Source organism: Drosophila mauritiana, chromosome 3L, assembly GCF_004382145.1.
Source record: "Drosophila mauritiana strain mau12 chromosome 3L, ASM438214v1, whole genome shotgun sequence".
In the NCBI taxonomy this organism is placed as follows: Eukaryota; Metazoa; Arthropoda; class Insecta; order Diptera; family Drosophilidae; genus Drosophila; species Drosophila mauritiana.
The window spans coordinates 8,192,855-8,441,640 of record NC_046669.1 but is presented as its reverse complement, the minus strand read 5'-3'; the positions used below and the strand labels follow the sequence as shown (position 1 = coordinate 8,441,640).

The 248,786-nt window shown below is 45.1% G+C and overlaps 30 protein-coding genes across 79 annotated transcripts; 13 read left to right on the top strand and 17 right to left on the bottom strand.

Annotated features, from left to right (window-relative positions):
• Positions 1-29,599: 29,599 nt before the first annotated feature.
• LOC117140621 (protein hairy) lies at positions 29,600-33,030 on the bottom strand. Its single transcript, XM_033303640.1, has 3 exons — positions 32,448-33,030; positions 31,341-31,436; positions 29,600-31,198 (listed from the first exon to the last, which is right to left on the bottom strand). Exons 1-3 carry the CDS (start codon positions 32,544-32,546, stop codon positions 30,380-30,382), a joined length of 1,014 nt encoding a protein of 337 aa, XP_033159531.1. The 5' UTR covers positions 32,547-33,030; the 3' UTR covers positions 29,600-30,379.
• Positions 33,031-57,597: 24,567 nt separating this feature from the next.
• On the bottom strand, positions 57,598-61,387 carry LOC117140946 (peroxisomal targeting signal 2 receptor). 2 transcript variants are annotated; one of them, XM_033304144.1, is made up of 4 exons: positions 61,316-61,387; positions 58,938-59,047; positions 58,119-58,871; positions 57,598-58,054 (listed from the first exon to the last, which is right to left on the bottom strand). In XM_033304144.1, the coding sequence occupies exons 2-4, from the start codon at positions 59,027-59,029 to the stop codon at positions 57,880-57,882; spliced, it is 1,020 nt and encodes a 339-aa protein (XP_033160035.1). In that variant the 5' UTR covers positions 59,030-59,047; positions 61,316-61,387; the 3' UTR covers positions 57,598-57,879. The 2 variants fall into 2 exon arrangements, with proteins under 2 accessions (XP_033160035.1, XP_033160034.1); XM_033304143.1 differs by lacking the exon at positions 61,316-61,387 and adding an exon at positions 59,188-59,245.
• On the top strand, positions 59,640-61,262 carry LOC117140945 (phosrestin-1). The gene is made up of 3 exons (XM_033304142.1): positions 59,640-60,602; positions 60,670-60,864; positions 60,925-61,262. The coding sequence occupies exons 1-3, from the start codon at positions 59,747-59,749 to the stop codon at positions 61,077-61,079; spliced, it is 1,206 nt and encodes a 401-aa protein (XP_033160033.1). The 5' UTR covers positions 59,640-59,746; the 3' UTR covers positions 61,080-61,262.
• A 516-nt stretch (positions 61,388-61,903) lies between the features above and the next one.
• On the top strand, positions 61,904-63,619 carry LOC117140947 (myb-like protein Q). 2 transcript variants are annotated; one of them, XM_033304145.1, is made up of 3 exons: positions 61,904-62,793; positions 63,246-63,366; positions 63,450-63,619. In XM_033304145.1, exons 1-3 carry the CDS (start codon positions 62,036-62,038, stop codon positions 63,516-63,518), a joined length of 948 nt encoding a protein of 315 aa, XP_033160036.1. In that variant the 5' UTR covers positions 61,904-62,035; the 3' UTR covers positions 63,519-63,619. The 2 variants fall into 2 exon arrangements, with proteins under 2 accessions (XP_033160036.1, XP_033160038.1); XM_033304147.1 differs by lacking the exon at positions 63,450-63,619 and having other exon boundaries at positions 61,904-62,460; positions 62,663-62,793; positions 63,246-63,301.
• A 1,315-nt stretch (positions 63,620-64,934) lies between these two features.
• On the bottom strand, positions 64,935-68,116 carry LOC117141380 (alpha-protein kinase 1). Its single transcript, XM_033304790.1, has 3 exons — positions 67,704-68,116; positions 67,467-67,634; positions 64,935-65,483 (listed from the first exon to the last, which is right to left on the bottom strand). Exons 1-3 carry the CDS (start codon positions 67,992-67,994, stop codon positions 65,133-65,135), a joined length of 810 nt encoding a protein of 269 aa, XP_033160681.1. The 5' UTR covers positions 67,995-68,116; the 3' UTR covers positions 64,935-65,132.
• A 1,603-nt stretch (positions 68,117-69,719) lies between these two features.
• LOC117139218 (PDZ and LIM domain protein 4) lies at positions 69,720-83,958 on the bottom strand. 14 transcript variants are annotated; one of them, XM_033301401.1, is made up of 9 exons: positions 83,743-83,958; positions 81,356-81,504; positions 80,738-81,041; positions 73,736-73,936; positions 73,438-73,517; positions 72,769-72,840; positions 70,932-71,091; positions 70,336-70,374; positions 69,720-70,267 (listed from the first exon to the last, which is right to left on the bottom strand). In XM_033301401.1, exons 1-9 carry the CDS (start codon positions 83,941-83,943, stop codon positions 70,181-70,183), a joined length of 1,293 nt encoding a protein of 430 aa, XP_033157292.1. In that variant the 5' UTR covers positions 83,944-83,958; the 3' UTR covers positions 69,720-70,180. The 14 variants fall into 14 exon arrangements, with proteins under 14 accessions (XP_033157292.1, XP_033157294.1, XP_033157293.1 ...); XM_033301403.1 differs by lacking the exon at positions 83,743-83,958 and adding an exon at positions 81,958-82,234; XM_033301402.1 differs by lacking the exon at positions 72,769-72,840.
• LOC117139216 (cell division control protein 6 homolog) lies at positions 74,448-77,015 on the top strand. The gene is made up of 2 exons (XM_033301398.1): positions 74,448-76,130; positions 76,208-77,015. The coding sequence occupies exons 1-2, from the start codon at positions 74,567-74,569 to the stop codon at positions 76,624-76,626; spliced, it is 1,983 nt and encodes a 660-aa protein (XP_033157289.1). The 5' UTR covers positions 74,448-74,566; the 3' UTR covers positions 76,627-77,015.
• Positions 83,959-84,579: 621 nt separating the features above from the next.
• On the top strand, positions 84,580-86,427 carry LOC117139220 (TBC1 domain family member 13). Of its 3 annotated transcripts, none has more exons than XM_033301418.1 (6): positions 84,580-84,727; positions 84,795-84,874; positions 84,933-85,405; positions 85,484-85,486; positions 85,544-86,067; positions 86,120-86,427. In XM_033301418.1, the coding sequence occupies exons 1-6, from the start codon at positions 84,708-84,710 to the stop codon at positions 86,232-86,234; spliced, it is 1,215 nt and encodes a 404-aa protein (XP_033157309.1). In that variant the 5' UTR covers positions 84,580-84,707; the 3' UTR covers positions 86,235-86,427. The 3 variants fall into 3 exon arrangements, with proteins under 3 accessions (XP_033157309.1, XP_033157306.1, XP_033157310.1); XM_033301415.1 differs by having other exon boundaries at positions 85,481-85,486; XM_033301419.1 differs by lacking the exon at positions 85,484-85,486.
• LOC117139217 (cytosol aminopeptidase-like) lies at positions 86,369-88,318 on the bottom strand. Its single transcript, XM_033301399.1, has 3 exons — positions 87,266-88,318; positions 86,748-87,212; positions 86,369-86,691 (listed from the first exon to the last, which is right to left on the bottom strand). Exons 1-3 carry the CDS (start codon positions 88,316-88,318, stop codon positions 86,551-86,553), a joined length of 1,659 nt encoding a protein of 552 aa, XP_033157290.1. The 3' UTR covers positions 86,369-86,550.
• A 596-nt stretch (positions 88,319-88,914) lies between these two features.
• LOC117140638 (cytosol aminopeptidase-like) lies at positions 88,915-91,145 on the bottom strand. The gene is made up of 3 exons (XM_033303677.1): positions 89,872-91,145; positions 89,352-89,816; positions 88,915-89,294 (listed from the first exon to the last, which is right to left on the bottom strand). Exons 1-3 carry the CDS (start codon positions 90,931-90,933, stop codon positions 89,154-89,156), a joined length of 1,668 nt encoding a protein of 555 aa, XP_033159568.1. The 5' UTR covers positions 90,934-91,145; the 3' UTR covers positions 88,915-89,153.
• Positions 91,146-91,305: 160 nt separating this feature from the next.
• LOC117140639 lies at positions 91,306-103,838 on the bottom strand. The gene is given in 6 exon segments (XM_033303678.1): positions 91,306-93,128; positions 93,285-93,480; positions 93,541-93,748; positions 94,516-94,677; positions 97,985-98,614; positions 103,439-103,838. Coding segments are annotated over 5 exon segments (1,440 nt in total). The 5' UTR covers positions 98,177-98,614; positions 103,439-103,838; the 3' UTR covers positions 91,306-92,446.
• Positions 103,839-104,359: 521 nt separating this feature from the next.
• LOC117141915 (LETM1 domain-containing protein 1) lies at positions 104,360-105,945 on the top strand. Of its 2 annotated transcripts, none has more exons than XM_033305643.1 (4): positions 104,360-104,451; positions 104,502-105,092; positions 105,154-105,442; positions 105,502-105,945. In XM_033305643.1, the coding sequence occupies exons 1-4, from the start codon at positions 104,360-104,362 to the stop codon at positions 105,838-105,840; spliced, it is 1,311 nt and encodes a 436-aa protein (XP_033161534.1). In that variant the 3' UTR covers positions 105,841-105,945. The 2 variants fall into 2 exon arrangements, with proteins under 2 accessions (XP_033161534.1, XP_033161535.1); XM_033305644.1 differs by having other exon boundaries at positions 104,508-105,092; positions 105,502-105,840.
• An 18-nt stretch (positions 105,946-105,963) lies between these two features.
• Positions 105,964-107,595, bottom strand: LOC117139235 (60S ribosomal protein L14). Its single transcript, XM_033301441.1, has 5 exons — positions 107,557-107,595; positions 107,318-107,461; positions 106,940-107,041; positions 106,522-106,716; positions 105,964-106,249 (listed from the first exon to the last, which is right to left on the bottom strand). The coding sequence occupies exons 1-5, from the start codon at positions 107,593-107,595 to the stop codon at positions 106,049-106,051; spliced, it is 681 nt and encodes a 226-aa protein (XP_033157332.1). The 3' UTR covers positions 105,964-106,048.
• On the top strand, positions 107,467-108,850 carry LOC117141916 (negative elongation factor E). Its single transcript, XM_033305645.1, has 4 exons — positions 107,467-107,674; positions 107,732-108,249; positions 108,342-108,508; positions 108,573-108,850. The coding sequence occupies exons 1-4, from the start codon at positions 107,594-107,596 to the stop codon at positions 108,647-108,649; spliced, it is 843 nt and encodes a 280-aa protein (XP_033161536.1). The 5' UTR covers positions 107,467-107,593; the 3' UTR covers positions 108,650-108,850.
• Positions 108,851-108,943: 93 nt separating this feature from the next.
• Positions 108,944-129,615, bottom strand: LOC117141912 (trichohyalin). 10 transcript variants are annotated; one of them, XM_033305633.1, is made up of 9 exons: positions 129,089-129,563; positions 128,595-128,745; positions 126,361-126,453; positions 121,405-122,384; positions 119,547-121,021; positions 112,916-114,890; positions 112,563-112,804; positions 112,254-112,496; positions 108,944-111,945 (listed from the first exon to the last, which is right to left on the bottom strand). In XM_033305633.1, exons 2-9 carry the CDS (start codon positions 128,704-128,706, stop codon positions 109,449-109,451), a joined length of 7,617 nt encoding a protein of 2,538 aa, XP_033161524.1. In that variant the 5' UTR covers positions 128,707-128,745; positions 129,089-129,563; the 3' UTR covers positions 108,944-109,448. The 10 variants fall into 10 exon arrangements, with proteins under 10 accessions (XP_033161524.1, XP_033161525.1, XP_033161523.1 ...); XM_033305634.1 differs by having other exon boundaries at positions 129,268-129,563; XM_033305632.1 differs by having other exon boundaries at positions 128,595-129,563.
• Positions 129,616-132,118: 2,503 nt separating this feature from the next.
• On the top strand, positions 132,119-133,762 carry LOC117141424 (isovaleryl-CoA dehydrogenase, mitochondrial). The gene is made up of 3 exons (XM_033304856.1): positions 132,119-132,393; positions 132,450-132,575; positions 132,634-133,762. Exons 1-3 carry the CDS (start codon positions 132,179-132,181, stop codon positions 133,553-133,555), a joined length of 1,263 nt encoding a protein of 420 aa, XP_033160747.1. The 5' UTR covers positions 132,119-132,178; the 3' UTR covers positions 133,556-133,762.
• A 344-nt stretch (positions 133,763-134,106) lies between these two features.
• Positions 134,107-163,264, bottom strand: LOC117141423 (talin-2). Of its 4 annotated transcripts, none has more exons than XM_033304852.1 (17): positions 163,178-163,264; positions 152,374-152,608; positions 146,569-146,827; positions 146,099-146,497; positions 145,848-146,039; positions 145,711-145,789; positions 145,148-145,651; positions 144,996-145,084; positions 144,510-144,598; positions 144,048-144,164; positions 139,399-143,986; positions 139,147-139,337; positions 137,083-137,199; positions 136,506-137,021; positions 135,490-136,149; positions 134,694-135,268; positions 134,107-134,635 (listed from the first exon to the last, which is right to left on the bottom strand). In XM_033304852.1, exons 3-17 carry the CDS (start codon positions 146,702-146,704, stop codon positions 134,377-134,379), a joined length of 8,511 nt encoding a protein of 2,836 aa, XP_033160743.1. In that variant the 5' UTR covers positions 146,705-146,827; positions 152,374-152,608; positions 163,178-163,264; the 3' UTR covers positions 134,107-134,376. The 4 variants fall into 4 exon arrangements, with proteins under 4 accessions (XP_033160743.1, XP_033160745.1, XP_033160744.1 ...); XM_033304854.1 differs by lacking the exon at positions 144,510-144,598 and adding an exon at positions 144,236-144,261; XM_033304853.1 differs by lacking the exon at positions 163,178-163,264 and adding an exon at positions 161,454-161,604.
• Positions 163,265-170,723: 7,459 nt separating this feature from the next.
• Positions 170,724-173,690, bottom strand: LOC117140633 (protein ERGIC-53). The gene is made up of 5 exons (XM_033303658.1): positions 173,474-173,690; positions 172,568-173,286; positions 172,017-172,492; positions 171,641-171,766; positions 170,724-171,575 (listed from the first exon to the last, which is right to left on the bottom strand). The coding sequence occupies exons 1-5, from the start codon at positions 173,652-173,654 to the stop codon at positions 171,539-171,541; spliced, it is 1,539 nt and encodes a 512-aa protein (XP_033159549.1). The 5' UTR covers positions 173,655-173,690; the 3' UTR covers positions 170,724-171,538.
• Positions 173,691-174,687: 997 nt separating this feature from the next.
• Positions 174,688-183,377, bottom strand: LOC117139777 (zinc transporter foi). 3 transcript variants are annotated; one of them, XM_033302386.1, is made up of 6 exons: positions 182,963-183,377; positions 177,531-178,120; positions 177,116-177,464; positions 176,877-177,046; positions 175,807-176,814; positions 174,688-175,740 (listed from the first exon to the last, which is right to left on the bottom strand). In XM_033302386.1, the coding sequence occupies exons 2-6, from the start codon at positions 177,957-177,959 to the stop codon at positions 175,576-175,578; spliced, it is 2,121 nt and encodes a 706-aa protein (XP_033158277.1). In that variant the 5' UTR covers positions 177,960-178,120; positions 182,963-183,377; the 3' UTR covers positions 174,688-175,575. The 3 variants fall into 3 exon arrangements, with proteins under 3 accessions (XP_033158277.1, XP_033158278.1, XP_033158279.1); XM_033302387.1 differs by having other exon boundaries at positions 183,023-183,377; XM_033302388.1 differs by lacking the exon at positions 182,963-183,377 and adding an exon at positions 179,841-179,864.
• A 474-nt stretch (positions 183,378-183,851) lies between these two features.
• On the top strand, positions 183,852-184,986 carry LOC117141456 (pyrimidodiazepine synthase). Of its 2 annotated transcripts, none has more exons than XM_033304910.1 (4): positions 183,852-183,958; positions 184,016-184,599; positions 184,657-184,778; positions 184,834-184,986. In XM_033304910.1, the coding sequence occupies exons 1-4, from the start codon at positions 183,931-183,933 to the stop codon at positions 184,862-184,864; spliced, it is 765 nt and encodes a 254-aa protein (XP_033160801.1). In that variant the 5' UTR covers positions 183,852-183,930; the 3' UTR covers positions 184,865-184,986. The 2 variants fall into 2 exon arrangements, with proteins under 2 accessions (XP_033160801.1, XP_033160802.1); XM_033304911.1 differs by having other exon boundaries at positions 183,880-183,895.
• Positions 184,987-185,240: 254 nt separating this feature from the next.
• LOC117142087 (pyrimidodiazepine synthase) lies at positions 185,241-187,331 on the top strand. 2 transcript variants are annotated; one of them, XM_033305969.1, is made up of 3 exons: positions 185,241-185,359; positions 186,439-187,025; positions 187,086-187,331. In XM_033305969.1, the coding sequence occupies exons 1-3, from the start codon at positions 185,329-185,331 to the stop codon at positions 187,221-187,223; spliced, it is 756 nt and encodes a 251-aa protein (XP_033161860.1). In that variant the 5' UTR covers positions 185,241-185,328; the 3' UTR covers positions 187,224-187,331. The 2 variants fall into 2 exon arrangements, with proteins under 2 accessions (XP_033161860.1, XP_033161861.1); XM_033305970.1 differs by lacking the exons at positions 186,439-187,025; positions 187,086-187,331 and adding an exon at positions 185,539-186,362 and having other exon boundaries at positions 185,246-185,359.
• On the bottom strand, positions 187,265-188,387 carry LOC117142084 (pyrimidodiazepine synthase). Its single transcript, XM_033305965.1, has 3 exons — positions 188,142-188,387; positions 187,517-188,085; positions 187,265-187,459 (listed from the first exon to the last, which is right to left on the bottom strand). The coding sequence occupies exons 1-3, from the start codon at positions 188,167-188,169 to the stop codon at positions 187,325-187,327; spliced, it is 732 nt and encodes a 243-aa protein (XP_033161856.1). The 5' UTR covers positions 188,170-188,387; the 3' UTR covers positions 187,265-187,324.
• Positions 188,388-188,438: 51 nt separating this feature from the next.
• On the bottom strand, positions 188,439-189,836 carry LOC117142085 (pyrimidodiazepine synthase). The gene is made up of 2 exons (XM_033305966.1): positions 189,732-189,836; positions 188,439-189,221 (listed from the first exon to the last, which is right to left on the bottom strand). Exons 1-2 carry the CDS (start codon positions 189,757-189,759, stop codon positions 188,524-188,526), a joined length of 726 nt encoding a protein of 241 aa, XP_033161857.1. The 5' UTR covers positions 189,760-189,836; the 3' UTR covers positions 188,439-188,523.
• A 20-nt stretch (positions 189,837-189,856) lies between these two features.
• LOC117142082 lies at positions 189,857-195,611 on the bottom strand. Its single transcript, XM_033305964.1, has 7 exons — positions 195,524-195,611; positions 193,424-193,518; positions 192,248-193,311; positions 191,635-192,188; positions 191,462-191,520; positions 191,292-191,393; positions 189,857-191,237 (listed from the first exon to the last, which is right to left on the bottom strand). The coding sequence occupies exons 2-7, from the start codon at positions 193,498-193,500 to the stop codon at positions 191,051-191,053; spliced, it is 2,043 nt and encodes a 680-aa protein (XP_033161855.1). The 5' UTR covers positions 193,501-193,518; positions 195,524-195,611; the 3' UTR covers positions 189,857-191,050.
• Positions 193,669-194,645, top strand: LOC117142086. The gene is made up of 2 exons (XM_033305967.1): positions 193,669-193,893; positions 193,952-194,645. The coding sequence occupies exons 1-2, from the start codon at positions 193,746-193,748 to the stop codon at positions 194,401-194,403; spliced, it is 600 nt and encodes a 199-aa protein (XP_033161858.1). The 5' UTR covers positions 193,669-193,745; the 3' UTR covers positions 194,404-194,645.
• LOC117142081 (pseudouridylate synthase 7 homolog) lies at positions 195,576-198,553 on the bottom strand. Its single transcript, XM_033305963.1, has 5 exons — positions 198,369-198,553; positions 198,121-198,308; positions 197,689-198,060; positions 197,522-197,624; positions 195,576-197,458 (listed from the first exon to the last, which is right to left on the bottom strand). Exons 1-5 carry the CDS (start codon positions 198,485-198,487, stop codon positions 196,039-196,041), a joined length of 2,202 nt encoding a protein of 733 aa, XP_033161854.1. The 5' UTR covers positions 198,488-198,553; the 3' UTR covers positions 195,576-196,038.
• A 257-nt stretch (positions 198,554-198,810) lies between these two features.
• LOC117141045 (zinc finger CCCH domain-containing protein 3) lies at positions 198,811-201,097 on the top strand. Its single transcript, XM_033304327.1, has 4 exons — positions 198,811-199,602; positions 199,696-200,238; positions 200,336-200,531; positions 200,590-201,097. The coding sequence occupies exons 1-4, from the start codon at positions 198,935-198,937 to the stop codon at positions 200,968-200,970; spliced, it is 1,788 nt and encodes a 595-aa protein (XP_033160218.1). The 5' UTR covers positions 198,811-198,934; the 3' UTR covers positions 200,971-201,097.
• A 264-nt stretch (positions 201,098-201,361) lies between these two features.
• On the top strand, positions 201,362-218,806 carry LOC117139736 (tetratricopeptide repeat protein 28). 3 transcript variants are annotated; one of them, XM_033302276.1, is made up of 8 exons: positions 201,362-201,435; positions 202,324-202,414; positions 206,690-206,871; positions 211,043-213,112; positions 213,171-214,338; positions 214,401-216,081; positions 216,142-216,911; positions 216,972-218,806. In XM_033302276.1, exons 3-8 carry the CDS (start codon positions 206,728-206,730, stop codon positions 218,705-218,707), a joined length of 7,569 nt encoding a protein of 2,522 aa, XP_033158167.1. In that variant the 5' UTR covers positions 201,362-201,435; positions 202,324-202,414; positions 206,690-206,727; the 3' UTR covers positions 218,708-218,806. The 3 variants fall into 3 exon arrangements, with proteins under 3 accessions (XP_033158167.1, XP_033158166.1, XP_033158168.1); XM_033302275.1 differs by having other exon boundaries at positions 201,367-201,435; positions 202,217-202,414; XM_033302277.1 differs by lacking the exon at positions 202,324-202,414 and having other exon boundaries at positions 201,367-201,435.
• A 2,061-nt stretch (positions 218,807-220,867) lies between these two features.
• LOC117139737 (arginine-glutamic acid dipeptide repeats protein) lies at positions 220,868-241,587 on the bottom strand. Of its 14 annotated transcripts, none has more exons than XM_033302278.1 (15): positions 241,047-241,587; positions 239,428-239,778; positions 229,600-229,731; positions 228,480-228,713; positions 223,646-228,416; positions 223,462-223,585; positions 223,237-223,381; positions 223,016-223,176; positions 222,797-222,853; positions 222,232-222,315; positions 222,034-222,160; positions 221,535-221,634; positions 221,342-221,436; positions 221,238-221,290; positions 220,868-220,975 (listed from the first exon to the last, which is right to left on the bottom strand). In XM_033302278.1, the coding sequence occupies exons 3-15, from the start codon at positions 229,660-229,662 to the stop codon at positions 220,960-220,962; spliced, it is 6,030 nt and encodes a 2,009-aa protein (XP_033158169.1). In that variant the 5' UTR covers positions 229,663-229,731; positions 239,428-239,778; positions 241,047-241,587; the 3' UTR covers positions 220,868-220,959. The 14 variants fall into 14 exon arrangements, with proteins under 14 accessions (XP_033158169.1, XP_033158173.1, XP_033158177.1 ...); XM_033302282.1 differs by having other exon boundaries at positions 221,238-221,281; XM_033302286.1 differs by having other exon boundaries at positions 221,535-221,568.
• A 542-nt stretch (positions 241,588-242,129) lies between these two features.
• LOC117140841 (UPF0687 protein C20orf27 homolog) lies at positions 242,130-248,470 on the top strand. Its single transcript, XM_033303965.1, has 2 exons — positions 242,130-242,366; positions 246,960-248,470. Exons 1-2 carry the CDS (start codon positions 242,330-242,332, stop codon positions 247,463-247,465), a joined length of 543 nt encoding a protein of 180 aa, XP_033159856.1. The 5' UTR covers positions 242,130-242,329; the 3' UTR covers positions 247,466-248,470.
• The last annotated feature ends 316 nt before the right edge of the window (positions 248,471-248,786 follow it).

Genomic DNA, 248,786 nt, shown 5'->3' with positions numbered 1-248,786 from the left:
ATATCGTTCAATCATCATAAACAAATTATGCTGAAAAAAGAGGGTTGGGCTTCAAATGGACTCTAAAACAATTTCCAAACTCGGTGCACTTAAGTTGTACTTGATTAAGTACATCAAAAAACAAGTTAATGGAAAATTATCATATATAGAGCATAGTAGGGATAATTCAGAACTGGCTTAGTTATTAGTTATAATGCTTTTCCTCCGTAGGGCATTTTGAAAAGCTTTTTCAAAAACGTAAGCCCTTTTTTCCCAAAGATAACTAAATAAGTATGTTTGTTTTTCGGGGCCTGTTTAATTACCCGTCGCAGAGCGTCCAAAATCTCGATCTCGATGGCGAGTGGTGGCACACACATGGTGGTCCTCCATTCAGATACAGATACAGATTCGGATGCGGATGCCGCAGGAACAAACAGTTTATCGCTGGAATAACATAATTTCGCTTTTGCCGACGACGCTGGCGATGAGTCTGCAACTGGAACTGGGCCTCTGCTTTTTTTTTGTTTTTTTTTTAGGTTTCAGGGGGTCTGGATGGTTGGGAGGTCGGATGGCTGGAAGGCTGGAAGGCAGGCCAACCGCAAATCTGCGCCCAAAAATTGAGCAATTTGAAATTCAATCAGTAGCCAGGAGACGTCTACTCTCTACTCTCCACTCGCCGTTGATGCAGGCAAATTATAGTAATTGAGTGAGCGGCACCAGACTGCAACTGCCACGATGCGGCACATGAATGGGTGCAGGAGTGCACTGAAAGAAATCGGGTCACTGGGAAAGTCTAGTCGCGGGGTGGCAGAAGAGTTTGCCATAGAAAGGTTAGATCAAGAACTTTAGATAACTTTATTGATAAATGTAATACTATTTGATATTTGTTACTTACTGTGATTCTTTCATGATTGTTTAAGATTACTTGATAGCTATGCTCCCTTAGTTTTCTTAAGATTTCTCTATAGTTTACCTACTGTTATTGATTTCTCTCTGTGTAGTCCTGGGTCCGCACTTTCTGAGACCCTGTGGGGTCGTGACTGTTGGCGGTCGCCTCACACGAGGTCCAGACTCGGGAGTCCGGGCATTGGAGGCAGGATCCCCATGCAGCTGGTCGAAATATGGAAATGAGCTGCGGCTCACAGCGAAAGCTCACGTAAGTGATGGCCCACCGTGGTGGAGCTATGTACCTCTGGATCGAAATCAGTATCTGTCCCCTTGACTGCACGCGATCTGGGATCTGCACAAGCCACTTGGAGTTTAAAAACCCATCAGGCAGCGTTATTTATGGCCACGAGTGTCTTTGGCTCTTATCGGCGATTGGAACACTTAGAAGTGGGTCAAGTTTATCGGGTGCCAGGTGGAAGGAGCATTTATCTATTTCCAAATAGTGTTAGCTCAATTTTACGGCCGTGTTTATCATCTATCAGCATTTCCCTATGATAATTCCGGCCTTGTGGCTGCGCGTGGCATCGAAGTAATTGCGGAATTTCCCCCGCTTGTAAATTGCTCCATTTGGACGGAGTCGCGCATTCCGTATTCCATTTCGCGTTTTACTCTGGGAAATTTTCGTAATCATTTTTCTCGTTTGTGGCTGGTTTTTATTTGGGTTATTCTGTCGGCTTTACTTTTATGCATATATTTTATTTATGCATGAAATTGTTAGTCTATTGTCGAGTCTTGCCCTTCGTACGCATTTGTGGCGAATTTGTGTTTTTCGTTTTGCTAAAATAGCAAAGTCAATGGGAGAGTTTATTGCCCGAATGGAATTTTTTCGAGCAATGGACAATGGACAATGGGAATAAGGAAAACCAATTAAAATAAAATAAATAAACTTATTTAAATGCGGAACAATATATATACACTTGCACCTAAAAATAAAAATTACGATATATTATAATCACAACATTCTTAGCAGCTCATACTAGTTGAGATCTTAAGGAGAATCAAACTATGGAAATAAGGTATATAAAAGATACAAATAAGTACACAGGAAATTCAACATTACTTATATTTATCAGCTACAACAACCTTGATTTCAAATTTCAATGTCAACAAACAACTATTTTTCTGTTGATAGTAGGTCTGCGAAGTGGAACTTCCTATGGTAGATTCAATCGGTCTTGCAGGTGACATGAGATCACAGTGACATCAATCGGTATCTGGAGCCTTGGACGGAGCATTCCAGAGGCCTTGTATCTGATATGTGGGACCTCTTCCATCTACCGACGTCATAAGCAATAACAATTAAGCAGGCCACTTACTGTTAAGCGAACCTCAGAGTTATCAACACCACCACTTCACACCCAGCAAAATGAAATACCCAGAAAAGTGAAAAACAGAAAAATGGTTAATGGAAACTAAGGGAGCTCGCTGGCTGGTTGGTTGGGGATGTTGTTCAAACTTATATATTTCGGGGCGTTAAAATTGACAACGTAAATTGCGAAAAAAAAAACACAACGCAGAGCGGAAGAGGAGAGATCCCCTTGAAGACCGGCGAACGTGCAGCGACTTCACACTTTCAAAGTAATTTTAACACATTTCAATTAAAAAGAGGGAAGAGGGCCGCGCCGCCGCCTTTTGCGTCCACGGGACTTGTAAAATTTAATTAAAAACCCTTTAAGGATAACCGAACCGGCAGTGAGAGCACGTAACGCCCGGTTATTTGGTGTGGCAGCCTTAATTGAAGGTGCCCCCGATCCGCGATCCCCAATCCCCGATCGCCGTGCTATCCAGCGATTTGGCAGTGGAAACGCTATTAAAGGGGGCTGTCATAACCATCATGAGCAGACTCTTGGAACAGCAGGACAGGAGTGTTATTGTTTTCGATTTACGACAACCATAAATCAATAGCTTAATTGATAACTTGACGCTATTTACGATGACACAAATTAGAATTTGTGCGGACAGTTTATGGCACGAAGTCAGTCAGCAGCCAGCCCGGTTGATTCGTGGATGGCGGGCCGGGAAACTGGGAAACGGGTGTTAATAGAGTCGACTTTTCACAAGTGCCCCCATCGCAGCGGTGTTGTGAGTGTCGAAATTTTTCCACACTCATGGAAGCTTTCCAGGTGCCCCCCATCTTTCCTTCTTTTCATTTGGCGCCAGTCACGTTTTTCGAACAAAAAGCTACGGAAGATTTTCAGCGCACATCTCCCCGAACGTCATCATTATCAGCAGGGCGTTGCTAAGCAATCAACACACTCACACTGCTCCGTTTGGTGCCATAAATTGGCTTTATCAAAGATTCAGCACCCACAACGGGCGACTCTAGCCGCCCTATCCCCCTTCCCAGCCCCACCTTTGTACCCCAGCCCAAGGGGGAAAGTCGGCCGACTTTGGCAGCCATCGCGATCACGACGCGATCGCCTGCAACACGTGATACCGCTGAAGGTCGCGTGACAATAACAAAATAATATAAGTGATTTATGTATGGGTATACGCGAACGTACTCACCATCGGCCAGTCATCGTTTGATAATGATAGTGATAATGACAGACGGACGGACTGGCGATAAGGCCGTCGGGCGAAAACAAACTGGCACAACAGCAGCGAGGCTTTTTATAGGCACCAATCAGCGGCTCCAAGTTGCGAGCGGCGTGCGCGGCGATAAGGCCCACAATTCAGACCCCAAAAAAAGAAGACGGGGGCCCATCGAAAGTGCTGCGAATACTCTGACCTGGAAGGGGTCCTCCACTCTCAGCTGGCCGCCAGATAGAGTCCCAGATGGAAATCGCAGCACTCTGATTTATCGCCTCGAGCACCGAGCACTTTTAACCCATCACGATGTGGACGTAATCTAGGAATTTGATTTCGAAAATCTACAATCTCAGCATGCTAGGATGAAGAATACGTCAATGCAGATAGGATTCTACATATATACAGATATAAATCACGATACACTTGGTTTATTGCAAAGGAGTAATATAATATTTAAGTGCAGTCCATAGTATAGGATAGGAGTAGTACTTTTAATATCTATATTAATATATCTTACAACCCAATTCGAATTTGTTAGATTATTAACAATAAAAGCTTATGCTTTTAATTCCTCTTTATGATTATAGGGCAGATACAGCATTGAGCTATAGAACTCGGAATGGCTTTAGATAATGGTGCTATTGTTTTTGACAAGAGTCTCTTTATAACTAGGAAAGTTTTGCGTTAAGAGTATTTTCGCTTCGTGTTATCAATAGACCAAACGAAATTCAGTTTATTTGTTGTGCGAAACGAACACAGGCAACAAGCGATCCAACGAAACAAACAAACAAATAAAATTTGAAATGCCATGGAAATTTCCTCAAAAGCAAAAGAATTTCGCCCAAGAGATGTTTTCGATGATGATGATGATGATGCCTCAGAAATCAGCTGCCATTTCCATAGATGCGGATGCATAGGTGGGTTTCGTTGCCTTGTCGACTATTCAGATTTTCGATTCTGGAAAGTACGATACACGTATATGTATACATTATCCAGATGGTTACGATGTCACGGCGGCTTTCATGGATCCACCGACAGCTCCGACATTCCTGCAGCTACCGTTGAAAAATCGTGAAGTTCGAACCAGTTTTGGGTCACAGATGTTGTTGCTGCCAGTATTCCGTATTCGGTATCTGTATTTGTTTCTATAATACCATTGACGTCAAACGGCATGGACCATCAACACAATTAATATGGAATTAGAAAAGTCTCGCGCCGTTGTCCCCACATCTGCCACCAAGTCGAGCTTAGGCTGATCTATGCTAATTCCCCGCCCGATCGGCCATACAATATTTATAAGGCGAAGATTCTGAATATGCTTCCTCCCTGAGACTACATAACTTAGCCAGGCTTTATAAATATTCATTACGAGTCAAATACTCGTTGCTGTGGCGCTTCGAAAAATATTTGAAAGCCTTCTTGGAAATATTCCCAGTATTTGCGATGTTGATTCAGACATTGCTGGCCTACATTTTGTGGTTAAGCTTGGCTAAAACTTGGGCGGAAATTGGTTTTCTTTCGGAATAAACATGACTAAAAAAAATACATTGATTACAAGGAGATTTCTACATATCAGCGACATAAAAAGCGCCACAGGAATTTCTTCAAGTCATCGTTACTAAGCCAGAAATCCCAAACCTTTATCGTCTATATTCATTCATTTCAGCTGAATACAAGTTATTTTTATGCGGATAAAAAACCGCAAAATATTTGTTCTCATATATAAGAACTTAATGCCACATATATTCGATAACCTAACAACTTCGTGCAAAACTCATAAATTTAATATATCAACTCCACCCAAAAGCAAGCCAAAAACTCTGCCCCAAAAGTGTTTCTCAAATAAAATCGAGGATATATTGTATGTGCTGATGTCTGGCACATATTAAAATGCGGCAGCGAGAACCAGTTGAAAAATTAGACATGAAAAGGTTCTGGTTTATGGGGAATGTCGTCGCGTGAAAAGAAATACATTTATGCAAAAAAATCTGGGTAAAGAAATATTTGCGAAAATAAAAATCCATTGAGCCCAACAAAAGGGGAGAATTATTTGAAACTCGTTTGGCTGGCGCGGCCTTTTATTAATAATCTTAATGAATGTTAAACACTTTTATCACAGAAAAAAGAAACGGTGAATGGGGCAGGGGGCGTGGCGGCGAGGAAGGGGCGGCGTACAGCACGCGTCATTATCAAATGTCTTGTGATCATTAGCCGGCGCTACAGTTTTGTTCTCTACCCGCCGCATTTACGTCAGCAAATGGGCTGGCTGGTTTAAGGTGGAGTCGTCTACTTTAAATATCTATATATATATATATACTATATAGTGTATATTTACAGTTCTTATATATTTAATTTCCTAGACGTTTTGCTTGCCTTCCATTGAATTTCAGTTTGCACCCTTCATATCGGTCGATCTGTCAATATTTGCAAGTCACTTTCTTGTTTGTTTTGCAAAAAAAAAAAAGAGAGAGGTGCATTAAAACAAATATTTCTGGAGATACAGATACAGATCCACTGGCTTGTTCAAGAGTCGTTGACGCTCGTCGACTCGACTGAACTCGGTGCGAAAAGCAAAACGCTGTCAATATTTGCACTCCGGGCACTGGGTGTGACATTACTCATACGCACCGTTGCCACGGACGGACGCATTAGAACCTGCAACCGGCTAATTAGCTGCCATATCCGACTGCACAAACAGTAGGGCAGGGCAAGCAAATATGGATCCGTATTCGTATTATATCTGTTTGCCCACTGATTGCCGCGATCGGTAGTTTGAAAGTAGTTCGCACCTGCCACATATCCCCGGGCCCCATTGAATTTACATGGAAATCAAGGCTGTACGGATATTTACATAAATTGCCATTGCCCAGAGTCTGGGCAGCGGATGAGTTGGCCTTTTCAAGTCTGGGGATCTCATCTCATCTGGGTGCCGCCCTGCGATCCGTTCCCAACCCAACCGAACCGAACCGATCCTCTGTCCCTGCCTTGTGTATTGAGTTGTTATGGCCAACGCCTTTGTTTGCCCTGCACCATCTTGGCCCTTGTTTTCGTTGTTGTCGACGTCGTGTGCGGCGGCTCCTGTTGTTGTTTTTGGCCAGAAAGAGCCGGTTGGGCCCAAATAAACACCGAGTCCGGCAACTTACTCCACCACTCCAAAGGCGACCCTGGGCTGCATGGTGGTGTTTTGAGTCATAAATTGTTATTACCATTTATCATAGTTGGTATGTTATATTACAATGCTTTCGAATTAATGATAATAATGGGAGTGCATAGTTATTAGATAATCACTAAAAAACTAAACATTTTATTTTTAAAAAATATTACAAAATTTGTGTATCTAAATAATTAATTTTTAGTGAACATTTTCTTCCATTATTAGAAATCTGACAAGACTGATATGGTAGAGCAATAAATATGTTGAGCACAAAAGAAATTTTATAGCAGGAATATTAAAAAAATATAGTTTGAAAAATCTTATAATCTTAGAAGATAAAAAATTTTATTTTAATAAATCATTTAGCTAGCTAGCATTACTTGTTTTGACCACTGTGACATCCACCGCCATTGCTGCCGTCCAGAGGGCCTGGTCCTGGTCCTTTGTGTGGCTCGCAGACCGGTGGAGAAAATTGTTCAATTACACAGAGGCTCGGGATGTCGAGACAAGGGCTACTTGGGTAGTCGCAGCCCAGCAACGACTGCGATTTGCATTTGCAGCGAATCGAAGCACCGGGATGTCGAGATACAAGATGGAATGGGATGGTATGGGATGGGATGCACTGGCGGAGCGAACCCTTTGCATCTCATAATTGCATGCGACTTGATGCACGTTAAGCAAGTTAACACCCAAGTGCAGCAGCTGCCGCAACTTTAATTAGTTTTGCAGCCAGTGAGAGCGAAAGGGATGGCCAGCGAGCGGTATAGAGTCATTTTTGAATAATGGCCGCTGCTGCAATGCATTAAATTGGCCATCGATTACACGGACCCAGCGAAAAACCTGCTGCCAAACGGCATCAAGAAAATGGCCACCAGGCGCGCTCAAATTTTCCACCACTCAAAGATAAGACTTGGCAATACCCCTTGACAAACACTACGAGCAGTAGTAGATAGTAGGCACGCCGCAGTTGGCCATATAGTTTTACCCCATGGTTACTGCGTCAATCAATTAACAGATAGTAAAAGCCATGCCCGTCGGAGGCGATCGTTTAAGTGGCTTAGGTAAGGGTATGGTTTACATGGCAACAGGCGATCGATCGCCAGTTCGATTGGTCTATGTGCACGGGAACAACAATGGGCGACATATGGTATAAGTTTTATTGAAGAATTAAGCCATCTTAACTTAGAATGAAGTACAAATGGATATTTCAGAGAGCTACAATGTGCTAAGTATGTTTTTAAATACAAGATACTTTACTTCACTATCCACACCTTTATTCTACGACAATAAAGCCCTGTTTCCAATAAATTTCTCTTAGCAAATTCTAGTTTTCAATTGATTATGTGTGTGTAGTTAGCAGTACTATTTTCCCCAGTGTAGATACTCCAATCGATCGATCGGCGGAGCGATCGTGCCAGCCTTGCACGGCTAATATTGACTGCGACCGTCTAATTATAGCGCCCAGCCCGGGCTCAGACGACTGTGCCTACGTGATTGTGTGTCTGTGTCACACGACCAGCCCCAGCACTAGCCCCATCCCCCGATCCCCACCTCAGTTACAGCGCTCCACCGAAAGCACCACCCAACTGGCACCCTACGAGCGTCAGGCGGTGATAAGAAAATCCACTTGACACAACTCGCGGCGAGCACAACAAAATAATTATTGATAAAAGCGGCTCTACGACTATGTGAACACACACACGTTCGTACGTATGTATGTACATAGATGTTGCACAGGCAAACAGCACATTTGTACGAGTATGTATGTTTGCCCAGGGCGAAAATAAGAAAATAACAAAAAACTACAACGATTCATGGAAAATTTTTCAACAACTCGCAGTTCATTGCTTCCCCCCAGATGGGCGGTGGGTGGTGGGTGGTGTTGGGTATACGGTATACGGCATACTGTCAGTGTAAAAATAGCATTATTTAGCGGAGAGAGTAGAGTCCGCTACGATGCGAATTCGTCATGGCACACGCAAAAAGTCATGCCCCTGCCAGCTACCTAGATATAATCTATTTACGTGTACGCCACCTATCTCCCCATATACATACATATATATATGTATATATATATGTATTTACCTGATAAGGGCGGCTGACGTCCCCCTACATTTCGAAAAATATGATATATACATGTATGCCATATGTGTACAACCGTGGCGAGCACGGGTTTTGGATCTCATGATAAGACGGCGGCAAGGGGCAAAAACCTGCGGCGGCGGAACAGTCACGCTCCTTGTGATAAGAACTTTGGGGGGGACTTGGTCAATTTCCCAAGTGTTATTGACTCGCTGCCATGGATTGGCCCGGCACTCAAGTAGGCTCGACTGCCAAAGATAAACAGGCGAATCGCGTTGGGCGGCGGTGGAGTGTCAATAGGGGACCAATGGGGTCTGCAGAAGTCATAGACTGGAACGATAAAGAAAGACCGTGATAAGAGCCTTGAAATATCTAGAAACTAAGTATCGTTGTCGTCAGCCTAGAAATAGAGAAATGGGTATTCTTCTTACTATTAAACAAAGCTTCAAAAGAAGAAATCTGCTAAGATTCAAATGTTAGAATCTTGGGACATATGTTAAGGATAAGTATTTATACAAAATATATGATGGATCGATCTATATATAAGCTAAATTAAAATATTAGATTAAAATATATTCAACCTTCATTTGAAATAGCTTTAGGTGCAGTGCAGTTAAGGCATTTCCGCCTTATAAGTCCAAGCTGTTTTACTTTGACCCCCCCTGACTATTATAACTCAATTCTTGTTGTACGATAACAGCTAGAACCCTGAACAAACTGATTAAACCTTCCCCAACGACCTCAATACCACCTTCTGCAATTGATCGCTGCACTGAGCAAAAAACCTTTCTTTGTGTGCCGCTAGTCACGTGGTGGTGAACATGGTTTTCCAGCCAAATACCGCATCAACTTTAGTACGCCGTACGAAATGGATGAATATGTCGGTAAGTATCGCAACCCCCCCATATCGGAAATACTGCGGCAGCCGAGTAGACCCAAAGACCCAGATAGCCAAAGGCCCCCAGAACACAAGTGTGCCAAAGTCCGGCGCAGAAGAGTAGTGTCTGCCATAAATTCGAATGGAACAAACAAAAAGTGCCCACTCTGCGGAAAGCTGATTACACACACGGCACTCGAGGAGTCCAGGAGTCACACTAAATGAATATTAATAATCCGAGAGCTACTAAAAATAAACCATCAATCATGAGGGCATTCGACCAGCGGGCGATTTAATCTAATCGCATCTAATGTGGCGTCTAAGTAAACAACTGAAGTATTCGGACGCTAATTAGGCTGTCGAATGTCATAAAGCCAAGAGGCACCGACTCGAGGGGCTCATGATGTGTCCATTTCTGGGTGGCTCGACCCCAGACCCATACCCATACTCATACCCATTCCAAAAGCCAAAAGCCGAAAGCTATGATTCCAGCTGCAAGAGCTCGACCACTCAACTCGCTTATCAAGACAACTGAGCCAGTTGACCTCGGGTGGTCAATTCCCCCCGGGTGGCGATCGATGATAAGCCGGCCAGCCAAGGCAGTTCCGCCTTCTGTAAGAACCCCTCGAATTGGTGTTGGAACCCTTGGCATCTGGTCTTCAGGAAGTCGTTCGCCAGACGGTGACAAATCTCGAGTAGCGGGTTCCGAGAACTGAAACCCACTGATTAGTCAATTGGCTAGCGAAACGTACCGCCTGGCGGTGAGATCGACTCTCTGAGATCAAGATCCAAAGATCAACGGGCAGCACTTGTGGATTCCAGCGAAATGCTGATTGATTCCTGCTAAACGGAAGTGCTTTACCCCTAGTTTTCGCCCGATTCCCCCCTTCTGGAGCAAGGGGCTTTGAATTTTTGGTTCCCCTAGTCGAGCGCTCGACCTTTGGCTTAAATAAAATAGAGACAAGTCTGGCACGAGTTCGACGATTCGCGCTAATGATGATTACCATAACGAATTCAGAGCTCGACTGATCAAATGACTGAGTGACTAAGTGACTGAATGACTGAATGACCGACTGACTCTGATCGATCGGCGATGTTATATTTCGACGGCACGAGCTGCCAGCACGAGCAGCACGCTCAATTGGGCCTGTGGCTCGTGTTTCTGATTGCCGGCGGACCGATCACCGACCGCTGACCGCCCCTGCGCCACCCCCCCTGGTCCGGCCGCCCCGCCCCCAAAAACAAGGCCCTCTGATAATCATCCCGTGCGTCAGCAAAGCCCGAGCACTTTAGACTTGGAGCCGGTACTGCCAGAGCCCATGAAATGTTTGTGTGATGCCTTGGCTTGGCGTGCTCCCAAGTTGGGGCACAGACCCCCATCCACCGCCATCCTCCACCGATCCGATTCGGTCGGCCTATTGACCATTCACTAAGCCGCAAATTAACACTGGCATTTTTATAGATTTGAACTTTCTAATTACCACAGTACGCGCATTTCCTTGGGTGGGCCGATCGCTTTTTTGTTTCTTGTTTTTGAATAAGCGAACTTCGACCAATTAATTCAGCGGTATTCATCGAGTTTTAATTTATTCAGCGAGGGGCCTAAATTAATTTCGGGAAATACTTAAACACCTCATTAATTGAAAATTCACATTCCGCAACAAATTCACGTTCTCATTCATATTTATGCTCACTTACACTCACATAGATTAACTGGAGCAGAGAGATATTATAACTACGAACAATTAGAGATAGTGTGGTTGGAAGATCGGTTTGAATAATGTTAATGTTGAGAATAATGCAAAAAGTATGTTTTCTTTTTACTCTATTAATTAAGATTATTTTTTTGAACTGCGTCATTTATTCTAATTGAAAGGGAATTTTATTTAATTAATACCATTTACATATCTTAAAAAACAGCTGTAAAAATAATCATGTTTCAACAGAAAATACACAATAATTAATTAATTAATTATAACTGATATAAAATGATAAATAAATACATAACTGAAATTGAATTTATAATTCTGCTTTTGCGCTATATTTAAAACCAGATAGGAGTAACAGATAGTATCTATTGAATTGTACTGAGATACTTTCTTTAGTTACATATAAAAGATTTCGAAGTGCGTTAAATTAGGAAAATGTGTCAAGTACATTTAAGCAGTAATTTTGCTAGCAATAATTCAATAAATCCCTAAGTACACTTGCGAAATGTTCGCTGTTTGCTGAAGCTATCGCCCCCGTTTGCCAGTGGCAACTCGTGATAATTTGTGCACCGCCCGGTGGCTCCGGATTCAAATTGGAAACGCCATCATGCTCCATTAACCCCCAGGTGCCCATCCCCCCAAAAAAAAGAGGGGGAGGGAGGCGATTGATTGATTGTGGCTACTTGAAGGGGGGAGGCGTTGGGCTGTGGGTTGGCGTGCGAAGCGCTTTCGCGATCAATTGCACGTCGCTCGCTTAAAAGCGCTCGGCCCTCTATCGCCGGCTCGCTCGCACTCGATTGGCCCCCATTTACCTTTTGCCGCTGACGCCGGCAGCGGCACGTGCCGCACAATCTTGGCGCTGTTCCATTGCTCCCGCTCGACACTCGGCCGCCCGCTGGCTCATCCCCTTGCCAGCGGAGCGGCCTCCGTTTCCGTTGTCGCGTTGTTTGTTGTTTGCTCATGAGCTTTTGTTATTTTTCCACCGCTGTTGACTCTCGCTTTGTCGCCATGCCAGATCTTCCCGGCCCATATATATATGTATAAAGATATATATATATATTCCCCTGATTCCAGCCACAATCTCTACTTTCGGAGCCGGCACTGACCGCTTTGGATAACTCTCTTTCGAAATTATTAGCGCTGAGAGAGGCACCACTTAATCTTATCTTAAAAAAATGGTTCTGGAAATGCTTAGCATTTAAAAATATTAACTTGCTTTTTATATTTCAAAAATCCACAAATCAGTTTACTAAAAGTTTTTCAAGTAGATAGCATTATGTATGTATTATTAATATGTAAGCTGATTAGAAATTTGTATTATGTACATATGTTAAAAATTCTTTTCTTTTTTAATTTTGGATACAAATTTTAAAATATGTGATCAAACTTAAATAATTATATTATTATAACAATTATTAGTACTATTAGTTAGTATTATTAAAAGCACTAGTACCCACCTATCGCATCACTTGGCATCTCTAATCTGATTCCATGAAGCAGGCGCGTGTCGAGATTAGCGAGATACTCTTTATTTTGGCGCACTTCACTGGGTCACAGTGTTGTGCAATTTTCCCCCAAAAACATTTCCCTTTTCCAGCATAAGTATTTTCTTTTTATTGGCTCCCCTTTCTTTTCGGTTCGCTTGCGTAATTCGCGAGTTAAGTGACCCTATTACGTTATGTAAGCATTGCATTGACTTTGGATCGAAATTCCGACTGAGTTGACATTGTGTATTTTTCGATTTTCTTTCATGCCTTTATTTGTTGTGACTTGAGAACTTATTGATTTTAAATTAAAAAAACAGCTGTCACCCTACGCCGGGCTAAAACGGCACAAAAAACATAAAGAAACTATTACTATGTATCACTATCAATTTGCATTAATATTCCATTACAGAATAACCTGATGTAATAGAAATTAGACTTGTCGTAACACTCATAGTGGTTATTCCGAATTAATTGCTACTATACAATAACTATATTTATAATATAATCCGTGACTTGAACACAGCTAATTACCAAGTAATTAAAACTCGTAATGTTTAAAAAATCTATCTCCAAAACCGCTTCTATTAAATGAAAACCCAAATAAATGAATATTGGGCCAAGAAATAAAATTCGCAGGTAAGTGCTTGGAAATTCGTCATAATTCGGTTATCCCCAACTGAAAACGCCTCTTCAGGTTTCACGAACTTTTAAACGAATTCGGTTCAATAATACCTTTACGTAAAACCATGGTAAAAAAAAAGAAAACATAAGCGTGACGTTTACACGCGCCCATTTCAGCCGAAAAAAATACGGGCCAGAAGGAATTCGACAGTCAAGAAAAATGAGAGGCTTCTTACGCAACATTCTGCACTGACCATTTGACAATAAACAAAAAATACAAACAACAACAAAAAAACTGTTGATACTGAAGATTTGTGGCGACACGCAGATCATACACAGCACGCGTTTGCGAAACTCTGAAAATGGGTAAATAAAGACGCTCGAAGTTGTGGACTTTTGGCAGTGAGCGTAAACTGAGCCATAATTACCAAAACGTGCCACGATTCGCTGCTTACTAACTGATTTCTTCCAAGAATTCGACAGTTTGGAACCCAAGCTCGTTTCGTTCACTGCTAATCGAACTCTAGGTGGCCCAATCCATCACTCTATAAATGCACAGAGCAAAGTATCTCAAGTGATGATGGTCAATTAGGTAAATTCATGATAAATACCAAAAGTGGTTTAAGAGAAGAATACATTAATAAAATTGATATTATTGATATTAATATATTATACATATATTATTATTTTACAATGTGCACAAAAGCAATGCTCATAAGCTTCAATGAGCTAATAAAGTGGAACACACACGCGTTAAACTATTTACATGCTCTTGATTTATGAGGCATGTTATCTGCTCTTTCAGTTAATTCTGTTGGGAAAAACCAGCACGACTCGGCACCAAAGCGAACTGTTGGCCATATCCACTCCCGATCCCATTCCAACCGCCATTCCAATCCCCAATGGCAGTGACACCTGTTGGAGGCTCACCTGCACTATCACATTCGAGTATCGCACGGTGGCGGCATTTCTAACATCAATCAAACGCCCACACACAGGCACTTTGCCATTCCATGCGGCTAATTGACAGAACGTCAGCTGCAAATTAAGTGTCGGAAAATAGCAATTACAGTATATAGTCTTCCTTAAAAAATAGTTATTAATATATACATATTTACTTGCTATACACTGCAGACCATTGAAATATTTCAGGTTTTGCATTGGTCAAAACTTTATACCAGTTATTGTGGAAAAATGATATTCTATGAATAGGCCAAGAGCAAAAAATTCCACTGGAACCTTTCAAAGTCTATGATTTAGAATTAGAAATAAAAGATAAGATCTGATCGAATTGGTTAATTTTCGATGCAAATCTGGCCTAAGAAACTGGGCCCAAATCGAACAATCGTTCTGAATAGAAGCCAGACTGTGGCACATTATCCATATATCTACATGTCAGTAGACTATATATACGGAGTGTGCTGGGAATGTCGCCGCGAATTCCACGAAGTGGAATACAATCAAGTGAATTATAAAATTTATGGAAAAAAATACAATAAACCACAATGAAGCGTGTGAATTCAGCTGCAGTCGCGTGGTCTATGACAGGCTTATGACAAAAGCGCGGCGCGTGTGGCTCAAAGTGGCTCAGAGTTGTTGCTCGGCGGTTCAGTGGCTCAGTGGCTCAGTTGCTCAGTTGCTTAGAGTGGCTTAGAGTGGGGCCCGTCTGAGGCCCCCTAGACCCACTCCCCCCTGTCGAGCGTAGCCACCAAGTTGGCGTCTCCAACGGCATCTCCGACTGGTTTTTGTCTCAGGCGATATTTGCTTTATTTTCCTACCTTTATTTATGATTATTTTTAACTCTTATTGTTGTTGTTGTTTTTGCCTTGGCTTTGGCTTTGGCAAACACACGCTTGTTGGCTAATTTTTCTTGTGGCTTGCTTTCTTTTTTTGCGGCGGGGGAATTCCAGAAACGTTCGCGATGCGATCTGGTCCCCCTTTTTGGCCTCTTGGTGGTTAACATTTTAATGCCAAACAGCCAGACAAGCGACGACGGATGGCACAGACTCGACACGCTGCAAATTCTAATTAATGACAGTTTTAGACATTTTTGAGCTAGACGGCGCCAAAGACAAAGCCAGCAAAAACCGAAAAAAAAAACTAAGCCCGACTCGAAAGAGCAGCATCTAAAAAATATCGATTTTGAATGTATGAGGTGTCTGTGTAGTTTCGAGACCCCAGGGCATGTCTGGCCAAAAAGCTGATGAAAGAGCCAACGGATAGCATCGGATGATCGTGTTATATAAAGAAGGGTTTTTCTAATGGCTAAGAAGAACTAATGATCGATCGGTGGACTATCAGCTTGTGTGTGTGGCTTAGTATCGCAAGTTGAGCGATGTTTTAATTTTGTATCTTTCAAATCCATCAAAAACAAATCATTAAAAGTCGTCGGACTTATAATTATTATAGCAGAGTCTGCATAGTATATAGCATCTTACTAGGGGAAATATTCTATGATTATTTAGTTACATGATTTCATTAATAAACTGGGCCAAAGGCTTTTGGAAAATATCATCATAAAGCCAGCCTAGTTCCGTGTTGTAATCCAATCGTAATCCAAGTCAGTTCCGCAATGCAATCGAAGTCAATATCATAGCATTGCTCAGTGGGATTTCGAGATTCCCAGAAAACCAACTAAGTCGTCCGACATCCTGTAATCTGTGATCCGCATGAGTGCCAGTCATCGAATCGAAATCTAATGGGAGTCACTGGCGACTGGTGGTGACTCACGGCCCGTTGGACTTTAAGGTGGGTGGCCGGTGGGAGCGTCGGGAGGTGGGCCGCTCGACAAGGTCGTTGCGTCAGAGTTCCACGATGACGTCGGTCCTCGCACTTTGCTCTCCCGGGTGATTGCATGTGCCCGCCGGAGACTCGGCCGTTGTCTGTGACAGGTTCCCGATCTGGTTGCCGTTCCAGCGCTTTCGACGGGTAACCACATCGCCCGGCTGATAAGCTGTTTACGACGACCGACGTCTTGGGCCTCGGCAGACAATCAGTCATATATTACTTTATATATTTAAGCGTGTGTGTATGTGTGGCACGGCATGCCGGCGTCTTATCGGAGTGCTCACTGTGCGAGGAGGCTAATGGTGAAATTAACGACGGGGCTCGTGCTTCGCACTGCAGCGCACGTAGACGCCTTCGAACTGTACACTGAAAAAAAAAATGTTATGTTCTTGCTGTAAGATACGAAAATAGATTTTCTCGAATATTATTTTACCATGCATTGAAAATAGGTAAATATCATACAAAGTATGCATTCTAAGTACATGGCATAAACAAGTTTATAATAAATATGTTCTACGTTTTGAATCTACAACAATTATATTGAAAACCTGCTTAAGATTTAAAAAAAAAATGCATTTATCATAAGACTAAACTAAACTAAACAACCAACTCACAAAATAAAAGGGGGAACTCCCTTCTTTACGTTTCTTATAACTCATGGCTGGAAAAACATCATTAGAAGACCTGTCTCAATCATATATCACAATCATAAGTGTAAAGCCCATTCTAAATTTCGTCAGTGTATTTCTTACACCCCGTCAAGGAGTACGTGGTGCGGTGCATGGGATCCGCGCTCGGATGGTCTGGCCTTATCTGGGTGCCCGGGCCGACTTTAGTCAGCAACTAAGGGCTAGGCCAACACTTGTGCTTTCAATGTTTGTATGTGGGTCACAGCGCTTCGACTTTCGATTAAAGACTTTGACGTCAGCAGCTGGCTGCCGGAACTCGAGCTGGAATCAGCCAGCAGAGATCGTACGATGCATGCAATCAGCATGATTCGTCTGGGGAATGGTACACCCACCCATCCGATATCCCTTACAGTCTAACGGTCGCGAATCTAATCGCGTTAAACTATAAAGAATTTCCTCTTTTCGGGGCTCGACTCATTTCCGGATGGTGACACCTTGATATATCGCCATAGCATCATATTCCAGGTGTGTTGAATGTGAGTGCTAAAATTAAAATATTACCACGATACTACCCTATCAATAACTGACCTTATAAGGAGCATTTTTAGTTTTGCGGAAACACTTAATGGGCTTATCAAGGGAAATGTGTAATTGATGGTTTGCTGAGCAATTGTAAAACTAATAAAGGAAATGCCTCAGGGGCAGGTGAGCTTTTTATTCGGACTGATTAGAATGTCATTATGAGACATCAGACTGCACGTGGCCTATCTAAAAATAGGGCAATCCGCAAGACGAAGCGGAACGAACTTCAAAAATACCTCCTGACACTCCAGACAGAGATTTTCACACTGATATGGAAATTTTTGTCATCCGCTAATTGTGACATTTAAATCAAATCTTATCAGGTGTTAAAAGTCGTAAAGCTTGTAAATATATGCTGGAGTGAGTCTATCTAATGATAGCAAATTGGGGTCTGGGTCCAAGAAGCTCCCTGTAGTTTTCCATGACGTAGGAGAGCAACAAATCTTCCGCTCTCGACGATCCAGGGTGTGAATTGTCAACATCGGTGGCCTTTCTCACGATTTTTTTTTATTCTTTAGCATTGCTGTATCTACGGATCGGTCGGATTGACTCCACCGTCATCTGGGTATTGGGTATTGACTGCTGCATACTGGATGTCCAGACGTGATACTTGCGTCATAAGTTCGATATGTCCACGATATCGCCGACTGAGCCCAAGGCGCTAAGTTTGCGGTTAAGCCTCGGTGATCGATTTATTTTTGGCTTTCGCGCCATAGATTGATTGTGCCCACAGGAAAAACAAATGTGACTGCGACTGGTGACTGCTTTATAAATAAATAAACAGTGCCAAAAATATCCCAAAATAACAAAAGAGTTTCAGTCTGAAGATCGATGATGATGGCATTGTTGTTGCTGCTCCGGATGGATCCGACGGATTGATTTTCTAAGGTTTTGTGTTTTTTTTTTTGCAGCTTTGTTTCGTACTTTGTTACTCATTTGTGCCCCGGAGTCGATGAAATAACGCCAAAGCGTGCCTCCAGTCAAGTTATTTTTATTGTTAATTAATACCTTTTATTTTTATGTGCACAGAAAACACTAGAAATCCACATACCCGTCTATAAGCGCAGATATGTGATCATTATGATTGGGGCTTAAATTCCGATGGCGAAGAATTTGCATTTCAAATTCGCACCCAGAAATAAGCAGACGGCGGAAAAAGTCACCTTGCTAGGAATTTTGTCAGAGTAACAAAAAATATTCAAAATTCAAGAAAAAAGTTAGCAACATAAGTCACAAAACAATGAGAAATCTATAAAAAGCTACGTTTTTTGGCTATAACTGTAGAGAGTTTAGGGAAAGAAGAACAATGACATTATTTTTAAACTTTATAGGAAAGGCCAAGTCGAAATCATACTAATCCCCTCTTTGGCAAGATGGTTTTATCATCCGTTGTCTGCCAACTTAGCAGCTATTTATATATTTAATAAAATGGTTTTTTTTTTTGACAGTTTGGACACCCAATTCGGTGTCAGTGGCAAAGTTACGACCCACAGAACCACTCGATCTGACGCACCTGGAATTCCCCATAAATCAGTCGCAAATAACTAGAAGCAGCAGCTTGTTTGTTTGTTTGCTTATTTGTTTGAATATTTTGTTTATTCTCTGTTATTCGTTGTTTTTTTCGCAGTCGGGAATTATACAGTAGCCCTACCGTACAGTAAGGCCGAACCAAATAACAACATTGGGGCAAAAAGCGACAATATCGATGGATAGACAAGGGGAAAGCTAAAGACAGACTGCCGATTTATAATTGGCTGCTGTCGTACACTGGCTTCATACTAATTACTATGATTATGTATGGAAATATCCAAATGGAATCGAGCTTATAATTCGGTAGTCAAATTATGGTGGCGTGATTATTTGATGGTGATTAGATTGAATTTGAATTCAAAAAATTTGGGAGTTATTTTTATATTATTAATTCCAAGAATCGAGCTTCTGGCTAGCATGTTTTTGAAAGAAATCAAACCATTATTCTTGGTACTACAAAATAGAAAGATATATAATTTCTTTACACCAACTGCAAAACCAATCACAGCAACGCAAATAAGTGGTAATAGCTTGCCATTTATGGACGCAATTCTTGCTATTGTTATTGGCAATTGTATAAGCCAACAGTGTTCAAGGTCGGGCAAGGTCGTTATAATCGTGCAAACCCAATATTTTGGCTCGTCCAATGACCCACATGATCGTCGATTGTCGATCGGGTTTTGTGGGGTGTGCGCCAGATCAAAACGAGGGAATAAGCGACGGCGCAACAGTAAATAGCAATACCAATGGCCCACACGGCGTATGCGCAATTAAGTCACTAAATGCGCCCAAAAAGCTAAAAAAAACCAACCCAACCCAGCCCACAAGGCGCGTTCATTGTACACATAAGCGTATGCAGTGAAAACATTACTTGAAGCTACGGCATGTGCGATTCGGATTCGATTCAATGTCTGGCGCTCAGCCGGAACTTTGACTGTAAAAACAAAAATGTGTATATAAATAAAACAAAGTAATGTCAGTTTCAAGCTGCGCTATCTGGGAACGGAACTTAGGCGACTGTGAACGCGACTGGAACCAAAAACTGCGACTGTGACTGGAGTCGTTGCGATCCCGATCCCAATCCCATGCCATCCCATTCCGTCCGATGTGCGGGTGCTGTTTGGTGGGCGGGGGCCAGATTGCAGCTTCAACATTCGAAATTCAAAAGCGAAACAGCTTTGTTTGACTGCCGCTTTAAAATTTGTTTTTTTTTTTTTTTTGCTTTTTTCTCTGTGCGAGTGACGCCGCCGAACTTGAACCGCTCAAGGCCAAATTATGTCGATACACCCAGAAAGCGGAGGGTGCGATTTGTGTTATGAATATGCGTGCTTTCCGATGTTTGTCGAGCGAATCGAAGGCAATGGGGTTGTTTATGAAAAAATTTACTACGGATTTCGCATGATAAGGGGTCTCCCGATCCAGAATTCTAGGGAAATACTTTACGGATTCTACCAATATGTTTCCAATTCAGTAATAACAAGTGTACCATGCTACTCAACTGAAGGTCAACTACAGTGTAAGCCATTATGAATACGAATTATTTTGTTGATATATATATAAATAATAATAATTAAATAATAATAATTATTAAGCCCATTTGATTTTCAAGATGACTAATGCTATTGCATTTGGTTGTTGCAGGATCCTTGGTAATATGCATGGTAACTAAATTTGTAATATTACTAATGGGAAACATTTTACAGTCACTTCTGATAAAAGCAACCTTAATTCCAAGAAATCGCCATCAACTCGTTGCTTTCGCATTCCTGGAAAGTAATCTCCTATTACATTTCCGTTCCGTTACAACGGTGGCCTTCAGAGGAGAACCCCATCTTATCGCGAGCAGAAAGACAATCGCAATTAGCTTTTGTGTGCGGTGCAGCCAGTCACTGGAGTTGGGCTAACTTACGCAACCTACGTCTTGGCCGCAATGCATGAGATGCACAATGCTACCTGCGGCTTACTGGCCACCATTGCCTAATCCTGGCCAAAAAAAAAAGGCGCCCAAAGGCTTAAGACCCAAAGAGGGATTGCAATTATAATCCCGCTCTGTTGCGGCGCACTTAACACCTAGACCAGACTAGACTGGACTGGCTAAAACCGAAGAGCCGGCGAAGGTGATCAACTGATCAAGTGGACAGGGTGATCAGTGGTCAGTGGTCGGTAGTCGGTGATTTGGCGGTGCTAATTACCCCTAAGCCAGCGGCAGACATCATATATCAGACATCGCGGATTGTCGGACTGACGCATCTTGCTGTTGGCATTGCGAAACCTTGCATAATCATCGACAGACACAAAGAGTGTGTCGCGTGATCACCGCTGTTGTCAGGCAGGGACTTAATATCCAAATCCGAATCTGAATCTGGAGCTGTTGGTTCCCGTGAATGGCCTAATCCTTCACGCCGTGTGCGAATCATTAGGAATTCGCTAAACGCATTGTGTTAGCCGGCGACGCGTCGTCGTTTAAATGTGATAATCGACTTGTATTGCATTCATTATCATTGTGTATGTCAATTTTCAGCCCAAATAATCCAGCCAGAAACTTTCCACCCGCCAGCAAAAGCACGGGATCCAGCGTTTCGTCCGGAGATTCACATTCAGATACAGATACTTATCTATTGGCCACACGCTCGGTTCATTCGGCGCGTGCTGCTCTGGTGTATCTGCGCGATTGCATGAGCAACTTACGATTTACCAGATATACCTATATGTATATTCCAAACTCCGGATTTCAGTCACAAGTCGGCGACGTCACAGTCACACGAACACTCAAAACAGTGGGGCATTCGAATTGTATTCACTTTATTTGGCGAGTCGCTAATTTCGAGTGCTAATAAGCATTTAGAGACATCGTTAGTTAGTACGTGGCAGTCGGCGAGTGGGTCATTTCCGGCCAGACATCAATATGTTATTTTGATTGATTACCCCAAAAATTACTGGGCTGGTCAGCGTGGCTCATCGGGTTATTATCTCTGCGATGCGTCACAAGTTATTCGCACATTTGATATGCACCTAAAACTTACTATATATTCCCCAAGGGGCCATCGCAGGTTAATATCGGGTATTTCCCCAATTATTCGACAGTGCCTTCGGTCTTGCCAATTAATCTTTGCTACGAAAAACAGCTCCGGCACTTTGGCAATGTCACCGGGTTCAATATACAAATTGTGCGAGAACTTTCAGCACCCTTAGAAGAATTTCAATGGGGTGCTCTAAGAATTTCAACAATGACAATGTCATATGGCCATATATTGCTATCACTGGAATTTTTTCCCTATCTGCAGACAGTTGAATGGTACGAATTTCATCACATTTTTGGCCAATCCATGAGTCATTTTATGAGAATTTGAGCATTAGTGCGTGGAACATGACTAGATTGATGCTATAATGAAGGGTATCTGGCATGAGATGATTTCATGTTTCTGCAGAGGCTCTTATCTTATCAATGGAAGGGTAATAATGGCAGAGAGATCTTTCTAAAAAAAATATGCGAAAAATATTTGTTCTATTAATTGATCCATAAAGCCAATTTACTCAGCTACCCCTGCTCTTTTATGTAGACCCAATAAAACAAAGCCAGTAGCTCTTGGCCGGACTAATTTATGGTGCTGCCATATTGCCCCATTCGCCAAATAATTTCATTTGTCAAAGTCACCTTATCAAGAGGATCCATCAGGCCCGGACTTTGCATGATGGGAATTCCATTACTCATCCGACAGCGAGTACACATGCACTTGAGTTTGTCGAGCACTTGTGGCGGTGAGCCCCATTTGAACTGTCCATCGTTAACACCTAAATGCCCCAAACAGCCCGCGTGACCTGCTGGTGGATAAGTACATATGAGCTCCCCATAGCCGTTAGTTAAGCCCCATCTTAAGTGCGACTATTTTTGAGGCGGCCCGCTTCAAAGCGGATGTTTCCCACCAAAATAACTGGCGGATTTCCCCGGCCTGGGCTGGCATTTCCCAAAACATATTATTGATTGCTGAAATGTAAGCCACGTGCCCTAGTGTGATATAATTGATGAACTGAAACCATATCACGGCACACGCTTCGGAAAATGAGGAACGGGACCCACTTGAAAGATAATCGGTATTGAATTTATAGCCGAAAAAGAAATATTGAAATATGGAGCATTTGGGAGTATTTATATAGGTCGATTTGGAAATACCCTAAAGGTAATTTAAACTGAATTATGATCGGCTAATTAAATGTTATATATTTTCTATCTTTAGATGTCTAACTTTACTTTCTGACCGCAAATGACTGAATATACGACTCCCGCCAATAGACACCATATGTATTTGAATGCCATCCATTAGATGACTCACCGTTGTAATATCATATATCGACCCAATAAACAACTAATGATAATGTCATTGTCAACTCATTTTCCGAAGTTCAAGTACCCGTCGTTCATGAAAGCGAAACGCTAGGGAAGTCACGTTTGGAGCAACGCGATCATCGTCACATGGGCGTAATGCGCTTAAAGTGGACGAGTAGGAGATGTCCAGGAGGTGTCCAGGGTTCTACGACTGAGTGGTCCAGTAATCCGAGCAAACACTCTCCGCTTTCGCACGCTCCAAATGACTGTGTCAACAAACACGATTCGCGGAAAAACGAATCACACTGCAAATTCGGAGCCGCACACCGACGGGCACGGGACAAAAGCTCACTTAGTTCGGCTGATTAGCGGGGCAATCAATCAGTTTTCATCGAGTGCTTATGTGCCCAACCAAAAGGGGGTGGGGCTGTCGAAAAATAATACGGGAAAAAATATTAGAACCTCCTCCCCAACTTCGCCCCTAAAAAACTAACACAAAACTGTTGATCCATTAACACGTTTTGCGGCAGGAGGCGTGTGCTCTCCGGCGGGCGGCGGAATCGGGTGGCTCAGGGGGGCGGCGGAGCCTGGAGGGATGGAGGGGCAGGTGCCAAGGGTGGCAGCCACAGCAGCCAGTTAAGCAAACACAGCCGCGCACGCTGCAGTGGAATATTCCCACAGTTGCGTCAACGTCAATGCTCCGTTGTTTGGTGATTTCAATCAAAAAACACCGCGCAAATAAATCACAACAAAAATGTGCCAAGTCAACACAACAAAAGCAGATATCAGAATAACAGAAAGCAGAAAACTGGTAACCGCCGCGCCGAATGGCAAATGATTCCCCTCCAGGTACCCAAAACAAAGGCCCACTCTACAAGGAACACGGAAAAAAATATTATCAGGTTTAGTAAGCGCTGGGGAATTCAGAATAATATATAATGTAATTGGATATCAGATAAATCTTGTTTCCTCTTTGATTCTTCCTCATATCAAAACTGGAAATCTACAATTAATAAAACTTAATACAAGCCAATGATCCCACTTACTTTCAAATTTGTTTAAATATATATATATAACACTTCTGGACATTTGTCAGTAGTTAAATTAATACATCATTATAATTAATGTGTATTTAATCCTTAGTCATTAATTTAAAATATATATTAAATAAATTTTAGCTTTGAAATATTTATTGTACAAACTTAAGAGATGTCTTGCTTTGAGATCTATCACCCCTCAGTTATTTTAGATACTTTGGCACTTCAAATACTTAATCTACAGTTTATATAATAAAATATAAGCATTACTTTTTATTGGATCCTAAGTTCGCCCAATTACAGTCGAAATTGTTCTCTGTGGAATCAGCAGACCGGCGGAGATGAGTGCTAATTTCCGGCGGAGCAACGGGTGTCTCGGGAGTGGGTCTGCAACTGGAACTGGGAGTGGGAGTGGGCGTGAATTCCCCGGGGCCGAACCTCCGAGTGGTTCCACAATTCGACGGCGACGGCGACCGCGACTGGCACCTGGTCGACGATTGACGTCCCCAAAACCGCGATGACTTTGGCGGTGCTAATCAGACGAGCACATGTTGACACTTCTCATTGGCGGGTCTCGAATCGTTGATGTAAACCATGAAAATTTTCCACTTGCGGTGCATTGGGTCAGGCCCCAGCCTCCCAGTCAGCCTCAATCCCAAAGCAATGGCATTTTCCTCTGGCACGCGCACCACCACCTTTTTTTTAATTCATCGACTTATGCTTTCAGTTCGCCGACAGTGCGACACCGATAAGAATGACGACACTCCACACCGAAACCCGCGAAGCTTAGACACCTGTTCGAAGTTCCCAGCTGGTAGGTATTGCGATATTTTAAAGTGACACATATCGGAGATTAGACAAGTAATGCAGGAGCCTTAGTAATTTTAGGCAGCTTTAAGATTGAAAAGTGGCGGATGAGTAATGTCTCCTGCAATTTATTTCGTTTTCTTTTGAAACGTAAAATAAATACAATCAGTTTTCCAGGTAATTTATCAATTTTAGACTTGTTGAGAAGGTTTAGTATTAGTATTATACACCTGTAAACGTTCACTTAACATTACAATCCAATTAAGCATTTCACCAAAGATATGGCCAATTACCGATGATAAAGTCTAGACTGAAGACTATATAGACTGCAAACATGGCTAGAGTTGTGGCTAACACTCAATCGCAAATGGCTGAACCTACTTTATCAGATTATGCGACGAATGACCGCAACAAACGCTGACCATTATCAACCAGAAGCTGCCCATTCAATCGCCCATTTTGGACTTAACCCACTCCTGGAGCGAAGCCACCATATCGCTCGCTCTTGCTCCACCACTTTACTTGATAAGTCAATAACCATTTGGGGAGGAAATGGAAGTGGGGGAATTGGGGATGTGGAGCCACGAAGACCATATGCCCACCATACTGCGCCATTTCCAGTTTCAAATCAGTTTCAATGAAAGAACTCAAATTGCGTGACAGAAAACGTGATTCGAGTGGGTTCCGTTGCTGTATTAGCTGCCTTATTTATTTGTATATATTTATTTACTTTTTCGACTTCGCATTGCTTGTTTCAATTTCCCAAAATAAGCGGCTATATTTATTTATGTGAAATATTTTGCGTGGCCTGCAGTTTGCTATGCACGGGGTCTGAAACTTTATGCAATCGAAATGGAAACGAGTGCACTGAGAAAAATTAAAGGTTTTTAAACTGATTTAAACTATTTTCTCATTTTTTCAAATACAGTAAACATCTATCTTGAAAAAATAAAACATTCACTAAAGTGTAACATGGCATAGATGCTAAAATGATATGCTTATATTATTTTTACAAATTTCTCTCTCTGTAAGTCAAATTCTGAAGATACATGCACATATATCGAAGCACCGTTGATATTTACATCAAGTGCCGCGGAGATTCCAGCGAAGCCAGCTCCCCCAACCCCAAGGATCCAATGGCATACGATCAGGTTGCTCGGGGGGAATTGGTTCGCACCACTAGAACCATCGAATCGGGCGATCACGTGCCGCTCAAGGTGATAAGGTAGTTGGTTCCTTTCGGTGGCTCAGCTCAGGTGTTTGTTTGGGTGCCCTATCAGCGATAGAGTGTGTAAACACCCTCACCCGAATTTTAATGGCGCAGTGTAAAGTGTAAAGTAGGTGAACCCCATTTGCTTGGGCTAGTTAGAGAACTGACCTTGCTCAGTGGCTGGGGATGGTGGTGCCACTTGAACCGCCGGACAGCGAGTTGAATGTCAAAGCCACCGAATTCGATTCCGCCGCTTGTCTATGCTGAGCACGTCTGCTAGCCCAGAAGCAATACAACTAAAACAAAAACCAGCCAAAACCAGACGAAACGACCTTGCCGTCTGTGTAACTGTGTTTAGGCCCAGTTAGCAGCTAGAATCTCGTCGCGGCCAATCTCCTTGAACCGCCGCGCACGGTTCAATAGCACCTAACATTTCCGAGATCCCCGTTCGCGGGACTCAGACTCATTTCATATGCGCTGCCTCTAATCAAGACTCGCGGAACGGGTTCAAAAGCCCATGGTAAACAAAGCTTGAAACACCGAAAATACACCAATAATCCAAACAAAGTCAGTGCGGGTGTCAAGAGAAGTCGGCGAGTCATTAAACTTGGCTCGCATTTGACATTGCCAATTGGCAGGTAGTGGAAGTGTATGTGGATTTGGAATCGGAATTGGCATTAGAGTCGCGAAATTCTTGGGTCATTCAACTTGTTTATGCGTACTCCCCGAATTCACCAGCTGCAGCCTCCTATTCGAATGGCGATTCCAACTCCGGATTATCAGGGCGGCAATTCGCCGAAAAATCTGCGACGACGACGACGGCTCGATCTTCAATTACCATGAATGAAGTGGAGTGGAGTGGAGTGGCGTGGCGTGGTGTGGTATGATGCGATGCGAAGTGAGCTGCTCCATGCCGCACACAATTCCACGGAATGCTACACGAGTCGTCGTAAACAAACAGCTTTGTTTTTTCATTCATTTTTGGGGTCATTTGCCAGAGCAAAACGTGACAACTGGCGACTGGCGGCATTCCACGCAGTCGCGAATAGCCTCAAATGTCGCAACAGACCCTGAGTTCCCTGACTGCCCGAGTTCCCTACACCCATATATTGCAACCCAAGTAAAACCCACAAGAACTCAGAACCCAGTACTGAGTGTACCCAGTGCTCTGAAGTTCTTTAATTTCGATTTCATTTGTGCGCAACTGTGGCGAATGCGTTTTGTATTGTGGCTGGTGGTGGTGCCAAGCAGATCAAATTGAAGGACCACCGACTTTCAGGCGGAACCAAAAATCAGACGACATGCTGACTGCCGTCTAAGGAATGCAGCTATGCAAATCGCGATTTGCACAGAGTGCTGATCTGGAAATTAGGTAGCGTACATGAATTATAGCAGCACTTAAGGTTTTTAAAAAACGTTTCTTGAACATTTCTAAAAATATTACTTAAGTGTTTCTTTACTAATTCCAAAAGATCACAAGTTACTTGTGTGTTATCATTATATAAACGGAAACACTATCTACCTACATATTTTCATTCCATTCTGATTCAGGCTCCCTCGATACACATTAGTCATAAAATAAAACAACTACTTTGAAAACCCCAAATGCCAAAGGCAAATGGGACTATTTTCATTAGGGGACGATTAATTTAAAAATTGGTCCTCCAAAGAAACCAGATTTTTGCCAATTAAAGCAAACGATGATGATGACTCAATGGGCGGGTTTTTATACAGTCAACAGGGGATTCGTTGTAAATTAGCAGACATGCTGGCAAAATTTTCGAGGCTATTTCGAGCTAGACGAACCGCGATGAGTAATCCTCATCGATGGGTCGAAAGTCGGTCGTCTCCCACAGTGACTAATCGAGTGCACTTTCGGTTCAGTGGGGCAAAAGCCTGGTCATGCAACCACCCAACCACCAAACCACCCAATCGGACTTTTCTCGAAGCGTGTTTCCAGTGTATTGCTTAGATTCCAGAACATGCGACATCTGAACGGCTGTGTGCAATCTTTACTCAGTTTTTACGAGAATTTTCCCCTGGACTTTGAGGCTGCACGAGGTAGTTTTGTGAATAGTTGGCGGGTGAATACTGATCCAGTCATGCGGCGAATGAGACTAGGCCCAGATACAGACGCACTGCAGCAAGGGAGTGGCAGGCACGCCGTGATGAGCAACTGAATGGTGGCGCTCTGCACTTGATTCACCAGCAAATGGAAAACAATTTTATTCACTTATCCGCTTTATCGCACTCATATTATCAGCATGATGCGGTATTTTTTCCGCAGACTTCGCGGAAACTTTTGTCACGAGCATGACGATTAATGGCCCAGGGATTTGCTTAGATTAGAGTGGGGGCACTATGAGAATTGAAGGGCGTGACTCGGTTGCTACTGGGTAACAGATTTCCCTAATGACTGATAAACTTGCATATATCGTGTACCTTGTAACTCACTGGATTCGAGTGGATAGTTCCAGGGAATTTCCAAGCGCATTTGTCGCTATCGGTCATTCTTGATCCATGGCGATATCCGATTGAGTTCCAACTAACGCGAACCGGATCGACTTTCCTGCGGCTATAGTGGACAACTTCTTGAAATTCCATATCCTCAAGTAATTCGGTATTATGCTGAATCGACAGCTAATGGAATTTTGGATTTATTGCAATCAGAGCTAACCTGCCTTGAATTTCAAAATATACTCTTGTGCGCCTTAACTTTTGCTGATCACTTCGATTGGAATAGCCAATGGTTAAATTGCAAAATATTTTGAAATACTATCGAACAAAGGATTGTTATAAGTATTTTTTTCGTCAGAACTTTTTCAAAATACTAGCTTATCGAACGGATGTGTGAAAATCAAGGCATTCCTTTATATTATTTATGACACACATATATCTATATCCGTTACGGTCTGGCCACAGAGAAACCTTCAACCCGTCGTGCCGATTACATTAGCAGAAACGGCCATAATCGAGCCCCTTAAAACGTAGTTGTATTATCGTCGAAATCCCCGCCGATCCTCTCCAGCGAAATGAATTTCACCATGGGCATTATAATAATTAGCGTCGAAATTTGCTACGATAAGTCGGGGGGCTCGATAAGTTTCCTGTCACTCAGAGCGTTTGACCTCTAAAACAAAAAAAAAAGAACCATAATGTGGGACTTTCACCCGACTGAAAAAACCCAGGAAAAGATACCCCAACCACAATAACAAATCCGTTTTGCGTATTTGATTTTTTAGTAGAATCTTTTAAATTTATTTCTTTTTAGTGTGTTGTTTGTTTGTTTTTTCTTTCTTGTTGATTTTTTTGCTTTTGCTTGCATCAAATTCTTGTTTTGTTTTCTTAGAAGCTCATTATGTTCACTATATCACGTGGCCTTACGAATAGATTTGTGTGTTTTATAAATATAATTATTCTTTGATTAGACTTAAGAGCGAGAGAAACCCTAAGCGGCTTAGCTGGCTATGGTACAAAACCTATACTTAAATGGAGATGTACGACTATGTGTAAGAGTTATGCTTTTGCGTTTATCTTTTTCATAAAAAGTATTTCAGCTTTTCAAGTGCTTTTTTCGCATTTTCATATTCTGTGAGTGTTTGGAAGACTTTCGCTGATTTGCTGTTATTCAAAGAGTAATACATGATACATGAGGCAATTCAACACCAAGTACTTGGACTGAGGTAGTTTGGCGATGTCCTGGTAGAATACCGTTCTCTCAAATCGATTACATAATATAATAATAAATAAATTATAACAACGTTTGTGTGTGTGTGTGTGTGCGTGAGTGTGTGTTTGGGTGCGTCTGATGAAGGTTCTTAGCCTCGCCGGCGGGTTTCCAGGATATAAGCGAGGAAACTAAGCCAACGAAGCCGTGAACCGATTTAGGATTCGCATGTTTGCAACACTTCAAAGCAACATTTGCGCAATCCCGGCGAATGATGTGAAATGTCTACGCGCATGCGCACAACGCCTGCGCATGTGTGTGAGTTGGATGAGTTGTGGGGGGTCAGTCTTAAAAGCGGGAGATTCGATAGGGGGGGCTATGCGATGCTATCTGCGCATATGCATATGCAGACACCCTCTACCAGGGCCGCCAGGGCTGCTCCTCCTCCTTGATCTGCTTCTTGATCACCAGCGACAGGGGCTGCTGCTCCATGGGCACGCGCTGGATGACCGATGGCTTGATGTCCATGGGCTCGTAGCTGGAGTTGGCCGGACTGGGCGGGGCGTAGCTGCAGCTGCTGCTGCTTCCGGGCGCCGACTCGTATCCGGCGGAGGAGTGCGAGCTGGCGGATCCGGTGCTGGCTGTACGCTGGGGCATGCTAACCAACATGGGTTGCTGTTGTGCTGCTGCTGCGGCCGCTGCTGCTGCTGCGGCGGCGAGTTGCTGCTGCTGCTGTTGGTGCTGCAGCAACTGTTGCTGCTGCTGCTGGGGCAGGCTCTGGGGCAACACGAGGGCAATGCTGCCGTTGGGCAGCTTGGTGGGGATCACCTGCATGCCGTTGGGCAGAAAGTAACCGCTGGCCGTCTGCTGGATACCAAAGAGGTAGGGCGCCGCTGCCCCCTGCTGGCTATCCTGCTCCGGGGAACTGGGCGGCGACGGCAGCATCTGGGCGTGGATGGACTGCTGTTGCTGCTGGCGCTGCTGCTGGTGCAGCTCTGTCTTAACGCCATTGATGCAGTTGCTCAGGTGCTGCAGCAGGCGACGACGCTGGGCGGGCTCGATGCCGGGAAAGCGGCTAACCTCGTTCACACAGTCGGCGAATCCGGCCTTGAATTTGTTCACAATCTTGGGATCGGCGGCCTGCTGCATGGCTGCCTGCTGGCGCTGCAGCTCCTGCAGGTGCTTCACTGTCTTCTCGAGAATGTCGGCCTTTTCCAATTTGGAATGGCGAGCCGGCTAAAAGTAGAGAGAAAATAATTTGGAAATTAGTAAAATTTCAAAAAATATATTTTATATTTTTTCAAAAATATTTTTTTCTTTTTTTAAGGAAACATCTATTTGTGCTTGTTGTTTTTATCTATTTTTATCAGATACTTACGTCTTTTTTGGTGGCATCCAGAATCAGAGTCTTGAGTTCATTGAGACAGTTGTTAATACGGGCACGTCGGCGTTTCTCCATGATGGGCTTGTTCGACTGCAAGAGGCAAGAAATGGAAAAAACATCGATTAGTCACGGCTTTTGCACGGCTAATTTGACCTCATGCAGCGACCCAAAAATAGAGGAAGCTGCATGGGTCTTCAATTGGATTGGAGGAGATCAAGGAGGTGGGGGCGGAGGCTGGGGAGCGGATTGACTGGCTGGCGGCCAAATTTAGTCGCACGGCGCGTGCTCTATTTATAGCGCCACTCGGCCGAGGCATTTATTTAAAAATAGTTTGGCGGTTATAAATTACAGCCAGTGGCTATAAATAAACCAGCCAGGTATGAGCAAAAATAATGAGAATGCGACAAGGTCAGAGCGGGAAATTCGAAGATGCCAAAACTAGGTACATTATTATCTAGGGAGCACAAGTTGCCAAATTTGGACTCCCATGAAGTCAGCTTTTTTTCTGGCCAACTCAATGAACCGGTGCCGTTCGAATGGCCAAAAACGGCGGCTGATGACCGACAATTGCAGCCACCACGCGACGCACGCGCCAAGTGGCAGCCAAATCCGAATCCGAATCCGAGTCCGAATCTGGGGAGCTGGTGGGCAGCTACGCCAGCCAATTTTGGGCGGCACTCATGAATGGATGGAGCGTGTGTAGTCGGAGTAGTATGCCATATGCCATATAGTAAATGCCACCAACGCGACGCGAGATAAATTCGCTTTGTGTTGGCGCGCCGACGGCGGTTGCGGCTTTTTTTGGTCTGGCTCAAGTGTTTTTTTTCGTATTTTTATTCCCAGCCAGCCATGTGGGAGATGGCTAAAAAGGAAATGCATTTGGGCAGCGGGATTGATGGGGCCAGTCGCCCACAGTCGCGAATGGAAATCAACTCGAGCTCGAAGTGGGTGGCTCTCAATTAGGGGAATTCTCGGTTTGGTTCGCTTCATTTAATCCACAGATTTCGGGGAACTAGAGGTTCTGATTTAATCCATTGACGGGGTTTTTGGTTTTGGCTTCGGATTTTTTTTCGAGGCATATTTTTCTCGAAAGACACTTACCCGACGGTCACTTTTGAGCGGCGTCTCCTTGAGCTGGGCCGGCACAACGGCTGTGCCCAGAACGTTGGTCATGTTGGCTGCTGTTACGCCGGTAACCATTTCGGTCAGGTATTGTTTGTTGAGTTTGAGGCACAGTTTGGGTTTCACTTGGCAGCAAATCTGAATTTGCTGCTCTTGGCAATATGAGTTCACTGCTGTTTTGCTTTTGTAGATCAACTCAGTTGTCAGTTTTTATATTCAAGTTCACTTGGTTTCACTTTCGCGCAGCGTCGCAGAGAAGCACGTAAAATGGTATTGTGTCTGGGGGTTCTCTAGATTTCGGTTCGGTTTATCAAGGCGGAGCGATAGAACCGCACGCTACGAAATACGGCAGGCGAATGAGCAGCAGGTTCTGGCTGCAGTGCGATTAAAAGACCGAAACGACTCGGCACGAAGCTGAAGATCGATCGTTCGGCTTTCGGATGGTTGCGCTATATATATGTATGTATATATATATAAGTATTTGCTTTACTGCGTCTGGTTGTTGCGGAGCGTAGCGGGACTACCTTATCGCTGAGCTCTCGGCGGACGACTGACGATTGATCGACAGGTTCGTAGGCTAAATCGCCGCTGCGAGACGCGAGCGCGAGCCACACGACCGCACCAATACAGTTGCACTGGCAATGCGGCTACCTAGGGTTATACTTTAGGCGCTACCTGCTCGCTTCAGTGTGTGCGTGTGTGTGTGTGCGCGCTCGCGCTTGTGAGCGGTACCTAAAGTACACACCGCGTTACTCATACGCCCCCGTGGCTCGCGGGAATGGGCATTTCTTCCTTTTTGGAAATCACACTGCGAAACCCCCATTGGTGATCGTCGGTCGGCCGGTTGGTCGCTCGATCAGCGATCGGTTTGGCTTGACTCTGCTGGGCTCTGCTAACTGAGGGATTCACAAGAGGCTGTGTTTCTGGCGGTGGTGTTGGTGCTGGTGCTGCTTCTGCGGTGGTTTCTGGTGGCTCGCCGTTCGTGGTTTGCTGATTCATGCGGCCAACGCGACGACGTCCCATAGAAGGTGAAAATAGCTGGCTATATGACGCCACCCCAGTGCGACAGGTTCGGTTTTTTGTGCTGTGTACTGTGTATCTGCCGCTCGGGGGTCGCTAAACAGTAAACAAGATCACAAGGTTGTGCGCACGCTAGGCGGAAGTGGGTGGTTGGGTGGTGGCTATAGTTATCCCCCTAGCATTTTCCAGACCAGTCTGTACAACCGACTCATTCAGCATGCCGTGCGCCTCAATTAAGTGAAGGTCGCCCTTTTGGCTTTTGATCGATAGCCGCCAACGGGCTAAATGAAATGGAAATCGTTGTGGACAAGGCTGCGTGGATCACACGTGCTCCGCCGGACGCTTAGATTCAGCTTGATGGCTTCTACGTGCAGCGTTGGATTTTCACGTTTTTCATATATTATTTGTTGTTTTGTTTGGAGTAATGATTTATCGAAGGTTGACTATAATTACGCGACACGCGGAATTGTCGGGCATCAGAAAACTAACCATTCATTAGCAGAATGACAAGTGGGGTATTGCTCTGAAAACTCGGTATATTAAGATGAAGATGAAGCTTAAATTATATTGTTTATTTGGTAGTAAAAAGCCAAAGTGCGTCACACACGTTTGGTTACAACCGAAAGTGATATTTTAAATAACTGCTTAAGCCCTCTATTATCTGCAAAATATGGGTTTAGTTCCAAGAACTGGAAATAACCATGTAATTAGTTTAACCACACTGAGATCGGTAAGGGTAGATGACATATATTTGGGTTACACGATATATAAAGGGAAATTACGTTATCGCTGACGTTTGTTCTTGGGAAATATTTGTAAAGCCTGATTAGTGAAGTTATAACAAAACCACGACTCGTCAACAAAGTTACATTGGAATGAGTCAGCCAGGCTTAAAACATTCAAGTTGACTAAAAACGGGTGCTTACAATATTTTTTATAACGAAACCACCTGGCAGTTTTTATACAGAAACTAATAAAGTTGACTCTAATGAAGATGAGTAAAAAAACGTTTAAAAGGTTATGTTTTTACAATACTTCAAGATGGATTTCTGTTAAATAACTAAATTAAATTTAACTTAATCAACAATCACGTCTATCGATTCGTGAAAACACACAACAATTTTGGGGAATTTATGACATTTTTGAGGGTTGTCTAGAGTGTTGTGCGTTTTGTGGTCGCCAGGGAAGGTTGTTATGCCGAGAACACATGCCCCAACAATATGGATATATATATAGGCGGTAGTGGCGGACGTCGACAACACCTTCGCGTTCCAATTACAATTTGGCAGCCGATCAAAAGGCGGCCCGCCCGCGGTCAGCGTCGGCAGAGGCGGTGTCGGCGGCAGAGGCGGCACTTGTGCATGCCAATTTAATTGCAACGAAAAGCAACAAGAAAATAAACAAAATAAAAAAAAAACGAGAGGTCGGAAAACGTTGGCGGCGTTTTACATCATGCTCGCTGGCCAAAAACAGCCAAAGGTGTGGATGTATCTCACGGATACAACGCTAAAGATACAGATACACTCGCAGTTGTTTGTGCGTTGAACGCCCAATTTGACGCCCCATTGTTGTTGTTGCTGGCGGACCCGATCACATGCAGCTTCTAAAATAAACTGTGGCAAAAATTTATAGTCGAAAAGGCGCAAGCACACAAAAATGTGCGCATTGCTAATTGCGTCTAAAATTAGACAGCGCCAGATCCCCCAGATTCCCCAGAAGCCCCGGGAGCCCTGATCACTGAAAGCAAAACAAAAACGTTGGTGGTACGATAAAGAACCCCTCGAAGATATTTCGAATCATTTTGGACCATGTAACTAACTATTTAATAATCGTAACAGCGATGGTAATAACATTATAGCAAATGTTTAATATCATAATTATTATTATTAGGTTATATTTTATAAGATTAATGAATTAAATTTCTGAGCCATTATCATTAAAAATTTTTATTCACTAGACACAAAATACCATATAGCTCTCACTATTAAGTTTAAAATATAAAGAAGATCTTATCTAGTTAGTAACTATCTAGATATTATCTATATATAGTGTCCATTAAACTATTTTGTTATCTGTTGATCGTAGGGCTCTGTTAACAGATACGTCGCGAGTTTAACAGCGACAGAAACGCCCACGCGCCGCTTTTAAGTCGGTAGGTCGGCAACAGCGGCATGTAACTAAAAATAACAGTACTTGGTGGGGTTAGGGGAGCATCTGTTACGCCCGAGAGTGGGGCAAACAGAGAGAGAAAGAGAGAACATGCGGACGCTCCATGGCCGCGGCGAAAATAAATTTCTAGCCGCGCGCGCCACTCTCGCGATTAAAACGCCATAAAAATCGCCAACGCTGTTAAAAACGCGCGCCACATTTGCGCTATCCGCTGTTGCGAATGCACTGGCCGAAAATGTTACATACATCAAATGTTCCTGATGGGATAATATCACAAACATTTTATTTTACAATCTATAGCCGTTTGTTATTATACAATTTCCAAAAGACTAGTTTAAATTTCTTTGATGAATACAAAAACGTGATATGATGAGTACGAGTATATTATCATTCTATATACAAATCTCAGATACTAATGACCTTAAATAAAACATTAAAATTGGGCCTGGGCCTGAAATGATCTTATTTTCTCTGAGTATGATGCTGTTGTTTTCGCAACTAATGGCGCTGTAAATTTTGGCAAACCTGAGTGGGAGGATCAGAGCGAGTGGGAGCGAGACGGCCTGCGTGCGAGCGAGTTAGCAATCGCATTTGTTCCCCACATTGTGCAAAGTATTTTATTACTCATTAAGCGTAACGACGCATTTTGCCCAGAATTTTATTTTCGGCCAGGGAGGGTAATGAGAAAGGGGGTGGCGAGAGGTCGGTCGGCGGTGGGTGGGGTTTATTTGCGGCAGAAGGCTTAATTTTTCGACACAAACGTCAGCAAATACCCGACGACAGACATTCTAAATTTAGCAACAGGTAAAAAAACAATGCAAAAATACATTTTCCCCTTCCTTTCGAGGCTGTTGTCTTCGTTACGTTCTGCGTTTGTTTTTTATGTCGTATTTTTTAGGTTGCTCGGCCGAGCGACTTTATAAGGGCAAAAAAATGGAAGGGATCTGGGGATCGCGTGATGCAGAAAACGGATAACTGAAAAAGGGGGCAGCTCAAAACGGGTTTATTTTTTAGTACGATCTAACAGTATCTTCTGGGGTGCACGATGTTATAATATGATATATTAATATGTTAACTCTGTTTTAAAAGATTCGGAAGCTGTTAAAAGAAAAGATTTGAATAATGCTATACATGATAGCATGATGTCTTGGGTTTCTCAGAATAGTATTGTGAAGATCTGAAAGAATTAAAATCAACATAAAACTCAGTTGTTATCTTTCAAAGTGACCCAAATTTGAGGCTACAAAGGGAGCTACAATGCTTCCTAATCCCTCAGATATGAGTATATCTCAATGCCTTGTGGATCCTCGCTTTGCCGGCTCAGCCGGTTAATTTGCTGTTGAAATCCCAAAACCAGACTTGACTTTTCGACTGCTGGCCAAGTGCACTTGGTGGCCCTTTGGTATTTGGTAAATATTGGAGTTTTTCCGAAAGTTAAGTCCGGCAATCCTTTCGCTGGAAGTCAAATCCCTCCGCCCACCCGCTCCCTGTCTGACTTTTGCGATGACGCCCACGTTGCTACCGCATCCATGCATCCTTAACCCGTCCTCGGAACAGTAGCCGGATGGCTTTTAGCAGGGCCACCTCCTCCCGGCCGAGGAAAGGGTTCCGATTTAAGCCATGTCCTGGTATTCGGTGGCTTAGTTGCGACCGCGTTAATTAAATCGCCTTAGACACGCTCGCCCCCTCCAAACGAGCTGAACCGAAAAGGATTCAGGATCGCCGCGGAAAGGATTAGAGATTGGTTGGGCGTGCAGGTAGGGTTACAAGTTGCAACGGGTTTCCACGCTTTCTATTAACAGGATGATCATGCCCATCAAAGGGCTAAAACCACACACCCATAAAACCGAGTGTGCAACAATGCCACTGCGCGTGTGCAACAACTCTTCCCTATCCTTCCATATCTATAACCATGCCATGCCGTGGCCATACCCTTTGGCCATCTCAACCCGGTTTATTGCACCCTTTTGGCACTTTTTACCTAGCCATGGCAATCCTTCGCGACTGAGTCGCCGTGACGTTGTTTGTTTATTTGCCATAAAAGGATTATGGGCGTGGTGGGTGCAGGTATACCTCTATCCCTGTCTATCTATCTATATCTATATGCATAGGGTTAGACGTAGCTCACACGCCGCTGGACCAAGTTAACCCGTTGAAACTTGAGTTCTGGAGAGGATTTCAGCGAGAGATCGATGCGTGCGGCTCTTTTGGGCAAATACATACGAATACTTCTACTTTTTTTTAGTTTAGGGTTTCCTGGTACTGGCAGTTTTCCCTTTTCCTTGACTCCCTTTTTTAATGCCCGCTCCTCCCTCATAATTTTCTCTAAAAAAGTCAACTCGCCTCCCATAAAGAAAAAACAACAAACCAGCAGACGTTACATGGCATTGCGTAAAAAACGAACGCAGTTCCCTGAATTCTCAAAAGTCGTTGAGAACGAATTGCATAAAAAATGATTTCCTCACATTTACGAGTTCGGCTAAAAAACGCGTCAAAAAAAGTGAAGAAAAAACAAACCTTAGATGGCGGGTGGCTCAAGGTGAGGATCTTTCGATGGATGGGTTCGCAGCATGCAGAAGGATTTTATGGTTTTATTTAGGGTTATTTGACGGTAGAGAGCCTTCAATGTCAAATCAATTGGCGGACAAACGTCAAACTCGCAGGACAGGTAGTGCTCGGCGATCGGGGAATCGGGAAAGAGTGGAAAGAGTTCTACGGCTTTTACCTAGCCAACTGAGTAGTCTCGCGCCGAAAGAGGTTCTCTCTGGGATAGAGTTTAGAGTTTCCACGGATTAGCCCTCTGTGTCCGTTGTTCAGGGGTTTTACGATCCACCAAGCTAATGTCTTTCGTGGCCTTGATGGCTAATACCGCCGATGCGAACCCGCTGCCGCTGCCTGATTCGCAAAGAGTTTTTACGACACGCCATGCCACCATGCCACCACGCCACGCACCCAGGCAACTCATTCCCTCTCCTCTTTCGGCCGATTACGAATCCTTGCCAATTTCCGGGAATATCATTTCGCCAACGCCAGAGGGCGCTCTGCATAAATTTGGCTAATCGCCGCCGAGGAAAAAATAAAAGCGAAGATAGCTTATAAAAGGTAGCTCAAAGCAGCCGCCTAATGCCCAAATAAAATCGTCTGGTCCCAAAAACTTGTTGAGTTAATTATGTGGAGACTAATTTGACTGCCTCTGATTGGGGGCACCGTTAGGAGGCAGCTGCTCCTGCCCATCACTTCGATCCCAGCCGATATCTACATAAATATTTCCCTAATGACAGGATGTGTTTGTGCTAAAATACAAAAAAAAAAAAAACAAAAAAATTGAGTTCCCACCGAGTGGGCGTTCTGCTTGGTAGCTGGAACAGAAACACAAAAATGCAAAAATGCCATTAAAACGGGCTGGGGAACTCAGCGAGAACAAAGGCAATCGAGTGCCGAACTGCAGAAGTGCACGCGGATCGATGTGTATAGATGATCGTCAGTCGTCTTGGTCGTCGTTGAGGTGCTAAAAATGTTTTACGAGTCCCAACAAATCGTGACCAGACCCAGACATGGCCGCATACAACACCATCCGCCCCAGACTCAAGATGCCAGATCCCAGGTTTCCCGAAAAGCTCTCCCACCAGCAGCCCCAGTTAAAGGTGTCGATGCTCTATCAGTGCTGGCCCAAGAAATGACAGATGGACGAACCAAAAATACCCTTGCCTGGGATAGAAAGTATCTTAAAGATCGCATGATTTATCCTTAGTAAGTTTAGATGCTTAATAACCTTGGTATTTAAGCAATCAAAAAGAGAATTAGTTCCCTTTCGTACCATTCAAAACAATTCCTTCTACTGAATGACCCTGCTGATTGAAGGGTACATCCTGCCCCCTACAAGGTAATCGCGTGCAGGAGGAGCAGATACTTGGGGAGCTCAACAGCAGGCGATGATCCAACCAAACCGAACGACGACAATCACAAAAGGCAGCCTCAAAGAAATCGGCTCTGGTATCGATCATAAATGCTCGGGGGTAGTGGAAGGGTCAAGGGGGCTGAGGGAGCTGAGGGATGGAGTTGGGGGAGGGCGGTACCACCAAGTCGTGGCCGGCGTTGCATGCACTATTGAACTTTCTGAATGAAACCGACAGGCTGCGGCAAAATAAGCGGCAGCAGAAGCAGCAAAAGCGGCCGATCCGCAAAAAGTCGGGGCGTTGAGCCAAGAGGCAAGTTGTAATTTACACTCAGCCAGCCGAGCCGCTGGGGTGGTGTTGGGATTCAGGCAAAGGGGATTGAGTGGAGAAACTGCTGCATCCACATCCATATCCAGGTCCACGGTACTCCCCATCCACTCAGCGGGCAGCTTGTCACGGCGGTGGCGTTGGAGGTTCGCCAAGATCATGCCCAGCGATTACCTAAACGCACACACAGACCCAGGGAGCCGGCTTCAAATCCTTGAGCTGCTGCTGCTGCATAAATTATATTGCGGGGGGAGGTGGGGCATCGCGAATGCTGACCAACCGGTCCAAAGGTCCGTCCTTCTGTTCCAACGTCTGCATCTGAATCCGAATCGTCTGGCACACTTATTGCGCAAAATGCGCGCTCCACGAAGCATGGCCAGAGCGCTTGGGGTTCCAAAAATACACTGAGAAAAGTTGAAGTGTGTGCCATGAAATATAAACACTTCAAGAAATAAGATTCCAGATTTTTCTCTTTTTTAAATAACACTAGTATACATTTTTGCTGAAGTTGGATATCTAAATATCAAAGTAAAGCTATAATAATATTTTTGAAATAATATCCTCTTGTAATAATAGTATAATAATAATTTTTCTCAAATAGATACTTGTTTTTTCCCAGTGCCTTTCGGGAGCTGCAGAGCTGAAACATTTGAGGCTGGCGAGCGATCGTCGCGCCGGCGCATTGTTTTCATTTTATGGAGATTAACATTGCTGCGTCTGCCACCCGAATCCCCCACCCCATCCCCTCCGAAGACCCCTCCCAAGCTCCCCTTCTTAGATATCAGCATCTCCGACAAGCATCCGTTGCAATAAACTCTTTTTGTGTTCTGCTCCCCTGCCCGATTTTACTTGTTTTTCATTTCGGCAAGTCACGACCCGCGTAATGAGCTATATGGCGGCGAGTGGCGGAGGTGCAGATCTGGGGGCACCGAATTGAATGGGGGATGGGGGCATCTCTGCCAGGGTCCGATCTTCTCTTTGTCTGGCCCCAAAAGGAAGTCGCACCACCGAGAAAATGTTAATTTTTCTTATTGAGCAATGCGGCGATAATTAACCTCGTTGGTTACATAGATGGAAAATGCCGAAATCAGATTCAATTTGGAAGTACAATCAAAAAACGGCTAAGTCTTTGAAATTTTGTGCTTCAATGAGTTGGTATAATTTTGAGCTAACTGCACTGAATATTAATTTTGAGGGATTAATTATAATTGTCTATCAGGTTCCAGTAATTGTTATTCAAATTCGGGCACGATTTGTATAGCTGAATTAACAAATTTAATAATTGAAATTTACAAAATTATCTTGGTTTTCATTTATTTTAAGTCAGACTTGGTATGCTATTTAGATTTCATTTCCTTTCGTTTAAGCCCGCAGCGTTTTTCTCCGAAAGCAGATTAACTTTGGGTTAAGATCTACTTTACGATCGTCTTTGTAAATTCACAACATGTCTGGAAAAAACTGATACCACGCCACGTGAAATATCCGCAAAACCCTTTTTTGTCTTGTTCCCATAAAAAATCACATTTGACTTTTTGGCTTTTCGACTTAAAAACATAGTTTCCTAAGGACATCTTCTTTATCTATCCATCTCAATTAACACCAAGGTTGCGGGCTGTTTTTTAAGCCTTTTGCCTAATCAAAAAATGTGGAAATTCCGAGAAACCTAATAAATTCCGCTTAAGCCCCTACTATTTGCCAAAATAAAGATTGCACTTCTAAAAAAAAAACGTTTTAAAAAATCGCTACAAACTTCCCGGAATCTGGTAAAAAACTTTATTGTTCCAGCCGGATTTTACAACCCGCGAAGAGGACCCGAAAGAGTTGACACCGAACTGAACTGATCTGAACTGGACGGGTCAGAGGATGGCAGAGCAGAAAGGCTTAAAAAACGGACGGAGGTCGTAAAACCCGTTGAGGATCGTAAAAAACGGCGATCCCGGGTCGAAATTCGCCACAAAGGACGCGACAATCGCCACCACAATGGACCGTAACCCTCTGGCAAAAAAAGGAGTCGAGACAACCGCAACAATGGGCAAATCGGCAAAGGATTGTCCTTCGGCCGGGACGAGTTAAAAAACGAAAGTCAACTCGGAGGGCGAAACAATTGAGGATCGTAGGATCGTGGCAAGGACATGCGCTTGGCATGCGTTTTCGCCAAAGTCGAAATCGAAATCGCATTCGGGTTAGGAGAAAGTCGTAAAATTGCGAGCGTGTGCGCGAACGTGGAAGGGTCCAAGGTTGCGAAAGGATGTGTTCGGCTTAATCCTTGCACATTTTCCCTTTCAGGCGTATTCCCTTCAGCGTGTTTGCCAATATTTTGATTTCGAAACTAAACAAAAACGCCCACCGAACTGAACTGCCGTGAACTGAACCGGGTTCAGGTCGCTGCGAAGGGCTTACGGGAAGGATTAGTCGCGTTTAACCATGACGCGGATTTCGCGGGAACTCAATGGATTCGGCCACTCGGAAGAACTGGAATTCGTGGCGAAACGGGGCGGTCTGTGTTGCTGCGTTTAGCAAAGGATTACGGCCCATTTCAACCATAATTAGAGACAACAAGTTGTAAAGCCATTACCCAGCCTTTCCCGCCACCATTTTAATATTTTTTCCCCTGCTCCGTCGAACTCAGTCAAGATGCCAAATCAAAAGTTAAACGCAGTGTCAACGAAGGTCGCGTTCTATGTAAATTCTAAAGATGTGCACTAATTTTTTGCTACAATTATGGAGAAGTTTCCAAAAAAAAAAGGACACAAAAAGCCGCTCTGTATCGTAAAACCCGAGAAAGGGCTTCGGCCAGGACAATGATGTCCTGCGATGCGCTCTACTTTTTTATTGGCCGGCATTGTGCGTTTTTTGTGCCCGACGATCCAGTGACCTAGTTCGGGTGTTCGTTCCTGATCCTCGCAAACCCCTTTCGGTGACCCTTGAGCGGATAGTTCCGTGGTTCCCGGAAGAACTGACTCAGAGTTTTTGTGTTTTTTCTGCTTTGTTAAAAATTAGTCTTGCTTTGCTTTGAGGCAACTTTTTGGGAATTTGTTCTGAGCAGCGCGTTTTTCGGCTTAAGTAGAGCAATTCCCTTAGCGTCTCCGGGATTTTTATTGCTTTTATGATATTTACTCCAGTTTAACATTTTAATTGTGGCAAAGGGTTTCGCCCTGCTCTCGTCTGAATTTCAGTGATTTTATGGGTTTTTCGAGTATTTATGGTTGGCAGGGAAAGTGTTGACATGATGGTGAGTTTTAGGTTTTTAGGTTTCGGTTTCAAGCTGAGTTGAAAACTCCTCATCTGTCACCAAGCCACGGCGATCTGTCAAGGTTAAAGGTGGACCGATTCTGGCCAGTTGTCATTAGCAAAGGTTAAAGTTGATCATTAGTCGAAAAGGTAAAAGGCAAACTGAGAGCGAGAGTTAAAGTAGAAGGAGTGACACTCTTTCGTAAGAATACTAAAAACAGCTGAAAATCTTTTAAACTTGATGGACTTAAAAAAAGATTTAATAAAAAAGATTTTCGATTTGCGTAGCCCTCATTATCACTTCTAATTTTACCAGCTGCTACCTATACAGATTGGCTTCGGCCCTAAATTCAAAACAGGTCTATGCCAAAAACCACAAAAATTGCAACAATTATTAGCTAAAAATTGGGTCCACTTCTAACCACAAAAAAGAAAACAGGGCCAAAACGAACAGCAGGGCTCGGGGCAAATAAAAAATCATGAATAGAAACAAAAACCCCAAAACAATGCGAAAATCCATAGAAAAACACGCCTGCGGCTGGCCACAAAGAAGTGCGACAATTTTTGCGCGGGTACTGAACTCATAAAAAATAATTAGAACAAAAAATGGGAACATGTCGAGCAGCAGGACGAGTGCGCATATTGCCAAAATATGCAGATTCATAAGTTGTTGGCCAAATTTCGGCGATGACCTGCGGAATTCGCACTAAAAATCTGCGAGCAGGTCGCTCTCTTTTTTTGTTTGTTCATCTTTTTTGTCACGTGCTGGTGGGTGTCCTGGTGTTCGGGGCGAAAGGTCCTTCGAGGATTGTTGCAAATTATGCGAAATTATGTCATGCCGTGAGGCAGTCGAAAAAGGACACCGGACTGGCGGACAGTTCCGCTAAAAATGGAACGAGATCAGAACATTGAGATCAGAGAACGAGAACGCGTTCCCATTCTTAGGGGAAAAAAATTTATGATGCGCTCATAAAAACATATTTCGGTCACTTACGTAAGAAATTCGTCCTTTTTATGTTGTCCCTGTCTGGCCTTGAGAAATTACGCAAAAATCTCGTCGCATATCGGACTTTTTCCCGCCCATCTATGGATCATCCAGGACATGTAACATTTTTTTCATCCTTCGCCACTCATTAGGATTTCAGCAGCAGCATCGGCTCAAGGACAGGCCTTCCCCTTAGTAATTAAAAGTTTTTTATTAATTACACAAGTCCGTCTCATTAATTATCCGCAGATCCGCGTCGCCCATTGCCCATCGCCCGGTCAGCCAAATCGTTTTGCACATAAACAACATTATCAAGAGTCTTGGCAAAATGCGATTAAGTTGGCAACATTAACCGGCGACAGGTAAACGTAAAAAAGGTAAGGTCCGACCAGTTGGCCGGGACATTCGGGTGGCAATTAATCACCTCTCTTGCATCTGGCCGCATCGACGGGAGTCACCAAGATCCAGAGCCTGGAGCAGCTCAAGATGCTGGAGCCAGAGCTGGCCAAGCAGCCGGATCAGGAGCTGCTGATGGAGCCGAGATAGGGCCAAAAGACGATAATGGCCACGATAACTCCGAGCGACTTTGTATCTGCATGATCATTGACAGCAGATGTTTGGGGGAAGGGAAAAGATTGAAATTTTAGCCCAAAATTGGAATTTAAAGGGGATTTCTTAATTAAATTTATATTTAACACAATTTTATAATGTCATAATGAAAGCTAAAGTCGCTTAAAATGTGTATTTTATGGAAGAACCATCATCATAATATTGAGTATAAAGTAATTAAGTTAAGTATATTACATTTAATTTAGCTTATAGAAATTATAGTCAATAAACTATAGTTATCATATCATATCATCTAAAAGCCATCGTTTTAACTTTTCAACATTTCCCTAAAGACTCCAATTAAATGTTTGTCTGGTAATTGTTTACAAACCACCCATAAAAGGAGGATTCATACAGGTGGCCTTGCCCGTGGGGTAAAAAACTAAAGTGTTATCGATATTTCTCAATCATCACTCTATAAATTTGAAATCTTTAAGTATGTGCTTGGTGTCCAAATTGAAACCGAAGTGCGAGATGGGCATGGGCGTCCTTTTCCCTTTTAATGGCACCTGCCTGGAAGCGGAGATTTCGGCTGGCAGACACTTTTACTTTTATATCCTGTTAACAACCCGTAATTTGGCCAATTTAGCACTTGTAAACGCGCTTTCGCCGCTCTAATGAGGTACAAAACGTTTGGCCGGCGAGAAAACAGGAAGATGGTCAAAATAAAAAGTGGAGTTTTGAGCCCGGGCCAAAATTAACATATAAAATAACGATGGAAACAACAGATGAAAAAAGGAGGAGAGACACCTCTCTTGACCCAAATTGCACGTTTTCTACCCGGCAGATTGAGTTTGAGCCCTATAACCACCAAGCATTGGTGATGGACGCACATTAAATCCGACCAGGATGGGCTGTACCCGCTGCAAGTGGAGCGCAATTACACAAATCTGCCGAGGATTCGAAGTCGGATTTCAGAGACTCTCTGCTCGGTGGTGTTAATTTATGCGTTGGCCATAAAAAAATCGCCACCAATTACCTACGAAATGCTTCAATTATGGCCTGCAAACAGCTGCTGCCGCTTTTTCAGCTGGGCTGAAACCCTTTTTAGCACTCGGGATCGGAATCTGGACACTGCCTTTGAACTTCAACGCCGAACTGGAAGCATATCTAATTTGGATGCACCGATTTGCTCAAGGCCACACTGGTCACACAACCCATGTCCGTGTGATTCCAGTTTCCAGATTCCAGATTCCAAGACCATGAAATGCTCTATTTTATGTGAATATTCCGGCATTTGTTTCGTGCCGAAAGCGTAAACAATTTCCCAGAAACCCAAACGACTGCGATAAGCGCAATAAGTGGGGCATAAAGTGCAAGCATTCGTGGGGATTGGAGACTCTGTTCCAGAAGGGGAATCAGCGCTATATCTGGTTACCCATTACCCAGTGTCCATTGCCCATTATCCACCCGACTGACATTGACCAGAAGCGTGTCACAGTCACCGGTGGTCAGCGATGACCAGTCGCCAGAAATCCGTCGACTTGCTGACTTGTCGCCTGTCATTAGCCAGTCGAATGGCGAATGTTTGTGATAAAAAATGATTCGTGATCGTGGCGCGGGCAGCGGGCAGCGGCACTTTCATTGGAAACCTTGAAATCGTATCTGCTGCGGTGGGTTATATCGTATATATGTGTATCGTCATTATTGCTGACTCAATTGATAAAGGAGAAGTGAACCCAGGGCGGAGAGTAAGAGTAATCGGGCATAATTTGCATATGCCCAATGAGCTACTTGTTTCGCGCAACGGCCCTTGATTAATGTGCTCCTTTAACTCGATAAACAGCGACAAAATTGGGGTATCAATCAAGAGTTATGTTTCCATTTGCGCAACATTAAGGTTTATGTTTCATTAAAAACGTATATTTTTCCCTTACCATATAATATAATATATAATAAAATGCAGATGCGATTGTAGGATGTGTTTTTTGAAGGTTTTTGAAATAAGGAAATCAGCCTATATTTTTTCCCAGTGCATAAACCAAAGGGCTCTCTTGGTTCTGCCCATATATCTCCATTTCTGTTGGTTTAATTGGCGACAATTGTCGGGTTGCGACCGAGGAAAGTTCACCTCGAGTGGCAGGTGCTCCGTCCACAGCACTCCTGTCACTCCTGCTCCACTTTTAACCCCTCCGATTGCTCCACTGCTGAAGAGCCGTGATAATTAAGCCAAAGTGAAAAGCAAGCGTACTGCTAATGAAGCTCATTTAACTGAATTGGAGGGGAAGTATTAATATTCTGGAACTGCGGACCGGTCATCAAAAGTGGTTAAATCACATTCCAGGACTTCGGTTGAGCCTGGGAACTGAAAACACACAATTAGTCAATTAATCAATCAGGTTTTACAAGCTTGAGTCAATAAAGAGGGTGACTAGTTGATCGCAATTAGGTCGTGTTTAAAAACGTCGAACCGTGTTATTTTAGCTGATTTCGGAAATGAGTTAATGGGTAATTACATAAGTAAGTGCGGTTTATTATTCACATCTGCTATCTTAAGTTTTTACATTCTAAAATCCATAACCTTAATATTTTAATACTGCCTTAAGTTTGGACGAATGTTTACAGATCTTCTAGAAATATCCCTTTGAATCGTTAGAAAGTACATGAGCAGTCTCTCGTCGGGAAACCACAATCCTTCTCGCATTTCCTCGACTTCTCCCTAAAAACGGGCACCTTCAAAGTCGGGTTACACCCACTCATTTCGTATCCCGGAATCCGTATGCTCACTTCATCGACTCCTGTGTGGCCGCTCGACTGGTAGCTAATGGATCTACACCTCGGGATCGGGCACAGCCTCTCCTGCCCAGGGGCTACTTAGCAAATAGGAAAAGAGCAAGAAGTCTGCTACTTACACGCAGTACAGATCGCTCCCCAGACAATTGCCACATCACGCTTGTTTGCCCTCACATTAACGCCGCCGACGAAGACGACGATGCGGATGATGATTCCGGCGATGCTGGAATGCTGGCATGCCGATGATGACGAGGCGAGACAAATCCTTTCGGGCTGGAAATCGGGCCCGGGGCTTGGGATTGTCTTGGATAAACATTTGCACAAGGCGAGGCATTAGGACAAAGCGGCGGACAACGCGTGATCGTGATCGCACAAACAGAGATCAAGATCCGAGGAAACCCTTGACCATTTGGGTGGGCTAAAACGTGTACGTAGCTATTTTGATAGCCACCGTATTTTGTTCGAAGCATGGTGTTGTCTCTCCCATTTTCTGGTAGCCGACCGCCTGGCGTCAGTCGCGCGCTGTTTGCTTGAGAAGAATTCAAAAACAAGAATGATTAATGCCCGGCGAAGGCAGGGCACTCATAGAATCTTCGTCATCTCGAGCAGCCAGATGAAGGACCAGCCTCGCTGGCAAACAACATAATCAAGCGCACATCCGTTCCACAGCGATCCGCTCGGCTCATCCCCCGCCCCCATTGAAGAACTCCACCGGCTATATGCTAATGGAGCAACCAAGTTCGTCACCAGGCAAACACACAGATTCCTGGAAGTCAGGCAGCAGAAAATGACAACAAAACGACTGGGAATGTGGAGGCACGGAAACCGACCTGCATTCGGCATTAGCTTCGAAAAGCTTCTAGGGGGAGTCATCTCACACTCACTGACCATCCACCAGGAGCGGAGTTACTGAACACCACCTAATTGCTTACTTAAAAATATAAACTATCAAAAATTCGACATTTGTTATATTTTGAAGAGCATGCGAAGAAGATTAAGTATAGAAATCTGGTTAATTTTATGAACAAACTGGATCAATCAAAATGAACTGATTAAGATGTCCACTGAACTACAATATCCAAACAATCAAATATAGTAAACCTTTTAGTAATGCCAAAAAATTTATTCTGCAAGCTTTGATTTTATGTTTGCAATTGTACAGCAAGTAAAATGATATACCACTTACTAAACGCTTTGTTGTTCAATTATTGTTGTACTTTTGTCAACTTTTTCATTGTCATACCACATATGTGAGTATTTTAAACCGAATTGAGACCTGAAACACTTTGCATATTTGCTACTTCAATTTCACTGTTCAACTGCACAAACAGGGGACTCTTATTTCTGGAGTTTATTTTGATTTTTTTTGCTTTGCTGGTGTGCTATCCCATATATTTTGCTGACTTTGCCGATCCATTGGAGGCGACCTCGGTCCGCTCCTGATCTCGTGGATATAGTCACGCATGGAAGCGAACACTTGGCAGCAGCGGAAGTTGAGACCGCGGGCACGCGCTTTTGCTTCTTTTACCTTGGGTTATTGGGGCTTGGGGACTTGGACTACGCTCTTGGAGCTTGGGTCTTGGATCGTGGATCTGGTATCTTGTATCTTGGTTCTTGCGTATGTGTCTGGGTCGCATTCGTATTCCTATTCGCACTCGGAGTCGCTAAGTTGTCGTCGCTTCTAACAGGGCTGTGGAATTATTCAGGCGCAACTTTGTCAACGAGCTGGCATCCCCATAATTTGCAATTCGATGCTCTCTTTGCATTTCTGCGTGTTGGCATTTCATTTGTGGTCACCAGCGTGGACGGATTTGCATATGAATGAGGCACGGAGACAGAGCCATCGGCCATCGGCCATCAACCACCACCAGTTGGGTTAGGCCCTCCTCCGATCCAATCTGAATCTTCTGTGCTGCGCATGCGCGCCTTCGCTTGTCGCCTCGTTGATTTGCAAACGCAATTGTGATGAACTGTCTTCTGTCTCCTCAGGCCCCCGTTCTTCTCGTACTTCGCGATGCCTCCTTGGATGCCGAAGACGAGGAGGAGGACCGAAGTCTGAGGACTGAAGACGAGTCTTTGACCGTCGCCGCAATTAGCATTTGAAGTTGCATTTCCATTAGCATTTCGTGCATAAATCAGCGTCTCAAGTGGCGACCACTTTGGCGTCGTGTTGTTGTGCAAACACTGGGACCTTGGGCTTACTGAATCTGAGGAACCAGAAGAATCGGTGGGTTCGGAAGAGGAGCAGGTCGCAGGAGAGAAAAGGGGCTGTGCTGCGTCATTAGGAATGCCTCGGGCACCTGCTAAACACGCTAACTGCTTTGCATCCTGTTTCGTTCTGGAGTGGAATTTTCTAATTCATTTAAATGCTTCTAATATTTAAGGAATGTTTAAGATATTAATGATACGAAAATCTCAAACATTCCTTATATATTTTCATAAGAAATGATCAACAAACTATGTTATTAGTTTAAGTAGATTATCATATGAAACACGTTTCCTGTTAAAAGTAGAATGATTCTCTGTTGTCTGTTTCGAATTGTCTCGTTTGGAAATCTATTCTGAAAGTGAGATTCTGCAATATGAATAATTCATAGGTGGAAACACTTTGTGCCCACCTGATATTTCACAAAGAAGACTTCCTGTTCAAAGTCAACCTAGATTTCCCCTGCACAATTTGTAAATGGTGAAGCATTAAGTGCTAATTTCCCTGAAATTTCTGCAGAGCGCACAGGTTTCCCATAACCCACTTCTGGTTCCCCATATTTGGTCACGCTTACCTTGCCAAAAAGCCCCCAAATCCCCCACTGCCCCGCCACCCAGAGTCTGTGTGCTCACTGTTCGGATGCTGACGTCAAAGATTTGCGTAGAGAGGCGGTTGCTAATTTGGCTCATTGAGAAGCAGAAAACTGCGTGCGGATGTGTGTTGTTTTTTTTTTTATGGATGGGGGCATTTGCGGGAAAATTCTGCTGAATGAATGTGTACTCAAATGGTGCCGGTTGGAGGTCTAAAGTTGGGGAGCGGACTACGGACCGCGAACTGCAGACGTAAGACCCAACGTATCCACACATTATATCTGCGGTCACATGAGGCCGCGTGCGTCAGTTGCTGCAGACGCGTGGCCCTGTCTCTGTGGAGCCAAAATCCGTAGCTCTCTGCATCATGGATACGAAGCCCACCTGATCCGGTCCCCACAGATCCCCACATGTGCTGCCCCCGCATGGCGCAACACATTAAAATGCTTATGGGCAAATTGCTGGGGCATCGCTCATTATTACATTACACTAATTGCACTTACGCACGAATGGCGTTCAACCTTGGACCAGGATTATATTATCGCTGTCCGGTTTTAAAGCCCAATCCGCCGCAGATTAACAGTAGTTAAGCGATCGTTTAAGCGGCCAGTTAAAGTCTGTCCGTTTCTGTTGCTGTTTTCAGTTGGCCGGTTGTGTTTCTCGCCGCTGTCCCAAAACAATTGCCAATTTTTCAATGCCCAGCGACCGACGACGAGCGCGATAATGTCCGTCGCGATATGGCACTACCTCTGACTACACTGGAAAAAATTACGTAATTTAAATGGTATATGTATTAAAGATGGCTTAAATAATGATGGACTGCATTGATTTGCTTTAAAAGGGGTTTATAACCACCATATATGTCACAGCATAAGAATGTATATAGCTTTTCTCTGATTATGAACTCATATCTGTTCCTCGGATGTTTTCTTGCCGTGCTTATCTGGCAGCAGCACCTGTAATGCCCCCCGAGATGGAGGAGTGCTGGTGGGTGGCGGGATGCGGGATATGGGTGACGGTAGATGGGGATCTGAGCGGATTGCCCGTCAGCCAAGGTTGGTTGCCAAGTCGTTGGCATCCACGGACAACGCAACACGCGACAATGAATTTCGCATATGTCACAAGGCGATCCTCCGACCATGTCCACATCCCCTTTCCCTTGTTAAAACAAAAAAATAAGAAATACAAAAAGCAGCGATGATGCCAACAGCATCCCATGTAAACAGTGGAGCAGTTGCAGCAGCTGAAAGGCAATGCGAATCTTTTAGCCGACTTTGGGTTTTTTGTGCTTTTCTTCCATTTTTTGTTTTGAGACTAAAGGGAACAATCACTTTTATTTGGGGATTGTCACCCTGCACGGGGAATAATGCGTTAATGTAGTTCATGTAACGATATAGATATATATATATAGATATTCCATCTTCAAAATATTGTGTTCAATTCACAATGTACTGATATAAACTAGATTTGTTAGCCTACTCCTATAATCATCTTTCCTATTTTATAGTTTTTTTAAACTGATTGTTAGGAAGTGTTATTTTATGATCGCTTTTCAAAAACAAACTTTCATCAAGTTATGCTCCTTAGTTCTTCTGTAGCTCATTAAGAAGGTTTGTAGTGCCGAACCCTTTGGCAGCTAAATGAAAAACCTTGGCACTCTGGGATATCTCAGTGAAGCGGGCAATAAGCGGCGATCACAATAAATGCCAAGCATCATCGATGGGTTTCTCTCTCGTTTTTTTTTTGCTGCCCAGGCTTTATACATATACATACAGTGGTAGTACATCCTCACTGCCTTACATCGACGACGAATATCGGATAATTTTTGGCATGTCTGTGCAATTACCTTTATGTTTATGCGATTTCGCAAACGGCCCCGTTCGAGCCCATAAAAAAACAGCCGAATAAAATATATAAGTATATATGGATATAGTTATGTGTGTGTGTGCCAGGCGGCTGGCACTTTGGAGGACAATGGGGCAACAGGTGGGCCCAATGCGAAACTGAGTCCGAAATCAACGCTCACTTAGCTGGTGGAAGGAAGGAGCAGGGGCAAATCTTTTTATAACTAAATCCCGGCGGAATATAAAAGGCTTAAGCTGGCGGCATCTTGGCCAAATTGGATGCTGATTGCCAGCGATTTGGATTTGGAGCTGGAGCTGGAGCTGGCCTAATGATTGCTAATTTAATGTCCGCTGTGCCAGCGGAAATGGCACTTAAGTGAGGTGTTTGCCATGCTGGGGATCCCAATGAGCATGTGGCTGGTTAGGGATCCAAATCCTATCATCTTCCATCCGAAGGACACGTGCGGCTACGCATGAGCAGGCCCAAATTGGTAATCACACCTTGTGATCCTCGCCGGAAGTGGGAAAGGCGAGAATGCATAAATCAGGTTTATTTGCCAATCCATCAGATAGCCAGTTTATAAAGATCTCAACCACCCACTGGGGCGCGTGTGCGAGCCGCCTGACCAACAATAACAAAATGCAAATGCCCACCTTGTTATTTTTGGGATGATCGCGATCGGTTGAAGTCGAGAGAAGGAAAAAAAATAACAAATCAAAGGCAAGTTCACGCGTCATCGCCAGGCTGAAAATTCGATTTAGCCGCAAAAACAGCACCTCCTCCGATTTACACGCCCACGTCTGGACTTAACAGACGCAACCGCCCCCTTTTCTCCTCACCCTTTCGAAGATTTTATTTAATTTTCGGAGAAAAGTTTTCCCCGCGTTTGCGATCGCTACATATTTTTGACAGCCTCCGTTCGCATTGACGTCATTGACGTGCTGCAAAGGAATTTGTTTTTCGTGAAAAATATTTTCGCGTTTTGCACTTTTTGCTTGTTTTTGTTAGAAATGTGTTCAGCGTGAGGGTAATGCAAAGATAGGGTATACAAAAGGGTTACTTAGGTCGTGGAACTGGAAAAAATTCAACACGCTCAGAAGCACTTTCTTACTTTAATACGTTATTAATGTAAACGATTTTATGTTATATGTTATGTATTAGAAAGTTAGATTTTATAAAATCAACAGATTATGGACATACTTTCTCTAAGGATCTTAATTTTTATAATTCTCTAGGGTATCTTTAATTCGTGTAATATAAAATTGTGTCTAAATACTAACCGCTGTTATCGTTCAGTGAAATGGATTTTTAGGCCGACTGCTGACGCCTTTGGACCACCATCATCATCATCAAGATCACCAAACACACATAACTCGCCCAGCAATTGCGATCCGCATGCGATCTGGCTTTTGCCAATTTTAGCAATCGCTGCCTAGCTGGTTCCACTGACCAATGGCCGATTGGAGATCGTCATCACCTGGATCTGGAGCCCTCTGTTTAGAATCAGTCCCACGACGCTCGAGAACGCGTCATCGCGGCGCACGTCAGTCGACTACGGCCGGAATATGGAATCAGAAATCCGGGGGATCTGGGTCTGGATCCGTGTGGGAGGCGGCACTATTTTTAGACGGTGAGACGGGCCGCTGAAGTATTTTGGTCATGAGTTTAAAAACAAGCAGCAAGTCGAACAGATCAACCGTGGTCAACGGAGTGTCGGACTGTTTTATCTATCCAACAAATTATTTATACGCAAAATATTTCGCACGGAATGGAAAATCTTATTTATAGCCGACGGCGAGACGACCTTGTTCCCCAAAAACCGTTCGTCTCGCCGATATAATTGTATTTTTTGATCTTTTGGAGCACGCCGTAAAACGTCCTTCACCCTCATCAGTCATTAAATGCCAGCAAGAACAATTTCAATTCCTACGGAATACAATACGAGGGAAATAAATCAATCTCAACAGCGATGGAAACCTAATTTAGACATAAAATTTATAAGCTGAATTACAAAATACTCAAAGTAATGCGAAGGTTACAAAAATCACTCAACACGTCGCAGAAATAAACTAGAACTAATATTTTTAGAAAAAGAATCGCGATTGCTCATCTTGTTTATGAATATAAATTTTAATCGGTCTTTGTAAATAGACTTTGCTGGCGCTACCAGGAATTCAGCGTTATGATTTATGGGTAAATAAAGGAAACTCTCAAGATTAAGTGGCTTCTTCATACAGTAGCTGCTGCTGATGTGACCCATTTTTTATTTATTTGGCCAGCAGTTGCAGCAGTAGGGTCCTTTTTGGCCACGCGTCTGCACAGTCGAACCGCTGCCGACTGAGCCAATTTTTTTGTTTATGTAGGACAACTTTTTGTTTGCCTGGGTCAACCTCAAGTGGCGCACAAAAAAAGAAAATGTAAAAGAAAAACCTGCTGCCACGCGAATGCAAATCTGCGGAGAGTACAATAAACAATTGTAACAAAAAATTAGAGCAGCCGGGCAGAGATGATGTGATCCTGTTTTCCCTGATCCTCTTCGCAGGACGACACAAATTCCGGAAAAAATGCAAAAATACTTCGCGGAATTAACAGCGGGCACCTTGGCCTTGTTTTTTGCTCGGAATTGCGTAAATTGCCATCCCAAAAACCAAGAGACCCAAATTCGGTCCCGCTCTCGATGTCCTGAATTTTTTAACAACATGCCATAAACAAATGTGCGCAGATTTTTTCAGGTCGCACACCAATGGACACGCTGGCCAGGCAGCGAATGTAGTTCAGTGGCCGTTTTTATGGGCCATCTATAGTAGGTCATCTAGGTCTTAGGGTCCTGAGAGCCTTGGTTTTATGGCACCAGCCTCGCTGCTGCTGGTATTGCATAACATTGCGTTCGCCGCTGGCAGGATTTACGCAAGTCCTGGCTGGCTGCTCTCATTATGTCATAAGCGAGCTAGAACAATGGCGTGCCAGGATCAGCGAGGATCGGCGAGAGGATCACGGCGTGCGTAGGTTAGGTAATTTCCAGGCCGAGACTCACGGAAATTGGGCATTCAACACCTCGTCAAGAGTTTCCTGTCGTCGCGCAGCGGAATCTTATGAATAAATGAAGCCTAGTAGTGCCCAGGTGAATAAATTCACACCGAATCTAACGGTAGCCACATCCTGGCTGGCTCTTTGAATTTTTAATTAACCCAACAAGGATGTGTGTGATTCCTGCATCATTAGCCCGGTGAAGACAGGTAGCTGTGCTAGGACAGCAGCCCTAATCACTCCACTGACAATTATTTCCGGCACTCTTTTTTGTCTTTCCTCAAACGAACGATCTCCTTATCAAGATTGCCCTTGTGTTACGCCCACTCCGAAGTGGAACTGCAACGCCAAGAACACGCAGAGAGAAACCATCTAGTTGCGGTATGTTCTGTGATGATGCACCAACTGTGCGCCGAAGGAGGTCTCGATGGCAACTACACGTGTTAGCTGACCAAAGGAACCGAATGAGCCGAAAGAACCAAACGGAACGGTGACGATTAAGGCCCCAGTAACAAAACGCTGAAACAAAATTAATACCAGCGACAGCAGTCGTAAAAAGAAGACGGTATCAGTAGAAGTATGCCAGGGAGCACAGGGAACAAAAACAGAACGGACTCGACATCATCGTCGTCGTCGTCGTCTGCGGATCCTTTATGGCGCAGATTGGGCAGCGAGATTTCAAAGGGGGCGCGTGATCGCCATCAAAATGCTCGTGGAGGCAATTTAAATTGCTGAACTGCAAAGCGAGGCGCGTGGAGTGTGTGTGGAGTTCTGGAGACCCAGGTAGAGACACGATTCAGAACCTGCTGACGATGAGGGGTCCCATCCCCCCATACCTTACCATACAATCCCATACCATACCATATCATCCCGATCTCCAAGGGAGGCACTCGTTTCGTTGGAGCTGCCGAAGCAGAAGCGATCGCCTCCTCGCGTGCTGGGTGTTGAAATACACTTCTGCTCTCCGTTTATTTATAACAAGCTGCAGACCAAGAACAACGCAACCTTGACACTGACGAGATCCGTGGGGCCAGGGCCAACTCAAGGTTATGGGCTACACAACGCGGACTCGGTAAGTGACCAATTTTTTTTTTTTCGCCCCCAGCCGCCTTCGGCTTGCAACTTTGTTTGGCGCTAATTTATAGTTGGCAACGACTGTTTGACTTTTGCGCGAAGTTACTGTCTGTAATTTTAAGGACTTTGGCTTCATTCAAAATTGAGTTTCATTTTAATGACAGCAAAGACTCGAAATGGCGGAGATTATGGCTTAAAATGTAATGTATTGTTTGTTATGAATTTAAACTGAATATAAATTGTTGTTTTTTATATTTAAAATACATAAAATATATGCTATATTACAAAATTTTCTGAATGTGTGTTTCAGTTTGCGTCGAAATATTCAAATTAACGATATAAAGCAGTGCATACCACTATGATTTGAATCGCAAGCAGTGAAGTCATGTAGAGTGGATGTAAAATAGATTGGTACTGTAAACTACCGATAGGCAGCGCCACACATTTATAGCACAAGCCGTTGTAACCATAAATTTAAAATATTTCTAAATTACTAGTATAATATGTTACAATGATATTATATTTAAGGAATATTTACACAACTATCATGTTTTATGCAAAGGCTTTTTTTACCAAAGAAAACTTCAGTTGCACTATTTTCTGGCACCTAACTTAAAACAAATAATACATAATGGCAACACTCCTTCATTAAATAATTATTTAAAATAAAATGAGGTGCCGAATTCCCATCAAGATCTGTCTTCGCCTAAGGATAAATTCAGCACCTCTTAGTTTGGCAGGCTCCAAAAACCGATTTTTATTAACACAAACAAGGCATTAATATCAATTTTGGCATCACTTGACTGGCGAGCAGATAATTGCGGGTCAGCAGCTGCTGTTCCCTAGTGTCGAGAATCCAGAGTAAGGTCCTCCAGATCTGCCCCCAATTGTCAGAAGAAATCAGCGCCAATTGGCTTCAAAGCAAATATTTGCCCCGAGTGGCAGTTAAAGCGCAGTCTGTTGATAATGACGGGATCGGGGTGCCAGGATCAGGGATGTGGGATCTGGGTTCGCAGGGAGCAACTGAGCAACTGCTGCCTTTTCACACCATGTCAGCCGAAAAGGTGCGATGGCTGGCACACCTTTGGGCCATATCCACCTTGTTGGCTGTGTCAATTCCGGGAATGACAGGGATTTCGGCTCCACTCGGGCAATAAAACGTTGCAGCAAATTAGCGCTTTATTGCGTGTTTGTTTGGTCAGAGTTTAGCCAACCGGATAAGGATGCCAAGTCAATCTCCGTCAGCGTCTGCATTGGCTCTTTGCCACCTAACCAATTCGAACTCCAATTCCGAGATCCGTTAAATTCTTGTTAAGACAAGGGCCGCTTGCAAATTATAGCCGAGGGCCAAGAAACAAGTCCATAATAACACACAGAGCAGCGCAGAAAACCCATATAATTCATATAATACTCGTGATATATGTAAGCTTTTATTGACATTTTGAAGCACCTGCTTGAGGTTTTAGCCCGTTCAGCGTTTATCACACAGCTATTTACACGTCATCGTTGCGCCGATGAGTCCTTGTCTTCGGCTCCTTACAGTTCCTTATAGGCATTGCATATAGCTCAGCTATCGTATTAACGGTGCACCGCTTGTAGGCCTGGCTATTTCGACGCCACTAGCGCCTTATCACATGTGTTTTCGGTATTTAGGGAGTACCAGTTCCAGTTTCCAGTTGTGGGCATGCCCTGTACTAACCTAGACGACCAGATCACCGCTCAGACACTGCGGGGTATAAACGTTGGCCAACGAGTCCCAGCCACAGTCGGCCAACTGGTGGGTCCTGTGGGGATTCCAGTCCAATCCGCAGACGAACTCCGTGTGCCGCGCATTGACCTCCTGGGCGGACTCGCCACGCTCCAAATTCCAAATCCTTAAATGTGACAAAAGTGGACAGTTGTTATTAACCATACAAATTTCCTGTTGCTTCCACTTACCTCGTGGTAAAATCATAATTGGCCGATGCCAAGACCGCTGCCGAGTGCGGTGAGCAGGCCAATCGCCGGACAGCGAATTCTCCGGAGTACAGCTCAAAGACGTGCGTCCTCATCTTGCGCAGATCCCAGCCCCGAATCAGGCCATCCGATCCTCCAGTGACCAGGACATTGCGATCGAAGTGCGACCAGTCGCAGCAAAGTGCCTCACTCGCATGTGCCTCGATGCTCATCAGGGGTTTACCTGCAAAGTCAAGAGAATTCCATAAGTTAAGGTGTCCATCGGTACTTACGCTTGCAAACAGATTGGCGATCAGGGGCGAGAACTTGGCCCCGTAGATCAGATCGTTGTGGCCCACAAAGGTGGTGATGGAGTTCTGTCTGTTGCAGTCCCACAATTTCAGAGTACAATCCCAGCTGGCCGAGAGCAGGGTGTGGTAGTTCCACTTCTCGCCCCAGTCCAGGCTGTACACCTCGTTCTTGTGCTCCTGCAGGCAGATCAGCGGCTGTTTCGGCGTCAGCTGGTTGCTCGCCGATTCGCCGTCCAATCCGCACCAGATCTGAAGCGATCCATCTCCGGAGGCAGTGGCGGCGATATCGGCGGCATACGGACACCAGGCGACGTCGAACAATCCATCGGACCACTCTAGGCGGCACAGCTCTCCGAGACTCTGGCCATCTGTGGATGAGGAGTTTGTGTTGGAGTTCTGTTCCAGCAGAAAGAGGGAACCACCTCCAGCAAGACCGTACAGTTGGCTGGGTATCGGAAATTTGGTTTTATATTAGTATATTGTTGGTTCTAGAGCTTAAGATTGATCTCACCTTGTAGCTAGCAGCAAGTAGTTAGCCTCGAAAGGCGAAAAGCGCAGGCTATAGCCGTGTCGGTCTGTGGTGGTGTGTGTCTGTGTTTGCATCTTGGTTCTAGATCTCAACTGCAAGGAAAAAGGAAAGGAAAGATTTAAGATTATTCCAATTTCTCTGGACCTTAAATATTATCTAACATTGACTACAATGAATTGCGACCTTTCGTAAACTAGTTGCAAGAAATGCCAATTTCAATTATACCTCTTACTTTAAAATCAATATATCGACATTTGATCCATAACAAAATTAAAAACATCTAAGGTTTCCCCTTGCTGACCACTGATGTTTGGCTAAGAGAGAACAAGACTGGCCAATTGATAACAACCCGGTAACACCAAATCGGATGCTAATCCAGCTCCAAGCTGCCATGCCCAATTATTCAACAGTTGTCCAGATGACCTCGCACTAGGTCGGAATCGGAAAAAGATACTTGACATTAGCCAATTTGCTCGGGCAAGTGGCAAACTGCGCAGAAAATAGACCAACCCCTGGAAGCAGCTTGTTTGCAGTTTTCCCTTAGTTTCTATGGTTCTATCTTGTTGTCGTGTTGGACAAGCCAACAAACAAGTGCATAACGAGCAAATCCAGTTAGTGCCCAGAATGAAGACCCACGGACAGGGCCAGGGCAAAGGTATATAAGCAGGTTGCACGGCACTTGGGTTTCGCATTTTCCTCCGCGGAACGGAAAACTCTATAACGCGCATCGCACGACTTAGCCTCGAATCCAGTTGCATTTGCCAGGAATCAAAGAAATCCAGTAATCCACAATGGTTGTATCCGTGAAGGTCTTCAAGAAGGCCACGCCCAACGGCAAGGTCACCTTCTATCTGGGTCGCCGCGACTTCATCGACCACATCGACTACTGTGATCCCGTCGATGGAGTAATTGTGGTGGAACCGGACTACCTGAAGAACAGGAAGGTCTTTGGCCAACTGGCCACCACCTATCGCTATGGTCGCGAGGAGGACGAGGTCATGGGAGTAAAGTTCTCCAAGGAGCTTATCCTGTGCCGGGAGCAAATTGTTCCGATGACCAATCCCAACATGGAGATGACACCGATGCAGGAGAAGCTGGTCCGCAAACTGGGCAGCAACGCCCATCCGTTCACCTTCCACTTCCCGCCCAATTCGCCCAGCTCCGTCACTCTGCAGCAGGAGGGCGACGACAATGGCAAGCCCCTGGGCGTGGAGTACACCATCCGGGCATTTGTGGGCGACTCCGAGGACGATCGCCAGCACAAGCGGAGCATGGTCAGTCTGGTGATCAAGAAGCTGCAGTACGCTCCCCTCAATCGTGGCCAGCGTCTGCCTAGCTCGCTGGTCAGCAAGGGATTCACTTTCTCGAACGGCAAGATCAGTCTGGAGGTCACGCTGGACAGGGAGATCTACTATCATGGCGAGAAGACGGCTGCCACCGTCCAGGTGTCGAACAACTCCAAGAAGTCCGTGAAGAGCATCAAGTGCTTCATTGTGCAGCACACCGAAATCACCATGGTGAACGCCCAGTTCAGCAAGCATGTGGCCCAGCTGGAGACCAAGGAGGGCTGCCCCATCACTCCGGGCGCCAATCTCACCAAGACCTTCTACTTGATTCCGCTGGCGGCTAACAACAAGGATCGCCATGGTAGGATTTGGATGTGATAGTTGTGAACCTGCTTAGTTTCTAATGGATTATTTGATTGTGAACTCAGGTATCGCCCTGGATGGTCACTTGAAGGACGAGGATGTCAACCTGGCTTCATCCACCATGGTGCAGGAGGGCAAGTCCACGGGAGATGCCTGTGGTATTGTCATCTCGTACTCGGTGCGCATCAAGCTCAACTGCGGCACTCTGGGAGGCGAAATGCAAACGGATGTGCCCTTCAAGCTGCTCCAACCGGCACCGGGTAAGCTTGCCAAGATTACTTCCTCTACATCAAGTTTATAATCCCTTTGATGTGGTATAGGAACCATTGAGAAGAAGCGCTCGAATGCCATGAAGAAAATGAAGTCCATCGAGCAGCACCGCAATGTGAAGGGCTATTACCAGGACGATGACGATAATATTGTTTTCGAGGACTTCGCCAAGATGCGCATGAACAATGTGAACATGGCGGACTAGGCCACCGATCTTCAATCTCTTCTAGCTCTGTTGTGAACCGAATTGAACTAAATCGAAAGCACTGAAAATTTGTTGCAGCAGTCTCTCGTGGAGGCCACAATCTTTGTATTATAACCGTATCTATAATGTAACTTTGGTGGATCTGGAGTTTGTACCCGTACATATGCATGTTGATGAGTTGAACAGACCTCGTGTCGCTATATTATAAATGTGTTATGGCTATCAAAAGCACTCACCTTTTCTCTTCGCTTGCGATGGAGTATCCAAAAGTGATTCGTTAAGGATTCGGTTTTTGGTAGTGGATTGCTCTTGGCGGTGCTGTGGGTTTCAACTTCAGAAGTCGAATGATCTAAACAACTGCGCAGCTCGACGACGAAGGATCTGCTGGCAGGAATTTAAGGGGTGATTTTTCAACATGATGACAGGGGGTTGAAAAGCCCAATGCTTATAGGTCACATCGTAGGCTTTCAACCCCTTGCAAGAAGCAACAGGCTGTCAGGATACGTGTTCCACCAATCAGGATCAACCAGAACTGGATATGGCCGGCTCTAACGGTCAACGGAAGTTCCAAGTTCCAGATTTTGACAATGAGTTTGCCAAAACACAATTTTTGTATGCTAAATAGCCCAAGCTTTTGACCTTGATGATGGCTAAGGCCGCCAGCTGCCGGCAGTTTGATTCTAGGTCTCATCCCCGCCAGTCTAGCTGAATTTCCTCTTTTTTCTTTTTTCTATTTTACAATTTTCTCGCATTTTATTTGCCATATCTTATATAAGCCCTGCAGCTGACCGTTGGAGCATTGCACAATCCGGGGCAGCAGCATCGATCGATTTCACACACCGCTGACTGCTGGGCAAGTGACTTCCGGCTTTTGGCCAAGCCCAGAAAAGTGGCCAACTATAAATGGCTATGTTGTTGTCAAAATGCTGCCACAAATTTGACGAGAGTGCAACGCGATGGATCTGCCAATTGGGAAGTTAAACGGAGTACTAAAGATGCAAATGTTGCTCCTGCAATTGTTGCTTTTCGTTTCGCCGGCATTGTTGCAGCAGCCACATGTCTTCTACCATCCCAGACAATTGTACTACGATTCACCGCGTCTTCGTCGCTTTGAGTATGCTGCCGCTGCCACGCCCATTGTGGGCGGTTATAGTCCGGCTCCTCCGCCGGCGATTCACTTCCAGCAGCAGACGCCGCACTTTCAGCTGATCAACTATCGGCCCAGTTATCAGCCCTTGGGCTTGGATTACCAGCAGCAGCAGTTGCCCGCTCCTGCCGCGCCCCTTCCGCCCCTGTATCCGCAGCAGAGTGTTCAGTACCAGCAGCGGACCATCGCTCCACATTCCGAGTTGGCCAAATATCGATATGAAGGGAACTATCTGCCGGTGCAGCGGGTTTCGCTGCAGCAACCTCAACGACGCGCCGAAGAGCAACAGCAGTTGCAGCAACAGCACTTGCAGCAGCAGCAGCACTTGCAACAGCAACACTTACAGCAGCAGCCGCAACAACTTTACAATGTGCCACCGGCTCTTTTTACCAGCGATGTGCTGCATGTGATTCCACCTCGCATTGCCAGGTTGCAGGAGCAGCAGCAGCAACCCTCCCAGAATGTCCAGACCGAACGACCCAGGCGGTATGCCAAGGATCTGGACACGGATGTGGCCGAAACCAGAAGTTCAGCTGACCGAAGTGCCAAGGAAACCAAGTACTTTCAGTAAGTTGATTGGGTTGAAAAATAATTAAAAAGTGGTGGTTGCTCATTATTTTGGAATAGCTCTCAACATGCACTTCATGCCTAAAATCAATTATCCACTTATAACACAAATTTATTAACATACATATTCATGCAATTCAGTCAGAAAATTAAGCTTGAATCTGGGTGAAATTATCACGAAATAACGGTGGTGGTTCAGTTATTTATTAAATAACAAGATATTCCTAGTGAAAAATGGTGGTTGTTAACCCTTTTGAACTTAACAAGTAGTGCCAACAGTTTTTTTATAGGAAAATTGTTATAGAAAAAAGGGTGAAAAGTGAGTAATATATTTTGGACAAAATGGTGGCTGTTATTTAGACAATAAAAACTAACAATTGGACAAGCCCAATTACTTCCTGATTCATAAAATTAATTAGTACTATCTTCTTTCTTTTAATATCTATTTTTAGTGACATTTTCATGCGCTTTGATCCTCCCGAATCGCGGAGTCATGGTCACGTCCTGAAGCATCCGAAGGCCCAGGAAAAGCGCTTTGAATCCCAGCGAGGCACGAATCGTTACAAGGGCGAGGTGAGTCGAGCTTAAGAGCCAACTCAATAAATTTCCAGATAATTCGCCAGACTTTCTCCCTCTTAACCACTCGATCGACTTAGGTGATTTGGACAGATCGTCAAGGAGGCCACGGGGAACATCGTTGGGACATGGCGCAGGGAAAACTCTGAGATCAGACCTCGATTTGCATACTCCATACCATTTTTCCCTCCCAACCAAAAACTCTCTGTACATACCCATGCGAACTCGCATAAATCGTGACTTTTCATAATTTTGCCGTATTATTTATTTAAGGGCAATGATTTGGCGTGAAATTGGAATGAGCACTGCAAAAGATTTGCATACGAATGCAGCTTGCTCAGCTTCTTGTCTTAGGTCATCTTTGAGATGTGAGATTTTCTCACGCCGCTCCGGAAAAGTGGACTGTCCAACCGGTTACACAAGTTCAACGGGCACTGGGCCATCCAAAAAGGTCAACTGGCAACTGGGCCATCCTTTAGCCGGAAACTGGTTCCTCGAAGTGACCCGAAGGTCCTGCAGTTACTTCACTTACAGGACAAGACAGTCGGTCGGTCGGTCGGTCCATCATGCGGGTCGCTCGTTAAGGATATGTAAATGCGTCTGCCAAGGAGCAGGACGAAGGGGTTGAAGATGTGTGAGGGTATTATCTTGTAACCTCGGGGGTTGCATTCGGCTCATTTGCATATCCATCCAAAGACGGCCAAGCAAATGACACAAATGCCCGGCGGCCTGGACTAATGTCCAGTTGTTTGTTGGAATATTCACGGCGTGAATGACCACGCACATGTTCGGGATCCTTGCAGATCAATATTAAGTCCCCGAACCTACATATGTAAATGGGTTACAGGCCCTTTGACCCGCTATGCGGGTCATTAGCGAAGCGATCCCGACTGGCTGTCAGTCATCGCACCTCAACTCATCATCTGGAGACTGTCCAGAACCGGTTCGTAATCGCCGGCCGTCTTCTTCTGCTTCTTGGGCGATAAGGTCATCAAAGCCGGGGATATTCGACTGCTCAAAGTTCTCACACGCTCGTCTAATTTATGCAAGGACATTGCAGAAGGACACTGCGATGCGACTGCGATGCGATTGCGATTGCTGTTGCTATTCCTATTGCTTTTGTGGCGTGTTCCCAAAGGACAACCGGTCTGACCGGTCCAGCCGGGTCCGAATCCGTAGCCGTGTCTTCGGTGACCACGATCCACTGTGAGAACTTCCATTAGATGGCCTTTGTCATCGACTGCCCGAACGGGTTGTCTTTAGATCTGCCTTTTGGGTGTTGTCACTGGGTTCTTGGTCCGCGTCCTTTCTGAACTTTGCCAATTGCTCGGGGGTTAGGACATTGATTTATACGAAAATAAAATTTGTTTACCTTCGAGTTGGCAGACATTGGTGTGACCTCAATTTGGGGAGTCTAAGATGGTCTTAGAATATTTAGATTTACAAAAAGTGGGAAGTGGCTATGGAGGAAGTTTGGTGGGCAAGGGGATTTGTATTCATTGGTGGAGTATTTACCAAAAAAGTAACTTAGCAATTAGCCCACAAAAACATTATTCCATGACACATTTAAAGTTTTTTTGAAACTTTTAATTTAATATTCTAAACAAGAAAGTCGAACCTAAATGAATGACATAAAATATAATAATGTTATAATCTCGTGCCAATCGAGTCTCGGCATATTTACAAACTACATGGACTTGCGGAACTTTCAAGAGTGTTTCGACAAGAGTCATCGATCTTGGATGGTCCTCCAATCGAATCCCCTACTGGTACTGGTGGTACTGTGGCTGCTGTTGCTGCTGGTGCTGATACTGCTGCTTGCTGGGCCCGGAGCTGTACTCCTGCTGGGCCTTGTGGCCTCCAGCGCGGAGCAACTGCGTCGGCGGCGGGGGAGTGGGGATCTTCACCACGATGTCGGTGGGCTCGCGGATGACCTCGGCCTTGAATCCCTCCTTGGGATCAGCCGTGTACTTGACGGTGCGGATGAAGCCATCAGAGTCCACCACCGAGTAGCTGCCCTTGATCACCGAACCGTCGCGAATCTCCTTGCGGTTCTGGTAGTTGGTGAACTCGTCGTCCTTCACATCGAAGCCAAACTGATACGAGGAGTTTTGCTAAAAAACATTATTAGTCAGACATTAGTTAGAAAATGAGGCTATTACTAAAGCTATTACTTAATATGATTTATGAGTAATTAGTAAACTAATTGCAAATGCTTTCAGCACATGTATAATATTACTCTCTTATAAGGCACTTACATTTTGTTTTTGATTTATAAATTAAATGTAATAAAAAATTATGATCTCATAAATATTAACTGAAAGATATGGTTGCCAAGTAATTGAACATTGAAAACTGATTAAATTGTGCAATGAAAACCGTATCGATTCCAATTCACTTTCGCAAAGAAATTAAATCAGATTGGGCACTTTGTGGGTGAGGTGGCGTTCGATGGTGACTTCAAATGCGTACTGCAACCTGGTGCTGACCCACTTTTGAGGCTGGCCCAAAAAACGTGTCCAGACGCTGGTGTTGCGTCATCGCCCCAAGGCACATGCGCGTAGGCTGTGCAACTCCAAACTCCCAATCCCAGATCACGCACAAGTGAAAGTAATTTGGAGCCGCCTGCATATTTTAATGGTCCGATCGCACGGAATCAAAGTGCCGGTCCGTTGCAGCGGCTGCGGATCACACGATCGATCCAATGACTGCGGATTATGTTTATGCAACCAGGCTATGGAAGCACCACACATAAAAACCTCGAGGCGTTGGATAATTTATGCACAAGGTTGGTGCGATTTCCCCCTAGTTCTTGTGAGGATCCAATGGCAGCAAGACCTTCGGTTGGCCAAGACAATCGAATCTAAGATTGTTGGCAACTGGGTTAAGGTAACAAGAAGATCGTGGCTCTGGGGCGTGGCCACAAATCGATTCCTCGTTCTTTTATTTTAGGTAGCCTTTAAGGCCTGACGTGGCCCGAAAAACAAAGAGCTTAAATGCCCACAGAACTGCAGGCCAAAAATTGGAAAGGCAAAGCCAGTTTGCAAGCCGGTTCTAATGCGTGCCATGTCCAGTGGAGCTCATTGTTGTGGGAATTGGGCTCGGAGTTGCAGATCTTTTGGCCACGGAGTGGGGATTGGGTAAATGGGTCTCATTTGAAAGAGATTGTCTGGCGGAGACAGTAAACTGTAAATTGCAATCACTTGTAATGATGAATATAACAGCTCTCTTTGTGTTTTAATCAATACATGTGATGATTTCCATTTCCCTAATGTCTACTAATCTCTGTTGCATCTTAGTTTTAGGATGATGAAATACCAAATTAAATAACATGTAACTTTTTACTTGACAAAACCCATCAAATCCTGTTTGGGCCATAAATTTTAAGTGGCTAATAGGATGACACGCCAGCTGAGCACCTTAACCCCATCTCGTTGGCTTGCCGCCGCATTAAGCCTGATGGATTATGGTCACTTTGGTAACGGATATTCGCCAGCTTCCGCATGCAAAGGCCATAAACAATCGCCGGTGGCTAAGTGGCCAAACGGACCGGACCAGGAGCGAACCCGGGCCAATGAACATGCACAATGCGATGCACACACATATGGCCATGGCCAAATCCACATTATTGCCACACTGAGCGTGGTTAATGAACCCCAAGTCACAGTTGCCCTCCCCCGATCCATCCCCCAATGCCATTGCATGCTTCAATTGTAATTATGCTGTTGTTGTTTCTGCAGTTGCTGTTGCAGTTGCTGCTGCTGTTGCTGCTGCTGTTGCTGCTGCTGTTGCTGCAGCAGTGAAGCGAAAAGGAAAGTGCGCGAAAGTCCCACTCGAATGGGAGTTCGAACTCCAGCTGGGTGCACCGCAAAAAGAGGATCGATTTCAATTTGAAATAAAATATCAAAACGGCTGTGTGTTAAATTAATTGAGCTTGTTTCTTTTCGCAAATTGATTTAAACTGCTTACTTTTAGCTGATCACTGGGTTTCATAAATATCTGTTGAACTATTCACATTTCACATATCTTTTTCATATTCGTACCTCATTATTTGTTTGAAAAATAGTCATATTGTTTTACGTGTACTGTTAACTTACGTCATCGTATTCCTCCTCCTCGTTTTGCTGCTGCAGCGACAACTTGTGCTGTCCCTTGCCGAGGATCGAAGTGGAAGGAGCCTGGTAGGAGGACTGCTGAATCCTGCGTGGTGGCTGAGGAGCAGCCTGGGCAGGTGGACGGTAGGCGGCCTGCTGAGGCTGATATTGCTGTGAAGAGGTTGCAGATCCAACAATCTAGACATCTAGATTATATGCATAGTAAGTAAGCAAACCCACCTGATAATCCCTGACCGATGGAGCCACGTATCCCTGCTGCTGCTGTGCCCGGATCTGCTCCGCCACCGTATCCTTGATCCTGATCTGCTGGCCAGAGTTCACGTACTGCTGCGTCTGCTCCGAGTTCTGCTCGAAAATGGGCGTGCCATCGTGGGGCTGAGCCTGCTGCTGCTGCTGCTGGTGCTGCAGCTGCTGGTAGTACTGCCTCAAGTAGGCGGGATCCACGCCCTGTTGTCCACTGACCACCACGCCGCAGATCGCCAAAGTGGCCGTCACCAAAAGGAGTTGCATGTTGCTACGGGGTTACTGGATACTAGATCACACTTGGACGACGGAACGCGGGCACTGGTACTTAAATTCAAATTCAAACTCTAACTGAAACCTCGACGGAGCCACAATTGTATCTGCGCTGGCTGCGAATCCAAATTGCACTTTTATATCGGCAAACGACAAACGACGAGCGGTAAGCCAAACGACGGCTCTCTCACGCTCTTTTTGGCCATAATGCGACTCTCTTGGCTGATTTACAACAGCTGTTTTTTTGGGTGGCCAAAAGCCCCCAGCTCGGTTGTCACTTCCGTTCGAATCACAGTTCCTCTACCCTCGACCTGGGCCATTGTTAAAGGTTTTTTCCTACTTTTTTGTAACCCTACGTGATCTCGGCCAACAGCTGTTAACTTGGCCAAAAAAAGAGGCAGCTGACTAGCATTGGAAAACTTTCCCGAATTTATCATTTGCAACTCCAACTCACACACATTTTGGAAGGCATGCAGTGCCCACGAGCAAATGTAAGTTGCCTTTGCAGTTGACTCCTTCGACATGCAAGTCTATATAATTTATATATATCTATATTCCACGCAATTCTCTTGATGGCTTCCCATTAGATAATCATGCCCAATTAATCGCTTGGCTTTCGGAGAAGAAGAGGTCAATGCGATCGGAGGAGGGCCACACCCGCCGAGTCAAAAATCGAACCCAGCAAGTGCATTGTTGCTGACCCAAATTCGACTAAACGTTTTTCTATGTATCCATCTATCTGTGAATAGCTAGCTATATATGTATCTGCCTATCTGTATCTGAATCAGACGTTGCGTTTGCGTTGCGGTTGAATGGGTTCAAGCGATCTTCGATGTCGCCGATTGCCAAATCTTCTCTTTTTTTTCTGCACTCCCAAGCCCTTTGCATATACGATCTTTGCGATCATGTGATGGTGGCATTAAGCCCCATAAGTCCTCCTACAACATTTGATACGTGATTACAATTGCCACAGAGCACTCTTTGCGTATGCCTCATGAGATACGCCCTGAATTTGCATCGGTTCGCAATCGACAAGGTCGTTTCGGGGGAGTCGAAATCGGGGCGTTAAATGGGGGGCTGACCGTTTAATGGGATCGCGCTGACATTGTAACAGCTTTGAAATAAAGCAAAACAGTACACAATCGAAAGAAAACCCAACCACATTTGTGGCTTACTTAGCCGTGAAGTGAAAGTACATTATGTGTTGCAGACGATTGTTATGCACATTACACACGTACACACACTCGAGTGACTTATTTCCATTCAAATTAAAGTCAAATTTATGGGTACGCTCATTTCTCGGCTCATGTGTGCATATAGTTTCAATATAAATACGTTTAATTGCCGGAATGATTGATGGAATAAGTGCAGATCTGCAGCGTCATGTTATGCAAAGATTTTTGGCTACTTCTTTTTGGCTTCGGTTTGCTATGGGTTCAACTGGGTTTGGCCCTACTTAATGTTTTAAAAGAAGGCAGGCTGACAGACAAAAGAGCTCGTCATATTCAAATTATTGTGATACAATTACGTTGTCGGCATGTTGAAATGTTCGATTCCAAATATATTGCACTTTAAGCGTAAATTTCAGGTGCAGGCATTTGTAAATTACTTAATAGTTCCACATGGTATAATTGCATCACACTTGAATTATAAAAATCGGATTCAAATATACGTAAATTAGCTTGTTTATATTAAAACCACATAGTGCACACACATCTCTTTCATCCAATCAAAGTCACTTTTATTAATTAAAACATTCTTAATACCTATTACATTCCATGACTAGAATCACTCGGTATTAACACGCCTGACGGCTGTTAACTTAGAATCAGCATAACATAAACATAACTATAAATCAAATTTTACTTTCCTTTTTTATTTAATTAATTTATATACGTTTTCTATTGCATATGCAGACAGTAATTAGGTTGAGGCGGCGTTAAGTGGTGTTTATATCGTAAATTTATTTCGATGCCAATTGATTACCAATCCATTATATCATCAAGCTTGTTAGTGGTTCACAATTTCTTGTCGTTCTTCATATAATTTATTGAGTAAGTTAAACAGAATTTCATAAAAATCCGCTAAATATGTTAGGAGATAAAACAACTGCAGCAGATGTTGCCGATGTTGCGTTGATGTTGTTGTTGCTGCTGTCGCTGATGTTGCAGCTGCACTTTCTAGTACTCGGTGGCACCAATCACGCTGTACATGAGACGATTGAAGGAGCCGCTCTGGCGTATGTTCTCATCGTGGGTGTTTACCACCTGTACACCCATAAGACACATAATTAGTATAACATTCAGTTAACAGAGAATTAAGCCGAGCTACTCACATTGTACGGCGGCCGGGATACTGGCGCTGATACTGGTTTCTGTAATAGCATTTGGATGGAGTGAACAGATAAGATATAACTTAATAACTCTGGCTAAGTCCAGCTATTTCGGTTAAAAACTTTTCAAATGCCATAATCAACTGTTATGAGCTTTGGTTAGATGTTATTATATCGTGTTAGAATTCCAAAAAGATGTGTGCTTCTTGTGATTTGGAAAATATACACAAAGATGGAGTTAATGGATGTGTTTAGTGTAGTTCGATGCCAGCAGGTGATCGATCGACCAAAAATCAGGTTAGTAACACTACTTCGGCCCCGTTAGTCGTCGTTACAGCGCGTTTACATGCCGCCAGACAAGGACACACAGACACTGTTGACTAACATTCGGTTGGTTCAACTGTACACGTTACATTGACACGAAAAGAGAGACAGCGAGCGAGATAGGAACAGAGAGAAATAGATAGACTTTGTACAGGATGAGCTTGAGAATCGAGCGATATTGTCGGATGCCTTCACATAAAGTTTTGACTGAGTTCGACTGATTCGAGTTGATTGAGAGATTTGCTTGATTTTCGAACGGTTGCGCACGATCTTACCTTTCCTGGAACCAATCTATTGGGCTGATAGACCTTAGTCTGCACAGGAATGGTCACTTCCTGTGGCGAGGATTGACCATAGTTGCTGTAGCCGCCCTCTTCTTGAATGGCTCTGTAGGTTTCGCTGTTCCTGGGATCGTACTGGACAGTTTTCTTATAGCTGCTCGTTGGCAGTGGTCAGTGATTCGGGTTCCGATTGAGATTAAGTTTCAGTAATTCGGGGGTTTGCATTGAGATCGTTGAAAGCGCCGTTATTTTGGTCAATAATTCGTTGGATTTTTTGTTTGGTGTTACGCAAGTTTTCAAAAGATTTATTTTTTTAATTTGTTTTATTGTTGTTGGTTAATCGAGATTTATAAAAAATATGTTGGTTTTTTTGTTTTTGATTTTTTTTTACATCGGTTGAGTAGCGTGAGACAGAGTAGTGAGAGAATAGAAAGAGAAAACAGGATGTGCACAAAATACGTTAGAATTATTTTGTTTTTGTTGTAGTTGTTGTTGGTTGTTGCTGTTGTTGTTGGGCAATAGGTGTGCTTCGTTGTCTTGGAACTGCACACTCCTCAAACGGATTGCGATTAATAGGAAACTCATAAACAAATTCCTTACGATCTAGTTATTATATTATTATTATTATTAAGAGTAATCGAACAGAACTGCATAACAAGGTGCGAGATTATATTGAGATTATCATGTATCATCGGATGAGTCGAAGCCTTGAGATCGGGCGGGATTAGGGTGGTTAGTTAGTCTCGTTCGGTTAATACTGGGTTGCGATGGCGATGGGGATCAAGAATAGGAACTTTCAGTGCTGTCTTTCAAACAGTTCGTAAATATAATTCAGCAAACGTCTTTTAGTTTCGGATTAGTCTTGTGGGGTGGTGGTGGGTCGAAAAGTAGTGGATCGGGGGACTTTCAGCAGGGGTCTTGGGAAAGGGTATTTGGCTCATAGTCTATTAGAAGTGGGTTCAGTTTTTGGGCTACTATTTGATTGATCATTTGTTTTGTTGATAGAGTATTTGCAGTTGTTGCTGGCGTTGTTGACGTTGTTGCTCTGCCAGTTGGTCTTTTTGCTTTTGTTGCTCCAGAATAACACGTTTTTGTTCCAGGAAAGATAGATCGATGAAAATTCTAACATTAATCGTGCAGCTAAGTTCTAAGCATATCAGAGTCTAAGAGCTAGATTGGTAGATTGGTCTAGGGTTCGTTTATTTGTTGAACTTGGTTAATCTATGGAAACAGCACCTGATCTACCCACTTAAAACCCTTCCCGATGCACCTACGCCACTTTTGCCATACCTTAAACTTACATACATGTGTCCTAAACACCAAAACTGAAAAGCCTCAAGACAAACAACGTTCGCTGGGGGTTTCGATGAAGATAATTTCCAGAAAAACACATATTTACAGAGCATGAATTTCCTAATCGCAGACTCAGATCATTTGAGCTTTTCTTTGCAATAGGAAGTTTTTGGGAAATATAAGGGAAAATACATATTCGTAGACAGCAGAACACATGCATTCGGGTTTTGGACTCGTGTCGTGTTGTTTCTGTTGTTCTGACATAGATATTGTATCTGATTCTTAGAAACCACACATATAGTTCAGTTGTTCAGGTTGCGGGAGACAACAATAATCGAGGGTTAATCTGTACAGACAGGCAGGGAAAAACACGGGGAACTTGGCAAACATTCCTCATATTCAATTTAATTTGTCTCAAGGCAAGTTCAGGTACAATTCCACGTTCTTGCTCATTGTGCTTTCCATATCAAAGTGAAAGTGAAAGGATTCAATCAAAGAACGAAATCAGGCTGTGCTCAAGATATGAATTTACTTTTACCCGTTAAGTTTTGTTGGCAAAGGACGATGCAAAGGACTGTCCTTCAAGCGATTGCTTTCGCTTGTGGCGAAGCTACAACAATATACATAGAATATATATAGGATATATAGAGAGTGGTATATTTATATATGTAAATGTATATAAATGTATGTAAAACAGAGATCCGGCAGTAGGCAGTAGTAAGTAGTACGTACAACATCTATGGACTGGTTTTCGTGTTTAATCGTATGTTCGAATTGTGTGTGTGTTTCTCATTTCGTGTGTGCATCGGTTTAGTAAATTTCGTTTCGACTTTGATTTTGTGGCTTTTGGGTTAGTGGATTATGGCCGCAGCTTAACCAGGAACCAATTTTTCGGGTTATGTGGACCTTAGGCTACTCGTAACCGTGTGTTCGTGACTCGTTTTATTAGTTTCAAGCTACTTGGCGCATTTCGAGTGGCTCTCTCTGTCTCTCTGGCAAAAAGAAAAGCTGCATCAAAAATTTCGAAGAGTTCTACGCAGGTTTATTCGTAAATTGCAAAATCCAAAGAATATGTAGCGTAATTCATAGGCTTATAAGTTCAATTTGACAAGCGAATTCCAAAAGTTCATATATTAGTGTTTTTTTTTCATTGTATCGAGCTAAGCATAGGAGTTTCCAGATGGTACATTTCTGGGTGACAACTTACGGAACTGTGGATCTGATGGTGTCCTCGATGTTGTTGTTGGAGTACAGGCCGATGGGCGAGTTGAATTGCTTGTGGAAGACCTGAAATCGGGGGATATATATAAATATTAGTAAAACCACTTAATCTTAAATTAAATACAATAAATTTCGTGAACGGATTACAACAGAGACTACAGGTCACGAATTCGAAATGTTAACATTGAAAATGTCAATTGTAAATGTAGAAAACCCTAGTTTTTGTAATTTTCCATTATGTAGGTGTGTCTTTAAGTAATTAAGGGGACTTCCCCCGTACTTACGCGGCCAGTGTCGGCTTCCGAACCGACCACCTTGTGCAGCATGGTGTCGGCCACGCGCTGCTTCATGATACTGTCATGGTAGTCGTGTCCTGGGTGGGCGCGCACAGCCGGGTTGGGGTAATGCCTCAAGTAGGACTCTGTCGTGGGCGCATCCTTCTTCACTTTGGCGCCGGGCAGGACCAGCGGAGTTGTACGGTAGGGCTGGAAAGCGGATCGGTGAAGATTAACGACTTTGTTTACGCCGAAATGGGGCACACATTTGGCCGACCAGCCGTTGCGGTAAATTATAATATAAATAAATCAGACAGAGATTAAAAGAGTTTCTAGAAATCACCAGATCTTTGCCCACTGTGCTACGTATTTCTACTTCGAGCGTGTGTGTGCATAATTTTTTCGCTATATCTAAATTCCATTTTATGTGCGCCCGTTTATATACTTTAAAAATATCCCATAGCCAGGGGAAATATTTTTAGGCGCTTACGTAAGCTTGTTCAACGTCCAGCGATTTGTGTTTTCTATCTGCCGCGGACCATTTTATTTTTACCAGGCCGTCCACGCGCGAGTATGTAAGTAATTTAATATAGGCGGACTGCTGTTTGAAATGTTGTAACTAAGCGCGGCTAATCGATTAGCGATCGACGATATGCAGCTCTGGGCCAGAGCTGCCAGATGGTCAGACCAGGCTTGATCAGCTGTTGCTCGTGGCGAATGGCAAACGCAATTTGCGCGCTTTTTTAACTGTGACTGCCAGCTGAAAATTTTAACACGCTGTTGCTCAATTAACTCGTATTTAATAGTAACTAACTGCCGATCAATAAACTAAGCTAAAGAATGGCTGCCGTACGCCGCTCCACACGCCTGAGTAGCATCAGCAAGGCGGCGGCCGCCTCTCCGCTGCCGCCGTCGACGCAGACGCCGCGTCGCTCGGAAGTTTGGAAACGCAGGCAGCCGAAAAAAGTGCTTGCCGATAGCGACGAGGAGGAGGAGGCGGTGACGGCGATCTATGACCTGACCAGCCCCGTTTCAGAGAACAACGAGAACCGCAACGTGCTCAACAAAATGGACAAGATCTCCAGACGCAGGACTTCGCAAGTGCAGGTGGCTCAATCGGAGCTGCCGAAGACGCCACGCAGCACAAAGAAAACAGCCCAATCAGCTGGCAGTTCACGGGCCAAACGTGAGCAGGAAAACCGTGAGGCCACCGCTAGATTCTTGGAGGGCGAACAGGATCCGGAGGTGGACCCGCTTCATGGATCGCCGCCGAAGCAGAGAAAGTTGCAGCCACTGCCACAGCACCTGATCAGTCCTTCGCGGCTGCTGGACAGGCTCAGCATCGACGAGCGCCAGGAGGAAGAGGTGGAGGCGACCACACACAAGACTGACAAGGCTGAGCCGCAACCGAAACTTCAAGCCAAGGATGAGGCAAAGCCACGGCCAAAACAGCAGGAGGATCCATTAGCACAAAAGGAACAGGAGAAACCTCCAACAAAGCAGCCGAATAAAATCCAAACTAAAGAAAAAACCCAAACCAATGAGGAAACCCAACAGAATAACCTGCCCTCTCCCTCACGCAACAAATACCAAAACGCCAGACGAGTGCTCAACAGCGCCGAGACACAAAACTTGCCAGGACGTGAGTCCCAGCTCCAAGAGCTACGTGAATTCTTCAGCAGTCACCTGGAAAGCCAGACTTCCGGCAGCCTCTATGTCTCCGGTCAGCCAGGAACAGGCAAGACCGCCTGCCTATCGCTACTTCTAAGAGATCCCGACTTCTCCAAACGTCTACAACGTGTGTATATTAACTGCACCAGCATAGCAAGTGTAGGAGCAGTTTACAAGAAGCTATGCACCGAACTGCAGCTCAAAGTCAGCGGTCGCACAGAGAGGGATCACTTGGAGGCCATTCAGCGTCACCTAAAGACAGCAAAGCGAATGCTTTTATTGGTTCTAGATGAGATTGATCAGCTCTGCACCAGTAGGCAGGAGGTGTTGTACACGATCTTCGAGTGGCCAGCTCTTCCTGGCTCCAGGATACTACTTGTGGGCATTGCAAATAGTTTGGATCTCACAGATCGTGCGCTGATGCGACTGAATGCAAGGTGCGAGCTGAAGCCCAGACTGATGCACTTCCCGCCCTACTCCAAGCAGCAGATCGTGGAGATATTCAAGTCTCGCCTGGCGGAGGCGGAGGTGCTGGACGTCTTTCCACCCGTGACCCTGCAGCTGCTGGCCGCCAAGGTGAGTGCGATCAGTGGAGATGTGCGAAGGGCGCTGGACATTGGACGACGAGTGGTCGAGATAGCAGAACAGCAGAAGCGCGATGGCGAAAAGGAGTTCAATATGAAGGCCCTGCAACTGGAGGGCAAGGATGCGGGGGAGGCCAAGGAAAAGCAAGGTAAACCTTCGTTTCTTTAGTGTATAAAGATAAATGTAGAGATTGTGTTATAAGAAATTATATCTGGACTATTTTAGACACTCTGAAGCCCGTTCAGGTCACCCAAGTGGCTGCAGTGCTGAACAAGGTCTACGGTGCCTCACAGAATCTGGAGGAGGACATCGAGGGATCCTTTCCGCTGCAGCAGAAGCTGATGCTGTGCACCCTGGTGCTGATGCTGCGCAACGAGCGCAACAAAGACATCAGCATGGGTCGCCTGCACGAGGTCTACAGGAGAGTGTGCGCCAAACGCAACATCCTGGCCCTGGACCAAGCGGAGTTCACTGGGACTGTGGATCTGGTCGAGACCCGAGGCATTCTGCGGATCATGCGCAAGAAGGAGCCGCGCCTGCACAAGGTTCTGCTGCAGTGGGACGAGGAGGAGGTGCATGCGGCGCTGAGCGACAAGCAGCTGATCGCCTCGATCCTCAGCGATACCGCCTGCCTGAGCAAGTGACGATCTGGACGATTACCTCTAGGAAATTAGTGTGCCCGACAAACTGCTGGTTAATTGCGCATTTTTCTCATTTTCATTCACCTTGAGGACGAACGTATATGTATAAGAATACTTTTTGACGCTAATTTTAAAATTCGTGGTTGGCGCAAGCATTGAAATATTTTGAAATATCATTTGACGGTCACTTTCGACATTTTCTGCTATTTTCTGACTATTAATTCAATCGAATCTTCGAGACTTTGTGTGTGTCATAAATTTAAGTAAATGTTGCGCCCATAATCTATTTCTAATCCGATCCGTTGACCAATAAGTTATAGAGAATCCCCTTCCTGTTAACCTTAAGCAAATAAGAATAAACTAAATAGTTCCGCAATACACAAAACGCAAAAGTGAAAACGTTTTCCACTTTCGCTGCGCCACAAGTTTGAATCTTGGGTCGTGCCAAAAGTTGTGAAAATCATAGGGAAAGTCTGCTGCCATTGTTTTCTGAGGCGTTTTCAGAACGTACCAGTCAAATTAACACCAGTGCTTTTGAATTCGTGTGGGCTTGTTGGCCATCTCGACATGAAATTAATTTGTTCTATAATCATTTTGTTTATTTATTTGCTGGCTTATTGTTGTTCTTCCTGCGCTCTCTGCTCTAAAAATATCCCCATTTGAGTGGTATGAATTACATTGAGCACCGACACAACCAGAGCGCAATGAAAAATATGTTTCAAAAACTCTGGTTGCCTTTCGACGCGTATTGACGAAAGGCGAACAAATGTTTGAATAATAAGCTATATGCAGAGAGGCCAGCCAGATATATGCATGGATGTATCTATAGGTGTGGGTATATGGCGTTCTATATTCCTATTCCTCAAATACATATATTTCTGAGGGAGCAGTAAGGCGAAAAGCCTCGAAAAACATACAGGTCTGTTGGCGCTGGCGTTTGCATTTGAACTTGAATTCCAAGATCAAATGGTTGACGGTAAAGGTGAAATGTTTCATCTGGATTGTGGCACGTACTTAGAAATTTGAAATATTTAAAAGTAATTCAAAATTAAATAAATATCAGCATGATTTGCTTTATTTTCTATCTATAATGGGGTTAAACCAGTATCTTTTATAAAACCAATAGTAATGTCTTCATTTGAGACTATATCAAAACACACTTTGGCTTCCTTTTAAATATTTTTCTAAATTTGGTTTAATTCGTGTTAATTGTTCACTGGCTCGCTTACTTGGTATTGAATGCACTCATTGAGGTCTGGCTGCTCCTTGTAGTAGACTGGGGATCCGTTTTTGAACTGAACGTACTCCATTTTTGTAATGTGTGTGTTTTGGGTTTGAATTTAAACTCCTTCAATTCGAACGAAATAGAAACGAAAGATATTATAGCCAGGTGCAATTACGTAATGGAAGATCACGCAGTGTTTTAAATTTTATTTGTAATTTTTTTTTTTTTTTAATTTTGTAATATATTATTGGCAACTTGCTTCTTCGTCACGTTTAAATCAACGCTGCAGCTGGTGAGATCGGAGATCTTTTCACTAGGATTCACTACAAAAAGGATGCTCGAGCTCGAGTCTTATTGTTGTTTATTTTTCAATATTCCGAACGCAACTGATTCGAAAATTTTCAAATGCTGGCGAATTATTGCTATTCCGACTGCGCGGAATTCCAATTTGTCTATATAGCCAACTCGGTATTGGTTGGAGAGTGTCTATCTGCCTGTCTGTCTGTGTGAGCCACCATATAGAAGAACCGAGTGCTGACGGTCAGAGGCCGTTCGACCCACGCACCCATACCAATCCGCTAGAAAATCCTATATATTCGAGAGAGAGCAGATTTTCCTAAATATACAAAATATGTTTTTGTGCAAATAGCCTGTTCACCGAGCGTAAACTCGGGCAACAACAATACCGTCGTCGTATAAACTTGGACTTGGTGTGATCTATATTTTTGTTTTTTTTTCTCGGTTCCCGCCCACGCGCCACCTTAAACACCGCCCCCATTTCCTCCCCCCAACGGATGTTGTTGTTTGTCCTGCCGCCTCAGTCGAGAATTATTCACATTATTCACATATAACATATCTCGCGTATATGTTTTAATTGCTGCTTTTGTGGAACAATTTCACATAGCACTTTTTTCGCATTTCGAAATTAGGCACAAATATTTATCGCACTCGAGGTTATTGTTTCGCCCCACTGCAGCAACATAAATGTGAATATAGAAATATTTCGCAAATCTGCAGCTAAATTATTGATTTGCTCAGTTTGCTTTCGCCAAATTGCACTGGCACTAAGCATTTCCAATTTGCAAACTTGTCAAATAATTCTGACAGTTCCAAAGATACCGATCCCAGGTCGTAAATCTCAAAACCATATTGGCATTGGCATGCTGAGTTTTCTTGGCTGTCATAAGCAATTGGCATTGGAACAGGGCATTGGGCATATCATTTGATGTTGATTTTTACGGGGCGTTTGGAGCCAAAGACACACGAGCAGGTGTAATTGGCCTTGAAAGGCGTTGGAAAAGTTTCAAGTTCGATGGAGGATCCAAGGAACGCATAACTTACACGGAATCATGTGCTACATATGTACATATGTTCCCCACTGCGAAGGCTGCAGTTCGTTTGACTATGTGTGATGCACTTGAAGAAAAATTTTGATTTAGAGAAAGCGTTATTATATATATATATCTTCTAAGCCTGTTTAAGATCTCTACTTATATTCCTCAGTTTTTTAAGTTCTAACCTTGTTGCAATCTTAATAAATACCAAACCATATCACCAATTTTTTTTAGAACACCAATGGAATTTTTCTTGGTGCACCCGCGTTTGTTTAAAACAAAACGATCAATAAACAATCCGACTGATGGTTTTTTGTGCGTTCCGCGCCTCTAACAAAGATAAATTAAGAACACAAATAGAACGCATTCAAGGTACATATTAACCATAAATTAGTTAAGGCAAAGTACAATAACCCCTAGCTGAGAATAGACCAACTCTCATCCGAGGGGAGGTCACCTGTTCTGGAACTTTTCCCCGAGACAATTTTCTCACACCTTCGTATGACAAATCGTCAAACATCAAAATCATGTAGGTAGGCACCTTGATTTTATTTCGGTGCCGCACTGCCAAACATCAAATTGCGACCTTGGCAAGTGTCTTGATTCATTAGCGGCGTCATCCCATCCGAGGGTAATGGGACATATGGAGTGAGGAGGGAGGTGTTCTGAGTGGCCTTGCCACGGGGCATCACAGGTTTTGGACGGACAGTGGATCAAAATCCCCGCCGTGCACCCCACTCACCTGCCACAGAAATAGTTCGGAAAATAGACGCTTGTTTATTTGCGTTTTTGGCTCTTGGCATTTTCCGCCGAGTTTTGGGGGCGGGCTAGTTCTCTGTAAGAGATTCTGACTTGTTTTTCTTTGATTCCCAGCCAATTTCCACCTGCGCACTGCGTCACCGAGCCTTTTCCTGTTTAGCACCCCGCATCCTCGATCCGAAGTCTATATATAGCGGATGTAAGCGATGGAACCTTGACCAACAACATTGTTATGTGCTGATGTCATCGTTTGAGTGTATTCAAATTACAAAAACGAACTGTTTTCTACATTTTCGAAAGCGTTTTACATGAACATCTTCAAAATCTACATACACTGACAATGAAAATGAAAAACATAACACAGTTGGCTTAAACATTTAGCTATTTTCGATTGACATCGCGGAAAATATTTTACCACATTAATTTTACACACATTTTTCAATTTTTTTCCCGAAAAGTATGCAACGGTCAACTGCAGAATTATGTATATGAAAAATATTGGATATTATTGCACCTTGTTGTAATATTTATAGATTCAAACCAACTTACATACAAATAATTGTTTGAGATGCAATCCTAGATTTTGGATTGTAAACTAATGTAAAATGAATCTATTCAATTATTACTTTTAAGTAGCTTCATCCAAAATTTTTAAAAATAGCTAAAGGAATTATCAAAATCTCAGCACTCGCAGCATACCATTCGGGATAAATGTTTTTCAACACACATTGGTTAAAATTAATAAACTGATTTTAAGTACTGTATTCCTTAGAAAACATTTAGATAACTATCTTACCTGATTCACAATGGCGGCCTGCTCCTCATCGACGTCCTGTTGATGGTCCCTGGTCGGCTTGGGCGAGAACACAGTCGATGGCACCTCATAACCACCGGATGAGTTCAGCTGGGGAAACACGGTCTGCGGCAAGGTGTCCACTGGCAACTGCAGAGCCCTCTCAAAGTGGCTGGGTCCGGGCAAAAAAGGCGACGGACCGCGGTGGGGCAACAGATCAGGAGTGACCGGCGGCAAAGTGGAGTTACTCCGCGATCCAGGACCTGCCTCCTGAGTTGCACCCTGCGTGTATGCAATTTTGTTATCCCTGCAATTAAGAATTATTAATATCACACCATACAAAATAAAAGTCAGTTCTTAATGTTTCTTAATGCTAATTGTTCCGAGACGAAGGTTTCTTCTTAGCAATGGAGCATTAGCTGTCACAGCTCAATAAGTTAAGTTTTTTATAACAATATACTATGGCAATAATCCACTAATTTTTTGGATGACAAAAGCCCTGTTTAAATCTTTTAATTTTAAAGCAATTAATAGAAGAAACTGATCTGAAACATACGGAACTGATTGGTATCTTTGGTATCCCCTTCATCTGTATGCAGATGCACGGATTTCCTGGCTCACCTGTGCACCACCAGGCGGATCTCGTTGCCAGCGCCGCGGAACAGCTGCTGTGCATCCGCATGACTCAGGTCGCGTGCGTCGTACTCGCCGATCTTCGAGATGATATCGCCTCTTAGAAGTTCGCCGTGCGCTGGGCTGCCCACTTGCACCTGCAACGGGGGGTTGGAAAAGGGGGTGGGAAGGTCATTATACACACATACACACACAGTATAGGGAGCAACGGGCTGGTTGCAACCTTGACACAGATTTATGGGTGCCTAAATAGATGCAGACAGAATTATGATCGCCAAATTGTGTGTGTTTACATCGTAGTTTAGTTAAAAGGGGGTAGGAAAAGTGGAAATTTTCTTCGACTATTCGGTTGCGCCTCAATTAGTTTTACTGGCGTCGCATTTTGGCAACGCTGCAGCGTTTATTGTTGCTGTGCCCGTTTCGCTATTTTGATTTGTAGTTGTTTATTTGGGCGCTGAGAACAAAGCGGCATGCGGGGCACAAAGGCCAATCGCTTTTCCTCAGCCATTTCTTCTCTGGCTCAATTTTGATGAATGGACCACAAGCGACCACAAGGCGACAGTCTCTCTGGTTATATAACGCCGATTTACCCTGGTGATGATTAGCGGCGTGTCCAGATCGTTGCCGCCCACCAAACGGATGCCCCAGGGCGTGGCCTGACCATCGCGCAGTAGTACCACCGCGAACTCATGCAGCTTGGGGCTCATCCTGATGTTGGAGATAGACTGGAAGATCAGAGGCTCATCCGATCCAGCGATGGTTTATCCCGAAAATATATATTTATTTTTTATTGTTTATATTTTTCTGGCCTGCGAGGCGCAGGCGGCGCGAAATTGCAATCCGTTAAGCGTTTTGTTCGATCGCAAAGCTGCTCAAGTACTAATTTTAAAATACAATTCGTATTCCTTTTTGCAGCAACAGCAGCGGCAGCAGAGTACACTGCGCCACAAATCTGTTTCTTACATACACATACAAGTACATGTACAACTTATATCCGCCGGCAACGGCGACTACATGCTGAGAAACATGAATTCGATTGGCGAATCCTAATCGTTAAATGGGGTTTCCGCTAAGAGCACTCTGAATTTCTCAGAGAGGATGTCGTGGATTTAAAAAGCATCAGGAGCATTTACCTCAGCAAAGCTCATAATTACCAAAAGATAACTAGGCGTATACTTGATAATAGGCTGCATATCAAATTACGCATACGCAGTGTTAATTAGCATGATTGCATATGTTTTTAAAGCTATATTATTTTCATTATTATGTATACCCAAATCCCAAAGAGCATCCACTAGCCACCACAAACAAACCTTTTCGCCCATTGTTCCCATTGTTTAATTCGACGTGTGCCCTGCATTTGTGGCATTCTGCAATTCGTTGACCACATTTTAGGGCAGCACTTGATCCAGTTGCACGCTGACCCTGAAGAGATGAATGCCACATATCATCATCTAGGCGAATGCTTTGATGAGCTAGCTCGCCTGATGCAAAAAAGCATAAAAATCAAGTATCTAGGCATCTGTTTTTCCTCGACAGTTTCGACAATTTTATTAGTGTTTCTTTCCCCCAGACTTTTTTGCCGAACGATGAGGCAACCAAGAGAGAGTGTAATTAGATTTATTTACTGAGGCGGTACTAGCACAACTGCAACAAACAATTCGATTTAAATAAGCAAATCATATTAGATTTTTAATGCATTAGTCAATGGAAAAGTCTACGGCCAACGTGACGTATACGCAATGTGAACGGGTCAACGGTTGAAGGACGTTGCTTTGTATTAAACATTCTGTCTGCCTCTCGATTTTGGCAACAATTTTACTGTTTACAGCGGAAAGATCTTTTCCTGCCTTTCGGCTTTCCGCTGAATATATACACACAATATATGGCTTGCCATTTCATTTTTCATTTTATACATTCTGATTTCGGCACTTTTTGGCTGGCTCTTGAAATGTTTTTACTATTTGCGGCTTGAATTGTTTTCATTTCATTTTCAATTGGAATTCGTGTAATGTTCTTAGGGTGACTTTTGCTGTAGATCAGCCTTGAGCGGATTGTAAATCATACGAAATTCTTCACCCAACGTATTGCGAATGGTATAAAAGTCATGCCAATGGAAATATAGATCCATCCATCTTTTTGGGCCATTTTACTTGACCGAAAAGTGCAGCAGTGGCCAATTAATTAGATTTGGCTTGACAAATTTACGAGCCGCCAGGGGCGAAATGTTATTGAACTGATTTCTGAGTCGGCCTGTTGTGAATTGGGGCCACAAATACATTGGAATACGAATAAGAAAAGAACACACGCGCGATGATTGACAAGCCGGGCGATTTGAAAGGGGGTTTTCACTTTTCTCGGCCACTTGGACTTACCCCCACGTTTTGTTCATCGGCAAAATGGACGCGCTTCTTCAGTCCGCTGCTGCTGCGCCGCCTGCAGGGCGATGGCAGCGGTACGAGCGGCGGTTTTGGGGTCGCCTGCGGGCGGTAGGACGTGGGCAATTCGTAACCGGGCACCTTCCAGAAAGCCGGTCGACTGAATGACGCGGACGCCGATGATCTGCTGGTCGTCATTGCTGGCCAGCGACTAGAGTAAACAAAAGAAATGCTCCGCACATTCAGAAATATGCGCTAAATTCTACGATTCGAACGCGTCTGCTCGGGACTGCGTATGTGTGTGCACTAGTAGGCAATTGAAAAATCAAATAAAAGCGGAGAAAAAATCCGAGAAAATGAACGGAAACACAATATTATTCATTCAAAAAAAAGCTAGTGTGAGCTAGAGTGAGACGCGGAGAATTATTAATGCATTGATTTAAGTTTTAGTCAGTAAATTCTATTGCAAAGAAATAATTAACAAATTACCGTACATACAAACAATATCTAATAATCATGATTTTATCATTTACATTTACAATTCAAAAAATAGCGCCTTCAGCTTTACAAAATCTGGCAACCAGCTTCAAAACAGTTTTTCAATTAATTAATTAAAAAGTACAATTCAATTTATACAGAAGGAAATTATATACGTTCTTAAAAGGAAAGTCAAAATTTAAAATTTCGACTTAGTGTTTTTTATGGGTAAAATGTTTTTTTATTTCCCTAGCCAAAATTCGTTACGATATTAAGAGCTTGAATTTTGCCGCCCAATACACACAAAAATCGATAGTCGCAACAAACCATCGATTAGAGCTCGAACCATCTGGCAACGCCCATCGTTTTGTTGTGTTTTATATCTGCAGGTTTCACCCAGCAAAAAACGGAGATAAAGCTTTAATTAATTACACATAGGGGTACTGCAAGATCCCAGCATATCCCCGCCCACATAGAGCCGCAGCATGTCTATTTTCAAGGCGCGGTATGTTGTCATTATAAGCTAATTTAAACTTCTCCGTAAACAAAGACTTTCTCTAACCAAACTGCAGAGTCAAGGAATTTGAGGATGTTTTGGCGGGGCCACAGGATGCAATTGACCTAAATCAACTCAGGAAACTGGCATTTAATGGTAGAAAGCTATGAGTGCTTTTGAAATGTTCAAAATTTGATGTCTGAACAATCCACAGGTGTGCCCGATGTGCAGAGTTTTCGAGCACTCAGTTGGAAGCTGCTCCTTGGCTATTTGGGGCCCAGACGCAGTAGTTGGACCACGACCTTGGCACAAAAGCGAGCCCTGTACAAACAGTTCATCGAGGAGCTAGTCCTGCCCCCCGGACACTCGAGCAATGGAGCTAGCGTAGACGGAGGAGATGGGGACAAAGTCGATTCGGGGGGCGTTGGCCTGCAAGATCATCCGCTGAGCGAGGGACCCGAAAGCGCGTGGAATACGTTCTTCAATGACAACGAGTTCCTACTGCAAATCGACAAGGATGTACGACGCTTGTGCCCGGACATATCCTTTTTCCAGCAGCCCACCGATTATCCCTGCGAGATTGTGGTCCACAGCAAAGGAGAACATGGACGAAGGCTCCACGAACGGGTGGTTCCCGCCGTTTTAAGTTCGGCGAATGTGGAACGCAAGGGCCTCGGCATGACAAAGGTGAGTTCAAGATCGGAATTGTGCTAGACAATAAGCTCAGAATGTGTTGTTTCATGCATACCGTGTGGATTTTAGCAGCAAGTAAGTAAGCGGACAACGAGCTGCCTCAAACCTAATGAAGATTTGTGCTCCTTATAGATCAATTTGATTACTAAACGCTCGGTTGAGAACTATGCAGCCATGGAGGAGGGCCAAGAGGCTCACTGGGAAGTTGTACAACGCATTTTGTTCATCTATGCCAAACTTAATCCCGGCCAGGGATATGTACAGGGCATGAACGAAATCGTGGGACCCATTTACTATGTTATGGCCTCCGATCCTGACCTCTCATATCGCGCCCACGCTGAGGCTGATTGCTTCTTCTGTTTTACCGCCCTGATGAGCGAGATAAGAGACTTCTTCATTAAAACACTAGACGACGCGGAAGGCGGCATTAAGTTCATGATGGCCAGGCTATCGAATATGCTGAAATCAAAGGACCTAACCATTTACGAGCTACTCAGGAGCCAAGAGCTGCATCCGCAGTACTATAGCTTCAGGTGGCTCACACTGCTCCTCTCGCAGGAGTTTCCACTGCCGGATGTACTCCGCATTTGGGATTCCGTGTTTGCGGACGAACAGCGATTTGATTTTCTGATAAAAATATGCTGTTCAATGATATTGTAAGTAAATTTGGCTTAAGTATAAAGCAAGTACCAATTTAGAATTTTCCAGAATCCAAAGGGAAGCAATTTTGGAAAACGACTTTGCCTCGAATGTGAAACTCTTGCAAAACTATCCGCCAATTGACATTAATGTTGTGATTGCTCATGCCGGATCATTGGCGTAGCATTCCTCCAGGAAAATATCCTTGTGCCGAAGTGCTTGCAAAGCCCCCTAGCTTAACAACTGAAAGAACCAAGCAATCAACTATACTTTAGTTAGCCCCAATCTTGGAAACAGGAAATCCAATAAGTACACGCATTTTCACTTTTTTACATGACTTATAATTTGTATGTCATTAATAAACGAATTAATTTTAACATTTCGTGGTCCCAATTAGATAAACGTCAGAACGTTAAAGAAGTCATAGGTTGGTCAGTCGTTAAAAGAATACCGATGAACGTGTGGCATCGTCTGATAAAACTAAAACACCGTTCGAAGGATCACTTGTTAAGCTTTGGAGCTGTGTCCTTGCATATGGACTGTGCAATAAACTCGATGAGTGTCCTTGTCGGACGTCCGGCCATGCCCTCTCGCAGATACTCGAACTCATCACCACGTGTGATCATCACGTTGGTGGCATCCTGGATTTAATCACAAATCAAATCAAAGTCCTACTATTAATAAGAACAAAACTTACGATATGCATCCATTGGCCACAGGGCACGAATTCACGAAGGAATGCGGCAGCTTTGCAAGGACGACCACCACGACCGATGCCGTAGTTCTGGACATCACTGCGTCCACCGGCACGCACCGCCTTGCTGTAGTAGTTCCACAGGGGGAAGCGCCACACGCGGTCTCCAGTGTGCATGCTGGCGTGCTTGATCTGCTGCCAAAGGATCTCGGAGTTGGTAAATACTCCACAGGCAGCCTCATCCAACGCTTGGCGCATATATCCCGAGCAGGTGCCAATGTCAATGATGCACTTCGGACAGAAGTTCTGCCCGTACAGAAGTGCATCCGCGAGCACTAGAACATCTTCGTGGTCGGTGCACTGCACCTCAATGGTCTTGCCATTCATGGATTTCACCATGTCTCCAGGACGGAAGGAATTGCACCCAATAACGTTCTCGCACAGGGGGATTAGTCCACGGATATTGACCTAAGAGCAATATGGTTATCCAAGGAATAAGATGCAGGAATCCAGTCACTTACCGGTAACCTCAGGCCAGCGACAGCACGACAAGTGGCCACCACTACGGCCGCTCCAGTCATATCTCCGCGCATGTGGAAAAGTTCCTGCTTCTCCTTTAAGCACAAACCACCTGCATCGTAAGTCACACCCTGCCCAACCAGGACGATGGGTCTCTCCTCGGCACAGGTGCCGTAGTAGCTCAGCTCCAAAAAGATTGGTGGTTCGCAAGAGGCCTTTCCCACCGCCAGGAAGGCGTGCATCGACTGGCTCTCAGCCCAACCCTCAACTTTGACCTCTACGTTGACGCCGGACTTACAGAGCACCTCGACGACATTCTGGGCAAAGGCAGTGGGGGTCAAAAGGTTGGAGGGCATTTCCTGCAGCTGGCGGGTCAAGTTCTGTGCGGCAGCCTTTTGCAGGCCGATGCGCCATCCTTCTATGTCACAAATCTCATCCTTAGTGGCATACAGATCGATCGAAGGCACTGAGATCCGCCGCTTGGGATCGCGAAGCTCCTGGTAGATCCAGATCCCGAGAGCTGCTCCCTCCGCGGCAGATTCGGCGTGTCCACAGTTCTCCACCTCGATGCGGTCGGTGTCCAGTTCAGCGAGTATTCGGCAGGCATCCGCTACTGACCGTCGGATGGCCTCCTTCTGCTCGTCGAGCACCTCGTATGGGTTATAGCCCAGGCATTCCTTGCCCAAACCGATAACCGCCACCGCCGAATAGTAGGGCACCCGCTCCGGCTCCACGGCGAACAGGAGGCGGGTCTCTCCCCTTTTGGGCATAGGTCCGGACATTCGCAGCACTTCCAGCAACCGACCGTGCGTCTTCTGCACATTGTACCTCCAGCCGGTTGGCGTCAGGATGCCAGCGTCGTTCTTGTCCTCCTCGTCGGCGTAGACTCCAACGACCAAGCCACGCGACGGAGGATCCGCGCAGATTTCCATCTGCTGCAGCTGCAGCATCTGGTTGATCGCCTGAGAGGCGTACCTACGATGTCGGATCACCTCCGGCCGACGAATGGAGAGATTACACGCCCGGGTTATGGCATTGCGAGAAAACCGAAACATTTTGCTTGAAGTTTAACTTAAAACTTTGAAGAATGCTAAATAATATTACTACTAGTATTGAAAACTTTCTCTTCGATTTTCTGTGCCGCTTCAAAATAATTCATGAAATTTTTTCACCCAGACTAGCTAAAAGTGTGTACGTGTTCAACCTCGAAACGAATAAAAATAAGACTGGGCTAGTCTTGTTTCGGTTCCGACGTAGCACTGACATAAGTCTCGATAAGGTTGCTAGATCATTAGGATTTTAATGTAAAATCTTTGCCTGCTCAGTGCGAGGTTTTTAGAGAACATGTTCTTAAGATAAGATGCTCCAAATGTCAGTTGTGTTGCGATTTGCAACATGCTGTTCCACAAAATAGCAATCATATTCGAAAAATCAAAGGTTAATGTTCTTGCAGCTGTCCAATGCACTCAATAAAAGTCATAAAACCGCATACTGCAGATTTGATTTTTACACAAATTTCCCAAAGACGATATCCGGGAAATATCGAAATATATTGGATAGGCCTACAAGAGCTCTTGTGTCCCAATAAGTACTAATGCCATTTATAATAACCATTATATTTTTCAAAGAACCATTTACAAAAAAACGTAGATTTGAGTGCATCTTAAGTATTTTTTTTTATTAAGTTGCTTAAAACGAACAAACATTTTTTGCCTGGGAACAATGTCGTTTGAAATTTTTAAGGGACGCTGACGAACTGACTAAAGACATCCATCCTTCACAGACTTAAAAATATTTCACCAAAATATGGACATAGTGATAGCGCTGTCACTGCCGTTGGGATTTCGCATCTTCGGTCAGCTGCTCATGGCCCGATCTGTGCACTTCGTCCTACTTGCCCATCTTGGGAGCAGTGTCCTTGCAGATCGTCTGCGCAATGAATTCAATAAGAGTACGAGTTGGTCGGCCAGCCATTCCGCGGCGCAGGTACTCGAAGTCAATACCGTTGGTGACCATCACATTGGTGGCATCCTAGATGAATAAAGGGATTAGCGAAATATAGTATATACTATACAAGGTGTAACTTACAATGTGCATCCATTGGCCACAAGGGACAAATTCACGAAGGAAGGCGGCAGCTTTGCAAGGACGTCCACCACGACCGCTGCCGTAGTTCTGGACATCACTGCGTCCTCCGGCACGAACCGCCTTGCTGTAGAAGTTCCACAGGGGGAAGCGCCACACGCGATCTCCAGTGTGCATGCTGGCGTGCTTGATCTGCTGCCAAAGGATCTCAGAGTTGGTGAACACACCACATGCAGCTTCGTCGAGGGACTGACGCATGTATCCCGAACAGGTGCCGATGTCAATGATGCACTTGGGACAGAAGTTCTGGGCATACAGTAGGGCATCGGCCAGAACCAAGACATCTTCGTGATCCGTGCACTGAACCTCAATGGTCTTGCCATTCATGGATTTCACCATGTCTCCAGGTCGGAAGGAGTTGCAACCAACGACGTTTTCGCACAGAGGGATCAGGCCACGGATATTGACCTGGAATGGGATTGATTAATAAAGGAACTACCTGGACCCGTCTCGAGTGTCTTACAGGCAATCGAAGTCCAGCAACAGCCCGACATGTGGCCACCACCACAGCCGCTCCAGTCATGTCGCCGCGCATGTTGAAGAGCTCCTTCTTTTTCTTCAGGCACAGACCGCCGGCATCGTAGGTGATGCCCTGCCCAACCAGGACGATGGGTCTCTCCTCGGCACAGGTGCCGTAGTAGCTCAGCTCCAAAAAGATTGGGGGTTCGCAAGAGGCCTTTCCCACCGCCAAGAAGGCGTGCATCGACTGGCTCTCAGCCCAACCCTCGACTTTGACCTCTACGTTGACACCGGACTTACAGAGCACTTCGACGACATTCTGGGCAAAGGCAGTGGGGGTCAAAAGGTTGGAGGGCATCTCCTGCAATTGGCGGGTCAGGTTCTGCGCGGCAGCCTTTTGCAGCCCAATGCGCCATCCTTCTATGTCGCAGACCTCGTCCTTGGTGGCGTACAAATCGATGGCCGGAACAAAGATTCGACTCTTGGGATCGCGCAACTCCTGGTACAACCAGATACCCAAGGCGGCACCTTCGGCAGCCGATTCGGCGTGTCCGCAGTTCTCCACCTCAATACGATCGGTATCTAACTCGGCGAGAATCCTGCAGGCGGCTGCCACCGACCTTCGGATGGCCTCCTTCTGTTCGTCCAGGACCTCATAGGGATTATAGCCCAAGCACTCCTTGCCCAGACCAACGACCGCCACCACAGAATAATAGGGAATACGCTCCGGCTCAACGGCGAACAGGAGACGGGCCTCGCCTCTCTTGGGCATGGGCCCCGACATCCGGAGCACCTCTATCAGACGACCATTTGTCTTTTGAAGATTATAACGCCAGCCGGCGGGGGTCAGAATGCCGGCATCGTTCTTGTCCTCCTCATCCGCATAGACGCCTATGACTAAGGCTCGCGACGGCTGATCCGCACAGATATCCATCTGCTGGAGCAGGAGCATCTGGTTAATCGCCTGCGAGGCGTAGGACCGCTTGATGAGCTTCGGGACATATCGGCGGCACACCGGCGACCGAATGCAAGCGCTGAATAGCAACTGACGAGTTTTTCCGAACATTGTCCCAGTACTTCTGCACACTTAAAGTACCCCTCAAAAAAAATGTTGTTCCAAAATCGAGAAAAAAGAAAACTAGGAATTTATCGTTCGTAAAATTTTGTTTCCATAAATTGGAAATAACAAATAGTCGAAATGGGTTCTTGTGCAAGTAAAGACAATTTTTTTACGTTAAATTTTTTTTTTATGAGTTCTTAACTCTATGAAACGATCACGGATACTGAATTATAGAGAGCTGCCTAGGGATTAGGTAGCAAATGTATCCGAAAGTCGGATGACAGATGTTCCAGGGCCATCTCTACCATTTTTCCATGGCCTACAAGGATTGATTATTTGTATCAAATTTACTATATAGAAATAGACCATTTACTTTGATTTCGTTTATTAGTTTCCATACTCAGCATAATCATTTAGGTACAATTCGTTCATTATGTATAATACTGCTTAACATTTGAGACACCAACTAGACACAGACACGTCACGTATACGTACACTAATGGGGCAACATTTGTGGTAACGTCCATACATGGGTATATTTCGATTTAGCTACAGTGAGCAGATATACATACATATATTCCGGTATATAAAATAACAATGGCTATCGAACGTCCTCTATCGTATTGCACTGCGACAATTCTTGTACTTATTGTATGTGTAAATCGACCTTTGGTTGGGTTGCCGTTGCCTCGGGATATGTTTCAGTTTAAATGGCTTCAGATTCGATTCCTTTCGTTTGGTGGGGTGTGTGGTTCGCGCGGTTCGCGGTTCGATGCGAAAGTATGCAGTTGAGAAATAGATATATGTATGTTAGATATAGGTACAGGTCTATATAGTTGAAGTTCGTTCTTCGAGAGGGGGGGGGCAACAGTGGATTCAACAGAGACTAGCGTAAACTTTGAAGGAGTGCAACAATCTAGGGGTGCGCAGAGCACATAAGAGGCACATTAGTTATTTGAGCAACAGTAGCATAGAGACTAGAGTGTTAAACAGCTGTGAGTATCCATGATGCTGGGTACTCCACGGTACTTTGGCATTCGTCATCAAAAAAATGTCATTCCAGGCCAGCACTTTTAGGCCTGGCTTCAATTCTGCACACGAGGGTGGAACGAAATTTATATCTAATATCTTTGACATTTTTGGTTATTCATTCTATTTACAAGAACATTCATCTTGGACTACGAGGTTTTGGTTTCGAGCTCCTAACATTTCTTAACTTTGTCCTTTACACACCGAAATTAGTTTTAAATTTGATTTATTTGTGCCCAGCTTATTTTGCAAAAAAAAAAGATATCTTTATCTATTTACCAAATTGCGAATAAATAAATCTCATTAGTATAGAAGAATATTACTTCACGGCATGAATTTGCTGAACATTGATATTCCTCAAAAAGCAGATAATTATTTCAAAGGTATAAAAATCGAGCAAAAGAGTTCCACCCCGTTGTACAACCGATATATGATAAAAACCCGATCCGAACAACCTGACACTGATCGCGACAAAATCTTAAAGTGGCAATCACAAAATCGTGGTCACTGTCACGGGCAACCCATCGGCGTTCACGGCATGCTCCGTCTGCACCCGGGTGCCGAAGCTCTCCACACTGGTGGCCTTGCTGAGATCGATGGCCGGCACATCCTCATCGTAGTCGGAGGCCAGCTCCTCCTCGGCCAGGTAGCTGCACTTTGTACTGGGCACCGCCACCGATTTCACCACGTGCGGCTGCTCCTGATCGTGGTAGAAGTGGGTGCGGTCCATGTAGATTATCCCGTCATCCGTATCGTCGTCCGTGTGGCAAACCGGATAGTGGCCATAGCCCGCCTCGCACTGGTACGGATTCGACTTGACGTGCACGTTCCGGCAGCTACCGCCGCAGTTCTGGTGGCTCTCGGCATCGCCGCCATTGGCTCCATAGCACTGACCCCGGTGCAGCGAGTTACCCACCGAGTGGCCATGGGCATTCATCTGACCCACCCCAGCCGCACTGCTGGAGTGGGCCACTGACTGCTAGATGTGCGAGTGGGAGCGCGCTATGGACAGGGAGTACGGACTGAGGTCCTTTTGAATCCTCATCGAATCGTAGATGGGGAATTCGCAGCACAGGATGAACTTCAGAGCACTGGGCACCTCCACGTAGACAGCAGGAGGCACTGGTATCAGCGGCGAGGTGGAGGCTTTGTACTTCCGATACTCCAGTTGGCTGCAAAAATTAAGGGATAGAATAATAAATCATTTAACTACTAGACACCTCTATTATTTATTTATGAACTACTTAAAGCCAATTATCTTTTCATACCTCTTCCACGTGGATAAAAAAGGGCTTACTATATTATTTTAAATAAATATTTCAACTTACTCTTTGTACTTCTCATCGGCACTTCGTTCGCGCAGGGGAATCCCCGACAGAAAGAGGATGATCATCGTGGTGAAAATGGGCGAGGCAATCGCCACCCACTCGTGGCCACTGATCACGTTTAGGGATATGGCAAAGATGCCCCACCAGATGACCACTTCGCCAAAGTAGTTCGGATGCCGCGACACGCTCCACAGTCCTTTTCAATTGGCACACATTGTATTGCATATAATATTTAAGTTTATTATTGCTAGCTCACCATCATTGCAGAACTTGCCCTGATTGGCCGGATCCTGGCGGAAGGAGAACTTCTGCAGATCCGCATAGGTCTCCGCCAGCAGTCCAACGATGAACATGCCCGTGCCCGTGGAGTCCAGCGTGGTCATGGTCTTTGGGGCACGCGGCTGCGAGTGGCGCGGTGAATTAATTATTATTACAGGCAGTGACACAATGTACACCCAAACAGCCTAAAAAAGAAATATGATTGCTGATATGTAGCAGTTTTTAATAATTTAAGTGCTTATTTCATATATCACAGTCCTTGTGAATCGAAAGTTATATTGCCAAAGTGTATATATATATAAATAAATGCAAATACCCCAGGCATATTTCCATTGCGGCATTTATGCTCAGATTGCAATGACAGTATTTCAACTGGCAACAAGTGATTGGAATTCGGGTGAAATGGGAAATAAATGAAGACAAAACGATGGCAGGACATGCCACATGCAGCACGCCAACGCCAGTGGCAATGCCAATGCCAATGCCGGCAGCACCACGGACAATAAACGGACTGCAACCACCAGCCTGCCAGCCAGCCCACTTGGCAGCCAACCACCCACTTAGCCACCATCCACCAGACATCAGCTATCAACCCACCCACCCATCCACTTAACGTTTAGCTGGTGTCGCCCACATGTGTCATGTCACTCTGCCAGAGAGAATGGCGTTTTAATTGTTGGTCGGTCTGGGTCTGAGCCTCTGGTTCTGGGCCACATTGAGATTACCATTTCCACCAGCCATGTCGAGCTCACACGGACGACAGGTGCTGAAATATGAAATATTCAAAACCTCTGGGCGCGTGTCAATTAGTGACAGTTTGATTGATTTTCCACCAGCAAGTTGAAGGTTCTGTCATTGAGCGTCGAATTGAAAAGTGGCTGACGCAAGCGATTTTTCCCTGACCCCCACCACCAAAACTACACCCACCGACTTTGGTCCCAGCGGAGCTCACCTGGAAGGTCCAGAAGACCGCATAGCGGATGATGTTGCGACGGGTATCCTCGAACTGCTTGTCGCGGCCCAACTTCACGATCCGATAGAGTAAATATCCGGACAGCCGAGCGCCCCACAGGCAAACGAAGAGCGTGACCATCAGCTGGCGACTATCGTAGGCCTGGAAAGGAAATTCATAACTATAGTTAAACCACTAAGATCTTAAACAAGTGCTTACTGCCTGAAAATAAACAAGTTAATATCCCAATAAGCTGTTAGCCATACATGAAATGGAAATAATAAAGCTGTTAGCAATGCACGAAATGGTATGAATTTAATCCCATTTCATTTTAAGATCCTAGCTTTAAAAAGCCTTAGGAAGTAGGCTAAAATAGCAAAGGTGTTCCTGGGCAATAAAGTGGCGATAAACTGCTGGTTGGATCACCTCCGCTTGCAATAAACATTTACTATCTGCCATTTAGACGAATGAGAAATATTCGGGAGGCTCTGGGAAAGTTCGAGTTCAAGGCTGTGCTGCTATCCTTGGCCAGGAAGGCGTACTCGTAACTATTTCGGTATCTCCACAATAACAAAGGGGCATTTGGCTCACCTAGGGTATCCCGCCCTTCGTGTCCACAACTCTAAAGTGTGGAAAAATTCATTGGCCAACGAGCAATTTGCACGAGTTTTCTCTTTTGCCGCACAAAGTCGAATTTTCTTGTATTTTTTGCTGGCGATATTTTATTTTACAAAACCACTTTCGGTGGTCATGCAAATTTTGCATAAATAAAGCGCAGCACGCACGACTGCCAGCCGTTCTATGCTCCTCCGCCCTGGCCAAAAAATGGACACGGCGCAACTGGACGGGATTTGTTGGTTGGCTGGTTCAATAATGAATGAGTCGACTGCACTTTGCATATTTATAAACGGCATTGACTGGCCGAACCGAATCAGAAATGCATTTCTCATGGAGGAGCCGTTCGTCAAGCGTCGCCATGAGAAATGCTGGAAAAATTGTTAAATTGCTTTGTCAATGGCGGCAGCGAATGGGCGTTTGGCCTGATTCATGACCGTAACCGTAACCAAAGTCACTGGCAGAGGACGAGGTCACCGGGTTGTATGGCATTATGGAAGGGCATTCTTATTGAAGGAGGGTGGCGGGGGGATGATGGTGGTGCCTCAAACAGTTGATAGTTTAATGGGTTTGTCGTATCGCAGGGCGGACTTGATTGCCCATTTTGTCGATTGATTGAGCTGCCTTTCAGCTTTCAACCAGGGGGCTCAAGCTATTTTATCGCTCGATTTATTAAGCGACTCTGAACGGCAATAAACCATCGACGGGCGACTGCATAAGCTGGTAGTAAACCATTTTTATGGCCATCACAGCTGCATAGTGCAGTACAAGCAACAACGGCCACAAGCAATGGCAGCACTTCCGTTTCCGCCCGACGTCCTGCGACCGCCATTTTTCCCCTCAGCCCCCTCCCCCTGCTTCCAGTGCAAGGCTTTAAATAAATTTTGCATTGCCAACTTAATTCGAGCTGAGGGCGGCAATTTAATTTTAATTTACGATCGATAGCCAATTCGTTGGTGCGCCGCATTAATGTGGCAACAAAATTTAATTGAACTGCAGCTTAAGTGCTCCAGCGAGAATTCATACTTCAATATTTACTCCTATGTTTATTTTGCGAGTGGGTGCAAAAATTAAATGCACATAAATGTGTTTGCGGTCGAAAGAACAGTGCATTCTGTTGATTTACCAGCACACGCGTGTGTTTGGCCAACAAAAACCAACAGCAGATAAGAATGAATTTATTTCTCAATTTGTATCTGTTGTTGTCATGGCCAAATTGCTTAAAGCCCTTAACCAGCTTTCATGGGCCAGGCCAGCAAATCGATACATTGGGTGGCGTTTAAAACTGAAAACCGGACGAAAAGCTTTTAAGGTCTTTGTTTATTGAAGGGCTCTCTTCAAGCGTATCATATTTTATTAATATCACAGATATATCTTTACTGAGCTCGTTTCGAGCGGCCATAATGCTCGCCAAGTAGGCCTCATATTAATTAAAATAAAACGATCTAGATAAACGGGATAATGAAGCAGATAGCCGCTTTTAATGAACACTGAAAATTGAAACCAAAATAATTTCGCATCTCATATTTCACTTGATAATTGGGGCAATCTTAATTAAAACCTTGTTAAATTATTTAACTTTATTTAAGGCTATTGCAGATAAGAATTTTTATTTTCAGTGGCTTAAAGTATTGTTACTTTAAAGACACATACATATAGCACTCTATAATTGCCTGCAGACACTAATTAAGGTGAACATAATTTTCCTCTTTACTGCTGCTAATGAGCGGGAAAACAGCGAAATTGGCCATCAATTGGAATTAATCAATGGACCAACTGGCGTAGGCTGAGTTCAATCGGCTGGCTTTCGCTTTCGGAGAGGATTCGAGCTGCTTTCGGCCGCAAATAGCCTTAGTTAGCTGCTTAGGCAGCGTGTTAGCCCGGCGGAAGGACACGTCGACAGACGGATTGAGGACCCTCACGATGCCAAGGTCATGCCCAGCCAGAAGGAGACCTATGCATGTGCCAGATGCATCCAACCACCAGTTACCAGCTACCAGCTACCAGCTACAGCAACTACAAATAAAACAGAAACAACAAACGGAACAACGAGGAACAACAGCTGAAATGTGCGCCTCGATGGGCGGTGTGGGCGTAACCTTTTGTTTGTCGGCAATGGATGTTTGCGTCTGTGTGCGTTGATGTCTGTATCTGTGTCTGCATGTGTGTCTGTGGCTGCGTGCGTATGCAAAACTCAGTTTTCAATGTCAGCAGCCGAAACCACCAGGGCCCAAAACCAAACCACCACCCACTTTACGCCCAGTTGGGTGACTTGTTAATGGACACGCTTCAAGTTCACAGAATTTAATTTTGCTAACACACAAAGTAACGCACAATGAAAACCAACGAGCTATTAAACAAAATATAGCAAATTGCACATAAATTATGCATTGTTCAAAATTGAACTATAGCAATAAATTATGCACATATCAAATGTAATATATATTGAGCTTTTAATTGGAAAGCAATTCAAAGCAATTTTTTCACCGAAATTGGTTTGTAGTCATTGGGGATTTATTATTGGCATTGCGAAAAAACGCACAACGCACGCATTTCGCACAAATTTAAATTAAGGACCAATTTATTGTGTTCTTGATGTTTAATAATTTATTGCACAAAAATGCATCAATTGTTGCAGAAGGAGAGATAATATTATTTCTTTTTTACTTTGCATAGTGTAGTAATGTTTTATTTAAAATATAGACCAAATGAACTTGAAACTTAATGCATTCAAAATAAATTAAATTAAATGAGAATAAATATAACTACCAGATTTTGCTGCCCAACAAATGTTGTAATAAATATACTTAAATTCTTTTATAAAACTGCAATAAGATAATCATTTTAGACCTACCTTCGATGGCCGATCGATTTGGCCGAGAAAGAATGTGAGCAGGGAGATGATGATGAAGTTAACGCCGCCGGCGAAGTCCGTCAGCTTGTCCATTTGGAGCACCGAGTTGATCAGGAAGAAGACCAACTGCAGACTGCCCACCACGATGGCGCTGATGGCGAAGTGATCGTAGTCCAGTACATTGACGGCCATTGTGTTGCGACGGTCGGCGCTTTCACCTTTCACCCAGCCAGACAGGCTTTCACCCAATCCGCTCGCTTTGTGGACGTGTCGGCAACAGGTCCTGGTCCTCCTCCACCTGACCCACCTGCTCCTACTGCTCCTCCCGCTCCTCCTTCCCTTTGCTGTTCTTTAATATTGCAAAATGTTGTGCCTTCACATCGCTTCATCCACACCTAGCCAAAAGTCGCCTCCAAAGTGCTGTCTGTGTGTGCCACTCCCACCGCCCACAAGGCTTTACATGCTGTGGTGGGTGGCTCAGTGGTTGGGTGGTGTGGATGGTGGGTGGTGGTGGCTGGTGAGTGGTGGTCTGTGGCGTTGGCCGCCTGCCAAGGAGTCGCTGTCTGCCTTTTTTTGGGGCCGCTTGTTGATTACGTATTTATGTGATGATTGTTTATATTGGGGTCGCCTCTGCAAAGTGCAATAAATAATGCAATTTGTATGTGCTGTGGCAGCTGCAAGTTATTTGCTAAATGAAAACTTAATTCAATTTCCCGCGCTCAGCGGCACGCAAAGAGCATCCCCCGCAGCCACATTTTACCCCTCATCCAGCAGCTTTTTAAACAAATTTGAGTGAAACCACCTCGATATGGCAACAATCTCAAGCCTCGTTTGCGGGAATCTGTGTGCATTGAGCCGGCAAATCGCTGGCGAAACGGAGACTAGAGCCATATGCTATGCTATCTTGGCCAGGGGTGTAGGTATGGGAACTGTCCTGGGGGGCTTGAATCCACTCAAACAGCCATTACAAATAATCAGTAATCCGCACTAATGCGGATTTTTGAAAAAATATCAAATGAGCTTAATGAATTAACCCACTTGCGGCGGTCTGAAGTGGCAAATCAAAAGCCTAATCGAATTATGAAGAAGTCAAGCCATCAAATGGGCTTACCCACTGAAATATTAGGGATTCGATGGGGCTTTGGCACCCCCTTGAACAAAATCCTGCTTAAGTCACTGGTGCTGACTTTAAGTGTCTGCCGAGGAATGTTTTATATGGCACATATGGTACTTGAGCTGCCTGGTTTAACTTCTTGAGCCTTTATTTGCCCCTTGGTCTCGACTGCATTTGCGCAGCACTTCCTTTGGGCACCCTCGACTATCCAAATATATCCCCACACACACAATCTGGGCTCTTCAGAGATCCTTATTTGGGCAACATTTTCAGCCTGCATGTATAATTAACAAGCCGACTTGGTTGGTTCTCTAGGATGCAGTGAGTCAATCTGGGCCGGACATATAGTGGCTATAGTTTATGGACGTGGAAAACCGCAGGGCATCGATTTTTGGGGTGGGGGCTTTGAAATGGGGAAGCTGGGGAAAATTTACTACCGAAGGATTAGCTGCGGTTGCAATGTTCTTTTTTTTTTGTGTTGTGCAACTCAATAAAATATACATTTTTGCGGATTATTGCAGAGATATTAATTTTCAATTGATTTACTTATGGCTTATGTTTAATTTACCCGTTTAGAGCCCATTTAAATTCACTTAAAAAAGTTATGGAACTTTAACGTGCTCAAGCGATTTTCCATTATTTAGAAGACTGGAGACGCTTTTAAAACTTTACTCCTGACGGGATGAACTTCACTTGGAATTAATGTTACTACTTCGCAATTAAAAAGTTTGCCTGTTCGTTTCTATTAAGACATTCAATTGGATTTTATTCTGACCAGTGCTGCTTCTTAATAATTTAACTCGAAAATAAAGTTCGTGGCAGCTGTCGGAACTTTTTACCGCCAATAACTTTTGCTAAGCGTGTTATTATCTGCGTTTTAAATTAACTTTTAAGGCTAACAATGCCTACCAAATTATGGAAAGTGCGGCATTAGTTCTATAAAAATAAAATGGCATTTAATTGAATTCAGAATTTTACCCTAATGATTTTTTAATTGCATTGGCATTGCCATTGGATCCACCAGGATGTCCTCCCAATTTATGCGCTGTTCGCTATTGTATTTGCAATTTGGGTAATTACTTTTCGGCTTTGCAAATTGCAATCAAGTGTGAAATTAGCAAATTTTTGGAAGCAGAAGAATTTGGAAAATGTGCATTCCGCATTCCTCTTCCCTAATTGCCGATGTCGGACACACAAACCAAAGCCAAGCTAATCCCATTCGCACGGACTTGCTGGCAACTTGCAATCCTCCTGGGGGCCCACAAAAGTAGGCAATGCTTTTTGTGCCTCGCATTCTTGCAAAAGAAATGCATCAGCATTGCACATTCATTAAGGCAACACCCGCGGCGCATTCAAGGCCCGAAAAACAAAGGCGGCAACCGTGTTAAACTCGTGCCACCTGCAAGGCGAAAGAAAGGGAAAAACACCTCAGTGTATGCAAATGTGTAGTCAGTCAGCTGTGCTGTTGCCACTTGGCTTGCCCCTCGCTGTTCGTTGTCATTGTTGCTGTTGTTTCTGTTACTTTGAGCTCTCAGTGCACTGAGAAAAATATCTCATCAAATGAAAAATGCCCAAACTATACATCTATTCGAGCAATATTTATGTATGTTTATATAAGAACATTTAAATCAGCTCTAAGAAGTCAATCTTTTGGATTGCAGTTCAAAGCCTTATTTGCGTGTGCATCAGCGAGAAGGTGGCCTAGTAACCCCCACTTTTTTTTCAGTGCACTTGGTATTGCTTGGCAACGCGTGGCAGAGTCGCCGGCGTGGGGGAATCCGGGCGGACAGGGGTCGTTCGTAGCCGCAAGACATTGACAAGGTGTCTGCCAGGCTGTCACTCACACTCACCGCAACTCACTGCAGTTGCATGTTGTTTTTCGTGGCCTGTGTGTTCTTAGTATCTTAGAGCAAGAGTATGTGAGTGAGTGTGTGTTTGTGTGCGGCAAAGCTCAGGAGTGAATTTGCATATGCGGCAAGGAGCACCGAAACCCGATTTCGTCCACATTCTGGCAACAAATAGTTTTTCCCCAAGCTGTGCCCACTTTTAAACGCATTTTCGCGTGCTTTGCATTTTTCGCCAGCGTCGTTTGCCATTGTCGCCACCTTCTTGTGGGCATTAAGAAATGGCAACGATGCACTTTTCCCCCACAATTGAACAAGAAAAGCCAATTCCAATCGGGGTTTGCGGCCAATAATTTTGACAAATCAAATTAGGAGAGCTTTGCAAGGCAAGTGAAAGGATTTGTCAGCAAACGGTGGACAAAAAACTAAAAAAAAAATCAGGTCATTAAACATGTTTTCAAAAATATGAGCGAAAGTTATATAAATTTAATATCTTGCAGAGTAAGTTTTTTGTTTGACGAAAGTATTTATAAGCAAAGTCTGTAAACTTTAAGACAAGTTTATTTTGCACATCAACAAAAAGTGAAAAGGGAAAAGTTAAATCTGCAAAGTTATGTATAGTAAACTCTGCTTGGAAAAATCAGCTCAAAGCTAATTTCACACCTCTTTTCGTGCACTTACATGTGCTTTGCATTAGAGGGAAACAAAACAGATTAAATATAAAGCTAAAACTATTACAACACATTTTCCCGGTCGAGCCAAGACAATTCTCGATTTTCCGCGCTCAACTACCGTATATTTTGCACTGCAAGTATTTGTTTTCCTGCAATCTAGTGTGTGTGCGTGTGTGTGTGTTCTCGTGCTCTTGGCACTGAAAATTGCAGCCATGTAATGGAATTGGCTGCGGTTCAACGGTGCGTATGATTAATTTTATGGCAGCAGCAAAGCGGAGGACTAAACAACTTCCATTTAGTGAGCAGCAAATGGCCCTGCTGTACGATACACCACTTACGCGGCTGCCTGTTTGCCGTTTATGCTAATTGTTGTCATAGTTTCGGAACTACAACGTTGACCTTAACAAGTAGTTATTAGGCAGTGTTTATTAAACCACGCTTTGTGCTGACCCCATTGATTGCCGGCTTGCTGGATGTCTCTAGCAATTAATGGTGTCAAACATTCCGTGCTGGCGACCAAACCTAATTTAATTATACATGTCCGACCGCAATTGCTGCATCCACATGCCGTTCTGGCCCAGTAATTGAAAATAGAATCACGTTTGCACGTTTAGACAAAATGAATGCGCTTTGAGGGGTAATTGTTTCTTTGGCAGTCCTTGATCTGTGATTTTTGATTTTGAGTTCAAGAGGGGATTTAAGATTCAAATAGATTGCAAAATATTCCAAACTAAAATATTTCGGCTTAGAATGAACCAATTTAAATAATATGCTTATCCAGCTTGATATCTGGAACTCACAGCTTCAGTTGTGCACATAGTAATGGGTAACTGGCACCAAGCAAGTGCTTCTGTGAAATTAAAGTTTGCAGAGTGATATCATCTACAGAAATGTCCTGTCCACTCTGCTCCCTCAATGTTTGGCCATAACCATGGATTCTGCAGTGCAATTCGACGAAATTGTTTTCCCTTCGGTGCGACATAGTGAAAATGTATTAAACTTAAATATTCATAAAGTGCAGCTCAAAGCCGGTCAATTCAATAAAGCCGAATCCATATTGAATTGACTGCCAGCGTTGGGAGATCTCCATAAATAAGGCATTCTGTTGCAAAGATTGGCACTTTATGTAATCCCAGCGAACAAGGCGTGGGAATTGACTTAATGTGGCCAGCATGGCCAGCAGGGCAGCATGGCAGCACCTTGAACTTCGACAGAGTTTGGCCAAGGACTTTTTCGGACGGACGCGGACGCGGACGCGGACAAGGACTCAACGGGTGGTCGCCTGAAGGAATATTGACGTTTTTTCAATTAAACCCGGCCAGCAGGCACTTTGTCGGTGGTATTTATGGCGCTCGGTTAGTTCTATTTTTACGAGGGGGAGGACAAACAAATGGGTACCAGTGTCAATAGTGTAACTGTAGCTTTTCCAGCTGGCTAAATATACGCACAAATATACATGTGCGCATATATGCGATATATCCCATATCCTGTGGCAGATAAATAAGTCGCATTGAAGCTAAGCGGAAAAAACACGCGTACACACACGCACCGTTGGGCACACACACACACTCTCACATATGTACACACACTCGCACGCACACACGTGCTTAGAAAGAGAGACATTACAGAGTGTCTTTCGGGTAACTTTGTCCGTCTTTTTCCGCTTTTCTCAGCGCTGACACAAGTGGAAAGTCAAGCAAGTTGGACACGCGCTAAGTTTTACAATTTCCCGCTGAAGGTCTTGTCGCCCCCTTTTCCAGTCCCGTCCACGCCCCCCGCCCTCGTTCAACACTCCTGTCGACCTGCCAAACAACTAACGCACATTTCCGTTTCCGCTTATGCCACAAAATGGCCAAAAGTGGCCTGGTGATTAGTTACGATTTTTTTCTGTTTGTTTCCTGCCACTCTAACGCTTAATTTCTCTCCTTGTTGCCGCGCTGGCTCTGGTTTTTATTGCTTTCAATGCCTTTTTTTTGCTTCTCGATTGCAGACAGCATCTACGAGGCGAAAACAAACAGAACGGCCGCCGCGAGTTTTCTGGCCAACGGAAGGGACTCGAGCAACCGACGCAACAGACGACTCCGGGTGGACTGAAATTCACTTTCTCTTCTCCCGCAGCAGCAGCGCAATTTCTGCAGCCAGCCGAGAGAAAGTCTTTCGCCGTGAAGCAGTGCGCACTGCTTGCTGCACGGAGGGCGCCAAAGATTCGAAATTCTCTTCTGGTTATGTTTCCAGATTTAGTACACGAAGCAATTATTGAAATTAATTTCAAACTGATATAAAAAATATTGTATTCTAACTTTATTTTCATACCATCTAGTTTTTAGCCTTAATTTTTGGCCTAGGAAACTTGCCATGCTATTATTGATTTTTATAATTAAAGAGTTCTAGTTCAATGGATTTATTCTAAACTATAATAGTTTTATTAAACAAATAATAGTTTTATAAACAATTTCAAAAAAAAAAAGACAACACTTTTTCGTTAAATATAATTATTTGCTTGGCTGGAACTTTCGTTAAAACTGATAGGTTTGTGCATTCGCTCAGCGGTGGTGCGGGCACTCGCTAAACGTGTGAGCAGCTCTGTTTATGTTCCATCTCTAGTTCAACAGCTGTTCAAATCGAGTAAATCGTAATTGCTCCTTGATTTTTTTTATTTTTGTGGGCAACTCCTGCATTGGAGTCGGCGGTTGCGTAATAACGCGCCTCTTCCTGGTTTCTGGCTGCCACTTGGAGTTCCACCATGGCGTTGGCGCTGCGCGTGGCCCGATGCGCCGCGATTCCGGCCAACTGTTGGCCCCGCGATCGCCGGCGACTGTTACACCTGTGCAGCAGGTGAGTATTTGACCCCAATTATCAATCAGCATTAAAATTCAATTACCCAGTGCCAGCGATAAGAGGCCAACAGCTTTCTGCAGCAGGAACTACGCAACGAAGCCCGAGGCAGCGGCTCCACCGCAAATCAAGCGAAATGTGGCCGCCGAGATAACCAGCGTGGGTAAGGTCATCTACGAAACGGGCTGGGATGCCAACAAGCCCATTGAAAAGCCAAAGGTCCGGACCAGCACCTCGTCGTCCCCACAGCCGGCGCCGTCTAAGAAACCCGAAGACGAGAAGCGCAAGGAGCTGGACACTCTGAAATCGAAACGGGATCAGATGCGAGACAATATGCAGGACTACATATTCACCCGGTACTTCAACTATGTGAAGAACTACGACAAAGTGCTCGAAAAGAACTTCCCCAAGGCCATGCAGCTGTACAGGGTGTTCTTCGATGGCGTCAAGGACTTCTTTGGCGACATGAAACGCTTCCTCAAGATTGCCCGCATTGCCAATGATTCTCCTCAAGGCATTAGAGCCCTGAATCGCCAGGAGCTGGAGCTGTACATGCAGATGCCAAGAGACATGATGAAGGTGGCACCGGCTCTAATCGGCTGCTCCCTTCCCATGGTGGGCTATGCGTTCTTTCCCCTCGTGTAAGATATTCCTTACTTAACACTCTTGCAAAGTTAGATAAATCGAATTGTTCATTCGCAGCTTTTATTACCCCCGCTCCTTTCTCACTGCCCATTTCTGGACTCCGCAGCAGCGCTCAGAGTTCCAGAGTTACTACATGAAACGTCGATTATGCAATAACAAGGATGTCTTTCGCTGCCTCCAGGCCAAGCTCAAAGCGACGGCATCTCACCCCATGCACTCGGCTTTTGCTGAGATCCTGGGCCAGCTGGGCAGCGGCACGCACCCCACGCCTGAGATGCTCATCGATGTCAAGGACATATTCGCCGATGGACCCTACTCCCTGCTGGGAATGTCGCGGAAGCACGTTGTACGTTTAATCACACATTTTATGCAGCCTAAAGCATATCACTAATTCATACGTTCCAGAGAAACCTAGTCAATCTTCATGGACTGCCCAGCAGCATCTTCAAGCGACATCGCCTCCACGAGCACGCCTTCCTGGTGCACTACATGGACCAGGCCATAACCCGCGAGGGCGGCGTTCACAACTTGACACCGGATGCTTTGCGCTACTCCTGCTATCTGCGCGGATTGAATCCCGACAGCCTGAGCAGCGAGGCCATGATCGAGTGGCTGCGAAAGTGGGTCAAGGTGTCCACGTCGATACAAGGCGAACATATCACGCTGTTCCTGCACCTGCCCATCCTGCTGGGCTACAACCATCCCAACAACTGGAAGACCATCTACGGCAAGTGCCCCACTTGAGCGGGGTCCTGGTCGTTAGCTATTTGGTAGACTGTGCTTTAAAGATTGGACTGTTAAGATCATTTTGTTTCTTGAGAGCAAATAAAACCGTTAAACCAAAAGAAAGCTGGCAGTGTGCTTGTGTTTTTCCTAAAAATAACACTTTCTTTTATTTTCTCCATGGTGGTGGATGTTCATCAAGCAGTTACTTTCGTTAAAGGTAGTATTTTTACTTCTTGGCCGCGGCCTTCTTGCCACCCTTGGCCTTCTCGGCACGCAGACGCTCGCGACGATCCTTCTTGAGGACGCGGGGAGTGCCGTCAGCCTTGGTGCGCTTCTTCAGTGTGTTGAAGGCGATGGTCAGCAGCTTGTTGCGCTGGCGCTTGGCATAACGCAGCTTGAAGCGGTCAAAGTCGTTCAACGAGGAGCGCTGCAAAGTAGACAAATTGTCAATTAGTACTTGATTTATTCTGAATGTTTATGAAGACGCCTAGCTAGGATTGTAATCAGATAAACTAGAATTAGCTTCATATATGTGTCAGCCGGCAATTCCTATCAAGAACTTTCAATTATCATCATGTGCAGTTCAAGGAGGTAAACAACAAGGCAGAGAAGAGGTACAACATTTCGTTAAGTATTTTCTTTTCTGCCTACGTAACCCTTCCAACAGCTATGAATCCTCCTCGTGCTCAGTGTACATACCTTGCAGATGTTCTGTGCCTTGACGGACCAGGGGCTGACCTTCCACTGGGCCTTCAGGTCGCTCTCCGTCCAGGCCTTGCGCACGATGCGCGTGGGCGCGGTGTAGGGGAACTTGATGCGGTACTTGGTCAGATGCAGATTGTTCAATCTGTATTCCTGACGGGGCACGCCAGTCAGAGGACCATCTACTAGAACCTGAAGAGTGAAGAGAGTTAGGGTCTCTATACACATTTATGGCCACGAAAGGAGGAGTACAGCAACAAATGCGGTTTTTGCTTGCTTGCTTTCAGAGGGTTAAACTAGCTTCATTTATGTGTCAGTTGGCACTTCCTATCAAGAAGACAAATTATCATCATGTGCAAGAGCTCGTCACTTGGCAATTTGTTGCTGCTACTCCACGATGGAATGATGCACTTACTCTGTTTTGGTCAATCACGTCGACAATGGCCACCAGGCGCCCCTTCAGGGGACCGGCGGAGGCCTTGGCAATGCGACCAGTTTGTACGAATCTCTCGAAAGGCTGCAAGCAGAGAGAAGTCCATTATAAATGGCTGAAAATGTTGGATTTCGGTTGTTGCATGGCCAGCGCGTTGCTTGTGTTGGTGTCCACCACGTGAAATATTTGAAAGTTGGATATCCCATGGGTTTCCAACGTTTTTACGCTGCTTTCGCTTTTAACACGTTCAACGCACTGACCCGTTCGCTTGACCGCCAAATTTAATTCATCTCGGGCCATTTAGACCGCTGAATTTTCACATTTTTCAACCGATCCGCAGAAACCTTCGTCGATTCTTACCATGACGCTAACCGGAAAGAAAGAGAAGGAAAGAACTTTTTTGACAGCTCGGTGGTAGCATGGCGTTAGTGTTGCTAAACGCAGAGTTGCATGTGGGCTAGTGTTGTTCAGCAACACATCTTTTGTGGTATTTCTCGCTATCAACTGTTACAGTCACACTAAGCCAATTCGATAGATTTCGATAGTAAAAATAAACATTTTGGAATAATATAATTACTTTCGTAAAAATTACTTTTTACGGGGTTAATTTCAAGCAGAAAGTTACATTTCCCCAACATGGTTTACATACACTTCCCCAATAATTTAACCGAAGAGGAGCAGATGCTGCAGGCCAAGTATCAGAAACTCAAGAAAAAGGTGGGAAAACTCATACCACAAATGTGATAATCATATTAAAAAGTTTTTAACCCGTAGAAAAAGGCACTGCAGGCGCACAAGGCGCCTAAGCCGGAGCCGGAGAGCTCCTTGACCTTGAAGCGACCCACGGATGCCCGAGATGCCCGTGAAGTGGCCAGAAAACTGATCAAAAGCGGCGCTATTCCCGCCATCCAGAAGCAGACCAAGCAAGATCAGACATCCTTCAAGCGACCCAAGGGGCAGGAAAGAGCCAAGCGCTCCACCTCGGAGACCAGTGTCGCCTCTTACCAGCCCTTTTCGTCCACACAGAACGACGTGGCCCAGGAGACTATCATTAGCGAGATCATTAAGGAGGAACCGCGCCGTCAGAATCTCTACCAACACTTTGCCACCGAGCGGGATCGTGAGGAGCGCGGCATGCCCGAGAAGGTGCCCATGGACACAGCGCAGCCAGAGAAGCCACGTGCCGGCAATACCATCTTCGTGTCTGGCAACAAGGTCACCGAGGATTTCTTGAAGAAGACATTCAACGACTACGGCACCATTGTCAATGTCTCCATGGAGATCGAAAAGAGGTATGTGAACATGGAGAGCCCATGTTGTAGCTTACATGTATAATATTTTCCAAACTGGAGAAATTGTAAATTTATCTTATATGGCCTTGCAGTCGCGGCTTTGTTTCCTTCGCCAAACCCGAGTCGGCAGACCGCGCCATTGCGGAGATCCATGGCAAGAATGTGAATGGCATCAACTTGCAGGTGCAGCTGGCTAGACGCCAGCCCCAGATTGAGCCCATTAACGATGCCTCCTCGTCGGCAGTCTGGTCATCTATTGGTAAGTGCTCTGTGTTTCTCTATAACTTAAAAACGAAATCAAATCTTATGTACTCTCCAAATAGCCGCCAGCAAATCACAAAAGGGTAGCCACAAGGACCACCGCGAGATGGTTCAATACGATGAAGACTTCTTGCTCTAGAGCGCCAATACTTAGTTTCTACGTTTAGCTTTCTACTTACTTCCTTTATCACTTAGTAACAGAACACATTTTAGTTTTTTTTAAAATCATTTTGCTTTATTGAAAATACGCTTCTATATATTTATGTATATATGTTCACTTTCTGGCTAAGTACTCGCATTTCAAGTTATAACGTTCAAATGAATTCAATGAAAAAGAGTGTATGTTTTGTATATTAATTCCTACTTTTTGATCTAAATTAAACAACAATTTGTTCAACAATTGAATCTCTCGCTTTGCCTTACGTGGTAGAAAAGATGAGCAAACAAAATAAGTGTTTATTAGTGGTCCTCGCCCCTCCTCGCAAGAAACAGAGAACGTCTACATATGTATGTACATAGCATGAGTTAAGTAAATAGTTAATACATGATCGTTGCTTCTGTTGCTATGCTCTGCCATATAGATTTCTATATCGTTGGTAGACAATGTTGAAAAATGTTCCCTCTATATTTCTGGTTAGTACAAGTTAGATGTCGGTATGTGTGTGATGATGGGTCATTGAACTGGGATTCTGGTTTCGATTGTTTTGTGTGACTAGTAGCACGGGCACGCCCCCGCCCAACGCCGCCCCCATTGGCGCACCTCTTTCCTAAAGTAATTTCTTGTTAGTATCATTAAGGCCTTCAAGTTTCGAGCGGACACCTGGCCGCGTTTAAATTCGTTTCTTCATCCCGCCAAGATTCTTGGCCAGATTCGATGCTCCAAAATGCAATACCGCTCCAAAGGATAGCAAAACCAGGATGAGACTGCCCACAGTCCCTCACGTCTGCCTTCCATGATCGTTCCCGGGCGGATTAAAGTAGTCCCAATGATGGGTGTGTACCTGCCGCCCCGTTAACAGGAATACCAAAACTGCGAGCGTGATCACGATGAAGAAGATCACTAGTGCGGACATATTACGGGTGGCCTGTTGAGGCTCCATTGCGTCACCTCGAACATAGTGCGTCAGCTGGTTGATAATGTTAACCAGTTCCAGGCTGCAGGCGGAGGCAAAATTTCGTCCTGCCTGAGCAACCGTCTTGGGCTGATCCTCGTCGTAGTCTTCATCCAATGGCTGGGTAGCACTGCGGGTGCGAGAGCGACGAGATCGCGAGCGTGGTCGCTCCACCAGCTGTTCCTCTGGTTCGGAGCCTGTTTCCGATTCGATGGGCTCCTGAACATGACGACGTCGACATTTGTGCGGTGCCTTTCGCTCGATTGATTTCAAGCCCTCCGCTTGCTCCGCCTCTGCGCTTCGCTGCAGATTGAAGAAGGCTAGTGGGGCCAAGGACTGGAGGTACTCAACACTGGGATAGGCTGCCGGCGGTGGAGGTAGTGGCAACAAGCCGGCATCCGTCTGGGTCTGCTCGTCCAGATTGGATGCGGGTGGCACTTGCTCGGTGGTCTTGCTGTGACGAGGTGGCTTAACGGGCAGCTCCTTTTCGGAGGTGGCGGGTTCGCTGCTTGCCTGCCGACTAGTCTGGGTTTCAGTGGTAAGCAAAGAAGGACGCTGCTCTCGCTGCACCCGCTCCACAATGTCGTCAATAAAACCAGGCGGGAGTTCGATATTCTGCACCACCAGTTGTCCGGACTTGCACTGCAGATCGTCTGCTTTGACTTGATTGCCATGCAGTTGCGATACTTGAATCTGACCAGCCTGCAGGGCATGGACGCGCAAACGTTCCACCTCCAATTCAGCCAGGTGACTGGGGAATTGCGGTTCTGGCGCAGACTGCACCGTCTGGATGGGCGTTAGTTCGCGGCTGGACTGTTCGGCGATGGTCAGGGCTGTGGTGGCAATAGGTTCCAGGGCGGTGGTGGACTTGCGACGTGGTGGTGGAAGAGGCGGCTCCTCTGGTTCCTCCTCTTTGTCTCCAAAAGCGGGTTCGGTGGGCAAAGTGGCAACGAATTTTAGCTCAACTTCGGCCTCGGTGGGTTCGCTAGCTGTAGATTTGTGAATGGTTTCCTCAGCTTTCTGTGTTTCGGGCTCAGTCGGGATGTGTTCCGTGTCGAATAAAGTGTGCTCCTCCTCGGATAGAGGCTGTTCACCATCGGACAAGGGATGCTCATCCTCAGATGGGTGATAATCGACCTCGGAGGTGGCTTGCTCCTCTTCAGATTGGTGGTAATCGATCTCGGAAGCAGCCAATTCCTCCTCGGAGAAGGTCTGCTCTTGCTCTGATTCTTGCTCCTTCTCCCTTTGGCGGTAGTCAGATAGCTCCTTCTCCATTGCTTCCTGTAGCTCCTTCTCCAGAGCCTCCTCCAGTTCCTGCTCAGTTAGTTCCTTTTCCAGTTGTGTGGTTTCCTGCTCTTCCTCCTGTTCGGAAAACTTTTCCTCCTCATACTCGCTGTCCCTGAGAGTTCGTTCAACTTCATCATCCTCCAGTCTACTCTCGTAGTCGCTCTCCAAGTGAGCCTGCTGCAGTTGCTCTACCGCTGCGTCCAAGTCGGCCGTGCTGGCGGCGTAGTCACTCAATGCCACCTCACCGTGCTCATCCTCCACGTCGGACTTACTTTGCACCGAGCTGTCAGAGAGCAAGCCCTCACGACGCAGTTCCTCCTCCTCCCGTCGCAGATCATCGTCAATCAAATCGGCAGCACTAATGGGTCTAACAATTAGTGAGGCCTGCACCGTGGCATCATCCTCGCCAGCAGTTAGGCTGGGAGTGGGCACACGGCGTTCGATGATCACCGCCGATGAAGGCGTCTGCGGCCGGCTCAGAGACTTGGAACGATCTGCTTGTGATGAAGCCCGTGATCGCTCCGACATGCTGCGCTGATTGGCGTCCCGGAATCTCTGCAGACCCTTAGCCAGCTGCTCGTCCTCGGAAAGAACTCGAGCTCCGTCTACCTCATCCTGTTCCTGAGCTGCCTCTACGCTGCGCAACAGATCCTCTAGGGTTTTGTTACCCGATCCATTGGAGCGTCGTGGTTCGATGATCTTCATGTCCTCAGTGATCTCGAACTCTTCGCACACAAAATCATCGGGCAGAGGATCCGTCTGGGTAGACACCTCCACCTCGAACTCACCCTGGTCATAACTATCCGCCTGGCTGGAACTGGCCACCTGTTCACTGTCCTCGTAACTCTCGTGAGTCTGGCTTCCGGCTCTCATGGATCGCTTCTCGCGCGGAGGACGCGGTGGCGGCGGCAGTGGTCGGAACTTCATCTTGTTGATGACTGCGCCCGACTGCAAATTGGAGCGATCCAAAGCACCCGGCTCCTCGTAGTCATCCTCCTCTTCCGGCTGCTTCGGCTTCTCCTTCTGTGACTCGTAGCTAGGGAAAAGGGTTTGAGGATCATTAGACAGAATCTTGGGTTTGGGTTGGGGTTCGCAACTGAGCAAAAGCCAAAGGCAAAAGGCAAAAAGAGCTGTGTCTTTTGTGTGGTGATCGGCTTTATTGTGTGTGTGGAGTGCGTGTCTCGGGAGGATCGGATTAGTTGCTTATAGCCTAGCCTAGTCTAAAACTTAACAACAAAGGAATATTAAATAGAAACTAAACAAAAATGCATTCGAAACAAGTTAACGGCAACCAAAAAAATGTAACAACTCAATTGGTCAAAGCTCAAGAGGCTATACTCTTACTTCGACTTGATCATCAGCGGAATCTCATCCAGGCTGTCCGCGGATCTGCGGCGTGGCACCACCGGAGAGTCCTCAGTGGGCACATACTGCTGTGGTGGCGGTGGTCGTGCGGGTGGCGGAGATCCCCGAGAGCCTCGGATGCTGGGCAACGTGGCGAACCGCTCACCCGGCGATCTCGTAAACTTCTTTCGGCGGGCAGGTGGCGTGGGCTTCGGAAGCGGCTCCTTGCGGACCACCGCATAGCTGAAAGCGGGCAAGAAAGCAACTCCTGGCATTCTTTTCTTGGCGGATAAGGGTGTTTGTACTTACCCATCACTCTCCAGCATATCGATGACGAACTTCTCATCGCTCCTTGTCCGTGGTCCCACATCCTCGTTGTCCTCCAGCTCGGCGCGGGACTTTATGTGCCCGTCCAGAATCAGGGAGTCGGCACCACGGGAAGTGCGGTCGTCCTCGGAACGCTGTGTGCGCGCAGAGGTGGCATCCGTAAATCTGTCCGGCGTGGCTAGCGGTATGTGACGATACTCGTGTTCAGTGCGATAAACAATTACCTAAACAGAATATATTGTGGCTTATTAAGTAGATCCAGTCATCAATTTTTAATAGTTTTATATATTGACTATGCTCTGGAAAATGACTCCCTGAATTCAAATTCTACTCACATCTTCGTGTGGCTGCAAAAAGGTGTTCGATACTGATCTACCACCGAAGCCATTAATGAAGGAGTCCGCATCCTTGTCCACGGATGCGTCGTCCCTTGTGCGTTTCTTCTGGCGCCTCGGTGCCTGCGGACGGGGCTTATTCTGTAGCTCCTGCTCCATCTCCTCCTGAATCATCGCCGCTGCCTTGCCGCCAAGATCAAGGTTATTGAGTGCCTGCTCGGAGTCCGTAATCGGTTGATCCCTGGCCGGCGGCCGTAGGTACTCCTCGTCGTCTTCGAAGTACTGGATACTGCTACCACCATCCTGGGGGATGTCCTGGCTACCCTCAATCGAGTATTTGCTGCGACTGCGAGCCTTGCGAAGTGGTCGTTTTGGAGTGAACTCACTGCCATTTTGTGACATGGATAGATCGTCGCCATAATCGCTGCGCTGGAACTCCTGGGAGTCAAAGTCGGGCTGGTAGTTTCGATGCAGGCGACGTGGCTTGGCCGGAGGCACATCGTAGTCACCATATTCCGCCGGAACCTGCTCGGCTGAGTAACCCACATGCTTTAGGGCATTGGGCATATCGTAACCCTCACGAATAGCTTCACTGATGTACTGTCGCAACTGGATGTTATCCTCGGAAATACCGCGCTTGCGAAGGAAGAACTCATCATCATCGATTGTCTCCATGACCACTTTCTTGCCAGAACTGGCTGTGGATTGGGCATCCTGTAGGTCGTGGAACTTGTAAAAGCCAGCCTCCGCCTCCAATTCCGCCTTTCTCAGTAGCTTGTTCTTCTGTATATCCTTCTCCGTCCAGCCTTCGGCATCTCTGCTATCCTCCGAGCGCAGATCCGAATCTTGATGAACCATAGGGCGGCGCTTGAACTCACGGGATCTCTTACTTGATATCTCGTGAATGGCTCGGTTTTCCTCGTCGAATTCGGCAAACTGCTTGCTATCGGCCACCACGCCCAAGATGCCCATCTCCTGTTGGGGCTGTGCCTCACTGGCCGTATCTTCGGTGCCTTCCAGATCCTCCTTCATGCGTCGCTCCAGAGAGGATTCTCTGTCGAAACTCTCCAGTTCGCTGCCGAAGCGCCGGTAACGTGATCCTTCGCTATCGTTGTAGCTCACATCGGAGAACTTATCCGCCCAGCGGGAACGAACTGGTCCGGGTCCACGATCACCTTGCGGAGAGCTGGTAGAGGTCTGCGACGGTTGCGTCTCCGTGCTGGGAATCACACTAAGGCCTTCTGTTCCCAATGATGACTCAGTGGCCACCGCGACTGGTTCCTCTACCGGCTTCTTCTTACGGAAAGCACGTGGGTAGGTGCCAAAGTTGAACTCGAACTTCTTCTTGGGCGCCGGCTGAGTTGGGGATGCTGTGCCTCCAGTGCCTTCCGGGGTCTCATCCGAAACCACTTCACCCTCGTTTTCCTTGAAACTCTTGCTACGGCGCAGCTTCAGAGTGGATAACTTCTCTGGCAACTTGAACTTGGACATGTCCGGCTTGTTAAACTTGGTGAACTCGGGTCGCTTTAGCTCTTTAAGTTTGGACATATCCGGTCGCCTAATCTCAGGCATCTTGATCTTCGAGAACTCGGGAGCCTTGAAGCGTCGTCGATCCTTGGCCTTACCTTTGGGACTTCCGGAAACGGGTTTTGGTTTCGGCTTGGTTTGGAGTCGTGTGCGTAATTTTCCAGCTTGCAGACGTATGCCATCCTGCATCTTCTTGGTGCGATCTTGGGCCGAAGCCATGAAACCCTTGCGACGATTCTCCGGCTGCAACGGCAACTCCTCCAAGGCGCTCGAGTCCACTTGGCTGGTGTGGATTTCGTAGTCAGTCCGGGATTCAGTGCGTGGCGTGGTGCCGGCGGAACTGAGCGGTAAGTCGATGTCCATGGGCAGCTGCAGTTCGCTTTGGGGGCTAGGTGCTGGCGAGGATTCGTGCGCCGGCGTCACGCCCACGGGCTCGTATTCATGATCACTGGAAAATAGAAGCGGAATTTAAGATTAGTTCAAGGGATTTAAAAGTTGATTACTTTCATGTGTGAGGAATGCGTAGCTCTGTGGGATCGAATTTGACAATATTATTTACAATATTTACCTCTTTAATAACTTAACTTCATTATTTTCAACCCTTTTCGTTCCCCATTCCAAAAATATAGTTTTCAAATTTGTTAACCAGGATCATAATTCTATTACCTCTCAGGCTGACTTAGGATATACGATTTTAATTTAGTCAATTTCGAAAATCCTTATTGCTTTGTTTTGCGTTTCTAAAAGGGGAAGTGATATTTGTGCACATTGAACGTGTGGTGTAAAAGCGGTTGGTAGGTTGGTTGGTTAGAGAAGGCCTGCTGCTTGAGTGTCGAGGTCGGTGGCTCAGGATGGGGGTCAGAATAGGTGTCGATGGCTTACCGAGTGAAATAGGTCCGTTCGAGAAAGTCTCTGTGTTCTAATTGCTTTTGGTTCAGGGGCGAGTTGGACTCGAATTCCGCGAGGCGCGATTTGCGTTCGTCAAAATGGAAACTAACCGTCTTTGTCATGCGGCCCACCCCATAGAGCTGCTCCTGGGATCGTCCCAAATGGGAGTTGCGGTCGTGCGACTGGGTGCGCGGTTCCCGGAACGACGTCTTCCTCTGAACCCCAAAGCCGCGCTGTTCGGAGGGAGCACGATGTTGGAGCGGTCGGTAGACGTGACTGCCACTTCCGGATATCTGAATGGGCACCGAGATGAGTGGCCGACTGCCTCCCAACGAAATATCCCTGCTGGCCGAGTCCCTGTGTCCGTAGCCTGGATCCGGCATCTCGATCTCGCTGGAGTAGAGGTTCCTGTTTCCGGCCATAAAGCTTCCTCCGCTTATACTCATGCTCGCACTGACACTTCCACCCCGCGGCACAGCAGACACCACCACCGGTGCAAAGGCCTCACTAATGTCCACCGATGCCCTTTCCGAAGCGGCGAAATCCTCGCGACTGCTGTACATGGTCTGAGCATTCGGTGGAGGAGCCAGTGGCTTTGTTGGCCGGGCACAGTACTGATCCATGTCATCCACTTTGAGGGAAAACGTCTCAGTGACTCGCACTGCCAGTGGTTCTGCTTCTTTTCCCTTGACTGCCGCCGAGGAAGTGGTCACCACGGACATGGCCTGTGGCTTACTGCCTGAAAACACGGATAGCAGTTTAACTGGTGATGGCGACTTCTCGTGCCTCTGCATGCTGGGACTAGGCGTTCGGGAACGCTGTGGAGCCGGAGACGGTGACTTCTGGCGCGGCTCCTTGGCGCCAAACATCGATTTAAAACGCGAGGTATAGGAACTCTTTACTTCTGATGAGGCATCCTGTAGATTGATGGCAGTGGGAGCTGGAGCGGGGCTCACTGCCCTTTCTTGTTGGGGCAGCCATTGGGTTGGTCTTTCCGGCGAGAGTTGCCTCTCCGGCGTATGCTGACGCTTCAGATTTTGGAAGCCAGCTGATGCCACCGGTGGTTCCGCTGGAGTGGGACTAGTTGTCCGACTGGAGGGTAACTGAAGAGTGGCCATTACGGGCGGTGACTTTGGCCTCCTTGGCGAAGGTCGGGGACTTCGGCTGCGGTGCTCCGCTGCCTTCTCCTCCTCATCCCGTACCAGCTGATCAATATCCACCACTGGTATGTCGTGGATTATCTCGATTTTTGTCTGCTCCCCCACTTTTAGGGGGGTAGCGCTTAAGTCTCCACCAATCGATGGTGGTCGTCTGGTCTCTGCTTGGATGTTGTCCCTGATTTGCACAATACTGTGCTCCTGGGCAACTTGTTCCAGCTCCGCCACTGTTTTGGCCAAAGGATCAATGGGAGTGACTGTGGGCTGATAGGGAGATTGCAACTGCTGGAAATCGGATTCCACAAGGAAAGAAGGACGCACAGCATCGCCACCAAAGCGGGAAACATCGATGGGTCGATTCTGAGGAAGCGTATTGCCAGGTAACTGGTTCTCCTTATTCACCTCGCTTGGGCGCATATAATCCGTTGAAAGTGGCGGCTTGGCAATCCGGAAATCCTGCTGCGACGGAGCTGGCGAAGCTTGGTGCGATGGGAAGAGTGGGGGTTGGTCCATCAACCCCGGAGTAGCTGTGGCTGGTATAAGATTGAGCTGCGGTGGCTGTAGTGATCCCGGCACTATGCTCGCCTGGAAGAGGTCGGCATTGGATGCTCGACGACTAGTGCTGGCCGAGCGACGACCTCCAAGAGGTTGACTACTGGGTATGTTTATGTCCGCACAGTAAAGATCCGTCTTTGAGTTCCCGGCTGAAATGCGGCGTAGAGATGGACCACTCCGCATGGAGAGGGTATCGGGAAAACGGCCTACGCTGCCCGAGGACAAGCCACCCATGGACAGTTGTCGCCTTCTTCCAGCCACAAAGGCTCCACCTACTCCCTGATGGGGAGCAGAAAACTGATCCGGTTCCGTGGCATCAGAGATGCTGCGCACTACCAAACCTCGCGAGCGCGCAGTCTGCTCCAACTCCGGATAGCGTTCCATGAAGCTAAGGTCCACAGAGGGTGCCACATCCGCATGACTCACCACTTCGAAACTGTGAGTGGACAGATCATCGCGCATTATATTGAGGTGGCCCGGTGGAAACTGCTCCTCGGCATGTCCACTTAGACGGGAGCCAGGACGCGAATCAACTGGATTTACACGCTCTGGGAGCAGTGAATCGCACATGAAGTACTGGCAGGCGCAGCGGACGTCCAAGGAGGCACCACTGGCGCTCTCCTGGCGCGACACAAAGTGACGCTTCTCGGCGGGCAGGGCGCCCACGGAGGCGGATCGTCGGGAGTTCAACATGGTCACCAACTATTACTTGCTCACTGTCCCCGGACGTAATTCCTCCACTGCTTCGCCTCCACCTCCTTCGTTTCTTTGCCAATTTCAGTGCTTTTGTTCGTTTTCGTTGTGTGGTCGTCGTAGTCGGTGGCTATTTTTAAGCACCACCAGAGCAGACATTGAATTTATTTTCTGCCCCGAATTCGAAATTCTTGCGGGGCCCCAAGAATTTTTGCTCTGTGGTGTTGCAAATTGCAATCGTTTGAATTAGTTATTCAACTACAAGGGGTTAATAATCGTTTATCGATACCGGGCTTTGGAATAACTCAATTGCTGTCCCTGTCGCTCGCATTTGAGATGTTGTTTTGGGTCCCGTTATGTATGCGTGCTTGTTTATGCGTGCGCGAGCGCGTCTACATCGTTGCGATTTTCGGCCAGGACTGACGAATGGGAGAGCTTTTGCGCGACACAAATTTTTCAACCGAATTTCTTGTTCGAAAGATGAAAATGTTGTTCTTTAAAATTAGCAAAACACACATAGTCGCGACACGGATTAGGCGCGTCATTGTGTGAGTGTGGTCACAAAGCAACTTGACTGATCATAATTGCGATCGTGGTGAGCTTTACACAGAGTGTGGTGGGTTGGGGCGTGGTGGGGCAGAGGATAATCGGAAGATGAATAAGGAGAAGTAACAATTAGTCGCTCGGCCTGCACTTTATCGTTCTATTTTTGGGGGCCTTTTGGTCTGCCTGCCGGAAATCTTCTTGTCATTCGTCGACCTTTAGCGCGCTAAATATATAGTCTTCAATTGCCGTTTAATCTTCGTCAGTTAGCGTCGTTAGTTTCTGGCCTATCCATGTAGTTATATGTTGAATTTCGACCTCGAGAAGCGGACGTGACGAGACCTTTGGGAGTAGTTTTCAAATGATCAAGGAGTCAATGAATCAATCCACCCTGTTCCTTTACCACCTCAATTCCACTTGAGTCCATCCAAACACTTCAGTATTATTTATACGTATGTATATGCATGTTTTTCACATTTATTTAACCAACACCGATGGAAACGTGAAAGGGACGCAAACATTGTAGTAAGGAAAGTGCAGTAGGGTAAGTACAGTAATTACCGATTAAAAGGAAATCAAAAGCTATTTGAAATATATTTCCTATAAATTTCCTACTCAGTTATTCCTTTATGTTCATAAGATTATTTAAACCTTCTTCTTTTAAGCTGAAGAAGGCAAATTATCTATGCTTCGTAAATATTTTCTAGTGTGAGTGCTTTGACCATGTCAAAGTGCACTAAAGATACTATATTTAAAAGAAATCCTTTCGCAACTGCCTTCTTAACCGGTAGACACTGTACCACCCCGCCTAGGTCTTACCTTAGGTCTAAATCATTTCAGGCCACCTTTGGCTTGAGCCCGCTACCAAAACTTATTGGTGGCGCCGGCGCTGCAGCAGCAGCAGAGCGTCCAGGATGCGGATCGCTTCACCCGGATGCGCCACGTGCTGGGATTATGTTGGATGGTGTTGGTGGGTGCACCGGGGGTGTCTGTGTCGGTAGTGTAGTGGTAGTCTTGGTATCGCGGTGCACGGGCACGGTGGTGCTTGGTGAGCCGGCGGCGCCTTCTGCCTCCGCCCGCCGCTCCAGCTCCAGCTCCCGGCAACAGGGTTAGTAACAATTTCATGATCAAGTCAAATAGGTTAGAGCCTCTGCAAGATTGTTAGAGCAACAGCAGCCAGTTTGGGTTTGTGCTGAGTGTTAGTGTCAAGCCGGGAAGTAGTGTTTTCTGTTTGGGTGGTACTTTATTGGAGTCCTCCTCACACTTACCTCTCGTTTTTCCATTTGGCGGCATTGGTGGCCGCCTCCAGGACATCCTCAGGCAGCTCGACATCCTCACGATGCGGTTCCGCTTCGTCTTCGACGTGAGAAAAGGTCACCTTCTTGTCCGAGGGCGCTGGGGAGGCTTCCTTCTTGAGGGATGGACGCAGATCTGGACTGATGTCCATGGGTTCATCACTCTCCTCGGTAACGGGTGAAAGTTGCGCCAGGCGGGCGCGATCCTCATCCGAGGAGGTAGAGTCTATGGACGAGATGGGGGCAAATAGCGCACCTGGCTTGCCGGCGGTCACCTGCTCCTCCTCGCTGCTGCCCATGCGATCTAGAGGCACAGCCTTGGCCGCCTCGATCTCATCGATGGCGAGATTGTCCTGACGCGTCAGAGATTTCTTAAGAGATTCTAGCTCCAGGATTGGCTGATTTACAAGCTCTTGTGATCCAGCCTGGCCAATCTCTTCGTATACATGTTCTCGCCGAATGCGAGGTGTTTTCTTGGGCGGGTCCTCCTCTGCTTCCGATTCCTTTTCGTCCTTATTATCCAGCTTTTCCTCTGCAGGCTCGGTGACTTCCACTTTAGGAGCCTCTATCTCAGTCTTGACCACAGGCAGCTCGATGATCTCATCGGGTTCAGGCACTCTTCCACTGCCACTGGGCTGATCTTCCAGTAGCTCCTCTTTGGTCCGCTTGCGGCATGGCGATTCATCGTACTCCACCAGTTCCAGGATTTCGTCGGAGTCCTGCTTCTCGATGAAGTGAGGAATCTCACCGCGATCCGACTTGGGTGAGGCCTTTAGCTTCATGATCTTCTGCTGCTCGCCGAGAACGATTTTGTCGTCCTTCTTCAAAGTGATCCTCTTAATGTTCAGCCGCTTTTTCTGGCGTTCCGCCAGGCTCTTCAGCTTCTTCATGATGTCGAATCCCTGCTTGGGTTTGCTGGACTTCGGAGGCTTATCGGCGTTGGGAATTAGGGATCCCGGAGGCGGGGCTAGTTCGTGAACGCTGCTCTGTCGACTGGGATTAGCGGAGTTACCGGGCAGTGACTGGGCGTCCTCGTGCGTGCGTCCGCTGCGCCTGCGCCGGATAAGGTCACGAATGTGGGCCAGGCGATTCGTCTTACGTGGTCGGGCGTGACCTCCAACCGCTAGCACGGAGTCGGAAACGCAGGAGATGCACTCACTCAGAGCGTCTTCGTTGTGCTGATCACGTTCCGACTCGGTCTCTGAATCGGATGATTCTTCGCTGCTGTCGTCGGTGGTGGTGGCTACCGCCTCGTCCTCGGAAAGGTCCTGAATGTAGCGTTCGGTCTCCTTCACCAACACCTGCTCGTCGTAGCGTACCTTCTTCAGGGATTTGGGAGACTCGGACTTGAAGCGCAGTTCCTGGGACTTTCGCAGGAGCAGCACAATCTCCGGCTGCTCGTCGGGTCCCAGTGGGCGTTTGTACAAATGTGTCCAGGGATAGCCGCCCTGTGGAGAAACAAAAATTAGTTATAACTGTGACCATGAAATGTTAGCATTTTTCTATTTCAATTAAACGAAATCATTAATTGCCACTTTCCTAAATTCAAATATTGTATAGCTTCGTAGGGAATTTTTCTGTTAGAAAATAAAAAGCGCCAAAAGTTTCGAAACCTCAAAAATAAATTTACTTGTACCATATTTCTAAAATTATTTTGCATGAGTAATGCTCTTTTATGAAACGTAGAAAAGAACACAAAAATTGTATTCAGGAAATCATAAATTGCTCTTCAGGGTCTTGAATTTACAAGTGGATCGTTTTCCCAACACGAACCGCATTGGATAACTTATTCTTTCATTAAAAAAAAATTAAATCACTCATTTTGACTCACCCGTTCCTTGGCTCTTTTGAGGTCCTCCCAGCGATATGTTTGCAGTGGCACTGGTGGCTTCTCCTGGCTGCTGTGCAGAAGGTACTTCTTCAGCGATTGGTAGTACTCCCTTTTGCAGTCCGCCGATAGTTTTTGAGCATCCGTCTCCTCGGATCCACTGCCTCCCTGCAGGCGATTCTGCTCGATCTGGGGCAATGAGTCGATGAACTCCTTACGTTCCTGCTCCTCAGCCTCGGTTTTGGGAGTGGGTACCTCGACGAGCTTCAGTTCACTGGGAGCAGCGACAAATGGCTTGGGCTTCTTCTCCTCCTCCTCCTCCGCCGGCAATTCCAAGACAATCTCCGCCTGGGGCTTGTTCTTTAGGATGCCGGTCAGCTCATTCAACTGCACTTCGACCTGTTGGGTGAGTGCGCTGATCTCGTCGCGATCTCGCTGGACCTGATCCTCGTGCACGCGCTGCGCCTCGTCTACATCCCGGCTGAGTGCCTGGATCAGCTCCTCTTCGATCTCATCCACCAGCTGCTCGGCAGTGCGACGTACTTCCTCCGACGGAGTGGCCGTCTCGTCAACCTCGGCGATTTGATGAGCCGGCGGTGAGATTTCCACAGGCTGTTTGGTCCTAACACCAGCTGGTTCTACCTCGATGACTGGGTCCGTGTCATTGGTGCCCGCCTTGGATGAACCCTGCTGCAGTTCTTGCTCGAACGGAGTTAGTTCCCTGATCCCAACGCCACTGGCCTCGTCGGCAATGCTCTCGATGAGATGCGACTCGAAGTCCAGGAGATGCGAGCCACCCGGAGTGGTGGGCACTTGGTGTGGCTGTGCTGGTGCTGATGCCTCGCTGTTGTTGTTATCGAGGGCTAACTTTAAGGCGGCTGCTTTGGACTGCTTATCCTCTAGCTGCGAATCGCTGGCGATGCCGTTGATCAGTAGTATGGTCGGCTGCTCAGTGGGGCCAGTTCCAGCGCCAGGTAGCGACACTACATAAAAAATATGGGTGGAGGTAACAGGTGAAAAGGTGAGTATATGAGGTGTTTACACTTTGCCAGCAACAGGTGCTAAAAATAAGCGCAATCGGCGGACACTAGACCAGACACAATTACATAAATCGCAAATCGAGAAATGTGGAAGACAACACACAACATCGCGATGTGGTGGACATATAAACATTCTCATGAATACGCTCTATTTCGATTTCGAAAGCTGCAATTACGAAATACGAATATAATATAGATGCATCCTTTACCACAATTGATCAACTAATTTGAGTTCGATTCCAGGCGGATTTCCTTTCGTTTTTCGTTGGATTAATCGTTTTCGGTTGCCTTTTGATTTTCGAAAATTAAAATCAATCGAATGGTTGGGTTTTCTTTACAAATATCTCGGATATCAGCGCAATTCGCGGGCACACGAGCCGTGCACTCAAATTGTCCGGGGCAAACTGATTTTTCGCACAGCAAAGCCCACCGAGAAGAATACAAGGAAAATTGTCGAGAGACCAATTTTCCTCGGCGTTACGCTCAATTGTTTTGCTTTCAAAATACTTATACTTATGTTTAGCAAATTTGTTTTTTTTTCACTATTCCTCGCTCGCATTCTCGCGCGATTTTTCTGGCTTTTCCTTTAGTTTCTGTTTGGTTTGGCTTGGTACGAGAAAAATAGTTGCGCACACACAACCAGTCGTAAACAATTTGCAATTTTTACACACATATTATCGTTAATTTAGCACACCGCGGATAAACAAGAGCACCTAGAGAAACCAAAACCAAAAACTAGACCCGCAAAAACCAAAAGTAAATTTCGTTTTACATTCATGCGCCCAACAATACTCGATGTGTTGTTACATTAACAACAATTATTGTTTGCTTTTAGTTGCTATATAGACACACATGTATCTATATGTACTTCATATTGGTAAATATGCGATGGGGTCTAACGTAATCACATCAAAAATTACAAGCCCACGAAACTTGATTGTTTGTGCAAAACTGAAATTCGCCTTCCGTTTGGCTTTTGGATGATTGGGGAACTTTTTCGATATGGTGGGGTTATACAAGAAAATTTCATTCATTATAATGCAATTTGCCATATCATGACAAATCGCTTTAATCATTTCCCATATGCGGTAAGTGAGCTAAGAATCTTGGCTCACAAAGTTGTTTTCCTTTCGTGTGTGACATCATGTCAGAAATAATACCAATCTGGCAAATGTTTAAGTGGGTAATTATAGGAAAGTGATGCCCTTTGCAAACTAAGCTATAGGATTTAAGATCAAATGGATATATATATATGCTTATAGGAAAAGATGGACGAAAATATAGTTATTATTTACAAACATAGCCATACTGCTTACACAATGAAACTATAAACTATAAAATGAATATTTTATATTATCAATATAAAATAAAATTGATGATGTTTGTGCTCACTGATACCAAAGTGTTTGCCTATTAAAATCAGAAGTGATATCTCACTTCGAAGTTTCCCAACCCGAAACAACTTCTTGAATAACAATGCCCTACTATTCCGTTTGATCTTTTCGTATTCAATCATCTGTACTCATTCACCCTGGAGCCCATTGCATATTGGTTCATCTGTTTCTGTAAACAACCACGTGTGGATGGATTTACCATAACAATTCGAGCGTAACTGCCTTGGCTCGTCTTGCTTTACATGGAGATCCCCTGTTCGCAGTTGAGTGAGTTCGATGCGTTGCCTTTCCTCAAAATCAACTTTTCATACACAAATGAACATGGACAACTGCCTCCGGGAGCATTCGCCTCCTGCTGCTCCCCCACTGCCATTCCACTGGGGGAGTCAATCTGTATCCGAACCCGAATCACGGACAAGTTCATGAACACTGTCGCCGCTGAACTTTACACATGAATTCGTGAATAGACAGATAAAGAGCTGGGAAATTCGAAGCGGTGTGAGTCGGAGTAGAACCCGCTGTGCTTATGCGGCGTATACGTAATATACATGAACTCTAAAAATAGTCGAACCTAGGAACCATTACACTATTGTCAATTTATGGCCGAACCCTGAACCTTCAGTACCGTCGAATTGCGTAACATGCAAATCAATTAAGTGCTCGCCGGCTGGGCGGACTCACTCACCATAATTGCCAGCGACACTGAGGAAAACATAAACCATAGTCGTAGGAACTTTCAGTTAGTATCATTGGTTGTTCAGCTTACAAATTGTATTAAATTTAGTAAGAAACAAAAAATAATAATTTGGAAAAAAACCGAAAGGAAATGAGTATTATTTGTGTACGCCGCCTGAGCCTCACATGTTCGACGTCTAATCGCGTTTTGAATACTAGCAAGTAAAAAAAGCGAAGCTGACAACAAAACTAGCTAAAAGTTGTGGCAGCGCCACCGGCAGCGAACTTGTCGCTGACGTTGAAGCTTTGACGTTGCTCTCGAATCGCAAAACGTGAAATGCTGATTGAAATGCGCGAGAAGAGGCCGGGGTACACCGCCTCCTCTGCCGCCGACTGGCGCTCCTCCTTCTCCCGCTCCTCCTCCACCTCGAAGGAATCCACCAGCGTGTTGCACTTTCGCCACTGGTTGCATGCGAGTGTGGCGACGTCAAACGCCCAAGGTCGCCTTCGCAACCGGGCGCTCTCCACTATATTTAGAATCATTTAAGCGTAACGCAATCAAGGGCCAACGAGCCAAGTTATTAATGAGTGGTTTCTTGTTGGTACCAGCCAGAGCACTTAGCCAATCAATTCCTTAGCTTAGACCATTCAAAAGGAAAAGGTATTCCTAGGATCTTTAAATTAAAAGAAAAACTAAGATAACAACATTTTCCTACTCTTTCTTGTGTACTCTTTGGAATACAATTTAAAAAATATCAAAAGATAGTATTTTATTTTTACTAAATATTAGATAATTCCAATCAAATAATGTACCCGCTCATGGTGTTTGGTTGAAAGCAATATTTTGTTGCCAGCGCTGAGTGAATGCTAATGAATGAGCGAAAATGTTGAGAAACTGGCACACGGTGCGTATGCGTTATGCGGATTCAGGTCGCCGTCCCGGCTAAATATTTTTTTTTTTGTTTTTGCCCGGCCAATTTCTGCTTGTTGTGAAAATAAATTCAGAAATTCTGGTGACACAATTTCCAATTGCGAGTTCATTGGACGGTCTAATTATTCCAAGCGAACGCAAATCGACGTAACTAAAACGGAAATTGCCGAACCTAATTGATTTCCACTTTCAGTTGGCCCCCAGCAAATCCCATTTTCCATAATTTCATTGCACTTTAATGGCCGGGCCAACGGCCCACGCAGATGCTTTCGGCTTCTGACCTTGACTGGTCAGATATTGAATTATTTATGTACACATAAATATAGTTCAGGGAGAACACTGGCATAAAGTATATATGTACATACATTTTGGCTTTCCTTCATATTGTCGATTAGTTCCAAACTGAAATAAAAATAAACCGACGGCGAGCGACAACAAAAAACGAAGACGACGACGTCAACGAAAGCGACGGAGCAGAAATCCAATCAAGAAATCAAACAGGCACAGAATATAACGTATACGTATAGGTGGCCCACATGAGACAGAGAGACAGTTCGAATGGGTTGAGGAAATCACGGCACAAACCGAGCACTTAACTTAGTGGGAAAAGTTAAGGAACTTATGCCACAACACAAACACGAGCAACACTCATGAATAATGAAAGTACGGACAAGAACGAGTGGTGGCCACAAAAAAGTGAGTACAATTCCGATGAGCCTCGCACAACCGATGAAAATGAGATGCAGACTATCCCGAGACAATGTAAACAATGGTGGTACACACAATCCGGGCAACATGTTGCCAGAGAAAATCTCTTGAACTCTTTATTTTGTGAATGAAAATGGTTGGGACAGCACAAGACGAGGATATATATATATACATATATATATCTTATGGGAAAGGGTGGAAAATCTTTTACCAATCACTGGTGCCATGCAGGTCAGGAAGCGGGTCAGTGCTGTGCCCGTGCTGGGAATTGCCCTATTTGCTTGGGGACTCTTGGCCGAAGGGTCTGCAATTAGGTTAAAGTTGGTTTTAATACTGGTTATTAGTCTTCCGTTGGTCATGTGATGGTATGTGGTTGCTAATTGGAAATCAATCAAACCACCATTAGGCGGCCACTTCGTCTTCCGCAAACTCCTCCAAACGATCAAAGATCAGTTTCTCTGCCAATTACCGGCAATTTTCACCTATTCTGAGTCATCAATTCCATTCGCCATGCTAATAAATGGGCGAAATGTTCTGTGGCTTATGGTTATGAGTTTCATTTTTTTACTGGCATTTTGGGTTGAACATTTTAGCACATTAGACTTAATAGCATTTCACTACTCGTTTCTCTGTTGCATGATTTATCAATAAATTATACCAAAGTAGCTGCAATATCAAATTGAAGGGTAGGGAGCTTATTGATTTATGATTTCAATACAATAATCATACGCTGCCTGCTAAGAATAGCAGTTGACTTCATAGTTGACTGATGTCTAGAGCCATAATGAAATATTAATGCAGGGACGCATGGTCAAGAAAACTTATGGAGCTTAACAGGAAAATTTAAATGTACTATAAAGGTAGTTCAATTCAAGGTAAATTTAATTTAATATCCAATATTTTACTATGCATCTAATATATCTAAAAGGGGTTAGGGCTAGTTTCCCAAGACACTTAAAGTGCAAAGATCATGGCGTCATAAACAAAACACCAGCTTACGTAACAAATGCTTTAGTTATCAACAAGGTTGTTAAATAGATAAAGGCGGCATAGCTGTTTTTTTTTTGTCAAACCCTCGATAAGATAGCGTAGCCATATGTTTAGAGCCCCATCATCATATGACCAATGTGACGCTCTGGGAACGGTCTACGTGCTCTGGTCCCAGTGTGCAGGGATCTTGAACTTGGCCTATTTGCTTTTTTAATAGCCATGAAACTAAATATGCCCGTCAAGTGGCAATCAGAGCAGCGCAGACTGCATTCTCCAGAGATAAGAACTCTTTTGTTAGGCCGTCTGGAAACGGAAAGTCAAACGGGTCTTGTTCGCTTTTATTGTTTGGCAATAAGCTTAAAATTTATTGCGTTTTTTTTTCACTTTCGTCAGCCAGAATAGCGGAAAACTGCCCATAGATCACGTTCATTCTCTGGCTAATTTCAATCATGATCGATGCAACGGCTAGCGGTATTCTACAAAAAAAAAACCCGGAGATGAGGTGGTTTGGGTGGCGTATAACCGGTTTATTCATTCACATGGCCAGATCCACGCCCATTGTGCTCAGCCAAACAGAAGATGCCGCTAACACGGACCCACTTGATGGAACTCGGTTTTCAGTTTGTCTAGTCTGTCTATCTGCTAACTGAATGCCAGGCAGTTCACAAGATGCCGAAATCCATAAGCAAACTTGTGGGAAAACCTAGATTTTTCCAATGCAGAACTTTATATGCTCTTGCGAAGGTCTAGAATTCTGACTAATAAAAACAATGTGGTGGCTATTGAAATAGAAAATTCTTTTCAAGGATTTACAAGCCTTATTTTAGTTAATGGAAAGAAATCTCAGCATCAACAAAATATTATTATTAAAACGTTTCAAAACATTGTGTTTTATATGCTTTTTTCTTTGTTTTTTGTCTAGTGTTTTAGATTGCTAGAAAAAATAGACCATAGACCATGGTGAACCCAAAGTTCGTTTGCTTTCCAACGTTCTGCATGTCAAGTTGATCCAGCACTAGTGCTTTAGTACTACCCCAATGGGCAGACAATTGTGTGATATTAGTGGCCATTGCATTTGATTGCCGATTTCCGTTGGAATGGGTCTGGGGTCTGGGTGTGGGAACTTTCGGAGCCGTGCATACGGGGGCATAATTGTGGAACCGCCTCTCCGCTGCGGCGCCAAAACAGAGAACTTGTCATAGTTTTTGGCCGCCGTTCAACTTGGCAGGCAATCATAAGTAATGTTCTTGCTACCCAGCACATGTGTACATGTGTGTACCATGTAGTTCTCGGAGCCCCACAGCATTCAACTTGTTCTATATTCGTCAACGACTCATTACAGGCGATGCGACACAGCGCCCACGCGGCGTATGCGTAATGCGCGGCTAATTTGTGGGGCAGATGCAAATGTGGGTTGCAAGTTGACCCCAGATGTACCTTCTTGGCTGGCCCTACCTTCGTCCCAGGGATGATGCTGGTGTGGCTGCTGCTCCTGCTGTTGGTTAGATGGCAGCTCGGACTCAGCTGGCCGAGATTTGCGTCCTTTTTTCGAGCGTTTCGACTCCATTTTTGCGGCTGCGGCTGCTGGCTAAGATTTACTTTTTGGCTACAAGACACGCGCGTAAATAGAATATTATATATTTTTATGCCGTGTATCGGGCTGTGTGTGCGTTTTTTATGTGCTCGTGGTTTATCTTATTCAGTGACGCACACACAAGTGACATTTGGCAAACACACACAAAATCCCGCACTCTGTCGCGTTTTTTCGAACTTTGCGTATTTTTTGTCGCTTCGATTACTTGGCGCGTCCGCAGCGAAGCACGTACATATATATGTGTATATATATCTTTTTGGCTTGAATATATATTTTAGATTTAAAAATTTCCCAAGTTATTTATAATGCGGTGATTTAATTTAACACACACTCGGCCACTTTTCATATTCCTTACTTGCCAAAAAATCACGAGAAATGGCGACAGCACTTGCTTTTCACCCCTCAGTACGATATATTCCAAAAAAATTGAATTATGAAATTAAATTGTATGGGCATTACGTGACAACGCGAAGTTTGGATTCGTGGCTCATGGAGGGGGTTTGGGGTAAAAGCTCTAACTTTAACGATTATTACGGATAATGATAAGTTTTCCTCCCAACTGCCGCCGCTAAACTGATGAACTGCTGGACAAGTGAACCGCTGGCCGGTTGCCTCGTTAACTACTGGTCGGTTTGGTATTATCTATATATGTATATATATACAACCGCGAACTGAGAACCGAGAAGTTGGGTGTTGGGTGAAAAGTGAATGAAAATCGCGCACGGAGTCCGCTGGTCCGTCCATGCGTCGTCGTTTTTGTGGTTTTTTGTCGATGATCTGTCGTCGATCGTGGATCGTGGATCGTTTGCCGTGCCGTACCGCGCGCGACTAATGCCGACTAAACCTGCGGCGACTTCGAGATCCGAAAGCTTTTCAGTAGGTTTCACTTTTGGACCGTTGTTGTTGTTTTTTTTTTTTTTTTTTGTCACTGGTGGTGGTCACACGCCGCGCGCGTTTGTTCCGCGTTCTCTGGCGGAAAATATACATCTATTCACGGAGCCGCTCTCCGGCGATCCGCTCCGCTTTTCCGGAATTCATCAATCGAAATGCACTTGCTTATCACACACTATTTCGCTTGAGCGAGATATTTTTAGAGATATAGCCTCGGCCATATCGAGTTGGTTGATTGCCAGCCAGATGGGTAATGGAAAATGGTTGGATTTTGCTATTTACTTGAAAACCATTTCATCAAGGGAGTTTTTCATTTCATCATTTCGCTTGGGAGGAAAAACTGCTAACAGCGTATCAAAATCGAATTCATGGAATGTGACTAAAGATGTTCATGCTGTAATTGAAAATTCTTCGTTTTTCAGATCATGTACATACGGTGAAAAAGTGAATGGGAGTATTTTTCAAATTCGCATCTCAGGTACTGATAAAGTTTATAAACAATTAAACTAATAAATCCTAAAACTGATTTCTATTGTTCGGGTGTGCATTAGACTGTTATTACGATTGCAAAACGGCAAGTTCATCAAAAGTTTTGTGCAGTGGACGCGACAAGTTCAAGCTGTTGAGTCGGCAGATTGCATGTTTTGTGTTTCAGCCATGTTTATGAGGATGCAAGCCCCCTCCAAAGGGCCCAACAACCCAGCCGTCGGGTTCAATTGCCGCACTACAAGCCATCGGAGATGGAGACGCCTTTGTGGGCCACTAAAAGTGGCAACTGCTAGTGCTGCTCATCAAGTTCATTCCACTTGGCATTAAGTGCGCCCAAACAAACATCCCAAGAATGCTGCAACAGACACTGACAGTGAGATCTGTTTATAGACCCGGTCGGCATTTAATTGCTGGGAAAGGCAAAGGAAAGTGTAGATTGCAGCAGGGGTTTCAGTTGGTTACATAAACACCACACAGTAGTATTTACCAGAGTCCAATCCATTGCCCGGATTAATCAGGCAAAGAGCATGTGATTAAAGTGGCATTAGCCACAACCAGGACATCTACTACATCCTTGACCTTTAAGCCAAGTGCGGGTGCAATGAGTGGATGTGGATTTCTATGGTCTCTAATTAAAGCTAAGCATGAAAACACGTGCAGGACACAACAACAGCAATAATGGATCCGGGTCCGGATCCAAAAGCAGATCCATGGAAACCTACAATACCAGCTGTGTCCTCAGTGGGTCGCAGTTGATTGACAGGATGTGGACGACGACTACTGGGGGAGGAGCTAGATAGCTAGCTGGCTGGAATTCATGACAACATTCAACCGGGCAACATGCCATTAATCAAACGCACACACGTGAGCCTCTCCACCTGCCCGGAGCGACTTATTTATGAGGACATTTATCGATTTGCCTCCCGAATTGTTCAATTATTTCGGTTACACCTGGCCATCGAGAGCCGAAACAGCACTGCACATTTGCCACTGTATTGTTTTTTGTTTCTCCCCTTTGGTTCTGGGTCCCATCAATTAATTATCTTTTTAGCCTTGCGTTGGGCAACACATTTCCGCATCCGGTTCGGAATCCGATAGGTCCGGCAATGGACACCGACTGCGGCACTGAGGACTTTGGGCTCGGTCGCCGCCGCCTCTTTAATTCCATTTAGACCGAAGCTCCTGGCAGACTGGTGGCTCTGTTTATGTTTATCCCTGCGCCTGCACTGCCCTTGTTGTGGTAGTTGCTATTGTTGCCGGCATCGGCAGCGGTAACCCGTCCATCCGCTGTTGGTGAGTCATGCGCACTGGTGGCCAAGTGTTCCTAACGCTCCCATTGGGATGTCCTTTTGATGTGCAGGTCTAGCCAGCTATTTCGATGACCTGCTTCTGGTGGGAAGCGCACTTTTGGTAGTCACTGTTGGGGCCTTCTAAGGGTCATTGGTGAATCATGCGCAAAAAGACGAGGCTAACTACAGAGTGGCGGGCAATACGATTTTAAAATTAAATTTTCGGTCTTTTATTATTATTTTTAATTTCTATGAATAATTTATACATTTCGAATTGAGATTTTTTAAGAAATATTTTTGAATTAATCAATTCTAAGGGTTTAGTGAAATGGCGGGCACTTTTGAATTGCCTATTTAAATATCGCGCCAAACAGTGTTGGTTAGTGTGTAGAACACTAAGACTTGTTTTATCTTACCTAAGTTAAAAAGATTCGATTTATTTAGAAAGCTTACCCATTAATTGCCTTTTTTTAGATGGTTATCCTAACATAATGGTTTTCAGTATATGTTTATATTTTGGTATTACTTGATACGCAACTAAAAATAAAAATAGCTCTAATTGAATGCTTATATTTATGAAATATTAGTTTTTTTTAAATATTTTATTGTATTTTATCAATATTTTTTACTTCATTGATTATTTTCTGATTCCAACTCGCTCGTTTGGCCACATGCCCGCCCACTTGTTTGAGCGCTACTAGTTGATTCCGCTGTAACGAGTGGCAACAGCTGATCGCGTTAGATAATAGTATAGAATAGTGTTCCCCAAAATTAACATGGCTCTGAGATTTGTGGCCCAGTCATGCAGATCCCTGCTGCAACGTGGCGATCGTCCTTTGTCCTGGACCCGTACCCTCGCCCACTATCCCGTCAACGATGCGATGTTCGGTCTGGATGAAGATCGCCAAAAGTTGCGGGAAGTGGCCTTTAATTTCTTCCAGAAGGAATTGGCGCCTCTGGCCAAGGAAATCGACAAATTGGATAATTTCAAGTACGATAATGCTGGATTTATATCACAATTACCTTTAATTAAATATTATTTTTTAGGGACATGCGCCCCTTCTGGAAGAAACTGGGTGATCTTGGCTTTCTGGGCATCACTGCGGAGCCAGATTTTGGCGGCACTGGGGGCAGCTATTTGGACCACTGCATCATCATGGAGGAATTTTCCCGGTAAACATATACATATATTACCTATATTACGATAATCCTTATAAACCTTATTCTCCAGTGCTGCTGGTGGCGTGGCCTTGTCCTACGGAGCACACTCCAATCTGTGCATTAACCAGCTGACCAAGAACGGCACCCCCGAGCAGAAGGAGAAGTACCTTCCCAAGCTGTGCAGTGGTGAGCATGTTGGAGGTCTGGCCATGTCCGAACCGGGCGCTGGATCCGATGTCGTATCCATGAAGCTGCGTGCGGATCGCAAAGGAGACTACTATGTGCTGAATGGGTCAAAGTTCTGGATCACAAATGGATCTGATGCGGACACTTTGATAGTCTATGCCAAGACAGGAGGCAGCGGTGTTCCGGACAAGCATGGCATTACGGCTTTCATAGTCGAGACCGCCTGGGAAGGCTTCAGTGTGGCCCAAAAGCTGGATAAGATGGGCATGCGAGGCAGCAGTACCTGTGAGCTGGTCTTCCAGGATCTGAAGGTGCCGGCCAAGAACATTTTGGGCCAGGAGAACAAGGGCGTATACGTGCTCATGTCGGGATTGGACTTTGAACGACTAGTACTGGCCGCCGGACCCGTGGGTCTAATGCAGGCCGCTTGCGACGTGGCTTTCGACTATGCCCACCAGCGAAAGCAAATGAACAAGCTAATTGGAGAATTCCAGTTGCTGCAAGGAAAGATGGCCGATATGTACACCACACTGAGTGCGTGCAGGAGCTATTTGTACACAGTGGCCCGATCCTGTGACGCCGGCAATCGCAGTCCCAAAGATTGTGCTGGCGTTATTCTCTACACCGCCGAGAAAGCTACCAAGGTGGCTCTCGATGCCATTCAGATTCTCGGTGGTAATGGCTACATTAACGAGAATCCCACTGGTCGCATCCTGCGAGATGCTAAACTATACGAGATTGGCGCGGGAACCTCGGAGATCAGACGCTGGCTGATTGGTCGCCAGCTCAACCAGGAGTACAAGTAAAGAGAGATCGCCATCTCTTTTTCCAATGTAACCCAGAGACGCATTTATGGTATGACAACTGTGGCAATGACGTGGACCAACTCTACTACCTGACAGACTAAATGTTGCATTTATTTTTTGAAGATTTATAAAATCTGTATGTTTTATCAATGTCTATATGTATGTATATGTGCCTTAATAAAAGAAGTAAAACTTTATATGTTAAAATATGTTTTTTTTTATTAATTTACAAAAAATACACAATTTAAATATGCAACTGCATACACGACTCGCACACGTACGTATATACAAAGAGAAATAAAAGGCATTGATTACATCGAATAAAATTCACAACTATAGAACATAGACTGACTGCTCTACGTATTGGTGAAAAACAAGAGTTTTCTTACGTTAGAAAATAATATTTCATGTTTAGTGCACAGTAATAAATTGCATCGAAAATAACAACAAAGTGAAGAACCAAATTTGTTTGTGTTACGCTTATTAGAGATTAATTGTAATTTCGTTGAATTTAAACAAAAACTTGCCTCAATAAGTTCGCACATCTCGTATAAATATATATGGGCAATTTAATGGCAAATAAACACGTAGAACACAGATATACGAAAACATTGAAACTCGATTAGCAAGATTAGGTTGTTAATATTAGGCTGATTATATGGTATGGGTAGAGGCATATAGATGTAGTTTCGCTAGTGGCTAATTACAATTAATATTAAATTATTTCTATTAGTATGTTTATGGGTGTGTAAATGTTAAAAGCACTTTTGGCAATCATACAACATTTACTTAAGCAACTAGAATTGCTTCAATTGGAACGCTCAGTCCAATCGAAAACTGTGCTTTTCCGTCTTCGTCTCCGAACGGGATTCCGTTGTTGTGGTGAAGGACTTGCGCTCCATCACACGCTGGGTCATCGAGGTGAGTCGCTCCGAGCCTTGGTCAACAATGCTGATCTTACCGCCATCGGTGTTAAGGGTCATCTGCGAGAAACTTGACTCCAATGGCTTGACCGCTCCAAGTTCACTGCTGCTGCTGGTGGTATTATTGGCTGACTTGTCGAAGTTACGCGTCTCATATCTGCAATTTATCAAGAGGATTAGCAAAAGTGCTCAATAGGGAATGGGTTCAAGCGCACCTAGACGTGTATCCCTCGTAGTTTTGACCTGGATAGCCATTTCCGCCCGTAAGTTGTACTACGCCGCCCTGACCGAACGTCTTGTCATGGAGATCCTGCACACACGCCGCCAGATTCCGGTTTACAGCGGGCTTCTTTGGCACCGCCGGTGGGGATGAGTTTAGCGTTTTAATGCTGGACGACTCATAACTTTGCTGGTAGTTTGTGTTAGTGGGTGTGCCTGATGTGGTGGGTGCAGGGATTAGGCCATTGCTGCCGCCAGGACTACCTGGATAGGGCCTGGGCACGGCATTGGCTGTTAGCTTGGGATTAGGGCGGAAACTGTGACCCGATGTGGCGGTTTGCATGTTAGAAATGGTTGTAGACAGTGGTGGCGGTGGTGGTGGGAAGTCACCATTGGGATCATCCATCGGTGGATAGTTTGACGGCGGTGGAGACACCGCTCCTGGGTGATGGAAGTGCTGCGGCTGAGGACTGGCATGGTTATAGTAATGCTTCTGCTGCTGCCCACCGGACAAGTAGCTTGGCGAACTGGGCATTTCGCTGGATCCGTAGTAACCGCTGCGACCCAAAGTCTGTTATGGTTAGAGGTTAGAAGAGAGAAAAGAAATACTGCCGGTTAGATCGGTTACGTGTTAGATTTGCTACCCACACCAGATATTATAGCTAGACTACTTGAAAGAAATTGGTGCTTCAATTTTGCCATTCATCTCAATGCCAATTTCATTTGCTTTTGTGCTTTCAAAGACTAATAAAAAATATAACAATGTGGAAAAGTGATAAACGTGTTTCATACATTGTTCTGGCTTCTATAGGCGTACTCGGTGTCACTTTCGTCTGTGGTGAATCCCTGAGCGTTCTTCGCGTAGCGCTGCGCATGGCGTACATTCTTCAGAAGCTGTCGCGCCTCCTCCAGTTCCTTTTCCTTGCGTAGCACGGCGGATCGAGCGTTGATCTCCTGCGCCATACCGTCGACCATCGATGTGTTGATCTTAAGCGAATGTTCCTCCTCTGCTTCCAGGCCCTGTTGTGCAGAGTGCACCAGGTTGTCTGTGGACTTGATCACTGCATTGCCAGCGGCCTGAAGACGACGACCGGCCTCAGAGTTTGGATTAGACTTCACCTTGCAGGCAATCAGTAGCTGAGCCGTGGAAGCGGCCACCTGCTTGGCTGTGGAAATAAGCATCTCCTCGGTGCCCACTCCGCGCACCAGGTTCTGGGCTGCCTCCACCAGGCTGTGAGTGGCAGCGGCCACAAGACGAGCGGCCGAAATGAGACCCTCCGACCACTGACCATCGTCGGAGCTTGTTAGCGGACGACGGGCCACCTTGCCCGTATCGATGAGCTCACGCTGAGCAGCGTTCGCAGCACGCACCAAGGCAGCAGATGCTCCCATTATGCCCTTGGCAGCCTCCAAGATCATTTCGTCAAACTTCATGTTTTCGTCGAGTTCAATCTATGTGGTAGAGAAATCAAAGGTGAAATATTATTACATGCTGACTTGAGGCGAAAAAGAATGAAACAATCACCAATGGAGTTTAGTTAAGTTCTTGAGCTGAGTGTTTTAGTAGATTGGCGAGGGTCACAGTAATAATATGTTTGATTCCTGGGTGAACTTTTGAATGAAACAACCAAGAATATCAAACATATCTCACTGGAACCATCAATTAGTTCATTTTGAAGGGCAAGTTAAGGATAAATCAAGCACCGCTTATGTACTAGGATGAGTTTTCAGTTATATCACTATAGTTAGTTATCATTCACCATTTAAACTAGGTTTGATTATGTAAAGAATAGCAAACTAAGACCCACCTTGACATCGGCCTGACGGCGAGGACGCAGTGAAGCCAATTTCTTGGCGGCGGCATCGATGGAGGCGGCAGCGCCCAGCAGCTCGTTCTCAGCAATGACTGTGGGATCCTCGGGATCGATCCAATCGGAGCCCTTGAGCAGCCTGGCCATGGCCACCAGATCGGTGACGCACTTGGCCACGCGACGCGACAAATGCATGCGATCGTCGGCACTGCAGTTGTGAAGGATTCCACTGAGCAGATCGCGGTACGATTCCCCGACAGCAGTTCCTGCCTCCAGAGTGCGTGATCTCAGCTCCTCCGTTTCGGCACAGTTCCAGGCCACGGAGCGGCAGACGATAAGCATTTCAGAGATGGCACGGCGTCCCAGATTGGCTGCAGATACAATATCAGCCTGCAGATTGGAGGTTCCGGCGGCAACAGCCTTGGCCGTGGCGGCCGTCACATTCATGGTCACTCGGATCAGATCCTCGGGTCCCACCTGGGTGTTGCCAACTGGTGGGGGAGAGTGCATGGCCTGGCGGAATAAATATTTAGGTGTTACAATAAATTCCATACAAATTCTTTTATAAACTTACCCGAATCTCCTGCGAGATGGCTTCTACGGTGGCCTCCATTGCACGAGTTCCGCGAGTGTGCTCATCCTCGACAGCCTTCACAGTCTTTAGCAGGGAGGACACATTCAGCACCATAACCTATTCGTTTGCGAATGTAAAGAAGTTTTTTTGGGAGCAGAGCAGAGATGTTTGTGGTTAATGTTTTTGGTCAGTAAAGAAGTGATTTGAAGAGAGTTGCTTACAGATAGGAGAATGACTACGATTACAAGCTACTCTACCACTACATATGATATTCTACTACTTCTACTACTACGTTCTAATTGGCTTTGGCACTCTTACAAATCAATATAAAACTACAATATAGCAAAAATAATATTCCATTGATTTTTTATTATACGCATAAGTAATAAGAATTAGTTTTAAAAATGACTTGGTAACATTGAAAAGAGATAAATGGGAACTTCTAGGCGCCAGGTAAGCGTTTTCAAATTAAAAATTAAAAGTTTGCTGTTTTAAAAGTCTGCATTTCAAGAGGACTTCAATTCTCGTTGCTCTTCCCAGCACTTAAAAGTTCTCTTACAATCAGATTGAATTCAATTTCTCGAGTGGCGAAAATTATGTTTCATTGTGCAATGGAGTAATGCAAGTAGAATTTCGTCCCAGAATTTCAGTTGGCCATGATGTCGATGCTGCTGCTGCCGAGGAGGATGTGGCTGCCACTTCGCATTTCGGACTGTGGGTTAGTTTTTGAATGACCATTGTGGGCAGCTGTTTGGCAAACATCTTGAAGCGTCTGCTCGGCGTTATTTTTCGATTTTTTTTTTGATTTTGTTCGATTTGTACATACATATACATATGCGGATGAATGGAGATTTTGGTTTGATATCGATTTGATAGCAGATTGTTTTCCACAGCGAGCGCAGCGCATGAAGAGAAGGAGGAGCGTGGAGCGGTTTGAATTCGATTTGCATTTTTGTACAGTTCATGAGTGTATTTTTTATTTTTTTGTTCGGTTTGTGTGTTGTGGGAAAAAAAGAAGAGCAGATACGTCGAAGGCACAACGAATTAGCAAAACGAAAAAATACATCAATTTATGGATTTTCCCATTCGGTTTTCTTTTTACAAACGTTGGAAGTGGTGGGTGGTAGGTGGGGTGGGTGGACGATTGTTTCGGAAGGGTGGGTGTTTGGATAGGTGGGTGGTTGGGGTGCCTTGGTGGTTGGGAGAGCGCAGTAAGCAGCAGCAGCAGAGCCGAAAGGGATGGTACTGGCATGACCACGGTGTTAGAGAGCTGGACAAGAAGGGTGGTTGAGTAGCCGGGCGAGAAATCTGTTGTTTGCTGCCGATGCCGCCAGAGAATTAATGCAAGTAGTGGGCTTTTCATGGGTGCGTTCGGTTAAACATTGATAACATTAATAACATTAAAGAAACGACAACACAGAGCTGAAGCTTTAAAGGGAGCAGGATGCAGGATGCATGGGAGACGCCTTTTTAATTATTTTGCATTCAAAAATTCAGACAGCAGCAGTGGGTCCAAATATACACAGATACATTTATGAGGTTGATTTTTTTAGCGGGTGTTGGGATTCCTCTTTTTATTGAGTGTATGAGTAGATGAGTGCCAAAGCCATTTGATGTTTATTGAATTTTCAATATGCCACAGACAACATTTATGTATGCGCGGTACATATTTTGCGTGGAAAAGAAAAAATGATTATAAAAATAAAGATGAATCCTTAAAAATCCGTCCGTATTCCAAAAATGCAGTCCTATTTTACTTATAGTCTTTGGTCCCTTTTGAAACTTTATGATAAACCAATTGGCATAATTTAGGAGCACAAACCATAACCACTTGAAGTCAGTTACAATTTTGTGAGTAAGGATAAGAAACTAAAGCAGTATAATTCCCTTAACTGCATTATTGAAAGCTACATGTTATCAGTTAAGGGAATCACCCTGCAGATACTAAAAGCCACAACAACGAAAGCTTATTAGCAAGAGTTTAAAAAACTACGTAAGATCAAGAAAGAGAGAGAGAGTAATAGAGAAAGACAGGGGGTATAAAATGGGACAGGTGCAGCTTACCCTGGCGCTCTCCTTAAGATCCTGCATGGAGGGATCGTTGATGGACTTGCCGGAGGCCAACTTAGTGCAGTTAATCAAATCGCCAAGTGCAGAGGCTACATCCTTGACGGCATTGATGACCATGACCTGGGAATCGGGTTGGGTAGAGCCTAGCGAGCAGGCACCTCGCTTCACTGCCTCAGCCAGTTGAGCTAAATTAGAAACATTTCGTTTATTAGTAAGCTAGTAATATTTTCTTTAAATTGCACTCACTTATGGTTGAGACAGCATTCTGAGCGGCGTTGGCTAGCTGATCCTGAGTTCCAGCCGCTCCAGTCACCAGAACCTTGGTGTCCTCCACCAAAGCCTTTGCCGTTTGAAGTATGTGCTCGCGGTGGTCGGCAAAGCTTCCATCTCCATCCGAATGCAAAGTTCCGGCAGTAGCGAACATAATGGTTGTATCCAAGTCTCCAATGATGCCGGATACCGTGTGGGCTGCATTAATGCACGCCTGAGTTCCACGCGATCCCGCCTGCAAAGCCGCCAGCACCTGGGCCACCTTTTCGGACACCTCCCGAGCGCTGCGTGCAATTTCTTTTTGGGCACCCACATCGTTGGGTCGTGCTCCGCCGGCCGACGACTGAATCATAGAGCTCACCGATCGGCCCAAATCAATTACCGTGGTGCGAATACGCATTGCCACATCCGGCGAGGAAGTGGTTGTACTTGCTCCAACGGAGTCCTGAGTCAACTGTTGATAGTTTTGTGTCATGTCCACGGCGAGTTGAGGTAGAGCCGATGGTTCAACGCTGCTCTTGGCGTTCATCTCGTTGGCCAGACTGGCGATTTCCTTTGCTCGCGCCACCATTCGCGTCTGGTAATCAACAAAGGTGTCCGAGTACGAGGCGTTCAGCAGGGACTGCCGCTTATCGGTTAAACGGGTGATGGAACGGTTCACCTGCTCCATCAATCCGGTCACGATGCCCGTTTCTGCATTGATCTTCTCCACGGTTTGCTGCAGCTCCTGAATGGCCTCCCTTGTGCCATCGATTGCATCATCCAGTCGGGGATGGGCATGAGTGGCACGAGGATTGCCAGCCGAATCCTTGGCCGATTGGACCAGGGTAATGGCACTTTCCACCACCGAACGGGTCTGCTGAATTAGCGACATTTGCTGTTGACTGTGAACAATGTGGGTGCAAGCTCCAATTGCTCCATTAACCATGGGCACCACATAACGCGAGATTTCGCCCACAGCGTGACCAAGTTGTTCGGCATTGTTCTTGCCAGCCACACGAATAGGTTCCAGTTTGTCAATAAGCTCGGAAGCAGAGTTCATCGTCTGGCCACTGAATCCGTGCAAGTTGTTATCCCGTCGCTGACTGAGACCCTGTGCATTAACGGCAAGGGCACAACTGTCCAATTCTCGCGTACATGTGCCCAGTGTGTGGAGCACCTGTTCGCACTGTGCCTGCCCAGGCGCCTTGTCGCGAATATTGTCCACCAATCGCTTTACCGACTCCGAAACCGGAGTGGAGTGCATGGAGAGCTGTTGCCACACTGGCGGATTATCGGGGGTTAGGGCCAATGACTTGGCAGCCTTGACCATCTCTACAACACCATCGATTACACCGCGACCCGCTTGGATGACTGGCTCCTGGGCTTTCCTGCCCTCCGCAGATATCTTCGCTGGCACTGAACTGAACTCTGAACTCGAAGCATACTGACGCACAGCCTTGACAGCTTCCAATAAAGGATCCACCAGACGCTCTCGACTTCCGCCAGCCGGCTGCTCCTCAATAGCCTTGATAGCCTGCACCAAGTCCGAAGTAGCCGTGGCCACTTGCTTAGCCAGCACAATAAACTCGTTCTTGGCCACAGGGTTCGATGTGTTCATCGAGGCCTGACGGCAAATGGAGCACAGATAACTGGTGTGCTTTGCAATCACCGTAAGGGCAGAAATCATTTGCGGCTTAGTAGACTGCTGGCTGCTCACAATGTCGCAGTGCTGACGGATTCCCTGGTAGGCCCAAGTAAGCTGGGCTTGGTCGATGATTCCTGGTCTTCCTGCGACACTTGAAGGATGCGAAACTCCAATCAAATAGGCGGCCTGCGATGAGCTCTCGATCAATCCCTGAATGGAGTCGTTAACGTTATTCACCGATTGACTAAACTCCACATGCTGCGACTGCTTGGCATTATTGATCATCTCGGAGATAGCATAGCCAAGGTTCCTTGACTTTCCAGTGGCCTGTTCCACGCAATCGAAGTATCCCAACTCGTTGATAGGTTCATGAGGATAGTCCAACATGAGACGCAAGGCTTCAATGTTGCGCATAGCGTTGTCGCACTCCTTTTGTCCGGGAGCGGATTGGATGCTGGCATCAACCAACTGATTGATACTCTCGGTCACTCCTCGGGCAGCGGCATGCAGCAGGTTCTTAGCATTAGGCTGACCGGGATCGGCGGCAATCGACTTTGCCGTCGAGAGGAGAGAGCATGATTGAGTGGAGACATGACGCAGGGACTCGATCATATGCGAGCGCACCTCCTCTTCCTGCGTTTGGCCGGCCATTTCCATGCTGACGGACAATAGATCCCGATAGTTGGCAGCAAAGTTTTGGCTACTCTCGGCCAGCAAAGCGGGAGAGGAATACGACACCACAATCTCACCACCGGCGCTGCTCAACTGCTCTGCCACTTGTTTAAGTTCCGACTGCAGAGTGGCATATGGACGGCTTGAAGGTGGGAATTCACTCATTGATAGGATTTCACTCAATTCGCTGACATTCCTCAAAGCCACATCCACTTCTCGCTGTCCGGGAATGCAGTCAACGGTGGCGGAAAGGGCTCCGGTGACCTCTCGTCCAGCTTGAGACAAAGCTTCCGGGTTAGTTGCTCCCTGCAACGTGCGTTGGGCCTGCTCAATGAGTCGCGCCGAGCTGGTAACCACATCATCAGCACAGTCGATGATTGCTGGATTCTGTGTTGTGGCCGCCACTCCGTGTACGCTCCTGGTGAAATCGCCCAATGCCAGGGCAGTGTCCCGTCCAGCAGCTCCAGCGTAGCTGCGCTGGTTGTGTAGCACAGAGGAGAGCAGTTGGCTCAAGGCGATTCCCACGTTCTTTGCCGATTTTCTTAGCTCATCGGCTGTATTCTCCACGGTTTGTCCCGGCAATGGACGCAACTGCCCGGCGATAGCAGCCTGGCGTGTATCATCCAACACGTCATGCAGTTTGCGCACCTCCTCTAAGGCTGACTCCAGTTCCTGACCACCACAGGCATCACGAGCACGCTGTGCTACCGAATGTAGCTCCGAGACACATTGTCCCAAGTGCAAGGCACCCTTGGACAGTTGGGTAGCGGATGGAATATCAGTGACAGTGGGCTGTAGAGCCCGCGACGATTTTGACACCTGCAGAGCAGGTTCAATGAACTGTTCAGCAGCCTCGATGAGATTTAGCTGGGCATTAGGGTCATCGGGTTGGGCACGGGTTGTTTTCAACGAGGTGACTAGTCGTGGGATAGTGTCCGCCACTCGCTTGCAATCCTGCAGAAGGGTTTCCTTAGTCTGATGGTCTTGGCTGTGCTGGACTGCGTTCTGAGCCGCCGAGATGCACTGAGTAGCTGCTGAGGCTGCTTGCTTCGAACAGAATTCCAATCGCTGGATAAGTCCACGTTTCATCGCAGGCGTGTTAGCCGCAGTAGTGGTGATCTCCCGAAGTTCCTCCGCTGCCTTACGCAAAGCGTTTTGGTTATCCGAATCATGCGGGTTGGATGAGCAGAGACGAGCGGCCTCTACCAACTTAGCAGTGGCATCCGCCAGCTGCTTGGCGGCGGACAACAGATGACGCTTCATGTCTGCATCCTGTTGCTGATCCGCTTCCCCCTTGATGCTCTGGATAAGCTGAGCAGTTGTTTGTCCAAGGGTACGTGCATGGCGCACCATCTCCTGGGGATCGTGAGTGGATACCAGAATATCAGTGCCGATTATCACGTTCTCCACGGGGCTCAATTCGGTGCTGGTGCGATTGGCATGCTCCCTGGAGCTCAGCTTTACGTGCTCCAGCATATCAGTAAGGCTCTTGGACACGTCACGAGCCGCTGCAAGGAGATCGGCCTTCAGCTTAGGGTCATTGCTGGCTTCATTGCAGACCTCGCACAAAGAATTGACGGCTCTGGCCACATTTTTGGCAGCCGCTTCGAGTTGCTCACGACAGGCAGCATTGTGTAGCGTTGGTGCCACCACCTTGGCACAAGCCACCAATTGACTCGTAGCCAGGGCACACTGACTGGCAGCTCCAATAACACGGTTCCTGGCCTGTTCATCCTCACAGTTCGCGGCAATGTTCTTAGCACGCAGCACAAGGGCAGCAGTGGTGTTGGCCACCGCCTTGGCCAAGGCTAGGAGCATGTCGTGGAGGTCACGGTTCTCGGGTACCTCTTCTTCGGCAATAGTGCTGAGTACATGAGTTGTAGCTTCACCCACTCGACTCGCTGCGTTGATCAGATGCTGTGGCGGTTCCTTGCTCTCTGGTTCGGCTGCCTTGAGGAGATCACTGAAGGCGTTGCACAAGTTGCGGGCGGCCTCCAGCAGTTGGTCACCATTCGTGTCGTTCTCCATTAAGGCGGCAATAAGACGCACTTCCTTGGTCACCTCCGGAATTGTTTGGGCGATCTGGGAGACCGAGGCCGAAATGGCTTCCGTATCCACTTCATCCGGATGAGAGGCGGTTATAATTTGGGCAGTGGCAGCGCTCATGGTGGCCACATGACTGCTAACCGCCTGCTTGGAAGTGTCCAAGGTGTTCTCACGCCATTCAATAGAGCGCAAATCGCTGCCAAGCTCTTGGATGGGTGCCTGGAAAGAAACGAAACTGCGTATTAGATAACTTATACTTTAGAAAAGTCAATTATCTTACCTTGGTGCGCAGCTCTTCGTCAGCGCGAATCAAGACATCCTGACCAGCGGATATGTAACCCAGCAGAGCTCGCTGTGGCTCCGTCAGATTTACAGAACTAATGCGAACTTCCTTAGTCTAAAGTAACATATTTGAAATGAAAAATTAGTATTTGCGTTTGAAGGAACTCTCTCCAGCAAAATGCATACTTTGTAAAACATTGGATGACCACTGGCTTTATTTTGAAATTGCAGCATGTCAGGAGATAGGAATTAGAGAAATGATTCATGTTAGTTCGATTTAGATGGATGGGATTATGGTTTTGTGGATCAGATTTAGTTGTTAGGCTAGTGTTACAAGTATGTGCAGTGGCAACGTAAGCAAAATGCGTGTGAAATAAATAAATGGCTGAGTGTAAATAAGTGGAGTTAATGAAGAATGCTTGGTGGCTTTGGGCTGAGCATGGAGGTGTGATCTACTCACCGTGGGGGGCTGGTGGGCATGGTTCACCTGGCCGACGAAGGCACCGTACTGCACGGTCTGCACTTCATTCTCCATATAAGAGCGCTCGCCTATGTTTCGATTCGTTGAGCGGAATTCAGAGGGGATTGGTAAAAGAAATAAAAATATAAATTAGCATTTACAAGATAAGCAATAATAAAATAAATAAGCAGAAAGCTAATACATTGCATCTAAGAATTTATGTGGAGTCGCAAAACCTTAAGTACAATTTTATAGGTTTAGTCTCCAAAGATATTTTTGTGCTTTTATCCTTATGATGATAATCAAAGATATTTGGACTTTAACTACTAAGCTTTTACTTTAAATGAAACACCTTCTTAGAAACCATCTTCAGAATGTACTTCATTCATCCAACGTACAAATTGAATAAAAGCATTTACATTTAAACGAATAATAATCAGCTCAAGCTAAAGTGCTTTATATTGTTACAAGGCAATTAAAACTTACCGTCATATGGACGCATAATGCCTGGATGAGCCAAGCTCTCCACATTTAGTTGCTCCATGCGATTCGTTTCGTGTTGCAAGAATGTGGCTCTATAATATAAATAGAGGAATGATTACAAATCTATATTACTCACACTAAGCAGCTTTACTTACTTGGATGGTGCCACTGACTCTTCCACCATTGTGGATCCCTCATCGCCTTCGATGCCGAAATGATCCTTGGTTTGCTTCTTCTTAAGAATAATATCGATGTAGCCAGCAATAAGCTGGACAATCTGCTCGGCCTCCGTCGTCTGCACCGAGTAGTATTGATTGGCGTAGTCGCCAAAGTCCAGGGTGAAGGTGTTTGGCGAGGCGCCCCAACGTCGTACTGTTGTCAAGGGCCACGAGATCAAAATCTCTTTGGTGTGCTCGTCTAGGCGCAGCACCGAATCCTTGGTCACTCCGAGTAGACGGGGAACAAGCTTGTTTTTGCCATTCATCTTCTCCTTGACCAGAAAGAAGGTAACGCCGTAGGTGGGCAACTCCCGGGCGGTCTTAGTGTACAGGACTTTGGCGTCGATTTCGGATAGATCCACATGCTTTCGGTGCTCCGAAAAGATTTTCTTCTCGATTCCCTTGGTGCGAACATAAGACTGAGGCAGGAAGTCCTTCAAACTACATATAAAAATTTTGTTTAGATAAAGTACTGGACATTGGATAAATCTTTAACTCACTCTAGAAATCCGGTCTTGTGCTTGGCCTCATTATGCGGTCCAAATTGAATGTGCACTTGGATGCCAGCAAACTCGCAAGCTAAGGAATTTATAATTATTAATACAATATTCTTGGCAGCATAAAACAAGGGACCCACCTTTGTCTTGAGTGACAGGATGCGTTCCATCCAGAATGGCATCCCTGGCTTGGACATACAGCAAGTTCAATTGCACGGGGTCCCGAGAATCGATATTCTGATCCGAGAAGAAAAAGCGCCGACGGAGCAAAACAGTTTCTGCCTCATCTATTCCCTGCTCTCGCAAGGTGCGGCTCACATCCACCCAGTTCACTGAAAATAAAACCCCATTGTAATGTTTTACTTTTTGCGGACTAAAACTAGTTACTTACTTTCGTCGTCCGTCTTTAGTTTCTTGCGCAAACTCTCCATTTTGGCATCGCGATCTTTCTCCATAATCTTTCGCTTAAGGGTGAGCGTTCCAAACTTGTTGTCCGGCAGATTCTCATTCTGCGCCTCGTTGTCCTCGCGCACCAATCCATATTCCTCATGATTGGTGATGCCGATCTTTGTGCAGATGACCACCATAAGCTGCGACACCGGCTGGGAGTCATCCACCAGAATGGTCTTTACAGCGCCATCCAACATGCGAACACGTAGGGTTCGCGTCTTGCGGCGATACTCCAGCGTATCCTGGTTGTGCAGTATGTAGTAGCCCAGGGTGCGTCCCGGTTCCAACCAAACCCCCTGCTGGTTCTGCTCGTCAGAGATAAACATTCCATATTCGCTGGCTATTAAAAAAAAAACACGAAAAATCATTGATTTAAAAATGAGATTGCTTGAGAAATTAGTCTTCACATACGTTGTCCTTGCACTGCCTCGGCGAACTTATCGCGAATGACCTTGCAGGCATCGAAGACTGTGGTGTTGGGCTGGAACTGTATGGTCTTGGTCACCCGACCACCCTCCAGTTGAATGCGCAGCGATAGTGTGGACATTCTGGCGTCGTCTTCGCTGCTTCACTTCGACTTCCGCTGCTCCTTTTCTTTTACTTCTCTCTCCTCCGCTTCGTCGTCGTTTCCTTGGGTAAACTTCCAAGGAAGTGAAAAATGCAATGGGCACTGCAAAAATAAGAGGGAATATATTTAAGTTTAATAAAACTTCGGGTTGACTTTTAGCAAACAATGAGTTATGATACAGCGATAAGTGTTTTTAGAGGATACATTTTTCTTTTTCGTGCAAAAAAATTGGGTGCTCCTATGTCCCACAAAAAATAAGCTTAGATTTCAACGATATGGGTAACAAATTTCCCCATTTTATAAATTTTCGAGCTTATGATTTTCAGCTAAAGGGAGTCAAATTAGCTGGCAGAAAGTGCAGTTTATGACATTGATTAAGTTCACTTTGATTGAAATATAATTGGGTGTTGTTAGTCCAAATTGAAATATACTAATTTCCTAATGAATTACACTTAAGAGGACAAACTAAAAGTGGAAAACAGACACCAGAAAAGCCGAAACCCGGAACCATCGGTCGAGACCGAAACCAAACCGAAACCACCCCCAAAGCGCAAGGATATCTTCCGGCAAAGCGGGCAGGGGCGATGGCGGTGGCAGCCACCACCCAAATCGCAGACGGCCGATAAAATTGCTGATGAAAATCTTCTCCAGAAGCACTCGCGCACACACACAAGGGCATTAGATGTTCACACACACAAACACAAATAGGCAGGGGAGAGGGCAAAGCAGGACACTTGAGTTCAGGCCAAATCAAAGCCTGAAAACCCAGGCCCATTGTAGTGTATCCTTATGGGGTAGCAAAGTAAGCCCACTTTGGTGACTTCTCCAACTCTCTCTGCATGCTCCGTTCTCTTGATGATTAGGCTTTGGATTTTAAGCCAAGTTCCCTCATAATGCCACATTCTCCATCCCCGAAAGGCAGGAGTAATTGATTTTCTGTCGCCCGCTTTTTGATCCTGCCCACGTAAAGAGACAAAAGCTGCCAAAGTGTGTCAGAGTTCGGGTGGAAAAATCGCTACCATTATTGTTTGCTCTAGCATGTGAAAATCAATAATTTACACAAATGTTTTGTTATTTTCTTTTTTTCGTAAGTGTGTGTGTGTGATGAAACACACACACATACAACACACAGAGAGAGCAAGAGGAAGCACTTGAAATTTCCGGCAGACGACACACACAATATCACGCACAAATTTCACAATTACTTTTTGTAGGGGGGCAACGACAACGAAACAAGGATGTTGGTTCCATATGGCGGCTGTGGATGGCACCGATTGTCGGCATCCTGCGTCCGGCTGAAGTAACACGTCTGCTCTCCACGGAATCTGGCACGAAAGTGATGAAAAGGCTGACTCAACGTTGCGGCTGAGCCAGCGGCAGAGGGTTGGATGCTGCTCCGCCGACGTCAGCATCAGCATCCCTTTGGTGCCTAGGACATCATCGTTGTCTGGTGGTGGCACCCACCACCACCGGCAGGACTCGGAAGAGAAAGTCCGAAAGAGCGTCGGAGAGAGCAGCGCTTGCGCAGTGCTTTTTGTGGAGAGAAACCTTCGGTCAAAGGGTGCAGTCACCGCAATTTCACCCTCATTTTGCCACCGGAGAGTTCTCTCACATGCTGCCCCTTTCTCTTGGAGAAATGGTAGACTTTTTAGGGCGCCTGAGTGGCGCCAGCCGGTCAAAAAGTATCTGAATCCTGCGCAGCATCAGCCGGAAGGAGAGGGTGTTGGCGGTGGCTGAGCACGGCCAGCAATCACTGCGTAATCCGATATGAAAGTACACTGCGCGACAGGAAAACAGGTTCAAAGTTCAGAGCGGTGGGTAGTGTGGGGTTGCTTTTGCTTTTCAAAAGTTAATTGTTAAATTCACCAAACAAAAACTTGTTTGAGGTAATTGGTGTATCAGAAACAGTATTTTTGCGTAATTTAATAATGCTAAATTAACTTTTTGTGGAGAAGTAGTTTGAAGTGGTTTATGTTTAGTGGTACCATTCAGTTGTAGTTTTTTAAAGCCCATTTGGGTTTTTGTTAAACACTACATATCATCTTCGAACCCTAGTGAATATTGTAATAGGATACGGCCCATTAATTCAATTAACTTTATGTGCTCGTATGTGCCAAACAAGAGAAAACAGCCAAAGAAAGGACATAGGTTTTTCGAGTAAGAAAAGAAAAGCTGTCATAGTCACGTTAAGATGGATTTCTTCCGTCAAAAGAGCAAACAATAAAATACAGGGAATGATGATGTAGTACATCAATGGACCCCTTATTTAAACGGTTTCAAGTTTCCCAGCAACCTAATGCTTTCCGAAAACATTTCCCTATGGCACTCAGCAGTTGCAATTTACAGAGAAGTAATAAAACATAATAATCATGGAAATATTCGTTAATTTTAGTACAAACTAAGCGGCGAATTTTGCCTGCGGTTGCCACGAATTTTCACAGTGGGCGATTGGAAAATGCTGATTCCCCCAACTCCGCCTGCATCCACACCCACTTTCGTGGATCCTCCTCCACAGCTGGCCACCAAGCGATACCATCCGAATGCAAATGGAACCCATGCAAGGAGTCGGTGGTGGAGTCGAAGCCTCTCACTAATTGGCAACCTCTTTCCATCCAGAAGTCACACTGTGCTGCTAATGGATGTAATTTACTGCCGGCAACGTTTTTCTACGAGCACATCTAATTAATTGAGTGTGGATGTGGACAGCCAGGCAACTTGTGGAGTTTAATATGCAGGGAAAACAGAAAGTTCGAGATTCAGATGGGTTGAACAAGCAAACTTTTGTGTCTTCAAAAATAAGCCATCCTTAGTTGCGATATTTCATCCATAGCTGGTGAGTTTAAGCCAAACTAAATTACCAATTTATAAAATTGTTTTACAATGGATATAATAACCATATAAAACAGAACAACATATTGCATTTTAAGATCTTATAACAATATATGATATTTTTTTAAAACCCTTCAAGATCTATCATTTACATTTTACTTACTTTTCGAACCCTTTGTTACTTTCATCGTGGTATCTTATCAACAATGATGTTCTTTTGTGAAGATGTTAATACTTTTTCGTGAATGGCGATCGAAAAACGTTAAGGCACAAAGCTTGTGGTTACTTTTTAAGGCTTAATGCTTATAAAGGCACGCTCGGGCGTAGTGTGTGTATCTTTGTGTGTGTTGTTGTGTTTAGAGTGTTTTTGTTTTTTTGGGTTTTTGGTGTTTGGTGTTTTAACAGGATCTTTGCGATCGTTTACTAGACGTTGTCATCGAAAGGCATTACAGGGTGTTGTTGAAAGGGGATTTTAAAAATCGTTGACTGCGACGGCAGCGCTGGTTCAGACGATTCCTGCGACTCCTGCGAGTCCTGCGGATCCTGCTGCGGCAACTGCTCGACGAGCTGAGGCACGTTTGTGGTGTTGGCAACGGAGCGTACCGTTTTTGTACAACAAATTGTACGGAACCGAAACTGAATTTACAAATTACTCAACACAAAACGATGGCAAAAACCGCTAACAATTTGGAAAATCTTTAAAACGCGTATACATCATATTAACGTGGGAATTCTCAATGTTCTCGAATTTTATAACAAATAACGTTTCAAATGTTCTCGAGTTCTTTCTTCTCTAGTATAAAAGCTTGGTTTTTGTGTAAATCTTGTAAAGTATATATAAACGTGTGACTTTTGTATATATATTGTTAAAAACGTGTAAAGCTTGGTAACAAAGTTTTTATAGTATTTTTGTTGGTTTTTTATGTTTTTACTAAGGCAAATTAGTGGCAGAGTTTTGAGCGGCGATTTGATCGCATCGACTTAAGGTCTATTAAAAGTAAAGTATCTGTCCAAGGCACTCGACGACAACAACGCAGTGTGTGTGTGTGTGTGTGTGTTTTTAAAAAGTTAATAATATTTCTTAGGTATAAGGCACGAACTATGACGAGAAAACAGGAACCGAAACGGTACAAAAGGCACTTGACCGCCAAACTTAACGAATTTGTTTTGCAGTTGCAAAAACTCAACAAGAACTCAGGCACAAAACGGTTTCAGAACGCGACTTAAGACTTTCTGTCTCACTGACTGACTGGACCAACTTTCTGGGTGGTTTCTGAACTGGCAAGTCCTGCCCGATCAGCGGCTAGGCCTAGAATGATGTGCTATGCCGGCGACACATCGTGAGCTTCTGATGTCAGCATCATTCATTCCACTAGTCGTAACCGTTGTGTGAATCCGCGACTGGACGGCGTCGTCCTGGCGGCCGATCCGCGCATGCTCCGCGGACAGGATGCCAGCTTGCCAGGATGCTGGGCTGTTCGGCTGCTGGGATGCCGGTATGAGATGGCATGTGCCCGGGCATCCTTCTTGCCCGGCTGCGCGAAAAGGATGTGAGTAGGTGGCTGCTATGCGAGATCGTAAAAATTGCCTATCCACACACACTGAAGGGAGGGTTTGGGTTGAAGCATAGTAACATTTTGGCTTTTTCACTTGGGTTTTCTTAATGCTATGTGTGTGTCTGTGTGTGTGTGTCTGTGCGGGAAATCCACCACCAACTGGGAGCACCCGATGGGTGGCATGGACCACCAATGGCTGAACTTCGCTTTCGCCTTATGTACAACGAGAATTGTTTGTTGCCAGCGCCATTTACATGGCTAAAATTGTATAAATTAAACGTGGCTGAGTGTTTTTTGTAATTATTTTTTTTATCTGAGAAACTCACAATCTCATCGGGGCATGCAAAATGAATAATGGTTAAAGAATACCGGGAAATCGAACAGCGGGAGATCGCCGTTTTCAGCGTTACATTCGTTAATTAATCTGATTTACTTTGATTAATTATAACCGAATGAGTTAAGAAAATTGTGGCTCAGGACAGTAAGCAAGCAACAATCCTTAAGATACAAATGGGAAGGCGGTCGGATAGTAATCTTCACCCACTCCCACTTATCTGTGCAATCGCTGTCGACATAAAAGCAAGCGGAGAACAAAAAAAAAAATAAGCTCAACTGGCGCGACATCCTGGCGCCAAAGCCACCATTTTGTCTGGCCATATAGCCGAGTACATGGGGATCCGAGTGAGTGTGTCCTGCCTCGTCCTGGAACGCGTGTGGCCGTGCGTAGGAGTCCTGCGGTGGCCACCAAGGAATCTGCACACTATTCACTTGTCTTGGGACACGTTTACTTCTTCGCAGCCATGTTTTCCCCTCCTTCTCGTCCTTTCGAGGAACGGATAACAAAATGCCATCGAGCTGCGCCAATGTGGAGCCGTTTTATGTAATTTGCACAGTTTTTATTTCTGTTTGTTAAGTGGAAAAATAGAATTCGAGCAGATACAAAGGACTCGTCTGAGGCATAAACTAAAGTAATAAAATAGGAGAAGGCATTCTTCTCTTTTATAGGTAGGATATTGGTCTTCAGATCGCCTTGATTAATTGTGTTTTGTGGGAATAATCAAAAACAGCAATTTAACTTTTTACACTCGATAAAATAGAAGAGGCTGTTGATAACTTTAATAGAAGCCCCCAAATAACTTTGTTTTTCAGAGTTCTTAAAAGTAAATATAGCTGAGATATCCAAATAGAAATCACTTTTTCAACAATACTAACCCAAAAACTAATTATTTGATTATGCAGATCTGTATTCACACCTTCACTTACCTCAGTTCGTAGTCAGCCGCTTATCTTCGGCTAATGGGTTGGGTTCGATTTAGTTTCAGTTGTTCCGTAGATAGTGGAGAAATGTGTTTAACGAAAGTTGTTTGCTGTGTGTGCGCCCGTGTGTGTGTGTGTGTGTGTAGGTGTTATGGCAGTATTAAGTGTGGTCGTTGTTGTTGCGTTGTTTGTTTCTTCGTTGCTCGTTGCGGTTGTCGTTTGTTTGATTTGTTTAGAAGATCTGCAAAGAGAGGGGAAACACAGAGCAAACGGTTAAAAGTGCGGGCAGTTATAGGAAAATCTCTATCCAACTCTCCAGTTGCCACTGTGGCAACTTCAATAGAGCCCAAAGCAATCCACTCCAAAACAACTGCAAACGCACAAAGCATTTTTCCTGTTTTCATTTTCCATATTAGCGCAGCGCGACCTCGGCGCCGATGGGTGGACTTGGATGAGGATGTGGATGTGGATGTGGACGAGTCTGTTAGGTGGGGCAAGCTGGAGGAGAAGAAGCCGATATAGCAGCACATATATGGCTAGATGTCGGCATTGCGGTTAATGCCACCAAGGCAGCCGGAGCAAGAGCACAGCCATCGATATGTGCGCACATAGAATACCATTCCAAGAATGCTGCACCAGACTTTTCCATTAGCGGCGTTTGCACATCGCCAGCGCGACTTTTGTTTATAGCAACAAAAAATATCAATCAACACCCAAATGCCCAAAAGAGTGCATCAATGTGGCTGATCGGGATCGGCTGGAGAAGTCGGAGGATCCGGTGGAGATTGGTTGTCAGCTGAAGCTGGTCAAGAATGCGGCTGCTATGATCCCCATTTCTGAACACCAATCCCTAATAATTATTCATACAATTCTTATGTATGTTAAACATAGGATTACAAAATAATCAAGTTTTTAAAGTACTCATAATATAAAAAATCATATGAAAAACAAAAATAATTTTGTTTTGATTGCATTTTTATGATTTGGCAAAATAATATTTTAAATATAGTATTCAAAACATTAACTCATGCCTACTGATAAATGTGTTTAATTCAACATTCCAATCAGTGAGTAAACAGATGACTGATTTAAGCTTGAAATTATAATTAAACATTTCACTTTTAGATATCAGACAATTTTGAAAACCTCAGGCGTTGTTAGTCACAAAAGAAATGATATTTCAATTGATGATTCAAGAATCCAACAATAATTTATATCATAAAAAATACAATTCTATAAGGTTCATTTCTTAAGAATCATTTTAAAGTTGAAAGTTAAAAGTATTGTGAGCAACATTACTTGCTTGTTTCAATATGTCGGGTTACATAACTAGCGTATATACATATGAGATTAATAATGATACATTTTGAGACCACTTTTACAAACTTCATGATATGAGTTGAGAATAACCGACCCATATCCCCCAGATCGACTTATTACAGGTGCAGTTCAGCCCTCGACTTGTTGGCAAGACAATGGAATAGCATGGGGCGTGGGTGCCTCCTACTGATCTCCTGGCCCCCATCTGGTCCCCAACACGGCCGCTCAATGAAAGCGAAACTGCGATTGTGGGCGTTGGACAAGTTTTTGTAGCTTGTATAGTTTCCATTTAGTAGGTCGACGGCTGATTGCGTTCATACAGACTACATCGGTTCGCATGTGTATCAGTCTTCGCGGAGCAATCAAAATTACAAAACGATAGCGTCACGTAGTTATGGCGAACACAATCTGAGACCTTGGCACGATTCTGCCATGCAGCCAGATGTCGGTCTAGGTGCTCAGGCACGTTCTACAGTGCCGAACCTCCGAGCTGCTGAAAAGGGTTCCGAGTGCTTTACGACCGAGCCAGACAACGTGGACACGCCAGATTAAGAGCAACTGTTGTATGGGTTTATTGACCCAAACAGTAGCAGATACACATGTGCAGATCCAAGATAGAAACGGGCAGATATTCATAATACTCGCAAGATACTCAGAATTAACCACAGTAATTGTCTTTCATAAAAGCTATTCCCTTCCAATTTATACTAATCTCACATTTTTTGTATATTGGATTAGTCTTTCGGGTGAGTTTCACCACATGCCAAAAATCACTAATTATCTACACACATAATGACAAATAAAATAATACATCATACATGCGAGCGGTGATGACTACACATGCAAGTGCTTAAATCAGCTTCCAATGCTATAAATCACATCACAACTCACAATAAAAATAAAACGAGAGAAAGGAGAATTTAAATAAACTGCCAAAGAAAATCCAACGTAAATTGCGTTGAAAAACAGGCCCGAGGAAAAAGTTCTCTCTACGATAAAAGCAAAACAGATTTTAATTAAACCATAACAACAGCCATACTATATGTGCCCAAACCCAAATCCATTCTATATATATATGTATAAATGGAGCGCTATAAATACCGTGTCCAAACGAGAACTTTCAAGGTAAACAAATATTATTTGGAGAGCAGACAAATCTCTTGGATTTTCCATTCGATGCGCCCCCAAATATAAAATCAATGAACAGTGTCGAAACTAAAAGTGTGAGAAAAGGCAATCCCCACGGATCACACTTGCCCCCCGAGCAAAAACTGTGGCACGATGTTCATGCAACACTGGAAATAGAACGCAGCCACCTAAGCGGATAAGCTGAGCATCTCAAGAAGCCGGCCACCGAATCTTAACACACAGTCAGTTCCTTGCTAGCCGAATCTCACCTATCACACAGATCTTTGATCCATCGAAAGGGTCTCTCTGTGGAGCTTTCACTGTACTTGGCTGGTGGCGGCGATGATGCTGATGATGATGCTGCTGCTCTTGGATCATTCATTTGCTTATTTTTTGCTCGATCCCTGAGTCATAGATGAATTTATAGAAATTTTCAATTTATGTGTACTACAACGGGCTAGTTTGGAGGTCCAACAGATGGCCGCAGAGCGATGCCCACCGGCGACTCGCTTGATTTTTGGTTGCGCTTGAGTAATGTAACTCAGCATCATCGAACGACTCGTGTAAAAACTTTTATTTCACTTTTCATGTCAGCGGAAATTGACGAGTTGGTCAGCGAAAAAAACTGGTCGTTAAACAAATGTGTCACGATCCAGTGACAAGGTACTGAAAATGGCCTAATGAGCGCAATTATGGCAGTCAAATGCTAGACGGATTCCCAAAAAAAAAAAAAACAATACACTTTATTCTGTGGAATTATGTAAGCTGGGGGTCAACTGAGTGTGCATTCATAAAAGCACTGAATCAAACTAAAAAGCGAGTTTCAAAGAAGTCAGATTAAAAATTGGTTCTTGAAGTATTTAAAACTATTTAAAGTGCAATGAGAAGTACAGAAGAGGAAATGAACTCATATTTGCTTAAAGAATTCAATGAAATGCCCACAAAGGTATTGCCCACAATGTTTATTTGGACATTTTGCACATTCAACCAGAATTCGTTCAGATTTAAACGACTTATAAACAACAGTCACGTTCCTACGTTTCCATTTCCCGGATTGGTTAATTCAACTCAACTTAAATGATCGCCAATAAACACTTTTTACTTGAAATAATATTCTCCTTGAGCTTGCACTTTCAACGAATACTTTTCTCCATGGAAAACTATCCAAGTTGAGTGGCCCGATAAAAAAGCACTGTCCGCACAGTTCAGTTACTCACAAACTCACAACGGGGGTCAACTTGGCAGATTTGACATACAGGGACTATATGTGCACCTTGGATAACCCCTGACTGCGGCTGTAATTTGAGTAAACAAGACATCGTCGCTGTGGCAATGGGCAATGGGAAATGGGCAATGAGCAATGTGGCCAACAATGGGGCTCAAATTTGTGTATCGCTATCAGCATCGCCAGCACAACAACAATGGGCGGCCAATGATGATGGCAAAATCCAGATAAAAGATGCATTAAAAGTAACAAAATACACAAATAAACAAACGAACAAACGGCCAAAGGATGGATGGAGATCCCTAGATGGATGGATGGGCAGATGGGTGGGTGGGTAAGGCAAACAAACAAATCAAATCGAATGAATCGACGACGGCGACGACAGAAGTGACGTCAAAAGGGGGAGTCGGTTGCAAGTGGGTGGTTGCTGGATGGGATCGGGTTGACTGAAAGGTCTCGATGGCCCTGTAATTTTCAATTCTCATCAAGGTGGTGGCACACCATAATGTGGCCAAATTATGTCAACCAAGTGATAAGGATCAATGCTCTAATTATAAATCCTTTGGAAAGGAACGTGCGTGTAATTAGCTCAGCTTATGATACCCAAACTCATAGAAGAATAAAGGGATTAGACATATATGTACTCTTTTGTTGGGATAAAGAAAATGCAATGCATAAAAGTTCTTATATGACTTTCCATAATTTGATACAAACTTATTTTAACATAAGATACAGCTTGTGAATATACAGAGGTGGTCAAAAGTATTTACACAACGAGCTTTTTTTTCAATTAGTTGACAATTGAAAAAAAAGCTCGTTGTGTAAATACTTTTGACCACCTCTGTATTTAGTCAGCACTTTTACCGTCTTCAGTGTATTATATTCCCCCCAACAAATTTCACATTTCCTGCCAACATGGATTGCCTTAGCTTCCTTCCTTCCTTTTCTCAACGTGCCTCATACACCATCTACATACGAAAGACATTGCCAAGCAATTTTATGATTGGATGCCAAGTTCCATTCCCATGCCACTGCCTACCCACTTAAGAAGGAGCCCCCCCCTTCCTTGAGTCACCCTCTCCGGTGGCCACCTACTTCTCCCATTCCCGCCGTTTGCTGCCCCTCATCCACGGCCGACATCGTCAATCGGAGACGGCAAAAAATTAGGCTCCCGCCAGTCGGGCTCCAATGGATTTTCGCACAAGTGAGTGCCAAAAGCGACAGTGCCACACAACATATACACAAAGTTATATGTGCGTATTTCTATATATAGCGATATAACAAATAGTCAGGGGCATCCCTGCGAGAGGGGCGAGGAGCTGCAGCTGAGTTGATTTTGAGGGGCAGCACTCAAATACTCGAATGCCAATGCATTCGAATAAGCCGAATAAGAAATGAATTTTTATTTTCACACTCACTCACTGCCACTGGCGACACACAAAGCAGTTCCATTGATTAAAAGAGCCACCCAATCCCCTTAGCCAGATGGAAATAAATTGCGAGGCAAGGCCAAGCCTAGCGATAACTGCCGATGGACACGACAATCGCCGGAAAAGGGGAGCCATCCAGAGGAGAGATAATCAAATCGGGAAAGGAATGCATAAAATGTGGGGTTAACTACACACTAACTTCCTTAATGACGGGCCAAGGTCCACAAGAAAGTTTTCTAGACTCAACGCAACTGAGTCCCTGATCATAAATTTCTCATTAAGCGTCTATATCGATGTAAAATATTGTTCTTTATGTGTTGTTCAAATTTAAATGTTAAAATGGGTTTATACATCGAACAGAAAATCCACACTCATCATGTGAACCATAGAACCTTTTTTGTCACTAATTAAAAACCAATCAATCAAAATATGTATGCTAATTTGTTCGTCTAATGGTTTCGGTTAGAGAAATTTCACTGGGCTCTATGGGGCTATAAAATCGGAATCCTCAAGATTTCCATCAATTTTTCATTACAATTCAACACGGCGGGAATCCAGGGGGTGTGACAAACCGCAACCCATTGCAATGGGAATGCCAAGGCGGACTTATCGGCTGACCGCATCGAATCGTTTCGCTGATGGACTGACAGATTGATGAAGTGCCCAAATGCGTGTTCACTCTCAGGCTCTCTGGCAAAAAAGCGCCAATGAATTACTGACGTAATCGGGCAGGGATTTACGACACCCACGGCGAGATATAGGAGGCGGCAACCCGATCGTTGGAGCCCAACCCAATCCAATCCCCACAGCCATCGGCGATAAACGAAACAAATAAAATGATACGAACACATCTCTCGCCAAGTTCGGTAGTCCCGTGGTCGATGGGGGAAAAATGAAATTTTTGCATAAATCTTCGCATGCGTTTGTTTGCATACAAAAATGGTGACAATAAACGTTGTGCCGCCGATGGGCAGACAACAAATGCGAATGAATACTTGCCGTTTATTTTTAGCAGCGAATGCATATTCTTTATCAGCATTAATAGTAAACAAAGGGCTCCATCTCTGCTCTTTCCTGCCAGCGATTCTTAATGACTCAACGATGAGTATGCGTGCGAAATGGGAATGCGAATCGAGTGGAATCGCGTTGAGTCGAGATGGAAATGTTCGAGATTCCGATTCGGATGGTCGTTTCTGGTCGGTGCTTCCACCTCCGCCGCTCGAGTTCCGCGTTATTAGGAAACATTCCAAAACAATAAACTATTCCACAATACGCTACGGCCAATCGAACTCAATATGGAATCATCTACGAGTTCTGAGTTCTGCGGCCCATTTTGTTTATTTAGCATTTCGGCTGTTTGATTCAGGTCCGGTGAAAAAGCGAAACATGTGTGCGGCAGCATTAAACCCACATAAACTCACATCAGCCCGAAGTAGCTGTATCTGTTGTACAGAGAGAACAATATTTAAGATCTTCTCAAAACGTTTATCAAGTTAGCCGCTTGTTTCTGTAGAAAAAACATGACCGCTAAGCAGAAAAGTATGTTCTTCATATCTTAATAGATATTTATATGCTATCTGGTAAGACGACTTTGTTATAGAACTTAAGTTACAACATATCTGAGTTTTATCTTAAGACTTCTACACAAGATCAATAATAGATGGTTCGTTTGCCCAGTGTAGCTATATATAGCCTATGTGTATTCAGCATGTATGCATTCATGTATCTCAAGTGCAATACAAAACCATTGAAAATGCTGAGGCGTTAAGAAAATAGAGCACACACACCAGTTGTTATTTTTATTTTTTAATTGTTATTACGCTGGTCGTTTTGCTTTTGTTCTTCTGGTTGCCGCCAGAAGTTTTTTTTTTCAATATTGTAACGAGTTGAACGGGTGGCTTAATTTACTTTAATTGAGCTTGAAAATTAAATCGAACAAATGGGCGGAAAATCGAAATATATCATAGGTAACATGGGTGAATAAATATTGAATGGTTCTGCATTAGCGATTTGTGCACTTTTAACTTTCTCTAGAAGTTTAATTTATACTTTCACGGCACATTTTTGTGTAATTTCATATTATAAAGCAATCAAAAAGTTCCCATTTCACGCTTGCCAAAAAACCAATTCAATTAGTCCCGAAATTATGAAGTAATCCTCGCTGCGAAAACATCCCCGGGACATCAATCTCGTATTCGAAAGTTGTATGGCCAGCGATCAGCGGAAGACCTTTGCACTCGTCTCGCCCCAGAGCAAAGCGAATTAATGAATACAGCTCAATTAATAAAACGGCGAACGAAAAGTATGCAAAACCATGAAAAAAAATATCCAACAGATACAAGTGGAAAATGCAGTCACTTGTCTGGCAATCGAAACGTGCCCCAAAATGGGCAACACAAGCTGCTGCCCACCAGTGTTTCCACCAGTGACCGAGTTACAAATCAGTTTGCTCAATGAATTGCCGCTCCAGCCGAGCCGAATGTGCACGCGGATCACTTAACAAATTCCGGGTAATACTTTTTGGATAATTGCTATAAATAGCTTATAAATAAATCGATGTCTTGGCAACATTCCAAACATGTGGATTATTATCATTGGATTGTACTGATCCAAATATACTAACAATGAAGTATAAAAACATTACTGCTATCAGCTTGCCTAGAAAGAGGTATATCATGAGTTGAGTTTGAGGAGGAAATCGAATTGCAGATAAGATGGTGAAAGTGGAACACTCTCATACTTATTTTGGTTCGAGTGTTCTAACATGTAGTAAAGATCTTATCAGGAGAAAAGGAAAGTGTTGAAATTCCATAAGAACGAAGTAACATGAATAACAAACTTATATTTGAAGGTTTTGATAATGATATTTGGATGTTTGGGCCTTAATATTTGTGAAGTGTACAAATATCTTGGCGGATGCTGAACTTCCCCACGTCTACGTCCGAAATATTTGGTGGATGTGGAGCCGATGCACTGCCCACACAGTGGAGCATGGAGTGAAAATGAGCTCCGATCTCGATTTCTTTATGTTACCGAAGCGTGTTTATGTGGCGGGCATTCCAAAACCGAAGCCCACTGCTAATAAGGTCGAAACGCTCGAAAAAGTGAGAGAGACTGAAAATAACAACAGCTTTAAACGAGCGCATTGACATTTCGAGATAATGGATAAATAATATACAAAATACGCCCACAAAATGGAGCGACGGCGAAATTTGCCAAACAATCGGACAAAAAATGTGTGGAAAACAGCACAAAAGCCAGAGAAATTATGACAAAACACCGAAAGACGCGAGATATTTAAATCGGTGTAGAGAAGAGCGAGGAAAGAGCGAAGAAAAAAGATACAAAACAAATCTTAGCGTACGTGTATCTTAAAGATAAATCGCATTTGTGGAGGAGGGGAGTGGGAGGCCAGCCGCCAGCTGCTAGGCAAGCAAGAAATATAGAATGAAATATCTATATGTTTGGCTACACAGAAAATAACATAGTATTTTTTGATAAACAGTAATATAAATAATGCAGTACGTCTTGATTACATAATCAAATGATATGAATTGTATGGAGTATAGGTTTATAAACAAAAACAAAAAAAGCATCATCATGAAAAGCGAATCATACTAATCTGACTAGTCCTAAGATTTTGCCAACATGACATATAGCATAGTGATCTATTATAATCCCAATTTTTTCTCTGTGGACCAGCGTAGTCAGGGGCAGACATCAAACGGCAGACGTCGACGCTGGCGCCGGCAGCGCGATGAGGTAATTTTCAGCTTGTTTTCTAAAACGTTGGACATCCGAAATGGGGAAAAGGGTTTTCCGATGGGTTTTTGGCGCGCATCGCGCAGGCGCAACGTGCATTTGGCGTTTGAACTGAGTTACACAATGGAACTGCCTTTTTGTGGAACATATTCCACTCGGAATGGGTAAAAATAACACCATATGTCACACACTTATGACCGCGCACTCTCGTATGTATATACCTTCTTTAATTCCCACAATTGGGCTGGAAACTCTTTTGATATTTGAACTTGAACGATATGCACGATATGCGATATTCATATATGTACGAATCGGCTATACATATATATGGGTATATATATATATATATATTTCAATAGCGATATCGGGCGCGGCACAATCGAACGAATTGGCACCGACGACGGACGAAACTCGAATGAGCGGGCCGTAGAAGCGAGTGGTTCGCTCGGTTCCATGGGCAGTGTGAGCAGCATGAGCAACAGATGGGAGAGCCGCGAAGAGAGCCACCTGCTAGGCTTCTCTTCTCTCTGATTCTTCCGATTCTCCTGATCGCCGTCTGCAAATGTAAACAAAACAAAAGGTGCCCGCCAGAGGGAGGGCGGTGAAATGAAGGGGCAGCGGAGGAGGAGGTAGTGGCCACAAGGTGATGGACCCGTGCCAGTGGTGACTAATCTTTTGGTGCCCAACTTATGGCTCTTTCTTTCTTCTCAAAAGTGAGCAGAGAGGAAGCGACAAATTGGAAGAGGAAGTGCGCTTAGTCACATGGGGTTTTCTAAGAAATAGGCATTACTCCTGCTTTTCAAGGGCCGAGCTAGTCAAGCGATTGGAGCGTTGTAAGTATTAGTATTTTAAAATGTTTTGGTAGTGACACAAACATTTAATATCATGACTCTTTTACGGACTAGATGATTCCACGAAAGGAATGCCTCTAAACAATATTAATGTAATCAAATGTCTATAGATAATACTCCAACAATTCATATACTTATAAAGAAAGTAACAGCGCTTGAAACTCTTAGACAAACAGATTACATGAGTAATTTCAATCTCTGTCGCTCAGCTTGCAGATTTTTGATTGGGAAAGTTGAAATAATTGAATAACAACAGTTCCCAAAAAAAAGTGCATAAACAAAGGAGGCAAAATAATAGCCTGTTGACTTCAATTAGGTCCAATTATTGACGCAATTGAGGGTCTGATCCCGGGAAGAGTGAATCTCTATGCCACTGACAGCGGGACGTCGGCACGAGTCTTGTGGTTCCTCGTCTCGGATCTTCGGGGGTTGCAGTTGCACAGCAAACTCCACAATTAACTTGAGAATTGCTAAGGACCGCGAATCCGGCGCTTCTTCTTTAGCAACCGGGGGTTATCTTATCGCGTATGGAATGTACCCCATATACATATACACCATGCTATTCTGCACGCTCTTCCAGCTGTTCAGATAAAGCCGTCAAACCAAACCAACTGCTGTGCTGATAATGCGAGGCAGTCGCAGTTGGACTCTCGTTAATTGAATTATATTCGCAGCTTTGGCTAAAAAAAAGTTGCACTTTAATTAGCATAAAACGTTGGCGCTGCTTACAAACAAACAAACATACAAATGCGGGCGTTCCCTTGTTGCCCTCTTTTGTTGTTACACTGGAAACTTGGCTAAAAGGGCGGAATTCGCGTGACCGACAAAAACAAATGTGCGGGACACATGTGGGAGAGACCAAAATCCGGACAGTCGGCGCCAACAACTAGGGGTAGGGATGACGATGATGACTCCACCCCGGAGGAGCACCCACTAGGCGGCAACAACAAAATGTGCGAACGAATCGAAATGAGTTCTTGTTGGCCAGGCCGCAGCTGAGTCTCCACTGGCTTTGTTTGCCGCGTTTTTATGCCGCGGGAAAGGGACTTTCAACTGATTTGTGCACTTGGGGCTTTAAACATTGGTAAACTTACAGAAACACACGGCGAAAAGGGCTTAAAGAGAGCTAAAATCGAGTAAATAAAACTAACACTTTACAAAAAATTCCGTAGTTAAGACAGTGTGACCGTGCGCCGAGCAGCTATCGATAAGTTGGTGCGGCTATCGGAACCAATTAGCGTTTTGGTTATTTAATTACAAAATAAATACAAATCATATGTAATTATATATTCTAATCATAGTTTGTCATACTTTTTTGATATTTGAAATTACTACGGCAAGCAAAAAGTAGTCTGCACACAGAGCTGTTATGCCAATGGCAGACTGTTAAGTGCAGGGTCACCCCAAATGTAAAGGCATGGGCGCCAAATTTAAAACCAAAACCCCAACTAATGCAGCCCAACTAAAACAAGGCTTAAAGATTACGCGATTTGTAGTGGAATCCTATAAAAACAACATATCCACATGATTAATGAAGGTTACAAGCCCCACCAAAGCGCACCCCCGCACGAACTTGATAAATTTGTCTGGCTTTCCTGAATTTTCTCCGAGACGATCATCGTTTCCGTTTTGATTTCGCCGATTGGAGGGCAGCCAAGTGTGCAACTTACAACCCTCAGAAAATAGACGAGCAATCTAAGGGCCGAAAAACAAAAACTAGCCAAAATCATAAAAATAAGCAAGCGAATTCATGACTTTGCCAAAGTCGACGGACCGCACATAGCGCGCGACTTTGGGGGCCCTTTCACTGGGGTTGCTTTCCCTATAAGCCAGCGAAATAAAAATAAATTTAATGTTCCTGTTTTTTTTCCCTTCTCCTTTCTCGACTTGTCAAGGATATCATATGCGCGTACATGGGTATATGTGTACGCGTAATTTATGCTGCAAAACATCTCGAGCATAAACAGGAAACAAGCGTCCACGGTCCTTCTTTCGCTACACTCTTAAAGACAATTTGCAAACTTATTCCTTTTCCTACTTGAATTAAATTATTTGAAATTTTAAGAGAAACATTAAACAGTATTAAACTTAATGATTCTGTCATGTTATAGCTTCATCTTAAAATTTCTCGCTGTGCACAGTGCCCGCCCTCTGCGCGCTTGGGAAATTTCTTGAAATGAAGTCAAGTTCGAGGCTTGGGCGCAAATTCAATTAATTTCAATCGAACGCCTGTCGTTCTGGGCATCCGGCATTGGGCATTGGGCATTGAGCATTGACGTCCCGCGATTCGAGGCCTGCCAAACCGATACGCAGATAGAAGATGCAGGATGTGCAGATATGGACTCACCCCTCGGGCCGATAAATCTCGGAACTGGCACACTCGCTTCACACACACGCCCGTTATGACTGCTGGCCAAGGAGCAGCAAGAGAAATGGATGAGCCGAACGCATCGACATGTGTCCTGGTGCTCCTGCTGCGTCATTGCTTTAGTTCCGGTTGAGTTTGTGCCAGCGCTCGCCAAGATTTATGTCACTTTGTTGGCCCAACAAAGGGGCCAGGGAGTTTGGTTTTCGGTAATGGCAAATAAAAACCCGATTCGCAAATCCTTTCCTCGAGTGACCCACTTGGGATTTGGGACTTGGGACTGACCAGCAGCGAGGAGCAACGCTAATTGAGCAATCTTCCGGCTGGCTAATGGGTTAAACCGGACAAGCCGAGTGCCCATATATCATGTGCTCGGGCCGTGATAATTTCGGCATTTTATCAACCAAAATTTAGAGGGTTCTTGGCTCTGCCGGAGATTTATGGCCATCTAATTGAGTTTGTAGTTTTCCGAATGCATTTCTGGTTTCTAGTTGCGGATGAATCTGAGCTCTTTGGGGTCCAATAAATTGCTTGAAATATAATAAGTATTTTTCATATTTTATGATAAGTGCAACAAAAGCTAGGAAAACTTGAAAAACGTGGAAATTTATGATGCCAAGAAGTTTCAAGAAGTTGTTTTCAAAAAAACTTATTGCTTCAAAAATATCAACCAATTTGTAACCGCTTCTCCGTTTTCAGAAACTAGAACCAAACACAAAATGTTAAGAAAATATTGCTAAATGTATTACTTAGTTAAGATCCCGCTGACAATTTTTGAGAAATTCGTTTCAAAACCTTTAAATTCGATTTGCTTCACAATTATGAAGTGAGTCGTCCTTTCTCCCCAATTTGTTTAGCATTCTGGAAAGGCGTAAACTCGTTTTGATATTGCCCAACAAATTCCCCACAAATTCGAAGCACTCGAACGACATTTGCATGCGGGCAGCTATGAAAAACTTATATTGAGAACAATAAAAATTTATGAAAAGCCATTAGGGCGAGGCTGGAAAAACAAGCAAACGACTACAAATTGCCGGCAGCCGTTCGACCCAAACCCCTTTTGGATGAACTCGAGATCGGGATTGAAGCTGGATGGAAGGGGAGTTTTTGGCCACAAATTATTTTTATAGCTGAGAACGATCCCAGGCACGAGTACGGCGAGTTATGCGCCGGAGAATCCCATAAGCAATCCGGGACTAAGCCCGTGGAAGTGCCCGGATGGACGTCTCGGTCGTAAAAAGATGGAACAAGCTCAAAGGAGTGCACAGGAAGAAATCATTGAGACTTTAGATAGAGTTAAGTATAAGAACTAGTTGGTTATTATGTTTAAACTTATGCAAGCAACCAATAGAGAAAGATATTGAATATTTCAATGAATTTTCCCATGAATCTTAGATACTTTAAGACTTTGGAAGACCTTTTCAATCCATTATAGAATTCTTTAGAGTGCAGTCAAAAGTGGAACTGGCGTGTTGTGCCGTGTCATTGTCATTGCCATTGCCATTGTCACTGGAGTCTGGAGGCATGGACATGGAAGAGAGCGAATTTTAATTGATGACGATTTCATTAAAATTTCGTGGCGGCCGTGCTGAAAATCGGCATCCTGCAACCCCGGAGCGTGGGGCAATAAAAATGCAAACAAGCGGCGCGTGGGCAATGTCCTTGCTCCAGGATAGGAGATGATGAAGATGATGACGCTGGGTTAACTCGCCCAGCCAAGTGTGAAGGATGCAAAAAGTTAATCGCTCAGGCGGACGACACAAGCCCAATCCCAAGCACTTTGTATCTGGCCAGATGTGTTAATGTTTCTCGATTCCAGCCCAGGCTGGAGGGGTATTTTTTATTGCCCTGTCCAGGACATTCGGCATCCTGCGGGATGTGTGTGTGTTTGCGCACTAAGTAAATTGCGTAAATTTATGGCTGCGTAAATTGTTTAATGACTCAACAGTCTATTTATCCTGGCGCGGCCATGCACCGACATGGCCTAATGGCCATGTTGAGGTTGAGTTCGTATCCGAGGATTTGGAATTCGGCTTGGAGTCAGGGGTGTCAAGTGGAGGAGGTGGTGCAGTGAGCTTGTTAAAAGTTCCATTCGTTTGAGGCATTAAAATGTTTATTTGCAGTGCGTAATTGAAAGTTGTATTAAGTTTTTCAATAATTTGGATCAATTCTTTGATTAATGCCTCCTAAGCACTACTAAAAACTCTTATATTTGTGCCTCTTTATTAAATTTCTTTTTATATTTATATTCAAAACAAATTTATTCGCTCTATAAAATCGTGCATTTCCTTACCAAAACCCTAACGCATAGCATCCATTTCCAACTGCATTTTATCTTAATAGCCTTCACTTAATTTTCCCGAAATGAGCATTTTATTTTAGTTTCTGGGACCGCTGACATGTCGCTATTCACAGGACGACCGGTTATCCTGGCTGAAGGATCTGCCCCGCTGAGACTGAGGCAGCAATTAAGCAGGCATTAAACATGTAAACTGCTCGCAACGCCCCAGAGATCAAGGATTGGGCAAGGATGAGCATGGATGAGCCAGAGGATACCGGGGCGATGGAACCCCTCACCTTGTGGGGGTTGGCTGTCCAATTCCGTTTCCAATTCGCTGACTTGTCGCACCCAGTCAAAAAGCGGAGGACGATAAACGGCGCTGATAGCAGAGCATTTATCAAGGAGCTCGGAACAGGCTCAATTGAGTTTCAAATTGATGTCACCATTATCGGGAGCTGTCATCTAAGGAACTGGTTGGGGTGACATCTACATGAGGGATGCGATGAATCGCAAAGCGGGGGAAAAAAACATATAACAACAAGGAGGAGGGCCGCGTTGCATTCCGTATTTATTTATAATTTTTTCATCATTTATCAGCGATACTACTTTCTCACAATCCCGCAATTGCATATTTATGTAGATGTGCACTGTGCAATTTCAGTTTGCGCTTCGATTTAAGTGCTCATAAATAAAAATCCAAGCGAAAATCCACCCCGGAAAAGCGTGGACTGGGAAAATGTTCGGAGTGGGTGGGGGTGCACAAATGGCATGGCGTCCACCCCGGGCAAACTGTCAAAAAGGCAACGGAAAGTTTGTAAACAAAACTAATGCCGACATGGGTGTTGATAAAGTTCTCCAAACTTGTGGCACCCCAACCACTGCCGGCTTATTGAATTGCCCTACACGCTTGATTGCCCGCTAAACGGATGACGAGGGGCGGGGGTTTTCCCGGATTTTTCCGGGGTTTTCCCCTCGACCAGGAGGCGAGTTTGCCCATTCGATTCGTGTGCGACATGTGGATTCGTCATACCAAAAAGCGCAAAATATTATCCAGGCCCGACTTTTGTTCTGGTTTCGCTTGCAAAAATGAATCACAAAGGGCGCAGGACTCAAAGTGCAGGATGCAGCCCAGAAGGATGAGGGTTTCAATGGGGACACCCATTTGCCAGCTCGCCTCAATGGAATTGTGACTTGTGTCTAATGGACTATCCTTTGTCATCCGCCGACCCGCGACTTAATGGCCACGGGAAACTAAAGCAGTTGCACAAACATCCAGCAGCCGAGGAGCAGTTCTCCCATTGTCCTTGCACTTTGTATGGGAGTGTTCCTGCTCTAAATTCGTTCGAATGCAGATGGAATGATTTTAAATCGGTGCAGGAATCATTGATAAGGAAATCAAGCGAAACGAAAAATTCAATTCTTTCAACTCATAAATCTTTAAATTCGCTTGGAATAGATAGAACGCTATTTATAGCTTGGGAAATAGCAGTTATACCAATTTACTTTTATAAAAAGTGGAAAATACATTATATATATAAAATAAAGCTATAACAAAATAATTCACAAGTTTTAACTTTATGATAACTTCATACAACAAAATGTACAAAGTAAGGTTATGTTATGTTTTGGATCGCCAATAAAAAAAATTCCAGTAAAAACGAAAGTAACTGTATTATTCCCGTTATTCATAGAGTAGAGAGTAGAGTATTTAGGAGGTAGAAGAAACTAGGAAGTGTATGTATATTTAATCAGTGCCACTAGCCAAGTCAATCAGTTCATTTCCGTTTCCCAGTCTGTATGAATTTCAAAATACCGGAAATATAGTTTCCGCTAGAAAAGCTAGAAAACTTAATCATTCAGATTAAAATGACATTTAAAGAAACTGGAATAACTATTTGATTTGAACATTAAAAAAGAAGTTCTTTCTAAAATTTCCTATAACAATTGGATGAGTCTGTATCAATTTCAACTTGGTCCTTTAAGCCTCGTTCGTGTCATTAGCAAATTACGGAGCGAATTTCAATTTACGGATTAGCTACAAAGTTCGTAATCCGGTGACGGCCAATTTGCTTTCTTCGCCGACCGACGACCGATGAGGAAAAGAAATCTGCCCAGATCGGATGACAGTTATGGAAATTTATGATTCATTGCGAGGCATTTGGGTAGAGCTGACTGGCTGTGGTAGCAATGTAATCCATTTGTTTGCGCAACATTTGTCACGCTGCTGCCGCTGCTCCTCCTTTGGCTGGATATGCAGGACCTGGTCTGGGGATTTGTCAACAGCGAAGGATACTTACTTATATCGCACCGATATAGCCAGACAGATCCACCCCGTTACAGCGTAACTACTTTGACTTTGATTTTATGTGTCCCCTTTTTTCGCAAATGTTTGGCAAATGTTGCAAACTGTCGTCCTCGTTTGTCGGTTTGCTGATTGCTAAGGAGGGAGGCAATAAGGACATTCAGGCGGGGATTTATGAATTTCATTTACTAATGGATTGTGGTGAGCTCTGAAATTCCACAGATGTGTAAATATGCAATATGGATTATTAAAGTTTTGACATCCTTTCACAGCTACACTCATCTCATCTGATTCGGGAAATCAAACTGATCTGGTTGGTTTAATGGATTGGAAACGATTAAGTAAATGTAAGGGTCTTAAATTGTTTAGTTTAGCTCAAATATATTCTTTGCCAGAAATTCTATAATGGTAATTCTACAAGGTTACATGATGATAGCTGAGATATCTTAAATGCCTTTCTTAATCCTAAAAACTGCATTAGTTATGAAAACTACAAATGTACACCTGTGTATCCATTTGTTAAATATCACATTGTTAAATATAATAAAATAAGGTGTCAATTTTATTTTAAAAGTTTGTGTATTTTGCAAGTAAAACAAGTTCATATTATTTTAGAACATTTTAAAAGAATTAATTTTGAGACTTTGGTTCGATGAGACTTGTGGTAAATACTTTTCATATTCGATTTTTCTTACTTCCTTAAGATTTTTTTTATTTAAAATTTTAATTTACACAGTAACGTATTTTTTGAGTAGTACATTTGTACCTTATTAAGCAAAATCATAGCAAATAATTTACCTTAATATTGTTTCTTACGACAACACTTAGTAAACTTCATATGTGCAACTTTTTAGAGCTAGCAAAGATGTATATATATTTACTAACATAACAAGGATGTACTAAATCATGATTTAGTTTAGTCGGCCGTGTGTAAATCATATACTATGAAGTCAGTTTTGTTGCAGTGCACACATCCCATCCCTGCTGGGAAACCATTTTCTCTGTTTGCAAGCCTCATGCCGATTGGCTGTTATAAAAAGTTAATAGCCGTTCAAGGCCCCCTTCCAAACCACTTGGAAACTGGTCCTGCTCCTGCGCAGTGAAAGTACATAGGACTCGGAGCACATACGCGAAGCTACCATCCAACCGCACACCAGGACTGTGCAACCCATTCCCCGATCCCGTAGAGAATTTATAGCTTGGGCCGCGACTGCCGTTGGCTTCTGTCCATTTATCTTTGGCTGTGTTTTTCCTGGGATTTTCCCCAATGCGATGGGATGGGTACTCAGACCACAGAGGACCTGCCCACAATGCCACCAATGGCAGTTACATTTTATGGCCAAAGTTCACCAGAGCCCAACTCGTTCCCCAGCTCCACGCACTCTGGCGACCAAGTGGCGCCATTTTTGCCGCATTGTCATCGATGGGAGGATGAGGATGGGGATGGGGGCAGCTGACAGGGATTCTAGTTTATGCTTACGAGGACTTTTCAAGAAATAAACTTTTTCCTCCGTCGACATCAGCGAAAATAATATCGCTTTCGGACGAATATAAAAATAAAATGAGGCGCAGAGTAAAACTATCAAGTTGAACAGTTGGAGATGGACTTTTCTATAAATTGATTTTTATTTTCATTTTTTAAACATTTCTATCGAGACTGGAATGGACAACATATATAAAAACACACTTCACTTCAATTGTTTTATAATTTATCAGTATGTATATTAAGATTATTCAGTAGAAAACTTCCTTACATCGCACCAGTGATGATGCGAACCAAACAAAAACTTAGTGAGACAGTTCATCATAATTATTAAATTAATTCACTTTCTGGCGTAATAACAAAAAAGCTGGCTAACTAGCTTTGTTGACCATTTGGCGCATGAAAATGAAAAAAAAGATTTATGTTGCCAAATAGTTTTAAGAGCCGAGCCTGAAAGACTCATCTCAACTCTAAAGTATACAAGATATTACAAAAATTGGCTACGTTTACGGAATTTTCGTACATATATAGATTTTGCGATTTTTATTTGTTTTTTTTTTTCAGATAGGTTTTCTTGTGCTTCTTATAAATGCCTGCACACATGATATGCAGAGTTGAGAATGGAGTGAAACTTTCGACTTGACTTGCTAAAACAAATAAGAAACATCTTCTGTTTGCTATTACTAAGGGAAGTTTGTCTTGTGGCTTCTTCGACGGTTTCTTCGTTTTGTATTGCGTGGCATTGTCATGAGGCATACATCATTGATCAATTTTCTTGTTCTTTCTTTGATTAAGTAACGACTTGAGTTTGTATTCGGAACCTGACTTCTTTAACAGACTTCTATTTAAAAACAAACAGTTACACATAATGGTAGAGCATGCTACGCTGAAGTCTTAAATCTTTCATTTTAACTAAATTTAGTTGCTGCCTAGTCAGGTGTGCGAATCTGTTTCCTCGTGATTTCTGTGGGTGTATGCTTGTGTGTTTGTTATTCGTTACGATCCCAATGAGTCGTGAATTCGCCTAATAGAACTTTTTCGCCTGTGCTTCGCTGCGGTTTCTGCAAGGAATAATTGGTTAGATTGTTTAGTTTCGAATCCAAACGTAAAGATTCCATGAACTCACTTGAAGACGTTGTAGATGAAGACTAGCAGCAGTTGCACAACAGTTACGCTTAGGAACAAGGTGACTCCAACGCAATTGCCCGTGGGACAATTGGCCACCTGAGCTGCTCCCTGTGGCGCTCCCAATCTGTAAGGTAAGAAAACGCATTTTGAGTATCAAGGAGGTACGTAAGTATCAAAAATAGTCTAAAACTCAGATAAATTCTCAGTGAAGGAACACATAAACGTCTTCCTCTGAATCAAACTTGTTAACACTCTAATTTCATAATTAAGAATTCAAAATATTGCTGATAAGGTTAAAATTCATTCGAGATCTGATTGACTTAGATGATAACTGGTTTAGGAAACTATAAAAAGACTTTGAGCGTGTTCCTCACCTTTGGCCCACGTGGGTGATGCCCTGCTTGACCTGATTCATGCCATCGCGCATCTCGGCGATGAGCGTTTGTACATCATAGCCGGTGGATTGGATTTGTGCTGTGGGCGCATGCTTCTGATTCGTTTGAATGTTATCAGTGCGCACATTGATATCGCCAACCAGTTGACGAATCTCGCGGATGGAGCTGAGCAGCATGTTCTGATTAGTGAGCAGAAGATCGACATCGCTCCTGCTGACAGCGCCAACGGGCAGCTGTTGCTGTGGCACTCCGCCGGCGGCGGGCGGAGGCAGAGCCTGTCCAGCATTACGTGAGACTAGCGACAGCGTGGTCTCCTGGCGGCCAATAATCTCATCCACTTTGCGGGAAAGTTCGCGTATGTGATCGGCAATTTGGCTCTGACCCTGCCAGATCTGACGCAGCTCACGCTGGTTCTCCGACTCATAGAACTCCTCCCAGTCCTCCTCGTCTTTGTGCTATGGGATTATACGAAAGTTGATTATCAGAACTAGCGATAAGCGATGTTTATCAGCTGGCTGCGTGGCAATTACCTCGTCGGGATGGTCCTTCTTGTACTCCTGTTTCTGTTTCTCCAGTTTATCCTGGTATTCCTTGTACTCTTGCGTAAGCTTCTCCTGGTTGTCCACCTTGGGCTGCTCCTGAACTTGTCCAGCGGCATGCAACGACGTGGTCAGGAAATGGAACACATCGTGGTCATCGGCCAGACCGCCCGTGGCGGCGGAAATGCCAAAGTAGCCGTTCTTGGGCAGATTAACGCCATCCGCTCGCAGACACAGCTCGTAGTCATCGTTGTTGTTGGACATTCCGTTGTGGATCATGACGGTAAGCACGTTGTTGTAGTACTCGATTCGCGCCCGTGTAGGGTAAGGCTTGTTACGGAAATCCCTGAGGCAACCGCTCAGTAGCTGAGTGGTTCCATCATTGGCATGGTCATACAGCTTAGTGCCATCATTGAGCACGGCACTGATGTAGGGATTGTTGTGCTTGTTGTCATTGTCGAAGGAATCGAACATGATGGCCAGACCATTCCAGCGGTCGGAGGATCCGAACACAGGCCCATTGTAGTCACCCTTTTCCGTGGTGTACCAGAAGGCCAATCCATCGGCTCCGATCCTGCCACGTCCCGTCACCCGGAACACGATCTCCACGTCCCACCAGTCGAAGTTCGTCTGCGACTTTGTCCAGATGGCACCCTTCTGTGAGCGCAGCGATGGCGCCACGCGCACACTTTCCGAACTGGCGATGGCATCTGAAATGAGGAGCAACAAGTTGTGGCTATAGAAACACCCGGAATCGTGGTCAAAACGACATCCAAACAAAGTGCCTGCGTGTACACTTGGCCGCCTCGCGCCATCTCGCTCGCACCCACGGCCGCAGAGCAGCAGCGAGTGGGCCAAAACAACTGACGTGGAGCTGCGTCTTCCACTCGTACTCACTTCCCCCGTACTCCCAAAACGGCACGGTGCCGTCTTTCTGTGCCAAATACGGCGGCTTGAACGAGTACTTGTACTCGAAGCGACGGTGCACGCCCACGGCTCCAGGACTCAGATTGCCGGTCGCCTCGGAGCTGGGATTCCACGCCAGGAAGCACAAAATGGCCAGGAATGTGGGCCGCATCTTTGCAATTATATGTTGACAACTAGTGGTGGGTGGGCGACGATGGTGCAAACTGATGATATCGATAACCAGCCGGCATCGATAAGCGATGGTATCGCACTGGATGTACTAAAAGCATTGAATAATTTAAAATCATATTTTTGTATCTAACATTAGGGTAAATATAATATAAATTCATTAGAACATTTCTGTAGATTATCCACTGCGTATATAAACATGAATTAAACTAAAATATGTAAAAACCGATGAAGTCATGTACAAAACCAGCCATCCTATAGAAATTAACTTAAGCTTAGATCACAAAGATCAAAGTTTTTCCATACATTTTTAGAAGCAAGTACCATGTGATCTAAAAAATATTTAAGTAGCGACAATACAATCGCTATCGATGTCGGTAGATTTTGTATCGATATCGCAAATACCCGCCAAATTCAAGAGATCTTGTTATCACTTTATGATGTTGAGGTGGAAAAACATTTATTTTGAAAATTTAAAGTGTTTACGTCCCGTTATAAAATAAACATAAATATAGCAAAATACGCGCCATTCGCATGTGCTGGTGCACACTTACATACATACATGTTTATCAATACGTTATTGTAAAATTATTTCGTTATTTGTTTCAATTGCCTTTTGCGTGATATCACCAAAGTAGTATTACATCCTTTCTCCAAAATTCCTTTAGCACAGTTAGCACAGTGTGTGTATATATGTTTACGTCTTTATTCTTTGTTTCTGGTTTCCTACCGTTTGTAGTTTTCGTAGAGCTTACAGCTAGAATTAATATAGGTTTTAATGCCTCGGTAGCACATAGTGTGGGCTTCATAAAATATTGTTAGTTGCTCAGTTTACACAAGTGATAGCTTTGTGTGCAGATCGGTGTGTGGGGGATAGTCATTAGGGGCGATCGTGCCGCAAGTTGCGCCATTTTACAAATGTTAGTTACTCATTTTGAATCACAATCACTTTCGTGTTAGTTGTGTGCGCAATCAAAAGGAAAACAACTCAAATCCGTAAAAACAAAATCAAAGTCTTTGTTTTAGCTTGGTTTATTACAAAATCATAATTAAACGAAGACGCTACAGGGTAGCGAAAATGTAAATTATGCATGATGGTGCAATATAATAATCTTTTCAATTTATTACAAATACGATAATAAATTAAGCTTAAATGGGTTTTGTGTACATTTCCCGAAAGTGGAAATTATATGCGTTCAAGTCGTTAAGTACTGTAGAAATCATAACAGCGGTGGACATCCCTTGATTTTGGGTTTAGAATGTTAAACTCGCGTAAAGTAAACGTGCGCACTCTAGACTACAAAATACAAAAAGTATATGTATGTATACATATCCTACAATATATATATATATATATTATGTATCGTGATTTTTAGGTTCTTTCTTCGTGTATAAGATCAGTAATTGTAAGAGGATTGTGGGATCCAGATCCAATCCATTTTCTGTTACTTCCTTTTCTCATTTGACAGCATCTTTCTCGGCATGCTCTTCAAATGGTTTCATCTAAATTCAAGATCACTTTATAACCTAGCCAATTTCAAGACATCTTACATTAAATTGGGTGTGAAATGGATTCGAACGCAGTTCAATAGCAAAATTAGGAACGAAAATAAAACGAGTTTGCTGAATCGCGTCGCTTGTGTGTGGGTGTGAGGTTGTGTGTTTCATAAACTGGATAACAAATGCGTTTGATAAGCGCCAACCGGCTGTGTCTGTGGTTCTGTTTTGTCTAACTTTGTGGACTAATAATATAAACAACAATGTAATGAAATTATACAAAAAATAATAATTCAAGAGGTCCTATAGGCTTGGCGGAAAAAATGCAGTTAATACACAAGATTCGCTGCAATTCACATAATACGCTACAAGATTCGCTGCGGTTGGTTACAATTTCACTTATGTTATTAGTGCGCGTGCTGGTGTGATGCGGCTCCCGTTGTGCCGAACGCGCTCATCAGATCGCCCTCGTAAAGGGCAATCAATAGCATTATCCCCACTCCGCTGAGCATGCCGAGAATCTGCAACAGGAACTGGCCCAGTGATTTGTGCGAGGCCGAGATCTCTGGCATCTGGCAAATAGAACAAAATCATACATAAATAATTGTATTTAGGTACACCTTGTGTTGACCACTCACCATATCGACTAGGGCAATGTAGATGAACAGACCCGCAGCCACGGCAAACATCCACTGGGCCACATCCTGCGATTGACCAAAGGCAATGCCAAAGATCATGCCGATGAAACTCAGGACACCCGTCAACAGGTTGTAGTAGACGGCCGACTTCACCGACATGCCTGCTTTTATTAGGATGGCAAAGTCACCCAGCTCGTGTGGCAACTCGTGGCAAAAGACAGCCAGCGATGTGGAGAAGCCGCCGGCAATGTTTTCCGCAAAGGCTGCACCAATGGCCATGCCATCCGTAAAATTGTGCAGACCGTCACCCATGATAATCATCCAGGCCACGGCGCTCAGCGTTTCCGGCGGCGAATGGACGTGTCCATGGCGATGACTGTGACCGTGATGCGAGGACTCGTGCTCCCGCAGGATCACAGTAACATGATCGTTCCGGCCGTCCTTATCCTTTGCATTGTTTGCTGCGTACACGGCGTTTCCGTCCAGATCCGTGACAATTGTGTTGCTATCCTGGCCCTCATGATTCTGCTGGTGGCTATTGTGCTTGTGGTTGTGATTATGGTGATTCATTTCCACGCAGTTCGTGTGCAGCGTTGATAATAGGGATTCGGCAGCGGCGGCCATGTCATTGGATCCATCATGATCGCCCACACCGTTACGTAGCTCCGCTACTGAAGGAGCATCTCCGCCAGCGCCCGCCGCTGCATCGCCGGGCAAGTGCATCCACTCGCTCTGCTTGTTGTTCATGGTGATCTCGTCGTAGCAATACGGATAGGAGCTATACTTTTGCTTGCAGATCTTGTCGCCGGCCACGGAATTGTTAACCGACGAGTCGGGATCCCGCATCACCTTTGCCCGCGATGGTTTCTTTGTCTCCTTCTTCTCCACGCTCTTGCGCCACTCGGAGATCATGGTCAGCGCATGTTCCATCACGTAAAAGAAGATTATGCCACCCAGGCACCCCAGTCCTTTCATGATCATCCCCCGCTCATCCTGGCCTGCAAGAGACTATAAGTTTAACGTTAGTCATGGCTTCGGTCGAACCCATCAGAATTATCAGCTTTACTCACATGAGGCAGCAAGTGCAGCAGGGCATCGCCGGTCATCGTACCCACGGCCAGCGCTACCAGATATTGAATGATGTACTTGTAATACCTGGAACCCATAAACGGTATGATGGCCACGCCTACCAAGCCGAGGATGCCGCAGGCAAACACAGAAATAAAAGCATAGATCCATACTGCGAAAAATGAGAAACAGATTAGTTAGGAACAACGAATGGCCATCAAAACTGTGTCTGAAAACGCACCATAGAATATATCCTTGTCCTTCTCTGCTTCCAGCAGCTCTTCAGTGGTATCAATGTCCGACAAGACAGCAGGTTCTATGCAGCCGCCGCTCTGGGCTTTCAGCTCATATAGGAGAATCGGACACAGATGTAGCAAGTCCTTATCGCTCAGCGTAAAGTTCTTGGCCTCTTTGCCGAGTTGATGTGTGTTGTTGTTGGGCAGGGATGGGCATATGACGTTGGAGGTGGTGCCATTCTGGATAAGCGTGCAGTTGTTCAGCTGCAGACTGTGATCTTCATCTTCGTCATGATGAGCATGGTGATGATCGTGGGGCTGGACGTGATGCACAAGGCGACTAGCAGGAACGCACTTTAAAGTAAATAAGAAATCGGAGTTAATCAGCAATAAATATGCAATAGTCAGCACTATACTCACAGTTCCCTCACTTGCCCCACTGGCCAACGAGTGGAGGCTGAGCTGCTGGAGTAGGCCATCGAATCCGCTGCTGTTCATCAGCTCATCCTGGGCCATTAGCTTCTCGAGATAGTACTGGGTGATCTGCGGGACGCGGGATTCGGATGTGGAGCCATGCTCATGGCCAGCATGGCGCTTTTCTCTTCTGGATGGCGGGCTGATGCTGTAGTTGAAGGTGTCGCCGTCGCCAGAAGCGGATCGCTGCTGTCGCCGTTCGGTGGTTTCACTGGAGGGACTCAGGTTCGTGTAGACGCGGGCATTCAGCTGCTCCTGGCTGTTGTGGGTCGTGACCAGCGCCGGGCCCAGCAGACTCTCGATGTGATCCTGACAGTGCAGGCGGTGTGCACAGAGTAGGCACACCACGCAAACGGCCATTATGTGACGCGCCATTTTTCTGGCCCGACTTGCTCTCCTTCCTCTCTTCCACTCCTAGGACTAATGCTACTGACTCGGACTCTCGTTTCGGTTTACTGCCCAGCACGGTTGGCTACAATCATTATATATCCGCCGAGATCAGTCAGTCGTCAATTCACTCGCTTATTTCGTTCGATCTGGAATTGAATGGGAATGTCAGCAAGAGATTAGCCAAAAACGAAAACAAGTACATCAAGCCAACACACACAATTCTATTTAATTAAGAATCATTTATGGGTTGCCGCTCCACTGTCAGCCCCTTATTACCATCCCACACTCAATAAGCCAGAACCGATTTACAAAGGCCATTTGCCCATTGCATAACCAAAATAGCCAGCGAACCAAAGCGGAAGTTCAAGATCGTTCGTTGGTGGATCGACACCTCCAAATATGGGACAACAAACAACTGGTTTTAGGTGCTTCAAGATCGCCATAAATAGGCGGTTTTGCTGCATTCGTTCTTTCGCTAATAGATCACTTTAATTAGATATGAATTTTCCATCTGAAAGCGCAGTATACTAATTTTTTATTTAGTATCTAACCACAAATTCTCTGATGTATTTTCACACCTAATAGAATCCATTTCGAAGTCTTCAGAATTTTATCACTTTGAAACCCCATTTAATGCACATTGCGTTAACATTCCTACTTCTTATCAGAGCATTTGCTTTTCAAATCACAATCTCATATTTCAGTGGCTTCTTCCATGGACTTTTCAATGCCAGAATCAAAATGTTCGATTGTATTGCGCTACTTTTGTTTAGATTTTTGACACTACACTGCACGAAAATCAGCTGAGAAGTTACATAACGATAGCACATTGATATTTACTAACTGCGGCTAATCGGCCAACTAGTTTTCAGCTCCTAGTCGGGAGCCAAATTGTTGGATGCCATGCGGCTTCTTCGATGAGCAAAATGCGAGTGGCACGCGGCTAAAAGGAAATTCGCCAGGCGGTACTGGAATTTTTCCTAACCCATCCCCCCCTTCCACCATCTAACTAACCGAAAATTAGTTTGTTATTGTAGTGGGATTGCAACAACAACTTGTTGGGACTCGGACAATTTTGCAATTGCGCATTAATGGCAGTTAGTTCAACGGTCCTGCATTGAAATCCAATTTATTGATAAAACTTTGGCGAAAATTTACGACACAGGCAGATACAGATACAGATACACGTGGGTGGATTGGGTGGCTCGCTGGTTATCGACTTAATAAAAGCGAAAGCCAAAACCACTATAGGTAATAATAGAAGCGCCATTGTTGTTGCATTAAGTTATGGTGGCGTCAAGGTCACAGGAAGTGGGCGGACACCCGCGGCATTGACAAGGACACACGTCGCCTTGACAAGGGGTTAAGTGTTAAAGGTTGAGGCTGCTGCTGCAGCTGAAGCTCTGGCACTTGTTGAGGAAATTAACTGCCAAACTGGCAAAGGAAATTTGCGAAAAACTTAATTTCAGGGCAATAAAAATCAATCAACGAAGCTCCGATTTGCATACAAATTCCCCAAATCAGATCAGACACAATTCATCGGCAATATTCCCAATCAATCCAGCCAACTCAGTCAATTGGTCAAGTGCTGCCGCCATTGACCGACTGTTTCGTTTGTATTTAGTGCTGTGTTATTTTTATTTTTATTTTAGTTTTTTTTTTTTAAATCAAGCCTCATTTAAATTCTGTTCGCGTGATTTGAATGGAATCACTGCGAGAAAATGTTTAACGATCTCGTTTTTATGACGGCGTCAATGCTATAGGGCTTTTTTATTCGGGGCCATCAATTCATTTCACTTTCTTCCACACCACACGGCTCATATGTTTATTGAAATATTTTTAAAATATCTTGAATGGTTTTCGTACCGCGCAGAAAGAAGATTTGAGGGAACGAAACACTAAACCAAGCCGATCTGCGATCCTCACCACCAGTGAGCTTTGCAAACGCTTTGCAACTGAGCGGCGCGCGTCGCTTGCGGTTCGATTTATAAGCCAGTTTCATTGCTGGCTAATTGAGTGAGTGTGTACGTATGTATATATGTATATTTGTGTATATCGATGTGCATATGACTGGGGACCACATTAAAGCATACCCACATCGAAGGCGTGCTAACTTGGCGGGGCGTGGCTGATTCTGTACCATGTCCAATGTCGACGAGAACGAAAATCAGAACTCAATGATTCCATCTTAAATTTGAGCTCTTAGCCAAGCTACTTAATGCGGTTCGAACTAAGATCTAATTAAAACGTCAATATTTTAGTACATTTCAAACCAATCCAATTCAAACCAATAAATTAAAAAAAAAAATTTAATTTTTGGCCAGCCTTCAATAATTTAATTATTTTGCCATTCCATCTGGTGGTCTGAGAATTAAAAAAAAATATAATCAGAAATTTACTCACTTTTTTTCCAAGAACTTTAAATACATAAATAAACTTTAGATAAAATTACTTTAATTTTATTGTTTCAAATCTCAGTTAAAAATCGTACATATCAAGCGGCCACTGTACCAAAAACGTACGATTCGATTTGCTGAATCAACTTTAGTTCGCATAACATCTCCATATCGCAAATCGTACGCGTCCGGATTTTTCCGAATTCTCGTGGTAATTGTATAGTCGGCAAGTCACTGAACTCGCTGCTGCCTGAATTTCGCATGATATCTCCAACGAATCGTGCTGTCCCAGACGGCTTAAATTTCCGCAGAGTAACCCTTTTAGATGCGGAATGCTTATGCAGCTGAGCCAGCATAAATGAATATCATATACATAGAACCGAACCGCCACATAAATTCGCTTGGCATCGCAAAAGATCTCCATGCTGAAATTTCAGGAGAAGGGTGGGTCTCATTTCGCAAATTGTGAAATTCCAAAACGTTCTGGTACCTTTTCGATGAGTCAAACTTCATGAAATTTCACATGCAATCTCCATTTCATAAACTCATAATTCCTGGAACCCATTCCACTTTTTATGCTTCAATCGCACAATCAAATTTCGCATGACATCTGCACAAAAAGCCCAAAGTTGAACACGCGATCGCTAAAAGTACATTGATGAGTCACCTGATTAAAATAAATTTCACATGATATGTACATATGTACATAGTATCTCCACGTTTTTAGGCCCCTGACACTGCATAATATCTCGTTTTATACATGTAACAACCTTAAACTGCGATATTAAATCTAGGAACGTACTCGTAGTTCCCCTCACACGATTTATTACCAAGTGCTATGCACAATCTACAGTTTGTTTAGCCTGAAATTTCCACCGTGCAACTACATCTCCAGATAGTCTCTCTACCTGCTGAGCGATTTATCTTTTATCTTGGCCGCAACACAAACACGAAATTCATACCTGAAACTTCAGCGAAATAACCTGCGAAAAGGTGTACCCAAGAATCCAAACGCACACACACACAAATTCGAGCATTATCTTTTTCGTTTTTTTTTTCCTTTGGTCTCTACCTTTTCATAAGCCAAAGCTTGATGTGAAATTTCAGCATGTCTGCTTAGGAAGATATGAAAAACCTCGCGTCATGTGATGGCCACATGGAACTGAAGTTCTGGATGGATAGAAGCCAAGTACACACAACTAGACTAATCTGAGGTCAATCACGTCGGATTCAGATTCGGACTCGGTCTCGGAATCCGAATGGACAGCTACGGATCCAATCCGATTGGATCAAATCCGTACGGAACGAGGCTCTGACCTTGCCATGCTCGCCGTCTGCTGAATTACATACTATGTACGCTGGCTGAGTGGCCGGTTTAGTATTCAGCTAGTACGACCACCAACTGACACATAACTGATGTTGAAGGGCTGGCCATATGCGATAAATAATTCATCTGGGGGCATCGAAATGATCGTGGGTCGCCGAGAATTGTTTGTTTTCCGTATTGAGTTGTTGGTTTCTTAAATGCCTCAGTTGTTGGCGCCTGGTTGCAAGGCATTCATAGCTGATATTGCATTTTTTTTATTTGCAAATACATATCAGTTTTTGCAAATTACGCTGGCTCATGAATAATTGATTGGCGGCGGGCGTTCAGCGGAGAAATGGAAAAGTTCGCGCCCGATAAGGATGCTTCTCTTTGGCCACCACCGGCAATACTATCTATGATTCATGCACCACCTACACTTCTGAAAAAAAACAAAAGCAACAGAACTATGTGGAAGGCAGCCAAAAGTGCGAAAGGAGCACAAGTTGATATATGGGTCAGTGGCGATAGCAGTGACGCCTTCCAAAGGGGGTTACGCATCCGGAATACAACTTAAATATTTGCTATCAGTGCAATAAAAATATAAAATCAAATGACCGTTTTTGTAGGTGATAAGAGTTTATAAGAAAAGTATTTATTTACGCAAAATGTAATCAGTAAACATTGAACACGCGAATTGAAATAGTGTATACACCTAGTATAACTCAGCCTTCATTTCTAGATACTATGATCGTTTGGATAAGTCTATTGATTTAAATAGGGAGAATGCTAGAGATAAAGCATACGCGAAGAGAAGACCACATCCACGTTGTCATCCCCCTTGAAATCTTATCTAGCCCCGCCAGTGGGTGATAAGCATTCTGGCCCGTTTGCTACTAATTCCACTGATTTTGCGTAATTAGGCTCTGAAGATAGCGCGAATGGAAATGGTATTCGGAATTGCGCTGAATTATGTATAGAACACACTGATGACTTATAAGTATGTCGATCGAAAATAGCATAAAAACGTGCTGAATATCAGTGTAGTTACGTGTGCATCTGTTTATGTGTGTGTACAACAAATACATATGCATGTAAGTGAGCGGGTGTCAAAATCACACGCACATGGAAATGTCCCGCTATAAATAAATACTAGTTGGTGGTGGTGGGTGGATTGTGGGCGGTGGGAGGTGGAATAGGGGCGCGTCGCATGCACTTCCCATGCTGAACGAATGTATGCCAAGATTAATAAAAGGCGGGTAATTAATGCAAGCCCACTACTAACTCACCCGTAAATTTGCCGGACTGTTTAGCACATCGCACACTGAAACACTGTAACACACACTCACACAATTCCAACTAGAGTTATTGCGGGATCGAAGATAATGCTGGACGATTCTGGGAGCTATATATTTTGCCGATGCGGTGGGCGTGAATGAAAGAGGCCGTTGAGATTACGCCGAGTGTCAATTCCGTTGTAATAATCTCGGTTTGGCACGGGAAATCGAATCGAAGCAAATCCGCATGGAGCGGCGAGATTTGCACGGGATGCGGCCACCAACACCAACACGGGCTCAGTTATGCAAGGGTGGGCTAACTGTAAACATTTTCCGGACACGCTAAACATATGCCGCAGCAGCCATCTCTCTTTCGCTCACACCGCCAAACACAAGAAATCCGCAACTAAAACAATTTTGTTATAACAATTATCGATAGGCGGTAGGGATGTTGAAAAACACCGAATCATCGGCGATAGGTATCGGTCCCTTTGCTATCAATGCTATACATCGATATACATCGATGCAAATCAATGTAATCTCTTGCAGCATGTATTAAAAATGATAAATATATATTGATCTTAAATTAAATTTGCATCAGTAAGGCAATAGTTTATAATCGATTTAGAAGTATCATGAATCTATTACCATATTATACCAAATTAAGTCGTAGTGTTCTCGCATTTTTGTTTTTAATTTAAATTAAAGTCCAATATATTAGATGCTGCTAAAAGCATACAACTTCGATAACTTTAATTAAATTTTAAAAAATTACAGCTTTAAGAAATTTATATTTAAGATTAAGATAAATCTAATTTTCACCTTTACCAAAGCTTTAATAATAATTGATTAAAAATACATCATTCCTATAAAAAGTCAATACTTTACCGAGCCACCTTAACTTTTACTGTCACATATCGATAATTGCCAGAACGCGCAAAACAGGTTGTGTTTCTTTCCAAAAAAATTTTATTGCCAATATGAGCAATACTCAGCACTTAACTACTGGTTAGCTTGAGTTACTAAGTCCCAAATCCACATTTAAAAAGCGCATATATATTGCAGGTTCGGCAAAGCCCATATTTCCGGATGATGGGATCTTAAAGCTGTATTCGATGCGCTTTTGCCCCTATGCACATCGTGTGCACCTGGTCCTGGATGCCAAAAAGATTCCCTACCACGCTATCTACATCAATCTTTGCGACAAACCCGAGTGGTTCTCCCTGGTGAGCAGCTCCACAAAGGTGCCGGCAGTGGAGCTGGTCAACGAACCGGGAAATCCTGTGCTGATCGAGTCGCTCATTATTTGTGACTACCTGGACGAAAAATATCCGGAGGTGCCATTGTATCCCAAGGATCTGCTTAAGAAGGCTCAGGAGAAGATTTTTATCGAACGTTTCGGACAGTTCATCAATGCCTTCTACTACCTGGTGCTGCACGACAATCCCGAGCAGTTGGTTGACACCGATCACTATGACGGATTGGTCGTTTACGAAGAGGAACTGAAGCGACGCGGTACCAAGTTCTTTGGTGGCGACAGCCCAGGCATGCTTGACTACATGATGTGGCCCTGGTGCGAGCGCTTCGACTCTCTGAAATACACTTTTGAACAAAAATTCGAATTGAGTCCGAAACGTTTTCCCACTTTGGTGGGATTTACTGGCTTTCTAATTATGTCTTAAATTACCAAGATTATTCTCTTGCAGATTAAGTGGCGCGACTTTATGATCCAGGATCGTGCTGTGAAGTGTTTCTATCTGGATGGACAGACCCATGCCAAATACATCAACTCTCGGCGATCGGGCCAGGCCGATTATAATATGCTATAGTAAGATTTAAAGATTATACATATAATATGTGACTGATCCATTTCTCGTTTTTAGCAATGAGGCCAAACGTGTCAAATTGGGGTAGTCTACGGTATAATGGCGCTTGCACTTCAGCATTGTACCTTTTGCATTAAGAATAACACATGTACATACTACGGCAGCATTATTGTGATTAAAAAATAAATATTTGCATTGTCACTCTTTAAATAGGTATTGTTTATACGGATTATAAGAAATTTTTTTTAGAATTAGGTTATTGGAGGTATGCTTGATAAATTTATTGATTTATTTGAATTTATTTGATTTATTATATGAAAATACCTAACTTGTTTATGTCTTTAATATGTGGTCAAATATTTTTTTTTAATGTGAGCTTTCGAATTTTAAATTCACCCGCTCGACAATCGAAATATATTCGATAATTCACTCTTCCGGCGATTGCGACCACTATATAAGGTAGCGGAATCCCTCTATTTGTTGTCAGTCGATCGGAACTACTTAGCCACCAACATTTCACGTCTTGGGAATTATCTTAAAATTGTTAACAAAATGGCCCTGCCGCAAAAGCACTTCAAGAGGGGTGAGTGGGGGGCACTTCAAGGTCATCGGGATAGTGACACTGCAAAAGTTTGCAATTGATTTCATAGTTTTATCTAGACCCCACTTCGAGAGGCGTAAATTACGCAGAGATAGAGATTTAATTTTAGCCCAAGCATAATGGAAAACTTTCCGCTGACGTCACAAATCACCCTTCAACAGGTTCGCCCAAACCGGAGATTCCCGAGGATGGAGTCCTGCGTTACTACTCGATGAGATTCTGCCCGTACTCGCAGCGTGCCGGTTTGGTTTTGGCCGCCAAAAAGATTCCACATCACACGGTTTACATCGATCTGAGCGAGAAACCAGAGTGGTACATCGACTACAGTCCATTGGGCAAGGTGCCGGCTATCCAGTTGCCACATCTGCCTGGACAACCGGCTTTGGTGGAGTCCCTGGTCATTGCCGAGTACTTGGATGAGCAGTATCCGGGCGAGGGCTCCCTTTTCCCTAAGGATCCATTGCAAAAGGCGCTAGACAGGATCCTCATCGAACGCCTGTCGCCCGCTGTCAGCGCCATTTACCCCGTGCTCTTCACCAAGAATCCACCCGCTGATGCCATCAAGAATTTTGAGACCGCTCTGGATGTCTTCGAACAGGAGATCACCAAGCGAGGAACTCCATACTTTGGAGGCAACAAAATCGGCATTGCGGACTACATGATTTGGCCCTGGTTCGAGCGATTCCCGGCCCTCAAGTACACTCTGGATGAACCCTACGAACTGGACAAGACACGGTATCAGAATCTGTTGAAGTGGAGGGATCTGGTGGCCCAGGATGAGGCTGTCAAGGCCACCGCCTTGGATGCCCGAATTCATGCCAAGTTCATGAAGACCCGCCATGAGAACAAACCCGACTACGATGTCGCCTTCCAGCCCTTGTAAAGGATACATTATTGGATGACAGGATGCAAAATACTTAAACTAAAATTGTGAAACCGCCTATTAAGAAAATATTAAACCCATAAAGTGGAACATCAAATGTTATTTCTGCCTCTTCAACTGGGATTTGGGTCAGTGTTTTTATTCCTGCCAATTAATCGAGTTTACATTGATCTTATAGGTTCCACCAAGCCCGAGCTGCCTGAAGATGGAGTTCCTCGTTTCTTTTCCATGGCATTCTGCCCCTTCAGCCACCGAGTTCGTCTCATGCTCGCCGCCAAACAAATTGAACACCATAAGATCTACGTCGATTTGATTGAGAAGCCAGAATGGTACAAGGATTTCAGTCCCCTGGGCAAAGTGCCCGCTCTGCAGCTCACTGGGGTGAAGGATCAACCGACCCTCGTGGAGTCGCTCATCATAGCAGAGTACTTGGATCAGCAATACCCCCAGACACGACACTTTCCCACGGATCCGCTGCAGAAGGCGCTGGACAAGATTCTAATCGAACGTTTTGCTCCAGTGGTCAGTGCCATTTATCCTGTGCTGACTTGTAATCCCAACGCTCCGAAAGATGCCATACAGAACTTCGAGAATGCCTTGGATGTTTTTGAAGTGGAGTTGGGCAAAAGAGGAACCCCCTACTTTGCCGGCCAGCACATTGGAATCGTGGACTACATGATTTGGCCTTGGTTCGAACGTTTTCCCAGCATGAAAATCAATACGGAGCAAAAGTATGAGCTGGATGCAAAACGATTTGAGAAGTTGGTATGTTTAAGTAAGCCAACATACGATGCATGTATCTCATCCAAAATCGTTCTATTACAGCTTAAGTGGCGCGATTTGATGACCCAGGATGAGGTTGTGCAGAAGACAGCTTTGGATGTCCAGCTGCATGCCGAGTTCCAGAAATCGAAGACCCTTGGAAATCCCCAGTACGACATTGCCTTCAAGGGCACTCCATAGAACGACAACTGGTTTAGCCAAGATCAAATCTTTGGAACCGGTTATGGACTGCATTTATGTTTTATTCATTCCATGCGAAGATTTCAAATAAACCAAGTGCATCAGGCATCCTTGACCAGCAGATTGTAGTTGGGTCGACCCAGGCTCCGTGTGCGCAGGAACTCCGCCTGAACCTCGGCCTCCATGTAAAAGGCCATCACAGCCGGATCCCGTTTCATGCGTTCCAGCCAAAGGGTCTGAAAAATGGTATACTAATGTACTTCATCACTCCTGGAATACACGGACGTGCTCACCAGCTGGGGGAAGCGGCTCTCATCGTAGTTATAATCCTCTCCACGCTGCAACTTAAGGAGCTCGAGGCGCTCACACCAGGGCCAAATCATGTAGTCCAAAATGCCCGTCTGTTCGCCACCGAAGAATTCCGTACCACGGCGAGCCAGCTCCTTTTCGTAGATGTCCAGGCCGCTCCAGAAGGGCTCCAGATCACCGCCATCGGATGCCTTGAAAAAGGCACCTAGCACCGCTCCAAATCGCTCGATTAGTAGCTTATCCTGCACTTTCTTCAGCGGATCACGTGGATAGAGTGGTCGCAGTGGATACTGCTCGTCCAGATATTCGCAAATCAGTAGCGACTCTGTGAGCACAGGTGGTCCAGGTTCTCGCACGATTTCTAGAGCCGGCACCTTGCCCTGTGGATTCTTGTCCAGCAGCCACTCCGGCTTGTCTGTGAGATTAATGTAGATGCTGTGATAGGGGATCTGCTTGGCGTCCAGGACCAGATGCACCCGTTGGGCAAATGGGCAGAAGCGCATCGAGTACAGGCGAAGGATACCATCTTCGGGAACATCCGGCATGGGTGAGCCTAGCGGGCGCATTTATTAATAACAATGATTATCCTGGTTTCCTGGATCTACCCACCTTTAGCCAAATGCCTGCCGTTACTCATGATGTGCGTGCTCGGGTCCAGAGATGCAAGTGGTGACAGCGATTGCCATGCGAGTGATTTATAAAGTGCGGCTCACTGCCCTTCGCCGGGTGGCTTCGCTTACGCGGCTGAACTTGGTGGCTTGCGGCTGACACACATACCAAGCCATGTGGATACAGTGAAGACCCCTTGGAACCTGCACACTGATTCTAAATATAAGAACTGAGTTCTTCGCACCCCGTTCTGTGATTCTTGAACGGAATTCTTGCCTTCCTAGCCGTAATCAATTGCTTTGTCAAATAAAATATTTTAGTTTTTATTGTTTTTTAGAGCATTATTAAATCTCCTTGTTATAGTTTCATTTTCAGTACCGATCTAAGCCAGCAGATCGTAGTTTGCCTTGCCGGCCGCGCGGGTGCGCCAGAACTCGTTGTGCTGCTCGGGAGTGGCATAGAAGGACTGGACCACCGAGTCCGCCTTCAGGAGGGGAATCCACTTGCTGATCTTGGGGAAGCGACTCTCGTTGAAGCTGTACTCCTTCTGCAACTTCAACTCGATTACAGAGAGGCGTTCGAACCAGGGCCAGATCATGTAGTCCACGAAGCCGGGCTTGTTGCCGCCAAAGTATGGGGTGCCCCGCTTGGTCAACTCCTCCTCAAAGATTTCAAGTGCCGTCCAGAAATCATCCAGCCCGGTGCCCTGCAAAAGGATCTTCATGAAGGCACTGGTGATGCCGCTGAAGCGCTCCAACAGGATCTTGTCCTGGGCCCGCCTTAATGGGTCCTTGGGCAGCAGCGGATTCTCCGGGTACTTATCGTCCAGATACTCGGCAATAATCAGCGACTCGATGAGCGAGGGCTCACCCTTCTCCGCCACCAGCTGCAGGGCAGGCACCTTAAGCAACGGACTCACTTGCACCAGCCACTCTGGTTTCTCGGTGAGATTGATGTAGACGCTGTGATGGGGCACATTCTTGGCGTTCAGGACGAGATGGGCTCGCTGAGCGTAGGGGCAGAACCTCATGGAGTACAGGCGGAGGACTCCATCGTCAGGGAGGACAGGCTTGGGGGAACCTAAAGATGGAATTTATTTAGTTATTTTTATAATATTTCACGGTAGGTTATACAAATAAATCAATAACTTCATGAGTCACTAGTGGAGCCCTAAAATCCGCACCTGTATTTTTATTTGTTTAGCAAGTCATTGCACTAAAGTTAATGTTGATAGGGCTCAGTCGTTCAAATTTTATCGCTACGTTATCTTTTAAAGTGTAAATATTATGGTTCATCTGATATCGGAGTGAAAGCTACGGCTCAAAATGTAAGTAAATTTTACAAATAAAATTATTAGCTAAGTATAAAATCGTGATGAAGTTTAAAATAATATACCTTTCTAACTCTTTTGGCCAAAAATCCCAATAATTCATGCCAATTTTGTGTAACATTATGAAATATAAAAATCGTTATTCGATCATTAGGCTGAATGTTGGAGAACTTGTTTTATAAATAATACTATAAACACTCTAATGACAATAATGACGTTTCTCTTGGCGGCGGCGACAACTGGTTTTGTTTTTCTCTTACCTTTGGCCAAATGTTTACCAGCACTCATTTTGGTTAATTGCAGAACTGAACAAATTCGCTTAACTGTTGAAATGTCGGCGGTGAATTGCGAACTGAGTTTTCTCTTCGACGGCGCTCTGTTTATATAAAGTTTGTTTTTTTACCGCAAATAGTAATCGAGCTTTTTGCGACGTGACTCTTAGTTTTGTCGGCTCTTGATATCGCTTTTAAAAACGAATTCTCATCGCAGACGTTTATTTCGAATTAAAACGCTTTGCTACATTTGCGATTTGTTTTGTGGGAAGAGACAATCATTTCCTCCTTTATACATAGTACATCTACTTAGTTAGTTAATAATCACGCCTGCTTGTATATATAGATATATTATGTTTTTACATGGCTTGGGGGGAGTTTTATTTGTTTAATTGAACCTCGAACTACTACGTACATTTAGAGTTTTAAGTTTATGAACTTTTCGCAAAAAGTTTCGATCGGCGGACTTTCGAAATCAAACTTAATCTATGTACAAAAAAGTTCTCGAAATTTCCGTTCATGCCTTACAAAAAATACAAAAAAGTATTAGTAAATATACAACAGAGTTGCTGACATCATTGAGTCGCGATAAATAGTTGTTATCAGTAATTGCATTCGAAAAACGAAATCGGAAAGTAATAAACAATGATTACTACATTTGCTGCTACAATTAATTGTTTATCAAAATGTAAAAAGATCCTTTCGCTGCTTTTGGTCCTACAAATGGGATTTCTTTTGATGCATCCTTTTGAAAACTTAAGTGGATGATTGATTTTTGTTTTTAATTCATTTTAAAAATGTCCGCAAATGGAAAACATTAAAATTTAATGATTAAACTGTATCGTTTTTTTTCCCGAATCAATTGCGCGTTGTTGTTACAGTAATTACATGGGATAAGTAGCTAAAACTAAGTAAATACGTACACTTAAAAAAATTCTACACACTGGAGTTAAATGTTGCTTTGCTTTCGTTTCTCAATTTCTTGCTTTGTCTTGTTTTGCATCGTTGCCTGACGATTCCCATTCTAAGTTTCGTTTATAATTTTCGTTAATTTTTTTTTTTGTTCGCAATTTGTATTTTGTTTGTTGCTCTATAAAATGTGCAAACTGGTTGCATTTTGATCACGGTTCTTGCTGTTGCATATAAACATCCATCTCGCTTTTGATTATTGGAACGACTTGAGATTTTTGAAAAAGAAAAGTTTTATGGCTGCTTTCAAATTTATCCATGGGCATCCGGTTTCGAATCCTTCAGCTTCATTCGCCACTGGTCCAATGGTGCTCTGAAGTTGATCCCTATGGCTGGCCTTAGCCATTCGGTGAGGTGGATGCTCCAGGAGATGTGGTTGTGGCCACTGCATCGCTGTTGCTCATCTTGTGCAGCATGAGGGAGTGCGTCGATCTGGTGGCGGTGGAGCTGGGATACTTTGGCTGCATTTGGCTGTTGGACACTGTGGAAGAGCTGCTGGTCGCCGGCGGCGGCGGTGGCTGCTGGCTGCAAGTGGACAGAGTTCATCAGTGTGCTTTTGCTGGCCCTTAGGACACACACCCCTTCTGCTCGCCATCCTTCTTGCTGTTGAACATGGCCAACTCGATCTCCGTGTGCTGGCTGTTCATGTGGCGCACCCACTCCGCCGGCGTATCGAAGGATCTGCACATGGGAAAGGGAGTTATTATACATTTTGTTTCTATAATGGATTTGTAACTCCAAACACTTACGTGGAACACAAATCGCAGAGCAGAGTTACGTGATCGTGATCCATATTGTTCTCCTGTTGCTGAAAAACGAAATATATAATCTGGTCTTAATACTCCCAATAGGTATTGATAGGTATGGATTCAGTACTTCAGATTTATTCATTGAATGGACGAGTTGATGTCCAAGTACTCACCGAAACGCGGCGTCGTTTTTTTGGCACATAGGTCTTAACAGATCGCAGGGCGAGATTGCTGGAGGCGGATGTGGTGCTCCCGCTGGCACTGGATGGCAGGAGGTTCCTCTCCGTGCCGCCCGTGGGATCGCCGGCATGTGTGCCCAGGTGACGGACCAGCATTTTGGTGTCCTCGAAGGACTTCTGACAGATCTCGCAGACCAGCAGCTGCTTGAAGTTGTTATAGTCGCGCAGCGTGTGCTCCTCGCTCTCCTCGGAGGGTGTTCCGCGATCCCTATTCACCTCCAGCTTCACGGCGGACATCTTGAAGTCGAGTGGCTGCTTGGGCGAAGCCAATGGCAACTCCTCCAGATTGTTGTTGTTCGACGCACTGGAGGCGTTTGGTGGGTTGTTGCTCCAGTCGGTCGGCTCCTGTTTGATGGTGAGGAAGTTGTGCGGATGTCGAAGGTTCGGCGGATGTGATGGTGGTGCCTGCTGTGGTGGTGGCGGAGGTGTGGCCGCCAGGCGGGAGGGCACCACATGCTCAAAGTGCGGTGCTTCATAGTAGTCCCGAGCTTAGGGAAATAAAACATGGGATTAGTCATCATCTGCTGGGCTGAGTATTCTTACTCACATCTTTCGCATGCGCTCTCCCTCCTCAGGCGTCGCTCAAAGACCAGGCCCACCTCGTTTCGCTCACGGAGTGCCTGCTCCTCGTACTCTGTCCGCCGCAGCGTGGTCTCCGCTTGGTCAGCACCTGGTCCGGCGGCCAGGGGACAACTGCTGCAGCCCACCTCCGTGCAAATGGAAATGGGCTGCGATGGCGGGGCACCTGAACCTCCAACTGATCCTCCTCCTCCGACTGTTGTCGCTGTGGAGGTTGGTGGTGGTGGGTGAGACTGCGACTCCAACTGACCGGGTGCCGCGAAACAGCATTTGTCCTCCGGATCGATGGCCACCTCTTTGTTGACGGAAATGCCCAACTTGCTGCTGCTCGCGACGGTTAGTAGTCCTGTGTGGGCGGCCAATTTGGGTGACTTAATGATCACGGGCGAGTCCTTGGGCATCACGGAGGCACCAAGTCCACGAAACTGCTGCTGAGGATTATGGTGATTCAGGTGGCTGTGGTGTGACGACAGGTGGTGGTGATCCAAAGCGAAACGTGTCGATCCACCCGGCTTGCTGGAATAGAGATCTCCCTGAAGTTGCGCCGACATGGTTGATTGTGGCGGCGGCGGAGGAGGCGGCAAAGCGGTTCGAGAGCCATTCGACATGTACATGGTGCTGGCCTCTCGCGGATGCAGATGCCCGGCCAGTGAGTGGGGATGGTGTGTGGTCGTGACCACTGAGCCAGAGCCACCGCCATTGGAAGAGCTGGTGCGGCACAGGCCACGGATCTTGAGGATCTCACCGCCGCGCAGGACCTCGTTGAGTATGTCGTTGGAAACGGTGGCCTCGCCGCTGTACATGTACTGAACCAGGATCTGGATGGCACGATGGCTAAGTTCCGGCGGCAGGACCACATAGAGCACTCCATTGGGATTGGTGATCGGTGCCGTTTCGAACATGGTGGCGAAGAACTGGGACGAAGCACTCAGGATGAACTTGTGGGCCGAGATGCCCACTGTGGGTATATCCGAGGGGATTCCGCTGCTGTTGTAGGAGCTGTACAGAACCACATCGGCGAACTTTTCGTTCCTAATGGAGAAATATGATATGATATGATGATAATGTTTTTTTACTTTAAACGCTGCTAGCTCAGAATTACAAAAAACAATAACTTCAAATATTTACGAACTATGGTACTTACTTATAAAGTGTGGCTATGGAAGAGTTCAGATAGGTGAGGTGTGAGTCCCACTTGAGGTGATAGTTTTCGGCGGCCATCTCTGCGGCCGGCAGCTCCTGTACAACGATAAAATCAATAAATAAATCAATAAATGCCGCCAGTCGGTGGGGTGTTTATTTTGAATCCCCCGATCCCACCACACCACCCAAGGTGTGGTGAATAGAGGGCTTAGCCAGCATGCTCTTGTGCCAGTATATTTCTCACACGGAGCAACGGTCATACTCATTCGCTAGCTTCCATTTGTTTACATATTTTAATTTGTGTTTATTTTGAAAATAACAAAATGTCGCAGTTCGACACGCGACTTATTGAGCTGGTTAGGGCTAATCCCAAGCTTTATGAGCGCGAACTTAGAAACGCACCCTACGAAGCGCATAAGAAGCGCCATCCGGAAATCTGGAGCAGCATAGCCACTTCATTAAATTCAGATGGTAAGAAACTGTTAAATTTTTTAAATATCCCTTAATTCCTCATTATATTTTAACTTAGCTAGTGCCTGTGTCACTCGTTGGAACCATCTGGTGGCCAAACAGCGTCGGGAGCTGGCCAAAGAAAAGGCCGGAGGCACTGGCTCCGATTGGAGTCTTCTGCCGCATTTGAAATTCCTGCACCATCACCACTATCCGATTAATCACCGTAATTCGGGTGACCTGAGTAGAAGCACACTGAAATCCAGCGACGAGGTCAACGACGAAGAGGATCCGCTCCAGGAGGCCATGGATGAGCAGCTGCCTGTGGCGGGAGCTGCACCACCACCACCCACAAATCCTGCCCAGGCAACGGCAGTCGCTCCCGTCCAAGCAAAAAAGAGGATAGAAGCCCTGCTCGAAGGACTGGGCGAAGCGAACCGAATTAAGGCGGAGAAACGCATCCTGGCCTATCTATGCAAATGCAATCTGCGCGTCCTCAACGACGAGCAAATCGATGATATAGTTATTTAGGAAGATTGCCAAGATGATATAGTTATAGAGGAAGATTGCCATGATAATAAGTCACTGATCAAATAATTGTTTAATATTAAGTCATTTTCGTTATAGTTTATATCTCTGGACAATTATCTTAGGCGTATGCTAAATAACTTTTTTTTCAGATGTATGCTTCCCTAAAAAATATTGTTAATCCATTAATTTAACTAAACTTATAATTGACGCATCGTCTGAAAATATTAATTGCATCTAATGAATTATTCTACTATAGAAACTAATTATTGCATTTTAAGATATGGGAACATATTAAGTTTTCAACTAAACAAATGTTTTTAATTGAGGCTTAAGATTATCAATTTAAGATTCAAAACAATTGGTAAACCCCACAAACAAAGCATCGTGTCCGCATCAATTGTCGCCAGAGGTCATTTATAGACCCAGAGACTCGGGGGATAGTATAGTAATGCAGTAGGAAGCTATCTGTGTGGCCCAAGCCAACTTTGGACGGGCGGCGGGGAGCAGGTGGAGCAGGCGGGGGAAAATCGAATTGAGCCACGCCAAAAAACTCCTACTATGACGCAGCTGCTGCTGGGAAATGGTCAAAGAGTCAAAGAGTGCGCGCGCAAGCAATAACATGTCCAATATCCATGTCTGGATCGGATCGGGGGAAGGCCCCCAGCACGGGGACAGGGCGACGACGACGCCAAAACAAGCATTTAGTTTATTAATTTGACGACTGCCGCAGGGGGCGCGGTGTGCCGAAACAAAAACATAACGAGCGAGGAGCGTCGTGCACCCTTAACGACTGATGCCACACTACCACTACCCCCTCGAGCCGACTGAGTCCTCCCGTACTCCCCACGTACATGGTGAACCCTCCGACGCACTAAGCCACTATATGAACTAACTACTCCTACGGCCAGCCACCTACCCACTGGCGCCCATTCCCATTCCCAATCCCCGGACTCAGCTCTTGGTATTAACACCGTATTATCGATTGATTTCCAGCACAAGCACACAACAAAAATCAATAAGCTGCCAGAGCCAAAATCAAATATTGTACAGTTCTGTGATTGTTTGCTTCAGTGTTGTCGCAAAAGTTATAAACAATTTGTAGACTCTAATGTATACTTACGCCTTAATAAATGGATTTTCAAAGTACGCGCCCAAAACGTTTAAATGCTACATTTAACTGGAAATTCACCTTGTCTCGCCACTTGGATTTTTATTTGGTTTTATATCTCTTTGAATCACTGGATGAATTGGATGGAGTCCGTGGATTTTCGGGGGACCGTGCTTATTCGTTATTTGTTGTCAATTAATAATTTGTTATTGCTCTTCATTGAGAACGCTGGGGAAAACCGTGCGACTTGGACTTTTGAGCTGGGGAAACTGCGCAGCGCGTCGCTTGAGCTTTCGCGTTGGTGGCCACCGAACGAATGAAATCGCAGTCCAATAAACAGGACCAAAAGGACTCTCCCAGGAGAGAGAGAGAGAGAGAGAGCGATTGAGATTGACGGGGTGCGAGCTACGAGAGCAGCCCTCGTCCTCACGTGCGCATTGTTATTGTTGTGGTTGGTTCGAAGTTGAATACGAAGCGCGCGTAAAATTGATTTCCCGAGCATATTGATTTTTGGTATCTCACTTGGCCTACACCGCCTCCTCGGCCCCCTGAGTTTCCGCCTGCTCAGTTTCCTGCCCTTCCTCGTCGGCCGCCTCCTTTACCACCTCCATTTGTTCCTCCTGGGATACCGCCTTCTTTTCATTGTCCTCCTTAGCCATTGCCTGCTTCTCCAACTGCGTTTGCGACGCTGACGATGTGTCCTGCTTTAGGAGTTCCCGCAAAAACATGGTGGCATAGGCAGCCGTGGGCAGCGAGAACTCCAGCAGCAGTGCCATGTAATTGGCCTCAGCTTCAGCTGGTTCTGGTGCAACCGGAATGTTCTTCAATAGCTCCCAGTCGGAAGCGATAAGTGTATCCTCCGGCGAATTGTACATTCTAAAGCTCCACTTGAGATCACTGGACGATATGATCATTTTGCGATAGGCGCCAGCCAATGCGTATGTCTTCTCCTTGTGCTTCAGTTGATCCGAGGAGAGACCCACTTCGGCGAGCATTTCCTCGTACCAGGCACCGCATTCGTTGCTGGGATAAGTGATGTCGTGTCCAGGCAGGGGAAGGACCACGTCGGAGAGTTTGTACTTGCCGCTAGCGATGTCTTCTGCTGTGAGCGGGCGAACCTTTCGCTTGAAAACCGACTCCTCTTCGATGGCTTCATCCCCTTCGGCGATTTCTAGAGGTTCATCGTTAGGCTCCTCTTCTTTTTGCTCTTCCAAGGCCTCACACTGCTGTGTCTGCTCTTTCACGGCTTCCGGCTGTTCCTGCTCCACATAAACCAAATCACCGGGTATCAATTTCAAGCCGAACTCCTTAATCCTTCTAGACGCTATCCTGTTGAAGATCAGGCTTTGGTAGGCATGTGGATATAGCATGAGCATGTTGCGTGGTATCTGCCGCAGAGCTGATGAGTAATCTGATTCACCAAATCTGGCCAAGCCGTCCAGCAGCTTCTTTTCGATGAACTTTTCGCCGTAGATCTGTGCAGCTGCCGCCGCGGAGTCGCGATTTTTCCACCACTCCTCGCGTATGGGACGCAAAAACTCCACATCCGAGTCCCGGGGTTTCAGGATCAGTTCGCAGGCCAGTTTGTAATCGTTCTTGAGCAGAGCAACTCCCACCTCATAGGTGGGCACACTGGCGCTGTTGCCGAACCGCTGCAAGCCATAGTAGTTGATGAAGCCGCGTTCCTTCAATGATTGCAGTGCCTGCTCGATTTCTTCTCGCTTCTCCTTGGCAATGTGTCGCAAGGCGATACGGAAACGATTGCCCTGCAAGTCGCCCAGCTTCAGTGTATTGGATTCGAATCCAAAGTTGCCGATATTAACATTCCGTTGGGAGCGAGCTGCAACCAAGATGCTCTCTGGTGTTCGCCGCTTGACGGAGAACTTTTGTGTGGTCTTGGCCCGCTTGTCCTTGATGCCGCTGTAGTTCACCTGCGATGGTCGCAAGCTGTCGAAAAATAATGTGTTGTTAGTATTTAATGTACTGCATTTAAAATTGGATCATACTTACTTCAGCCGTGCTGCTAAAGTAGAGGCTACATCACTGGTAACCAAATTGGTTTTGTGCACCAGGAAGGTCACGTAATCCGCCGGAAAGCTCCAGCGTTTGTCACCTATGGAATTCGATACAAAGGAATTCGATAAAAAGGAATTCCCTGGGTAATCATTTCTACTAACCGCGTCCTGGCTTTGGTTTAAATACTTTTATAGTCTTCTTCTCCTCGGCCGGCACCTGTGAGTCTTCCTGGGTTGTGGTCTCATCTTCAGCCGCATCCTTATTTTCCAAAGATGCCACCTCCTGGACCTTCGGCTTAGCCTGCTGCTGCCCAATGGTGGTGGACAGTAGCTTTCCCTTGTAAAGCTGCTTTATCATCTGGTGGACTTGTGTTCGCTGCTCCTTGTCCAGGGTAGTCACATCAATCTCCAGCTTTTGTTCGATCGCGGGATCGTTTTTGGCCATAGCAAGATTGGCTATATCCTGCCAAACTTCCGGGCCGATTACTGATTCCAGTTCTTTCCGCCAGTTGTCCAGTTCGTTTTCGGTCACAGCTGTTATAGTATTAGATGCATGAGCATTTGAAGTATTTAGGATAATTGGCGAATACAGACCCACAATAGCCACTTTAGGCACACTGAGATCGTTCAGCTCCAATACTTTTCCATTGCTATCAATCTCGTTCACGTGAAAATCAGAGAAGCGAGACTTAAGTATTCCCGTGAAGCCAGGGGCCTCCGGGTTTGTGAACTCCGTAATGCCCACTTGGGTCTCCAGCAGCGTGGATTTCTGTTGTGGAGCACTTTTGTCCAACGAAAAACGCCGGTTAACAACGATATTATTTATGGGATTTAAATTGTACCTGTTGCGCTGCCCGCCACCATTGTTTTGGGGGCGATCCTTCTTCTGGCCACGCCAGTTGCTCTTGTTATATGGTCCGGAATGGTGATTCCTGCGTCCTCTGCCCCGATCCTTGCCCATCTTGATTCAAAATGCACGTTTGAAAAATTGTCGGCAAATGAAATCCACGTTTTGCAGAACATATGATGTGCCCATTCACAATAAACTGAAACGTTTTTTAGGGTGACCGCATGTGCTATTTATTTGTGATATAGATTTCTTAAATGGTTGTTAGTATAAGTTCATTCGCAAATATAAAACTTTTTTTTATTTATTGTATAATAAATATAATTTTAAGAACATATTAAATATATATAAAATAAAACTATTGTTAGTATATTTTCATCATTTACAGTCCAGTATTTCTTGGTATTTATCTGGTGCCAGATCAAGTTCACACTGCGTACGTAACGTAATAAAAATGTGCAATACAAAGAAGCATTGGAAATAAGTGTAAAAAAAAAAAACAAGAAATAACCAAAAATACGAAAGGATTAATTTATTAGGTCCAGCCAAGGAAGCAACGAAATGTTACCGCATATAAGCGCCGACGAGGCACAGCCGTCTATGTCGCGAAAGGTGTACATCAATCCCAATTTTCAGCTGCAAGGTCAAACGGTGCATCAGCTGCCGTTCCAAGTGCCCTTCCAGGCGTTCCAGACGCCAATGCAGCCTCAGCCCGCGATCCATATCAATCCGCATTTTCTGCATCGCCAGCGGGCCATGTACGACCAATACCAGCGGGAGCAGCAGGAGCTGCTTATGATGCAACACGTTTCCGCCTCGCACTATCGACTGGATCCAACGATACCCCTACTGGCCACTCCACCTCCTCCGCCAGCCAAGATCATCAGCAAAGTGAGCACGTGTCTCGTGCGCAAGCCATTGGTGAAGGCGATTGGTCCGGCGGTGAAGCTCGCTGCTTCAGTACCTGTGCCCACTGTTTCCAACCTGGTGCAGCCTCCATTGGTAAGCATTTCCAAGCGGAAGATTGTGCGGCAAGGAGCATTGAAAGCAGCGCCAGCGGCTGCTGCCCCCCATCCTCCTCCACCTGCCAAGCGCACTAGGTACAAATTAGTGCGTTCCTTATCACTTACCTGCACACCGCTGGTCAAGAAGCGTCGTCCTCTTCGCGAGTTTGTGGGCCAGTACGCCCTGAGACGTACCAATGAAGCGCAGCCCAACAGAAAACTGAGGTAATGGAAATCGGAGCAGTTGAAAATAGTCAAGCAACAGGCGACTCTGTTAGACTAGGAAACGTACATCAACTAACTTAACTTTTGTTACAGCTCCAAGCCCCAGGTTTTGAAGCTGGGCGTTAACAAATCCCTGAGCATGGTCAGCATACACGGTGTGATGTACAAGAAGATATCGAAGAACAAGATAACCAAGCTGGATGCCAGTTCCTCCGTTAGGGTAGCCAAATCGGAGAGTCCCAGGACCTTGCAGCGGACCTTGTCCGGCAGAACGCTCTTCGTCAGCGGCAATAAGTTCATTCTAGATCCTTCCGGCTGCCGCCTGACCAGAGTTCCAACCTCATCAACTGGTGGTGCACAGAGTAGCAATCGTAGCATCCTGCGGCGCATCGATATCGGCGGCCTCACCTACGTGGCTTCGCCAAAGGCACTGAATGTCTTCGTACGCACCAGCAATCACGTGTCGCGAGCTCATTTAATCACCGCCAAACAGAGAAGCCTGACATTGCTCAACAAATCCTTGGTGAAGACCAATGTGCCTTGTGCCATCTTCCAGAAGCTGGGCAAGTGCGTTGCCCACAATCGTGGCAAGTGCCGCAAGCTGCACGACAAGCGACAGGTTGCCATCTGTGTCAGGTTTGTCCTAGGCCAAGCGAAGAGTGCTAAACCTTCGATGGCGTCCAAGGTTCGAAATTCCCAATGCGGTTATCTTTTTGAAATCATTTACTTGCAGCTTTCTGCGCGGCGAGTGCACCAAGCCCGAATGCCTGCTGTCCCATAATGTCACGCTGGAGAAGATGCCCGTCTGTCGGTACTATTTGCGCGGTGTTTGCGTTCGCGAAGATTGCCCTTACCTACACAAGAAGCTGAGCAGCAAGACCGAGATTTGCATTGACTTTGTGCGTGGCTACTGTCCGTTGGCTGCCGAGGTAAATTGGTCTGCCACTTATTTCCATTGATAACCTATTAACTCAAATACACTTTAAGTGCAACAAACGTCACGAGTTTGCCTGTCCCGAGTTGGAGCGCAAGGGCAAGTGTGAGTTGCCCAGGTGCGTGTTCTGTAAGAAGTCGCCATCAATGCGGTTGGCCAAGGTCAAGTCGCGTCCCAAACTGGGTAGTAAACCTGTCGCCGTCGCGGATGCCGCGAAAGAACCGTCTATAGCGGAGGAGTTGCCCACCAGTTCACGGTACTTTGGGTCCCACAAGGAACCAGCGGAAGCAATATTGACTACAGATGAGGTGGAAGAGAAACCTGAAGCGGAGGATGAGGATCAGACGGAAGCGGGTGCCCCTTGCCCTCGACGGCGTCCTCAACTGGGAACTCTACCCTCTTTTATTCCCTTAGGTGGCGAAGAAGAGTTGTAAAGCTATGCGAATGCTATGGACCCAACGTTTCAGGTACAAATTAATTCGGTTAAGTATTGATTTTAACGTTTAGTCTAAGATTTAACTTTAGTAGCTTAGTTTCAATTTTTAATAAAATATTCAAAAAGACAAATTTATTTGCGTAAACTTTATGGGTTCGGTATAAATTTGTAACGCTCGAGGAAAAGGTAAAAATTTGCATTAGATTAAGTTAAAGATTATTACCAGAATACATCACAGTTTTTTCGCGGTGTTTACAACCATCTGGCAACATGCCGATCGTGCAGTGTGACCAGGTGGCACCTATTGTTGTTGGATTTTGTGGCGCCACATAGTTGTGTACCTGTTTTCAAGCCGCTCTCTCGATTCGAGTCTCGATTTTCTCGCCACAGTTGAATTTCGCATGCGGCTCGTACAACACCTGAACAACAAACGCGGATTCCGTTTCGAGCAACAACAGAAACAGTGAGTGTGTGTTAGTGCCCGTGCGTGTGTAGCGGTGGCTGTTGCAAATTTATTGCTCACCAGGCCAAAAAGAAAAGCGAAAAGGCAGTGAAGTTACCAAAAATAAAATGCGGTCCAAAAACATGGGAGATTTGCGGCAAATGGCCTTTGAACTCGTCCACTGGCTTTGACATCTGTTCGCGATCGGGAATTTTCGAAACTCTCTTTCACACACCGTCTCTCATTCGCTTCTTCTGGGTGCAGAAAACCAGGCCAAAACCATTTTCCAACCGAATTTTTTTCAATTGTGCACTTGTGGCTGTTGGTACATTTTTTCCGATACGTTCTCGCTTTGGTGCATTCCTAAGTAAATGCTACTAATAACAAGAGGAGAAAAAGAGAAAAAAAGGAAGGCAATCCGAAGATTGGCCAAAGAGGTGAAAAAAGTTGCTTGACTTGTTTGACCCGCGTTTGAGTTCCAGTGTGTGTGTGTGGCTGTGTTGTGTGTGTGTGAGCGAGTGCGACTTCTCCTTCTGCTTTTTCCTCTTCTTCGGATTCTTGTTGTTGGCCCAGCCGTATTCTACATAAATTACTGACCAAAATGACACCAAAGAGCCATAAAAATGTATTAATAATTTATGCAACCTCCGCTAAGCTGCATAAATCTGTAAAATTATATAATGTGCAGCCAAAAGTTGCGATAAATAAGCAAATAACGGTTGCATATATTCGCCATTAATCATTTTGAGTGCGAAAATTTTTCAATACCGTTCGTTACTCATTAATATTGACCTATTACCAGCGTAATCGTAGGAAAATCGCCATCAAGTTTGCTCTAATTTCGTATAATTACTATTTTATGAGCCACATTTTCACCCATTACATTAATTCAAAATAATTCTGCGGCAGCCTGTGATAAAACAAAGCGAGAAACAATAAAAAAGGGGAAAAGAGAGTGGAGAACAAAGCAGAGATTTCCAGTCTCCAGCCACATTCCATGGTGAGCATGAATCCCCATAAATTCCCAACGAAAGTCTTAACCGAAAATGCTTAAACTTGAAATTTATGTGACAATGGCATTAGGAATTCGAATCTCCAGCACGAAATAATTATATTAGATTTTATTTTCATTTAATAATTTGCATAATTGGGGCCTCGTTTGGAACGCTGTGGGGTACCTTGGCATTTTTCTCATCGCGGTGGGTCGTGCAGTCGGACTAACGGTGCCTAGTAGCCGTGTAGGGGTTACTTTTTGGTCGGAATTTACTACAATGACTTTTAACATGCATCGTATCACGATACCATTAAAATAATAATGATGCTGGCGTTTTTACTTTTGGGGCTACATATTTTAACGTAATTGGCATTTCAGTGTAAATTCAGTTTATATAGTAACTATAGTATCAACTTAAATATAACCAAAAAATTACGCAATATAATTCGTCGAAAATTTAAAAGTCTTAGGACACGAACTTAATTCATTTGTCGTCAAACATTTAAAGTGAAAGCTGTAAATGTATTTAAACCTACAAGGATAATAACATAATGTGACTAAGCTTCAATATGACATTTTAATTAATTTTTAACAAAATTGTAGTATGCATAATATACACTCATATGTAAACCAGTTGTTTCAGTGGTTTTAGTACAGCTTAGATATTTGCTCTGAAATTATAATTTAAAATTAAGGTCAAGGCAATTTTAAATACCTTATACTACTTACATCTTACAGCACAGAACAATGAAACAAAGAATTTCAATGAAATGAAATTCCAAGAAAAAACAAAAGACTTAGAACACGAACTTGCGCTGGGTGGGCTGCGTCGCCCGTAGAATGGCAATGGGACTAACGGTGCCACAATGCCGGGAAGAGGAAGAGCCGGCCACTTTCTAGTCGAACTCGGTGCGCTTTAGTCTAATGATGTCAATTACATCGTGCCACTCGCATTGCGGACAACAAATGCATGGCGTGCTTATAAGGCGGCAACAATGCGGCTTGCCACAGAAACAACTGCAACTGCAACAAGTGGCTGCGACTTTGGCTTCATTAAAATTGCATTTCGTTTGGCCTGCCTGCATCTTTCTTCTTTCGTCCGCCTTGTTTCCTTTTTCTATTCAATGCTGTTTTCATGTTGCGGCAACTGGAAAATATGTATCTGTACTCGTGTGTTTCCTAGCCAGTCAGCAATTTTAATGAGTTTTCCAGAAATTGTACAACATGCCAGTTACGGCTGCGAAAACGCTAGGCCTACGAAACAAAAAACATAAACACCTCTTAGCCGCAACACATCTCATGTTGTGTGATTAATTTTGTTGCCGATTTGTCCGCTAACAAGTGTCCAATGTGTGGAAAAAGACGCGGCCATTTAGGGTGGAAAGTGACAACGAGCGAAACCATGGGAAACTTTTGGTTTCCAAAAGAAGTGTAATAAGTTTACATAGATAAATGACTAGTAACAGGACATTTCTGATTTATTGAATTCATTAAATTTATGTTGATTCCCTATACTTATGATAAGTATATTTTATATACATGTATTTACGCGCGAAGGCAACCCACCAAGTGCACTTAATCGCAAAATGTAATAAACATAATAATTTATGACTCAATTTCTGCACTGAGAACGCTCCAAATATATTTTTCGGCCTTTTCGGGCAAAGGAAAAGCATCGAAAAAAAAAACCTTAACCAAAATCGGTGCTGTCACGCCCACGTTTCATGCTCGGGGGTTTAATGGGACAGAATCTTGGGAAGGGACAGGACTGAGGCCTCTTTACGCCCAATTTGTCACACATTTCAACAGGTTACGAGATGGCTGACTCGGAGGAGGGGCATTGGGATGCAGTTGGAGCCGGAGCAGGGGCATTATCATCAAAAACCGACCGAAGAAGACGTTGACGATGACGATGAACGCGGTCTGGCAGGAGACCCTTAACGCGGATCAGGAGTTTGGGTATGGGTATGGGGGCATGGTATATGGGTCTGGGTAGGCGTTGTGGTGTGGAATATTTTGGGGCATACCTGGCGGGTCTCATGAAGCGTGAGGAATTTCTCCGATGCCCATCTCCTGCTCCTCCTGCGCCTACCCCTCGTTCCGTTCCAGTTCCTGATCGATTTCGTTGGTGCTGTTCCTTGTTGTCCTTTCTAAGTGAAAAATTATGCAAAAATGTTTCACTTTAATAGCGGAAATCATTTATAGAAGTTGTAATAAAGTCGCAGCATACCCGCTGCCTCCTCTAAACCATCTGAACCATTGGTGGTCATGTTATTTTTTTCGGTTCATGCCGACGAGTCCTCCTTGCTGTTGCCATGATGCCCAGGGCTGAGTTTTGTGCTCGTTAAACGACCGCCAACGTAGCCAAATGCAAGACTGTTGCAACACTTTGTTACTGTGACAGTGGCTTGGCCAGAGAGAGGGGTGTTGGTGATGGCGGAGATGGAGGTGGAGGTGGTGCTGGTGAAGGTGGAGTTGACGCTGGCCCCTCCAAAGGAGACTAAGTTAAGGAGAATTTAGTCAACGCTAATGACCTGACAAAAGCAATTCAAAGCGATTCTTGTTGTTGGTGCCGTTGTGGTGTAGCATTTGTTGACTTTTGGCGCAAATAAAGTGTAAGGGTTCATTAGCTACAAAAATAGATTAAATAGTACGCATTACTCCTTGTTTGCAGCTTTACAAAATGTGTGCTCTGGCATGGTAATAGGGATAACAATAAGTTACAGGAAGCAAAAGTAGGATACCATATAAAAAATAAATGCTATATTAGAGAAGGCAAAATGTTAACTGAAAAGAAGCTACGCAAACAACAACTTTCTATGACTTTATTTCCACACAACTCAATGAATGTACGAAAGACTTAGGGCACAAACTTGTCCGGTTTGCCAGCAAAAAGTAACAGAAAACATAATCGAAAGCGAAAAATTCGCCCATCCGGAACCCTAGGTATCATAATCCAACTTGTACAGAAAAACCGAGACACTGGCACATAAAAAGCTGCCACCAAGTACAATTATAAAACCATTAAGGCATCTAAATTATCTCATTTGCTATGAGACCGGTCATCATAATCGTTAAAAAGCTGCAAAAAAAAAAAACTCGCAATCGCAGAAACGAATGATAATTGTGCCAAAAAAAAAAGGGGGGACCAACTAAAGAAATGGCGAACAAAAACTACAACAAATGCAAGTAATAAAAGCGAACTGTTAAAAGTGCCGCCACACAGACGCTGACCAATTGATAAGCGCTTTATGACAACCACCTGAATGCATTACGGTTTATGCCACGATTTTTATGCCTATTTGTAGGCAGTTTTGACGACGATAGCAGCGAATTGAGAGCACAGCAATGGTCATAAAAATATGGAAGAGCGCACAATAATGGCCGGTGGTCAGTGCATTGTGCACTCAATAAAATTTGATTGTAGAAATTCCAAACCCGCGACTCACTCATTAGAATTCCATGCGAGTTGCACTGAATAATCAATTCAGCTGGGGGAACGCACCTTTCCAGGGATTCACGCATCCATGGTGACTGCGGTTTTCCTCGGCCTGTCACTCAACGCACTCTTGTTACAAGGCCTAACATTTCAATTAGGGCCGTGCATCTGTGCATCTGTGTATCTGAGTATCTATGTATCTATGGCTTCTGGCCACCGCCAATGGAAGCCCATTAAGAGACGCGACGCTGAATGGATCGAATCGCATCTCTTCGCGTTCTGGTAGCTTCCGCCTATGAAGAAGGCATTAATTGATTTCGGTGCCTTTTTAATTACAGCCGCTTGTTTGCTTTTCGCAACTTTCTCTCTAGAAGGCGAGCCAATTAAATGATAACAAATTCGAAGGGAAGAGGCGGTTTTTCAATTCCGATGCTGTTGATAGGCAGGCGCCGCTGGCAAGTGAATGGCGCTATCAGAATCTCGCAACCCAAAGCCGACACCCAAACGAAAAACCCCAAGTGGCAAAACAGAATTCTCACCGAAGTTGAGGCCACTGTGCGCCATGGCTTGTCTGTTTTCTGGGCGGGGAATTTGGGGGGAAATAGGGGGTTGGGGGTCTGGGGTTCGCACAAATTTATGGCCACATTCAATTGTCAAGTTTATGTGACTGCGGCTGAGGATCGGCCAATATTTGCATAAGAGGCGTCCCTTGATTCCCTAGAATTCTCCCTGGCATTTGAAAGTCTCATTGTCAGGGCTTTATTCTTTTGGTTTGCTTTATTTTCTGCATTTATATAGCTGCTCTATAAACAAAACACCATCTACTCCGCTTTTCTTTGCAGAGATACGAAGATCCTAATGTTTCCTCGCTGGCACACAAATGACGAATTATGAGAACATTATAAATTTGCCATTAAACTTTAATGCAAATAATCACGCCGCTGGTAATAATGAGAACAATGCCGAAATTGCCATCGTTGGCGAGCAGCTGCTGAATAAGATGTCGCAGCGGGATTTCTCCGAGGTAAGTCGAAAGGCGAAAGGAAATCGTATTATTGTTTAATTATGCTTTTGGTCTGTGGCCGTACAACCCCACCTCAGCCACCGCCCCTCGTCCCAACGAACCATCGAAAAACATGTTTGCCAGCCCGTGTATTTCCAGTTTGCAGTTCAAACACCATGACAATTATTTATGGCCTTCAAATGTATAAAACTTAATCAGGCATTACGCTCGCCGAAAAAAATTTCAACAAAGCGACGAGATGAGGCAGTGGAAATAAGTCAATAAGAAAAAAGCGAGTCTGTGCGCTTTTTGTACTGGGGGGAAAAAAAAAACAATCAGGGGCAATAATCAAAATGATGGCAAAATGATTTCAATGTTGATTAACTCAGCGGCAAGACTACAAAAGGGCTTAGCTACAAGGGCCAAATTAAACAAAAGCCCAGCCGAGCGGGGAGATAAAAATGCCAAAACGCAAAACCTCAAGCGATTGCGAATGGGAACGGGAATGGGAATGGGAATGGGTCTGACACTGACTCCAAACTCCGACTCCTCCTCTGACCCTGACTCCTTTTCCCTGGGCCCTTTCATCATATTCCGCGCTGTCATGTCATGGGCAAGAACAAAAAAGATCCAACAACTTGAGGAACAGACGACAACGTCAACGATGTTGGATAAGTTTCAGGCTCTGTCTCTGCGACGGACCAGTCCAGAATTCGGAATCCAGAAGATCAGGGAGTCCAGCATCCAGCATCCAGATTCAGACCCCTGCGGCCTGTCTCGCCGACTGACTGGCATTCGAGTGTCCCTTTTTGCCAGCTAGACAGACGATAGGAAGTGACCAATCCCCTGCCCATTCCCAGATCCCAATCCTGTTCCCCTCAGTTTCTGCAATCAGAGAAGCGTGGCCAGGAATTTCGGGTTGGTGGTCAGCGAGGTGGGGGAATCAGCAGCTAAATGAGTGCATAAATTCCAGACTAATGTCGCTTTCGATTAAGTCTAAACAGACAAATATTTAAAGGTTACCCGCTGATGGTCATATAAAATAAAATCTAGAGTTTAAGTTCGCTTTTACTGCGAAGATACAGGACTACTCCATAATAATGTTATGTTTGCAACTCAAGCCTGTTCTTAATAAGCTTTTATATTTGTTTTATAATTATGTTTATATGCAGTTAGTATTTTGAGTTCACTAAGTGGAACACAATCTAAATTAAGACCATATATTAAACACTAAAAGCGGTGTCTAATAAAATTAAAAGTTTAATGCCTGGATTAAATATCTAAGAGGCCCAACTTCCTGCCTACGCTGCAATGGGATAATCGGAGATTAGGCGCGGCTTTCCAAAGTGGCAGAGATTCAGAGGAGCTCAGCCCGCAGCTAATTATTTTATTACGCGTTAAATTGCAACAAAATTCTCGAGCTGAGCGCAAAACATGCCAATGTGCGCCACGAGCAATCGTGAAATTGTTTGCATTCCAATGCGGCTGACTTTATCGATGCTCCATCCTCTGGGGCTAACACACATATACTCGTACATATGTGTGGACAAAAAGCCAACTTGGCCAACACACATACTAGCCCGTTTGGTTCCAGGCGGCAGCCCGAGTGCATCTATGGGTGCCACTTTTTGTCTTACTGAGCGCTCACTTTATTTTTCTCTGCGCTTTTTTTTTTTGCTTTGGCTGCTGGGCGGACAGCCAGGAAAACGGCGACCAGTTCTCGAATCGCAGGTTTTTCTCTTGCATTCCTGAATTCCAACCGCCGACTTGCAACTTCCTTTCTCTACCCGCTTTTCTCCCTTTCTCATTGCATAAAATTCTTGTCCGTCTTTGACTATTTTCTAAAATGCTGCTATTGCACGGTTGGCCCAAGTTGGCTGCTGCTGTTGGCCATGTTGGTGCGGCAACAGCAACAGCAACTGCAACTGCTGCAACTGTTGCTGCTGCTGCCAATTTAGCTGGAATTGGCGAAGCGAGATAGCCAGACTATCACTTTACATGACTTCTCTATGTGCCATTTGGGCGCCAATTCCTAAATTGACATACACAGCACGGTGTGCAACAAAAAACGGAGCGAAAGGGCAGAAAATCCAGAAAAAGATCCGAGATTTTGTGCACTGTGTTAAGGAAAGAAAGGTAGTTAATTAGGAGATACAAATACAGAAAAGTGCCTCCAGTGATCTTGTTACTGATCCGGAGCTCATCCAGCACCAGCAAGAAATGCCTCGCGGCAAAAATGGAATTCGTATGGTCAATAAAAGCGGTAGCCAGTTACTTAAAAGATACTTAATTCATTAGAGAAACCGTTTTAATATGCTTTTTAAGGATGCTTTCACAAGTTTTCAGCTCACCAAAAAGTGGGCTTAAACCGCAAAATAAATAATAAAACATAGTAGGCACCTCCCCGAGAGGTATACTTACTTGAAAGTAATGTCTACCATCTGTCATCGCTGGATCACGGAATACTCATACCTCTGCAGCATTCCCGCAGACTGAGCTTATCCCTATCCTAAGCCATCGACATTCCGGCTGAAGTTCGGACTGACTGCTATTATTATTATTATTTTAGTCAAAGTGATAACATCTGCTAATGCCATTCCGTCCGAATTCCCAGAGCGGCGCTCCCTACCGCTGGAGATCTTCTTCGTTGGCCATTTGGAGGGCATGTTGCTGCACTCTGTGCGTGTTATTTGACTTTGACCATTGGCAGCAGAACCGCCATATCATGTCTGCGAGATCTACTCGGCTAGCACCGCCAACGCTCCGAAGATGAAGAGTCCAAGTTCTGTTTGGAAAGGGTCCATTCACTAAGTCAGAAGTTGGCCTTAGTAACTTGGTATCATATGTACTTATTTTTCATTTTCAATAACAATATCTAATATGCTAGTGTATTAAGCCATTCGGTTTCCATGCGCTCTCCTTTTTTCGGTGCTTCCCTTATATTAGTTTTTTTTTATTTTTTTGGCAACGCCCTCTTCATTTGGGCCTTATCGCTGGGGCCAAGTCCGTTTTGGCCGTCTTTTTTAGGCAGCATAAAACGAAAATTGCGTTCTGCATCTGTCAGATACTTTGTTGCAGGCTGATTTATTCGGAGCTCGCAGAGCTCTCGGCCAGAAGGCCAATCTAGCCAAGGTATCCACCGAGACTCACGCCTCGCCAGCTGGCCACGTTTCCTATCAAGGACTGGCCAACTGGGCACTCGGTCGCCGTCTCAGTGCTGGCCTAATGCATTTGCATACTCATTGCATTTAATTGCTTCAAAAAATATGTAAAAATTTCCACGTCGTTGTCACGGTCTCGTCTCTCAACGTCCCGGCAATGTGGATGTGGCCGTGACCATGGCCATCGGTGGCCTATGCCAAAAAAGGCCACAGATCCACAGCTACTCAGCTAGTAAGCTACTGATTCACCAGCAGCATAGTCGTGGTCGTCTGTTCAGTTCAGTTCTTGGGCCACGAATTCGTGGAATTGCTTCCGCATTTGATGGCCTGGCCAGCGAACAGGATCGGGAGCTGGGAGCTGGGAGCTTGGAGCTGTGAGCAGTGCGAGCTGTGAACAGCAGTTGGCCGGGGAACGTGACTCGGTGGCCGCATACCTGTGTTCCGAGGGCAGGCGACTTGACTTGGCCGCCAAGCTGGTGCGTCGGCATTTAACATAATTACAACCCACCGACGGACCGCACTGTGGGTCAGCCAGTCGTCGGGGTTTACCTGGAAATAAAGGTTCTACGGGATACGTTGAAGATTAGGAACATTGGATAATAAACAAAATAAAGGCAGGGTAATTTAAAAATCATTAAACTTCCTTTTCAGCTGCCATATATGTATATGTATTCATTCCATTTGATCAAGTATCTTTAGTTTTCTCCTCTGAAAAATGCCACTCAAGCCCACTGTACTTCCCAATAACAGCGGCAGATGTGCAATCATACAGACTCTTCCCTCAATTCTGCAAATCCTCTCCTGGCACCGCCTGCTCCTCCACTTTTGTACAGTTGTGTTTATTGCTCTACTAAGGCCATCGCATTGAGGAATGCTCCTCATCCCAGTAATTTGGCCATAATCAATGCTAACTCTAATCGGTTACACGTAGAGAAAATATCATATCATCTCCTCCTAAGAAACCTCCATAATTATAACATATATAATAAAAACACATATGCTCACTTGCTTGAAATATGTTTCATCTGCAGAATGAGCCGGAATGCACGCCGGAGTTGCCCGCTGCAAACCGTGCCCTCTTCCTGGAGAAGGTGCGTCAATCGAATGCCGCCTGCCAGAGCGGTGACTTCGCTACGGCCGTGCTGCTCTACACGGATGCACTGCAGCTGGATCCGGGCAACCACATCCTGTACAGCAATCGATCGGCTGCGTTACTGAAACAGGGTCAATTTACGGCCGCTTTGCAGGATGCGACGCAGGCGAGGGATTTGTGTCCGCAATGGCCAAAGGCGTACTTCCGTCAGGGCGTGGCACTGCAGTGTCTCGGTCGTTATGGTGAGGCTCTGGCTGCTTTCGCCTCCGGATTGGCCCAGGAACCGAGCAACAAGCAGCTGATGGGTGGCCTGGTCGAAGCGTCTTTGAAGAGTCCTTTGCGTGCGGCACTGGAGCCCACGTTGCAGCAATTGCGCACCATGCAGTTGCAGGAGTCGCCATTTGTGGTCAGCTCTGTGGTGGGTCAGGAGCTCCTACAGGCGACACAGTATCCGGCGGCGGTGACTGTTCTGGAGGCTGCTCTTCGCATCGGCAGTTGCTCCCTCAAACTGAGGGGTTCTGTCTTCAGCGCCTTGAGTTCCGCGCACTGGGCCCTGAATCAGTTGGATCAGGCTATTGGTTACATGCAGCAGGATCTGGCGGTGGCCAAATCCCTGGGAGATACCGCAGGCGAGTGTCGGGCACATGGCAATCTGGGTTCGGCCTACTTCAGTCAAGGAGCCCACAAGGAGGCACTCACAGCGCATCGCTATCAACTCGTCCTGGCGATGAAGTGCAAGGATACTCAGGCGGCAGCCGCAGCCTTGACCTCACTGGGACACGTGTACACGGCTAGCGGGGATTACCCCAATGCCCTGGCCTCCCACAAACAGTGTGTGCAGCTCTTCAAGCAACTGGGAGATCGATTGCAGGAGGCTCGGGAGATTGGCAACGTGGGAGCGGTGTACTTGGCTCTCGGAGAATGTGAAGCTGCCTTGGACTGCCATTCGCAGCACTTAAGACTAGCACGCAAGTTGCACGACCAGGTGGAAGAGGCCAGGGCGTACTCCAATCTGGGCTCTGCTCATCATCAGCGGCGTCAGTTCACCCAGGCGGCTGCATGTCACGAGCAGGTGCTCCGGATTGCGCAAGCACTGGGAGATCGATCCATTGAGGCGGCTGCCTACGCTGGCTTGGGCCATGCGGCGCGTTGTGCCGGTGATGCCAGTGCCTCCAAAAGGTTCCACGAACGGCAGTTGGCCATGGCATTGGCAGCGAGGGATAAACTGGGCGAGGGCAGAGCATGCTCTAATCTCGGTATTGTCTACCAAATGCTTGGATCCCACGATGCTGCTTTGAAACTGCATCAGGCTCATCTCGGGATTGCCCGCTCCCTGGGCGATCGAACGGGCATGGGCAAGGCCTACGGGAACATGGCCAGGATGGCCCACATGGCTGGATCCTACGAGGCGGCGGTGAAGTACCACAAGCAGGAACTGGCCATCAATCAGGCGATGAACGATCGCAGTGCTGAGGCGGCCACTCATGGCAATCTGGCCGTAGCCTATCAGGCACTTGGTGCCCATGATGCAGCCTTGACCCACTATCGAGCGCATCTTGCCACCGCAAGATCCTTGAAGGATACGGCTGGAGAGGCGTGTGCCCTGCTCAACCTGGGCAACTGCCTGAGTGGAAGACAGGAGTATGAGGAGGCGGTGCCTCATTACGAGAGTTACCTGATGCTCGCCCAGGAACTGGGTGACGTTGCTGCCGAGGGTAAGGCGTGTCATCTACTCGGCTACGCCCACTTCTCGCTGGGCAATTATCGGGCGGCTGTAAGGTACTACGACCAGGATCTGGCCCTGGCCAAGGATGCCCAACATCGACCGAACATGGGCAGGGCGTACTGTAATCTGGGACTGGCTCATCTGGCCCTGGGACACACTGCTGCGGCGTTGGAATGTCAGCAGCTGTTTCTAGCGGTGGCCCATGCCACCAACCAACTGCCAGCCAAGTTTAGAGCATTGGGCAATATTGGTGATATCCTCATACGAACGGGATCACATGAGGTAAATAAGAGATTCCCCTTCTCCAATCGTTCCTAAATCCTTTTCTCGTTCTTTCTAGGAGGCCATTAAGTTGTATCAACGCCAGTTGGCTTTAGCCAGAGCTGCTGGAGATCGTTCCATGGAGGCAGCTGCTTGTGGAGCTCTGGGATTGGCCCACCGATTGATGCGCCGTTGGGATAAGGCATTGGGTCATCACACCCAGGAGTTGACGCTGCGCCAGGAGCTGGGCGACTTGTCCGGCGAATGTCGTGCCCATGGACACTTGGGAGCCGTGCACATGGCCCTGTGCAGTTGGACGAATGCGGTGAAGTGCTATCAGGAGCAATTGGAACGGGCTCAGGAGCAAAGGGATGCTGCAGTGGAGGCCCAAGCGCATGGGAATCTGGGCATTGCTCGACTGAACATGGCCCACTATGAGGCGGCCATTGGCTGCCTGGAGGCGCAATTGGGAACCCTGGAACGCGTATCCCTGCCCTCTACTCAAGCGGATCGTGCGCGAGCGTTGGGTCATTTGGGTGATTGCTATGCCGCTCTAGGAGATTATGAGGAGGCTCTAAAGTGTCACGACCGTCAACTTCAGCTGGCCTTGGGTTTGACCAGCCATCGGGATCAGGAGCGCGCCTATCGAGGATTGGGTCAAGCCAGAAGAGCACTAGGTCAATTGCCCGCTGCTTTGGTTTGCCTCGAGAAACGTCTGGTGGTCGCCCACGAACTACACAGCCCAGAGATCAAAGCATTAGCCTATGGTGACTTGGGTCACGTTCATGCCGCCCTCGGGAATCATGCCCAGGCTTTGAACTGCCTGGAGCATCAGCGTGAGTTGGCACAGGGTCTGCAGGATCGAGCTCTGGAATCGGATGCCATGTGTGCCCTCGGGCAGGTGCAACAGCGAATGGGGCAGCATGCGCAAGCATTGGAGCTGCACCGGCAGGATCTGGAGATTTGTACGGAACTCTCTGCTCCCGCCTTGCAAGCCAGAGCTTTGAGTAATCTGGGATCCGTCCACGAATCCCTGGGCCAGCAGGCAGAAGCCCTTAAGTGCTACGAACGGCAATTGGAGTTGAGTACAGATCGCTTGGCAAAGGCGATGGCATGCCTGGCTTTGGGAAGGGTTCACCACCAGCTGGAACAGCACAATCAAGCGGTGGACTACCTGCGGCAAGGATTAGCAAGTGCTCAGACCACGGGAAAGTCAGAGGAGGAAGCCAAGATAAGACATCAATTAGGTAAGTGGGAAGTAGGAGTGAATTATGACCATTTTTAACCTTTCTCTTGATCTTCCCCGTAGGTCTTGCCCTTCGATCCTCTGGCGATGCCGAAGGAGCCCACATTCAACTAGAGACTGCCGCCCAACTGCTGGAGTCCGTGCGCCATGAACAGCGAAGTCCGGAGACGCGCCAGGCTCTCTATGATCTGCAGACCACTTGCTATCAACTGCTTCAAGTTCTCCTCGTGGCACTGAATCGCAATGAGGATGCCCTGGTGGCTGCCGAGCGATGCAAGGCACGCGGCGGAGCGGAAGCTGTGAGTGGAGAGGGCTCTAAGGTTCCGTTGGCCGACAGCGAGTCCATTCAAGAGACAGTAGACCGTGGTCGCACGACCGTACTTTACTACAGCTTGGCTGGTGATCAACTCTTCTCCTGGCTGCTGGAACCACATGTTGGCATTGTACGTTTCCATGCTGCCAAGATCGATGCCCACAGTCTGCAGCTTCCGTTGTCCCTCAGCGAAGAAGAGGAGGAGGAGGATCTGGAGATGGAGAGGGAACTTAAGTTAAACAGGGATCAGAATCAGGAGCAGGCTGAAGACCAGGGAACATCCAATAAGGCAAATCGATTACTGGAACGTTATATGAGCTTGGTAAGAGATAATCTGGGTGTGAACTCCCAGAGTCTCCTTCACGAAGGCGACGGCAGTGGATGGCGTGCCAGCACGGAACAGCTGCTGGAGGATCTGCCCGGAGCTGGAGGTTCCGGAGGAGGAGGCTTTCTTCGCATGGTTAGCCGCAATCAACTTCTCAACTCCTCGAACTACTCGTTGAGTTCGCTTTTCTCGGTGGGATCGGTCGGTGGCTCAGTGGCCAGCCTGCAAGGTTCTACGCGATCCGTTGGCAGTCGAAGTTCCCGGAGAGCTCCTGGCTTGCCAGTTTGGCGGGGACCATCCTGCCTGCACATCCTGTACAATCTTCTCTTAGCGCCATTTGATGATCTATTGCCAGCTGGAGAAGCAGATACCAACCGACAGGGCAGAAGGGAGTTGGTCCTGGTACTAGATAGTTCGCTATATCTGGTTCCATTTGCCATTTTAAGAGCAGCTCAAGAGGATGGAGAATACTTGTGTGAGAGGTGTGCAATTCTTACAGCTCCCTCACTGCAATCTATGCGCAGTCGTCCGCGGATCAGAAGGGATCGAGCTCGCCCACCCAAGGCTCTTGTGGTTGGAGGTCCCCGTATCCCATCCAATCTCGCAGAACTCTGGGGTTGGGCTGGAGCTGAATCGCCAGCAGCCTTGCAGGAGGCCGCCATGGTGGCTGATATGCTGCAGGCCACCGCACTGGCCGGGTCCAATGCCACCAAGGAGTCAGTGCTGGCGGAGCTTCCCTCCGCCGAGTGCGTCCACTTTGCGGCGAATATAAGCTGGCAGTTGGGAGCAGTGGTCCTGAGTCCCGGCGATGTGGTTACGGCTGAACAGCAGGAGCAAAAGGAGCCGCACGAACCCCAGATGACTGATTTCACCTTGGCAGCTGGAGAATTGCGACAGCTGCGTCTGAGTGCCCGCCTAGTGGTCCTGAGTTCATATCACTCCGTGGAACCCATCACCGGAGACGGAGTGGCACAACTGGCAGGCGGTTGGCTTTTAGCCGGAGCCGGAGTCGTGCTTATATCGCTCTGGCCAGTTCCGGAAACAGCGGCCAAGATTCTACTGCGCGCATTCTACTCTGCCTTGTTGCAGGGTGCCCGAGCAGCCCGGTAAGTAATCATTGTATTCTCAATAAGAATCGCAATACTAATCACTTTTATTTGTTTCAGCGCCCTGGCGGAAGCTATGCAAACAGTGCAGCACACCAAGCACTTTGCTCATCCGGCCAACTGGGCCGGTTTCCTACTGGTGGGCAGCAATATCCGGCTATCGAACAAGGTGGCCATGGGCCATGCCCTTTGCGAACTCCTCAGAACTCCAGAACGTTGTCGAGATGCGCTGCGCGTGTGTCTGCATCTGGTGGAGAAGAGTTTGCAGCGGATTCACCGCGGCCAGAAGAATGCCATGTACACCACTCAGCAGAGCATAGAGAATAAAGCTGGACCGGTTGCCGGCTGGAAGGATCTGCTGATGGCAGTGGGCTTCCGCGTCGAGCCGGCCGCCAATGGTATTCCGGCCAGCGTTTTCTTCCCCCAAGCGGATCCCGAGGAACGACTGGCCCAGTGCTCAGCCAGTCTCCAGGCTCTTCTTGCCCTGACTCCGGCTACGCTCCAAGCTCTGGGAAAACTGGTCCACGTGAATAGTGCCGAATATGCGGGCGACATCATAGCAGTGGTGCGCAATATCCTAGCCCAGTTTCCGGGCTCCAATCCAGCCACCGGTTCAAGTTCCACCAAATCGGATGCCATCGCCGAGACTTGCTTTATTGAGATGCCGCTGAGTGTAAGACTCTGGAGGGTAGCCGGGTGCCATGAACTGCTCGCCTCCGTCGGCTTTGATCTTACGGAGGTGGGTGCGGACCAAGTGATCCTGCGCACCGGAAAACAGGCAAATCGCCGGCAGTGCCAGTTTGTGTTGCAGGCACTTCTAGCCTTGTTTGGTAAGTAGTGCAGCATTACCTATTGCTTTAATGGTGATAATAATAATTTCCTCACTTTAGACACCCGTGAGGCTCCCAAAAACTTGGGATTGGATAGAGACTCTGATCACAGCAGCAGCTGTGAGTCTCTGGCCGAACCGGAAATGGACGTGGCGACAATTCCGCCTGCGGCCAGCAGCACTCCCTCCGTAAATGGAGGTAACAAGGCACCATTGCCCTTGCATCCACGCAGTGCCTTCATCTCATATGTACGACGCCGTGGAGAACCTGATGGTGGACGAACTGATGCCATTGGCGGTGCGGGAAGTGGCGCACTGGACTCCAGTCTGGCCAACACCACCGACAGTGAGCATTCCCTGTCGGATGGCTATGTCACTCAACCTGGCTTTGGTTTATCCAATCCTCGACTTGGTTATGCCAGCATGCGTGCTCCCGTTCGAGTTTCCCGACCTGGTGGAGGTGGCGAGAGCGATGCAGCCTTTACTCCCAGTCCACCAGTTACCGATCCGAGCTTATCACTGGCACTGGCTCATCAGACGCGCATTAGAAGTCTCTACTCCCAGACCAGTTCAGCGGCAATAGTTCCACCAGCATCCACGAACCTAAATAGAAGACCGGATAGTTCTAGCTCGGCCAGCAGTACCACCGATTGGGAGGGATCTGGGCATGCTACGGTACTGAGACGTGGAGTTAGTGCAGCAATACCTCAACAGCAGCCACCATTACCACCACCACGCCCACCAACGTTCCACAATTTGAGCGTGGGTGCAGGTGGACGCAGCAAACCCAAGATCAAATTGGGTAGTGCTCAGAGCTCTCTTGCTGCGCGGGTTAACAAAGAGCATGCTCTCTTCATGGACCGGCTGAGTGTTAGGACGGAGCTAAGTGCACCTGGTAGTGGAAATGCTATGACTAGTGGATCTGCTGCAAGAAAGCCCCTTGCTCTGCCCGAGGAGGAAGATGTTTCCAATGTTGTCTTCAATCCATCCAGCTTGTACTTTTCGCAGACGGACTCTGATCTGCTTAACGAACCCAAGCAGGAGGAGACTCCTCCGCCTACCAAGTCGAGTACCAAGAGCCTGCAAGACAGCATGATGCGCCACATGAATCGCGAACTGACTCCAAGCATTTCGGAAATGTATCATGATCGAAATGTGGGCTTAGGCTTGGCTCCACCGCTGTCCAAGCTTCTGTTGAGTCCCAACTATGAGGAACAGGAGGTAGTGTCCATAACCGAGGCCTGTCCACAGTCGGGTGCTAATCTCAAGACTCTGGTGGATGCCGTCAGCGAGTTGGAGCTGAGTGGCAGCTCATCCGGAGCCACTATGCCCACGGTGGTGGGTGGAGGAGCCAATGAAGTAGAGGGCACTTCGGGTACGTCCGCAGAAGCCACGTGTCCCATTTGTGGTGAGCCCGCCGACGTCATCTGCCGCTGCAAGGCGGTCACCATTCAGAAGAAGAGCATCCTTAAGCCCTGGCTAAGCAATGTGCCGGATAGCAGTTTGGTGCAGGCCAGCGAACTGACCACAGCGGATATATTGGAGCGTCGTCTAGAGATTCACACGGCCACGAGTTCCGAGCTCCGCTCAGGAGCTCCATACTCCGTGGATCTTTCTCGACGTGATGAAGGCGATGGACGATCGGTAGCCGATTCTCAATGCAGCAGCAACTACAAACGAGTGCTGGCCAGTGCATCCGGAGGAGCCCTTAGCTTGGCTGGAATTGGAAAAGGAAGCGAAGCGGAAGCGCAGAGTGCTTCCTCGGGGGCAACCTGCTCATCTGCTCGCCTTGTCTAGACCTATTCGATTTCTCGTTGTATTCAATTACTAAATATATTTATATCTTTGATAGTCTTCAATAAACTGATTTTAGGCATAACTTATATTCATAACCAAGCCACTGATTAAAATTTATTCAACTATGTTAGGTCTACAATAAGATCCCCTAAGTTAATAGGATTTATAGAATATGACTTAGCAAAAATAAACTGTTATACTGAATATCTGCAAATGAAAATGTTGTTTTATTTAATATTATTCATATTCCTGAAAAGAATTACGCTCGAATCTCTTGTCGATATCCCACTTAGCAACCTTTTCCATTTAATTTATTAAACAAAAAAGAATTTACCAATGCATGGTGAAAGCAGAGAATTTTTTCTGGGATTTGGTAACTAATGTAACTAATTTTATTTTGTTTTACTTAGTTTTTACAGGTTTTAATAATTTATCTTTTCAGTGTGATTTTCTGTTTTATAATTTATTTAGTAATATAGCTGCAATAATATAGCTGCATTTGTTTGTTTTTTTTTTTGTATATATATATAAATATGTATGGATCTTTACTTTACAGTTCTTAAATGTTAACTACGCCAAATCTTGTATTATTTTTTTTTTTTTTTTGTCGTTTGTGTGCCATTGAATATGCTTGCAAGACTCCTACGATAAATTTCCATAATTAGTATATAGCTACAATATATTTATATCAATGTGTATATTCAAAATGTGAAATAAAAAACTGTATTTAAAAATATTTTTACTTTGTGTTCCTCTTTTTGTTTAGTATAATTCACACTTTTGTTTGCCATTGAATCCATCCACCTTAGCGGTTTGTTGGCCTTACATACTATCATTTTAAATATTGTGTGTATTCAATGCATGATTTTGCGTATAATAATTGTATAAATTACTAATATAAATTAAGCACTCAAAATTGCAGCTGCTTCAAATGCGGGCGCGTCACAAACATCGAACGCCGTGCTGTGCTTTTGGGCTTGAGAGCAGCATCAAATCATTCACATAATACCCATATAATTATTTCGTTATTTTTTATGCACTTTTTACAAAACTTTCATCTCCCAACCCCTATAATACTCTAGTTATAGCAAAATAATAAATAATGAGTAGCAGTTAGTTGGTAGGCAAAGCTGCTGGCTAGGCTAACACAAACAGGGACTACATATAAAAAGCGAAATCTAGGCATTGGCGTGATTCGTTTTCCATTTTATTTTAGCTAAAAAGTCGAAAGCAGCAAGCATATATAAACCGTACATAGTTCAATTGTGGCTGGAAGTAAATACATTTAAATAATATTAGGCGTATCTCTAATGCGTAGAGTGCCAAACTGTGTCGTAAAAAGAAAACTATCTCCGAATCCATTTGTACAGTACTCTCGAATATATATGAACGCACGATTCGTCTATCCTTAATCCTTTGTCTATACTAATTTATGTACCTTGCCTCCTGCAGCAAGTGCTGGTGAGTTTGTGTTTTGGTTTTGCTTAGTTATCATCGTGTCTAAATCAATTGATTTGTGGAGCTTACTAGATAGTTTTTGTCGAAGTGTAGCACATTCATATACATATATATATAAGCTGTTTGAAAACCTCCATAAAAATTTGTGTGCCAAGTTCGATTTTGTTCCATTGCCTTAATAAGTCTAGACCGTATTTAACATGCTCCATATCTCGCTTACGTTTAAGAATTTAACACTATACACTATGAAGAGGATACTTAAGATATTGCGACCATCGTGTCCTGTTTTGTTTAGTTTAGTTTTGTAGTTGGTTTCTGCTTTTTGATTCTGGATGCCTTGGTCAGTGAGTGTCTGGTGTGAAGTGTGCTGTGTGCAGCCGGAACAATCGACGAACCACTCCCGATTAACGCAGCTGATTCCTGTTTACCAAAATACAATATTAGATGGAGTACGAAACAATCTTAAGATTAAATGCTAAACAAGATGATATCAGGCCTACGGATGAGTTAAATCAAAAAAGGCTTACTAACTTTTTACATAAAAACGTGACAAGGCGTTGCGCAACTTTGAGTCGCTTGGTTTTCTGGTTTCTGGATTCTTGAGCCATATACGCTGACGTCGTCTCTGCAGATGATGTTGATGTTTGTTTTGTGGTGAGTATGTGGGGTTGTGCGTGTGGAAAACAAAATGTAAACGCTTGAACACAAAAATCACACAAAGCAGTTCCTCACGGCCGCGGCCCGAGTATTGTCTTTGTTCAGTTGCTTGCTCTCTACAATTGCTGTCTGTCCACTTATCTGGGCCGTTGTCTGTGGGAATGAAAAGAGCGGGCGATGATCAAATGGAAACGGAAACAGAAACATAATGGCAACATAAGCAACAAGAAAACGATGGATAAACTATATTATAATGGGGTGGATGAGCCTATCTCGAATTTTGATACCCTTGTCAGATTTGTATTTATGTATTTCAGATTGAAGACCACATCTTTCAGTAAAATACAAAAGATTTTGCAGATCACCCACCGTCGAATTGTAGACCCTCTTTTTGTATGGCTAAGAGAACACTCACCTAAAGTACTGATCGTGCAGGGACTGTCGCTGGAACTCGGCGGCCTGTAAATACTGTATATATGTAATTAATGAGTTAGGATGTGGATAAGGGAATTGGGAAACCTGTAGTTGGTCGGCATAGGACATGCGCAGCAGGACATCCGAGTGCGGCTCCCTAGGTATAAGCATATTTGGCCGCGGATACTGGCCAACATTCGCTGAAATGTGATGTGAAGAGAAGATATGAATTAGTTATTAATGTGGCCTCTGTGGTCTATAAAATATTGCGAAAACCTCAAGGGCTATACAAACTCACGTGGCAGTTGGAAACCGGCCTCCGGTGGTTGCGGCTGTGGATGCAAAGGCAAATGTAAATGAGTATGAGAGTGTGCATGATATTCTCTCGTCAATCGTATCTGAAAATTATCGAATATCGTAGAAAGTTTCAAAAGAGCCAGTGCTGCATGGGCGTTGGCGCCAATAGAAGATATAGAAAGTTGTATGTAACTATGCGTAATGCGGGTTAGATGGCGACACATGTCGGTTTCGATTCGATTTTGGTTTGGTTTTTGGTTAGGTGCCCCATCGAGATGGGCAAAAAGCATGGCATGGCAAATAATGGTTAGCACAGAACATGAACGGCATGACGGGACACGTGCTTGGGTTTTATGCGGGTACTGGACTGGTTAACAGGTGAGCTGACAACAAGTGGACATAGTGATTGGTTCGGTTTTGCGGTTCGATCGCTTGACGTTCCAAATACGATTGATTTTGTGAATATGAGTCGAGTGGAATAATAAAGAAGTGTAGCCTACCATACGCACCATGTGCTCGCCCGGGTCCAACCCCACATGGTGCGGAGGTGGAATTCCCAGACGCTCCCTCTCCATCTGCGATATCGCCGGATTCGCATACAGCGGGAACTGCGAGGGGTGGATGCCGCTATTGGAACAGGAAAAAAGTAATCTATACAGTTAAAATCATCTTCAATTAATCAACAAGCCTTAACAAACCGTCGATAGTATTCCATCCAGTGCGGATCTAGTCGGGATTGACTCGCCGCAGCAGCTTGTGCGTTTTTGATCTCCTCCAGTTCCCTGCAAGTAATAAAATGTTAATATGAACCTGGAATCTGTATCGAATGCTGGTTATATTGGGATCTTTGTGTTTTTGGTAAGGGTTATTCAAAGCGTGGAGTAAACGAAATTGCAAATTATAAAGAGCTGAAGCATAATTTTGGACGTGCGCACAAGATACCGAATTCGTTAAAAGCTGGGGGGTATTAAAGCAGGAAAATGAAGATGCTCTTTAGAATCCCTTTGACATAACACCGCTAATCATTGATTAATTTTTGTTACATCTCAATATATTCAATATAAACATTAGGTTTTTGTAAAAGATTAGAGGTTAGTCCAGAGATCCCCAATGGTATTGTTTATGTAAGGGAGAAATGGGGAGTGATGAATATTGAGTTGTGGTTGGAATTGATGAGGCGTGAGAGGGTTAATGGTTGTGTGTTGGGATATGTAAGATGGCTTTCGCATTGAAGACAGGGCTTGTCAGGCTTTGGTACTGTACCTCTCTCTGTACATGGGGCCCATTGGATGATGATATGGCACCATCTGCTCAACAGGACTGAAATTGAATCGAATGGAAATAATTACAATCATCGAACGCGACTTGGTGGACTCCCAAATGGAGTTAAGAGAAGGCAAACGGCAGAAGAGAACTGAACAAAATCCTAGCAGCAGACGTAAAACTCGGCGAAAAGTGGTTCCTCCATCTCCTGAAACTCACCTGAAGGCGACGTGGGGACGAGCGTACTCGGACAGTTGACGCAGTGCCGGCGTATCGGCATACGGTGGCTTCAGCTCCGCCTTCATCTTGGCTTGCTGTGCCGCCTGTTGCGCGGCCGCTGCTTGCTGTTGTTGCTGCTGCTGTTGTTGTTGCTGCTGCTGCTGTGTAGGATTACAAATGATATTAGCTTTGGTAAACTTGTAAATAACATCATCACTAACCTGTCGCCGCTCACGCTCCTTTTCGGCCAGCTTGCGGTCGCGTTCTTCACGCTTGCGGGCCAACTTTGAGTCGGCCACCGGCTTGAAGATCAAATCTGTTCTCGTGCACGAATTGTAATCCCCACGATCGATGTGGCGCACAAATCTATAAAATTATTAAATTATATTATTATTTATATAACACTTTGAGCGCAGAAATACGAGACGGCTTGGCATATCACTTACATGGCAGACTGAGAGCGATGGCATTCGGTGTCGTCCGGTTTTGCTTCGGGACTGGGACCACGTGGTATGTTGTGCGTTGGACTGGGAATCTCTGGCTCTGGATCCGGTTCAATATCAATGGGCACTGAAATTAGACATGTTATTAGATACACCCTAATTCTCACTTCTTGAGTGCCTATCTTACATGGCTCCGTAGGATGGTGTCCACCGCCCATTCCCGCCGAGTTGGCTGAGTGTGCGTGGGCTCGCAGGGCGTCCATGTGCGATGTGGGCTTCAGGCCGTGAGGCTGACCATCTTGTGGCGCAAAGGGTGACCCATGAGGCGGCCCTTGTGGATATCCCGGCATATGACTGCCAGGATAGGCACCTGGCGGCAGTCCCGTCGGTGTTCCCGGTCCACCCATTCCTGGGGGCATTCCACCGCCCGGACCCTGTGGCGTCTTTGGCGTTGGCGGTTTGTTGGGTGGCATTCCGCCAGGCGGTTGTTGTTGCGGCGCCTTGTGCTGCTGGGCTGCCGCTGCTGCAGCCGCTTGGTGTTGTTTCTCAGCAGCTGCTTGTGCAGCGGCGGCCGCTGCATTCTGCTCGTCCTGACGCATCTGCTGGGGCGGTGGTCCCTGCAATCCAGCATGGTGGGCCGCCATCACGGCTGCCGGATCGAGCTGTCCTGGCTGTGGTGGCGGCTTCATGTATGCCGGGAATCCAGGACCATAAGGCGCATAGCCGTATGGCGAATTAAATGGATGGTGATGCGGCGAATAGAATACCGAGGGATGCAGTAGCGGGTGCGGATACGGTGACTGACCCGGATGCACTCCAATCTGCGGGATTCCTCCGCCGGGCGCAATCAGTGGCAACGGTAGAGGCATCTGCGGGTGGCGAATGACCGGCGGTGATGCTCCTGGCCGCAAATGCGGTGGTGGTGACGTTCCCAAGCCCCTCTGACCCGGCTGTGGAGCGTACATCTTGCTCAGAGGACTCGCCATTAAAGAGGCGTTGGACACCGGAGGTGGAGTCATGTGTGGCGATTGCTGTCGCATCAGCGCATGTCGATCCCGCTCCGCCACAGCAGCTGCTGCGGCGGATAACGCAGAGGACGAGGGATGATGGCTGAGCGGCGACTGCGGCACTGGATGCAGCGGACTCTGCCGACTTAGGCTGCTTACGCTGGATGCCGGGGAAGCTGCCCGATGAGCAGCTGCCGCAGCAGCCGCCGCTGCCGATGAGTTTGGCAATCCTCCAGGTCCAACGCTTCCGGGGCCTGAAGGTCCTCCTCCACTGCTCGAGATCTGTACGCTGGGACTGGCGCGGCTAAAGGCGGACGATGGCACCGTGCTGGTGGTCAGCGACATACTGGTGGACGTCATACTGGCCACCGAGTGAGCCGTCAGTGGGGCCGAAGAGGCATGCGAGTGCGGCAGGTGTGAGGGCGGGGTGCGGCGACTTAGAGCGGACTCTGGAATACCTCCAAGCCCACCGGGTCCTGCCAGCAACGCGATGGGTCCACCGCCAGGACCCAAGCCCGCTATCGAGTGCGACAGCAGATGGTGTCCAGGATGGGCCAGCGCTGCGTGAGCCGGATGTCCGGGCGGCAAGTGGGCCAGGTGCGGGTGTATGGCCATCGGATGACCGATGAGTCCCGGAGGTGGAGGACCACTACCCGCGAGCCCTGGCAACGGTGATGTGCGATGCGCATGCGGCGACTGTTGCGGCGGTGGTCCACCTGGACCACTCGATCCTGCCATAGTGGTCGAGGGCTGCGATGTGGGCGGCTCTCGAGACGATTGCGGATCGTGCATGGATCTCGGCGGTTGCTGGGCTGGTGACGGAGTTCGCACCGTGCCAGCTGGTCCGCCGGGCTGTTGTTGTTGTTGCTGCTGCTGTTGCTGAGAAGTGTGCGAGGGCGGCAAGCCATGTCCGTGCTGCGGATGCCCCTGCAACGACAGCGGCATGGGAGCATGTGGATGCATACTGGGCGGCAGATCGTGCGGCCGATGGAGACCCTGCAGATGCGCATGTGGATGAAGGTGCGGGTGCATGTGCGAGGGCGCCATAGTTGAGAGCGTGGGAGGAATTCCAATCGAACTCGGCGGTATCGATGATGCCGCAGACAGCTGTGAGTGCTGGTGGCCAGGATGTAGTCCATGTTGCAGACTGGGTGGACCTGCAGACGTGGGCGTGGGCTGGTGCAGCGATGTGGGCGGTGGAGGCGGCTGGGGGCCACTGCCACCCGCTGCACCTGGTGGCGGGCCGTGGATGAGATTTTGCGGATGCATTCCCGGTGGTAGCCCACCTCCTGCTGGCGAAGGCATATGCGGCGAGGGATGCGGCGACTGGAACTGCTGCGGTTGCGGAGGCATTGAGGGCGGCTGTGAATTGCTATTGCTGCCCTGGCTGTCCTGACCAGGTGTAGAGCGCGCAGAGGCATCGATAGGACTCTCCGGCGGCGGTCCGTACGGTGAGGACTTGATCAAATTCTCGCCGCCATAAGGCTTTACGTCCGCTGATCCCGCCTGAGAAACCGGAGGCATCGGGTACTTGAGATCCTGTGGCGGGCCGTATTTGGCTGCCAGGGGATCGCCATACTTGAGCATTAGTCCGGTAGGCTCGAAGGGCCGTCCCAACGGTGGCGTTTGCACATCGTGTTGGTAGTGCGGCTTGGGCATGGCGATACCAGGTGGTGGAGTTGCTCCCGGCGGTACCTGATGTGCCGGCGGCTGGGGCTGCTGTTGCTGGGACTCTTGCGACGTCGGCGGCGGTCCGTATTTATGGGCGGCGTCAAGCGGAGAGCCAACGTTGTGCGGCAGGTGGCCGAAACCGGGCTTAATATCGGGTATCTTAAGCGAGTCCTGGTAGCCCGGCTTGCTTGGCGGCTGATGTGCAGCTGACAACTCCACGTTGTACTTGCCCTGCTGCTCCATCATGTATTTCATATCGTATTTGCCAGCAGCAGCCGCTGCCGCCGCCGCAGCTTGCATCTCTTGGCTGTACTTGAGTGCGTCTAGAGGCGGCGGTGGGGGATACTTGAGATCCTGAGGAGCGAACTTCATCTCCATCTCGGGCGGATACTTCTGGGGCGTGGTCGGCGCTCCAGGTGGTGCTCCGCTGACTCCTCCAGCCGCATCGCTGTGCAGTTGTGGTGGCTGTGGAGGCACACCTTGTCCCGATGGTCCATACTTTAGCTGGCCATCAATTAGGTAGCCAGGGGGCGGTTGCGTTGTTACTTGCCCATGAGGCATATGTTGCAGGTGCAGTGGCTCCTGGCCGCTCTCTACCGGAGCTCCGGAGAGCGGATGTAGAGCTGAAGGCGGTGCACACGGACCTGAAGGCGGCAGACCTCCAGCACTGTGCTTCAATGCATCCTCGTTTTTAATCTCGATCTTCACCTTCAGGTCTTGCGGTTCGTTGCTGTTCTGATTGCAGGTGGCGTCCATCGAGTCCTCCATGGGCTCCTTTTTGATATAGACTGATTCCGAAGGCGGGCAAGACGAAGGTTGCGGTATGCCAACAGGCGCGAGTTGCTGCTGCATCTGCTGCTGTGATTGCTGTTGAATGTGCTGTTGCTGCTGCGGAGATACTTCCTGCTTAATGGTTGCCAGTTTTTTAAGCATCTCCGGATCGCTGTCGCACGACTCCATCTTCTCGATCGCCTCCTTGCGGTCGACGGAAGCGTTCAACGCCTCAACGGTTGCAATTGTCGGCACCTTCATAGTGATTGGTGCGGCCACCGGACTGGACAAGGCATTAGGATTGGGACCATCCACCAAACTTGTCTCTGCACTGGTAGGCGCCTGGATGTTAGTCTCCTCGTCCATGTTCTTGATGGCGCTATCCTTGCTGTCTTCCGCCAAAGCCTCTGCCTTGATGGCCTTTTCCTCGGCCTTGGCCTCCAGATCGTTGGTGACCATTTCGCGCTCCTCCTTGCAGCTGACCGTCTCCTTGCTGTCCTTTGTGGACTGCTGCTCGGCGGTGGTGGTGTCCGTGGTATTCGATTCCCCATCGTCGAGCACTGAATCCGGTCTGCTATCCGAGTTCATACTCTCAACCGGGCTGTCCGGTCTCTTGCGCTTCTCCTTGATGGCATTCTCCTCATGGGCGCTTGGCTCGTTGGACTCCTGCTCCGTTCGCTTCTTCTTGTTGGGCGTATCCTGCTTGCCACCCTTGCGCTTATTGGCCGAACTCTCGGCCACAGCCTTCGTCGGTGTCTTGGGACTATCGACTGAGGCTCCGCCGGAAACGTCCGGTGTTTCGGAGCCCCTCTTGGGTCGCTTGCCATTAGCCACGGCGTTGGCTGATTGATCCTTAGACGAACTATTGCCGCCAGCGGCACCGCCGCCGGTTGATCCGCTGCTTATGGATGTGGCGTTACCGCCACCGTTTCCGGCCGTGTTGTTACCGCTGCTGGTGCTGCTGTTGTTGTTCTGTTGCTTGTTACGCGTCCTCATCCTTGAGGGTGATTCATCCCTTTTGTGGGTCAGACTCGAATCACTGTCGCACTCGCTGGCGTCGTCCTCGGTGAGCGAGCTGTTCTCCTCCTTGGAGACAGCGGGCGATGAGCGACTCGCCGTCTCGGACGCCGCGGTTGCCGCCGCCGTCGCCGTCGTCGCAGTTTGTGGTTCTGGAGTGTCCTCCTTCTTCGGAGGAGTGTTGCTGTTGCTGTTGTTGGCCCGCGTGACACGGTTGCGTCGCAGGGCGCTTTGGCGGCGTCGCCTGTGTGGCCGATTATTGTTCGCGCCGGGCGTCTTCTTCCACAGATAGTAGAACTCGACCAGCTCCGGCGTGTCCTTGTGCGGCAGCAGGTCCTTATGGATGCGGAAGAAGTTCTTCCCAAACTGACGCAGACCCTTGATGAATTTCTTTGTTTCGTCCTCGGTCCACTTCTTGTCGATGCCCTTCGAAACGGGGCACTTTACGAGCGCTTGTAGAGCTTTGCCTGGATCGTAGCCAGAATCGTGGAGCTGAAAAGGGCATTGCGGATTAAAGAGTACTGCAATATGCATATATCATCTCGGGCAACTCACCACGTCGAGTGCGTTTATTGTAGTGTCGTCGCGACTAGCAGCCAAACAACCGTCTTCTAAACCACCATCACACATTCCTTGAAATGCAGCCATGGAGCGAGCCGCACGCAAGAACATTAACAAGTCGCCATCGGCCACAACGCCTGGACTCCATCTTGATTCCTCTAGTTCACGTTCATCGGTTTCCTTGTCGATGGGGAAGCTTGAGATTGGATTATAATCGGGCAGTTTTGCCTTCAGTCGTCACAGGAGACAAACGAAAAGTTTTGGGATTAGTTCAAAAACTCCAGGAGAACGATTGATGGGTTAGTCACACAACCACACCACGCACACTACACACCACAGGCAAGACAGCTAGTGCCGGCAATCCGGGGGGATTACCAGCACCCACGAGATGATACACAAACTTAAGTCTAATGCATGATTATGGATGAATAATGTATAATGTGTGCTACGAATTTCTTCGAACGGATTTCGGTAGGGAAGCAGGGAAGAAGGTTGGGATCTGGAACTGGGTCAACTTCTACTCATCGAGGATTCGAACTATTAATAGCCAATTGCATAAACGCTAGAACTACAAATTATTTACAGGAATTAGGCGTTATATACAAGGTTATGCTAAGTGTAACCGATATATGTATATGTTTAAAGAAATGCATTTCGCTGTAGCCTTATCAGAAGGAACGATAGAATCTTATGACATGAAATATTAATCAGTTCAGGTTACAAAGATTTGTATACGGAAGTAAAGAACATAGGTATTAAATGAACTTATAGAAGTTTATCTTGTTTACTAAGGGTTTGCGAAATATGGCAGAAAAGTCATTTTTTACAGATTCTCTTGACTGAAATTAGAAACGGAAACAGGACCATTATTTTCGTTATTACTTATTTTCTGTTCCTTCAAAGGCTACACGCTTAAAAACAGTTGGTAAACGAACTTTTTGTTGAAGACATCCAAGAGGAAGAACAAAGGAATATAAATTACAACTTTTGCAATAAACAAAAGAAATATAGGGGCTACATTTTCGTTTTGCATAATTGTTAAATTTTGTAGTTCTTTGATTTCATTTTTGTTACCGTGAGCTGAATTTCTGATTTGTGAGAGTTATGTACGTACATAGACATCGTTTACCTGGTGGCCGGGACCCACTCGAATTTCTCCTTGAGTGGAGGCCGCCATCACCCTTTAAAAACACGCTTCCGGTCCAGTGTTAAGCCTTTTTATGCCCTCTACGATATGAAAATTCAACTGCAAATAAATCCAAGCACACAGAGAAAATTCGTTAAAAAAAAGTGATTCAAACATATAGAGAGACAACGGCGAATGGGCGGTGTTGTAAAAAGCATTTTCAATAAAGCGATGAAGTTCATATCAACATGCATAAATAAATAATCCATAAAAATAATGCCGTGTAATGTGCGAACGATGGAGTGGCGATGAGTGGTGAGTGCATGGAGTGGATGGCGTGGCCGGGGGACACTGCTGACGGGGCCGGGAAATTAGGGGTTTACGCTGTCGGACGATTGAGCTCTCTGCCACTTAATCGCCTGCATATGTTAATGTGCCCGCCACGTACAGAGCACGAGGGATTCGGAGAAGGATCGGAGTATTGGCCTGGCGGCACTGACAGACGAATGGTTTTGCATTCTACCCTATAAACTAATGGATTTTATAGCTGGGATCAATTGTTGGTTTTATAATCTTCTTGTTGTTATTCCTGACAACGATTTTATCGCTTTGCTTTGTGCTCAATTCCATCTGTTTAGAACTGGTAATAGATTTTGTAGTTAAAGCATTAGCATTATATAATCATATCCTATAGTTGATGTAGCTATCACAAGGGTACTACCAGCTTCGACTCCCCACAGAGTTTTACTCATTTTTTCCGGCCATCACAGGCTGGTGTTCTTTCATTTTTTTTTCTTCGCCTTGTCTGGGCCTGTCTCTGGAGTGTGCGTGCAGCTGTAAACAGATTTTCCGCTCAAGTAAGTCCGCGAATAACTGTAACGAGGCGGTTAAGTAAGCCTTCTCCAGTTCCAAACCATCCCATCCAGCTATACATACTACATACCCCAACTCCCATAACCCATAGCCATGTCAGCCCCACCAAGAGGAATTATCATTAAATTTGCTTATGAATCAATATCATTGGCAATTGGCACAATGACAGGCAAACGGACGGACGAATGGACGGAAGGACGGACAGACGGACGCAGTGCGTTGCCTGCCGTTGATGTTGCCTTTGCCGACTCACATCAGGAATGCCGGCGGTGTTGCGGTTGTGTGGCAGCGGCACACAAATTATGGCAATTAAAATCAATTAATTAAATGCAGCGACAGCTACGGGAGCAACGACTACGGCTGCCCGGCTGCCCGACTCACATCGGATCTGCAGAGGCAGGCAAAAAAAAGAAAGAAAAAAAATAAAACAGATATATGCACACCTATATATAGAGGTGTATGTGCGCATTGTCGACAGATTTACACTCAATAAGGCACGACACGCCGCCTAAATGACTGACGACAACGGCGAGCGGGACGAGGAGGCCACCACACCACGATCCCCGAGGAGGTGGACCCGAAGGAGGGGCACACAACGCCTGGGAGTGGAGGACCTGGACCCGAGGGTTGCACCGTGGTCGCATTCGATTCGATTCGATTCGGTAATCCCCTCGGCGGCACAGGCACACACAAATGAAATATTCATGACCATCAGAGTCGAAAGGGAGAAATAAATGCGAGTATTTGTGCCGTCTTTTGTTTGACTGCCAGCGAAATATGCCAATGAATGTTTACCTATGAATAATTGTTTACCCAGCGTAAAAGCCGGAGATATCAATGGATTGCTTTTCCCGTATCAGTAGTGTTCTACTTATTTCCTCATCACCCGTCAAGTCTTATAAACCTGCATAAGGCACTTTTAGGTTTATAATGAGACAGTATTTGCTAACTATCTATAGGTGCATTTTTGGTTTATATAGTTAGTTCTTACGCTATCAATGTTAAAGTGAATGTGTAGCTTGCTAAAAGAGGATATTTTTTTGAGTTTTTAGTACAGATGCCTATCTGAATAAAAACTTAGACTTAGCTAACCTGCAGAAAGGTTTGAAGCCCCAACTTTTTGATTACCTCAGCACACCATAGTACCCTGCTCCACTGTGCAGCGAACGGTCTGCGTTTGGGGCCAACACTTATCAACGACATCAGCAGCAACACCATACTATACCATGCCATACCATACCACACCACACCGCTCCATTCCAACAACCATACCAAACCACACCACACCATACCACACCACATCACATCAGGCCAGGTTACTTGCTTTGGCTTTGGCTTTGGCCTGGCCCTGTTGGCCCGGTTGGGTTTTGACTGCTTGGCTGCTTGGTTGGTTTAACTGGCAGCAAACTTTTTTATGGGGGAGTCGTGAGTGGAAAAATTTCATATAAACACACACAAGGTGGCGGTGGCCACCAGGGCGCAGGGCACGCGACCGACTGAATCCCGATCCCCACATGCCGAGCATTGTCGCTGGTTTGCTGCCGTTTGGCCCCGGGCAGCTGCACAGTAAGAAATTATTAATGTACATCTTATCTATAATCATGTCGTAGAACTCCCATTTTCAACAGCACATTTAATCATGCCTGAAGTTTTCTTTACCTTATGTATAGTGTTTCAAAAACTATATAATATTCGAAAGGTTTCCAAGTAGGTTTCCCTCTATCGAATCGATTCATAAACCACCCATTGAATAGTTCGGGTTTATTAGGAACAAGGGTTGTAATTCAGTCACCCCGGAACATGATCAAATTAATCTTTGCCCAAAAAGCTATGTACCTACAATTTTCCCCTGATTTATTACTGCATTTTCCGCTGCGTGCAATGCCATTTGGGCTGCTGGTTGGCTGGCGCTTGGGGAAAAATTGTGTAATAACTGCTGGCAATGTGCTAAGCTGTTCCTCCCGCCGCCTGCGGGCTTCTTTGGCCTCATGCTCCTGCTCCTGCTACTGCTCTGGCTCTATTCTGTGGCGGTGTCGAGCGGCTGTTATAAAACAAATGTACTACAAAAAGCGACGTTGTAAACGCACAAAGCCATAAAATCTGAAAAGACAAAACGAAAGGCTCGAACACATTTGCCACCACCGAAAAGTGCCCTCAGTGTGTGTGTGTGTGTGTGTGTGTTATTGCCACTCCCCTGCTGTCCTCGTCCCTTTTTCATCCGTAAAAGACCACAAATTATGGCACAAGCCCGGCGAAAGAGAGGGGTATATGCAGTCAAACAGAGACGGAAGTAGCTAGGAGTAGAGGTAGAGTCTGTACATTGACTACGTGACGTTCTCGAGCACTTGGCTCACTCACTCACTCACTCACTTACTCACTTTACTCTGTGAGTCAGCAATGTCGCTTTGGATGGAGCTTTTGGCTTGGCTTTTTCCATGGACTCCACTCCCTGGATATCCACCTTCCCCCCCTTGCTCCATCGGTGGTGACCTGCGTGTAAATTTAAGGCCAATAATGCTGTCAGGCTCAACTGGCGCGTCCGTCTTCGCTCAATTAATGTCAGCGCATATTATAAAGTTACACTGGATTAACAACTTCGACTGGAGCCCGTATCTGTGGCTGGAAATTGTTTTCTAAACACCCCATAAACATAAACGAAAACAAAGCGAGAAATGTAAATGAAAATAAAAACTTGGAATGCCAGCAGCAGCAACGAACAAAGTACACTGATAAAAATTCAAAGTCTATATGAATCCGTATTTGGCTTAGTAACTACGCAAACTGGTTATGTTGCTAGGAATTCGTTAAATTCAGGAAAAAACTTTTCTATTTAATTTTTCATATAAATGTGGTATTTTCCATATTGAATAACCCATAAAAACACATCTTTTTCCGCAGTGTAAAGACCAACAGCGTCGACAACGGCCGCAGAAAGAGGAAATTCAATAAACAATTTGTAGCATGAGTAGCGGAAAATTGTGTGTACGCACGCGGCTAAACGGACGCGAGTGGCTCTGCTCCCCAAAGGGAGGGGGAGGGGGTGGTGCCGTGTTTTCATGTGGGGATAGATGGAAAGTGGGGAAAATCCGACGCGGGGCCACTCGTTCGCTCGGTAAGCTGTCTCTCTCTCCATTTGGCTATCTCCGCTCCGCTCACTCCTTCAGCCTTGTCGAGTATAATTTTTGAAATGGAAAAGCTGTCGACTGTCGTCGTCGTCGTCGTCTGGCTTGTCGGCTGTTTTGCTATTTGGCTGCTTGGCTGTTTGGTGCTCTCCCGCTTAGCTTTAGCTCTTGGCTTGTTTTTTCTCTTTGTAATCATCGCTTGCCAATAAGCTGACTAATTGACTGACAAATAGGCATCAAGCTACGCCAGCAACAACTGCAACAACAAGTCGTCGACGATGGCGTTAATAAGAGCGCCAGACAGACAGACAGATAGATAGACAACTGGAAAATGCCCCTTATGCTGCCATCCACAACTGTACATTAAGGGTGGACCCGGCCGTGGGCCATAAAAGCCGAGACTTTATCCTTATCTACTCGACGCTCTCAGCGCGAGATTATTAGGTTAGTAGCCGGGGCTAGGCGATGGCGAAGTTTAAGTGATATGGCCTGTAAATGAATTAGACCCCCGGCTGTGATTGGAGTCCATTGGAAAAAAGGGGTGGAATGGCATCCTTCAGTTTTCAATTGACTCGCCACAACTCGAGTGGGGTTCAATCGCTCTGAACTTGTCCAATCGACCGGAACTTTCAATTGAACCACTCAAGCGAACCTTTGGTCCCAGTTGGATTCCTGTTTTCTGTTTTCTGTGCATGGCTATTTTGTTTATTTTATTTATAGCCCCATTTGTGTATTTAATGATTCATTTGGCTGAGATCTTTAAATTAACGCACTCAAGTGCGCCCTAGAATTTCGTTATAAGCTTCTTTGTTTGAATTGCTTAGGTAAACGTATAATGAATTATTTCCTTTGCTGTAAAATTATATTTTCACAGTGAATTAATCTAGCTGTTTGTTTAGTAAGAAAGAAAAATGCATATAAATTGCCATTTTATTATACAATAAACTAGCAGTTAGCTTTTCCATATTTCACTGCTAATATATTACTTGACATCAGCATTTTTGTGCCGAAAGCAGCTTATATATTTGAAAAGCAATCATTTGAATTGCCACTTCCATTTGAATTCGCTTTGTAAAGAACGAGAAATTCCACTAATTTAGCCGTTTGAGAACCCCTTAAGACCTCACCTAAATAACTCAACTGAAATTACCCAGCTCCGCCGCATTCCCGAGGGCATAACAAAAGCCACTCTATTAAGGCGTTCGAGAGGAGTCCATTTAATTACCAAGACCGAGGGCCGCACACACATATTTAACCATGCAGCATGGCCAATTGAGTTCGTCATAGGCATTTTGACCATGGGGCATAAGGTAGGCATGCATATATGTCCATATATATATATATATATACATATATATCTAGCAAATAGCGCCCATTTGAGTGAATAGCGGTGTATGCCTGTGCATCTGTCCATTTGAAGGGTTCGTGTCAAGTACGGAAATCCCATTAAATGTTCGTAGGCACTTTGCAGAGACAACGTGTGATTGTGTCTGTATACACACACCCACACACACACACACAAATATGGGTAGTCTTAGTATTTCGTGTTGTGAAAGCCAAATTTTCACAACAAGTCAAAACAGACGTTGCAGAAGTCAGATAGAAACAAACAAAGGCTGCTGGCAAAGTGGCGAGGAAGCAGGACAGAGAGAGAGAGAGAGAGACGCAGCGTTTAGCCAAAAAACCCATAAAACAAATTTCTCTTTTCTTCGCCCGGGTAATGGAATTGTTTGCTTCTGTTGGACATTTTTCGAGCTTGTTTCAGGTTGCAGGTTCACTCTGCTTCTCGTTTTTGTCTGGACAGGCAGCTTACAGTTGTTATGCCCATTACTCAACATCAACAAGAACATTATGCCACCGCAGTGGCACTCACGCTGGTGCTACTGCTCCTCCTTCTCCTCCATCTCAATCGTCTCCTCCTTGGCATTCCTATTCATGCTCCAATCTCTGCCACACACACGGATACGGACATGGACACGGACTCCATGGGCACTTCACTTCATTCCACTCGCCACTCCACATGCTTTTCTTCATTCAACCCAAACGATTGAGCATCTATTCAAGCAGCCTCGTCTCCTCCATCGTTGTCGTCATCATCATCATTCTCTTCTGCATCATCATCATCATCATGCACAGCCGACAACGACGAGTCAACGCTCCAAAAGCCAAATAAACGACCCACAACGCTGCCACTGTACTCGCCTCCTCCGACTAACCTGTGCTCTCTAGGGTGGACCTTCTATTGGTTCTAATCCGAATATAACGCTTTTAAACTCTACTTTTATTGAAGTCTGTTTAATGTATAAAAGTTAAAAATACCCACAAATAATTATTTTATATAGAGTTCTATACAATAGCTATAAAATGCCAGTTATAAAAACTTGTTAACAACCCAAGCGAAACCAATTAGCATAAATTTAATAAACCCTTGTTCTAGTTATTTCGCGTTTAATGACACCCATAAACCACGAGACCAAGGTCCACCCCAGGTGCAAATATCCATTGGCCCGATCCGATGCGAACTTAACCGATCCGATCCGAACTGAGGTCGCTCGGCTGCATCCGAAACCGAACCCGAATCTGAATCTGAATCCGAATCCGAGTCCAAATCGTAATACAACGACGTCCGCTCGTGTCTGTGCTGTTGGCCTGCTGTCGGCTTCGTTTCATACGATTTGTTGGATTTGCTCATGAAGTTGTTAAACAGATTGTCGGTGTAGATACCTTCATCATTTTGCACGCCGTCCCCCGTCCGCCTCTTAATCATCCACATCCACATCCTCTTGCTCACAACCTCCATACCCCACCCCTCCTTTTTGCACCATAAGTATCCAGCCAATTCTGTAGTCTGCGGCTTTTTCTCTCTGTGTGTGTGTGTGTGTGTGTGTGTGTGTATGTGTGCGATTAGTCCCTTTAGTACCAAAACTCCTCGCCAGGAATTTTCCTCGCGAGTGTTCGAAAAAACAAATTTTCGAACACAAAAGTCAATCTGATTCAATTCTGTCTGATATTCTGTGGGTAATATAATAATATATAATTCTGTGGGAAATTTTAGCTAATTAAAGTAACATTTAAATGCCCTAGAAATTCCATAAGAATTCCCTAGAAATTCCTTAAGAAGGAATTAAGTAATATTAATTATTATAGAGTATTTTAAGGATTTTGCAGCTTATCCGCGCTTCATTTGGAAATTGTCTTGTGTTACTTATGTCGGGATGTGTCTCGTCCGCAGGCGGCAGGATGTGCGGCTGTCTGTGTCTGTCTGGTCCCTTTTCCTTTTCCCCTATTCATTTTCCATTTTCCTTTCTCTTTTCGCATTTTCCTCCTTTCTACACTGTGTACACCTCGAATGGTGTCCCTTTTTTCCTAGTGTTTATGGAACTGTCGTTATTTGTTTGCCTGGCATTGCACGAGTGGCTGTATGTTTGTAAATGAGCTCTTTGCATGATGTGCCTCCTCCCGCTCCTGGGTCGCGTATTATTCCGCTTGGCTAATAGAATTACACACAACGCCAAAGATTTATGGGCCCATTTAACACGCTTATGCATTATATTCTCACCCATTTGGGCCTTGTTCATTGATTTTACACTGATTAACACGAGCTTAATTATTCATATTTCGTTTTTTGTTCTCGCTTTATAAATAACGCATAAATAATAATAATAATAATACGCTGACATGCAGCCAAGCCACAAATACATCACTCTCGGAATTGTATATTTTAATAAGCAGTCTGTGTGTGCTAATTATCTTATCGCTAAATGGAGTTAACACGTAACAGAAACAGTAACTGGGATTGATTTAGCACCGCGAGTGTTTGACTAACGATGTCATCGTGAGGGAAAAGGGTTTTTTTTTTTAATATTTTGTTGAGAAAGCAACCGATGCTGAGGTTTTTGGTGTTGTATTTAATTACCCCTCTTATGGATTAGTTCTTACTGAAGCAACCAGTCTTATATTCACTTTGGTCCTTTGAGCCGGTTTTCGCGCTTAAAAAAACGTAACATATGCTAGAAACGACACCTAAAATCGCATAATACATTCCAAGAAGCTATCAAAAGGTTAAACAATTTGTCTGCTGTTGACACTTCCATTGACCAATTACCACCGCACGAGCTTATCTCACGTACACACCACTAGGTCCAAGGTTTAGCTTTGTTCGTGGGGATGGCTCAGATCAAGCCGCTTGGCTGCCCAGTCAGCAATGCTAATTAAATCGGTTATGTAATGGACGGAGCACAGAGCAGATCGAAGAGGGGCGAGAACTCCGAGGCTGAATGGGGGAAACCTTCCGTTTATTTCTAATCGACATCAATAAATCGACACACTCGAGTCAAGTGTGCGCGGATAGATGGACGGACTTTTCAATCAGATAAGCAGCACTTATAAATTAAAAGCGCAACAAAACAGATTAATAAAAGTTAAACTTTAACGGCACCTTATAAATAAGCCAAATGACTAATAATAAAATATGAAAGCGCGCACAAAACCCCGACATCAAAGGCGACCAGCAACTGTGTAACATACCAGAGATACCAAAAACAAAAAAAAAGAAATAAAAACCAAAACACAAAATACAAAACCGTACCAAAACCAGAGGAGCCGGAAAACCGCGAGGGAACTCATCCATTTCCCAACAGCACTTTGTTTCTTTTTTTTTTTTTTTGTATTTGTGTTTCTGAAATATTCCTGTTATTTGTGCGCCTTTTTATTAAATGCATTATTAGCACGTTATTTATTAATTAAACACTCCAGCCTTTTAATGCGTCTCTAATCAGATGGCCTCGCCGCCGCACTCTTCGTGGATTTTGGTTCGGTGGGTGCAGATAAGCGGGCGTGCCGAGCAAATGGAAATGTGGAAATGGGCAGGGTGTGGGTTTCGAAGATAAGCACGGCGGCAAGCGGTGCAAATTGTCTGGGAATTTCCTCGAAATCAATCTCCATTTTCCAAGAACTAACCGCCTCGAATTTCACTTGGCTAAAAGCAAGTTAAACCATGGCACTTCATTGGAAGAGATAAAGAGATCCGTAAATCCCCCATGAACAATGCGTAAAAGCGCGTATCATATGACCTGGTAATCCCTCATTAGCTCTGATTTAAGCCTGCACAATGTGGCTTGAATAACAAGTGACCCACAATAGCTACAAATACAAATTAATCTATTTAACTAGATGTGGCCATAAAACAATTGCACTATAAATGCAAATATGGCAGGCAGTCAATATTATCTGTATTATTAAATTGATAAACATATAGGTGAGCATCAAAACAAGTTTTGCTGTGATTTTTCAACGCTTTCTATAGATTCCTATAGTTATTAACACGTGGAATATTTTCAAACAAGCCCCCACAATGCGCTAATAGAGTTTCTAAACTGTCTGATCCCGGACAACCCTTTTTTTTTATTCCGAACAAGGGTGTACTAATTGGCCTACAAGGCAACTCATTAGCAGTATACAAGTGCGGCGATAAAGATCTGTTTCAGCGGGTTTTGGGTATGTGTAAGCCTTATCACCGATCTAATCGCAATTCCCCCTAAATACCAGGCCACAAAATGAACACCAGAAATCCGAATATGAGCGACAATAGCAAATCAACGGATTAGGGGCACACGCCCCCCGGTTTTCTAATTGCTTTGGGATACCATTGAAAAATAGTTTCCTCCATTAGCCAAGTGGAAACCCTTCGGCGCAATGAACAAGCAACCCCATCGAGGGGATGTGACACATGAGACGGGGGCCAGCGTGAAGTATCGAATTAAGCAAACAAATAATTATAATTAAATGTGTGCGCCGGGCTCGAACAGATGTCTTGGCTCACCATGAATCCGTAGTCGGGGTTGTGTATCGTCGAGGCGTTCCGCACGAAGATGCTCCTCTCTCCAGCAGCAGGCGGCAAAGTAACTCCGGTCTACGGTCTCCGTCTCCAGATTCCAGACTCCAAGTTGCTGAGGATGATGATGATGATGACGACGATGGTGATGTGGTGCTGTGTCGATGGATTTTCAAAGGGGGTGGGCGGCGGTCTTGGTGGTTCTTGTTGCTCTGCTCCTGTTGTTCTTGATATTGTTGTTCCTGCTGTTGTTATTGGTGTTGTTGTTGTAGTTGTTGCTCAGCGAGGGGGCAGCGAGTAGCCGGAAATGTATATTTTGGTTAATTTGCACAAACACAGCTGGAAGGCGAAGAGATGACGTAGGTGAGAGCCGAGACGAGGGAGATGATTAAGCAAAGAAAAGAAAATGAAAGAACCAAACAGAAGAATTGAGCAGCTGGGGCGCAAGGAGCCCCTGCAAAAAAAAAAGGAAGAACAATGCCCCACTAGCGATACTACTACCAAAAGCAGTCGCAAAATGAGGCCATAGAACTTGGCAATTTTATACGTTGGCTATTTGCGAGCATAGTTTAAATCCTATGTACCTGGTTTTGAGTTGAAAACTTTTAATTACATAATAATGTGACCCATATTCTTAGACCCTTTCCTTTTTAAATTTTATAAACCAGGCATATCTATGTTCAAAATATCTGTAATATTAATACCCATTTTATCTATATATTTTGTCTGTATAATAATAATGGAATAACAATAGCTATCTGAAAATCTGTAGTAAGTCGTAGTTTCCGTATCAATAGTACTATTAGTACAGGGAATAACCCCAGTTAAAGCGATATGTTTTATAATCTATTGCCAATAAATACAATTCCAAACACTTCTCTAGCATTAATAGTGGGTAAGTACATATTTTAGCTTATTTATCAGCCAGCAAAAAGGCAACAAGACACATTTTTCCGACAACGTCAGCAGCAGCAGTTGACTGAGTGGAAGAAGAAGAAGCACGGCCAGCAGGAGCGGTCACGGGAACAGGGGCGGGCGGTGTGGTGGGGGTTTTACAGGAGTGGGGTTAGTCCGAGGCAGGAGCATCCTTGGGGGGTGGTGGGTGCGCTGGTCGCAAGAGCGTCGCGTTGCGTCGCGTCGGTGGTGACGCCGACGATAACAACAACAATAACAAAGGGGCAACAACGGTGGTGGGTTGCTGCTGTTGTTGCTTGGCCTGTTTTTGTTGTTTTAGTTGCTGCCCGTGCTGCTGACGCTTGGATTTTTGCTTTGTTGTTGCTGCTGCTGCGCTTGCGATTCCTTTTCAGCAAATTTGTTGAGCCTTCGTTCGTGTTTGCATTGTTCTACCCCAAAAAGTTCATAATAGACTGGATTCAAACACCCACCCACCCGTCGGTCCCCCTTTCAAAAACTTCGGGGGGGTACGCCACTGTTTTCTCTGTTTTACTGCTTTTCGTTATTTTTTTTGGTTTTTTGTTTTTTGCTGCCCGAGAGACTTCACATAAATTTGAATGATTTGCACGCTGCGCAACTGCGATTCCAAATTAAATTAGTGACACACTTAGTAATAATTAATTTTCGCACACTTGTTGTAGATTTTTCCTTACGTTTCGCTGCCTGCTTGTTGTTGCTGTGTTGCTTTTTTTATTGCTGCCGCTGCTGCCAAGTGTTGTTGGATTTTGTTGTTGTTGCTGGTGCTGCTTTCTGGTGTTTTTGTTGTTGGGCGCGCGTGAAACTCGTCGTACGCTTTTTTTTAATGCTCTTCTCCGTTTCTCTTCTTCTTTTTTTGCATACACTTTGCGCACACACACACTGACAGAGAGGCACACTCGCACACACAGGCACAGACAGAGAGCAGCGCACACAGACGTACACACGAACACACACACACACAGGCACGCACTTTGGTTGCTTGCTTGCGTTTTTTTATTGCCTGCCTTCGCTTTCAGTTATTTTCACTGGGTTCTTGCACGATTTTCGGTTGCTTTTTCGCGGATTTTCCAGCCACACGCCGCAGCCAGCGTCGTTGCGAATGTTTTCGCCAGCAAATTGCAATAATTGGCTGGCCAAGATGCGTGCTTTTTGTTAAAAATCGCCACTACGAATTTCTCCGCGAAGAAGCCACCATTTTGTAAAAATATATACTTTGCGGGGTCTGGCAAGGCTCGCGGTGGCAGAGTGGCAGCATTGCTGCTGGTTAAGTGCTAAATAAGCCAGCAGTTGTTGTGTAGCCAACAGCATTCGTCAGTGAGCACTCGTATGTTTTTCTTTTAAAATGGTAATTTATTTGTTTTAGCGCGACTTAAATACTTCCTGAGTATATGTTAACAATATAAATAAAATATATTAAAATATTAATATATGGTAAACAGCTGTGTTTCGGATTTTCTATGAAAATTGTATACGGAGAAAGTTGGAGTTTAATTAGTTAATATCCGATCTATTTTGTTAAAATAACTGTTGTTCGTCGCATAAAATTGCTTAACAGCAAATTGATTTATTTTCGTTTATTGTTCTTAAATTCGATTACACAAACTTATATTTAATTTTTAAAAATTCAACTGACTGTAAAATATCCCTATTGTATATTAACATTTCTGTTAGAAAACTGAACAAAAGCGCCATTGCGGCAAAAGCGGGAAGCAAAAAAATGACTATCGACTCTAACATCGATAGCCACAAGAAATCTACCGACGCACCACCACTATTGTTTATTTTGTTTTTCGTCGTTTTTGGATTCTGATTTAAATCACCTCGCTGCGAAAATCGGGAAATTCAAAGAAAGCGCGTCGTCTGTTTTAATTCTGAGAGTCCGCAAAATCGCTGGCATTTAACACTCGCACCAAAAAACCCAATCAAATCAAGAACTGCAAATCTACGGATCCTCAAAATGTGCGACGAGTCCATTGAAAATGTGGAGCATCAAGGTAAAAATTAGTAACTCCAATTCCCGGTGTTATTTGCCCAACTCATTTGTTTGGCCATTAAGTGGCGCCCAATATTTGCATAGAAACCAGCTCAAGTGCGTTAAAATATCATTAGGAAAAAGCGGCGGTTGTGGCTGTAGATTCTTTGGTAGAAGGGAAAAAGGGTAAGTGGGGGTAATTGCGCGTGGATTTTGGCGATTAATTCGGTTTAATTGGAACAGAAAGAATGAAAAGAGTGAGCTAAATTTAGGCAAGTCAGGCCACTCGAGGGAATCGCTTGTTTGCTGACCTTTTCTGCGATTCAGGACAGCTGCACTTCTTAGCTCAGAAACCGAAATGCAGCTGGGAATGCACTGAAAGAAAGTGGCGGGGAACTAAGTAGTAAGTGTAAACCTAAGTAATCCTTGAATTAGTCAACCAAAATGAGTAACATGCCTTTTTGTGATAAGTAAAATAAATAATAACAAGCCTTTTTTTGATAATTATCAAGCGTTGCTTACATACAAATATAAGCTATAACTTTTCAAGACTATCTTGCTCTTAAGTCCTTTATTCGCTCAGTGTAAGTGTGCACGAGTGTTTTAGCCATTTCCTTCCCGTTCACTTCACACATTCGATTTCCGCCCATTGTTGTTCTTTGACCTCTTCTTCCTGCTTTTCTGTCGCAATATTAAAAATAATATTTGTTCATGGCCACAGCTAAGCCAATTTTGACCACCTACCGCCACCACCCCCACCCACTTTTGTTGGCCCCCGCAATCGATGGCTTACCATTTTCATTACCATTTCGCCGACTTTGTCGCCATTCGCGTGACTTAAATGGGTTTCCTTATCGCTTTTCAAACGGCGCTCGACCCGAGTTTTTATCAGCCTGTTGCAGCCTGCTTAAATTGTCTTAGATTAATTTTAATTTATGATCTCCTGACAGAAGTTAATGAATTGTGGCCAGCGAGCAGCACATGGAAAACGAAAATAGTTTTCATTTCGCGCTTCACACACTTTCTTCATCAATTAGCGGCTATCAGAATTTTTTTTTTTTTGAGGGGCAGTTTCAAGTGGCAGTTATATTCGATCCATTTTGGTGAATAATATATTGCGAAAGCAAGCACGAAATGATTTAACGCGATAGAATAGCGATATACTGCTTAACAGTTGTTTTTTTAATAACTATTTGCTTACCTAATGTGCTTGTTTGTTTAGTACTTAAATAATTTGTTTCTCCTTACGCTTATCGCCCAGAAATGCAAATTGTGAGTTAGAGCTTTTTATTGTTTGCCCAGCGTTTCATGGGCAATGCCAATTGTAAGTTTATTTGGCGACCGCCCAAAGAATTAGATTTCCAACACCCCAGAGATAAAAAATAAATAAAAACAACAACGAATGGGGCTGATTAAATTGCATATAACCTGACCGCCAGCGGAGGTTTCCATTGTCGTAGTCACTATTTTGTTTATTGTTGTTATTATGTATTCTACAAAGTGATATGCAATTGTGCAATCCTCATGTGGCGGGCTATTTATAGCATCGTACGGATACCTGCGGGCACGTTGTTTTTGTTGCATGAGGGAGCAGCGTTGGGGCTGCGCTTGCCACGCCCCCGCTCCCGGTTGGCCACCCAACGCCCACAAGGCGTTCGTGATTGATATTTGTCTCATTGGTGGGGCACGGACACCTTTTCTTCAATTGTTTCGATTCGAGAGGGAATCTGAAATACACAACTTACAATATTGTTATGCATGTTTGCAGTTCGTACTCGTTTTTGCATTTTGCATAAGGCATATGGCATTTTCTATATTCTATAGTCGATTTGGCACGTTCGGCGATTGGGTGGCCTTTTTATGGCATCCCCCAACTGGGAAGCACCTGCATTAGCTAAGGGGGGGGCAGACACCCACAAGCACACCGCCCAGCAATAAAAGTATATGAGCATTTGAATTTGGCGGCTCGAAATTATATAATTCATCGTGTGAGGGTGTTGAAAGCTGGACAAATTGGACGAACATGACTAAAAACACATTTAGTATGGAACTTTTATGGCTTCCTGTTTCTAAAATTTGTGAATAGATGGTTAATAAAGCGGCTTATAGATAGGAAAAACATATAAACATATAATTAGCAGCAGAACTTTATAAAAGCTTCTTAAATTCAAAGGAATTTTTAAATATCATAGATATGATATAAAGAGTTATAGATTGATATATTCAGTTCTCGCTTAGATCATAGAAACATGTTTATGTGTTTATGCTGTGTGAAGAGTTGGTTTCTTGGCTTGTCTAGACCCATTTTCCATGCTTTAATTTCGAGCAAACGAACCAATTGAGCTACATAGAGAAAGCCAACGAGAATTCAATTGGTGGACAATCTGCCAGATATGCATCAGATAATTTATCTCTATACAAAAACGCTGTGTGCCGCAATGAAATCCCGAAAAAAACCGTGCCAGTGCTTAAATTTGAATTTGAATTTGAATATCGAGCAATGGCAGTTGATTGTGAATTTCCATTAATGGTTAATCAATGGTGATTGGAGGGCACGTGAGAGTCGGATTTTTAAGTGAGCCGCATGACTGCCAAGTGAAATTTATAGAAAGACCGGATGACATTGGCATTGTGAAAATGCTGCCTCCATTGTTGTGGCGGCTTTAAGCAGATTAAGCTGGATTACAATAAATTGCTTACAAGGAGCAGCCGGAAAATTGCTTCAATTTCGCATTCGTCTGCGTTTACGACAAAAATGAAATAAATAAATTACACATAAAAATCATGTCCATTTCCTGCACATTAAAGTGCAAAATTGAATTATTACGTTCTGCTGAGCGGGCGATCGGCCAAATAAACAAAAGAATACGGTCGAGAAGAAAATGAAAATATAATATCAACCATTTGCGCAGACATTCCAATCGTTGCGACACCAGAACAAAATGAAATATCCATTTGAAATCGCAAAACAAACGTACAACACGTTTCAAATCGATAAGTTAGTTCAAAAATGAATAAACAAATGTAGAAATGCAACCAAATGCAACTTAAAACAAGCTAATAAAGACGAATGCCTCTCGCAATTAGGTAAATATTTGTATCAGAAAGATCAGATACGTTTATGAAACGCACTGTCTGAATTTCCAAATTTTTGTAGAAATGTTTTGCCGAAAAGAACAAACTTTAGCCGCAATTTCCGATGCCAGTGCCATGACCAACTAGTCAAGGGTTTTATTTTTAGCATAGTCTCGACTTTTTTGTGGCCAGAAGATATGGCGAACAATATCTGAGGCAATCGCCTATGATTAACTAGGTGACTTTGTAGATATCTTAGGGCATTGCTCGGTTGAGATTGAAAATGCGATTAGAAGCAAACAAGCTTTTAAATTTTAAGAGCTATAGAAACATTTGTCAGCGATTTGTTAATTGGCAAGTAAAGCAGGCGGTCTATTGAAAGCCATTTACTTAGTTTTAATATGCAATACCTCATGTCAGTCATTAGCAAGACGCGCTTTAGTTAGTTTCTAGCGCTAAATAAAATTGTGATTTATACAGAAAGTACAATAATTCAACTCAAAATACGCAAAACTCGCTGAATAAATCAGTAATCAGTTAAAAAATCTACTGCTAAATATATTTAAACTAAAGTTATTTGCTTAGCTTATTTGCAAATTCATAAAACTTGTGATTTATGTGTGAAAAATTCCTCGTTTATTTATTTGTATTGTGCATATATCTATTTTTTTGGCAATGCTTCGCTTATTCATCATTGTTACCTCACAATTGCCATGTGTTAGCAACAATTAAATGCTGCCAGCGGATACTTTATTTATAAATTCCAACCAAGCGTGAAATTCGACGCTTTAAATCTCTAAACATCATTCCGTGCACTTGGTCCCAATTGACCCAATTTTAATGTGATTTAAGCCCTCAGAGAGTCCAGTTCCTTGACTCACCATTCATCCATCTGTTCTTACACAGTGAAGATTTTTGAAATGGTTTCATGTCAATATTGTATGACAAATCATTCAGCAATGATATAGTAGTTAAGTTCCTAATTTCTCAGATGACTGACTTCATTAAATGACTGCTAGTTTTCTCTCAGTGTAAGGAAGAGGGGAAGTGGTAGGGGCGTTTAATTACACGCTTACACGCAATTTCCGCTGCAAATGCCGCTGGAGGGAATTTACTTGGGGCGGGCCCGAGACTTCTGTTTGCTCGCTTGTTTGTTTATCTCGGAATATTTTACTTACTAGGGTAATTTCACTCGATTCTACCTGTCTACCTGGCTGACCTTAGGCTCCGCGGACGCACAATTTATCATTATTTAACAAATAAGATTCTCAATTAAATTCTGTGCAAATTTACAATTTGCAAACATGCAAACAGCTTGTGGAATCAGGGAAACTGCGTAACTTGTAAAAGGTCAGGTTTGAAGATGGCTTGTGAAATTCCAGATACGACTTAAAAACATGAAGTCAAGATTTATATAATTAACTTATACATAGCTAGAGCCTTACTTTGAAACTCTAACTATAGAACCAATAGTTCCAAGATGTATACATATATTTACACTTATAGAAAAAAAATCTAACATCTACCTTCTTTTTTCAAGACCACCATGTGCACTTCGACACGAACACGGTGAAGGATGACTTCGAATCGGACAGCTGTGTGACATACCAAAGGTCGGGCGACACGATTGTGGTGAGCCTGGGCTTTCTGCAGATCAGACATCGCTATCTGATCGAACTGAAGCTGCCGACGTCGCTATTCGGCGATGCCAAGACGCTGGCCAGCAAGTTTGAGCCGGTGATCAGCGCCACGCCGAGCTTGCACTGCAGGATCACGGAGTTCGAGGGCACCAAGCATGACGAACACGACTTTTTCGAGATGAAAATCGAGTTCTTTGCCTACAAGGAGAAGCTGCTGCGCGAGGTCCTGCACATCGTCAGCTCATCGAACGCCAAGGAGCTGCTACAGCTGGTCATCGCCGCACGGGTGTTGGGCAAGGGCAAGGGAACTCCTATGCTGCGGACTGGCATCCATTGCATCGGCGTCGAGAGGGATGACGATGAGTCGGAGGCCTCGGATTTCGCTGGCTTCGACAGCAAGCCCTAAGATGGCATCCCAATTCTCGCCTTGCCGCAACTTGTTTTCTTAGTTAATTGCAAATACTTGCATAGTTCTTAAGTGAAAGAGAAGAGAATAATATGTAACATTAGTTATTACCTACAAGTTATCGTGTACGTAAATTCATTGAGCATTTACCTTTAGATTTCGGTTTCAGTTTTGTTTAGTGTACTTAACATTTGTAAAATAACCGTGTCCGTTTGTGTTACACGTGAGTGGGCGAACTGCCAAATATACTTGACATTTTTATTGATATTCAAGACCGTGTTATGTCCCAAATTCTTGATTTCGCCAGTAAGATTAAAATGTTAAACAGTTTGCCTTCAAATGGATTTTGAAATGTATTAAAGCAATCGAAGCTGAGAAAATTGCATGCCCTTTTAAGCTATGGACAGTCTTAATAGCCTATGGATATCCAGCTAAAGGGGTTTTTAAAATTTAAAATTTCGCTGTACATACATAAAGACGTATTTATTTATATTCCATATAAACTGCACCATACACAAAAAATATTGTCACAAAAATATCTGTTTCAAATATATCCACAGAGACCAAACTTTGGACCTTTTGCAAATGTGTATAGAAATGTAACGCAATCCAGGCAATTAACTAACCCAAAAATATGCAAAACCAGATGCAATTTAATGTGTGACCAAATCGAAGTGCTCGTAACGTAAAAATTATAAACTTTAACGCAGCCTGATATTAAATATTTTCGACTACAATTAGCCCAGATTTATATTTAGCGAGGGCGTTTTTATAATCTATTCATGTTGATAACATTTTGCACTGTCGAATGTATAAAAGGCACCGTAACCAATTAACTAGATTTTGTAAATTGTAATCTTTAAAAATCTTTTCAAGGATAACCAATTAATCAGCATATGTATTGGATACCATTATCATGCAAAATACCATTTAAGTTAATTATGGATTAAGCAACTAAGGAGCTGCTGAAATAAAATTCGTTAAAAGACCCAGGAAGACGTAAAACTAATGTGATTTTCTGTGGGCTACTAAAAGGAATCTAAAAAAAGGTGACAAAACTTTCGAAAATTAGAAATTTAACTAAGTGAATACACTTCTGCATTTTTGGGGGAATTCTAATTTTACAAAATTATAACATATCTTCCATATTGAGAAACTGTATTTATTTTTCAGAGGAATTAATTTTTTATGAATTTCATTTTTTAAATAAAATTTATCCACAAAAAGTAAACACTTACTTAATAAAAGTCGAAAAGGTTTTAGGGTTGGTTACAGTTTGAGAAAGCTAGCGATGGTTCTTGTCTCGGATACGTACAGTTTA

Bases quoted from the DNA above. Each gene is read 5' to 3' on its own strand.
- LOC117140621 (XM_033303640.1), bottom strand. From the start codon at position 32,546: ATGGTTACCGGCGTAACAGCAGCCAACATGACCAACGTTCTGGGCACA. The intron at 31,437-32,447 runs GTAAGTGTCTTT...TGCCTCTTGCAG, and splicing joins CGCTCAAAAGTGACCGTCGG to TCGAACAAGCCCATCATGGA. The intron at 31,199-31,340 runs GTAAGTATCTGA...CTCTACTTTTAG, and splicing joins TGGATGCCACCAAAAAAGAC to CCGGCTCGCCATTCCAAATT.
- LOC117140946 (XM_033304143.1), bottom strand. From the start codon at position 59,235: ATGTTTTTAATTTTGTTATGGATCAAATGTCGATATATTGATTTTAAA. The intron at 59,048-59,187 runs GTAAGAGGTATA...TTTTCCTTGCAG, and splicing joins GTCGATATATTGATTTTAAA to TTGAGATCTAGAACCAAGAT. The intron at 58,055-58,118 runs GTAAGTGGAAGC...GTCACATTTAAG, and splicing joins AATTATGATTTTACCACGAG to GATTTGGAATTTGGAGCGTG.
- LOC117140945 (XM_033304142.1), top strand. From the start codon at position 59,747: ATGGTTGTATCCGTGAAGGTCTTCAAGAAGGCCACGCCCAACGGCAAG. The intron at 60,603-60,669 runs GTAGGATTTGGA...TTGTGAACTCAG, and splicing joins TAACAACAAGGATCGCCATG to GTATCGCCCTGGATGGTCAC. The intron at 60,865-60,924 runs GTAAGCTTGCCA...GATGTGGTATAG, and splicing joins GCTGCTCCAACCGGCACCGG to GAACCATTGAGAAGAAGCGC.
- LOC117140947 (XM_033304145.1), top strand. From the start codon at position 62,036: ATGGATCTGCCAATTGGGAAGTTAAACGGAGTACTAAAGATGCAAATG. The intron at 62,794-63,245 runs GTAAGTTGATTG...ATCTATTTTTAG, and splicing joins AAGGAAACCAAGTACTTTCA to TGACATTTTCATGCGCTTTG. The intron at 63,367-63,449 runs GTGAGTCGAGCT...CGATCGACTTAG, and splicing joins CGAATCGTTACAAGGGCGAG to GTGATTTGGACAGATCGTCA.
- LOC117141380 (XM_033304790.1), bottom strand. From the start codon at position 67,994: ATGCAACTCCTTTTGGTGACGGCCACTTTGGCGATCTGCGGCGTGGTG. The intron at 67,635-67,703 runs GTGGGTTTGCTT...ACCTCTTCACAG, and splicing joins CATCGGTCAGGGATTATCAG to CAATATCAGCCTCAGCAGGC. The intron at 65,484-67,466 runs GTAAGTTAACAG...AATGTTTTTTAG, and splicing joins AGGAGGAGGAATACGATGAC to CAAAACTCCTCGTATCAGTT.
- LOC117139216 (XM_033301398.1), top strand. From the start codon at position 74,567: ATGGCTGCCGTACGCCGCTCCACACGCCTGAGTAGCATCAGCAAGGCG. The intron at 76,131-76,207 runs GTAAACCTTCGT...GGACTATTTTAG, and splicing joins GGAGGCCAAGGAAAAGCAAG to ACACTCTGAAGCCCGTTCAG.
- LOC117139218 (XM_033301401.1), bottom strand. From the start codon at position 83,943: ATGACGACCAGCAGATCATCGGCGTCCGCGTCATTCAGTCGACCGGCT. The intron at 73,518-73,735 runs GTAAGTACGGGG...CCCCGATTTCAG, and splicing joins CGGAAGCCGACACTGGCCGC to GTCTTCCACAAGCAATTCAA. The intron at 71,092-72,768 runs GTAAAAGTAAAT...GCCAACGAGCAG, and splicing joins TTGCCAACAAAACTTAACGG to CTATAAGAAAACTGTCCAGT.
- LOC117139220 (XM_033301415.1), top strand. From the start codon at position 84,708: ATGTCTATTTTCAAGGCGCG. The intron at 84,728-84,794 runs GTATGTTGTCAT...ACCAAACTGCAG, and splicing joins ATGTCTATTTTCAAGGCGCG to AGTCAAGGAATTTGAGGATG. The intron at 84,875-84,932 runs GTAGAAAGCTAT...AACAATCCACAG, and splicing joins CAGGAAACTGGCATTTAATG to GTGTGCCCGATGTGCAGAGT.
- LOC117139217 (XM_033301399.1), bottom strand. From the start codon at position 88,318: ATGTTTCGGTTTTCTCGCAATGCCATAACCCGGGCGTGTAATCTCTCC. The intron at 87,213-87,265 runs GTAAGTGACTGG...TATTGCTCTTAG, and splicing joins TCGCTGGCCTGAGGTTACCG to GTCAATATCCGTGGACTAAT. The intron at 86,692-86,747 runs GTAAGTTTTGTT...GATTAAATCCAG, and splicing joins GTGGCCAATGGATGCATATC to GATGCCACCAACGTGATGAT.
- LOC117140638 (XM_033303677.1), bottom strand. From the start codon at position 90,933: ATGTTCGGAAAAACTCGTCAGTTGCTATTCAGCGCTTGCATTCGGTCG. The intron at 89,817-89,871 runs GTAAGACACTCG...ATCCCATTCCAG, and splicing joins TTGCTGGACTTCGATTGCCT to GTCAATATCCGTGGCCTGAT. The intron at 89,295-89,351 runs GTAAGTTACACC...TTATTCATCTAG, and splicing joins GTGGCCAATGGATGCACATT to GATGCCACCAATGTGATGGT.
- LOC117141915 (XM_033305643.1), top strand. From the start codon at position 104,360: ATGGCGTTGGCGCTGCGCGTGGCCCGATGCGCCGCGATTCCGGCCAAC. The intron at 104,452-104,501 runs GTGAGTATTTGA...TCAATTACCCAG, and splicing joins CTGTTACACCTGTGCAGCAG to TGCCAGCGATAAGAGGCCAA. The intron at 105,443-105,501 runs GTACGTTTAATC...CATACGTTCCAG, and splicing joins GAATGTCGCGGAAGCACGTT to AGAAACCTAGTCAATCTTCA.
- LOC117141916 (XM_033305645.1), top strand. From the start codon at position 107,594: ATGGTTTACATACACTTCCCCAATAATTTAACCGAAGAGGAGCAGATG. The intron at 107,675-107,731 runs GTGGGAAAACTC...TTTAACCCGTAG, and splicing joins ATCAGAAACTCAAGAAAAAG to AAAAAGGCACTGCAGGCGCA. The intron at 108,250-108,341 runs GTATGTGAACAT...ATGGCCTTGCAG, and splicing joins TCCATGGAGATCGAAAAGAG to TCGCGGCTTTGTTTCCTTCG.
- LOC117139235 (XM_033301441.1), bottom strand. From the start codon at position 107,595: ATGTTGGGGAAATGTAACTTTCTGCTTGAAATTAACCCC. The intron at 107,042-107,317 runs GTAAGAATCGAC...CTCTGCTTGCAG, and splicing joins TCTTTCCGGTTAGCGTCATG to CCTTTCGAGAGATTCGTACA. The intron at 106,250-106,521 runs GTATGTACACTG...TCTACTTTGCAG, and splicing joins AGGCACAGAACATCTGCAAG to CGCTCCTCGTTGAACGACTT.
- LOC117141912 (XM_033305632.1), bottom strand. From the start codon at position 128,706: ATGGAGTCGAAACGCTCGAAAAAAGGACGCAAATCTCGGCCAGCTGAG. The intron at 114,891-119,546 runs GTAAGTGTGAGG...TCTATTTTCCAG, and splicing joins GCCAAATGGAAAAACGAGAG to TGATCATGAATACGAGCCCG. The intron at 112,805-112,915 runs GTGAGTAGAATT...TATTCTGTTTAG, and splicing joins TTTTGCAGCCACACGAAGAT to GTAATTGTTTATCGCACTGA.
- LOC117141424 (XM_033304856.1), top strand. From the start codon at position 132,179: ATGGCTCTGAGATTTGTGGCCCAGTCATGCAGATCCCTGCTGCAACGT. The intron at 132,394-132,449 runs GTACGATAATGC...ATTATTTTTTAG, and splicing joins GACAAATTGGATAATTTCAA to GGACATGCGCCCCTTCTGGA. The intron at 132,576-132,633 runs GTAAACATATAC...CTTATTCTCCAG, and splicing joins ATCATGGAGGAATTTTCCCG to TGCTGCTGGTGGCGTGGCCT.
- LOC117141423 (XM_033304852.1), bottom strand. From the start codon at position 146,704: ATGTCCACACTATCGCTGCGCATTCAACTGGAGGGTGGTCGGGTGACC. The intron at 145,085-145,147 runs GTAAGTAAAGCT...TTTATATTATAG, and splicing joins GAGTCAGTGGCACCATCCAA to AGCCACATTCTTGCAACACG. The intron at 137,022-137,082 runs GTAAGTTTATAA...TTATTCCGCCAG, and splicing joins CCATCTCGCAGGAGATTCGG to GCCATGCACTCTCCCCCACC.
- LOC117140633 (XM_033303658.1), bottom strand. From the start codon at position 173,654: ATGCGGCCCACATTCCTGGCCATTTTGTGCTTCCTGGCGTGGAATCCC. The intron at 173,287-173,473 runs GTGAGTACGAGT...TCCTCATTTCAG, and splicing joins GTTTTGGGAGTACGGGGGAA to ATGCCATCGCCAGTTCGGAA. The intron at 172,493-172,567 runs GTAATTGCCACG...ATAATCCCATAG, and splicing joins AGAAGGACCATCCCGACGAG to CACAAAGACGAGGAGGACTG.
- LOC117139777 (XM_033302386.1), bottom strand. From the start codon at position 177,959: ATGGCGCGTCACATAATGGCCGTTTGCGTGGTGTGCCTACTCTGTGCA. The intron at 177,465-177,530 runs GTGAGTATAGTG...TTTACTTTAAAG, and splicing joins GTGGGGCAAGTGAGGGAACT to TGCGTTCCTGCTAGTCGCCT. The intron at 175,741-175,806 runs GTGAGTGGTCAA...TCTATTTGCCAG, and splicing joins ACATTGCCCTAGTCGATATG to ATGCCAGAGATCTCGGCCTC.
- LOC117141456 (XM_033304910.1), top strand. From the start codon at position 183,931: ATGAGCAATACTCAGCACTTAACTACTG. The intron at 184,600-184,656 runs GTGGGATTTACT...ATTCTCTTGCAG, and splicing joins CGAAACGTTTTCCCACTTTG to ATTAAGTGGCGCGACTTTAT. The intron at 184,779-184,833 runs GTAAGATTTAAA...TCTCGTTTTTAG, and splicing joins GCCGATTATAATATGCTATA to CAATGAGGCCAAACGTGTCA.
- LOC117142087 (XM_033305969.1), top strand. From the start codon at position 185,329: ATGGCCCTGCCGCAAAAGCACTTCAAGAGGG. The intron at 185,360-186,438 runs GTGAGTGGGGGG...TTGATCTTATAG, and splicing joins GCAAAAGCACTTCAAGAGGG to GTTCCACCAAGCCCGAGCTG. The intron at 187,026-187,085 runs GTATGTTTAAGT...GTTCTATTACAG, and splicing joins CAAAACGATTTGAGAAGTTG to CTTAAGTGGCGCGATTTGAT.
- LOC117142084 (XM_033305965.1), bottom strand. From the start codon at position 188,169: ATGAGTAACGGCAGGCATTTGGCTAAAG. The intron at 188,086-188,141 runs GTGGGTAGATCC...TGCGCCCGCTAG, and splicing joins CGGCAGGCATTTGGCTAAAG to GCTCACCCATGCCGGATGTT. The intron at 187,460-187,516 runs GTGAGCACGTCC...ACCATTTTTCAG, and splicing joins AGAGCCGCTTCCCCCAGCTG to ACCCTTTGGCTGGAACGCAT.
- LOC117142085 (XM_033305966.1), bottom strand. From the start codon at position 189,759: ATGAGTGCTGGTAAACATTTGGCCAAAG. The intron at 189,222-189,731 runs GTAAGAGAAAAA...TTCCATCTTTAG, and splicing joins TGGTAAACATTTGGCCAAAG to GTTCCCCCAAGCCTGTCCTC.
- LOC117142082 (XM_033305964.1), bottom strand. From the start codon at position 193,500: ATGGCCGCCGAAAACTATCACCTCAAGTGGGACTCACACCTCACCTAT. The intron at 191,394-191,461 runs GTAAGTGTTTGG...TCCCATGTGCAG, and splicing joins CTCTGCGATTTGTGTTCCAC to ATCCTTCGATACGCCGGCGG. The intron at 191,238-191,291 runs GTGTGTGTCCTA...GTCCACTTGCAG, and splicing joins AAGGATGGCGAGCAGAAGGG to CCAGCAGCCACCGCCGCCGC.
- LOC117142086 (XM_033305967.1), top strand. From the start codon at position 193,746: ATGTCGCAGTTCGACACGCGACTTATTGAGCTGGTTAGGGCTAATCCC. The intron at 193,894-193,951 runs GTAAGAAACTGT...ATTTTAACTTAG, and splicing joins CACTTCATTAAATTCAGATG to CTAGTGCCTGTGTCACTCGT.
- LOC117142081 (XM_033305963.1), bottom strand. From the start codon at position 198,487: ATGGGCAAGGATCGGGGCAGAGGACGCAGGAATCACCATTCCGGACCA. The intron at 198,309-198,368 runs GTACAATTTAAA...GTTGGACAAAAG, and splicing joins GGTGGCGGGCAGCGCAACAG to TGCTCCACAACAGAAATCCA. The intron at 198,061-198,120 runs GTCTGTATTCGC...ATACTATAACAG, and splicing joins GCCTAAAGTGGCTATTGTGG to CTGTGACCGAAAACGAACTG.
- LOC117141045 (XM_033304327.1), top strand. From the start codon at position 198,935: ATGTTACCGCATATAAGCGCCGACGAGGCACAGCCGTCTATGTCGCGA. The intron at 200,239-200,335 runs GTTTGTCCTAGG...ATTTACTTGCAG, and splicing joins CAGGTTGCCATCTGTGTCAG to CTTTCTGCGCGGCGAGTGCA. The intron at 200,532-200,589 runs GTAAATTGGTCT...ATACACTTTAAG, and splicing joins ACTGTCCGTTGGCTGCCGAG to TGCAACAAACGTCACGAGTT.
- LOC117139736 (XM_033302276.1), top strand. From the start codon at position 206,728: ATGACGAATTATGAGAACATTATAAATTTGCCATTAAACTTTAATGCA. The intron at 206,872-211,042 runs GTAAGTCGAAAG...TTTCATCTGCAG, and splicing joins CGCAGCGGGATTTCTCCGAG to AATGAGCCGGAATGCACGCC. The intron at 214,339-214,400 runs GTAAGTGGGAAG...TCTTCCCCGTAG, and splicing joins CAAGATAAGACATCAATTAG to GTCTTGCCCTTCGATCCTCT.
- LOC117139737 (XM_033302278.1), bottom strand. From the start codon at position 229,662: ATGGCGGCCTCCACTCAAGGAGAAATTCGAGTGGGTCCCGGCCACCAG. The intron at 221,635-222,033 runs GTAGGCTACACT...GATAATTTTCAG, and splicing joins GCGAGCACATGGTGCGTATG to ATACGATTGACGAGAGAATA. The intron at 221,291-221,341 runs GTTTCCCAATTC...ACATATATACAG, and splicing joins CCTATGCCGACCAACTACAG to TATTTACAGGCCGCCGAGTT.
- LOC117140841 (XM_033303965.1), top strand. From the start codon at position 242,330: ATGTGCGACGAGTCCATTGAAAATGTGGAGCATCAAG. The intron at 242,367-246,959 runs GTAAAAATTAGT...TCTTTTTTCAAG, and splicing joins TGAAAATGTGGAGCATCAAG to ACCACCATGTGCACTTCGAC.